This window comes from Chrysemys picta, chromosome 4 (assembly GCF_011386835.1).
Source record: "Chrysemys picta bellii isolate R12L10 chromosome 4, ASM1138683v2, whole genome shotgun sequence".
Classification (NCBI taxonomy): Eukaryota; Metazoa; Chordata; order Testudines; family Emydidae; genus Chrysemys; species Chrysemys picta.
In genome coordinates, this window is record NC_088794.1 from 20,476,780 (window position 1) to 20,725,086 (window position 248,307).

General features: G+C 49.2%; 6 protein-coding genes and 2 non-coding genes across 19 annotated transcripts; 4 read left to right on the forward strand and 4 right to left on the reverse strand.

Annotated features, from left to right (window-relative positions):
• Positions 1-12,436: 12,436 nt before the first annotated feature.
• On the reverse strand, positions 12,437-47,296 carry MDM4 (MDM4 regulator of p53). Of its 6 annotated transcripts, none has more exons than XM_008172676.4 (11): positions 47,095-47,296; positions 40,074-40,180; positions 35,580-35,654; positions 30,579-30,712; positions 28,280-28,329; positions 25,204-25,271; positions 24,356-24,452; positions 22,418-22,578; positions 21,632-21,769; positions 20,963-21,043; positions 12,437-19,105 (listed from the first exon to the last, which is right to left on the reverse strand). In XM_008172676.4, exons 2-11 carry the CDS (start codon positions 40,146-40,148, stop codon positions 18,551-18,553), a joined length of 1,434 nt encoding a protein of 477 aa, XP_008170898.1. In that variant the 5' UTR covers positions 40,149-40,180; positions 47,095-47,296; the 3' UTR covers positions 12,437-18,550. The 6 variants fall into 6 exon arrangements, 3 of the variants coding, with proteins under 3 accessions (XP_008170898.1, XP_042704957.1, XP_065447602.1); XM_042849023.2 differs by having other exon boundaries at positions 24,356-24,455; positions 47,095-47,273; XR_010600398.1 differs by lacking the exon at positions 25,204-25,271 and having other exon boundaries at positions 18,181-19,105; positions 47,095-47,271.
• Positions 47,297-49,434: 2,138 nt separating this feature from the next.
• Positions 49,435-49,507, forward strand: TRNAK-UUU (transfer RNA lysine (anticodon UUU)). The gene has a single exon. It is a non-coding gene; the product is annotated as a tRNA-Lys (tRNA).
• A 265-nt stretch (positions 49,508-49,772) lies between these two features.
• Positions 49,773-49,845, reverse strand: TRNAK-UUU (transfer RNA lysine (anticodon UUU)). Its single transcript has one exon. It is a non-coding gene; the product is annotated as a tRNA-Lys (tRNA).
• Positions 49,846-55,799: 5,954 nt separating this feature from the next.
• Positions 55,800-141,328, forward strand: PIK3C2B (phosphatidylinositol-4-phosphate 3-kinase catalytic subunit type 2 beta). Of its 5 annotated transcripts, XM_065591532.1 has the most exons (34): positions 55,800-56,118; positions 78,225-79,394; positions 82,280-83,300; positions 93,617-93,717; positions 95,032-95,186; positions 96,146-96,266; positions 105,202-105,313; positions 106,175-106,254; positions 106,529-106,592; positions 109,838-109,984; positions 110,854-110,887; positions 111,391-111,586; positions 114,788-114,910; positions 118,789-118,956; positions 119,585-119,696; positions 122,483-122,625; positions 127,756-127,944; positions 128,635-128,728; positions 128,843-128,937; positions 129,188-129,368; positions 129,988-130,095; positions 130,807-130,899; positions 131,749-131,878; positions 133,133-133,269; positions 133,992-134,161; positions 134,518-134,674; positions 135,286-135,395; positions 135,649-135,850; positions 136,443-136,567; positions 137,196-137,313; positions 137,796-137,877; positions 138,255-138,361; positions 138,468-138,596; positions 139,057-141,328. In XM_065591532.1, the coding sequence occupies exons 3-34, from the start codon at positions 82,368-82,370 to the stop codon at positions 139,243-139,245; spliced, it is 4,905 nt and encodes a 1,634-aa protein (XP_065447604.1). In that variant the 5' UTR covers positions 55,800-56,118; positions 78,225-79,394; positions 82,280-82,367; the 3' UTR covers positions 139,246-141,328. The 5 variants fall into 5 exon arrangements, with proteins under 5 accessions (XP_065447604.1, XP_008170895.2, XP_042704958.2 ...); XM_008172673.3 differs by lacking the exon at positions 78,225-79,394 and having other exon boundaries at positions 55,811-56,118; XM_042849024.2 differs by lacking the exon at positions 78,225-79,394 and having other exon boundaries at positions 55,980-56,118; positions 82,277-83,300.
• Positions 141,329-144,009: 2,681 nt separating this feature from the next.
• On the reverse strand, positions 144,010-157,276 carry LOC101932426 (glutathione S-transferase 2-like). Its single transcript, XM_042849027.2, has 8 exons — positions 156,909-157,276; positions 153,827-153,905; positions 148,457-148,521; positions 147,899-147,980; positions 147,559-147,659; positions 146,835-146,930; positions 146,601-146,711; positions 144,010-144,318 (listed from the first exon to the last, which is right to left on the reverse strand). The coding sequence occupies exons 1-8, from the start codon at positions 156,942-156,944 to the stop codon at positions 144,223-144,225; spliced, it is 666 nt and encodes a 221-aa protein (XP_042704961.2). The 5' UTR covers positions 156,945-157,276; the 3' UTR covers positions 144,010-144,222.
• Positions 157,277-165,303: 8,027 nt separating this feature from the next.
• LOC101946479 (proton-transporting V-type ATPase complex assembly regulator TMEM9) lies at positions 165,304-183,065 on the reverse strand. 2 transcript variants are annotated; one of them, XM_065591535.1, is made up of 6 exons: positions 182,937-183,065; positions 177,487-177,588; positions 176,850-176,941; positions 172,335-172,443; positions 171,300-171,431; positions 165,304-167,322 (listed from the first exon to the last, which is right to left on the reverse strand). In XM_065591535.1, the coding sequence occupies exons 2-6, from the start codon at positions 177,577-177,579 to the stop codon at positions 167,173-167,175; spliced, it is 576 nt and encodes a 191-aa protein (XP_065447607.1). In that variant the 5' UTR covers positions 177,580-177,588; positions 182,937-183,065; the 3' UTR covers positions 165,304-167,172. The 2 variants fall into 2 exon arrangements, with proteins under 2 accessions (XP_065447607.1, XP_065447608.1); XM_065591536.1 differs by lacking the exon at positions 182,937-183,065 and adding an exon at positions 181,866-181,939.
• A 1,947-nt stretch (positions 183,066-185,012) lies between these two features.
• LOC135982912 (immunoglobulin-like and fibronectin type III domain-containing protein 1) lies at positions 185,013-226,545 on the forward strand. 2 transcript variants are annotated; one of them, XM_065591546.1, is made up of 6 exons: positions 185,013-185,157; positions 208,904-208,962; positions 209,587-209,709; positions 214,549-214,688; positions 215,222-215,321; positions 219,227-226,545. In XM_065591546.1, the coding sequence occupies exons 2-6, from the start codon at positions 208,938-208,940 to the stop codon at positions 219,316-219,318; spliced, it is 480 nt and encodes a 159-aa protein (XP_065447618.1). In that variant the 5' UTR covers positions 185,013-185,157; positions 208,904-208,937; the 3' UTR covers positions 219,319-226,545. The 2 variants fall into 2 exon arrangements, with proteins under 2 accessions (XP_065447618.1, XP_065447619.1); XM_065591547.1 differs by lacking the exon at positions 185,013-185,157 and adding an exon at positions 199,999-201,883.
• A 134-nt stretch (positions 226,546-226,679) lies between these two features.
• PPP1R15B (protein phosphatase 1 regulatory subunit 15B) lies at positions 226,680-240,117 on the forward strand. Its single transcript, XM_005308237.5, has 2 exons — positions 226,680-230,793; positions 236,916-240,117. The coding sequence occupies exons 1-2, from the start codon at positions 229,213-229,215 to the stop codon at positions 237,126-237,128; spliced, it is 1,794 nt and encodes a 597-aa protein (XP_005308294.3). The 5' UTR covers positions 226,680-229,212; the 3' UTR covers positions 237,129-240,117.
• Positions 240,118-248,307: the final 8,190 nt, after the last annotated feature.

Sequence of the window (248,307 nt, forward strand, 5' to 3'; positions counted from 1 at the left end):
TACATGGGCATATAGGGCCCAATCCTGCAATGTGCTGCATGCCTCCTGTAAACTGCAGCGCTTGGGGAGTTGAAATGGCCTCGGCATCGTTCCAAGAGGTGTTTGATACTGTGCAGGAGCAGGCCCTTAAGCCCTCTCCTGCCTGAATTACTGATGTGCCGTTTTAATCTGCTGTATCAGGACACCAGGGAATAATTATACTGACCCTGATGGAAGCACAGATTGTATTCCCATTTACAGTGTGTGGAGGAGACATAAACAAGCCAAGCAAACCTTGAACTGGGCACCTGGCTCTGGGGCTGTGAAAACACCGGGCTGAGCCTCACCTTAATTGATTACTCTCGCTATAGCTGGTATGGCAACACACATTTTTTCATGTTCTCTGTGTATATATATCTTCCTACTGTATGCATCTGATGAAGTGGGTTTTAGCTCACGAAAGCTTATGCTCAAATAAATTTGTTAGTCTCTACGGTGCCACAAGTACTCCTCATTCTTTTTCCTGACTTCTCAATGCTTAGACATGGCAGTAGGGACAGTTCCCAAACTTCTGTCGGTGTTTTGTCTAACAAAGCTGAAATGGTCACCCTCGCTTGGCTTGCTCTTTGTTTTAGTGATTGTTCAGGCTGTTATACAAATACAGTGTGGCTGGATGGATGATATGCTATAGAAATACGATAGACAGTGTATCAGCAATTGTGTTCCCTAAATTGAAGGCTATTTCAGTATCTTGTGCAATGGACCTATCTCTAGTAGGCAACAGAGAAGGATGGGAAACGATTGGTTTTTGCCTTTGAAAATTTCAGATGAAGATGGAACATTTTTCATTTTCACCAGAAAATGTCCAGGAAAAATGTCTAGTCATCATCATAAAATAAACAAATAAAAACAAAACTGAAAAATCACACATTTTTCTTTTTTGTCAACTGAAATCAGACAATCTGACGTTTTAAATTGACAATGGAGGGGTGGGAAGAGTTCACAAGGCAGGGTGCAGCAGAGCACCCAGATGGCAGCACGGCTCATCTGATTTCCCCAGAACTGTAGAAATATCAGTGCGGGCAGCGCTCGTGGGCAATTTCTGGCTCTGCTGTCCTGGTAAACTCAGCAGCCGGCAGCCCAGCCTGCCCTTCCTGTGAGTCTGAAGGGAGGAGGGACTCACGGTCCAGTGTTCCCTGTATTGGTGGGACTGGAGGCAGGAGTCCATCCACAACCCACATCCCCACCTCTGGCAGCACGCAGCCATGCAAATTGTAAGCCTAGCCCTGCTGGGGACTGCAACCTTGGATCGCAGACAGAACTAGGAAGCACAGAAAGGCAGCAATATGAAAAAAAGCCATGTGTCTCCTGTTTGAGTTTATAGGTGAAGGTCCAAGCTATTTTTTCTTTGATCTAAACCCATTTCACACACCTCTCCCTGGAACACTGCTGCAGGCAGCCCTTTCTGAGGGACCGAGCTGCAGCTCTCTGCAAAGCCGTGCAAGGACAGGGGTGCAGCGCTAGCTCCCTTAGCAGAGGCTGGGACAGGACAGGAGAGCTGTGGGGAAGGGAGAGGGAGGGGTAGCTATTGCACTGTTTTTGAACTGGCATCTCCTGTCAATTCAGTGTTAGCTGCTGGTCTCTGCATGGGGTCCCATCTAATCTAGTCTCAGCCTGGGGAGGGAGGTATAGGCTTGCTGTATAGAACACCTGGGTTATATTCCCAGCTCCACCACAAGGTTGCCCTGTGCAACCTTGAGCATGTGGCTCCTGGGAAGTGACAGAGAAACTGTAGCTATGGGAACAAACAGCGTAAAGTTTTTATACTGCTAGGTGCATCCTTGGCTGGGCAGAGGTGGGCTCCATGTGACTGTAGCCTCCCCATGCAGATCAGCCCCTGGGCTAGGATAGAAGAGGAAAGCAAGGCAGTTGGCAGATCCCCAGGGGAACCACCACAGTTGTGAGGGTTCTGGGGGGTATGTGCTGCTGGGGGATGGATGGAGACTGAGGGGGCCCCAAGCCCAATGAGAAGCTGTAACTGCCATCTCCCTGGAGCGTGACTTCTGCTGCCCCACATGCAGCCACGCTGGTGCAAGCCCCCCTGGGGAGCAGCCCAGAGACGAGAGCTGCGCTTCCCTCAACCCATGACATTATTCAGATGAGGGGATGGGAGAAGTGTTTTCAGTTGCCATGGTAATGCTGCCATGCCAAGCTGAGCTTGGAGCGGCAGTGCCACCTTCTGGCCAAGCGGAGTGACTGGGCATGGGCAATGCAAGGAGGAAAGGTCTCCCCGTCCCTTAGTTCTTCTTGGGGTGAGGGGCTGGGTGCTAGCAGAGATTTTCCCAAGCTACGGTGCTCCCCCACAGCGCAGCCCAGTGTGGAGCTGGGCCTGTGCTGTGAGATTTGGGGTCAGACTTCCTCAGCATTTGGATTTGAGGGAGCTGGGTTTGAGGCCTCCAATAAAATCAAACCATGGTGGAGGATGAACCAGGCCGCCTTCTCCAGCACTAGCTGCTCCTTTAAACGATTCTTGGCCTCTGGGTGGAGGGTGGCACATCCTCCTTTACTCCCAACAACACCCACAGGCATCCCCGAAGGACTGAGCTTGTGTGGTTTCCAGCCCTGAAGTCTCCATTGCGCTACGAAGGGCACAATTCTTAGCCAGTGTCTTGCTGCACAGATGAGTGGAACTTGGCCTTGGCTTTTGGATCCCGAGGACTTTAACAGGGGAGAGATACTGAGCAGGAGTGGAAACAAACCAAAAGATAATCGAGTGACCAAGCATCCTCGACTCTTTCTGGCTTGAGTAAGGTGGCCAGAGATGTGATGCGCGCTGCACCCAGCAGCTCCCGCTGTGACACCGATGGGCAGGTTTTCAGATCAGTTCAACGCCCAACCTGCGGGGTCTCCAATTATCCAGCTGCTTGCTTAGGTGCCTAAATGAGAGATGAGTTCTTTGGAAAAATCTGGCCCCATGTCCATGCCTGGACATCTTGGATGATGATTCTCCCCTCCCATCCCACAAACCCCAGCTGGAATCACAGGCAGACAGGTGTGTTCTGGAAAGCAAAGCCCCGCCGCGGGTCCATGCTGGAATCCCTGTCTTGGCAGCACGCCGCTGCTGCTGGTATGTGTTACCCAGACACTCCCTGCACAGATTTATCAAGGCAGTATAGGAGGGAGAGAGAGAGAGAGAGAGAGACCTAATTTACAGATTGCTCTGCCAGAGCTAGGATAACAAAGCACTTAAAAAAAAAAAACAACTAACAAGAGAGGCTGGTTTGAAGGCCCAGAAGAATTACCAATGCCCACCTAGTAAATCTTTAATTAAAAGAGGAAGGGAACGGAGAAGCAAGTGAGTACAGACGAGATGGTAAATATTTAATCTGGACATAGTCATTACACTACTGCGATCGGAGGGGGGGAAAGATGGATGAAAGTGGCACCTATAGAACATTCAATCCTGATAAAGTCACAGAGGAGATAAATAAAACATCCTGCTGCCAGCAAAGACAGGAATAAACCGATACCTCCCAGCAGCTTGATCACAGCTGTCCCAGCAGCAGCTCTTAGGGAAAGAGTTAGAAGAGGAGACTGAGGACAAGTTAGGGGGCACCTGGGGCCTGATTGCCCTGCTAGCAGTAAGGGCATGGAGCGCCCACTGAAATCTATGAGACTGTAGTATGAGCTCTCGGCTCAACCCATAGAGTGAGAGATGGGGAAGTTTTGGAAACCAGGAGGGGTGGCTTATAATTGTCAAGGGAAAGGAGAGTTGGAGCAACAGGGCCTCACTTTCTGGACTGTCTCAGGGACACCCTTTGCTCCTTCATCACTGTCAAGCCACTGTCGTGGCTTAAGAGTGTGAGGACCAACCTCAGGGTAGACTGCTAAGAGGCAGGGCACAAACCTTCCATCTCACACCAAAGACAATGCCTGTAGCTAATCCTATAACAAACTAGCTAAAGATTTATGAACTAGGAAAAGGAAATAAGAATGTTATTTACAAGGCTAAAGCAGATAAACATACACACACACACAGACACACAAATGAGTTAGTTGTAAATTTCAAAAGGTAATAGAGGCTTTTGTAATAAGCAAGCTCTATATATCCCTTAGGGCTAACCCAGGCTAAACACTGGGGATCTTTTGCTTATACCTCAAAAACAACAAGGAGTCTGGTGGCACCTTAAAGACTAACAGATTTGGGCATAAGCTTTTATGGGTAAAAACCTCACTTCTTCAGATGCATAGAGTGAAAGTTACAGACACAGGCATTATATACTGACACATGGAGAGCTTATACCTCGCAAACCTTGCCCTTGAGACTCCAAGGAGCATAGCGATATAGTTTCTCCTTGTCAGGGATTTTTAGTCCCTTCCCCCTTCTCTGAGCTGTCAGTTCAGCTGATGGAAGGAATTCACTTGCTTGTCTCCTCTTTATGGGGGAGCAAACAACAAAGTCTTTTGTCCTCTGATATTCCACTGGTGTTGATGGGCCTTCTTTGTTGGGTGGGAGATACCTCCTGTTGGAGACTAGTATTTCGCAGTAGACAATGCTTCTCTTCTGTCTAGTGATTTAGAGTTACAGAGAATTGCAATGCAAATGCTCAATTATCATCTTAGGGCTTGTCTACACTTACCGGGATCAATGTGCGGCGATCGATGCATCGGCGGTCTATTTAGCAGGTTTAGTGAAGACCTGCTGAATTGACCGCAGATCGCTCTCGACTCCTGTATCCACTGGATCAAGAAGAGTAGGGGGAGTTGACGGGAGAGCGTCTCCTGTCGACATCGCGTAGTGTGGACCCCGCGGTAAGTAGATCTAAGCTACATCACCTTGAGTTACACTATTAACGTAACTCAAATTGGGTCGCTTAGATCGACTTTCACGCATAGTGTAGACAAGGCCTTACAATATAGGATACAGCTGTTATAAGTGAGATGAATGCAGGCAACAAGTACTCAAAGCATGAGCACATTTTTATAACTCTAATACCTATTGCAACAATCCTAACACACAGGTGAGCCAGAGTGATTCCAGCTGTGTATTTGTTAGTATTCAAGTGAGACAGGGGGACCTTGGCATCAGCTGACACCTGCTTTGCCAGCAACAGTCCCCTGGTGCCCAAACTGCATCTGCAAATTAGTATTATTATTAGAGTAGCTTCTACAGGCTGAGATCGGGGCCCCATTGTGCTAGGTGCAGGACATGCACAGAGCAAGGGTCTGTCTACGACAGCAGCACAGCTATGGCGCTGCAGTGTTGTCGCATAGACACTTCCAACATTGACAGAAGGGCTTTTTCCATTGATGCAGTTAATCCACTTCTCTGCGAAATGGTAGCTAGGGTGACAGAAGCATCTCCTGTCGCCCTAGTTGTGTCTACACCAGGGGTTAGGTTGACCTAACCACGGCACTGAGGGTGCTAAATTTTTCACAGCCCTAAGCGATGCAGCTAAGTCATGCTAATTTTTTAAGTGTAGAGCAGGCCTAAGAGACAGTCCTTGCTCCAAATAGTTCACAGTCAAAATAGACAAGACAGAGAAAAGATTATGATCCCCATTTTACAGGTGGGAAATTGAGGCCCAGGGAGATTAAGTGACTTGCCCAAGGTCACAATGAGAGTTGGTGGCAGAGCCATGAATTGACCGCAGATCTCCTGAGTCCCAGATTTGTCCATTTAGACTATAAGCTCTTCAGTGCAGAGGCTGTCTGTGCATCTGTACAGCACCTAGCACCACAGGGCCCTGATCTCAGCTAGTAATAGCAGTAGTAATAATTGAATTCAGTGGCACTTTGGCTAAGGACTACAGAATTTGGCTTGTAATGAAAAGCCAAAAACCGCAAGTACTAACTCAGCAGGAGGGCCCGCAAAAGGTTTATTTTTCTGCTGAGGGAGCCACAGGGGGGGACTATAATTTAGACTGTAATGATTTTAAAGTAGGCCAAAAACTTTAGCCTCACCTCTAGCAAGAGCATTCCTTTAATATTATTAACCTTGCTGGAGGGGAATATACTCCAGCACTTGCAATCTCTCCCTTGGTACTGAAGGAGTGTTTGATCAGACTGAATGGCTTTTTCGTTTCAAGGAGTTTGAACATTTCAGGCTTTGAGACCCTTTCACAAATTGGATTAAGTTGCTCTAGACCTGCTGTCGGGCTGCAGTTCACCTGCCCTCATCCCCCAGCACTCATACACATTGATCTCAATCTCTCACTCACGTGCACGCACACACATCACTTTCATTCAATGAGGCTTTACTGGCATGCCAAGCTATGAAAGTGCTACCAAAGTGTGTGCGTGTGGGGGGGTGACGGGGGGAAGAGACAGAGTCACTCAAGTATCTGTCAGAAGTAGTTCCCTATCTGTAAAATGGAAATAATAATCCTTCTTCTGGCTGTCTTTTCTGTTCCTCTTTTAAACTCTCTGGGGTGGGGACTGGTTCTTGCTGTGTGTCTGACCGTGCCTAGCACAATGGGACCTGATCTCACTTGGGGTCACTGGAATGCAAACAACAATATTAGTTTGCAGCTTCCCACCAAGTGTATTTTTTGCCTCTGGCTTTGGCTACAATTAAAACCCCTCCCTGGTGGATTAGAAAAGGTCAGTGCACTGGGGATGGGTTTGTGATAGAAAGGAGAGTGCTATAAACTACCGATCTCCAATTAGCATGTCACTAGTAGAGCCAACTGTTGTACCTCATTTTTTGCCGGCTGCACCTTCCAGCCCTTTGCTAATACCCTAAGCAGTTGTGCTGCTTCAACTTCTATTCCTAAGGGTGCCTGGCTCTGCCATTGTTTAGGATCTGGGTTTGTGTTGCAGGCTAAGATTAGACAAACATAACACGACCCTCCTCTCTTGTTTTAGCATCTATAGGGCAAGACTTGCTGTCCGTTAACGCAAATGCAGATATCACCCACAGACTACAGTGCAGTTAGTAAATCGCTTTAGCTCTAAAACGGGGTGTTTGCTGACACCAGAAACCAGAGAAATGCAGAGAGGGGTGCTGCCAACATCAACCACACAGCTATCAATGCAGCTACCAGCTGGGAGCATGAAATACAACAGGAGGCAGAAGTTTTCAGAAGTGCATTTTGCTAACCTGAAGCATTTTGTCACTGAACACGGCCCTTGCCCTCTGTGCCACACCCACTGTTTACTTAAACCACTGGAGAGCTGCATGGCCTTGCAACTGGACCTGATCGGTTGCAATGAATGCCCTATAACTAGGACACTCAAAAGAACCTTCAGGCATGGAGCAAGCACACTGGAGTTATTTATTTCTACTGCAGTACCGAGTTGCTCCAATTGAGAGCAGGACCTGGTTATCGGAATTGTAAACGAACATAGTCAGAGCTTATTATCGGCAGGAGAAAGAAAAAATTATCCCCATTTTCCAGAGGAGTGAACTGAGGGCCTGGCACAGAGATGGTAAAGGCCAGATTTTCAAGGGCTCACCACCTGCAATTGTGGCCCAATTTTCAAAAAGCGCTCAGTTCCCATTCAGGCACCTAAATAAAAGCCAGCTTGTCAAACCTGCCCAGAACTCTCAATGATGTTTTCTTTTGAAAATGTGGCTCCAGCGGTGGCTCTTCGGCCATCCTGAAAATTCTGGCCAAAGCAACATGCCCAAGCTCAAACAGGAAGTCGGTAGCAGAGCCGGGAATTATACCCAAATCCCAGTTCAGAGCCTTAACACCAAGACCGTACTCTGACTTGGAATTTGGCCTCAAACCTTGCAAAATTGAGTGACATGTTAGTAACCTGCCAGGAGCCTGAAGGCCACACTACATTGGTTTAATTGTTAACATCAAAACTAAATGCACACAGCCACCCTTGCTCATCCTTGAATCTACCTTGTCAGATAAATAGACATTACTTGTTGGAAGCTGGCCAGCAATATTAAAAAAAAGAAAAAGAAAAACCCACAACTGATGAGCTTTCAGCACTTGCTTCTGTTACAGAAGGAGGTCACCAGTTAGCCACATGTTGGGCATCCCAGATCTTTATGAAAATGCTGCTGGGATACAGTTATGCTCCAAAACCACTCGAAAAGTTAATGTAGGCGTCTCTTTAGCAGCTTAAGGAAATCTTCCCATTGTCAAATATTAACATCTGAAGGGGAATTTTCAGCTCATTGCATCAAAAGCTGGATTCTGAAACCATCCTCAAGTCAGCCTCACCTCACCTTATGGCAATTGTTCTAAAAATCTAGTGTAGACTGCATTATTACAGCAGGGTGTTCACATTTCGCTCCAGCTGGGCACTGAAAACAGAGGAGTTGGTTTTTCTTCTAGGTTAGAGAGGCAGGATGGTTTTGTGATTAAGGTTGTGGAGTAGGATTTAGCAAATAGTAACGGCTAGCTTTTACATCACGCTTTCCACAGATCTTAAATGCTTTCCAAAGGAGTATCATCATCCCCATTTTACAGGGGAAACTGAGGCACAGAGGGTAAATGACTTGCCCAAGGTAACAGAGCATGCCCTTGGCAGGGCCAGGAACAGATCTGAGCCACAGTCCAGTGCACCATCATCTAGGTATTTGATTCCTGGCACTGCCACAGGCGGCTGGTGTGACTTTAGACAAGTCACTTAATCTCTCTGTGCCTCAGGCTCCCAGCTGTAAGATTAGAATTCGACTACTCTGCCTGTCTTGGCTGATTAGTGTGCAAGCTCTTCAGGGTAGGGATGGTCTCTTACTATGTGTCTGTGCCGTGCGGTGCCCGGCACAACAGGGCCTGCGCTCAGCTGAGTTCTCTGTGTGCTACCACAATACAAATAATAGCTGCTTTTGTTTACTTACTTTTAATGTTGGGGTTGCAAATTCTGCTGGGAAAGATTTAAATCCCACCCCTATAACTGAATTAATTAAAATTAAACAAAACATTCCTATTGAACTTAGGTCTTGTTGTTGTTTTGGAAACAAAATCACAATTTGGGGGGCTTTCAGGTCTCTTAAAGCATTGGTCACCTTTCCACCCCCAAGGGTAGGTGAGACACAGGGAGCGATGGCCTTTCTCACCCACATCTCGTCCCTGCTTTGGAGGGGGAGTCATGAAACCGGGGAAAGGAGAGTCCCACGCAGTTTCTTCCTTCCCATTCACGCCTGTTTTCCTCTGGCGACTTTGATGATGGAGATTGTGATAGGGTTGTAGCACGGTCCCCTCCCCAATTCGCTTCAACCTGGCATGTCAGCCAGCCAGCTTTCCTGCGGCAGTAGCCAGCCCAAAGACTGTTCCCTCCTAGGGAGAACCTAGACTCTGCACTGCATTGGCCTATCTATATACCTGTATTAAAGAGCAGAAAGCAGCCAAAGGCGCCCATGGAAAGCAAGGGGAGTTTTGCCACCCGTTTCACTGCGCGGAGATCAGGCTGTAAGAAGCACAAGCTGGTGTTAGCTTACAAGGGCTTCTTTGGTGTTGGAAACACTTGGGTGTCAGTGCAGAGAGAGGCATGAGGTCAGCTTTCAATGGCATTATGAATTGCTGAGTGGGTGGCAGTGCATGCATTGTGTCAGCATATTCCTTTTCAACAATATTCTGTCAGAGATAATGGTTGCTTTTCAGAGGGCCAGGCTCTGCCCTCGGTTACACCAGTGAAGATCAGGAGCAAATCCACTGACTGCAATGGAGCGACTGGCTTTTCCCCAATGTACCTAAAAGTAGGTTTCCACCAGTTTTAAGTGAGCTTTCCTGCATGCCACTGTTGTTGTGAATCGTTATTTGTATTAAATTAGAGGCTCCAAGACTTTGTGCCAGGTACTGTACACATGGATAGTACAACACGGTTTCTTTCCCCAAAGAGCTTGCAATATAAACAGACAAGACCACCAAAGGGTGGGAGGGTAAGCGAGAGGCACAGAGCAGTAGCAGATTCAGGAATTGGACTGAGGTCTCCCGTGTCCCAGTCCAGTGCTTGATGCGCTACACCTCACGCTATGCAAGAAAAGCTCCCCTTCTCGTTCGCTAAAATGCCAAATAGCACCTCTCCCAAAAGAAAAGTATCATGGCCCTGTCTGTAAAGAGGATCAGATGCCAGTTGTTCGGCTGCTCTTAACATGATGTGAGCACACGGAAAGGAACTGGATGCATCTACTTGACAAGTCCTCCCCTACAGAAGTCAAATGGAGAGGTGAACAATTCCATTTCGCTCTAATAAATTTTCTCGCTTCATTTTAAACAGAGAGGATCTGTTTTGTCCACGGGGCTCTCCGGTGACAGATAGCTGCTATTCAACCAGGGGCAGGTAGAGACGGGGAGGAGAAATCTCACCAGCAGAACATAGCTTATGGGGAACAGAACTGACACATGTTCTCTGAAATCGATTCTCCCTGCCTCTGGCCAGCCTGGTCTAAACATCTGGACAGCTGTAGACACGAGGAGAGTGTGCTGCTGCATACTTCCTCATCAGGGAAAGCTGATGGAGCTAGGGGAAACAGGAATGCTAAGGACTATTCAGGGTATTGTTTACAAGTAACAGAGGTCACTGGCGGCAGGTGTATAGGGTCCACAGCAAGGGCAGAGTGAACGGGCAAAAGAACATGACGCAGGCACAGTCCAGTGTGTTTTGCCTGGCGAAGAGAGGTGCAGACGCAATAGCAGATGGGAAGGGCATTTCTACTTAAGAATGGTTCCATTCTCTCTTACCACACACTGCCCGAAACCCGCATGCAGAAAAGTCAACGGCAGCTCTGCATACAGGTTAAGGGCAGTGCCCCACCCTCTGTGGGGGGAGGGGGGCAAGAAAGAGCAGAGAAGTTTTTGCCATCATGTAAAATGACAATTTCTCTTGACCAGAAGTGCACACGGGGCTGTGAGGAGTCCTCCGGAGATAGGCAGGAAGGCCCCTTACAGAGCTTGGGTTTTTATCTTCCCACTTTAGGCTGCAAGCAGAGTCTTATGAAATTCTTGGCGGAGTGCAGAAAAGGCTGCATTAGGTAGAAGACTGTGCAAGTGGATTGAGTATGGAGATCCAGAGGCTCTCCCTTGTCAATCGCTGGTTTGTGAGCACAATTACTGCTCTCTGACAGCTGTTTGGTGCCTGAAATTGTTGGTGGTCATAGCCTGTTGTTAACCAACAAGTGTTCATTAGGAAACTAACACTGCAAAGCTCCCTTCCTGGCAACGCTCAATGACTAAACGGCAGTGAGGCATGTGAACTATATTTTTACCCCCAGGAAGTGGTCCTTTTGGCAGAGGACAGAGCACGGTATGATTTAGGGAAGCTGCCACCGTCCCATGGCTAAAGAACTGTCTCCAGTTCTTTTATTCTGCCACCTTTCACCAACACCAGTTGCATTTATTTTTCGTAGGGAGCATTCCATCTGCGGTTTGTTATGAAGCTGCATCTCCTTCTGGGCCAGTGACTAGTGATAAATCACCCCCAGGAGTTTTTGACACAACACACGTAGTTGAGTGTGTATATATATGTGTGTGCATCTGGTTAATGTGTGTAACACGAGTCCCACTTGCTTTTCCCGTTCCCTGACACCTGTCTGTCCTTAGACTGGACTGTCTTTTCCTGAATGTCTGGAAAGTACAGCAGGGATGCTACCACAAATTATAATCATGTCACAATAAAAGCACACTGGTGCTGTTATAGCCGGGTCCGTCCCAGGATATTAGAAAGGCAAGGGGGGGGGACGTAACGTCTTTTATTGGACCAACTTCTGTTGGTGAGAGAGACAAGCTTTCAAGCTACACAAGCTCTTTCTGAAAACTTGTCTCTCTCCCCCCAACAGAAGGTGGTCCAATAAAAGGTTACCTCACCTCCCCCTTGGCTCTCTACTAAACCCACATGATGTCTACTAGTGTCTTTATAGTTTTACCGAGTTACACTCACAGGAATAGGAGATAATAACCCTAATCCAGTGGACTGCATGTCCCACAAACAGTTAAACTCTACTCATGCCACTCAGTGAAACCAGTTTTACTGTAGAGTTGGAAGCTGAATAGGTTTCCCAATACCTAGTTAGGTGAAATTTACATTGCCATGTTCTATAGAGGAGTATGTTTCTTTTCAGATATCTAAGCTTCCTCCATGCCCACCCACTTACAAATGGACAGCACTCCTAACATCTCAGGTTAGGCAAAACTCTCTCCCCACTCCATTCTGTCTCAGAAGGCTCAGGACCAGACTCTGATCTGAATTACACTGGTATAACTCCACAGTATTCAACAAAGTTACCAATTTGAGATGTGAATCCCTGCCCTAACCAGCCATAATCACCTCAGTTATCTAAATGGTACTCTGTACCATAGAAAGTCTCAGGGTGCTTTTTCTACACTTTGCTCTAGTCCAGTCCAATTGTATCCAAGATCTTCTCATTCAGTCTCCCACAGTCACAAGCAAATAAGTTACTCATACAAAACAAGGAGGTCTTGAGCTGCTGAAGATTTCTTATTGATCTGTTAAGCTGCACATGTACACACACAAAGTGAAATAAATGAGGTTGCTATACTGGTAACAAAGGTTTTATTTAAGCTTTGCCGAAACACAGTACAAATTAAAAACTAAACCTTCTAAGTTACCCTATCACAAGATTTCAAGTGTCAAGTTTATTTTGCATGGGACACAAACAAGTCATTAATTTAGTTCGACCAAAGCATCGTAAAATAGTGCAAATATAAATAGAATATTTTGGTGAGCTTTATGCTACAAGTAGGGAGCATGTATTCCATAGATATTTCACTTTTCCTGGATGAAAATACATTTAGGTGCAAAACAGGGGAAGAGTGCTTAGGGGATTTAGTAAGAAATTACCTTTTCTGGAAGGGAATCGGTCTTTCTATTGTTATTCAAGAGCATAAAACGTTCCTGCTACCCACACAATATTTCAGCCACCTTCAAGCACTTTCACGGGGGTATTGGAAGGATTCCTGCTTGCACAGCACCTTAGCTCTTACAGCACTTTATTATTATTAGAGGGAAAGGTCATCACCAATAATTTGTAAACAGTCTGAATACAAACAGTTAAGAATGAATGAGGAAGCTGCCACCTTGAAAGTTGAATGACAGTTTGGGACACAGGGAATGTACGGGACCAGGAGTCATTTTCAAAGCAGTTGTATTATTTTAAAATGTATTAATAGTAGTTTAACATGCATAACATTAAGCAATTATTTTTTAGTAACGGGACGTCAGGCAACTGTGCTGCTTTTCATACGTTCAGCTATCCTCCCTGGCCAACACTTTCCAGCCTGGGCCCAAAAGGGGGCCCCGCTCTAAAGAGCCAGAGTTTCAGAGATGTGGAGTATCTCAACTGACACTCTAGTCAACAGGAGATCCAGGTGTTCAGCAGCTCCGAAAAATCAGGGCACTGATTTAAGGTGCCTAATTCTGGATTTAGGCGGCTAACTTTCTGGTGCCTTTATTAGCTTCCCAGCTGTAAAATGGTGACTTCCTTTTAAAGCGCATTGAGATCTATAGATCAAAAGAGCTATACAAGAGCTAGGTATTTTATTGAAATACTTTGGGTCCTGTCTTGGCAACTAAGGCATGAGAACAGACTTCCTGTTGGGAAATGTCAATAAAACGGCAGCTCTGATTGAATTAGGGCTTGTCTGTACCACTCTAACTATACTGATATATAGCTATACAACCCTCCGAGGCCTTGTCTACACGGCCACTTTACAGCGCTGAAACTTTCTCGCTCAGAGGTGTGAAAAAAACAAGTTTCAGCGTTGTAAAGCGGTAACGTAGACAGTGCACCAGTGCTGGGAGCCGCGGTAGCTACTCCCCTCATGGGAGTGTTTTTTTCTCTCCCAGCGCTGGGGCCGCGACTACACAGCCACATTAAAGCACTGCTGCGGCAACGCTTTGACGTTCGTAGTGAACACACACCCCTAGTGTAGACACAGTTACACTGGTGTAAGCATCTATGGGAAGAGGAATAAGATACACCAGTCTAAGGTACCTTTATACTGGTATACCTGCATCGACACTAGGCATTGCACCAGTATAACTATTTCATGGGACAAAAATCATACCCTTAAGCAAAAGTACAAAAAAGAAGCTCATGCTTCTGAAATACTACTCTTATATTTGCTACAGAATAAAAATAAATCTCCGAACTGTATAATGTTCATTGTGGCTTTCCTTTGACACAAGGGGATTTCCACTTAGACTCCCTATAACTCTTAGCCACTGAATAAAGGTAAGTATCTCAAGCTTTGTATATATTACACATCTTAATAGGGTTTCAGTAAGGATATTATATCCCCAATAAATTGTAATTCAGGTTTTTTGGTCAACATAGACTATACACTTTGTAACACATTCGGTCTGAAAACTATTCAAACAGAACCCTTAACAAAATGCACTTTTCGAGGCAACAGGGAAAACAAAATTCACAGTATCCAGAAGATGTGCTTTCAGGTCTACATCCAAGCATCCACCTTGCCGAGCGCACAAACATCCAAAGAAAGGGAAGGCAGCTAGCTGGTAACTAACAATTCCCACTTCCATACTATTATAAGGAAACCCTGCTAAATCTACTATGGCCCAAAGGAAGGCTAAGGTGCGTCAGCTTCATTTCAGTGACCCTTCAGCAAGGAAGCAACAAGTGCGCTTCAGATATGGGGCCAGAACCCCCAATGGTGCAAGTCAGCATAACGCCACTGACTTCAATAGAGCTATGCCGATTTACATCCATCGGTGATCTGGCCTGTTTGCAAAACAATATTGTGAAACTGCAATTTGGTGCACTGTAGCTTAACTTGTGGTTTAAAAACAAAACTCATCCCATTTGTACATGTACAGCAAATAAAATCAGACACAGTAATCATCACACAGTAAAACAACGTCAAGTCAATATAGCTGCAGAATCACCAACAGGTTTGGTGTGCTTTTGGCAGTGATAGCTCTGATCCCACACATCCCATCTCCTCCAATGTCCCTACAGAGGAAGAATACGCTCAACGTGGTTTTGGTGCTGCTGGGTTTTGTGACCTTCCCCGGCAGATGTAGACTCACAGCTGGCTTGAGCACATATGGTAAAGACTGGTTTTTGACTTGAGAAGGAAAACGTTGCTTTGAGAACCACCCGAAAGAGTATCCAGTATTTAGCGGCATGGAATGGTTCCCAGTTCTGCTTAGACTTGCTCACTTTTAGCAACCGATGTACTGCTAGTCAGCTAGCACATCCAGTACTGGCACTGTGCTGGTCAGTCTATGCCCAGTAGTAGCGCTTTCTAACTAAAAGCCACAAATCAATAGGGAGAGAGGAAAAGCTTGGATTATAGCCACGGAAAAGAGATCCGTTCCCCTCTCCTCCTCCCAGGCTCAAGATTAAACCAGAAGAGAGCCACTGCTGCCTCTGCATACAACATAGCTACGGCTAGGTCCACACTACCCGCCTGATTCGGTGGGTAGAGATCGATTTTCTGGGATCGATTTATCGCGTCTCATCTGGACGCGATAAATCGATCCCAGAAGCGCTCCCCCGTTGACTCCGGAACTCCTGCTCGCCGAGAGGAGGAAGCGCTGTCGACCGGGGAGCTTGCCTGCGCCGCGTGGACCCACAGTAAGGCCTTGGCTACACTTACCCGCTAGTTCGACGGCTGGAAATCGAACTTCTGGGTTCGACTTATCGCGTCTAGTCTGGACGCGATAAGTCGAACCCGGAAGTGCTCGCCGTCGACTGCGGTACTCCAGCTCGGCGAGAGGAGTACCGCGGAGTCGACGGGGGAGCCTGCCTGCCGAGTGTGGACCAAGGTAAGTTCGAACTAAGGTACTTCGACTTCAGCTACGTTATTCACGTAGCTGAAGTTGCGTACCTTAGTTCGAATTAGGGGGGTAGTGTAGACCAAGCCTAAGTAAACTTAGTTCGATCTAGGAAATGTCGACTTCAGCTACGCTATTCTCGTAGCTGAAGTTGCGTTTCCTAGATCGATCCCCTGCCCCAGTGTGGACCAGCCCTAAGAGGGTACTGATCAGTCCATGCTATATATTCTCTCCTCCTTTCCCATTTGAAACTTTGGAGAAAGAGCTGCTTCAGTAGCAGCGCGCTAAGTGCTGCTCTGAGGAACCTTGTGGCGTGCCTGTACTTGCTTTGTGTGTCTACCAGGGAGATGAAGGGAGTTAGAAAGACTACGATAAAAATACTAGATCAAAAAGGAATGTAGCTAGAGAAGAAACTACAGTTCTTTGTGAATACGTAAAGCCTCCTGCAGCTTTTCAGGCCCAGTTGAACTGTACACCCTCAGGAACTCTGGGCAATAAGGCTATGATGTACAGCACAAGTTGCAATGACTGGCAGTGATGGTTCAGAAGGGGGAGGCAAAATCTTCCCCAAATCACATGCTAGAGACAGGGCAGTCTAGGTGGCCCAAGTAATAGGAATCCCCATCCAACCTGCACTGGATAGACAGAAGGCAGGTATGTGGATCTTAATAGTTAGAGGGTAAACACCTGGTAGATCAAATAATCCACCTCTTTGGAGGAGACCACAATCTTCACAGCAGAAGACGCAACCCCACAATGTGTATTCTATTGATAGAGAACTACGAAAACCCGGTGTATTGAGCCGCTACACCGAACGCACATTTCTTGGTATTCAAAACAGAGAAGTGACGAAGAGTCCACCCTAGAACTATTTTAAACAGGCCTGGACAAAGCCTTGGATAACACATTGTTGAGAGCAACCCTGTGGTGGCCAGGGAGTGCTGGGCTAAATGGGATCTAACAGGTGTTGGCCATCTTTATTTTTCTAGGTTTTTATTTATTTTAAATAAGAAGGAAATAAAGCAAAGGTGCTCAAAGGGGTGTGTGCTTTGAGGAGGGATGGGGGTAAGTAAATTCACTCCACATAGTGAGCTGTAGTTATGGCTATAGCGCTGCAGGAGAGAAGGGAAAGTGCAGCAGGAGAAGGGCTTTATACTTGCTTTACAGCCAACTGATATGCATAGATCTATAGGGGCTTGATCTAGCCTGGAGGAGACCCTGCATTTGGCAAGATCGTGTGCTTTCATAGCACTGTCTCCTCCCCTTGGACCCTGCAGATGCCTCTGCACATGGTCCGAGGTCCATGCTGGGGAACAGGATCAAGACAGGGGAGGCCAGAGGAGAGCGGAACAGGGCTGCACAGTGATTCTCCACCAGCCCAGTGGAAGTTACTTAAACCCTCGGGGGTCCCCAGGGTAGCTGTGGCTGTAGGCGGGAATCTCTGGTAGCGTGGGTCCACTGGAATGTGAATGACCCTGATCCCCTACAGATCCCCCAGGTTTGAGGACAGGCACTCCACAGCCTTCTCCACATGGGGAAACCCTGATCAACCTCCACAAGGGACAAGAGAGGATGCTCTCCTTGAGGCAGCCTTCAACCCCTGGAGCTCCTTCCTGCAGATGGGGGTTGAGAAAGATCTGGGCAGATACCTAGGATGTGCTCTTTAAGAAAAGAATTTTACCAACAGTTTAAAACTACAAATTCTAGCGGCCGATGGACCCTCTATTGCACTGTGCAGATAAGAATACCGCAGAAGGATTCTGAGGCGCGTTAAAACCTATAAGAAACTAAATCAAACTGAAGAGGGTCCAAATGTGACTAACACCACGCAACAGTTCCTTAGATAAAACAGCTGTCAGGTGGTGCACTAAGATAAATGCCTTATTTTTCAAAATTGCACATTCGTCATTAGTGAATCTCGCCAGCACTTTAAATAGAGACTTTTCTCAAATGATAAGACAGCTTAAAAAAGGTAGGGATGCAGTTAAAACAGCTGTAGGTGTGAGGGGCTAATTATGAGCATTAGAATGCTCGTATATACACGCACAACTGCTGTAAGTGCACACCTAACCGAAGGGCCAGATCCTCAGCTGGTGTCAATTAGCATTGAGTTGACTGAGCTATGCCGATTGGCAGCAGCTGAGGAACTGGCCCCCAACACTGTATCTTAATTAAAAGGGACCTCACCTTGCTCTTGCATGATTGCTAAATCATACAGGGTGGTTTACATATTGATTAAAAGTTGGGGAGGTTTGTTTTTCATTAAGGATTTTGGCGAGTCTCTCAACCCGATCTTACAAAATACTGCAGAGAGTTAGAAGTCTTGTAACCCCCATTCTCCATTACTCTTCTGAGAGCTGATCCTTGGAGAATCCAGCGTACATATGTGTACACACAGACACACTCTCCTCCCACCCCTGTGCTTTCTATTTTCAGGTACTGCACAGAGTTTAGCTTACTGCAGAGCATACAACCAACCAGAATTACATATTTATTTATTAACCATCTGGCTTCTGCAAGGATCAGTTATGAAAACAAGACCATCCGGGGGAAATCATCATCTCTAGACCTTGGAAAGTAAAGGATTTAGAAATTCTAAAACCTGGGGTAGATGCTCCAGACAGATCAGTCAGGCCCCAGGAACGTAAACTGACACTAAAAACTGAACATTGTTTCATTTCATTAAGGGGATTCCTCAACTTCCTTTATGAGTTTGGGACCCCTGTTCTTTAGCTGAGTTATATGGTTAGCCTCCCTTGTAGCACCATAGACACTAACGCAAACCTTGTGGCAGCTGTCCCCTGACTAGTTACCATTTAAGTCCCTGAAGCACCTTGCAGCGGCACAGCTACCCCGTGAAGATTCTGATCACCATCTGGATCGGTTTCTTGCACACTGGACATGGCAATCTCCCTTTCTTCAGCATTTTCGCACATTTGAAGCAAGCCACTAGGTGAGCAGACCTTCCATGGACAATATTCCCATCCCGCGGCCTCTTCTGGCATAGAAGGCAGGGATTCAACAAATTTTTGATATTCTCTTGGCATTCTACTTCTTCTTCCTTTTTGTGTTCACCAAAACGCATCTGTGGCTCCTGGTCCTTGCATTCTTGTGACAAACCCAGGGACTCCATAGAGCTGCCAGGGTCTACATGGGACTCGCATTCACCTGTGTACAGATCTTTGGGTCGGCAAACTGGAGCGGACACGGTCCTTCTGCAGTCTGGGACATCGATTCCCTCATCATCCTTTTTGCCTTGAATAGTATCAATGGTGGACAGAGAGAGAGAATGAGCTAGTTTGGGGCAATCCGAGTACCAGTCCTTCCGTAAGGCCCAGCAGCGGTAACAGTACCGTTTGACTGGAGAGTTAAACCTCTTGCATTTGGTGCATTGCCAGCAGTCCTGAGGAATGAATGGAGTAGACAAAAACAAGAGCAAGTCAGTGCATTCTTGCAAAGGCTGCTTTCCTTTATGTGCAGGAAGCAGCAAAGAAGAGTAATCAAGAATGGCAGCGTGTCAAGGCTAGCAGATGCACGATACACAGCGGCAACTTGGAGAGCCTCAGAAACATTTCACCTTGCCCATAACACCTACAGACTCACGCCCTCTGCTTAGGCGTTTACTTAGTCTTTTCTCACCTCTCAAACTTCATATCTTTGGAGGAAAGTAAAGTTCTCATTCTGTGCAGTTTATTGAAATTTAAGTGCCCCACTCTAAATTCAAAGGTAGATAGCTCCTTGAATTGGTTAGAAGTGTATTTCTCAGAATCATTAATTATTTACCATCTATTGGATCTATACAATTGATAGTGGCGTACTTGATTACCCTATATACCAAGGGCAATGGCTGCTCAAGTTTAGAGCTATAATTCAGCTATCCTATGCCAGGGACAATCCAATTTGTCAAGCCAGCACAGTCTAGAAAAGTGTGCTCAAATTTTTTTTGGCTCTGCCAGCTGCAAGGAACAGTGTGATATATGTTTTCTGACATACAGCAAAACCCTCCAAAGAAAGCCTGCAAGGATTGGGGAAAAAAGAGCACAGATGATAGAACATAGCTCTGGTGTCAGTTAAGATACACTGGGAAGGATGTCTCTTGGAGAAGAGTCAAAAGGGACAATTCTTTTCCACATGGTTCAGAAACTGAAGGGGGAAATGGGGAAGAAGGATGGATCTGTAGTTCAAGGGCTAACTAGGCTGTGGGTGACCCAAGTTCAATTCCTGCTCTACCACAAACACCTTTTGTCACCCTGCACAAGTCACTTCATCTCTCTCTGCCTCAGGTCCCCATCTGTAATGTGGTGATAACAGCACTGCCCTACCATCGAGGGGCGTTGAGGATAAATACATTGAAGATGGTGAAGCACCCAGATGCTACTGTGACAGGAGCAACTAAAACAGATTAGAGTGACAATTGGATTCTCTCTCCATCCTGGGGACCACCCTGAAGCAACCAGCAGTTTAGAAGCTGGCTTGGAGCTCTCAGGACACAGTGGAACTCTGATTGGAATACAGAATACTGCAGCAGCATGTTTTTTTTATATGACTAACTCTGATCTGGCTATTTCATTGGCTACTGGGGGCTTAATTTATACTTCTGAATCTTCATCAAGGATAATATCCCAGATTCCCTTTCAGACTGCAATACAGAGTTGGCCCTAGAAAAGTGTGCAAACACATCCATTTTTCACCTCTCATAACAAAACCAGGTTTGTTTGTTTTTCCCATTCTAATTAATTTAGTGCTTGGCTTGACAGCGCCGGACACTGAGGGCCTGATTCCCATTTACACAATTCTGGCAATGTAAAGGGGCCTTAGCATAACACAGAATAAAGCTCTGAATCGTCTAGCCAGGGAACAGCTACAGCATAGGCACGTGCAAACTCTCCCACACTGCCCAGCAAAACTGTCTAAACCTGCACCTGAAGGGACTACTCTGCTGTGAGTGGTGTTCCGTCTCCATGGCCCATTCAGTGCTTGATTACTCTTCAGGCTGCCAACAAGGGGGCCATTTCGTGCCAATCCTGGTGTCCATATTTAAATCGACACCTTTTCAAAACAAACTGGACTGAAAGACACCCCCTAAACTTCATACAGGTGACCAAGCAAAGGGAATGTACTTTTTTTGCTACAGAGCACTTATGGCTTTTGAAAGGGATACAGTAAACGTTCTCCTAGCACAGCAAATAGTGTACATTTTAGCCAGACAAGCTGGCGCAGCACACTCAGAGCATGGGATATTGAGCTAAAGGATGAATACCTCAGAGGCAGCTTCTACATCTGTGTCGTCACTTAGGCACTGAGACTCCTCGAGGTCATCAGTACACGTAACCTCAATCACCTGGGAAGATTAAATAAGTTATTAGAATTGTATGCAAATCTCACTAATGACTTTTCTAAAAATGTGTTCATGGATTTTTCTTCACATCTTTCAAACATGCATGTGGGTAACTTTACTCATGTGACTGGTCTTGTTGACCATCGACTAAGTTTGCAAGATTAGGCCTAAACTGTTAAACTGACTGTGCACAAAGTGCTCGCAAAAAAGTATAAGAAAAATATTTTTCCTCTAATCTTTTTCAGTGCTGAATCTTAAAGTAATGGCTGTAGTTAGTGGTAGAGAAAAAATTCAGAAGTGTGATTTTAAGCCGATTGTGTGCCTTGAAAAATGACTTCGATTGGTCAAAACGAGCAGAGACAGAGGACTCCCCATAGCTTATAGCTTCTGAGAAAAGTGGTTCTAATGGACATCCCATCAGATACTACTGAGGGGGACTCCTGTACTAAGGAAGACTTACAAAGTTGGCTGGTCATTGGACTGCCTGTTCCCAATACAGAAGCAGAACAGGAGAAGAGAAATGAATGGCAAAGGATTGCAACATAAATTAGATCAGCTAACACAGCCGTACTGTGCATCACTAGGAGATACCTTTTTGTCACTCTCTTTCCCCACTTCTTCACAGTCCACTGTCTCCACTTTGACGGCAACGTTGAATTGATCCGACGCAGATTCATTGAGGAACCACAAGTCATCAGTAGTATCTGAAACAATGGCAGTGTCTATGTCCTAGTAGAACGGAGATGGGGGAAAATATGCACACATTAGGATATTAGTGATTCAACAGGTCTGGGTATGCAGAACTCCAGTGCTCTCAACAAGAGCGAGGGGGCATAACTGCAGCCCTAATGCATGCTCTCCTCTTCTTTTACACCAGACTTCTCCCCACTCAAACTCACTCAGTGACTCTTGGGGTGACAAGCAATGCAGTAGAGCACGCTGAAAAATGGAGACAAATTTTCACAAGTGTCCATTTTCTGACCCGCTCTACAATTCAGTCCCCTTGTTAACAGTTCACACAGGCTAGCCACCATGCTACATACATCTTCTACATACATATATATTAGTGACTTTTATCCCAAAGGATCCCAATGACCCCACAGGCTATATGCACATGGCACCACTGAAATACAGTCAACACTTTGGCATGGAGAAGAAAACACTGGGGAGCAGGGACATTTTATCCAGACACACCAAAGCAAACCTTACATTCATGAAAAGGCTTAACGGGGTAGATAGAAGGGAGAAGTTGAAAGTCTTGGACAGACTCTGAACTGTGGGGAAAAAAAATGACTATAGGAATATTTACTTGACCCACACAAGAGTGGAGAGGGAGAGAATACACTGCAGCTTTAGCTGTTTAAAGTATCCATTTACCTGGTTGGTCTGTATGTCTGTTGACCCGTTACTTCTAGACTTGTAGTTGTTTCTCAGATTGCCTAAAAACCACCATGGAAGGCCAGCTACATCCCACTCCTCAAATACTAGATCCAGTTTGGGCTTCTTGCTTTTTGAGAGGTTTTCTATTAAGTCTTTGTCTGCAGAAGCCAAGTAGAATCTAGGTCATGACAGGCACATGCGGCTTGTGGCACCAGCAAACCCATCCCAGTCCAATACACTGTGTATTATAGAATCTTTAACTCCAGACTTTTCTGCCTGAGCTAGGTTAACAAGCCCTTGGCTGTATTTATTACAGCATCACCCTGGCATGTTGCACCTCCTGTACTTTTGGATGCTCCCGTTGCTTAGCAGAGCAGTCAGGTGCATTATTTACAGGTTGCGCATGTGTGCACACGCACACAGAGTACAGCCCCGTTGATTCCCTTGACCATCCCTTGGCCACCACTACACTGCAGACTCTAAGTCAGTGGTTCTCAAACTAGGGCCGCCGCTTGTTCAGGGAAAGCCCCTGGTGGGCCGGGCCGGTTTGTTAACCTTCCACGTCCGCAGGTTCGGCCGATCGTGGCTCCCACTGGCCGCCGTTCGCCGCTCCAGGCCAATGGGGGCTACAGGAAGTGGCGCAAGCCAAGGGACATACTGGCTGCCCTTCCTGCAGCCCCCATTGGCCTGGAGCGGCAAACCACGGCCAGTGGGAGCCGCGATTGGCCGAACCTGCAGACATGGAAGGTTAACAAACCGGCCCGGCCCGCCAGGGGCTTTCCCTGAACAAGCGGCAGCCCAAGTTTGAGAACCGCTGCTCTAAGTGACACTCTCTACAGGGAGATGCTTGTGAAACCTGGTGCACAAATAAAACTCGTACAATACACTGGGGCCAAATTCAGCTTTGGATAAACTGGGCACAGTGACACTTCAACTGATGAGTTAGATCTGGTCACACCAGGTTTGGATTTGGCCCCAGTTTCCATCAATGAGTGCTCCTTGATTCCATGAGAAGGCTCCCAGCCAGAAACTCTTCAAAATGGGAAACAGAGAAAAGGGAATCTGCCAGTCTTCTCAGTCCTTGCCTCACTTTAGCTCACGGAATTCAACCTTTTCCCCCCAGTCTCATGGAGGCCTCATTTCCAAAGAACTTTCACTCCAGCTCTTTATTCAGGCCTGCAGTTTTGCAGGCACAGACAAGGACCACCTCTACCTGCAATCAGGTAAATATCTACCCATCCTCATTTGGGCCAACCAATAATGGAGCCTGCGAATAGAGAAGCCAGTTTTAAAACATCAGACCCTGTCAGGGTGGAGTTGGGAGTAATGGGGGAAAAGGAAACAAACTCTCCATATCACAGAATATGCATCCCAATGAACTAGCAAGAAAGCCTCAAGAGACATTAAAACGAATTTCAAGAGAGGAATTTTCTAGTTATGAGGATGGATGAAAAATACAGCAAAACTTAACACTATTGTTATTCAGTTCTCTGATAGGGTTGCGGGTATTGACTGCAGACAGCTCGGTCTGATTCCAATTAATTAGAAGACAAAGTCCCCATGGAAGATAAATTGATACAAGTATAATTTCAGCATTTAAAATAACCTAAGATTTTTGATGGTGTTGCTTAGTGATTGATGTGCTGTTTGGCGTTAACCTGCCATTTCCTCCAAGTGTTTGTTTATTTATGAGCCAAGTATCCGGGCTAAAAAGCGTGTACAACATACAATACCTACGGCAGATATTTATGGTTCTCTAAATCTCTGCACATAAAATCATGACATTGGAAGATTACTTTCCACAATAGGATTTTTATTAGTTTCCCAGAATCCTACTCTGATCGGCTCCTGCCATGCAGAGCACCACGTGCAGTATTCACAAATGTGTAGGTGGGCTTGTCCTTGCCCCTCAATGTGGGAACAACTTGCACTCACCTTCGCAGTTTCCATAGCTGAGCTGTGAGGTAGACAAAGCAGGAGCATCACTTTTGTCCTCCATTCCCTCAGTGTCAGAGCTTCCCTCTGTGCTAGTCTGCTTGAAGGAAGGCAGAAAAGACACCCATTAGCCCATCAGAGCTTATAGGGACAAGGGGATGTAGCACTTCCACTCTGAGTCACCAGCTGCAGTACAACACCAAGGAGTTCCATAGAAGAATAAAGGTTTTTTGAGCACAACACAAGGAATTAACCTTTCCAGAAGGCTGCTATGGATCTATTATCAGCACACATGGAGTACTTTCAACCCAGGAAAAATCTCAAGATTGGCAAGAGACCAAAAGTTGCCATCTTTAATGCAGTAATATTGCGATATTCATCCCCCACCGCCCCCACACTCCAGACTGTATTAATCCCCATGTATATGCCCAAAACAAGTAAGGACTAGACAAAGATTTTTCCCAGGTTTCCAGATTCTGCCTAGAAGCTTTCAAAAATGATCCCACTGAGCAAAACCAGTTTACACTTTTAGGAAGTTCAATCTGTTGTTTGAAGAATGGGAGAAACAAAACAACACACACACACACAAAATCCAAACACAGTGCAAGCTGGAGGGACTGAGGACAGGAAGTGATACATCCCAGAGAAACGCGCCCAGAGAATGGAACTCTGTTATGAAGAGAACAGAGAAGGGTCACTCTGTCCCTGGTCTGTGGACTCCCAAGAACTTTTAAGGAAGGCGAAGACCTACCAGTCAAGCAGTAAAAAGTTCTGGCAGTCCACCATGCACAGGTACAGAGAAGGGGCCGCTCTGTACAACAAAAGAAACCACCAGGCAGTGGGTTTACCTTCAGCTGGTCTTGGCTTGGATTATCGACGCTCTGATCCTTTGCGAGAGCAAGAGTCTGTGCAGCATCTATATGGCAAGTAAAACAAAAGAAAAAAACCTTCCCTGGTAATAACCATTCTCACAACACAGAGGGCCCTCAGCAAGCAACCAACGAGCCAGGCTTGGCAGACAGGCGTGTGGAACTTTACAGAAGAAAGGATTCTAGTTGCTTAGGCAGCTGGCCGATTCCCAGATGGCTATTACAGGGGGACTGTTTATTTTTATTATGGATGTAGAGGGCACTGGACTAGGGAGTAGGAAGTGTCTGTGGCCATTAGGAGACCGTACCTCATTGCAGGTAAGAATCCTGACACCCCCCACATGGCCTGCCCTCCCTCTGCAAGCTGCTAGGTTGTGGGCAGGGAAGCTCAATGGAGCAGCAGAGGTGGCGACTCCAGCATGGAGTCTAGAGTAGCTCCATGCTGAAAAACAAGGCCAGCGGGGAAATGCCTGGTGGATACACTCTCTTTCACTGGCCACAGAGACTGCCTGTGGGGAGATGTCATTTTGAAGAGGAGAAAGAAGAAACCAGACCAAATAGGGGAAGGTCCACGTCCTGGCAGGCTCCTCCCTAGGCATTCACAATCAGTGTACATGTCCTCAATACAACTTAATGCAGACAAATACACAGGCATAACTCCCCCGCCCCCCCAAAATCTTACAGTCTAAGCTAAAAGCCAAAGCAATCAGGTAAACAAAAATGACTGTAACTCAACTGAAGACCTGTATTTTAGAAAAGGCTAAATGAGCGGAATGGCTCAGAGGAGAAGCAAATATAGGGACTGCTCCCGCTCCCTTTTAATTCCATGGCAACGCTGACTTCTAGGAGAGCAGGACTGGGTTTCTATGCCTGTTGTACTTCACAACACAAACATGAAGACACAGTGAAGTGCAGTTATAGATAGAAAAGTGACTGTAAAACAACACTGCTGGATCCCATATTCTTTCCCACTCCATGTCCATATCAAATATACTCTATTTACAAGCCCATGGTTGATTTTTCTAATGCCCAATAAAGCAAATCTGAAAATCCAGCCATTTTCTTCTGCCTCTTCCATCATCATCAGCAGTAAAGATTCTGCAATCAGAGATTAGCTGATGTTGCCTGAAGCAAAAGAGACTTCAACTCACTCATCCATAATTGCTTTGGCTCCGCAGTGTCAGAAGAGGAAGAATGGCTTTATGATGAAGTCTAGCTCTGTCTGAACATATTATATATAGAATACACTATTCTTACAATGGTTGGAAAAACACCTTTCAAAGTGGAAAATGTCTCTGCCAACATAAATAAAAACAATGAACATAAAATTTCAAGAAAGTAGATAGCCTAAAGTAGAAGCTGTATGACTCAGGCATACAGGGAACAGTTGGGCTGAATACAGAGATCTACTGATGAAAAGCACTACATGAGAGCTAGGTATTAAGAAGATCTGTTCTTATCACACAGTCACTTTTCCTTCTATAAGTGCACTTTACAGAAGTGGCCTTGATAATTTGCAGAATGAGGCACTGAGAAGCAGAAATCTGGCCAGTGAATATTTATTGCTCGCATGGAACATGAAGTAGGGCAGGCTGTGAAGTATGACAGGCTATGGAATCCTATTTCCAGTTGCCCTGTGCTAAGAAAAAATTAAATAAATCCACAAGCACCCTTCCTAGACACTTGTGAATTCACAGTTGGGTGTCTAAAATCAGGGATCAGTCTGCCAAGCTTGTTTCGTTTTGTTCCCTCTCTCTCTCTCTTTCTCTCTCACACACATACACACACACACACACACACACATCGGTATAACTCGGTGACCGACTCTCTAAAGGAACATTATTTCCTTTAGCAAGTTTAAAAATAGTTACACCATGACCAGAATGAACATATGCAAGCTCACCCACACAAATGTGCACACACACACCTCCAGCAGAGGGGAGGTTGCTAGCAGGAGAAAATGTTTCCCTAGGGTTCTTTGCTTTCCACTTATGCTGCTCGTGGGTAAGCCAGGGAATCACCACCATAGAAACTAGCACTCACACAGTTATTCTGCAGATACAGGTAGGTGGTTAGACAAGAGAGTGCTCAGGCAGGTTCTCCATTACAGATGGGAATGGGTGATCTCCGGAAGCACTGATGCACACTAACCATGGCTGAAAAGCGGAAAACTACACGGTATTTGGCCACAGTTTCTGAAATGGCTTCTAAATTTGCATGCACCACTACTTGTTAGTGCAAAAAATAGACTAGGCCCTTCTGAAAACTGTGTCCTTGGTATGAAACTGCTTAGAGCCCTAGGAAGTATGGCATGTGACCTCATGCACCTTGCTATTTCAGTATGAATTCTCTACCGAGTAGACACTAACAGCTGTACTAATTGAATGGTAGATTGGGAGAAAACAACCACAAGGGACTAGGTTAGCAACAACAACATTTGTTTCAACTTGTGACTGAATTTCTTTATGTGGATGGATTTGACAGCTTTCCCCATGAGCTGGCAGAGTAACAGTTATGTTGAGCGGGTAAGTCAGGTATTCAGACCTCTGACATTGAATGGATTATTTAAGGGAATAGGTCATCATGTCAGATTTCCAACACCTCTATGAGTAGTCCTAACTAAGATCACAAAGTATAGATGCAAGCGATAGTAGGGAGCCAGGTGGAGATCACTCAACATTTTGTAGCTTAGCAAAGGTTGAGAGATGAGCAAAGGTTTCAGTGGGGTATTTTTAGCCAAGCCAGTTCACTCACACCTAGCATTTAACCCTGTCAGTTTCCAGGATGTGTCTCTGGATATAAACTGTCTTCTGCTTTTTGAGGTGTAGCTCCAGCCATACACTGGCATGTCAGGCAAAGGGCTAATTGATTTCCAACCACGTGAACTGTTTTGCAGACACACACACGACTTTAATGTATTCTCAGAGTGTGCCCCTACAAAGCCTCCACAAGCAGTTTTTCACTCAAGGAACATTTCTCTTTCCTACATATCATTACTTACCCCAATTAAATTAACATTGTACTGAATTCACTTGGCTGTACTAGACAAACCTACCTGTAATAGTAACAGAAGTCAGGTTCCTTTTCAGCATGTCATAAACTGGGCTGCAAGGAAAAGAGGACTAGTGAGTGCAACCACAGCAAAAAATAAGATAGCCTCTCCTCATGGTGACTTTGTTCTCCCAGTTGCCTCATGCCTCCTAATATCCTCACCATTCCAGCCACTATGCAGCAGAAGAAAGCAGCAACAACCTCCTTGTTGGCGGCCAGTGCAGCTCTCTAAATGGGCAATACTGGCCAGGAGAAGGCCTTGTAAGGGAAGTACTGAGACAGCTTCTCCTAATGTAACTCTTATGAACTGTAATTTAAAGGTGCTCCTCTTTAGCAGAGCTCCCAAGGTGGGGCAAACATTATTGGCCCAGAATCGCCCATGGTGTGCAGCAGGCCTTCATCTGAAATATCATCTGATATAATCACCGTGAAAAACGCACTGACTTTTCCCCTCCCCTAGCCACTTCTCCCCTTTTGGAGACTGTAGGAGTTATCTGAAATATAACCTCTTCTTGGTCATTTGTTTTCATATCAAGATATTGGTCTTTTTGAATTCAAGAGCTCTCGCTTAAGCAGTTGTAATCTGTCAACCCCAGTTGCAGTCTGCTGTCTTACATCAGTCATTTTGCTAGCATGGAAATTGTGACACTCTATACCTCGGGGGAGCACCCCGTAACCCCCATATTTCTCATTTATATATAAATTGTGATACTGCATATAAAGCATGCCATGTGAGGTATCAGGGGAAAGGTTATGATCTGCTGAAAGCCATTGTTCTATCTAAATATGTACATCATTAGTGCATATGAAGTAATGAGATTGTGTTGTATGGTTGTCACTAAAACATGCTGTAAGTTGGGGAATCAGCAGCTCCCCAGAGACAACAGAAAGGAAAAGTAACCAATGCCCAGGCGGGTTTTGAACAACTATCAATAGCCATTGTTGAGCAAGGGAGCTACAATGCAATGACTCATTTGCACAAGGCCACACCGGGGCAATTGCTCAACCTTGCCTGGTGACTCAGCAATGATCCCAGACATGCCTGGACTTGTGTTCTCCAAGCACATGGACTAAGGTGTCAAACAGAACATAGTGGCCCCATGCTTCGGCTTTTCTCCTCCCCTGTACCTATGCTGCAACTAGCAACAAGGACACTGAGGAGACTGGCTCAGGTTTCCAGGGTGAAACCTGTGTACTATGAACTGCAATATCCAGTGGGGTGAGAAAAACTGCTTAATCTAGATGTTGCCCAGTCTAATAGGGTTGAGAGTTTAGACTGTGTGCTTATATTTTCTTTTCTTTTGGTAACTAACTTTGACTTTTTGCCTATCACTTATAATCTCTCTTTTGTAGTCAATAAACTTGTTTTACTGTTTATCTTTACCAGTAAGTATTTGGTAAATCTGCTCAGATTTACAAAGGCTAGTGTATATCCACTTTCCATCGATGAAGTGGTGAACCAATTAATAAACTTGCACGGCTCGTCTTGAGCCGTGCAAGACGATATATTCCTGAGGTACCAGGCTGGGAGCTGGGGAGATTTGGCTCATGCCTTTTCTGTTTAATTCCTGAGAGGCTCAGGGAGCATTCATGCAATCTAGCTGGGTGTGGGGCTCCACATGCAGTTGTGCTGAGTGATGACAGCGCCTGGAGGGGTTTGCTGCTTGTCACTAGCAAGGCAGTGAGAGAGACAGCCCAGACTGGAGAATTAAAGGGGGCACAGCAGTCCAGTCCCACAGTCCCAGGCTACACCCCAGGGGTCCCGTCACAGAAATTAATTCATGCCACAAGTTTAGCATCAGGCCTTCAAAAGGTCAGAATGCTGGGCTGGCAAAGAGCAGGTAAAGCCTTTGATAGAACACACAAATGTCTCTGCAAATGAACAAGCATGGCAAGGTAAAGTTTCCCTTTAATAAAAGCCTGAGAGATTGGGATTACAAAACTTGAGCCCTCTCCCCTACATCCAGAGAAGCGGAAGATACTGCCTCCATAGCAATCCAAGCCCCTGCTGAACTGAGAAACAAGGGACTGGGAATTACAGAAGTTAGAGCCAGAAAGACCTGTTACACCAACTAGTCCACCACCCAGACAGTGCAGAATTGTTCCTTACAAGCAGATACAATCAAATTCAGGCATGCCAAATGACACTCGAGAGCACTAACAATAAGCTAGTGGACCATTGAGGTCTCATCTACATCACAGAAAGGAACAATGTTGTAGCTGGGTCCCCTGCCTCAGCAATATCTAATCACGGTGGACCACCAGCCCTAGTGAGCACACTGCAAAGCTGCATCTCTTCCTACCTTGGATCTTTCACAGAGAAGCTCTCCAGTCCCAGCAATTCTCCCAGCTGATCCCCTCCACAATACACCATGTGCTGCTGCCGCTTATCATATAGCTGCCTCACCATTATATACTGTCCCAGGTAATGCATGACCTGTGGGTACATAAGATAGTGTTAGTTACATCTGCAGTTCAAAATTTTATTAAAGCTAATGTTAAAAAAAAATTATATAATACATAGGTTGGGAAAACAGTGTCTGTACATCTGGGTATAGTATGAACCAGCAAGGTCTCCCGGGCTTTGTGCTCCATTTCCTTCTTCCACCTTACACTTCCTTTAGCTGACATGACACAGTGCCAGTGAAGAACCACCTCCTTCTAGGACAGACGTCACCCTTCTACAGAGCCTTCCATCCATACATCTCAAGCATTGGGGATATTGACACTTCTACAAATGGGGAAACTGAAGCACAGAGAGGTGCTGTGACAATGTGACACTGACAGTGAATCAGAGGTAAAGCCAGGACTTGACTCCAGATTTCCCAAATCCCAGTAAACCTGTAGGCTACCCTTGTTCTCTATATCAGGGTGTACTTTGGTTATTATCTGAGCCAGATTCATGATCCAAGCAGGGTTTTTTTTTTGTTTTTTTTTTTAAAGTTTGGCATAGTCTCTTGGGAAGTTCTTCTGAGGAGATGTCCCCCCCTTTTGAATGTTTCGAGAAATACAATCTACAAAATACAAGTAAAGATCACATTCTAGTCCCCATTTTCCCTCTGTGATGGGTTGGATCACAGAAACCCTCTTGGGAGCTGCCAACTGATGTGCCAAGACTACTTCTATTCCTGTTTTCCCTGTCAGCTCAGGACTCCAGCACCCTGTCTTGCTGAGCCAGACATTCCCGTCTGCTCCAACACAGACCCAGGGTCTGAATTACTTGCCCCAAAGCTGCAGGTTTACCTGAAAACAGCTCACAGAAGTGTGCTTGTCTTTAGCACTCAGATGCCCAACTCCCGATGGGATCTAAACCCAAATGAATCCATTTTACCCTGTATAGAGCTTATGCAGAGTAAACTCATAAATTGTTCGCCCTCTATAACACTGATAGAGAGATATGCACAGTTGTTTGCTCCCCCAGGTATTAATACATACTCTGGGTTAATTAATAAGTAAAAAGTGATTTTATTAAATACAGAAAGTAGGATTTAAGTGGTTCCAAGTAGTAACAGACAGAACAAAGTAAGTCACCAAACAAAATAAAATAAAATGCGCAAATCTATGTCTAATCAAACACGGAATACAGATAAGATCCTCACCAGTTCCAGAATGCTCCCTTTTACAGGCTAATCTCCTTTTAGCCTGGGTCCAGCAATCACTCACACCCCTTTGTTCAAGTTTCTTCCAAGTATTCTGGGGGGTGGGGAGGCTCTCTCTTTAGCCAGCTGAGGCTCTCTCTTTAGCCAGCTGAAGACCAAATGGAGGGGTCTCCCACGGGTTTAAATAGACTTTCTCTTGTGGTGGAGACCCCCCCCTCCTCACTCCTATGCAAAGTCCAGCTCCAAGATGGAGTTCTGGAATCACCTGGGCAAGTCACATGTCCATGCATGACTCTGTCTTTACAGGTAAAAGCCATTGTCCAAATACAATTTAGATGGAGCTACTATAAGGTGGGTGCATAACTGGCTGGATAACCATACTCAGAGAGTTGTTGTTAATGGTTCCCAATTCTGCTGGAAAGGTATAACGAGTGGGGTTCAGCAGGGGTCTGTTTTGGGACAGGCTCTGTTCAATATCTTCATTAACGACTTAGATATTTGCATAGAAAGTACGCTTATTAAGTTTGCAGATGATACCAAACTGGGAGGGATTGCTACTGCTTTGGAGGACAGGGTCATAATTCAAAATGATCTGGACAAATTGGAGAAATGGTCTGAGGTAAACAGGATGAAGTTTAACAAAGACAAATGCAAAGTGCTCCACTTAGGAAGAAAAAATCAGTTTCACACATACAGAATGAGAAGAGACTGTCTAGGAAGGAGTACGGCAGAAAGGGATCTAGGGGTTATAGTGGACCACAAGCTAAATATGAGTCAACAGTGTGATGCTGTTGCAAAAAAAGCAAGCATGATTCTGGGATGTATTAACAGGTGTGTTGTGAGCAAGACACGAGAAGTCATTCTTCCGCTCTACTCTGCGCTGGTTAGGCCTCAGCTGGAGTATTGTGTCCAGTTCTGGGCACTGCATTTCAAGAAAGATGTGGAGAAATTGGAGAGGGTCCAGAGAAGAGCAACAAGAATGATTAAAGGTCTTGAGAACATGACCTATGAAGGACGGCTGAAAGAATTGGGTTTGTTTAGTCTGGAAAAGAGAAGACTGAGAGGGGACATGATAGCAGTTTTTAGGTATCTAAAAGGGTGTCATAAGGAGGAGGGAGAAAACTTGTTCACCTTAGCCTCTAAGGATAGAACAAGAAGCAATGGGCTTAAACTGCAGCAAGGGAGGTTCAGGTTGGACATTAGGAAAAAGTTCCTGTCAGGGTGGTTAAACACTGGAATAAATTGCCTAGGGAGGTTGTGGAATCTCCATCTCTGGAGATATTTAAGAGTAGGTTAGATAAATGTCTATCAGGGATGGTCTAGACAGTATTTGGTCCTGCCATGAGGGCAGGGGACTGGACTCGATGACCTCTCGAGGTCGCTTCCAGTCCTAGAAAACCTATGAATCTATTGTCCATGTGGTATCTTGTATGTCTCAGGAAGACTTCTTATGTGGATTGGAGCATTCCAAGACGCATTGTTCCCCAAATGCTTCCTGATCAGGTACTTAACCTTGCTAATTCCTTCCTAAAGACGCTGACTAAATGCCTCACAAAGCTTACTTAGAAATCAAGCCAGTATACATAACTTTGAACACACAAATGGTGCCTGCATACAACTAGGATGAACATAACCAGTAGATCATAACCTTTACATAGACATGTTACATGGCATATGTCGCAAAACCCTATTCCAGTTATATCACACATACATTTATAAGCACCCCCCCATAAAGCCTTATGGGGTAAACTGTCACACCCTCTGCACCATCAAAATGTTTAGCGAGATGGTGCCAGAGTTTCCCAAAATGAGATGCTGTTTTTTGCACTATAGAAGAACCGATATTCCGGTAACTTCAAGTGCAGTTGATTTGGCTCTGGCATTTAATCAAAGCACTAGTTTCCATGTGATCCATCAAAAAAGGGAAGTGTAGTCTTGGCCAATTTACAATAACTCCAACTTCAGTATTGAATTAAATGAAAAGATTTTACCCACTGACGCTCCTTCATTAATCCCAGCCACTTAAAATGTCAGCAAACAAACCAGAACCCTCTTTGCTGTCTCAGATTACAACAGAGAACAGGACAAGGTTGAAGTTATTTATAATCTATGCACAGGCTCCTTCTCAGCCAACTAGAACCCAGCTGGCTGGGTCAAAGGCTCAGCTGACATCCTACATAGTAACAACAGCTATTCAGAACGACCCAAAGATTGTTCTCTAGTGGCAATGCAGCCAGGCCCCTGCTACACAGTTGGTACTTCTCTGTAACCACCAAAGTGTGTCTTCAACTGTCTTCTCTCTCAAAAGTGGGAGGGCAAGAAAATATGGTGACTCAACATGAAGGAAGGCCGAAGTTAAGTGGGAGGAGACCACTTGCTTGGCACAGGTACAGAGCAAAGATCATAGATGCAAGATGCTTTGCATTAGAACCACACAGAAGTGTGGGGAGAAAATGATTCCTTTGCTATAGAAAATGTCCCTTGAGGACTAAGGCCACAGAACTGGCTACGAAGAGGATATTTAGGTAAACTAGACACCTGATTAGAAGCAAAAGAGGGCTCACTTGAACAAAGATAAATGCAACCAAAGAAGTTGCTAACAGTACTTCTATTCACTCAAGAGGAATGCCTACGGTGTACTGTAGCAGCCTGCATTTAAAATTAAACACCCCCTCTCCCCACCCATTCGAAGCATTCAACTTGTTTTTGCAAAAAAATTTAGACTCTAAATATGTTGTTTAAATGTATAAGAGTTTAAAATAAGTCACACAGCTCTGCGGGAATATCTGACACATTCATAATGAAAAACCGCCACATTTAATTCTTTGCTGACAGGATACCCCTGTAAATCACAGACAGTGTCATTTTTTTAATCTTGTATACATTTTGCATTTTAATCTTAAATGAATTCACAGCGTGTCTTAGGTTTAGCTGACAAGACGTTTCAAAAGAAACTTAAGAGAAAATATCAACTGAAGTACAATTTAAGAACTTTCAAGCAATGAATGATAGTAAAACAATTGCAACGCGTCTCTGACAATCTCTCAAGAGCGCAGCTATCCATTACATCTCTCCTAAAGCTGTTCCTGGATTCTCAAGATATATAATAATTTTCATTCATATTTTGCACTCTTATAGGGATTCCATCAGAGGATCTCAAAGCACTTTGACCCAGATCCACAAAGATATTAAGGCACCTAACTCCCATTGATTTCAATAGGATTTAAGATTCTAAATACCTTTGAGGATCTGAGCCATTATGCTCAAAAAAGTCTTCATATCCCCATGTATAAAGCAGCCCTATTTTACAGATAGAGGCACTAAGGCACAGGAGTTCAAGGACCCAATTCTGCACCCACTGATTTCCAGGCCCTATGGTCCCAATCCTGCAAGATGATTTACCTGAACGGGTCCCAGTGGGCCACACTGACTTCAGTGAGGCTACACTGCCACCCATCAGCTTGCAGGAATGAGGACTCAGTGAGGAGATCCTGACCACAACACAAATCTGTGGCAGAACTACTAAGAAAACCCAGCTCTCCCAATTCCTAATCCAGTGCATTTTAGTAATTCATAATAAAATAATTTTCCATTTTCAAGGTCCTGGATGTAAACTTCACAAGGTGGCACATTAATCGTCCGTTAACTGACCATTATTACAGCTACTTTCTTGGTTTAACCATCAAAGTAGAGTCCTGGGCTCACCTCTTTCAATGTGAAGGTTTCACCTTGTGCACCTGCTGCTTGCAGAATCTTCAGGAGTGGCAGTTTCGGTTGTACCTAAAATACAGAATACATAGTTTTGGATTGGCTACATAACGTGGTGAACTACTGAGAAGAACTGTGCACATGGGCATCAATTATGTAACTAATAAATGCTGGGGGCACACCTCATGGCAAGACTGTCATACAATCATTTTAGCAAGTCCAGACAAATGGTTCTACAGTGAGTTGTTGGCCAAGGGGGACATCGCTAGTCTTTGAGGTCCCTCCCAAGGGCTCATTCATGTTCTTCTAGAGTTAATGACCTGCATTTGAGGTATGCTTGAAGAGAAGACAATCCTGTCTGGGGCAATGAGCTTCGTGCAGATGGACCCTTGTGTCTGTTCAGAGCCCTGCTGAAATAAATATGGGCCTACCCAAGCAGAGCTTATTGCAGGATCAGGATCTGTAACGGTATGCTTCACTAGTCAGAATTAAAAGTCAGTCAATGCAACTTCTCTACCATATTGATCCTAATACAAGATGAGCGCAGTCAGCAAAGTAGGAGGCCCAATCAGGCAGACCTTAGTCATCTGCACTGTGCCATTAACTTGCATGGGATTGGTCATGTGAGCAAGGACTGGAGAATTAGTCCTTAGGTGAGGGGAATCCTAGAGGCTGACTAGCTAGACATGTGAGGGATAATGCAATGGCCACACCATTAACTTCAATTAGACCAGGTTTAAATCTGGCTCACTGGATAGGAAGAATAGAATAGGTCACTTCTGCACAGCCCATAGGTGACGTTTGGCTATTAAAAACTTCTGAATAGAGACAAAAAATTACAAGAAAAGGGTGCAGCGTATAAAAGTTTATTTTAAGTAGCATTAAAGGACTGATCCTGCACTCTCCGTGGACCCCAAATTTCCACCCAATCTCTCACCAGAGTTATGGATTAATAGGTCGGGTAGTGGGGCTCCCTTGTCGTGGGCACACACTCACACAAGTGTGAACATGAAGCAACTTCACGGTAGTTTTCCTTTGGTTACTTCCACACTACACACCTGAGCAAATCTCAATAGCAGTTGAGACAGCTAAAGTTGTAGTCTGAATGTTCCAAAAAAAAAAAGCAGTGGCAAGTTTTAAATAGTTATCAGTCCCCAACTGCCCTACTCGAGTCCTCCATCCACACACATCCTGAAAGAGTAACATCCTAGGAGATATGCCACGGCATAAACCAGTATCGTTCTCCACAAAACCGTCAAGGTGCCCCAACCTGATTGCTCACATTAGTAGCTGAATGTTATGGTGTTTTATAAATACAACCAATATTGCTACATTAAACCTTTCTCCCATTTGCCTCTTGCATCCTTCAGTACTTAATACCAGCAGGGCAGAGGGGATGGATTTAAAATGTGGCATGTTTTGGGAGGGTTATATGCAAAAGCAGTGGCATTTTTCTGAACATACATTGATTAACTTTAGGACCAAATCCTGATGTTGGATAAACACTACATATTGCTGCATCTCAAAAGAAAAAGTCGTGTGTGTTCGGGGAGACAGTGGCGACGTATTTGCACTCAGAACCTGGCCCTCAGCATGTAAACTGCAGTTTTCACAATTTTTGCTCTGTCTGTCAGAGCTTTCTCCCTGTCCCCTTCTCATTTCAGCGTTAACAAAACCCAATTAGGGCTATAATAATGCTACATCAACTACGAGTGAAGTCTTTTAGAAGACTGTGGCCAATTTCATCTGTCACTTCTGAAATGGCTTCATAAGGCTGGAAAAACAAGAGTTCTGAAAACCAGTGGCAGGGAACAGCTCTTTCTAGCTTGGCCTAATTATTTCTGCTCAAATAAATCAGCTGGAAGCAATGATTCTGTCAGACTAATGTTATTTTTGAAAGAAAACAGGATTTATTGATTAAGAGAATCAATGATCCAGTCCAGTCCTTTCATTAGGCTAGTGGCATCTTGAAGTAGTGGGGTAGGTATGAGCTCTCATTGCACACACATGCTCTATTCCACATGGGTAAGAGATCATACACTGGTTAGAATACAAGCAGCAAGATGTGGTGGGAAGGGTTTTTGTACACAATACTCTATTGGTCTCCAAACACTTATCAAAGGCTTGTTGTATTGAAGCAGGCCTCTGAACCTCTTTCCTGCTGTAAATGGCCCATTATATCTTTTCTCTAGCAAAGGTGGGCTCAGCCATGTCTAGCTAGCTCAAGGGGAGGGGGGATAGCTCAGTGGTTTGAGCGTAAAAATCTGTCTGGGGATTGGCCCTGCTTTGAGCAGGGGGTTGGACTAGATAACCTCCTGAGGTACCTTCCAACCCTGATATTCTATGATCTCTCCCTATATAAATGCACTTGCAAAAAGCCCTCACTTCCTGAAAGGAGGGCAACTCAGAATTCCCAAGCCCACTACATCCTAGCCTCCAGGTAGAGTTGGAACCACCAAGCTCCTGCCTGAGGCATGAGGAGTTTTGTTACTATTTGTCACCAACTAATTGGTCAAGAACTCAGCTGCCAGACAATACTCAGGCAGGAATTCATCCCACTGTGCACACACTTTTCAAATTCTAAGAATGTGTTTATCTTCGCCTTAAAGTACTCAGAGTTATCTACTCCCACATCATTATCACTGCTAGATTCATTCTTAAAAAGAACCTTTCACCTTTTAAGATCAAATCAAACAGAGCAAGGAATGTCCAAACTCATGCCACAATTCCTCTTTTCAGCACCAGCCATTTTGTTAGGACATAACGAATTAAGCTCAATGAAAGTAAAAGCTTGTGCCAGTACTAATACAATGTTCTTATGAGCGCAATTAATGCAAGTACAAGACAGTTTTATTTCTCCAAGCTAAGGACCACTGTCATGGATTTTTCTTCATTTTAAATAACTACCTCCTCACCTTCCCTTTTCTGTGTTTAAAAAAAAATTGCCTAAATTAATTTGAATATTTAAAATAGCACCTTAGCTACCACAATGAAGCCAAATTGGAGACGAGAATGTTAGTTCATTACATATTCCCCAAGATAATGGGTGTAAGCAGCCAATATTTCTGTACTAACATCAAAGTCTGCTTATTTATTTATACATTTTCAGTAGAATATGCTGAATAAAGAAGCATGTTAATCAATTCTGCATGGGACTCAGATGGATTTTATAAATTAAGTATATAGGGGAGTTCGAGTCCCTTCAGAGGCTAATTTACACCCCCCGCCCCCAGCCAGACACACGCTCTTACCAATGAAACCGTCTTCAAAGATACAGACCCATTCTTGTCTTGGAGAACCCACTCATCAGAGTTCGTAGACTGCATTTTTCTAGCCATAGCTCACACTGCAGTTTTTTCTCTTTGACTGGCAGCCAACATGTTGACGCAGTGCCAGTTTTCAAGATTCCCACACTCTACGCTAAAGAATTGCCACGCTGGCTTTGGATCGCTTTCCTAAAGCAGTCAGGCTATGACATATTGGCACTCATTCCACCAATCCCCTGGGAATAGATTGGTATGGGGAACAGCACGTGTTCAGTGTTCAAGGTAGCTCCAAGAGACAGAGAGATGTTATTGGCTTTATAAACTAGGTCACACAGATGAGTGTCTTTTCATATTCTGAGGAACTGCATAATTTAACAGTTCCATGTAGTCCAGAGTTTTTAAAAAGGAACTCTGTGTGGTCCCATGTAAGGCTATGTCTACAATACCACTTATGTCAGCAAAACTTATGTCACTCAGGGGTATGAATAGCCCACTCCCCTGAGCAACGTAAATTATAAGAACATAAGAACAGCCCTACTGGGTCAGACCAAAGATCCATCTAGCCCAGTATCCAGTCTTCCAAAAGTGGCCAGTGCTAGGTGCCCCAGAGGGAATGAACAGAACAGGGAATCATCAAGTGATCCATCCCCTGTCGCCCATTCCCAGCTTCTGGCAAACAGAGGCTAGGGACATTATGCTGGCATAAACGCTAGTGCACACAGTGCTATGTCAGCAGGAGAGCTTCTCCTGCAGACATAGCTACTGCCACTCGTTGATGGTGGATTAATTATGTTGCTGGAAGAGCTCTCTCCCGTGGACATTGAGCGGCCACACAAGAGATCTTATAGCAGCGTAGCTGCATCGGTACAGTTGTGCCGCTGTAAGCTTGCTAATGTAGGCATAGCCTAAATAAGGTATGAAGCCTGGAAATACACACATTATGCACTTTCCTGTGTGGCCAGTTTAACCCACCTCACTTTTTCCCCCACTATTTTAAATGTCAGTCCAATATTACCAATCTATCATCCAGACCAGTGGCACTGGTAGTTAATGTTCACAAACCACTCACTTGATGAAAGACTATTCATTCCACCCTGTACAAAAGGCCACGTGCCATGAAGTCAAAGCTGCTCTAGTAGGGCTTCACTGGCCTTATTTTTAATAAGGAGAGAGGAAAGCCAAGAGAGTGTGTGTCTGGGGGGGTAGAGTGGGAAGGGGAGATTACCTGGTTAGCTTGTCCAAGTGCGATTCTGCAGGCATTCTCAGATGCTGGATACTGTTCAGAGGTCGAAGATGTCATTTTGGCAGTGAAGTAGCTGTCTACAGCATAAACTGAAACAACAACAAGGTTTTGTTTAGTAGCAAGCCAGAACCAGCAGGTCCTGAGTTTAACCACTTCCGTTTCTTAGAAGCTTTAGGAAATCAACCTTCCATGCACGTACATCCTAAAATCTAAAATGACTGTATCAGCCCATGCAATTGTTTTATAGTTTGCCAATAACCTGAGCAATCCAAAACCAATTCTCTCCTAGGTAAGTTAAACCTAGCTGCTCAGCTACCTGGACAGGAAGCCTTGTAAGACCAATTCTCTCCTAGGTAAGTTAAACCTAGCTGCTCAGCTACCTGGACAGGAAGCCTTGTAAGAGCAGCTGGGGCAGAAATCCTTCAGCACCCAAGAAGCATGTCTTCAATTTGCTTTTATGAAATTTACAATTTCTGTTCACTAACCATCTCAGGCTGATTTGCACTGGTGACACTCCCACCCCCCTCCACCCACCTTCACTATGCTCTAGAAAAATCTTGCTCACTGGGAGATGAATACTAGGATAAAGTATTCCCACGCTCATCTGCAAATCCCAGACAGTTCTTCTTTCTGTTGTGACCTGCCTGTTCAAAGACACAAAGTCTTCTGTGACATGTTGAGGCAAGTTCTTAATGAGTCAGAGTGGACAGTAACAGCTAAGTCACAGTTTTACCCCACTGGAAAGCCTTACAGACAATAGCAACTTCATGACTCAGCAAGGGGAGGTACACAGTGGGTGGAAGAACTAAATGCTAGTGATTAAACTCCCACCTTTCAAATTGATGGGATCAACATAACAAAGAGCCCCAAATATCATTGGAGCCCCCATCCCCTTCACACCAAAGGACACACAAGTTCTAAACAAATTCTATATGCAGATGCTAAAGCAACCTGGGATGGGAAGACTTTGATCAAAGCAACAGTTCCCTTTCTGGTGCCTTCAGACATGCATGGTGCTATGAAGTTAGACTCTGACAGCCCACCTGTTTAGTCATAGTTAGGATTATTATCCTTTACACAAGGAGACACAAGCAAGGAGTAATTGTCCAAGGTCACTGACACAGCTGGTCTCCTGAGTCTCAGTCCATACTCAACGCTTCTCCCGCTGACACAGCTTATGCTGCTTGCAGAGGTGGGTTTTTTACGTCAACTGGCATAGAGCATCTTCACAAGACTGCACGTATAGACACGGCCTAACTCTGCAGTGGAGACACATACCCTTTGGCCTGGTCTATGCCAAAACGTTAACTTGACCCAACTCAAAAATCCACAACCCTGAGCAAGTGTAGTTAAGCTGACCTAAACCCTGATGTAGATAATATGAGGTCACTGAAAGGAGGGTCGCAGTGCTTTAATGTTTATATCTAGCTTCTGAGTACCATGGCTGAAAGGCATCTATCTGCAAGTCCAAATACGACTAAACTCTCAAAATTTAATGTCCTGTCATCTCATAGCTCAGTGGTTTGAGCATTGGCCTGCTAAACCCAGGGTTGTGAGTTCATTTAGGGATTGAAGCAAAAATCTGTCTGGGGATTATTGGTCCTGCTTTGAGCAGGGGGCTGGACTAGATGACCTGAGGTCCCTTCCAACTCTGATATTCTATGATTCATAATAATTTTGATGACTACGACTCAGGAACACCATTTAAAAACTGTGCAGTCCACAAAACCAAACAGTTGTCACTCCATCCTACCAACATAATAGATAGTGCCCTGCAGCAGACCATTTTTGCGGATCACGGATGGATGCGGATTCAAATTTTATATCTAAAGCCCTGCAATTCTGCAGACATCAGGAGATCATTTTTGCAAATTGAGGATCAGATGCGGATACAAAGCAGGGCTCTAATAATAGATTTTAGTAGTTCAGATGGGACTCTTGCTGCAAGGTACTATTACAAACTAACAACCCTGCTTTAGCTGCTCTGGTACACACATCTTTGTGAGATGACTGCAGAAAATGGTATCAGGTTACAGGCATTAGGAGGGGAGAGGGTAAGCTTTTCTACTCTACCCAGCCTCAATGTATCCTCAAGGGCTTCAAGTGATACAGCACTGATATAAAGTTATGCAACAATATAAAGTGATCTTTCACTTTGTATAACCTATGAGACTTTAAATTAGTTAATTTTTGCTGTCCTACTCTCACTTAGAAGTGCGTGCTTTTTATTCTTTGCTTTGACAAAGATTTATGATATTCCTTCAGGAACCGTGAAAAGACAGATTTTATTGCACAAGAGTTTTGTAATATATTACCTACTGTAACACAGACAGTGACGCTGCATTTAAGACTTATTTGATTTAATTTTTTTTAAAGTACTGTAAGGTAAATTCAGATCTGCCATTAAAAAAAAATACTTTAAGGGGTCAGGGCTTTGTTTGCAGAAGTCTTTTTTAAAGTCATGATATATCTGCCACACGGTAGGAATTTTGAGTTTATCAAGACACGTGAAGGGCTGCCAATAAAAACCAAACAAAGCTAATCTTTGATAGATAACAATTAATAATTAAAACAACGAGGAGTCCGGTGGCACTTTAAAGACTAACAGATTTATTTGGGCATAAATTTGGGCATAAATAAATCTGTTCGTCTTTAAGGTGCCACCGGACTCCTCGTCGTTTTTGTCGATATAGACTAACACGGCTATGCCTCCGATAATTAATAATTAAGATTTGCAAAAAATGATGCAACGTTCTTTTATTGCAAAACCATTTGGGGGGGGGGAGGGAAATCTAGATTTATTTTCAAGTTGATTATTCAACAAAACAAAACAAAAAAACAACCCCTGAAGCACTGGCAAATGGCTCTGCAAATCTTCCTAAATCAACGACCAATGACACAGTATTTGTCACCAATGATACATCTAAAAACCTACTGTAGACAAACATGTTTGCAGTAATCCTATCCTAATGGGCTTTTTTTCCCTTTGAAAGGACAGGGCTGTGAGTGATTACTTTCTATAAGTCCTTTGAGTCTCTACACTACTTGATGAACAACAGAAATCCTAGGATTCAGACAGTCAAAGGGAAAAAGAATACATGGTACCATAATCTTTGATTGTATAACCCAGCCACCACTTTATTCTGGTAACACCTCCTTCTCCAAGACAAGCAGGGCCCTGTAGGAACTTAATTTATGCAAGTAGTATCAGCAAAGAGCTGCTTTTTTCCTCTGTCCTAAACCAAAGGCTTCTATAGGCTGAAGAAATTGATCTGTTCATATATATTACTGTAGCTTAATAGGAATTGGTGATGAGTTTCTCATCTAGGTTTTATTTTTGCTTGTCCCTATCGTCCCTAGAACACCCTGATTAACATACAATCTGTAAAATAACCTTTGACACCCAACTTCATATATACAAAGTACATATATAGGAAATCAGTGGAATTTTTGCATAGGCAAGGGGGTCACTTGCAGGAAGTAGTTGCAAGATCATGGTTTTGAAGTTATTATTTGTATTTATAGTAGCTTCTAAAAGCCCCAACTGAGATGAGAACCCCATTGTGCCAGGTGCTGTACAGACAAAAAAAACAGACAGTCCCTGCTCTGAATTATTTTCAGTCTAAATAGACAAAGAGACAAGGTTGGGAGGAAAGAGACACAGAGGGGAAGTGACTTGCCCACTGTCAGCACACGGCAGGTAAGTGGCCAAACTGGGAGTAGAACCCAGGTGTCCTGACTTCCTACTCAGTGCCCTGTCCACTAGACAGTATTTCTCAACAACCGGTCTGTGGACCAACGCCAGCCCCTGAGATCTCCAAGTGAGGTTTTAACTCACGAAAGCTTATGCCCAAATAAATCTGTTAGTCTTTAAGGTGCCACCAGACTCCTTGTTGTTTTTGTAGATACAGACTAACACGGCTACCCCCTGATACTGGACAGTTCAGGAAGGCAGCAAGCCAGTCCCTGGTATCAAAAAGTTGAGAAACACTGCACTAGACCACACAACCGCCATACTTGCAACAACAGTAGATAGTTTCCCCCACACACACTCATTTAAGTGAAGAGTGATTTTTTAAATTGATGTTGACCCACTGACAGAGGTCACATAGCTAGTCAGTGGCAGAGCAAGGAGGAACAGACTAGTGGTCTCTCTGACTTACAGTCCTGTACTTTAAACACTACATCATGCAGCCTCTATTTTGGGGGATGGAAAACAAGACATGCTAAGATTATCCCCATTTCTTTCACTTTTACAAGTCACGGTTTAGCTGAGGGTTTTTGCAGCTACAAAATAGCAGTGGTTTTCTATGGCTGGCATTAACATTTCTATTTGCTCTGGGGTTATTTTTCTAGTATCTTTCAAAAGATGCTCAAAGGAACATGTCCCCCAAATCACTTCTTCCTTGCCCTATGGCTCTTAAATAATAGCAAAAGGAGAGAAATTGTGTCCATAATGGTATAACTCTAACGCATTTGGAGATCAGTTTTGTATAGTATCTCTTATACAAAATGTTTCAATCATCACTGAGATTTCCAAACAGAAATTTAAAATAAGGAGTAGAAAATCTAGATTTTAAAAATAGATCCTTCCTTTATCAGGTGTGCATATTAAAGTGATCACATGTGTCACATATCTTATCAGTTATAGCTTTGTAACTGATGTAACCAATGCTGTGCCAGATGCATTCTACTAGTCATTTAATAGACATTGAAAAAGGAACTGAGACTGAGAACCACATATGTCCTAGCAGCAGTGACACAGTAAAGGGAATCCCCTTATACTGAAGTCATGTCTTCCACAGGAGAACTTGACTGTAAGCAGGTACAGGCGTATTAGAACAGAAGTTTACATACTACAATACACTGAAGCACATAGGTACCTTTGTTCCACTTCTAGAACAGTGTTTTAATACCAGCTTTCACTATGACCAGACTCTGCTGTGTATCTGTCTGCCAATCTAACTCCACACACACACACACACTTCCAAAATATGCTCACTCACGCTGTCTAGACCAACATTTTTTGCTAAGAATTCCCACAGTTCAACTTCCACCCATGCAGCTTCAGCGGTGGCCGCTCTATTGCAGGACAGTCACTGTCTAACCCTGCTCCAACCAGGTCTAGACTAGAGAGGCTAAAATGCCAGCGGAACCATTTCTGCATTAGCATTTCTACAACTGCTACCCCCAGGAGGCAGTTTAAATGCTTATTTATACACAAGTGAACTTGACTCACTATAGGCAGCATATTAGAGACACAAGGTGGGTATCAGGGACCAAAGGTCTTAAACCCTAATCCACAGGCTTCTCAAGAGATAAGTGGTCCTGACCTGCCACCCAGTGACCTTGGGGCTGCACAGCCAGTAATACAACAGTGGAACACTAATGAATGCTAGCACAAACAAAATTAGCCTAAAATCTACACAATATAGTAACAACACTCCACTCTTACAGATACAAAAAGGACCTCAAATCTGTCTAGATCTCATCCTCATTTAATATCACACTCCCTACTTCCCTCATCTATCTGCCTCCACCCCCTTTCCGAAAAAGATCTGGACTTCACATTTTTCTTCCGTTAAACTCAATCGGATGTATTTAGAAGCTGCTTCATCAACCCAAGTCACAATTAACCAGACATTTGCAATACAGCTCATTTCAATGTAGCTTTTAAATAAGCCAGCTGAACATAACATCTTTTCAAAAACTCGGCACCAAGTTGGCAGTAATTGTTTCTGTTGATCATTTTGGAAGATATAGACAAAACTCCAGGAAGCAAAAAAGCACACTTTAAAACAAGACAGTTACGAAACTGCATGCTTTTCAGTCCCTCTTTTTTTAAATCCTTACTAATCCTATCCTAAAATGCTTCCTTGTTTTTAAGTTGCACTTAGCAGAATGCCTAGTTCCTAAACTACAGATGGGCTTTTGCCAGCGTTCATTTCTGGGCAGGCGTGCCAGCATCCAACGTCAAAATTACGGCGCATCCGATGACGTACAGATCTGCGCGCGCCCCCGCCTTAATTTTCCCTCCTAATCAGGCAGTAACATGCTCCTATCAGCAGTTCCTCCAAAGGCTGTCAAAGGTACCAAGTCACGCTTTAGGTAGCTGTTAGACATGTGACAGTTTAAAGGGAAAAAAGGGGAAAAAAACAGAAAACAGTAAACACAGAAACACTTGCCAAGTGCTCCTTTTATTGATGGACCACGTATAGCAAACATCATCTAAGAGCAAACCATACATCGTCAGACAACTGTCAGCACTCCCTAAAACTGATCACTGAAAAATGAAACTAACCATATAAATATTAAAATGTTCAGAAACACACATTCATTTCTGAATGGCACAACTGCATCTGTCCTTGCCAGGGCTCTATTTTTACAAAAGTCGCACTGAGTTTATCATCACTGCAAAACAAACGTCAAACAGTAGCACTGTGCCATCCACAGCTGTCTAACGCAAGACCACAGCAGCCCAAACGTGAATGTGCTCACTATCGGAACAAGGATTATTCCAGCCAGAAGGGAGATTTTCTTTTACATTAATGGGTGTAGACACACACCCCAACACCACACACCCACAATGTTGAGCAGAAATACATCAAAGCGAAAGCCCACCACTTAAACTTTTAAATAGCAACAGCAGCTGTGCGAGGCTCTGGTCCCGCCAGTGCCCTCTGCAAGGTGTCTCGACAGCCAGACAGGTAATCCAGCCCCTACACAGCCTCCCACTCCCCGGCCTTGCCACAACCTGCATCCCCTGCATGCACCTATCCCCGCAGCAGGGCCTGTCTCCCAGGCGGATATTTCCCGCCTCCCCACTGCCTGCTACCCCCTGCCCTGCTGCCTCCACATCCGCCACCCTCCTGCTGCCCTTATGCCATGACCCCTGCTGCCCCCCCGCCCCAGGCTATGCCCTCTGACACCCAAGCCAGCAGGCTGGGAGCAGGACCCAGGCCTCAGGGCCTCCCCGCCCCTCCAGGCAGGTCCCCGGGCTCACCCTAGCGCTGCTCCATGGGCCCCAGCTCGCCCTTCGGCCTGAGGGGGCCCTAGGCCCCCAGTTGGCTCCTCTCCTCCATCTTAGTGGGGGGCCAGGCCTCCACTTCCCCTCCCAGCCAACATGGCGGCGCGGCCACTTCCGCAGGGACTGCGTGGGGAGAGTCCTGCTGGATGGACTGCGACCATAGAGAACACCGGAAGCCAGGCCTAGAAAGGAGGCGTCGGGGAAGCTCGGCCAGCCAGGCGCTTACCATAGAGATGCCAGGGGAAGAGAGGGAGTGTCCCAGCGCCGCCGCGCTGCTGGAGGACCGTGAGGGGGCAAGGGCACTGGGGCAGAGACCGAACTGGAGGAAGGAAAGTAACAACCAAAACTGGGCCCAACTTAAGCAGTGCACCCGGCCCTGCAGTATGTGCAGATATCTGTGTCCTCACAGTCACTGTGCTGTGCAATGCACCATCAGTGTGCGCAGAGAGCAGTGCTCACCACTGCCACTGTGCAATGCAATGCACCATCAGTGTGCGCAGAGAGCAGTGCTCACCACAGCCACTGTGCAATGCAATGCACCCCCAGCGTGTGCAGGGATCTCTGCCCCCCCCCCCAGTCACTGTGCATTGCAATGCACCCCCAGCGTGTGCAGGGATCTCTGCCCCCCCTCCCCCAGTCACTGTGCATTGCAATGCACCCCCAGCGTGTGCAGGGATCTCTGCCCCCCCCCCCCAGTCACTGTGCAATGCAATGCACCCCCAGCGTGTGCAGGGATCTCTGCCCCCCCTCCCCCAGTCACTGTGCATTGCAATGCACCCCCAGCGTGTGCAGGGATCTCTGCCCCCCCCAGTCACTGTGCAATGCAATGCACCCCCAGCGTGTGCAGGGATCTCTGCCCCCCCAGTCACTGTGCAATGCAATGCACCCCCAGCGTGTGCAGGGATCTCTGCCCCCCCTCCCCCAGTCACTGTGCATTGCAATGCACCCCCAGCGTGTGCAGGGATCTCTGCCCCTCCCCAGTCACTGTGCAATGCAATGCACCCCCAGCGTGTGCAGGGATCTCTGCCCCCCCAGTCACTGTGCATTGCAATGCACCCCCAGCGTGTGCAGGGATCTCTGCCCCCCCAGTCACTGTGCATTGCAATGCACCCCCAGCGTGTGCAGGGATCTCTGCCCCCCCCCCCAGTCACTGTGCAATGCAATGCACCCCCAGCGTGTGCAGGGATCTCTGCCCCCCCCAGTCACTGTGCAATGCAATGCACCCCCAGCGTGTGCAGGGATCTCTGCCCCCCCAGTCACTGTGCATTGCAATGTACCGCAGTGTGTGCACGGCTCTGTGTCCCCCACAGTCACTGTGCAATGCAATGCACCTCCAGCGTGTGCAGTGATCTCTGCCCCCCACAGTCACTGTGCAATGCACCCGCAGCGTGTGCCGGGATCTGTGCCCCCCGCCCCAGTCACTGTGCAATGCAATGCACCCCCAGCGTGTGCAGGGATCTCTGCCCCCCCCCAGTCACTGTGCAATGCAATGCACCCCCAGCGTGTGCAGTGATCTCTGCCCCCCCCAGTCACTGTGCAATGCAATGCACCCCCAGCGTGTGCAGGGATCTCTGCCCCCCCCAGTCACTGTGCATTGCAATGCACCCCCAGCGTGTGCAGGGATCTGTGCCCCCCGCCCCAGTCACTGTGCATTGCAATGCACCCCCAGCGTGTGCAGGGATCTGTGCCCCCCGCCCCAGTCACTGTGCAATGCAATGTACCGCAGTGTGTGCACGGCTCTGTGTCCCCCACAGTCACTGTGCAATGCAATGCACCTCCAGCGTGTGCAGTGATCTCTGCCCCCCACAGTCACTGTGCAATGCACCCGCAGCGTGTGCCGGGATCTGTGCCCTCTACAATCACCCCGTGCAAAGTAATGCCCCAAAATGTGCCACCACCCTCTGTGGACACCAAGCTTGTTCTCTCTGCACAAAACCCTCCCCTTAAAATCTGTTACGAATATGACAAATCTTTCCTGACCATGCACTTGACATACAGAGATCACTATATGCTAACAGTCAACACGCAGCCAGCTCACGAGCAAAGGGGCTGCAGGCTCTAGAGGGTTATAAAGACATTTTCTTTGATGCAGTGAGGACCCTCCTGGAACAGGGCTCAGCTTCCCCCACAAGCTTTGTTAGGGGGAGTTCTGCCCGCCATCCCCTGCAAAGTTGATGCTCAATCCCCGTTCTTGTAGCGCAGCTCTCCCTCGCTTTGCATAATGCATGACCAGTCATTACCAGTGGCTACTTTCCTGCTCAGCCCCGCCTCCAGTTTAGCTCTTTTACCTCTTCCCGTGGCTCACTGTACTACGGAGCCCGGATAGCTCAGTCGGCAGAGCATCAGACTTTTAATCTGAGGGTCCAGGGTTCAAGTCCCTGTTCGGGCGAATCCTGCGTTTTTGTTTTTTTCTTCCCCTTTCGTTTATTTTTCACTCTCTTTTTTCTCTCTGCCTTCGCCTGTTTTGTTTCTCCTGCAACAGCCGCTGCAAAGCCCACGACCCTGCTTTCCGCACGGGGAGCGCCAGGCTCGTGCCCGGATTTGACATAGGTGCCTGCTCTTTAAAAAGACATCGGGCTTTTAAAAACGTTGGGTTTCTAGTTTGTAACGCTGCTTCCACTGTATTGAATGGCCCCGTGATGCAAAAGCTTTTGCGCCCGAACAGGGACTTGAACCCTGGACCCTCAGATTAAAAGTCTGATGCTCTACCGACTGAGCTATCCGGGCGCTCTTGAGAGAAAGGCTTTTCCTGCACTATACATGGTGCTTTGCAAACTCTGCTCTGGCTTTCTAGTTCTGATTTGCACCAGCCTTTCCAGGCATTCCACCCTGTCTGGAACTGATGGCATGATGGGGATCTAAATTTGCACCGTGCTGGGACTATGAAAATTGGTGCTTACTATTAATTAATATTATTATGGCAATTCTAGCCTCTTCTGCATGTTCATGCACATTGAAAATAAGTGGGACTAGGCACATAGGAATTACCATCTCAGTTCAGGGGCTGTCTAGCTCAGTTTTCCATCTTCAACAGTGGCCAGCACCAACTGCCCTAGAAGAAGGGGTAAGAAATCTTGCAGTGGCAGATGTAGGATAATCCCAGGAAAAGATCTCCCTAATCCTTTATGAAGATCAGTTTAAACCCTGAAACGTGAGGTTTTTAATCTCTATCACAAGTCTTTGTCTACTTTAACTTTTATAGCCGGCCATTCTTGTCATCTGTATAACCTGTCCCCTTTTGTTAATTTCCTGAGGCACTGCTCCCCACCCACCCCAGTCCTTGGTGCCTGACCCTGGGAGCCTTGGGGATGAGAAGTGCTATATAATTGTAAGGCATCAATATACCGCTGATGATGATACATATCTTCGTAACAAAGCCTTGCAAATTGCTCTTATAGCCCCTGGCCCCCTAAAATCTTCCCATGTTTAAAACAATGAAAATATAACACGTAGGGATTTCCATCTTCAGTGCGCTGAACAGATGCTGATGAATCCTTTGACTCACAACATTTAAGTCACATCTTTACATACGAATAAATCAATATTGAACAATGCTGAATAATATTTTTAAACTAGGCACAGCACAAGCACAACATGGGCAGAGGCAAGCCAAGTTTCTTCTAGCTTTACCCCAGACTGGGAGAGGTTCCCTGGGATGAAATGGGAGATCCGCCTCCTAATCCAGCAAGAGGTTCTATTTAAAGAGAAGGGATGGGGCCTAGCAGCTAAGCAAGGGGAGTTTATTTTTCATGTGATTAAATCATGAAGCATCAGTAAATGCAGGGAGAGCTGGCCAGTTTGAATGCCATTGGGTTTGGAGTTTCTCAGATTAGGAGACAGGGCTATTATGAGGTGCCTTTGCTTGGAATCCAATCAAGTGAGTCATGGACATTTAGTATCATCGGGGTTATACTGATTGTGACGGGTTGGATCACAGAAACCCCCTTGGGAGCTGCCAAATGATGTGCCAAGACTACCCCTATTCCTGTTTTCCCTGCCAGCTCAGGACTCCAGCACCCTGTCTTGCTGAGCCAGACTCTCCCGTCTGCTCCAACAAAGACCCAGGGTCTGAATTACTTGCCCCAAAGCTGCAGGTTTACCTGAAAGCAGCTCACAGAAGTGTGCTTGTCTTTAGCACTCAGATGCCCAACTCCCAATGGGGTCTAAACCCAAATAAATCCGTTTTACCCTGTATAAAGCTTATGCATCTTGTATGTCTCCAGGAAGACTTCTTATGTGGATTGGAGCATTCCAAGATGCATTGTTCTCCAAGTGCTTCCTGATCAGGTACTTAACCTGGTGAATTCCTTCCTAAAGAAGCTGACCAAATGCCTCCCAAAGCTTACTTAGAAACCAAGCAAGTATACAGCCCATATTCTTAACCTCAAGTAGAAAATGATATATGTGTACAAACAGATCTAGTAGACCATAACCTTTACAGAGATATGTTACATGGCCCAGGCAGCACAAAACATATTCCAGTTATGTCATATTCCCCTAAAGCCTTATGGGAGGTACCGTCACACTGATGCTTTGTATTTATACAACACCTTTCCTCTCCAAAGCTCCCAGGATCAGGAATCCAGGACTGGGGTGGGAGGTGAGCTGTGCATCAGGAAATTAACAAAAGGGGACATGGTATGTGGATGACAGGAATATTAGCTAGAATAATTCTCCTTTGTTTTTGGCTGGCCTCCTCCAGGCCAAATAGGGCTATCATGGGAAGCCTGGCAGAAGGAATGGAATCAAGCAAAGGAAAAATTAGACTGAATATGTGAAAGAGGAGATCTGTTACCCGGAAGCATCATTTCCCCAAGGGTAGGAGTGGAAGCCACATCATTTGGGATATTTCAAACTATTCTGGATAAAGTGCTAGGAAATAAACTGCAGGAAACCATCCCACCCTGGGGAAGGGATGGGTAACTAGACCATTTCTAATGGTTCTGGTGTCTCCAGCATCTCTGGCCTCAGCAGTGAGAATACTGACCTAGGGAGCTTTAACAGTACCATGCTATAATTAATCAGCTTCAGTGCGGTGTAGTGGGAGGGCTAAAGTCAGGCACAGAGTAAGTGCTACTCTTCCAACATTTGCATTTCTTTCCTCCAGTGCAACGGTTATCTTTCTCCATTGGGGGGCAGATTTTACCAGCACATTTTTTGGATTATTAGCTGCAATGGAAGTAAACACCTTTTATTTAAAAAGTCACTAAGGCAAAGACTTGATGTGCAAACCTTAATGTTGGGTGCAAGGTCCTGGGTATAAAATTATGACGTTCACTGTGGGCTTCTACGATTTCGTTTTCTCCCACACCTTTTAGAACTGTTTGTAAATTGCCTTTGTGAGGAAAAACTCTGCTGCATGGCTGGTTAGTTCATGAAAGATTCTTTGTTATGTTAAGAATCCGTAATTATTGTTAATCCCCAGAGTGCTATAGGTTTAACATGGTGTTTGACCAAGTGTTTAAAAAGACAAGGGGACAGATTTCCAAAAGGGCTCAGCAGCTCCCACTGAGAACAACAGGGTACTGTGCCCTTTTCAGAATCTTCCCGTTTAGATGCCCAATTGGGAGCTGTAGTCTTTGGAGAATCTGGTCCCACTTTCGGGGGCTGAGCATTTTTGAAAAACTGAGCCAAGGTTCCAACAATTTTATAGCCTAACTAGGAGAGTGGCCCACGTTTTAAAAGTACTGAGCCACCACAAACTCCACTGCAGTCAAGGGGAGCTGCCGGTGCCTTTGAAAATCAGGCCGTTGCAACTCGGGGGGTGAGGGGGGAAGAAATCAAACACAAGGAGGTACAGAGGCATCACAGATGATAAGCTGAGTGTGGGAAGGTGTCTTGGGAGACTGGAGGAAGAGGAGCAAGGCATTTGGAATAACCAGATGGTGATGTGCTGACCCCAACCAGACCATAAATCAAAGGGGCTTGTGACAGTAACCTCAGCTGGCCTGGTGGTGAGCTCAGTGGAATAAATGTCCAATTTGTTATGAGCTCATAGGGTGAGTTTAATTCCTGAGGTTTGAAATATATATTTTTTAAATTAATTTCTGGTGAAAGGTCCCAGATTGACAGCCCTGGAGTAAGGCCCATCTCTTAGTAATACACACAGCATATCCGGCACAGGCAGCTGCAAGGCAGGTACCCTCCACACTTCTCTGTCATGTGCTTTTTAGCCAGGGCCGGCTCTGGCTTTTTGGCCGCCCCAAGCAAAAAAAAAACAAAAACGGGGCGGCCAGAATGGCAAAGCAAAAAAAAAAAAAAAAACCTGCGGCACGGCTGGAGCGCGGGTGCAGGGGGACTGGCTGGGGGGGGTAGGGAGGGGGAGGGAGCGGGCGGGAGAGAGAGAGAGAGAAGGGGGCGGCCAGGGCTACAGCAGGGGCGCTGCCACGCAGCCCCTCCCGCTGCGCTGCCGCCTGCCACGAGGGCTCCGCTCCGGTCGGTGGGGAGGGAAGGAAGAGGACTGCCCTGCAGGGCTCTCTGGTTCTCCGCGCCGCCGCCCCCTACAGGGCGGCCGGAGCGGAACAAAACAAAACAAAAAAAGGGGCCGTGCCGCCCTAGGATTGGGCAGAATGCCGCCTCCAACAATCTGCCACCCCCAGCACCAGCTTACTCAGCTGGTGCTTGGAGCCGGCTCTGTTTTTAGCTCCCCAAACCTGGGGACCCTCTTTAGCTCTGAATGGCAAATTGGGCCTCCATGGCCCATTCTGTTCTTGGCCTTGCTGCTGAGACTGGGGTTGGCAGTTTTGCCCCAGGGCTACCATTCACCTAGAACTGGACAATATTATTATTATATGAAATTACAGATATTTATTATATTCTTTAACACCTCATCAATGGGCAGCACTTTGAAAATTAGCATGGTAGTTTGGAATCTAAAAATGTTGTGATTCTCCAAGCCTCAGGGGAAAGGACAGAACTTCCATCCTATCTCTGGGATGGTGTGTCAGTGAAACAAAGTGCATGTTAAATATAGGGACATAGTTTGTTTCTGAGAGACAGCAGCCCACAATGTGTTATTCATGCTGCAAAATCAGGCACCCCATTAAAAGCACAGATTTGTGTCACAAGTCAAGATTCTGTGCATTGTTACTGCTGAAATACAGAACAAACTGAGAGCTCTTAGTCATGTCACATAATGGAAGGAGTTCAGATACTACCGTGATGTGGGCAATATAAAGAACCTGTACAGAATGCAATAGAAAGAACACTCCACAAGGTTGCCAACTCTCACTATTTTGTCATGAGTCTCGCAATATTTGGTGTTTTTCTTAAAGCCCTAGTTCCTGGATTCATGTGAATATGTGAGAATCTCAGCTTTTATAAAAAAAAAAAAGTTTAATGGATATGACCCGAGTGCACCCTAAGGGCTCAGAAACAAGAAAACAAATAAAATGAACCCAAAACTTAAAAAAAAAAAAAGATTTGTAAAATAATCTCATAATTTTTTGAGACCAGATTCATGGTTTTTGAACTCTGGGGTTGGCAATACAGATCCTATATTGACTTGATTTAGGGATCGGGACTTTAGCTCTTTGGAGCAAGCCCTGTTCTTTTGTTCCCTGTTTGTACAGTGCCAAGTACAATGCAGTCCCGGTCCAAGTTCTGGGGTTCCTAGGTGCTGCTGCAGTACAAATAATAAATAATAATTAGTCACTAAATAAGGGAAAGAATAAATTGCAACCATCAAAGTGAATGCTCCCAATGAACTTCATAATTATTCTGCACTCTCCCTTTTCCAGCCACTTCTCCCAACCCTCCTACTGTTGTCATCTCATTCTGTTCTTCTTGATGTAACTTAGGCCCAGGGCCGGCTCCAGGCACCAGCCTGGCAAGCAGGTGCTTGGGGCGGCCGCTCCGGAGAAGGGCGGCACGTCCAGGTATTCGGCAGCAATTCGGCGGACAGTCCCTCACTTCCGCTGGAAGCAAAGGACCTCCCGCCGAATTGCCACCGCAGATCCCGATCGCGGCTTTTTTTTTTTTTTTTTTGGCTGCTTGGGGCGGCCAAAACCCTGGAGCCGTCCCTGTTTAGGCCCTGCAACCAGAGCCCCACAAGTAGAGCTCTGACCCTATGCACAGTCCTATTGAAGCATCTGCCGACACAAACCCAATGGGCTTGCATAGGTAGGACTTGTGCACCCAGGCAAAGTCCCATTGACTCCAATACATAGGTGTTAGGGGTATGTCTGTGTGGAGCTCACTGCAGGGTCTTTGGGGCAGCAGTACTCCTTCTGTCTGTTCAGTAAAGTGTCTTCCCTGTGCATGGTCTACAGAGGTGGTCAAGAACAGTAAGAGGGCAGGTGTTTACAGGCATTTCCTAGAGGAGCAAAGGGGATAACTTGTTTTTAGGAAGCATGGGTGTAAAGTCTCTGGTGAGAGAGATTTATTTTTCACCTCTTTAATTTAGGAAACGAAGTGGCAGAGCAGTTTGGGTAATCCCAGTGCTCTGCTCCGACAGTGGTGAATCTAAGACCCCATTACCATGGAGAAGGGGGTGGGAAAGAGAGGAAGGGAGGCATTGGGCTTAGGGAACTGATTTCCCTTTGGTTGCTTCAGAGAGCAATCAGTGTGCTTGTGGCTGGCTCTTTCAAAGCAAGCTTTCAGCGGTGCAATGCCTGAGGTCTCCAGGAGATGGCACATCCCTTTTCTTCTCCTCTTCTCTATTGTCTTCCCCGGGCTGCATCGCTTTCTCTCTCTCTGTGTGTGCCTAGTTCGCTTTGCTCTGTGGGGATTTTGCAGTCTGATGGCTTCACCCCTTCCTGCCATCTACCATCCGAGGAGGGACGCTTTTCTGCATTTACTCCTTTGATTTTATCTGTCCCACAGATGCACAAGCATTTATTCTGGACAAGATCACACTGAGGATTTTTGGAAGAACCATCCACAGGAGGAAGAGGGGTGTGTATGTGAAAGACCCAGAGGGAGGAAGAGTAAGAGGGAGGCACACAAAATAATACACTTGCAATATCTTCACAGCCCAGGAAATCGCAGTGCAAACATCAGGTAAGAAACTGACCAGCGGCTGCTCTCATGAGTGGAATTGGGCAGGCGCGGGGGGACGTGAAATTGACTAGGAGCTGTTTGACATTGATTAGGCAGAGCCTGAGATTAACCAGGGGAAGGAATTTCCCGTTTAAAAAAGACGGAAACATTGAAGATGCAGGGAGGAGGAAAAGGTTCTTCCACTCCAGTCCCAGCTCTGGATACATGTAGCAGCAAAAGCCAGAAGTCGGTAGCAGGTTGCTGGAGGAGGGGTGTGTGTTGACGGATCCCAACTGAAGGGGAATGTTTGTGGGGGTGGAAGGTACCTGGTTTATTTTAACCTCCTTTCCTAGCTGCCGGGCGTTCTGAGATGATTAGTTCAAATAAGTGAAACCGGTTTTTATTTCAATCTTCCCCTTCTCCCTTTGGAGGAGCGGAGTCTTTCTGTGGATTTAACATGTGAGTAAATGGCCAGGATCTCCTTGGAGACATTTGTTTTGCATTCCAGCCTTCTTCCAAGGCTCTTTTTGCTCCCAGCAGAAAGAAGAGAGACCGGGCCACAAAAAATAAATACATTTCACAACAAAGCAGAGCAGATCCTGCACCTCTTACACAAACAGCAGCATCTTCCCTTCTGCTGTGACTTTTCCAGTTGGCAGGATTGAGAAAAATTCCCCCCCTTTGTTAAGATTTTTCTTTTTCCTATTTGCAAGGAATAAAACAAGCCTCCACGGAGTGGGAAAGTGCATCGTGGCCTTGAAAGAGTTTTAGGATTTGGGCTCTGTTCCTGTGTGTGATTTTTTTTTTTTTAAAAAGGTGATGTGCAAACACCAGGGGAATTCGGCCCCCAGTAGGAAACTTGTACAGTTCGACTCCTTATGGGAGTCTCCCATTGGTTAACTACACTCTTTTCTGTGTTTATTTTCATTCTGGTCCCGTGTTGCATGACAAGAATGTTTGTATATTACATTTAAGGGAGACATAAGGAACTGATTTATGCATTTTATGTGTAGACTGGTTTAGCTGTAACGTATATGGAGCCTACTGTAAGCCTGGTTAAAATGATGATCAGCATAGCAACATCCCTAATGAAAGAGGCACTTCTGCTTTTTTCCTCGTAAAAAAATCATACCTGACCTACTAAGAAAAAGTTTTGGTGCTAAATTGGATCATATACAGGGTTATTGTGATTCATTTCCTGGGCACAGTCCAAAAAATCAAGCCCAGCCTTTTTTTTCCCCCAGAACTGTAAACCCTAAAAATAATAGCAAAATAAAACAGGATTTTGGGAAAGCTGGATAGTGCACTAAATAATCAAATTGAATGAAAACAAAATGTTGGAACCTTGACCACTAAGTGTACAGTAAGCCTGAAAAAGTTGCATTATTTTTATTAGCCAGACAATACAACAATCCGCATCAAATTATAAAGTTGCCTGTCAGCAAAGTCTTAGCGGTAGAGAGAGCCAGCTCTAGATTTTCTGTTCTATTCCATGATGTCAAACTCCCCCTGCTGCTCCAAATTTCTGCTGGGTTGGAGCAGGGTGTAGATATGTGTTTCTTGTAACCCACAAGGGGCAGAGATCAGATTCCTTATGACAGGTTTCAGGGTAGCAGCCGTGTTAGTCTGTATCCTCAAAAAGAACAGGAGTACTTGTGGCACCTTAGAGACTAACAAATTTATTAGAGCATAAGCTTTCGTGGGCTACAACCCACTTCTTCGGATGCATATATATGCAGATTCCTTATGCCGTTTGACAGGGCTCCTGTTCTTAGCATGCATGCATGTGTGTGTTAGATATAGCATTTTAAAAAAGAAGGCACTTGTCATGGTATTGATCATGTCACAATAAACTGTGATGTTTTCCTGCTTTTGGAATGGAATAGCCTAGGCCCTGCTCTTGCAAATTCTTACGCATATGCTTAATGGTAAGCACCGGGGTTTAATGGGGCTATTCACGTGCAGAAAGGTAAGCATGTGCTTAACTGTTTGCAGGATCTGTGCTACAGCAAGCTGACATCAGTGTGATCCGATAAATACATCCTTGCTTTTTAATGTCAACCACAGTGTAGCGATTTGAGAGAGAAAAAATGTGATTGGTAAACCAGGCTGTCTAGCCCCACCAGTATAACTGGGCAGATGAACATTCATTAGCCACCTTACCGTGAATGGATAATGTTAAACAAAAGGCAAAGTGGGATCAGGCAGCGCATCAGCAGTGCTTCTGGGTCCTAAAAGTATCTGCCTTTTGGCCTTGGGCTTCTGTGGACAGGCAATACCTGTAAGGATACATTTGTGTGTGTGTGTGTATGTCACTGTAAAGTGTGCTCCCATCAGCTCCATACATGTAGTGGGCCAGATACTCCCAGGGTGTTGTGCAGAGTTCCGGGGGCAGCAGGGAGGGTGTGGGGCTGTAACTGTAGATAGCCATGCAGCCTCACCCTCTTTACGGGGATCATGGAGTATGCTAATGCAATGTACCATATCAACAGCCTCCCCTGGTGGGATAGGCAGAGTTCTATGGGCACTAGTTGTGAGCTAAGGATCTCCCTGGCAGAAGCCCAGAGGCTGGGGGTAGTAGGGTCCTGCCCTCCTTTGGGATGAAGCCCCCTGTAATTTACCTATGTCAGCATCAGTGCATCTGGCCCTGTGTGTGCACACATAATACAGAGTCCCTCTAGGCCTGCTCTCCTCTCACTTACACCTGTCTTGATCAGCCTAACCGGTTTGAAACTGAGATGAAAATCCACACTATTATACACCGAGTGGGCCTGAAAGTGTTAGGAGATGGTCCCACTTACAGACTGTCAGGCTGATTTTCCTCTCATTTACCGTCGATGTCAATTGGGTATAACCGCATCAAAGCCATGGAGTCACTGTTGTAAATGAAAGGAGAATGACGCCCCTATTGGTTTCTAGGAGCTCCCTTTGGCCAGCATTGCTGATGCGTAACAACGTGTGTCCAGCCCTTGACCAGGTTGCTCGCTGTGACTTAGGCCTGGGATGTGTGAAGGCACGTGCAGGGCCGGCGCAACCCATTAGGCGACCTAGGCAGTTGCCTAGGGCGCTACAACTTGGGGAGCGGCGACCGTGACAGTATTTCGGCAGTGGGACTTTCCGCTGCCTCTGGGGGGGGGGGCGGCATTTCGGGGCGGGACCTTCCGCTGCCTAGGGCGGCAGAAAAGCTGGCGGCGCTTCTGGGCATGTGGGGATTGTTCAGGGTCCTTGCCCCCACAGCCACCACCAAACCCAAGAGAATCATGAATGATTTAATTGTTGAGAGTTCTCCAGCTGATTTCAGCTGCAGGAATGAATGTGCCAGGGAGAGGTTGAGTAGCGCTGTACAAGCAGGAAATGTGCCTGAAGATGGAGATCAGAGAACAGCTGAAGGGACTGTCTCTGTAACTGTGGTTTAAACTTGGCTTCCGCTGATTTTTCTCACACTCTTGCCGTGACTAGTTCTGTCTGGGTCTAACTGTGCCACCCAGCTTCGTAATTCCCTTTCCCAGGCCCTTTCCCTGGCACCGTGCTAACCTTTCCCCAGGGCTGCAGAGGGGCGATGGTATTTGCAGACACTTGGAGAGAGGCGGGGAGGAAGGAGTACTGGCCAACTCCTACATCACTTTCAGTGCTGCCCAGCAGTAGTTCCTCCGTGTGATGTCGCAGACTGCTTTGTGAGGTGACTCTATAACCCAGGCAGAGAGGATAAAACAATAATTTCATTGGCAATGGGCTTGTGTTACTGCGGGGGCAGGTGAGATTTTGCAGCTATCTCTTTCTTCAAGGGATGAGGGATGCTCTAGGTGGGGAGAAAGACCTCCACCTGCACAAGGTCTGCAGCTGTAGAGTCACCTTATGGGGGTGATCCAGGAGGATCCACCAGATAGTGACTTCCAATGCAAGCTCCCTTTGCAGGATACATCGTCCTTGCTAGAAGTGTGTAGGAAAGGATCAGACATCCAAAGGCATGGAGGCACCGCAAGCTCCAGAGGGGAGCCAGGGAGATAGAGGTTATGTTTATAAAGTGGAGAGAATTCACTCCCATTTGTACTCGGGGCAAGGGATGAGCAGGCCCGAGAAGCATAAAGCACCAGCCTTCACCTGGTAGGCTGCAGGTTCCGTCCATCCTACTGCACCGAGTCTGAGTAGCCTCATTCCCAGCAGCAGACAGTAAACGCTGTCCCCCGGGCCTGGTACTGGCAGGGTCAATAGCTGCAAGTGCAGCAGAGTCCAGGCATGAGTCAGTCCCGTCTTGCTCAGAGCTGCCAAGATTTCAAACCCCTTGTAGGGGAGGGAACCGGCCTGCAAGGTGCACCCCGTTTGCAGCTGCTGCTTGCGTCAGGTGAGCTGGTCTGACTCTTCCTTGAGGCCTGTTCTTAACTGGCATCTGGTACAGCCTGGTGCTGGATCAGCTTTGTAAACATGCTTCTGGAGGGGGGTGTAGCCCAGATAGCTAATGCAACTGCTTGGGAGCTGCTTACAGTTCAACGGCTAATAGCCTTTCTGTCGTAAGCACCTCCTGAACGTTCAAGGTCTCGGCTCTATCAAAATCCAGAGGGGCTCTGAGAAGGGATACAAGACTACTGAGGACGGAAATACCGTTGGTGTTTGTGTATCTGTGCAGATAGCCACACGCAGATTGGATGTATTAAGAGTAGTTAGGGGTAAGGGTGACTCTTGATGGATCAGAACCCAGCAGCCAACGTGCTGAGCTCCTCTGACAATCTGTCCATACACTTCACAATCACAGCTGAGCTGTTGTGAAAATCCCGACCTCATTTGGAGTGCAGATCACTTGCGAATCTGGCCCAGAACTCTTTTGAGCCACTGCCCCCTGTATGTGCCCTTTGCCTGAGGCCCCGGTCGAGGGAAGGGGCCTTCCCCAGCTGTATGAATTGACACATACGGTGGAGCTACAAACCAAACTGAAACCCTTGCACAGGAAATGGAAGTGGGTGCGTTGCAGAAGGTTCCTGCGTATCGTGGGCCTTCAGACACCAAGTGGCATTGCAGCACCAGCGCACTTGAGGACAGAGATGAGAGATCGCCGATGTATAGAAACCGCCCCATTTCTGCTGAGTCTAGCCAGGCCTGCTCCATGCCGGATCGGGCGCCTCTGAGGTCTTTGCCCTGCCGAGTTTGCACAATGTGCTGCCAGGCTCCTGAGACTGATGCACCCCAGTGTAAGTGGAGGCTACATAAGTTAAGGTGAAGCTCTAGACCTAACAAGTCATGGCTCCTCAATTGCACTTGCTCCCTTCCTTGCAAGAGTGCAGGGTCCAACTGGGGGGAAGGGAGGTGCAGAGGGCAAAGGGGCTTAGCCTGATCCCCATCGTACTAATGAGGCACTTGGCGAATGGTCCCCTCCTAGGCCTCTCTCCTAACCTGATAGCTATGCAGCAGCATCTCCCTAATGCAAGATTAGGTTCCCCCGTGCTTCCCGTCCTGCTCAGCGCATTGTACCTTGCACCTCTCTCTGCAGCATTCTGCACCTGTGCAGCACAGAACTGAGCCCTTACTGGGCCTGAGTGGGTGGGCAGAACATCGAACATTCCCAGGAAGCCCTTCCGCCACCGAACAGGAGGTGAGATGGCCCTCTGTTTAGATGCCTAGGTTTGAAGGCCAGAAGGGACCTTTCTGATCATCTAATCTGACTTCCTGCATAACCCGGGCCAGAGAACCTCCCGCAGTGACTCCCACATCCAGCCCATACCTTGTGATTGAGCAAGAGCATGTTTTTTGAGAAAGGCATCTTGTCTTGACTGAAAGCCTTCAAGCGATGGGGCCCTGAAGTTGTATCTTCTATTAGTTACAGTGGTAGGTGGCATAAGCCCCCATCTGTGCTACAAAATTGAGAGACCGCATAGTTAAAACTTAGTAGGGTCTCTCCTGAGTAGACTGACCTAAACCATGTGGTGGAACCTCACCACAGCAGGAGGTGGGAGACTTGGGGCCCATCTAAAAAGTGGCCGAACGTGGGGTTATATTTAAATATAAACCCTGCTCCACCTGCCCAGTTACAATTCCCCCTCACTCTGCCTTCAGGCTTGTTTGGCTTTGATCACAGGGAGCTGCTCAGTTGCAAGGTCACTGGGCGATGCAGAATCCAATCCAGATGCGCTGGAAGCCTCCCATGTCTGTCTATCCATCGCTCAGGGGTTTCCCGACCTCTCTTCATCAGCCACCCACCTTCCCGCAGCAGGATTTCCTCCCGAGGGTGGAAATGCGTAGAGAAATGATTGAAGAGCCTGTGTCATCAGCAGCTCCACATCCTGCCTGCCTGCTCCAGAGGGCCTCGGACTGAACTGGACTCAGCACCGCTATTAATAGGAAACATAGTGCCTTAAAGAGGAAGAAACACATAATCTTACAGGTTGGAGGCGAACTGCTCTCTGTTTTGAGGGCCCTTCCTGTCAGTGTGCATATATAGTGCAATGCAGGAGAATATCTGGATGGCTTTAGCATAGCGCTGTTCCCAACAGAAAGGTCTGATCCTGCTCGATGTCAGCACCCACAATTCCTCTTGGCTTCAGAGGGAGCTCTACACCTTGCCGGATAGCACACAAAGGCTTCTGGCTCATGGCAGGGGAAACTAATGCCATGCGCCAAGATTTCCAAAGGACAGCTAGGGATTTTGGGTGCTCCACCTGAGACCATTTAAAGGAGCCTGATTTTCAAGGTGCTGAGAACCTGCCCTCTGCAAATCAGGTCTGTTGAAAGGTGTCACAAATGGGGCCCTGAAAATCCCTGGTCACTTTTGAAAAGTAGGCCAGAGTATGTAGGGCAGAGGGAAAAGGTGTCAGGGACACAGGTGGGTCTGGGGACGGCTGCTAAGGCTGGATCCATTCTGCACTCATGTGAGCCTCTGAAATGTCATCGTCATTCATCGATTCAGAACATTTCCTGTAGTCCGCAGAGAGATGTTGTCACACTGGCAATTAGCACCTAGATAGCTGCAGTGATCAGTGCTGTTTAAATAGCTCTGATAGAAACTGACATGAGGCAGGTGGCCCTGTTGCAGATTCTGTTAGTTTCACGGTTGGGGAGGGATTGTGCTGGGCAGGGCCGTGAGAAATCTACAACCATGCACTGACCAGTGGACACAGTCAGAATAATTGGCGTCAGAGCACTGTCCAGTACCATGGGCCCCACACACCAATTGGAGAAAAATGGTTTGTACAGCTGGTCATTGGGGTTAGTAAAATCTAAGTTCTATTGTATGTACCAACAGCCACCCAATGCATTTTCAGTGTAACGGCGCTCATCTCAGAAAAATAGCTCTGTGCAGCAAAGCCCGTTAGCAGCAATCCTACTTAACCCCAGCTGTAGGCAGGCCCGTCTCTGACCCAGTTTTGAACAGGGGCTTACCACTGAGATGTTCTGGGGTGTAGCTGGCCCCGGAGGGTGGTCAGGAGTGTATAGTTTGCTGAGAGGAATGCTGCTCGGAATTTCTTTTTGCTGCCAAAAATCTGGACAGAAAGGAAAACTCTCTCCTCTCCACTGACATTTTTCTCTTTTCATCGAAAACTGATGTGTATTCTTTGTTTAAAATTTTGCTTGCCAGAAGCTGAAATGTTTCTGTATTTGGGTTTTCGTTTTTTAAAACAAAGCCCCAAACTTGAAAAATGTCAGTGAAAACCCAAGAATGGATGATTTTTAAGGTGAAATTCTCCCTTTTGTTGCAAAAGCCGTTTTCTGTCCAGTATTCAGATGGAGAATTTTTGACCAGCTCCACCCCCAAGTCCTCCCGATGCTGTTGTTATTCTCCGGGCATTGCCAATCAGTCCTTACCCTGGACATTCCTTAGACTCCCTCTCTTTGCTCTCCCCATTCAGGGCCTGACCCAAAGCCCATCAATGGGAATTTTTCTTTTGCCTTCCATTTTCCTCTCTCATTTCCTCTCTCTCTCCTGCCCCCCACCCGACTCCCTCTGTCTCTCTCCCTCCCATCCCACCCTCACGGTACGCCTCTTGTTGAGCCAGTGGTGCAACTTTTCCAGGTGTTACCAATACATGTATCCCACTCTCGGTCGCTGACGAAATGCAGGGAGTACGTAAGCAAAGGCCTCCTGGGCACTGAGTGCTTGCCCTGCTAAACCACACTCCTGTGAAACAGCGGGCCTGGATACAGCTCTTTCTCGGAAGCGCCTGCTATTTATTTATTTATTTCCTTGCTTGAGGGGACGTTCCAGCTGCTCCGGCTGTCGCAGGCTGCTTTGTACAAGTCAGATCCCCCCTCTCAAGGTGCTGTCCCTGTCCTGTGGCTTTTCCCACTGGGCTTCATCTTTGATCCACGCTTAATTCACCAGGCTAGGACTCAGGAAATCTGTGGTCAGTTCCTGGCTCTGTCTGTGTGACGTTGGCCAGTTAGTCTTTCTGTGCTTCAGTTCCCCATTTGCAGAATGGAAAAAATTATCCTCCTTTTCTCCCAGCCTTTGTCTAGTTTAATTTTAAGCTGTGGGACAGGGACTGCTTCTTACTATGTGTTTGTGCAGCGCCTAGCACTGGTGTCTGTCCCACGTGAACCTAAGGTTATCTCACATTTCCGGTCCCCAGAAATGCTGAATTAGATCAGGAGCAGGAGGGCATGGGAAATGCTGCCTATGCTAAAGGAGCGAATCCCAGCAGGTTTAGCTGTGTCCTCACTTCGGGTACAGATGGCCATGAATCCAAACACCCTCTGCCTTGGAGGGAGTTTGGAGCTGCTCTTTGGCTTAGAGCCCCGTCACTAAATCTGGGTCTCCATCCCATATCAGGGTTCTCTGGCTGGTGGAGAGGCAGCTTGCTCTGCTCCTACGCCATTCTCCAGTTATTCATATTACAGGAGACCCTAGAGACTGGAGCCCCATTGTGCAAGGTGCTGTACATGCATACAGTAAGAGGCAGTCCCTGCTCTGAACAGCTTACAATCTAAATAGACAAGCCAGACCAAGGAAGCATTCCCTCTGCGCACACAGGCAACGGAACAGGTTAGCTACTGAGAGGTGAAGTGACTTGCCCAAGGTCACACAGTGAGCAAGTGGCAGAGGGGGGACTAGACCGTAGCTCTCCTGCCTCTCAGCTTGGTGCTCTATCCACTGGGCCATACTGCCTGCGAGAGGCCTGCCCTGGGAATGACCCTTATAGATGCAGTAGTCAAGGCAGAACGCAGCCAGCTCCAAGCTGCTGGCTGGGAACGAGGCTGCGCGGATGCAGTTCAGGCGGGTGTTTTAGGATGGATGGAAGCTGGAGCCTGACGGAAAAGGCACCGGCCTTCACCTTTTTCAGGCTTGCTCCTCCCTCTGTCTGATTATAAACGGGTGTGAATTGTCCCCCCTTTATAGGCATGGCCTCCATCTCCCTGGCTCCCACAGGCCTTCCTCCGGGGCCTGCTCTGTCTCCTTGACCTTGGATGTCTGATGCCTTCTCAGATGCTTCAAACGTTTCTATCTGCCTCTGAAAAGCAGCTGGGGGGAGGGGAAAGCCCACGTTGCACAGCTCTCTGCCAGCATCCAGGGGCCCTCTCCAGGCAGATGTGCCTGCATTGACTCCCGCTTCCTAGCTAAGCCGACTTTAGGATCATCTCCCAGTCCCTGCACCAGCGCCTGTCCCTGCATCCGCTGTGTGTGCTGCATCTGCTCCAGGGCTGAGCCAGGGGGGTAGGGACTTGCTAGAGGGTTCACTCTGCTGTGAATTCCCACAGACTTTCGCACAATTTTCTGCTTGGCTTCCCTTGTCCCTCCCCAGAGTGGAGCAGGTGGTGCTCAGCTGCTGGGAGCGGAGCGTGCACACAGCAGGCTGTTCACATTTGGGCTGGTTTAACCCTTAATGTGGGCAGCTGCATGGCTCTATACCAGATGGGTCACACCCATCCTCATCCCCCATCCGCTCTGTTGCTCATCTCTTTGGACAGGGTTAAACTCATCCTCCCCAGTTCTGTACTGTCTGACCAGGAGCTGGGTTGCTTGGTAAACCGGATAATGTCACTCCGGTTGCGACCCCACCTCTGCCCTTCTGGCTTTGCTGCCATTCCAGGGATGCAGCTATGTGCCCCCGCCCCCCGCCCTCCGCGCGGCATGGCCGTAATCCCCGCTGGAAGGCAGACATGCCGTGGCATACAATGGGATCACTAATGCAGCAGGTGCAGCTAGCAGGGTGTAAATAAAGGCCTGAAAGAGAACAAAAGTGTCTCTCCAGTCCTTTTAAAATTCTACCTGCCATTGACCTGGCCCCATGCGCTTGGATACTATAGGTAGGGGGGGAATAGAAAGTCCTAAAATACAGAGAGTGAACACAATATCTTTGGTGGGATAACAGCTCCTAATGCTTTGTTACGATCCAACCACATTCTGACCACAGACAGCAACTCTGAGGGGAAAAAGTGGCTCCTGGCTGGGCTGCTTGCTAGCGAAAGGGGGTATGAGAGGAAAATCAAAGTGACTGTTGAACAGGCCATAGGTCCAAAGAAAAGGGGTGATTCTGGACTTTGGTGATGGGGATTTAGAGCCATTTACTGGTAGGTCGCTGGTGTGGATCGAGGCTCATGTGGGTGGCAAGCAAAATTATTTCCATTGAATAACTGGGGGGTGAGCCACCTGGAATGAGCTGGGCAGGTGTCGGTCCAATTCCCAACTTCACAACCCTCCCTCCCCCCTCCCCAAATTTCTAATAAGTACATTATGCAAACAAAGCCACTGCCATGACTGCTGGCCACGGAGGGGACACGTCCCTCTTGGTCATTTTCCCCTGCAGTGCAAGGCGCAGGGGTATTGGCAGAGGGTGGTGTGAGGGTAGTTTGCCTTGCAGCCATCTGTGCTGTATCTAAGGATAGCTAAGCAGTGGTTCTCAACCAGTGGTACGTGTACCCCTGGGGTACGCAGAGGTCTTCCGGGGGTACATCAACTCCTCATCTAGATATTGGCCTAGTTTTACGACAGGCTACGTAAAAAGCACTAGAGAAGTCAGTACAAACAAACATTTCATACAGACTTGTTTATACTGCTCTGTATACTAAACACTGCAATGTAAGTACAATATTTATATTCCAGTGGATTTATTTTGTAATTACATGGTAAAAATGAGCAAGTCAGCAATTTTTCAGTACTAGTGGCTGTGACACTTTTGTATTTTTATGTCTGATTTTGTAAGCAAGTCGTTTTTATGTGAGATGAAACTTGGAGGCACGCAAGATAAATCAGACTCCAGAAAGGGGTACAGTCATCTGGAAAGGTTGAGAGCCACTGATCTAGAGGATGTTGGTACCCAGGGCTGCAGATCTGGGACCTTTAATCAGCATGAAATGATCTCTCTGTAAATCTCCTTGCAGGACGTCTGGGAGAGGACCGACTCTTTTGAGACACCCAAGATGTAGAAAGGAAATGCTCCTGTTCGAGTGTGTGTGTGTCAGAGAGAGAGAGGAGTGGGGTGTGTGGTGGTGAACTTTCCCCTCTGTGTGTCTGAAAGGCCCGCTGCTCCAAGCCATAGGGCTGCCCCCTTGTGCATCACACCAGCTGTGCAAAGCAATCAGTTCAGCCATGCGTAGCAAAGAGAAAAGAGGGCTGGGCCTCTCTCCCCCCTCCCCGCTTAGATTTTCAGCATGGTTCTGTCTGCCTCACTGCTTCCCCCCAAGCCCCTCTGCCTATGACCTTGGTCAACCCTTGAGGGTATCTGTCTGTTAATTTACAGTATCATGTGTGTTAGGAGGAATCCATCTGCACGCAAGGGGATGGGGGTGGTGTCTGGATGGTCCTCTGTGACGGGGAGCTGTGTGGCCAAACATAGTTGTAGATCTGGGTGAACTCTGAGCAGTGAACAGTTCATTAGACAATTCAGCAGCCCCTTGCTCCATTCGCTAATTATCTACAAACAGACTTAGGGCCAGATTTTCAAAAGGGCTCACCCCCCAGCAGCTCCTGCTGAGAATAATGGAGAATCTGCCCACCCCCTGACCCATGCACAGTGGGAACAATGCAGGCTGCTGGGGACTGAGCTCTTTGGAAAATCTAGCCACTTGATTTTGATGCCACGAATGGTTCATGCCGATGGGTTTCAGTCTCTGAGTCGCTCTTCGCTGCCTAAATCACATGGTATAGTCTCTGCTCCCTGGATTAGACATTTCTACCAATAATAGCAACCTCCCCAGTTGCACTGGATAGGATAAAAAGTATATATACCCTCATGCTTCAGGGCTAAACTGACCAGTCACTGAAGGGGGTCAGGAAGAAACTTCCCATCGGGGTAGTCTACTCCCTAATGCTCCATGAAGAGGTTTCATGAACAGCTGATGCTGGGCACTGTCAGAGGCAGATACTGGACTGCATGAACCATGGGCCTGATCCAGCATGGCAACGTTATGGGCCGGATCCAAAGCTTGTTGATGTTAATGGAAAGACTTCATTGGAGCATTTAATCGGGTCCTATTTATGTAGCAGCCCTGTTGGGGGAAGTTCACTTGTAATAGAAAGGCCAATAATAATAAACCCATCCCTGCCCTGTGCATTCTGTGGCAGGCCTGTAATGGGCCAGATGGGAGGGTTGAGTTTGTATTCTCTCATTTTTAGGGGATCCCCTGGGCTGGAAAGGAAAAGTCCCCATTAACTGCACTTCAGCAGCAGCATCCACTTTCCTTTCAATGCCCTTGGTTTTTGCCTCTCAACCTGTTGTGTTCAACAGAGGCTGGTGCTGGAAATGAAATTTCCCTTCCCTTGGGCAAAAAACCTTAAAACACTTAGGACTTGATCCTTCTCTATTAAAACCAGTGAGAGGGTTGGTTGTTTTTTCCCATTGACTCAAATGAGATGAGGATCAAGCCCCCATTTTTCTAGCCTGGCAGCAGGTGCGTTTCATCCGAAGGGTACCAGGTACAGTTATCAGCCCAGCACTTAGTGTGTTTCAGTTATTGTATACGAAATAATAATAATACCTACTGCTTACTGAACATTTTTCATCCACAGATCTCAAAGCATGTTAGTATCAATATCCCCATTGTATAACTGGGGAAATTAGCTGTAAGCTCTTCCGGACACTGACTGGTCCTAGCGTGATGGTGCCCCAGTGCTGAGTGGAGTGTTTGTTACGTGTTATTTAGTATTGCAGTCAATCAGGGAATTGTAAATGACACCAATTCATTCCAGTTTAACAACCCGCTCATAAATATACATGTTCAGTAGCTTTGAAACCTCAGTAACCATGTTTTTCTTCATGATCAGCTGGTACTTAGTAAACAACTGCCTCTTATAACATAAATAAGAGCATTACACCTGCTCTCTATACAGATTTTGTACTGGTAGAACTATTGGCAAGGTTGATTTTTATTTATGTAGTTAGTTTTTTAACTTGAATAGTTATCAGTTCAACCCGTAGGGAGGATGCAGCTATACTATTATAAAGATGCCTCATACCCGCATAGCTCATTCTCCTTCCTGTACAAGAATAAGTTATACTGGTATACGCATTTTTATGCCAGTAAAATTGCGTCCACACTCAAGGAGTTGTATTGCTTTAACTATACCAGTGTAGTTAAAGCTGTACAACTTTTGCGTGCCGACAAGCTTAGATAGACTTAGTTTAAAGCTCCAATGATAATCCCCCTTCCCCCCCCCCGGTGGCCCAGAGAATTGCATTTGAATTGCAATACGAATACTAAACATGAAGGGCCAAATTCATCCTAGCTACAAATGAACAGAACTCCATTGATGTCCCTGGAGTTGCACCAGTTCACATCAGGATTGGATTTGATCCAAAATGTTTAAAATCCAAATCAACGTAATCATGTTTTACAATTTTTCAGAAGGGTTTTATTGTTATTGTTGTTCAATAACATCCCATATGTTTGTTTTCAGACTAAATGCTGCTGTTGATTGTTTTCAGCCATGGAAGGTTATGGGTGGATACGGCTGCTCTGCTATTTGAAAAATAAATTTGGTGAAAATCACCAAAATCCAGGCCTTGAAAGATGGGATTTTGAAACCTCACACTAAAGTCTCCCATTCCTCTCCCTTTTCCTGAGCCTGTCTGTTTAATCATGTATCTTTCCAGGGGTTAAATTTACCTGTGGGTCTCTTTAAAAATGCCATTGGCCACTCTGACATGGTTACACAGGGAAGTGCTAGCAGGGATTGTGCAATTACATGTAATTATGCTAATTGTGTATATACACACCAGACGAAAATGGGACTTAAAGCCCAAACTTTGTCAAAAGAAAACTACAGCTGTGAGATGAAAAAGTTTCTCCAGTTCCTGGACACAAAGGTAATATTTACCATTACCCGCCTAGCCCTGGCTGGTGTTTTAAATAGCAAGGACTTGCATTATTGCCAACTCACGATGGTCCAAAATCATTACATTGGCTTAAAAATCATGAGGTGTTGTGTTGCTTTGTATTAAATTATACATTTTAAGCTCTTATTATTGGCCTTCTGGGCTTTGAGCCTTCAGGGTTCATGTTTTCAAGATCTTCCTCACACCCAGGAGGGCTAGGAGCTACCTCTTCCCCTAAATGATAGCTGAGATTCTCATCTAAATCACATGACTCCGGGCACTGGGGATTTAAGAGAAACACCAACTATTGCAGGAGTCATGAGAAAATTGTGAGAGTTGGCAACACTAAATTTGGAGACCTTAGACTGGGGTCCTAAAATGTTGAATTTCCAAAACACTTGGGCGTGTGCTTAACTTTAAGCATGCGAGTAATTCTACTGAAGCCCAATCTGACTCCTCATTGCTATGCTTTGTGGGCTCAGGGCCTTGCTCCCGTTAACAGGTTTGGTTTGTCCCACACCATCTTAATGAATATTTGCAACATGCTTTGATCATGTAAAGAGCTGGATAGTAGCATGGGCCATTTTGTCTTTATTTCCCAATAGTTGTCGGTCAGTGAAAGCTTAGGAATAGACACTCATGGGGCATCTCAATAACGCTGTGCTTGTGCTACTGACATGAGATTCAAATGTACGTTGTTGGGCTTGGTCTCTTTTGCGTTCTGAGCTGCTGGGATGCCAAATAGGAAATGGGGTTAAACTTTAACCAGAGGGCTTGCAAGGGATTTCAGTGCACAGGAGTGAATTTCACCCTAAGTATCTATCCCTTCTCAGCCACGCCACAGGCCTGCATGGTAATATGCAGGCACTGGGAAGCAATTCTTTGAGAGGGGGGCACCGAAAGTGTTGATTTAAAGGCTCTCCTAGATCTGACGTGACCCTGACAAATGCCAGGAAATTCAAAGTCAGAAATCTATTCCTTTAGTATTATTTTTTATGGAGGAAAAAATTGTTCTTCTCTGTTCCTTTACAATTTGGTTCCAGCTCCTTTCACTCCTAGACTGAGACCTCACCAGCCAAATTTTGGACCTATGTAATTTTTGTAATAGATTTTTGGGAGGAGAGGGAGTTTCTAATGGAAATGCAGATGGATGGTTACCTAACTGGCAAAGAACGAGCACGGCAAATGACAGGCGTTTTCAGCAGAGCTGAGACTTGGAGAGAACAAATGGAAATGGGAGGTGGAAAAAGACCCATTGGATTTTCTAGTCCATCCCTGCGGCAGTGCAAAACTTGCTTGAATCTCTTAGGCATTGGCTTTCCATGGGGGGCAAGCAGGGGAGTTAGTGGAGGAGGAGCTAGTTCCCATGTCTAATGGTTACCTGTCTAGAGCCACCTTCTTTTAAAAGATGAGCTCTATCCCTAGGCAGAGGGCTTTGCCTGCACAGGACTGAAGCACCACTATGCTGAACACTTTACTGGTAGTTAGGCCTCACTCTGGCCCTCCGTGCAGGGGTGAATTTCACCTGTGCATGGTTAGCTTTTGAAAGCAGCCCTCAAATACCTCATTCTGCTGCCTGTGCTTTGGAAATGCCACCAGAGTACAGGCGACAGGAAATGGTTTTCTCATCCTGTGAAAATTTCTGAGACATGGAAAAATTGTCCTTTCTCAAATCAGGACTACAAGTCAAAATCTTGAAAATGTTCATGAACTGAAAATCTGAAAAAAAAACCCAAAATCCTTCAGTTTGGGTCCGTAGAAATGTTTCCGTAATTTTGAAATGTTTCATTTCATTTGATAACTTTTTATTTAGTTCTTTTGGATGTTATAATTACCTTAAATTTCAAAACAAAAAGTTGTTTGGAACCAGAAGCCTGGACTTTTTCATTCTGTTCCTAGATTTCAGGGCCCGGAGGGGACTGGTGTGACAATCTTGTCTGATTCCCTGTAGAACACAGGCCAGGGGACTTGCTCAAAACAATCCCTTTTTGAACTAAATAATTCCGTATTGAAACACTTGGACAATTTTTCAGTCAAAAAATTCACCAGAACTGACCCTTTCCCGTGAAAAGTTTCAGTTTTGATGAATCCTTGAACCTGACTCTCCCGGGTTCCATGTGAGTGCTGTAATCTCCCCATCTCTTCTGCCTTTCTTCACCAAAAAAAAACAAAAAACAAAAAAATTCAAAATCGCTTGATTTCATCCCACCACAGAATGGAGAATTTTTTTTTGAATCTTGAAAATTTTAATGGGATAGGAAAACCATTTCCCGCCTAGTTCTACTCTCTGCTTTTTTCTCCTTCATAGCCTACTCCATGCAGGATTACACTGCAGGCCATCTGCAAGGGCAGCGCATGAATCCCCCCTTCGGGGAGGCTACCCCGGCCCCGCCCCTTCCATCCCTGCCCCCTGGAGCCCTGAGCCTACCCCTACCCGCACCATGGCCAGAGAAGCCCCGGCCCACCCACCCTAGCATCTTGTGGCTGCTGGGCAGCCCATCCTAGCCACGCCGGTCGGCCTGAGCACTGGCCTTCCTGCCTCAGCTGCCAGGGCCACCGGCCAGCCCAACACCGGCGTGACCCCCGGGCCACCGGCCAGCCCAACACCAGCGTGACCCCCGGGCCACCGGCCAGCCCAAGTACTGGCCTGACCCCCAGGCCAGTCCGAGCACCGGCTAGTGTTGCCAGGTGTCCAGTTTTCGACCGGAACACCCAGTCAAAAAGGGACCCTGGTGACTCCGGTCAGCACCACTGACAATGTGACGTGGCAGTGAAAAAAGCCAATGCGGTCTTGGGATGCATTAGGCGAGGTATATCTAGTAGGGATAAGGAGGTGCTGCTTCCGTTGTACAAGGCACTGGTGAGACCTCATTTGGAATACTGTGTGCAGTTCTGGTCTCCCATGTTTAAAAAAGATGAACTCAAACTGGAAAGGGTACAGAGAAGGGCCACTAGGATGATCAGAGGAATGGAGAACCTGTCGTATGAAAGGAGACTAGAGGAGCTCGGGTTGTTTAGCCTAACCAAACGAAGGCTGAGGGGAGATATGATTGCTCTCTTTAAATATATTAGAGGAATAAATACCAGGGAGGGAGAGGAATTATTTCAGCTCAGTACTAATGTGGACACGAGAACGAATGGATACAAACTGGCCGTGGGGAAGTTTAGGCTTGAAATTAGACGAAGGTTTCTGACCGTCAGAGGGGTGAAATATTGGAACAGCCTTCCGAGGGAAACGGTGGGGGCGAAGGACCTGTCTGGTTTTAAGATTAAGCTAGATAAGTTTATGGAGGGAATGGTTTAATGGGATAACATGATTTTAGTCAAACGAACAGTGTGCCATCGCTGGTAAATAGTATCAATGGCCAATGAGGGTCTGGCTGGAGAATCTTGCCTACATGCTCGGGGTTCTACTGAACACCATATTTGGGGTCGGGAAGGAATTTTCCTCCAGGGAAGATTGGCAGAGGCCCTGGAGGTTTTTCGCCTTCCTCCGCAGCATGGGGCAGGGGTCACTAGCTGGAGGATTCTCTGCTACTTGAAGTCTCTGAACCAGGATTTGGGGACTTCAACAGCAGAGTCAAGGGAAAGGGTTGGGACGGCTTTGTGGCCTGCATCATGCGGGAGGTCAGACTAGATGATCATAATGGTCCCTTCTGACCTTAAAGTCTATGAGTCTATGAGTCTATGAATCGGCATTTTTGGATGAAAAACGTTTTGTCAAAAAATTCCCAACTAGCTCTACCCCAGAGCAATATAGTGAAACAGGAGATGGGGCCATACATTTCTTCTGTGAAGGCAGGTGTGACTGGGTTGATCCCCCCCTGCTTCTTTCAGGAGCATCTCCTCTCTTCATTTGTTTTGTGAGATCTCACCGGGCCTGATCTGAAGGCCACTGAAGCCACTGGGAGTTTTTTCCACTGTGCGCAGTGGGCTTTGGATCAGTCCCCCCAGTTTTGTCCCATGCTGCTGGGCCTGTGCAGGGCGTTGTCAGATAAATACTAAGCGCTGCTTTAGCTGCGGTCTGGAAGGTAACCAGGAGAGATGCTGGGGCACCCAGAACACAGATGGCGTTAGAACAGTTTTTTATGTGGCTTTTCAGTTCCCTTTATCCTCTGCTGTTGCCCACACACATGTGCATGTACAGGGCTCCTGCCTCCCACCGAAAGGCCGTCACTCTTCCTCTGATCTTACTAACCCGGCTCTGCATTTGCTTATGACTCGGCAGCAGAGGGAAATTGCTACATAAACTATTTTAAGAAGGCATGTGTAGAAAGCCACTGGAGTCTGGGGAGCTGGGGGGTACGGTCTGCCCCACTCTCTTGGTTATGTCACTTGCATCTCACATGCAGGGCCGGCTCCAGGCACCAGCTTCTCAAGCAGGTGCTTGGGGCGGCCGTTCCGGACAGGGGCGGCAGTTCCAGGTATTCGGCGGCAATTCGGCGGAGGGTCCGTCACTCCGCCTGGGAGTGAAGGACCTCCCGCCGAATTGCCGCCGCAGATCGCGATCGCGGCTTTTTTTAGATCGCGATCGTGGCTTTTTTTTTTTTTTTTTTGGTTTTGGCTGCTTGGGGCGGCCAAAACCCTGGAGCCGGCCCTGCTCACACGATCATAGAATCAGAGAATATCAGGGTTGGAAGGGACCTCAGGAGGTCATCTAGTCCAACCCCCTGCTCAAAGCAGGACCAATTCCCAACTAAATCATCCTCTTCATGGCCAGGTAACTGGCTGCAGGAGGGAGTTTATTCTCCAGTCCTCATGCATGTGGCATGGCCTAGCTCTGTGATTTCAAGTGGATTTCCCGAGCGGTTGCTGTTCTCTTCCCTGCTTCAACACCAAGTCTGAGTGCAGGCAGTTCATCGCTGCACCTGGCTGTGACTCAGAGGTCTGCTCCAGGCAGGTTTTAGCCCCGTTTTTCTGACCACCGTATCCCACTCTCCCCTACATATTCATTCACACTGTGCTTCGTCTGAAGTGTATGTGCCTGATTGGTGCCACCCCACAGCCTGGGAGGAGGGCAGGCAGCATGTGTAATGAGATCATGCTTGTCCTCCAGGAGCTCTTACCTGACAGCTCTCCAACTAATTTGCATGAAGAAACTACCTGTAGTCTGCTTAATTTGTAACGAAAGAGGTGCCAGGGCTCAAGCAATTAGGTGCTGGGACTCAAGTCATTGTTTTACATTCATAACTGATGCTGCAAGCCCAGAGGTGCCGGGGCTCTGAACTGCCAAGCCCAGAGGTGCCGGGGCTCTGAACTGCCAAGCCTAGAGGTGCCGGGGCTCTGACCTGCCAAGCCCAGAGGTGCCGGGGCTCTGAACTGCCAAGCCCAGAGGTGCTGGGGCTCTGACCTGCCAAGCCCAGAGGTGCCGGGCTCTGAACTGCCAAGCCCAGAGGTGCCGGGGCTCTGAACTGCCAAGCCTAGAGGTGCCGGGGCTCTGAACTGCCAAGCCTAGAGGTGCCGGGGCTCTGACCTGCCAAGCCCAGAGGTGCCGGGCTCTGAACTGCCAAGCCCAGAGGTGCCGGGCTCTGAACTGCCAAGCCCAGAGGTGCCGGGGCTCTGAACTGCCAAGCCTAGAGGTGTTGGGGATCAGCCCCTGGCACAAATGAGGCACTCTTGATAGTATAACATCTCCTTCGCCGCTGCACGCCAATTACGATGGTTCCTTTACCTCCCCACTCACCCAGGGTACAATTGCTATTTATTATTCAGCATCCAGATTCCTGGCTGCTCATTTGACACTGCTGAGCCTGGCCCACTTATTGTTTCAGAAATGTTCAACTACAGTTGGCAGGGACGCTATTTTTTCCTGTGAAAAACAGGGACAAAACAGACTTTTTTTTTGGTCAATAGTTTTCTTGGCATTTTTTTCAGGTTTTCACCCAAAAATCGAATTGTTCTTTGCTATAAAATTGAAAACGTTTCAGTTGCCAAAGCCCCAGAATATTCCGGACTCAGGAGCTGGCAGTGGTACAACGGTGGCTGGACTCCTGTGTCCAGTTCTGGAGCCCACAATTGAAGAAGGGGGTTGATAAATGAGAGAGGGGTCAGAGAAGAGCCATGAGAATGATCAGATGATTAGAAAACCCGCCTTACAGTGATAGACTCTGAGCGCACAAACAAGTTTAGCTTAACAAAAAGAAGGTTTAAGGAGTGACTTGATTAGTCTATAAATACCTGCCTGGGGAACAAATATTTTGTAATGGGCTCTTCGATCTAGCAGAAGAAAGTATAACACGAGCCGGTGGCAGGAAATGGAAGCTAGACAAGTACAGACTGGAACTAAGGCGTACATTTTAAACGGGGAGAGTAATTAACCATTGAAACAATTTACAAAGAGTTGTGGTGGATTCTCCCTTGCTGGCAATTTTTAAATCAAGATTGGAGGTTTTTCTAAAAGTTCTGCTCTAGGAATATATTGTGGGGGCAGTTCTCTGGCCTGGGTCCTACAGGAGGTCAGACTACATGATCACAATGGTCCCTGCTGGCCTTGGCATTTAGGAATCTGGGATTTCGGTTTTTCAACAACCCCCTCCACCCCCAAATTGGTGACAGAAATGGAAAATTTTCATAGTGAACATTTGTTTTGTGGAAAAGCCATTTTCCATTTAAAAACAATATGACAGAAAATGTCTGAGCAGCTCTGCACTCAGCGGCACGTTATGGAAAGAAAGGACGCTGGCATGTGGGCGGCAGAGGGAACAAACAGACTCTCTGAAACACATGCAGCGATGGGATAATCTAGCGCCTGTGTGTCAGGAAACAAGCCCTCAGTCAGGACCAGGCGGTGCCTTGCTCCATGTCACTGACTAGCTTGCTTCGCCTGGGCCGCCCATTCCCACGCTGGCAAAGGTGTTGGGGTTTCAATATCACTGTTGTCATCAGTTCTCATTACCTATCTCTTCAGTGCCATGGCATTACCGCAGGCTGGAAGTATAGGCTGTGGCTGCCTGCAGACTAATTCATTCTGGCTGACTTGTGGGGGTTGGGTGGGAAGGAGCTATGGAGCCCTTCAGCCCTCTGTCACTGGTCTGAATCAAGCTCAGGTTGGTGGTATCCAAAAGTCATTTCCTTCTGATGGTTGTATGGAATGAGAATGGCAGGTCTTGGTCCAGTTCTTAGTGGCCAGGTGCCCACCTCAGAAAAGCCAACCCCATCGTCTCAGCAGAGGCACCAAAAGCCTGGGCAGGCTGTGGAGACTGAACTCCTCTCTGACACCCTGAGGGGGTCCTGCCGGTTTAGGGTGACCAGATGTCCTGATTTTATAGGGACAGTCCCGATATTTGGGGCTTTTTTTAATATGGGCTCCTATTACCCCCTACCCCCCATCCCGATTTTTCACACTTGCTGTCTGGTCACCCTATTCCGGTTCAGGGCTGAGCCGCACACGACAGGCCCAACATGTCGGGGAGGCTTGCAGTACCTACACTCTGGATAAATGACACCTGCGGTGGCTGCCCACCCCTCGGCACCCCTTAGCTGTCTCCACAGTAGGAGTGACCTGCGAACGGCAGCCCAGGCAGGGCTTCACAGCGTCGCTGAAGCCTCTCGTGCTGTAGTCGTGCGTCTGTGGGTTTCTTTGTTTAGGCCACAGGGAAGCCTGGCCAACCGGGGTCAGCTCAGCGCGATGCCGGCTGGCCACCAGTAACTCGGTGGAAATCCTGCCAGAGCGTCACTAACCACAGCAAGGAATCTTGTGGGGACAGGGCAGGCTTGTCTGCCTCCCAGGGAAGGCTTAACCACATGCCCAGGAAGCTGCTTTGCTCTGTCCGTGTCAGTCGCAGGGCACTGAGAAGCCAGGTCCAGGAAGGGAAATGAGGGGTGTGTGTGTGTGTATTTTACCTATGAGTGTGCACATGCTCTTTCTTTTCTTTCTCCCTCTCTTTATAGCTCTTCTCTCTTTCTCTTCTCTCGTCTCGGTGCACCTGCCTGCCTCCTAGGACAGCACAGACTACACTGAACTGCCACCAGGACAGGTTCTCCCCGCACCCCCCACGCCCATTCCACTTTCTTTGCTGCAGCTCTCTTCATTCCAAGCTTCCCCCTGACCAGAGTTTGCAGCGCCTGAAATTCAGACTATATCCCCGGACTGCTCCCAAGTGTCCTTGATACCTTTGGCATATGGTCGCAGGCATTGCCAGATTTCCCCTCCTCCACCTCTGGTTGCTTTTCAGGAGCTCTAAGGGGAATATTTCCAAGATGTGACTTCACTGCTGCGCTGGGGCGTCCAGAGGGAGACTTCTCCTAACCTCGTCCTCCCCGTCTGACGCGGGGTGTGAGATCATTTCAGTCTCTGCCTTATATTTTTCATTGGTTTTGTCTCCTGCTGACGTTTGGCCCCCCTTCCCATTGCTGTTAATCGCTAGCTGGCTGGGTTTCTCTGGGCAGAGGGAGCGGTGCTGTGTTACTGCCTCCTATTCATACGCCCAGAGCTTGGCACCCACAGAACGATGGTCACTTTGTTTCCGATGCAGATGGCAGCCAGCCCCTTGCTCAACGCAGTCTGTTCCTGTTAAAGGCGTGGCGCTCTGGTTGACTATTGGGGGGCTTGAGAGCAGACCCCTCTCATTGAGAAAGGCATCCTGCACTGGAACGTTGGATCCCTTGAGCCTGATTCTCTTCTTAAATCACGAGTAACCCCACTGAAGTCAATGGGGTTACACCTACTGGAAGTGAAAGGAGAATTGGGCTTCTGTTCCTCCTAGAAACCCCGTCAGCCTGAAACGAACTGACACTGTGACTCCTTGATGCTTCTCTTTCAGAGGGTGGGCCACATTTGCAGCAATGCAAAGCTGAGGTCCAGGTGCAAGAAATGTGCATGCAATTAGCAAGATTGCACGTGGGTCAGGTACCTAATTCCCTACCTGCCTGCTGGGCTCTGTTGCCTGATGTGTGTGTGGAACTGCATGGTCGTTTTTATGTGCAGGTGCACGGAACAGGCCTTTGCCCTCTGAGGTGGAGCTTCCAGTATTTGATTTTACTGAATTACACTGCAATTTCAAGAAAATTTTTCCTCATAACCCTGAGGAGACCCAGGGAGGAAAACATCAACTCTATGGGGTATGTAGTTGTGAGAAAGTGTCTCCCATACTATGGAACTATGGATTTGGAGATGGGGACCTGCTGGACTTGCAACTGGGGAAGCTGTAGGTGCTATGTTCCCTCTATGCTGGCTAATTAGCACCTCCAAAATGAAACTCATTGCTGTGGTGGTACATTGGGGGCCAATTTATACACAGGAGAAATGGGATGTAGTAAAACTTGGATGACAGTGATGTAGAATGAAAACTCACTATTGTTCCCAGGCTTCTGATGGGCACATTGCAATAAGAAGGCTGTCTGTCTGTCTGTCTGTCTCCAAAGTGGTCAGGGATTGTTCTCTTTTCAAATGACTTGCAGCGCTCTCTCACCCCATAATGAGCACCTGCACCTTCCAGTGGTCCCATCGACATGTCCTCAGAACTGTGCTGGGGTGGGGTGGGGTGGCAGGGACAGGGTGACACACAGGGGAATGCTCTCCCATCAGAACGTGCCCATCCCGTGTTACCATCCAAATATCCAGTTCCCATTGGGTGGGGTGCGGAGTGACCATCCTGTGGCTCACTGGCACGCCCAGCTGTGAAAGCGATGGTTAGCCATGTGGCGTCCCAGCATGGAAAGGGGCATAAGATGTGCATGGATTTTATTAGCTGGAATGACTCATTCAGAGGCTCAGAGCATTCAATGACATGGTTTCCTATAATCCATGACAAAATAGTGTAACAGGTCCTAATTATCCATGTACTGTACACCTTCATGGAGGCAGTGGGGACAGAGCTCAGATCTCCTGTTCCAAAAGTACAGGCCCCTACTGCTTCTGCAAAAGAAGAATCTCTGTTAGCTAACAGCAGAATAAGGCTTATGACCCACAATTGAACATCTCTGATTCCATCCAGTAGAAGTTGTGTGGGCGCGCACACACACACACACACACACACACTCTCTCTCTCTCTCTCTCTCTCAGTTGTAATGTATTATCTGCTTCTTCCCATGCCCCAGAAATCAGGATAAAGGGGAAAATATCCAACTCTCCCTTTTCAGAACTTTACTAACCTACCCACAAATGCTGTTCCTTGCAGAACTGTGAGTGTGTGGATAAAGAACAGCTCTATTTCATAGCAGTCTCTCTGTTAATGATCCTCCGCCTTTCCCCTTACGAAAATCAAGAGCTAGACTCTCTCGACTGGAGAGTGAAAATGCTGAGCTGGCCGTCAGCTCCAGCGATGAAAAAAGCCGGAAGCCTGTGTCTCCCGAGGTTTGGTCTCGCTCCATTCTGTTGTTTAACATCCATGTAGTTATTTATTTTGCTAAGAAGGGAAGAGGAGGTGAAATATCCTTCCTCTGAGCAATGTCGTGTTGGCCAGCAGAGACCTCAGCGGTCTGCACTTCTGAGAGTGGAGTTCCAGGGCATCAGATCAGTTGGCGGAAAAGGGGAATCTGGCTCTGTGCTATAGAGTTCTGTGGTCACTGTGGTTTAGATGTTTTGGGCTGGGGCCAAGAAGGAGGAAGGTGGTTTGCGTCTGCCTTTTCTCCCCCTCCCCCTTTTGCCTCCTTCTTCACATCTGAACTTGGGAAAGTAAATGGTGTTTTCAAGGCTCTGCGATCCAAGGAGCGTGTCGTGCAAACTGCTCAGCACACTTGGGAGCAGCCTGCACTAGCTATTGGCTTTGATTAGTCTCGGTTAACGAAGAGCACCGCAAGTGTGCTAGGTGCATTCCAGCCAATATGGAGCCAACGAGCTGAGATCATTCAACCTGCCCTTAAAAAAAAGTGGATGCCCAGTTCCCAGGAATTCAATTGGGAACTGAGTGTCCATATCCCACAGGTGGTTTTGAACAATCTCAGCCGTGAGATTTCCCCCAGGCCGAAGGGTTTAGCTTAAGTCTAAAGTTACAGGACAGGATTCCTTGAGTGGCCATTGTGATTTGGTAGCAATGTACAGGGTGAAGCAGGGGAAATTCAGGCCCACGTTGTACATCGATTATAATGACTAATAGAAACCCCACCAACCCAGAATCTCCTGTGGCCTTATTACGTTTCCCTTCCATTGTAGTGGGTTTCTGTAACTGTGGGAGATCCATGATTATCTAAGATGCTCAGGTAGCCTTCTACTCAGCCATTTCATCATTATTTGTATGGAGTGAGTGCATGGGGGCCAAGTCTTCACTGCACAAAAGGTGTGTTTTTACATCAAGGTAATGGAGACCAGGGCTCTGGTAGTTTTTACCTTGATGTAGCTAGTTGAGGTCACCCCCTACCCTCCATCTGGAGTTGGCCTCAGTTACCTTCGGTGAGGTAAAAGCTACCTGTACCTTGTCCGCACCTTAGGATTTTGCATCGAGAGAACTATCACAGTCTAATAACACACAGCCTGAGATCAGGGCCACCTCGTGCTGGGCATCGTGCAGAGTCATGGACCGATCCTGCCCCAGGGAGCTAGCAGCGGAGATGGAAATCCATTTGCAATGGATAACCAATAATACTTCTGTCTGAGTCAAAGTTTTGAACCCACAGTGTTCGAGGGTTAGAATGCATTAGGCCTCTCCTCCACTCAGCAATCCCTCCCATCTAAAATCACCGCTACGGTTTGTGGGATCAGTTAATTTGGACAGCACTTTGGGAGACAAGGGGAAGTGAGTGCCATTGAGTAACCCTGAGATTCTGCTTAATTCCCTTACTGCCACAGGGCAGGAGAACGCTATAGGTTCCAAGACTACAGGGGCTTGATTTCCAGAAGTGCTGGGTACCTGGCTGTCCCATTGTCTCTGATCAGAGTTGTGGGTGCTCAATACTTCCGAAAGTCAGGCTCTCTATAAAAGCAACATCCTTATTATAGCTAAGCCTTCGGTGAAGCAGTAGCCTGTGTGCTGGTACGCTGACCCTATCTTTGTCGCTCTCTCCAGCAGGTCACTGGTGGTGCAGTATGTCTTTGTTCCTAACCCCTGAGGCCAGCAGGAAGTAGCAGGTGGTCCCTGGCACTTGTTCCCCTGAGAGATGTCTGCGACCAGAGGCAATGGAGAGCACTGGAAGTCTTTGGAGTCGGTGGGGATCAGCCCAAAGGAGCTGGCTCTGGCTGAAGCCCTGCAGATGGAATATGACGCTCTGTCCCGCCTGAGGCAGGACAAGGAGGAGAGTCAGGCCAAGCAAAACAATGACCGCTCCCTCATTTCCTGGGATGACCCGGCTCTGGATTACAACAAACCTGCTGTCAGGAACGACTGCCACAGCATCAAATTAATGCGAGGTCTCTCTGGCTCGGACCCCACCCTCAACTACAACTCTCTCTCGGTTCAAGGGAGCTCGAGAGCTCCTGGCACCAACAACTCTACCTCATCTGTCCCACCACCTGAGCTGGAGAACCAGCCTTGGCTGAAGGGCCCTCTCGCCAGTGACTACCTGTACATCTTTGATGGCTCGGGGGAAGACTTCCTCAGCGAGCCACTCAACGGGACCTCGGGCCAAGATGGCTCCCCCAAGAAGCTCTCTCCTCCCCCGCTGCCCCCTCGCCTCTCCATCTGGAACTCCTCTGAGGTGAATCACTCTTCCCTCAAAAGCTCCTCACTGTCCTACAAAGGGCCCCAGCCCAGAGACATCAACATGTTCTCCTCAGCCCACGAGCTGTCCGATGGAAAGCTGCTGGCCTGCAGGATTTCGGAGGAAGACCCCTACGGCGCCATGGACTACGACGGCATCAATGACGCCATCACCCGCCTCAACCTGAAGTCCACCTATGACACGGATCTCCTGAGAGAGGCCACCTGGGGCTGGAAGGAAGGCAGGAACATCTTTGAGAAGGAGACCTCTGGAAAGCCAGTGGCTCGGAGCAAGACCATGCCACCCCAAGTCCCTCCCAGGACCTACGTCTCTAAGTTTGGCAACCGGAAGAACGCGGTGCCCAACAAGAACCGCAGGATCTCAGTGGATCCGGTAAGAGGCTTTTGGCTTTCTCCTTAGAGGCTGGGCTGAGAGAAGCAGATGTGAACCCCACCCCAATCCTAGGCTGCTCCTACCAATTCACAACTGCCCTTTCTAAGCTTGACCTCTAGGATTCAATTGGGAGTGGGTTTACCTCCATTAGCGGCCTTACAGGGTTGTCTTCACTGCATTGTAAACCTGGGTCTGAGGGACCCATGCTTGTGGACTTGGTGTTTCCAAGCATGTTTGAGAGTCCACGCTGCACTGTAAACCTGGGTTGACAATTGCTGGACCCGCGTCTCAGCCGCGCAAACACATCCATACTGCACCACTTCTGACTCGGGTCTGTGAATTGACCTACATCCACAATGCAAAATGAGTATCAGAGGGGTAGCCGTGTTAGTCTGAATCTGTAAAAAGCAACAGAGGGTCCTGTGGCACCTTTGAGACTAACAGAAGTACTGGGAGCATAAGCTTTCGTGGGTAAGAACCTCACTTCTTCAGATGCAAGTAATGGAAATCTCCAGAGGCAGGTATATATCAGTGTGGAGATAACGAGGTTATCTCCACACTGATATATACCTGCCTCTGGAGATTTCCATTACTTGCATCTGAAGAAGTGAGGTTCTTACCCACGAAAGCTTATGCTCCCAGTACTTCTGTTAGTCTCAAAGGTGCCACAGGACCCTCTGTTGCTTAATGCAAAATGAGTGCTTGCTGATGTTAGTCAGACTCATTTGTGTGTGGGCGGAAGGCGTGCTTGGTCTCAAACCCAAGTCAGAGCCTGGGCTTAGTGCCCAGTGTAGACATATCCATAGAGAGCCCTCACCCCTTCCACCACCACCATAGATGGGGGCTGGGCCATGTTCAGGTGTGCGAGGGAGGCCTTGCTGGAAGAACTGGAGAGCACAACAGAAGGGAGATCTGGCGAGTAGACCCCCATACTGTAGGGACAAGGGGGCAGGGCAGGAGGTGGAGAGGAGTCCAAGGCCCGAAGGATTTGATAGGGTTCCATTTGCAGGGGTCGATGGGGGAAGCGGGTGCTGGCTCGGCAGGGCAGGGCTCATGGCGTGTCTGTGAACTAGCACTGCACACAGCTGAGGCCAGGCCTGCGGCTGGAGGATGGTCTACTAGACTAGATGGCCAGGGAGCAGATGTAATGACTGCGAGGCAGCAAGAGCCAGGGAAGTGATGCATACCAGAGGAGCTGGGATGTGGCCTTGCACAGAGACAGCCTGACCTCCTCAGGCTTCTCTCTGCATGCAAATAATCTGTGTGTGTCTCTCTCTCCTCGCCCTTTGTCCCCTGACTACTGTAGAGAAACCAGCTTGACTCTGGCTCCCTGTGTCATTCTGTGTTGTCCAATGTGTTGTTTACGCATCTTTATTAAGGACGTCTGTGCACTGGGTCTGGCCCCTTTCCCTGGGGGCGTCAGTAAGATCCCTTTCCTGAAAACACATTGCCCAAGAGGTGTTGGATCATGAGGCTGTGGCCTTAACCCTTCTGGAGGGTAGATCAGAGTGAGGAAATCAGCCACTTAAGGCAGCAGGGGAGAAGAAATGCAAATCCTGTGACAGCCCAGTCAGCAGCTGGTTGTGATATTGCTATGCAAGAATCCGCCCGGATGCTAGAGACCTCGTGCACATTCCCCTCTTTCCAAGCACCGATTCTCTCTCTCCTTTCAGCTCAGGCAACATCTGGGCCTCACTGGGCAGTTCTGGGTGTGGCCACAGCCACCAAGTGAATTTGTGGGGCTAGGCAAGGATTCTCAAACTCTTCCCTAGTGTGAACTGTAGCTAAACCAAAAGATGGTCTCATGATTCCCTCCCCTCCCATCTGCCATCACCCCCACTTCCCCTGCCATTCACACTTACATAACTTCCCTGGGGCAACTACAGCCATTGCTGGCATCAGAAAGCAATAGGGGGAAAGTGTTTCCTGTACTTATGGTAGCTGGAAAGAAGGACGAGGAGCTGGCACCTTGTGATCAGCTGGGTCTTTGCAGCAGGGCCGCTCAGAGGATTCAGGGGGCCTAGGGTCTTCAGCGGCATGGAGCCCCCGCCGCCCAATTGCCGCTGAACACCCGGCACTTCGGCGGCGGGTCCCAGGGCGGAAGGACCCCCCGCCGCAGGTCTTCAGGGCACTTCGGCGGTGGGTCCTGGAACGGAAGGACACCCCACCACGGGTCTTCAGGGCACTTCAGCAGTGGGTCCCAGAGCGGAAGGATCCCCCGCCGCCGAACTGCCGCCGAAGACCCGGAGCGGAAGAAGCTCCGGGGGCCCGGGCCCCATGAGAGTTTTCCGGGGCCCCCAGAGCGAGTGAAGGACCCCGCTCCAGGGCCCCCGAAAAACTCTTGTGGGGACCCCTGCGAGGCCCGGGGCCTGGGGCAAATTGCCCCACTTGCCCCCCCTCTGGGCGGCCCTGCTTTACAGACCCTGAGCAAAGTGCTCCGCATGCCAATTTGACAAGCACTAGTGTAGAGGACACTCCTGAGTTCTCAGAGCCCTTTTCCCCACATCTGCACCTGCTCTTCCTCCTCTCCCCCTCCTCCCCTCCAGGTACACCATGCCCAGTAGTGCTAACCTTTCGTCACAGAATGCCGGGATCCTTATTGCTGCAAAATTGCCATGAGGCCTTGACGGGCCATTGACCAACAGCATTCAGGACCTTGATTTTAAGACTCAGCTGCAGGTCTCTAGCACTGAGACCTACGATGCCTTTTACAGTCTGCCCAGGATCATTCGGGAATCCATCCCTATTGATTTGGTTTGCTATCCCAACAAACAAAGCTTCTGACCGGGGCACTTTGGCACTGCCCATACATTGCTGCTGGTCGGTGGCCAGTTGTGACACAGGCCTCCATGTGCTTCCTTGAACTACAGCCCTGGAGATTACAACTGTTTGTGCTATTTATAAGGTCCAGGGGGAAAGTCCAAGCTAAAAGTAGTGTCCAGCAAAAGCCTTCCCCAGCCAGGCAGGATCTGCGTCTCCAGCCCTGACGGTTCTATCTGCTCTTCCTGGTAGCGAGGCTAACAGCTTGTGAAATGTCACAAGATCCTCAGGAAAGAGACTGGAGGCTCCTTGTAAGCAGCAGTGTGACCGCTTTCCTGCTGGGGCGGAGGAGGGTACTAAAATATTCTTTGGATCCAACCTTGCTTTCTTCCCCTGCCATCCCGTTTAAAATATATATATTCCCGGGCCCTTCCTGGTGCTGTCCTAGCAGGATTCCTGCTGGAAAGGGGGCTGCATCACATTTAAGTCTGTGGCTGGGGATATCCCCTCCACACCCCAGCACATGGTATCAGCAGCTAATCAGGGAATGTGTGTGTGGGGGCGGTGAGGATCCTTCTCGGATGTGATGCAGAGGACCATGCCTCCAGGACCGGAGGAATATAAATACAAGTAAAGTTACCTTCCCTGTTAAGTCCTGCAGGACCCCCCTCTCCTCGGTCAGTGAAAAATGCAGCTGGGGGCCGCTGGTGGGGGTTATGTAAGTCACTCTCTGTTTAATCGGAGCCAGAAACTAATCATGAAAGAGCATTAAAATAGTCTTTAGCGGTGGTTGTGTTCTCTCCCTTTCTCTCCCTCCCTTTCGCTATTTGGTGGGTTAATTGCTCTGACAGTGGGCCCATTGTCTGCTCAGAAAGAGTGAGCGAGGCTCTGAGACCCGGGCGTGCACACGCATGCATGGCGCGAGACTGAGCATGGCACTCGGCAGGCTGCTGCCTGCCCAGCTGGCATTCAGGAGGGAGGGGGAGAGAGATTTTAAACAGGTGGTAGAGGAATGGGGGCCCCTGCTGGAACGGAAACCCCTTTGGGGGATGTTCCTCTTGTTTCATGGTTCGAAGCGCCAGGAAGTTTCTTCATTAGCTTTTGATGTTTGGATGTCCTTTATGTCTATGGAGAGGCCACGTAGTCCAGATGGGAGGGCCCGGGGCTATTTGTGATCTATTCCTGCCTCGGCCTTGCTGCATCGCCCTGGGCAAGTCACTTTGCCTCATTCCCCATCTTGTCTGTTTAGATGACAAGCTCTTGAAAGTAGGGACTGTCTCTTACTATGCGTATGTACAGCACCTAGCGTAAAGGGGCTCTGATCTTATTTGGGGCTGCTAGGCTTTACAGTAGTACAAATACTAATATGGGACTGTGGAATAGTCAACACTAGTGGAAGCCTCTTTGCTTGGCTCTTTTACAAGTAGACGAAAAGATCTGCTCTGGTTCAAAGGAATGATTACACTGCTCTACAGCCAAAATGCTTCTGAAATAAATGTAGTCAAACTTTACTAATTCTGGGTCACTGAGAACGAAAATGGTGCTTAAAATTGTTGATTGGCTCTAGTTTTCAAGATATGCTATTGGGTCAGTATATATGACCCCTTGACTTGGAAATGGCGGAGGATAAGTGAGTTATAAAGGGAAGGGATCTCAATTTAAACCAGAAATGACTAAAATACATCTTTGACTGGATCTATGAATAAATCTATGACTGGGTTTGGACAGTACTTGCTTTTTAGGCAAAACAATGAATGATACAATCTGAAGCTGGTATTGCGTCATACATGATATGAATTGCATCATGTTATTCCTAGAAGTCATGGATGCTGCAATCATAATGAAGCTTACTTCACTCTGCTGAATAAATTGCCCTATATCAGCTCTAGAAATCATACAGTGTCGTGCTCTCTTATTTGTCAGTGTTTGATTTTGCAAAGAGACACATTTCTGTTTAGCCAAAGTGAGCAGAGATGCCTCGTACTTGTGTGAACAGTGCAGATAACTTCTGCTATGTTTGTGGTGAAGTGACTTTTGCATTACAAAAGTGAAGTATAACCACTATGGTTAAGAAAGCCTATCACCTTTATTTTGGCTGCAAAATTGGAGATCAGGACAAGAGGTGGGCCCCACACATATGCTGCAACACTTGTGCAACAAATCTTCGCCAGTGGTTGAACAGGAAAAGGGAAATCTATGCCTTTTGCAGTGCCAATGATTTGGAGAGAGCCAACAGATCATACCAGCAATTGTTACTTCTGCATGGTGCCTCCAGTTGGGAATGGTGTGTCAAAGAAGAAAAAGTGGACTGTGCATTATCCAAAGATTCCATCAGCTATACGCCCAGTACCCCACGGAGAAGGACTTCCGGTTCCTGATGCATCAGAATCATTCTCACTTGAGTCAGACGAGGAAGAGGATGAAACTTCTGGTCCTGAACCATCAATGTCACAGGACCCACATTTTCTCCCATCCTCCTCCTCTGAACCACACCTCATAACACAAAGTGAACTGAATGACCTTGTCAGGGATTTGGAACTACCCAAGAGTAAGGCAGAGCTGTTGGGCTCCAGACTACAGCAGTGGAATCTCCTGGCAGGTGATGTTAGGGTTTCCATGTTCCGTGACCGTCAAAAGGATCTTGTCCCATTCTTCTTCATGGAAGGTGATCTTGTAGCCTGCAACAACATCGATGGTGTGATGGCAGCCCTCAACATCGTTCATGATCCAGATGAGTGGAGACTGTTCATTGATTCATCGAAGACGAGTCTTAAAGCTGTTTTACTGCATAATGGCAATGTTTTGTCATCAATTCCAGTTGGTCATGCAGTCCATATGAAGGAAACCTATGACAACATGAAACAACTTTTGAGGTGCATAAACTATGACCAACATCAGTGGCAGCTTTGTGGCGATTTGAAGGTTGTTGCTCTCTTGCTTGGTCTGCAGACTGGATACACAAAGTACTGCTGTTTTCTCTGCGAATGGGATAGTCGTGCAAGAGATTCCCACTACATCAAGAAAGATTGGCCACTCCGACAGTCATTGGAGCCTGGGAGGAAAAGTGTTCAGCATCCACCACTTGTTGAATCAAGGAAGATTTTGTTACCACCCTTACACATCAAGCTGGGTCTGATGAAGAACTTTGTCAAGGCCATTGACAAAACACAAGCAGTTTTCAAGTACCTCCGTGGAAAATTTCCAAGGTTAAGTGAAGCTAAGATAAAGGAAGGTGTCTTTGTTGGTCCTCAGATTCGTGAACTTCTTCGAGGTGATGCATTTGACCATGCACTGCGTGGCAAGGAAAAGACGGCATGGAAAGCCTTCCAGTTAGTGGCAATAAATTTTCTCGGAAACAACAAGGCAGGCAACTACAGGTTGTTGGTGGAAAACCTCCTCAAGGCATACAAAAGCCTTGGTTGCAACATGTCACTAAAGATACATTTTTTGCACTCTCATCTAGAGTTTTTTTCCACCGAACTGCGGAGCAGTGAGCGACAAGCACGGCGAGCGATTTCACCAGGACATTGCAACAACGGAGAAACGCTATCAGGGCAAATGGAGCCCATCAATGCTTGCAGACTATTGCTGGACAGTGACAAGAGATGTTCCATTTAATGAATACAAGAGACAAGCCAAGAAGCGCCGAGTAGACACTGAGTAGGACTAAACTATGTACATAATAGTTTTTTGCCTTTTGTTTCATAATAAATTTTATTTATATAACCCTTTTGCTGATTTTTAAAGTGTTACATAAACAGGACAGGTGAAATATTATCATGTAAAGCAACCATAAACACATGAAAAGACCTAGGTTTACAATTTATGATTAAAACTCTACTATCTACACAATATACATAGACATAAAATGTAAAAACTTAAATATCTTAGAAACAGTAGCCAATCAGTTGTTTTAATTGTCATATTTGAATTCAGCACATCAAAATACATAATAAATAGCACATTTTATCTCTGAAGCAGACGACGTCTCAAAAACTGTAGACCAGTGTTATGGGGCAGTTCTCTGGCCTGTGTTATACAGGAGGGCAGACTAGATGATCACAGTGGTCCCTTCTGGCCTTGTACTCATGAATCTATGACTAGCCGTTGTGCTGAAAATGCTCCATGAGGAACTATTCTGCATTGGTCAGACGGGACCTGCCGGAGCTTTTCCATCTCTAGTTGCTGTGACTCTGAGTCTCTTCCCCTTCTCTGTCTTTGTATTAACACGACCGTGAAAATAATTGTGTAGCCACTTGTAGCATTCACTGTACTGGTGCACAGGGTGGGACGAACTGCTTACTTCATAGGCTTATCCCTGAAGTGTGAAGCCAAGCCCCAGGCTCAATGGCACTTGGGGGGCCATAGGTGGCTTTGTGCCAGCCAACTTGCCCTTTCCCAGGCTGTTGTGCTGCTGGAGACTAAACTGCCCCGCAGCACAAGTGAGGGTAGCCTGAGAACTGTTCTAACTTATGCGAGAAGAGAGCATCTCCCTCCGCTGGCCAGGAGTACTGGGGTGCTATGTCAGCTGAAGATTCCCCTAAGGAAAGGCAGCTTTTAATCCCCTCGGTGCTGATCCAGTAACACACAGGGGCGTTTATGAGGTCTGAGGATTTAGCCTCTTGTGTGTTAGCTACATAATGTGCATTACACTCCATGTAGGAGATGCCCGGTGTGTTCAGTAGTAATAACATTCTGCATCTCTCTAGCATCCTCCAGTTGACCATGTCCAAAGCCCGCTGGTGGGAGCATAGTCTTGTAGCAAAACTGAAAGACTGGCATTCCCCTGAGCTCCTGGGTTCCCTGCTCATCTCGGCCACTGACTCACTGTGTGAGCTTGGCCAAGGCCTAGAAGCCTACATTTTCACGTGCCCTCAGTTTTTGGATGCCCGACATGAGGAGAACTTGGGCCTGATTATCAGAGGTGATGGGCACCTGCATGTAGCCAGTGGGAGCAGCGAGTGCTTAGCACCTCTTCAATTCAGGCCATTGTGTCTCCAGCTGGTCACCCGAGACTAACAGGCACATTTGAAAATCCATCCTAAATGCTGGACCCAAATTAGTGTCAGGGATAGAATCCAAGAGTCCTGACTCCATTTCTTGCTCCACTTTGCCCCTAGAATATATGTGTATGTGAGCACGTTTCATATCCCCTTCTGTTAACCTCCAAAGTATAAACTCTGTCTCAGCAGAGTAGCTATGCTGTCCCTCATTCGCCCAGCCTTTGGGCATCACCAAAGGAAAAGGAAGTGCATACATCCTGTGCATGTCATCCATGTGCCATCACTCAGACTGGTGGTAAGAGTGACACCAACACTTCATATGGCAGAGAGGCAGAATGGCCATATCAGATCAGATCAATGGACTACTTAGCTTGATATTTCATCTAGGGTTGCCAGGTGTCTGGTTTTCGACTGGAACACCTGGTCAAAAAAGGACCCTGGCGGCTCTGGTCAGCACTGCTGCCCGGGCCGTTAAAAGTCCAGTCGGCAGCACGGCGAGGCTAAGGAGGCTCCCTGACTGCCATGGGTCTACGTGGCTTCTGGAAGCAGCGGCATGTCCCCCCTCTGGCTCCTAGGCATAGGGGCAGCCAGGGGGCTCTGCACGCTGCTCCCACCCCAAGCGCTGGCTCTGGACCTCCCATTGGCTGGGAACCACAGCCAATGGGAGCTGCGGGGTGACACTTGTGGATAGGGCAGCACGCAGAGCCGCCTGGCTGCACCTCTGCGTAGGAGCTGGAGGGGAAACATGCCGCTGCTTCCTGGAGCCTGCACCCTTCACCCCCTCCCATGCCCCAGCCTGCTGCCCCAGCCCTGATCCCCCTCCTGCACTCCAAACCCCTCAGTCCCAGCCCAGAGCCCCCTCCTGCACCCCAAACCCCTCATTCCCGGCCTCACTCCAGAGCCCACACCCCCAGCCAGAGCCCTCACCCCCTACCGCATCCCAACCCACTGCCTTAGCCCAGAGCCCCCTCCTGCAACCTGAACTCCTCATTTCTGGCCCCACCCCAGAGCCCGCACCCCCAGCCGGAGCCTTCACTCCATCCCACACCCCAGCCCTCTGAGCCAGCCCAGTGACAATGAGCAAGTAAGTGAGGGTGGGGAGAGCAAGCGACAGTGGGAGGGGGGATGGAGTGAGCCTCAGAGGAGGGGCGGGGAAGGGGGCGGGGCAAGGGTGTTTAGTTTTATGAGAGTAGAAAGTTGGTAACCCTAATCTCATCTGTGCCAGTGGCCAGCAGCAGCTGCTTTAGAAGAGGGCGCATGAAACCCCATAATAGACATTTATGGAACCACCTGTCCTTAGGAGAAGTTTCTTCCTGACCCCATCTGTTAGTGGCTGGTTTATACCCTGAAGCATGAGAGTTGAAACTCAACCATAAAACTCAAAGCCTTTCTTTTTAAACTATTTTAGTTCTTTGCCTTCAGCTATATCCAGAAGTAATGAGTTCTGCAGTTCATCACTGTTAGAGCTGGTCAGAAAATGCAACATTTTCCACAAAAATTGTAAATAAAATTAAGTGTTCATTTTATTCAAAAAATGTTGCTGAATTTTTGTCTGTTTTTCAGCAAAACAAAAACTGAAACTTATTTTTATTTTCAGTGTTTCAGTTCCCCTCCTCCTCTGGTCACTTTTGTTTCCACTGGAAAATCGGGGGTTACTAGGGGAAAAAGGGAAGGGGTGGGGGAATACTTTTTTACTGGTAAAATATCCAGAATTTCAATGCAAATGAAAATTTCCCATAGAAACTTTAATTTTGGTTGGAAAGCTATTTTAAAATAAATTATACAATGAAAACATTTCAACCCGCTCTGATTACTGTACCCCTTCTCCGCATGCTGCATCTTACCTTCCTCCCTAGTCAAAAGAGAATTTCCATTAAATGTGTTAGCCCCTCTCTGCCGTTTGTAATAGCGATGCTCAGAGAGGAACAGTTTCCGACAACAGTTGCGGTAACACCACACCAGCTTGTGTCTGGCTGGCAGATGAATTTCCCAGGGCTCTACCACTTTTGCCCACAATCCCTCATGGGGCCAGCCAAGTTGTCCCACAGTGCTCAGCAAAAGCAAGCCCAGAGCGTCCAAGTGAGCTGTGGTGCTATGAACCCTGGGATGCGCACCCAGAAATATTTGCGTCTCTCGCAACTGGATCCAGTGAAAGGGAGAGGAACCATGTCTTGGTCGCCAACAGGGCCGCCCAGAGGATTCAGGGGGCCTGGGGCAAAGCAATTTCGGGGGCCCCTTCCATAAAAAAAGTTGCAATACCACAGAATACTATATTCTCGTGGGGGCCCTTGTGGGACCCGGGGCCTGGGGCAAATTGCCCCACTTGCCCCCTCCCCCCCCCCGGGCGGCCCTGGTCGCCCAACTTGAGGGTAGACTGCAGTGAAGACATAGCCTATGCGTGTTATGGGGGGGAAGGGAGTAAGAAGCATCCCATGGTGACTTGGAAATGAGCTCAGCGGAGTGGGAAATTGGGGCCCTTCCACTCCATTGGCTGCTGTTTGCATGAGCTTTCTTGCTACTATCCCTGCATCTCTCGCTCTCTTTTCGTGTTAGGTTGCCTCCCGACCGCACTCCTTAGCTAATGGCTATGAGCTGTTTGAGGTCTCCGAGGAGAGGGACGAAGAGGTGGCTGCTTTCTGCCACATGCTAGATGTGTAAGTACCTGGGAGGGATTGAGACGCGTTCAAGCCGTCTTTCTGGGGTCTCCCCTTAGTTAACTGCCCTGCAGCACAGGCCATAACTCGGAGGTCTGTCAGTGCACTGGTGGCTGAAATGCCCTGGGGATTTAATTACTGTGGCTTAATTAATCTTGGGAGAAGGAAGACATGCCTTTTGTTGTCTCCGCTGTTTGTGCTGCGTGGTGGCTAAGCAGTGGCGCCGGGGAAGGGTCATTCCTGGGGTGCGAGTGATGAGACGACAAGCCCATTTTTGCTGGGCAGTGATTGGAATCTTTGGCACAATTCCGTGCAAAGCGGCACAGGAGAGGGGGGTGGGGGTGGCACCCTGTTGGTGTTTGAAAGCTATAAAAGAGGCATTCGGGGGGACAACATAAGGATGCCCCTTTCTGCTCTGTTCAACACTTTGGGGCTGGGAGAGCTTTATAGAGGGACAGAGTGGGAGATGGTAAATATCTTCTTAACATTCAGGGCTACATTGCCGCATGTAGGTGAGGGAAGGAGGGGGAAGCAAGAGGGGGAACTAAGACCATTTAGGACTCTCTTAGGAGGATGGTTTCCCGACATAAGGAAACTGAATGCACCAAGGCAAGCAAACAGAGGCCTACTGTCTGGCTAGCTGCACTAAAAGCTGGTTTCAAGTCAATATTAAGCATGATATCCGTGATCCCTGCTGGCCACCTGCTTAGTTATTGCTAACCAGCAATTTCCCTTAGGCGTTGCAGCCTTAGTGGGAAGTGGCTTTGCAGATTAGTTCAGAGAGGGCGTTCTGTGCATAAGGGGTGGCTTGCAAGGATGCACAATGGCACATGGGAGAAATGAAAAACAGGTGATGGAGGCTGGTATCTCAGCTAGAGAGAGAAGGTGGAGTCCAAGACACAAGCTCCAGGCCTGAACCACTTGGAGGAAGGCTGTGCTGATGGTGACAGAGAAAGAGGGGAGCAGGAGCATTTAGCTGGCATGGGCCACGTCAAGCTCAGGCTGGCCATGAGACACCTGTGAGGAGAGGTCAAAGAGTCAGGCCGAGATGCAGGACTGCGTGGAGGGAGGCGAGTTGGAGAGAGAGAGGTAGATGGTGGGAGTCACTGGTGTCGGCCATGTGAGCCGATGAGATCACTAGGAGCTAGGTTGTAAAGGGAGGAGAAGAGGCCAGGAGAGAGTCCTCTGGTGCCTCTATGGAAAGGAGGAGAGAGGAAGGGGAGAATCCACCACCCAGTGAGGGATAAAGCCCTTTGTGGATGGGGCAGGGATCTCTAACTCCTCTTCTGTCCCTCCCCCGGCTTCTGCCTGCAGCTTGAGATCCGGCTACAGCACCAAGGACTATTCCCTCACCGGCTTTGTCTGGAGCACAGTCAACCTCAGCCCTGAGCACCTGGGCCACGGCACCAGCCTGAAGGTGACTGTGGTGTGCGACAGCGTGCAGGAACCGCTCACTTTCACCTGTGACTGTAAGTCTCTGCTAAGGTGGTAAGTATGGAGCTTTGCTGCCCCACGTCCACTTATGAACACGGTATCCTCGTGCGGCGAGAAACCCACACCTCCACCGGTCCCCACAGCAATGAGGGGGCTAAGATGGCTGTCATTAGCAGCTCAAGCGGTGGTGTCTTCTGCCTCCTCCTGCAAATTCATCTTCCAGCTCCTATGGGACACTCGTGATCCTGGTGAAAGTGGCTCCTCTCCCAGAGGAGAGAGTGTCTGTGTTGCCCCCATGGGCGGATATGTGCTAGAGATGGGGCCCCCCCATTTAAACCTGGGTTCTGAATTTCTCAGTGTCCCCCTGTGATGGGCTGCACCAAATGCTGCATCCGAGAAGGCCAGAGTGGGGTTGAGATCCAGGTGCAGATGTCTCAGCTCGTTTTCACTCTCCATCACTGCATGTGCACCAAGGTCTCTGGTCCTCTTTTGGATGTGGTTGCTTGGATACGACTAAGGCAGGATAGGCCTTAAATTACAGGCCTGATCCAAAGCCCATTGAAGTTAATAGGAGTGTCTCCACTGACTTTGATGGGCCATGGGCCGCTTGTGGCCCAATCAGCACGCAGCTGCGGCCCATGTGATATCTTCAGGGCCATACGAGTAGTATATATATTGTGTGGATGTGGCATGTGGCCCACATAACATACAGAGGGCTGCATATGCGATCCACAATGGTAAATAGGTTGAGAACCACTGCCCTAGGCGGTGGCTTGCCGCATGGTTTAGACGCTGCCCGGGATCTTGCCATGCAGGAATGGGACACGGTGGAGGCAGCGTGCGCTTCCTCGCGTGACTCTACCTCCAGCCGAGTGCAGAGAGGGATTGTGGGGAGTAGAGTCTCGGTCACTGAAACGGGTGGGATGGGGAGCCCAAGAGAATCGTGGCCTGAGGCTCTCGCCCTGCGGGGTTTGTTCCCTCCCTGCCCGCACAGGCTCCTCCACGGTGGACCTGCTCATCTACCAGACGCTGTGCTACACGTACGACGAGCTGCTCGGCATTGACGTGGACGACTTCGTGCTCAAGCTCTGCGGCCTGGAAGAGTTCTTGCAAAAGTGAGTGAACAAGCAGTGACCGGCCGGCCGCACGTAGGGACCTCAGCGAGCCTGTCCTGGTGCACCCAGAACACCCCCTGGTGTCCGGGGGAGCGGTGGGTGGTGGAGAGCTGTCAAATCCTTGCTGTGCTAGGGGCAGGAAAAGGGGAGCGAGCCCCCAAACATCTTCCTCTGTCCCCTCTTTCGTTTGTCCTTCCTTTCATGCTTCTTTGCACGTTCACATGACAAGCCCTGTGGTTGCTGTTGGGCCCAGCCCCTCCCACTTTCCTCGGGGCAGTGCATCTTCTGAACGGGTTGGTGTTGTGCAATAGCTGGGTTTATCTGAACGCAAGTCAGGAGCCCCCTGGATTATTCCATTTCCTGCCTCCCGACATCACTGGGACTCTCCTGCCAAGAAAGGCAGGAGCCTTATCCTCCCGCTGCAGGATATAAGTAACTCCCCTTGACCCCATGCGCTGGGGAGCTCATGTTTGGAGCATATTAGAGGGCAGCCAAGAAAAGCTCTTGAAATACTAATAAAAATCCTGATGATACTCAGCGAAGTGTCTGGGGCAGGCAATCAAGTTGAGAGCAAAAAGAACAGGAGCTTAATTTTTGGTATTTATTTTTAAGTGGCTGGCAAAAGGCTGCCAGCTGGGGCCGGCTGAACAGGGTAAATAGAAATTTGGAGGGGGAGAGGGAAGGGGGTTTTGAAAACGGTTTGGTTTTGCCAAATTTTCCTGCTGACAATGTTTTTATGCTTTTATGATGAAAACCCCCAAAATGTGCTGGTGCTTCCTCCCATTTGGGAAGCTGACAAATGTCAAACAAAATGCAACTTTAAAAAAAAAAAAGAAGAAGAATCCATGCATGCTGGGGGAGATTAATGGAATATGTTTGCCCAGCTGTGGTGCGAGCCTATTTAACCTTTGCAGAAGGCCTGGGACCCTTGAAACGACCCTAAAGCCTCTGTCTCCATTAGAGAGGACTGGAGGGCCCCCCAAAAAATAGAGGCCAGCAAAATACCCAAACCCAGGGTTGTGAGTTCAATCCTTGAGGGGGCCACTTAGGGATCTGGGGCAAAAATCTATCTGGGGATTGGTCCTGCTTTGAGCAGGGGGTTGGACTAGATGATCTCCTGAGGTCCCTTCCAACTCTGATATTCTATGAAAATACGTGGACGAATAAAGTGTACGGATGGGTCTGAGGAAAAACGAAACGGGGAACCAGTGGGGATTAAGGAACCACGAGATTGTAAGTTCTTTGGGGTAGGGACCGTCTCTGTTCTGTATTTGTACAGCATCTAGGACAATGGGACCTGGTCCATGACTGGGTTTCCTAGACGCTACAGCAACACAGGTAATAAATAATCCTGTGGGGAAAGGTGCCATGGTGACTGACATCCTCTTCATAGCCACAGGACAAGTGTGATTGCAAGATTTCCCATGCTGCCCTGCTGATGCGTCTCACCTGGTGGGACCACGTCTAGGAGGGAAAAGATTTTGTTCAGTCTCCATGGCCCGTTCTGTCCTCCTTAGGGTGGCCCGTTAGTGCTAGTGGCTAGTTTTTGTGATGTAGACACGTATCCTCTGGGAACTAGACTGAGACCCACCTTCTTGATTTTGCCACCAAACAGCCTGCAGGCTCTAACAGGCTCTAACAATGAGCTGGTGGTGAGAGCCTCCTTGCCCCTGAGCCATCTGCAGTCCCCTACTTTGGCTTTTTCCTTTGCTAACTCTCATTTTGCTCCTGTGTGCTCTGAGCTCCTAGCCAAACAAGGATGCTCAGGGGGACACTGGAGCAATGGCTGGCCAGTGACTGAAGTCACCCCACTTGTCATTCCTCACCGTTAAGTGTCAGTCTCTCCATGACGGAGTTACTCACATTTGGTGGGACTTTAAAGGTGGTTTTAGTTTTGCCTCTTCAGAGCTTGTGGCCCAGTAATGATGCCGGAGAATGTGAGCTGGCAAGCGAAACCCCCCTATTATCCTGGCTGGGCTGTCAGTGAACAGACTTTTAAACCACATGGAGTCCTCAGCAGAGGATGGCTTGGAGCGTGCAGGAGACCAGATCCAAGGGAATAAACCGCCCAGACCAGTTTGCTTTCCAGCATGGAAAGCAATAAAAGCTTTCTAGTCTCAGGGCTATTTCCTGCTCCTCTGCAGCCCTGGCAGGCTGTACCATAGCTTTAACCACAGGCTGGCTTTCCTTGCAGAATGGAGGGAAGAGTCTGTATGTAAGTCTCAGGTCTGGCATTACCAGACTTCCTGAAACCACAGGTTTTAGTCCCAGCAGGGGAAGCTCAGCCTTTCCTCCTTCCCAGGTAGAAGAGTCGAGTACTACTGATGTCCTTGACTGCTGCACATGGGCATTGAAGATCGCCTGGTGCTTTTTGTCACTGCAGCTGTTTGCCCTGATACAAACTTCCCTTCCCTGCTTTTTGACATTGCCTCCACCCCAGAGGCTGCTGCATTTCATGGGTGGAGGAAGTGTTTTTCTGTAGATAAGCTATCAGTAAAGCTCCTTAGAATGAAAGGCGTTCTCTGGGCACAAAATCATATAGATGTAACATACATGACCGTATGGGCAAATAAAATACCTCCTGGTAATTGCACACAATAAACCAGAACAAGCTGCCCTAAGGACCTGACTCTGCTTCGACAGAGTCATTGGGAGCTTTGCTATTGACTTGACTGGCCACAGAATTAGGCCCTAAAGGGGCAGTTGGGAAGTCTCCTTGTGCAGGGGAATCTCCTGGTTGGCTCCATTCCAGCCATTCCCCGCCCTCTGCGTAAAGGGCGTGATTAGGACTGGGCAGGGGGTGAGGCTGTGCTCCCTCTGCTCCAGCAAATCTTGCCCGGCTGGCAGAATGGCCCTAGTTGCTCCAGCCCTTTAGAGCAGCCCTTCATCTTAGAATCGCCTTTGCCCCGTTTTCCATCTGCCCCGAGCTCATGCGTGGCTGAGGAATAAGCCCAATATCTATTAGTTGTGTGTGTGTGTATTTTAGAGAGGGCCGTGTGCAAACCATATATATTAAAGAGCCATATTTACCAAAGCAAATAGATATATGACCTATATAGACAATCTCTTCGGATGATTGCCATTGCAACTGCAGTGGATTGCTGGAAATGCCTCGCTCCAGGGGGAGTTTGGCTAGCCTTGAGGGGAAAACTCTGCCAGTTGAGAACTGGCAAGACCATTCCAGCCTCCGAGCTAAGGGACCAAGACGAGCTGCAAATTCTCCTCATTAGCCGCTGGGCTTTTTCTACTGATGCTGTCAGCGTCAGCAGAAAAATTGTCTTCCTTTGTGTATAATGAGCCTTAACCAGAAGCAGCCTCCCTCTGAAAAAGTAATTTACATCAGATGAGGGAATAATGCTCCCGACTTGTCATCTCTAGGCTCCTCCTGGGCTTTTTTTTCTTTTTTCTTAAAAGGATCTGGTGTACGGTTACAAAGAGAGGAGACAGCTTTTCTCTCATCCTTGCATCTAAAGCACAAACTGATTGCAGAGGGTGGCAGAGAAAGGCGATGTTGAAAACTTTTGCACCGGCACAAAAGGGTGTCTGATGTCAGCTTTGCTTCAGGGAGGGAGGAAGGCTGGTCTTGTGGTTAAGGCACTGAGCTGGCACTCAGGAGAGCAGGATTCCAATCCTGGCTCTGCCACAGACTCACTCACTGTGTAACCTTAGTCAAATCACTTCATCCCTTCCCATGCTCTGTTCCCTATCTATAAAAGAGGTTATAATATTTTCTTTCTTCTATCCTTTGTCTGTTTAGATTGTGAACTCTTCAAGACAGGGACTGTATCTTATGTGTATGTACAGCACCTAGCACCATGGGGAGCTAATCCCAGCCCAGGCATGTTGAGGCTAGAGTAATACAAATAAGTCGGGGTTTTTTCAGCTGTCTAATCGACATGCCCTGCTCATCGCTGTGAATCTTTGCACACATTTGGCAATGACACGGCTCGTCTTTGCTATGGGCTGTGTCCCCTCTTGGCAGGGAACAGCATGTCTTGGGGATAGAGCAAAGATGTTCCCTGTCTCTTCTCCTACCCCCACCCCCCGACACACACTCTGAAGGGTCCCTAATGAGCTGGGGTGAGAATGCGGTGCTCCATTTCACTGGTCTCCTGGAAAGACCTTGGAGGAAAGCCCCTGAACAAAGCCACATTGTTTCTGATCTCCCCGCCCCCCTTCTCTAAAATGCAGTAGATGCCAGGAGTGCTCAAAGCCTCCCCTAGCTGTTTTGGCCAACCAGGCTGCTCAGCAATCAGAAAACATCCTACACGGACACGTCGGTTTCTGGACTCTCTGGGCTTGATTCTTCTCTCACTCACGCCCAGTGCAAAGCAGGAGCAAGTCCACTGAAGTCAGTGGAGATGTACTGGTGTAAACAAGAGGGACATAAGGCCCTCAGTGTTCAGTCTTCAGCCAGGCTCCTTCCCCCCACTGAAGTCCCTTCTCCAGCAGATATAACATAAGCTTCCCCTGCTCCGTCCTCACCAACGTCCTTTGCCCCTGATCCGGAGAGATGACAGGGGAACTCCTTCTCCACGGCCTGTTCAAACTTTGTCACTTTCAATGGTGGCTTTTGTGAAGGAGGCACCAGTCTGACTGAGACTCAGCAAACTCACTTCACTCCTGTCACTAATCACCAGTGCTCAGTTGGAGGCAGTGATACTGAACCAAAAGGCCCCATAACCAATAGCCCCTTCACTATGCTAGATATAGGCTGTGCTGAAATCCATACCTATTTACCATGCTGGATGCCCCAGAAATGCCTAGATTAGATGGCAGATTTGTCGTCAGGCTGCTGCAAACATGCAGAGCCTGTGACTATTTCTGGTCCTACGCTACTAAGTAACTATCTGTCTAAAGTTCTTTTATGAGCCCCATTACTATAGCATCTGAGCACCTCATAAGCTTTAGTGTATTTGTCCTGCCCCTGTGAGGTAGGGCAGGGTTATCGTGCCTTTTGTATAAGTGGGGAACTGAGGCTCAAAGAGGCTAAGTGACTTGCCCAAGGTCATACAGGGAATCAGTGCCAGAGCTGGGAATTGACCCACCATCTAGAGTCCCAGGGTCATGCCCTAACCACTGGATCATCCTTCCTTCCTAACTAGTTTCTTTTTTTTTATCATCAACAACCTGTTGCTAAAATAATAACACACAAACCAGTACCCAATGTGCTACCATTTTGGTATGATACTCCAGGAACAATGTGCTAGCTCCCCCGATGGGTCTGCAGATAATTAACAAGCTGTTCACAAAGCCACACACTTACCAGTTACCAGGGTGTCCAGTCCCCTATACGAAGACAGACTAAGTATTATCTAGCCCATCCATGAGAAGGTGTTTCTCTGACTGCTCTTAAAAATCTCCAATTGCAGAGATTTCACAGCCTCCCTAGGCAATTTGTTCCAGTGTTTAACTACCCTGACTGTTAGGAAGTTTTTTCAACTGTCTAACCTAAATCTCCTTTGCTGCAATTTAAGCCCATTACTTCTTATCCAGTCCTCAGTGGTTAAGGAGAACAATTTATCACCCTCCTCTTTATAACAACCTTTTCCGTACTTGAAGACTGTTATCATGTCCCCCCCTCAATCTTCTCTTCTCCAGACTAATCAAATTCAATTTTTTCAGTCTTTCCTCCTAGGTCATGTTTCCTACACCTTTAATCATTTTATCAGAGGGGTAGCTGTGTTAGTCTGTATCCACAAAGGATACAGCGTGGATTCCGGTGGCACCTTAAAGACTAACAGATTAATTTGGGCACACGCTTTCGTGGGGAAAAAACTTCTCTATTGTCAAAGGCGCTAACTCAATCGCCATGTAAACTGTCTCAATCTGAACCTCTTGTGCTCATCAGCAATCTTTTGTTTTCCTCCTGTTGCAAGACTGAAAATAGATAGTTTTTGGTCTGTTCAGACTATCCTAGAATTTCTGCAGATTAATCTAGATTTGGGTGACAGTTCTGTTAAGAAAACAATGAGGAGTCCAGTGGCACCACCAGGTTCCTCATTGTTTTAATCATTTTGTTGCTCACCTCTGGACTTTGTCCAGTTTGTCCACATCTTTCCCAAAGTGTGGTGCCCAGAACGGGACGCAGCACCCCCCAGTTGAGGCTTCATGAGTGTTGAGTAGAGCTTCTCGTGTCTTACTTTTCGTGTCTTACTTCTCGTGTCTTGCTTACAACACTCCTGCTAATACATCCCAGAATGACGTTCATTTTTTTTGCAACAGCGTTACACTGTTGACTCATATTTAGTTTGTGATCCACTATCACCCCTACATCCTTTTCTGCGGTACTCTTTATTAGTACTCTTTAGGATTCTTCATTAGCCATTTCCCATTTTGTATTTGTGCAATTGATTATTCCTTTGTGAGTGGAGTACTTTGCATTTGTCCTTGTTGATTTTCATCCTGTTTATTTCAGACCATTCCTCGAGTTTGTCAAGACCATTTTGAATTCTAATTCAGTCCTCAAAAGCATTTGCAACCCCTCCCAGCTTGGTATAGTCTACAGACTTTATAAGTGTCCTCTCTATGCCATTGTCCAAATCTTTTATGCTAGAACCAGACCTAGCACAGATATGTCCTTCCACCTTGCCTGTGAACCATTGACAACTGCTCTTTGAGTGTGGTTTTCCAGCCAATTGGAACCTTGCAATAGATTCACCTAGGCTATATTTCCCTAGTTTGTTTATGAAAAGGTCATGAGAGACAGTATCAAAAGCCTTACTAAAACTGAGATATATCACATCTAGTGCTTCCCGTCTATCCACAAGGCTTGTTACCTCGTAGAAGAAGGATATTAGGTTGGTTTGACATGATTTATTCTGGACAAATCATATTGACTGTTACTGATCACCATATTATCTTTTAGGTGCTTACAAATTGATTGTTTGGTTATTTGCTCCATTATCTTTCTGGGCAGCAAAGTTAAGCTGACTGGTCTATAATTCCCTGGCTTGTCCCTATGCTCCTTTTTATAGACAGGTAGTATATTTGCCCTTTTCCAGTCCTCTAGGATCTCTCCTGTCCGCCACAAGTTCTCAGAGATAATCTCTTATGGCTCCGAGATCTCCTCAGCTAGTCCCTTAAGTATTCTAGGATGTGTTTCACAAGGCCCTACTGACTTGAAGACCTCTAACTTGTCTAAGTAATTCTTAACTTGTTCTTTCCCGATTTTAGACTCAGATCCTACCCCATTTACACTCATGTTTGTTGTCTGATTTCCGTTAAGCTTTTTGATGAAAACGGAATCAACCAATGCTCTATTGTTTAGGGCAGAGTGCAGGCAGGAGGTGTTTTGGGAGTGCTGAAGATGTGGAGACAATCAGAGAACCTGAATTAAAAATCCTCTCACTGGGACCATGGTCTGGGCACTTCTGCCCCAGCTACCCCAATCACAACCCCCCTCCAGGCCCTGGGCTATCACTGGGCACTTAGTCCCACCACCTCAAAGTCTCACCCCTTCCCCACTCCTGAACTTGCCTGGTTATGTTAGGCAGTTGCACCAGCTGTGTGTGGGGTGCAGGTCAGGATGCAGGCTGTGCTGAGATAAGAACCAGCTATTCCTGCCGGAGCAGCCTGGGAGAGGCAGGACTTCCTGCTGCAGCTTCCCCCACTCCTGCATTGTTCCCTCTGTTGGAGGAGTTTGAGGCAAGGGCCAGCCTAGCTCTGGGTCCCGGCTTGGGTTGCAGCAGAGTGCAAGCAGGGTTTGGGCACCCAGTGTGCACAGGCAGCAGGAGTTGGAGCCCCCCTCCCGCCCTGCTCTGCATTTGAATCGCCAGGTCGGGTGCGAGGCAACTTAGACAATAAAGCTGAGATTTTCAAAGCTGCCTAGGGAATTTCAGCCTCTGGTTCCCATTCATTTTAATAGGAACTGGGCATCCGTGTTCCCTGGGCAGCTCTGAAAGCCTCAGCGGAAAGCTTTGAAAGGAGCTGAGACGCCATTCTCCTGCTCCCATTCCATCTGTAGCCCTGTTCTCTCAGTGCCATGCTTTCACCTCCCAACATGCTGTCCCCAGCCCCTCTGGGCCTGTACCTGCACTGCCCCCATGTGCTCCCATCTCTCCTACTCTGCACTCCTTCCCACACCCTCCTATTTCCAGGCCATCCTGCCCTTGAGCTTGCAGGTGTTTTAACTCTGTTTCCCCCTCCCTGGGCACCTTGCACTCTGCTTTCAGAGGGCGCCAGTGAAAGCCGCACTGGGCGATTCTCTGCTGCAGCTGACAGAGAGAGAGATTCTGTATCGCAAGCTGCCTCCAGAGTATTTCAGCTCCTGTCGCTTCTAGATAAGGCCCTTCAGCCAGGCCAGGCCAGACCCAGAGTTTGGTTCAACCTGAGTTTGGTCTTTACTGAGTTTGTACGTGACAGTCGCCACTTGGGCTTCCTGTATTGTAGGGGTTTGCCCAGCCCCCACTGTAAGTTAGTGCAAGCTCCGGGCTGCCCTTATGCTGTGCTTCCCTGGGTCGCCCATGTGTAACCAAGAATGAGGCCGAGAGACCCTGGTAGCCAGGTTCATCTCCCCAGCTGCATCCCTATGGTTTATATTAACCGGGGAAGCTCCCCTTTTCACCCTTTCAGCATGGCACTCTTGAGTGAGGGCCCATTTTTCAATGGGTGAGGAGCTGAGAGGGCAAGTGCCTCTATAATAACTTTCTAGCACTTACTAACTAATCCCAATAATGTCTGTTTTAAAGAGGTGGGGAGGGAACTGAGGCACGGGGGGAGACTTGCCTAGGTTTAGCCAGCCAGGCATTGGCAGGGCTGGAGTTAGAACACAGCCACTCCTGCTCCCCAGTGCTAAGATCCATCTGCTAGAGGCCCGGAAGATCCTTATCAAAGTGGAGGTCTTGAATTTCCAGGCCTTTCCCTTCTGAAGCCTGTGCTGCAGGTTGGAGCGGGGCCTCGGACCACGGCTGTCTTTTTTTGTTCATCCTTCCAGCAAACACGCCCTGGGCAGCCACGAATACATCCAGCACTGCAGGAAGTTTGACATTGACATCCGGCTGCAGCTGATGAAGAGGAAGGCAGTGCGCAGCGACCTTGCCAGGACGGTGAGCAGCTGCTCTCGAGGGGGAACTGAGAATGCACTGAACTGATGCATGCTGTTGCCGATCCTTGGGGCATTGATCTCCACCGCTGCCAGGGCAGGGGTGGGGAGGGTCACCAGCTATCCCGGGGTTGCTGATTTGGGGGGACAAGGCCATGATGCCCTGCAAATTGCTGCCTCACCGTCTGCCTTCCAGCAGGTTTGGTTCTGCGGCTGCTTGCCACCTCGACCCCTGCCCACCACCAGCTAAAAGTTCCCTACTCCCTGCCTTTCCCATTGCAAGCAGGGCTTGCTTTGGGAGCGCTCATTTAGTCCAGCTTCTAAACTCCAGCAATTCATCCTTGAATCCTTCCCAAACGCAGAGAGATTTGCTAGGCACGGCTCTACAGAGGAAGCCATGGATGTTAGAGATGGAAAAGACCCATTCGATACATCTAGTCTATCCCCTGCCCAATATGAGATTGTTCCTTGCATCTGCCCATGCTAGTTCTAAATGTATCAAGCAACGGGGCTCTGGGGGTACTACTCCACAGCCCTGCAGATCTCAGTGTCAGGAAACGTTCCCCGATTATTGTCAGCGTAGGTTGTCCCTTATGTTAATTTAATCACAACACTCTCGGCTAGAACCCTCCTCAGTGATCCTGCCGAACCCAGGAGCCCCTACACGCTTCTCAGCAGACATGGAGCTAGCGGCTGAGACCTTCAAAGATACTTACTTTTCAGTGGGAAGTTGGTATCTCAAATGACATCAGTGACTTTGCAGATGTCAGCCAGAAAGTCATACTAGGTACAGCCAGCATCCCTGACCGGGAGGGGTTAACGCTAGCAGATCAGATGCAACTAAACAGGTCTCTTTCTCCTACAGGTGAACGATGACCAGAGCCCTTCCACGCTCAACCATTACATTCACCTGCAGGAGAGGCCAATCAAGCAGACCATCAGCAGGTAAAGAGGAGGGGACAGGTGGTGATGTGAGGTGTACAGCTCCCATTGGGGGTGCCGAGAGGTTTGGATGGGGGTGTGCTGAGCAGGAGGGTGGAGGAACATAAATGGATCCAGGCAGCAAGGCACTTGCACTGCTTTCCTGGGGCTGCACTTGAATGCCGTTCGCGTGAGAGGGATGGGCTGTGCGGTGAGAATTGGTGCAGAGGCGCCTCCATGGCTACCTCTCGTGCTCCCTCTCTCTAAGCTGAGTTCTCTCCTATCTCCTCCAATCCAGGCAAGCCCTGAGTCTCCTCTTCGACACCTTCCACAATGAGGTTGACACCTTCCTAGCAGCCGAGGTGAGTGTGGCTTGCCCGGGACAGGATGGGCCCTGTACTTGGACCCACACCAGTACAGAGCGCAGCAATTTAACAGTTGGGGGTGAGGGGCATATCTGGGCTTGTCTACACACAGAAGTTGCTCCAGTTTAACTTAAATCAGCTGTAAAAACAATTTTAGCAGAGCCAGTGCAAACCCCAGTGTGGACATGCTTATTAGATTGCACCTGGTTTATAGCAGTTTAGTTGCACTTGTAAACCGGGCCTCGTCTACATGAGAAAGTTGCACCTACTTAATTTAAATGGGTTTTTAATCTGATTTCATTGAAGCCGCGCACACGGCTGTGTGGACACACATTTCCGCTTAAGGGGGTTTATTGTAGTTAAGCTAAACCAAAACAAACCACTCTTAAGCTGATCTAAGCTCAGGTCCATTTGGAAGACTTTGCTGGTATAGCTACATCAGTATACTATACCGGCAGAGCGCTCCTAGGCCATGTCTACACTCTAGGGACTGCAGTGACATAGCTATGCCACCATTACCCCACTCTGTGACACAGCCTACAGGAGTTTTTCTGTCACTGTAGGAACTCCACCTCCCTGAACAATGGTAGTTAGGTTGACACAAGCGTTCTTCCATCCACATAGCTGTGTCCATGTTAGGGGTTAGGTCACCATAGCTATATCAGGCACGGATGTGGATATTTCACATCCCCGACCCATGTAGTTATGTCAACCTACATTTTAAGTGTAGACCAGGCCCCAGTGTGGATAGAGCTTATACCCACACAATTGCACAGCTGTGTCAGTCACAGACCACATCTTCTCACACCCCAGACCAACATAGTGATGCCAGGAAAAGTTTGTAGAGTAGATCTGGTTTCAGAGTATCCACACACACAGTAGCCACAGCTTAACTAAATCAGTTTAAAAGCACACCGTTAGTGGATCCAGTGCCATTTGTGTGTGAAGACCAGAGTTGCGAGTGTGATTGGACTCCACAATGCCAGTCTTAGTGCTTCTAACAATACTTTGCCACTCCATAGCAACTGTCATCTACAGATCTCAGAGCACCCTTCATATGTGGGTCAGTGTTCTCCCTGTTGTACGGAGACAGGAAGGGACTGGCCCAAGGGAGTGGGGCCAGAGCTCAGATCTCCTGACTTCCAGGCTTTTGCTCTACCACTAGGGAACGCTGATTCCTGTAATGAAGATCCCATGGGGCTTTCGGTTCTGGGGGTGGGGGGGTTAGTTACCTACTTGATTTTCAGTCCTGTCCTCTGGGACCCAGTGCATGTCTGCCCGTCACCCACATGCAGGTTTTTCCTGCTAAACCTCAGGGCCAATAAGCCTGTCTTGTTTTCACTAGACATGGCCGCGCCTGTAAAAGGATTGCTGACCTGATCCTGAACCTGAACCTTCTCTGCCTTATTTCACATTATGTTGACTCTCTACTTCCTCATTCCAGTCAGGGATCCCTCATCAGAGCCAGTCCTCACCAGTTTTCCAGCCCAGCTTCGCAGACGCAAGAGGCTGAAATAAGTCTAGAAGAGGGTGCCCCACCTAGGGGTTAGAGCAGAGAACTGAGCGTCAGGACTCCTGGGTTCTTTTATAGTTTTGCCACTGACTCCCCTCAGGCAAGTCGTTTCACCTCCCTGTGCCTTGGTTCCCCATCTGTAAGATGAAGATAGAACTTACCCACCTGCTGGGATGGCAGTGAGGGTTAAATCATTAATGATTGTAAAGTGCTTTGAGATCCCATGAGGGAAGGAGCTATAGAATGTGTATAATTACTATGATCCAAAACAAAATCTGACCCTTTATCCTTGGTCATTAATTTTTACACAGTCTTTAATTGATAAGAAGACCAGGCACTTGCTCTATATGCCTCTTTCATGCGTGGATCTCAGAGTGCTTGGCAAAGAAGGGTAGAGGCCATTATCCCCATTTTTACAGATGGGAAAACCGAGGCACAGACCAGTGAAGGGACCCGCTCAGAGTCACACTGCATGGCCATGGGTGGAACCCAGGTCTCCTGGCTCCCAGCTTGGTGTACTAGACCAGGGATTCCCAAACTTTGTCATAGTATGGACAGCAGCAGCCCCTAGGGGCAACTCCAGCTCCATGGTTTGAGGTATCCGCTCCCTACCCAGTCCAAAATCAGTCCTGAATATCAAGTCTCAAGCCAAACAGATGAAAGAGTGCTGAGAATCCCACATCCCTGTGACACTGGGACCTGGGGAATGAGCCATAGCCTTACTTAGCTGATGAGGTATGGCCCCTGGGTCTCTCGCACGTGACGGGGTGGGACAGAGCCGCAAGCTTCCCCTTTGTGCTCTCCCAGTGCCAAACCCACATGTCAAAGGTGCCAGGATCCTGCCTGCTCAGCAGCAGGCCTGCTCCCAGCCAGGTCTGCAGAGAATCAAGGATGTATGATGAACCATGAGGAGACAGATACTGGGCTGGGAACTTGCTCAGCAGTGGCTCTGTCTTTTCTTTTGGGCTGTCTTGTTGGTGGGGACACAAGAATGCAGGTGGGGGTGGGCACCTACAAGGCATTATCCCCACCATCCCCGGTTGCAGTCTGTTTGCATGTGACTTTCTTTAGGTGCCACAGAGTCTCCTCTTTCTCTCCTGGCACCTCCTGGCTAGATGTACCTCCCGAGGGTGGAGGGGGTACAAAAATGGAGGACAGGGCAAAGCTCAAGTGTCCAGCACAGTGCAGAGATCACAAAGGGTCTCATTCCCCCCCACCCCAACTCTATTTTTGGTACTGGGATGCAGATGGGCAGTGCATATGCCATGGGACCCTCCTCTCCACCTCTTCTGGGCAGGTCCAGACCAGGAACTCCTCGGCTTTCCATCCACTCCCTTCCTCCTCCTGGGCTGCTGCTTTATCTCAAGCATAATCCTTCTGCGCTCAGCCCCCTTGCCACCTCTGCACGGCTGCTTGCGCTCACCTGGCCCAAGAGAGAGAGGTCTCTCCCAGGATGCCTGAGCATGGGTAGAGCTGGGACTGGCTGGACTGCGAATGCTACCGGTGGAGTCAGATAGAATGTGCTGTGGTGGGACAGAGGTGGTTAAAACGCAGGCGTCCTTGGGCCAGAGTTCCAGTGGATCTCCTTATGGCCCCTGCTGTCAGTCCATAAGCTGGCTATCATGTCAGCATACCCCAGCAGTGGTGGTAAGGTCAAGCCATCTGGCTGCGTGTCCGCACTGCACAGTGAAGTCTGAGACCATGAGCCTCTCCCTGCTTTCTCTTCCAGGGAGACTTCCAGCTGAAAGCCGACCGGGTGATCCAGTCCGTCATGGCCATTTGCAATGCCCTGGCTGCTGTGGAGTCCCAGGAAATCACTGGAGCCCTGAACCAGCTGCCAGCCTGCCCTTCTCGTATGCAGCCCAAAATCCAGAAGGTAAGAGGCCAGGACCCAGAAGCTCCTCAGCAGCGGGGCTGAGCTTGGAGGAAAGGGGTGAAATTAAAGGGAAACTGAGGCTGGGCATTAACGGTGTGTGTATGAGCCGCGGTGGGGCTTCTGGCTGGGGAGATCTTTCTAGGCTGTGGAATAATCTCCCTGGGGAAGGGTGGGAGCATCATCTCTTGAGTCTGGCAAAGCCCAGCATAACAGACAGTACAGCGGGGAACAGTCCGTCCGTGGGCTGGCTTCACAGGGCTTGATCCAAAGGCAGTGGCGGGAATCCTTCAGTGGACACTGGATCGGGCCCATAGATTTCAAAGCCAGCAAGGCTCTGATCAGCTACCATAAGCTAGTGATCAAGATCCCCCTGACCTCTTGTGTAGCCCAAGGCCAGAGAATGTCACCTGGTTCCCTCCACTGCAGGCGACATTCTTCCCTGCTACAAAACTGAGCTTCAAAGCTCGCCCCTGAACTGGACTGTATCTCCTAGGCAGAGATCCGGTCTCCTTTCAAGAGCTGGTTAATCTCACAGTGAAGAGCCCATATGTGAGAACCCAGCTTCCCAGACTGGAGAGGGCTTCTAGGCACATTTAGGTAGTGGGTGCAAATAAAGGGAATCTGGCCCCTTTTCATCTGTTTTTTACCCCCCCCCCGCCAACATACCACATGTAAAATTCCTGAACAGCTGAAACTGTGCAACTGCCTTCGCTGTATTTCCTTGTTTGCTGCTGCTTGAGTGGCGGGGAATGGAAAGGCTCTGGGAGGCTGTTACATAAAGTAGCTGGCTTGGACAATTGCTTACAGCTGCGTCTGAGGGCACTGGAATAACCTTAACATTGCTCTTCTGGTTTCTTTTTCCTTGACAGGATCCAAATGTTCTGGCCGTGAGGGAAAATCGGGGTAATTTCTCTTCTCCGCTCATTCTGTTGCAGAATTCTTGGTGCTTTTGATCTTCAGTCGCCTCCCCCCTATTTAGAGTGGGATAAACTTAAAAAAAAACTTTTGGGGGGGGGGAAATGACCTTTTTAGGGAGAGGATTTATCATTTTTTCTCCATTTCCAACAAAAAACCTGAAATGTTCGGTTTTCAGGGGGGGTTTGCCCCCGACTTGTTCCCTCTGAAAAAGATCCACATGCAGAGTCACGTCAGCTTGAAATAATTTAATCAGCCCCAAAAAAACGTCCCACAATGTGCTTGAGCCCCTAGGCAGGTCACTATGCAGGCTGTGGGTAGGGCATGGCCATCTGTAGGAGGATAGAGGCAACCGGAGCTTCCATCATGGGCTGGCAGTACCGGAGACCTCCCCACCAAGGTCCAGCGTGAGGAGAGGGGAAGGGAGGGGAGATGGGGGGGCATCATTCCAGAACATCCCTGTTTCATGCCTCATCTGCGCTCCCTTACAGAGAAGGTCGTGGAGACCTTGACAGCCGCCATCTTGGATCTGGTGGAGCTTTACTGCAACACCTTCAACGCAGACTTCCAGACGGCGGTGCATGGAATCAGGAAGCACCATCTGAGCCAGGAGGCCTGCCTCCTCACCTGTCCCCTCTCCTTCACTGTCTACGCCACGCACCGCATCCCTATCACCTGGGCAGCGAGGTACGAGGGCTTAGCCGCGTGTCCCCGCTGGGCAGTGAAGGTTGATCGGGGGAGATCCCTACCCATGTGCCTGGCTCCTTGTCTGGAGTTACATCTCAGGATACCCCTTCACTCCGTCTGGTCTGTGGCCCCCTAGCCAGTGTGGTCTCTCCCCGGAGGCCAGAAGCCTTGGGCCATGGCTGCAGCTGCACAGTTCAAAGGCATGTTAAGTGTCTGGAATCCCGCCCTCATTCTAAGGCTCTCTGCCCTGCCTTAGTCTGACAAAGAGCATCTGGGCTGATTGCCCTGGTCCACGTCGCCCTCTCGCATCCTCTAGGCTGGCATCCTACAGACAGCATTGGGAAGAGCCTGCAGCAGGGCTGGGAGGGGACAAGGCATGAATTGGGGGGGCATCACAGTCTCTTAGCATCCTTTATGAGGACACTCGGTCCTCGTGTTCCAGGGCGTCAGTAGCTGAGGTCAGGGAGATATCTCCCTTTGCAGTGGAGTATGGGACAACTAGGTACGCCAGAGGTTAGCACAACTTCCCCTGGACCTTCTGGCAAAGGCCACTCTTAGGACCAGAAGCACTACTGATCTGCTCTGTTCCACACCCCACACCCAGCTTAGGCATTACTGAGTCGTGAATACCTGGCTGCAATGAACATATAATGTATGTCTACCCCCACCCTCTCCATGCCATGTTACTCTCACCCCTGCGTGGTGAGATGTGTCCAGAGCTCCAGCTGGATTTCTGCAGGGAAGACAGGAGGACAATGTACATGTGGGTGTCTTGGGCCTTGGCACTGCAATGGACCATCGAATTCAGAGCTGGTAAAGGCCTATATAGGCTCATAGTCCATCCCTCACTGCTCTGCCAGGGCTGCAGAGAGTGCCCTGATGGGGGGTGTATCAGAGCCAGTGGGCTCCTGGGGATAGACAGGTCAGAGACAGAACTGGAGCTGGCTGAGGGGTTCATTCCTACTTGGAAAGGCTGCAGCAAGGGTTAGTTAGTTCACTGAATGGTTGTCTCATCCCTGCCATAATCTAGAAGCAAACAGAGACCTTCCTCGCTCTAACTGCACGCCCCGTAATGATAATACAGAATACGCCAGGAATATGGGCCTAGGCAGGGTCAAAGCTCGGGATGCCGGAGGCCCCGGAAATTCAGCCTGTTGGTGCTATGCTGGTGGGTGTTAGAGGAAGCCCTGGCAGGGAGGGAGGGGAGCTGAGCTTTCCATCTTGCCGCAGGGAGAGGAGTCAGAGGGGCTTGCAAGAGGCTGCGGAGAGCTAGTGGCGCCAGTGAGGGGGCCTGGTGCAGTTGAGCTCTGCAGCGCTCTCCGTAGCCCAGCCCAGCCCCGTTTGCGCAGGCTGCGCTGGAATGCTCTGGGAGAGCTCATCGCAGCAGGCTCCCCCCGGCTCATGCCTGCTGCAGCCCTAGAGACTGTGACAGATGGGCCCGTTCTCAGCGAGGGCTTGTGCCCTGGCGGCCAGGGGCTGTCTGGGCTTTTTATCCTGGGTGGATAAGGGGACAATGAGACGTGTGTGGTGAGGGGGGAGGTTGTGTGCGTATGTTGGGGGGCTGGGGTGGGGTGGAGGGGATGCTCCTTTGTTAGCTGCCTGGGTTGGATGCCTACGTTTCACCCATCGCAGGGAGGATGCCCATTGGTAAACCACACTCCTGGCTACGGCTGGCCGCCTTACAGAGCTCTGCAGCTCCAGCAACACGAGCCCGCGAAGGGGGTAGGAGGCGGCAGTGGTAGTAGCAGCCGCCCCTCCAGGGACCCCTCGCCTTTGTCCCATCCTTAATGTATTCCAGTTGGTGATTGACTCCGAACAAAGGAAGTAGCCTGGGAAATCCAGGCATCCTCTGACCTTTGTTACCCCGCCACGCTCGGCACCTGTCACATGGCTGCATCCTTCTGGGAGACCCCCATGTGATGGCATTCTGTGGCATATGTCGATCTGACTGTCTGGAAGGAGTTGGGCCTTCTCTCGGTAGCTTCCCCCATCTTTCCCAAAGGGGTAACAGCCTGGGAGAAAGATCCCATGGCTGATCTGGAGAGACAGTGGAGAAAGGAGGATAAAATCCCCCACCCTGAACTGAAATGTTCTGGGGAGGGGAATGGGATAAGAGGAGACAGGGAGTTTGCGCTCAGAGTTAGCTGCCCCCTCTAGAGAGAGTCGTGCATCTGATCTCAGGGCAGATGAACCAGTTTGGGTTATAGTAAGATTGCCACAAACCTTGGCCTGAAATTCCAGCCTTGCTGGCCACCCAAACCTGAGAAACATTTGTTCAGTGTCCCCTCAAGCCCCCAGTGTCTTGCATTATCATGGAGGTGCCCGGCCCTCTGGATTCCAACCGCAGACCACAGCAGAGGACCCCCACCCCGGGCAGCATTGCTGACCCTTCTGTGTAAGCTCCAGAAATTTGGTGAGGAAAGCTGTCCTCCCCAGATCTCTGAGCCCAGTTTCATGGACCCACGGGCCAGATTCTGGGGCCACTGATTTCCATGGAGCTTTGCACCAGCTGAAAATTTGGCCCCAGAGCTGGGCTAAGGATCCAAGGTCTGTTTCTCCCTTTGCCGCATAGCTGGTGGTGTCACTTACCCCTGTGCCAAGCAAGCACCAATCCCTACATTAATGTAAGTGAGTGGAGAAAGTCTGACCTGGTAGCATTTTACAGACCCAAGGTGCAAGGCAGTGGGGAATCGAGTCTGGGAGGGAGGGAGACTTATCCAGATCTCTGCATCTTCGTCTGAGCTCAGTCCAGGGCTTGTCCAATCCCGTTGGGGCCCCTAGAAGATGTCAGGTACATTTGAAAGGCTTCGGTTTACCTGTCACCTGCTAGATTTGGAATAAACCAAGCCATTTCCCCTGCACGCTGCTCCTGCTTTGTGTGCCGCTATGAGATGGGAGGAGGCAAAGGGGCAGGGAGGAGAGAAGGAAGGAAGAGATGAGGAATTGGAGGAGAGGGAGACGGATATGGGAGTAGGCCAGTGTGCACTATGGAACTTTTAGTGTGCGGTTGCAGAGTCCACATGGCCTCTTAGTGCATGGCAGGCTAGTGCGCTGTAGATTCACACCCAGCTTACAGTGCACCAGTGGTCCATATAGACACACCCACAGTGACTGGAGAAAGCGGAGATGAGGCCCCTTTGTTCCTTTGCTATACATTGCAGGCATGTCTTTACCTCTCCATTTTATTTTCTCCTGTTGCAGTTACGAAGACTTTTACCTCTCCTGCTCCCTCACCCATGGAGGCAAGGAACTCTGCAGCCCCCTGCAGACCAGAAAGGCTCATGTGTACAAGTACCTCTTCCACCTCATCATCTGGGACCAGCAGTAAGGCAGCTCCCTGCTTAGCTCTGACCTGCATCCCTTGGCCTCGGGTGGGGAGGGGAGAAGAGGGACACCCAACAGGCTGGGTGTCCTGTTGAAGGGGGGCTGGACGCAGTCTGCCAAGGACTGAATGCAGATGTCTAGGCAACTATGGCAGAGGCAGAGCTGACCCGTGGAATGAGATGGGGAAGCTAGGGAGAACCAGCTGCACCCTTCTGTCCTACCTCCATTCTTGCTCGGTGCCCCACCAGATCTCGCAGGGGAACGAGAACTGGATTCACAGAGTTCCCTTGTAACGCCCCCTGCCAGGGAGCGATGGCATTTCAGGTGTCCTCACAGCAGGAAACATGAACAGCCCAGGGGCTTAAACTCCAGGTATCCCTCTGTTGGAGGGACGTGCTGCCAGTGTAATAGAGCACCAGCAGCTTTGTAATGAGTACCCCAGGAGAAAGCCATTGGGTGGGTCAAACCCAAGTCATATCCCAACCACTTGTTCCCCCAGGAGCTCAGGGGCTTCTGAGGAAATGGGCCCTGGACCCAAACTGCACCCTGGTCAGGTCTGGCAAACCAGAAGCCCAGGGGAAGAGATTTCCTCCCATGGGCTTGTCTATAGGGGGAAAGTTACCAGCAAAACAATATCAGTATAATTCTACTGCTATAGTTGTACTGTATAGTCCAGAATAAGTGTCCTCACCAGGAGCTACACCGGTATAGTCACAGCAGTATAGTTATACCACCATACTTCCACCGGTACATTTCCCCCGGTAGACAAGCACCATCTCTCCAATACAGTCATCGCCCCTGGGGCTCTTCTGGAATCATTGCTGGCTGACGCCAGTCAGCCCATTTCCTTGCTGTGGGGTTAATGCAGTTCTGGAACAACAGGGGCAAGTGCCAACCCCACCCTCAGCAGAGTGCACAGACCCCAGCTTGGGTGCAGCTTTGCCAAAGAGCTCAGGGCTGAATGTCCTCGGGCTCAGCACCCAGCAGCTCCCATTGGGACCCTTGTGGCCAGATCATCTGGTAAGATTTTTGGAAAAATTTGACCCTTGGTATCTACACCATTCCTCCACCCTCCCTGGGGTGTTCTCTACTGGTAACTCTAGCATAGCATGGGCTTCAGCATCCTCCTAAAGCCCAGGGACTCCCCTACCAGGTCCTTCTCTCCCTCTAGCTCCCAGAGAGGAGCCCGGCCCCAATTTATAGCTTGGTTGGAGCTAATTGGCCCCACCTGCTAGCATGACTAAGCCTGACCCTAACGCAGTGCTGGGGTTTTGCACTAGCACCCAGTGTGATTCAGCAGAGGAGTCCTGCAGGGACTAAGGAGAGGTAGTATGTAGAGCTTTATGATAAAGCCAGCAGGAGCATCTGAGGTCCTGATGAAATAACTTCTGAAGGGTGTCGGATCCCCTGGTAGAACCAAGCGCTCCCTGTTTCATCTCTTGCTGGTGGGTCTTCTCCTTTAACCCTGTGTCCAGGGGCTGTTTGTTCTGGGGGCTCCAGTTGCTCCAGGGAAAGGGGATCTGATCTAAAAATAGCCCTAGCAGCTGAGAGGGCATGTGTACTAAGCCTGCAAAGGGGAGGGGAACGGGATAATTTTAGAAGGAGCCTATCCCCTGAGAAGGACCCAGGGAGAGAGATGCCGCAGTGCCGGCAGGGAGCGGGGTTGTTAGATGACTCCCTTTGTGTGGCTCTTTGCCCCCTGAAAGTTGCATGTTCAGAGGGGTTAAAGCCTGGGTTTCATGGGCTGGGCTCTGAGCCACCTCCCTGGGTCCCCTTTGCTGGCTGCACGAGGGACCTCAGCCATGGGAATCAACTGCTTCAGCCAACATTGCCCTCTCGGTAGCTATGAAACTGCTTTGGTCTGGCACACCCCTGGGCTCTGCTAGCCCTGCAGGATTGGCTCCAGGACCTCTGGGGGCCACCTTCCTTTAAGGTGACTGCATGGAGGTTTGTGTGTGTGTGTGTGTGTGTGTCTGTGTCTCCTCTCCCCCCACCTTGATCCCCCTTGCTGGGATGTTTGGGAGCAGCACTGGCTCCAAAGGGAGATGTGTCCAGTCCTGCAGGTGGCGGCCCCACCAGACCTTGGTGTGGGAGCAGGAGGGGGGAGGTAAGAAGGGGAAGGGTTGGGGAGAGGTCAAATGAGATCCTCTGAACCCCAGTGTGAGGAAAGATCCCCAGAGCGGATGTCTCAGGACCAGGTGAAATCCACTAGCATGTAATCTGACTAGACAGGTGGGCTGGCAGAGCTTCCCTATAGAATACATCTGCCCCCTCCATTGATGCCTATGGGGTATCCTATAGTGATCAACCCTTTCTGGTAGGGCCTGTGAGGGTTCCCCTATAGAAGATCAATCAAGCTCCTCTACTCTCTTTCCCCACCCCCGCAGGATCTAAAGGATCTCCTCTAGAGGGGGAACCCAGCCCCTTTTTCCCTCTGTAGACCAAAGAGGTAGTAGGGACCATGGCCCCCCAGCTGCTTTCTCCATAGGATTCATGGCCATCTCCCTCCCAACACTCCCCCCTGCAGCTGGGAGCCTTGCAGGGGGAGGATTTAATGCTCCTAGACCCACCCCTTCTCCTAGGTAAAGGGTCGGCGTGGGTCTCTCCCCTGGCAGATGTACCGATCCTCCCTGGGATCTCCACTGTGCAGACAGGGAAACCGAGGCTCTAGCTTTCAAGGCAGCTCTCGGTGTTGCCCTTCCTCATGTAGTGCAACGCTGATCAAGCAGGAATGTGTCTGATCCCCAGAGTCCCAGTGAACGGTGGGAGAGCAGCCGCGCTCTCTTCAGACAGATCTGCCTTCTACCCTGCCTTGTCTCCATGTTACTGCAAAGCTCTTTGAGAACCCACTTCTTCCACCGACAAGTTCTGTTCCTGAGGACAACCTCTGTTGGGCTAGCATAGGATCAGAAGATCTCCTGTATGACCTGGGGCAGGTCTCGGCCCCACTCTGTGCCTCAGTTTCCCTGTCTGAACAGTGGAGATCCCAGGCGCGTTGGGAGGATCGGTACATCGGGCCATCATCAGCTGGTGTGAACTGGCACAGCCCCGTTAAAGTCAATGGCGCTGCAGTGACTTCAACCAGCTGGGGGTCTGACCAGTGCATAGGTGTGAGGTGCTCAGACATGACAGTAATGGGGGAAGAGGAGCAGCGTATAAGCACCTAGAAGTGGGCTGTAGCCCACGAAAGCTTTTGCTCAAATAAATTTGTTAGTCTCTAAGTACTGCCACAAGTACTCCTGTTCTTTTTGTAGATACACCTAGAAACTACTAGGTTGGAGCTGGGGGTCTCTGGTTCTGACTGAGGGCTGGAAATTCCCTCACCAGCCCCTGGGTTCAGTACCAAGAGGCGCTGATGCCCAAACTCCCCTGAATTTCAGTGTCTGCTCTGCAGTCTCAGGGTTGGGCCCTAGAATCTGTAGCGGTTCACTGTCCTGTCCAGACTGGGGAAAGGCAGCTCCCTCTCCGGAGGGCCTGGTGTTGCTGAGGGTACGTCTGCACAGCAGCTGGGGGGTGCTTCCCAGCCTGGGCAGACAGATGCACTCGCTCTGCTCGAGCTTGCGCACTCAAGTACGTACCCAGGAGGCCGGGTGGGTTTGTACTCGGCTGGCTAGCCTGAGCTGTTGCCCATGCCACCGCGGACCCACTGGGGATTTTTAGCACGTTCGCTTGAGTGGAGCTAGGGCGTCTGCCTGCCTGCACCCTCCCAGCTGCTGCGTAGATGTACCCTACAGCACTTAGCGCCCCCAGGCTGGGTTGCACTTCCAGGGGCAGTATGCTGATAGAACGCACAATGAGCCCCTTGACTATGAGAAGAGGGATCCCCTGGCTGTGAAGCCAAGGCTCTGACTCGCAGATCCCCGGGTGATTTCTTCTAGGATCTGCTTCCCGATCCAAGTGAACCGGCTACCGCGGGAGACGCTGCTGAGTGCCACGCTCTACGCCGTGCCCATCCCGCCTCCGGGGAGCTCCTCTGAGACCAACAAGCAGCGGCGGGTCCCCGAGGCCCTGGGCTGGGTCACCACCCCACTCTTCAACTTCAGGCAGTATGTGCACCTTCCCTGTCCCCATCCCTTGGGCACAAAGGACATGTTGGAGGGTGGTTACCGTATGCACTGACTCAGCTGGGATACCAAACCCAGGGGCTCTCCTGGTGCCAGTGCTCCACCTGCCCGTCACCAAGGTCACTGAGTTGGCCCTTGTGTCGGGCTTGTTGCTGAGCATGGCATCAGCTGTCAAACCCAACCCACTATGGGCTGCTCCCATCCTGGAGAGGCTCTGCAATGAAGTCACCTGTACTCAGGAAACCACTGTCCCCTGAGTCCTCTCCTTGTTCTCAGCCTCAACAAAGCAGGTCCTAATGCCCCAGGCTCTAGATTCATAGATGCATAGGTTAGAAGGGACCATTGTGATCATCTAGTCTGACCTCCTGTGTAACCCAGGCCAGAGACCTGCCTCACAATAATTCCTAGAGGAAGTCATTCAGAAGAACAGCCAATGTCGATTTTAAAATTGCCGATGATGGAGAATCCACCCCAACCCTTGGTAAATTGTTTACAATTTACACCTTATTTCCCATCTGCATTGTCTAGATTCAACTTCCAGCCATTGGATCGTGCTCTACTTTTCTCTGCTAGGGAAGGGAATAACACTCTATCTCCTTCCTTTCCCCAGGGTCTTGACCTGTGGGCGGAAGCTCCTGGGCTTGTGGCCAGCAACTCAGGACAACTCCAGTGCCAGGTCGAGTGCCCCCAACTTCAACCAGCCCGACAGTGTTATCCTGCAGGTGAGTGCCTGACTCTCTGGGCCAGAAATCTTCCAAATGGGACTCTGGGTTTTGGATCCCTCCGTTTTGGGGGACTCAGCAGGAACTGCCCTGGGCCTGGTTCTCGGAGGCAGCTGGGCATTGAAATCAGGTAGAGCTGGGAGGGCTCAGCTCTCTCCTCTGCAAACCAAGGGACATCTCCTATCACTGGCCACTCTTGAAAACTCCTGTCCTGACATGCGCTGGGCTTGGTGTGAAACCTGGGGTGGATGCTGCGCGGGCCGGTCTCTTCTTTGCTCAATGCAAAGACCTGGTCAGGGACATGGAGGTGGCGTCCCAATCACAGGGTGGGCTGGGAAGTGGATGCTTTACTGTGGGCTTTTCCCAAGTGAATAATCAGATACAAAACATAACGGTGTCACCTGTGATAGGAGCTGCCAACCTACTAGCTGATCATCCATAAAAAAAAAAAGAACAGACTCTTGGCAGGTCCATAGATGTTCTGTATTTTCCCCTGGGCTGTTCCCTTTCCTCTGCCCCCCTCCAGCTCGCGTCTGCATTCCCTTGACTGTGCCTCTCTATTTCCCTTTCTCTCTTTCCCGCGAGTGCTGGCAAGGATTCGGCTGAGTTCTCAGCGGCAAAACCAGCCCTGCACACAAGGAGCTGGCAGTGGAGCGGAGCAGAGTGGGAAAGAGGCAGCTTTGGAAGACAAATATTCCAGCTGGGATGGATTGAGAATCTGTGGGTTGCTGGGGCTGGCCTTAAAGGGGGAGGATTGCAGTGCCAATAGCACTCAGTCCTGCCTTCTCTCTGCTCTGTCTGTCCTTACCACTCAGTCTTTCCTCTCTCTCTTGCTCCAGCTCCGCTGCTACCATTTCCGTGCACTGATCCCTTTTGATGCGTGTCCAAGCGACTGGGGCTTCCCCAAAGTCACTGACAAATCCATCACAGTTTCAACTGAAAATCAGCCTGGGTGGGTGGGTAGAGGGTCCAGCGTGACCTGTCACTGGAGGTGTCTACCTTGGCTGTAGCACGTTCCTGCTCTGCCCCGTCGGCTCCTCTTGCAGGCAGGAGGAATGGCAGGGCGAGGCTGCGGCTTTCCAGGGCTGGGGAAGCTTGATCTCCTCCTCTTCCTCCCCGAGGAAGGATCAGAATGGAAACTTGTCCAGTTTGTCCCAGCTTGGTCTTGGGGTGAACCAGCATTCAGTGCTAGAGAGGAGTGAAAGTGGGACTCTCCCTCCAAACTCTCCCAGGCCAGGAAAGAGAGGTTCCCCCAGCAGGAGCCACCCCTTACCCTGACCGCGCCCAGCAGGTAATGGCAGTGTTACCTGGGGTTTTCAGAACTCCCAACAGGGGCAACTTAACTATTTCATTCCAGGCGGTGTAAGGAATAAATCAACAGGAACACAGCACTTCCCTTTGATAAGTTTCATGCAAGTCAGCGTGCTGTCTCTAAAACTGCAGTTTATTAGATTTAAGCACACACAAATATGAGCAATAGGCTTAGAACATCCCAGATATTTACCTAACATCTGGAACGGTCTTGAGTAATTAACAGCAGGTTTGCAGTGGCCAGTTGCTCACCCACTGGGGATAAAGGATGTCAGGGAAAATGTCTCTCAAGATGGCTTGAGAGGACTGCTCCCAAATACACTCTGTTAGCAAATCTTGTATAACTAACTTCTACAAAACACATAGGTCATAATGACTCCTACTGTGTCATCACTTTTCTAACTTTCAATAAACTTTTCATATCAGAGGCATCTAGAATCAAGGTTTTCTAACCACCAAGGTTTTTAGTACTTCTCTGTCCTCTCCTCCCATTCTGATTAGCAGAAACTGCCAGCGAGATATGACCTTGCATCTGAAAGCTTGTCTCCAAATTAACCCTTAACTATGTGGTGTTCTGTTTCATTACTTCAGGGTGGCTGAATGCACATAATATGGTTGCAATTAACTGGATCACGTTCTGGGGTATATGCACCCCTCAAATCCAGGGCAAGGTCTTAGCATAGCAGAGGGGTGAGAGGACTGGCCCTTCATCTCATTGCACCAGCCGGTCACTAGCCATGCAGCTGGGACTCCGTATCTGGTCACGCCAATCAGAGGGGGCAGCCTGCTGTGCGTCCTTGGGTGCCCCTCACCCGCCTGTGGCATCCAGAACATGCAGGCGGCTGAGGGGGAGAGGAAGCAGTTGCTCTGTTGGCTCCATAGAAGGGAATGCTGGGAGGGGCAGGGGCTGAGACCGCTGGGCTCCAGGCTAGGACACTGCGCAGAGTGGGGTGAGCTGAGTCTCTTTTCTCACAAGTCCTTATTCCTAATGGCCCTTAGTGCACCTGGCCTGGAAGTTTCCCAGCACTTCCCAGTTCATGGCTCACAGGATCGGTAGGGCCTGGCCGTGAGGCGGACACCGGGGCAATCCTGCCCCTGTCGGCTTCACGTTCCCCTCTGGGAGGGCCCCGTGTGTGTCGCGTTTCACAGCCTTAGTAATGAGCGTTGCAATGGCCAGTTGCGTGAATACACAGCAATTGCACAGCACGTGGGGCTGCAGGAAGCCTGGGCACCCCACCTGCCTCAGGGCAGAAGCACAGAGCGAGGGGGTGTAGGCATTCCCAGAATCCCACCTGCCTTGGGGGAGCAGTAACATGGGTTGGGGGATGCAGGTATCCTGAGAACACCATGTGCCTTGGGATCAGTAATATGAGGCAAGAGCATCCCGAGTGCCCCACGTGCCCTTGAGGAGGGCAGTAGCATGTTAACAGAGCCTGCTGGGTGACCTCTGACCCGCTCTTCCTCCCGCCCTGCAGATTGATTTCCCAGCCTCTGCCTTCAACGTGACATTCACGAGCCCCCCGGCTGCCGAGTTCAGCCCCAAGTACGAGTTCCGCAGCTTGGGCGAGGAGGACCAGCGCAAGCTGAAGGAGGTGATGCAGAAGGAATCGCTGTACTGGTGAGAGGCTGTGCCCGCGTGGGGGGACGCACACACCACAGGGACGACACGTGGGGAGGCGAGACCTTGGCCGAGATGCTGTCTCCAGCTCTCCTGCCCTGGACTGTAGCTTGCCAATGGGCACTGCACAAAGAAGCAGTCACAGGTGGATAGCCATGACTAGGAGGCTGGCTGGCGTGGATGGATCTCCATTGGGTTTTGTCCTCCGAAGTCTGTCTGTGGGAGGAGGGGTCTCTTGGGCCCTGATCCAAAGTTGAAGGCAATAGAAAAACTCCCTCTGCCTTAATCGCCTTTGGATCAGGGTCTGTGGCCAGGCAGGTTTGTGACTCTCAGGCCAGCCCGATCTCACGCTCTCCCCCCATCCCCACCCTGCACACATGTGCTGTCTGTCAGCAGCAGGATCAGAGCAGAGTCATGCGAGGGCCTGACCCTCATCTCTGGCAGGCTGGGGCCCCAATAATGTCAGTGCTGGCCCTGAGAACCACACAAGGAGCTGGGAAGCTCCCTAGGGAATGGCGAGGGCTGGGGGTCAGGGATCAGGTTTGATGCTTCTGCCCTCCATGCTCCCTGTCTGAAGGCAGCTGTTTTCAGGCTGCTCATCTGTCCTTCCCCTGAGTTCCCCGGCCTCGCGCTCTGGCAGATGGCTGAGAGGGAAGAAACTGCCTTCTCCAGATGTGTGTACAAGGAAGGTGTCTCCAGCCATCTCTGCTCACCCCCGCTTCCCCCCCCACTCAGGGCAGCTGGCTAGCCCAGCCTACGCCTCGGCATCACAGACATGTCTAAACAGGAAGGATCAGGTGTCGCTGGCCACATGCAGGGCAGCTCACTGCAGGCTGAGCTCACTCCTAGGGCATGATGCCGACCAGCGGGGCAGTATCTGTCCCTCTTCTCTAATAGACAGTGGGAAACGGAAAGGTCCCAGGGGACCTGGTAGGGCCCAGTCTCTTGGAGCCGGCTGGGAAGAACCAGCAAGCGACATTCCCCCTCTCACTCATTCATCCCCACACATGGCTCCACAGGGCATCCGTGCCTCCTGCCAGGCTGCCCTGCATGTGTGGGGAGGTCCACTCCCAATGTAAGGTTCATTACAGCCCCTGTCTCATATGGCACCTGGCCCACCTCACCCTCCTTCTCCTCCAGTTCTCCATTTCTAAGCACCACAGAGCCCTGGCACCACCACCCCCCGCCCCACACACACACATACACACCATCTCATCTCTCCTGCCCCCCCCGCAACCCCTGTGGTTTTGGGGAGCTGGTTCTTCCCCAAGCTCAGGGGCCATTCTGCATCCTCGCTCCCTCCCCACAGTCTCATGTAGGCATGTATCCCTGGCTCCTGTCCCTGCCTTTGTGTGCCCTCTATAATAGCCCCACCCCCTAAGGCCAAATCCAGAACACAGGCACATCCCGGTCACCAGGTGTGATATCTGCCCTACAGCCACACACTCTGCTGCTGGGGCAGAGAGTGCCCCCTGCTGGCGCCTACAACAAACTCTCTGCCAGCTGCTCCCTTGCTGGACACAGCATCTGCTTCAGCATTCTTCTTCTTCTTAGGAATGATCCTTATTACTATCCCTGTATCCGGTATGGCAAAAGTGCCGGGTGCTCTGCCAACAGAGGGACACTCACGGAGCTTCTGGTCTAAACAAGGCCCGTGAGAGGTGGGCGGGGGAGGCAAGTGAGAGACTAGTGAGCTGGGAGCAGATGGGGCAGGGTGGGGTCTGGAGACATTAGAGGGGAAGAGGCAGCAGAACTTGATATTGGTGCTAGGAGGAGGAGACTGAGACAATTGTCTTGGGAGAGAGAAGTAGGAGGGTGGGGAGTTAAGTTCTACCTGCACCCCGTTCCCCAGCTGTGGGGTGGGTTGGGCCTTGGTGTAGGGATGAGCCTCCCAGAGCCACTGGGTCCAGAAGAGCAATAAAAAGCCAGAAGTAGGCAAGCTCAATCCTCTATCTTCGTCACTCCCAGCTGGGGCTGCAGATCTGGGTCCCAAACCCACAGGCAGCACTTCCCACCCCATCCCCTGCAAAAGACCCCTGGATTCCCGACTCCAGGTGGCACCGGGAGCTGCCCCTCTGGCAGAGGAGAGAAAGGCTCAGCAGAGAACAGGTGGAAGGCTGGAGGGGAGGCGTTTGAGCCCACTCCCGCTGGCCGGAATGCTGCCAGCCAGGTATGTTCCAGTCTCGGTCGAGTGGGAATAAGGGGCCTTGCTGTCCCTGTTCCTTTGCCAGCTGATCCAGGCCACATGGTCGCCCCACACACGCTGCAGCTGTTGGCTTGAAACGTGACACTTCCTAAAGGAACAGGGCGCAGTGCTGGGAACTGGCAGGAGGCACCCAGCCCTTCCTGGCATTGTGCTCTGGGAGGGCAATGCCTGGCCCGCCTGCTCCGGAGCTTGTCAGGTTCATTGCCAGGGTAGGTCGTTCCCACCTTCTCCTACGCAGGCAACGCTTTCGCTTTCCTTTGCCTTTGTTTGTTTTGGGCAAGCTCTGTAGTAATCGTGAAAGGGAGTGTCTGGGAATGGATCTAGGCCTGGGAGCTGGGTGGGTGGGCTTCCCACACACCCAGCTCTGCTGATTGCCCGTCAGTACCGATCTGCACCCTGCTCTTCCAGCCCTGAGCTCCCCCCTACAAGCTCTGCCAATGCACCTCAGTGCCAACCCCAGCCTCCACTATTGCAGCTCTTAGATCTCCAGAGCTGCCAATCACATTGAACTGTGCACTGGTCTGTGATGTGGAGAAATGTCCACTAGGCACTAAGGTTATGTCTACAAGCTAGCTTGGGTAACAGAGCACAGAAGCCACAGCAGCATGGTCTGTACAATCCTGCCTGCAACCGTGGAAAATGACTCAGGTGGCTAGCCCGTGCCAAAGCCCACGCTGCTGCAGGTTCACTGCTCCGGGACCCAAACTAGATCAAATCTAGCTCGGGTAAATCTACGAGAGCTGCAGGCGCACCCCATGATTGTAGCGTAGACACACCTTAAATTGAGACCTGCCAAACTCATTTCACTGGGGTCACAATGCACTAGTGTCATTTGCCTCTGTAAGATCCAGGCCCAGGAGCGAGGGATTGTCACTCCCTGCAGCCATTCGAATGGAAAACCGTGTGCAGCCCAGGGGCTCCAGGTTGCTACAGTGCTGATCAGGATTTTCAGGGGGAGAGAACGGAGCAGGGTTTGAAATTCTCCTTGCCTCACCTTCTTCAATTTCAGTGCAAGCTGAAAATCAGCTGAGATGTGTCCAGAGGAATCAATGTCATTTGCCTCCGCCCAGCCAGCTGACCCCCTGAATCTGTGAGGCTTGTGGTGGAAGGGTTTATGCTGCTTGATCAGGACTTGATCCAGCCAGGGACGGCTCTAGGTTTTTTGCCGCCCCAAGCAAAAAACATTTTGGCTGCCCCCACCCCAGCCCCGGGCTCCCCCCCTCCTTGCTGCCCCAGCCCTGGGCTCTCCCCCCCCCAACCTGCACCCTCTTGCTGTCCCAGCCCTGGGTCACTGGTAACTCACTCCCAGGGCGGGTCATTCAGCAGGAATTTTGGATGTGCACAGAACACAGACAGGATTGGTTCCCATATGGTTACAGAACTGCAGTAAAGTGGAACAATTTTCAGCTTGTGTGATTGAAGGCTATCTGGATGCATATTATAAGACTGTCCTACATAAATGAGGAAAAGTTGAGGTGCCTTTATTATTCTTTTGTTCCACTCTTTGTTTCTATAGGGAATTTGCCAATGCAATATCACTGTCTTCCTTTTAAACAAATACAACTTAAAAAAAAAAAAAAGTCAATGGCTGTTGAAAATAGCAATTCCAGTCCTAAAAATCACTGGGAAGCATTTCTTGCTCAATTTTATCCTACTTTTTCTACAGCAAGTTACAGTGGATCCGTATATTTGATTTGGGAGAAATGAAGTAACAGCTGCCCAAATTGAGCTTGAGCACTCCTGAATTTTGAGGTGTTCAAATCTGGAAGGCAGGTGCTAGATTCCCTTTCTGTATATTAGCTAAATCTGGAAAGGAAAAGTCAATTTCTGCTTCCATAGCTCAGAAGTGGAAATCCTCCTACGTGCCTGGTACTGTATCTAAAGCTGGCCAGGTCCTCTAGCAGAGCCTCCCCTCCCTTACTTTTCATTTTAAAGTCTCTAGTGGGATCCACGTACTTCCCTTGCTAGGCTTCAGATAGAGAGGGGCACTGTCCCTTTAGTCCACCCAATTCCTTCTTTGGGGGCTGCAAGGTGAGGTCACACCAGTATCCCTAATCCAGTCTGGGGAAGTCTTCTGAAGGGGATATCTGGGGCAAAGCCGCCTACTCCTTGGGCTGGGCACACTTGTCCCCCACTCACAGTGCCACCCCGTTCTAGCAGCCAGCTCTCCATTCACAGCAAGCTGCAGCATGGCTCAGCTACCTCACTCTCTCCCCCTCCCTTTCCTGTTGATAGTTGCCAAGGGATTGCTGGGAAATGTAGTTCTTTCCCTGCTCCAGGGCTGGCTCTATAGGCAGGGAGCTAGGCAAGGAACTACAGCTCTGGGAACCCCATGGGTTCTCCGCTTCTGCAGCGTTGCGAGAGGGGAGGAAGTGAGTTTAAAAAAAAAAAAGGATGGCCAGAATGCCGCCCCCTGCAAATGTGCTGCCCCAAGCACCTGCTTGTTTTGCTGGTGCCTAGAGCCGGCCCTGGATCCAGCTTCCTTCCTCAGAAAACGGGATTGATTCATAAGCCACTACATCGCATTGGTCCCAGGATAGTAGAGAGACGAGATGGGTGAGGTAATATCTTTTATAGGACCAGTTTCCGTTGGTGACAGCGACAAGCTTCAGGTCTTCTCTTAGGCAGCCCTACCCAGTCCTAGTAACGGGAGCCAAACTGGGTGTCCGAGGGTTGACTTTCCTGCTCTCTTGTGGCCACTCAGAGCAATGACCCTTTTATTTCTTGTCCAGCTCCTGAGATTCCTAGAGCCAGACTCTGCTCCCAGTAACACCAGTGTCAAGCCCTGTCTTCAGGGCTCTTTGACCCTGGGCAAGTCACTCCCCCACCCCGGGCCTCAGGGCCCCTGTACGTACAGCAGGGATGGAAACGCACTGCCCTCCCAGGGGACTGAGGTCTGTGTCTTGTGCCCTTTGCTGCCCTAGGCTGACGGACGCCGACCGGAAGAGACTGTGGGAGAAGCGCTATTACTGCCATGAGCAGCCTGGATCGCTGCCTCTGCTGCTCACCAGTGCCCCCAGCTGGGAGTGGGCCTGCCTGCCTGATATCTACGCCCTGCTGAAGCAATGGACTTACATGAACCACCAGGATGCCCTCGGGCTCTTGCATGCAACGTAAGCCACTGCCTGGGGAGTCCATCCTAGGGGGTGGACGTGCGGTGGGCAGAGACCGCTCCTTTTCGTCGCCCCAGCCACTCACTGGGGGCTGTGGCTTCTGCCTCTCAGCCCGTCGCCGCATTAAGATGCATCCAAATCCTATGAACATCTGAACGCCAAACAATCCTAAAACTGTGCTGGGAGGGGAGGGGGAGAAACGGGGCTTGTGGGGATGAGGGCACAGGCTGGGCATATGTGGGACGTGGGTTTAGAATCTTCACTCACAGGTTGGGCATGGGGGAGGTGGACACAGACTGGCTATTGCCTACTAGTATTCCCTTTAATATTGCAGCCATGACCCACTGCCTGGTAGTGAGCACAGTAGGGGAGCTGGGGGAACTGATCCAACAGGAATCCTCCCAGAAAATAAAAAGGATTGATAAGGGGACCAGGAGACTTTCTGGAGACAGGACAGACATCTCCGTTCCCATGTTTTGTGGCATTCCCAGGGGGATGATGTGGTTTGCCTGGGAGGCTGCAGCTGTGCTTTCCCCAGTACTTCCACAATGCGCCCATGAGAGGCTGTGATGGCAGCAGCAGACTCTCTGCAGGGACCCCGGTGGTCTCGTCTGCAGGCAGGTGGGCTGGGTTCCTCTGGAGAGAGCCTGCTGTGACCTCCTCCCAGTGATGCGTGGCTTGTGGCTGTAGGTTCCCAGATCAGGAGGTGAGGAGGACAGCCGTACACTGGATCGACTCCATGTCAGACGCAGAGCTGCTGGATTACCTGCCGCAGCTGGTGCAGGTGAGTCACTGAGTCATTCAGACCAACGTGCACAGCCTGGCCTATGGTTAGAGCCAGGCCCGTCCATCTGTCCTGCCTGCTGATGGAGAAATGTCCTTGCTTCTCTCCTCCCAGGCCCTGAAGTATGAGTGCTACCTGGACAGCCCCCTGGTGCGGTTCCTTATGAAGCGAGCCATCTGTGACCTGAGAATCACCCACTACTTCTTCTGGTAATGTTGGTGTGGGTGCTGCAGCCTTTGGGAGGGGTCTGTGCTCAGCTGGGGCCTGCCCAAGTGATGGGGGGTGCCTGGGGAGTGGGCATCCCACCATTTAACATCACCAGCCATGACTTGTCCCCCTCTTAGCCTGTGAGGTACAAGCCCTAGCTCCCCACCCTGGAGTTCCTGCACTGGGGACAGTAGGAATGAGAGGGGTTGGAGCCCCTTGTCCTGACCTCTCCATGCTGCCCTCCTCCCCCAGGCTGCTGAAGGACGGACTCAAGGACTCCCAGTTCAGCATCCGCTACCAGTACCTGCTGGCGGCCCTGCTCTGCTGCTGTGGCAAAGGCCTGCGAGAGGAGTTCGACCGGCAGTGCTGCCTGGTCAACACCCTGGCCAAGCTGGCCCAGCAGGTTCGGGAGGCCGCTCCGTCCTCACGACAGGTTGGTGCTTAGCCTGTACCTCTGGGAGGGGCATGTGGGGCAGGGGAGTCAGACTGAAACTACAAAGCTCAAGGGGCTGCTCGCTTTGGTTACGGACAGCACTCCTCTGTCTGCAGGGAGCAGGCCAAGAGTGCTGGCTGTCAGGGGACCGCCCAGCTGCTCCAGTTACCGCCTCGCCCAGTCGGAGGCGGTGTTGGGAGCCACGAAGGAGTGCTGGCTGCACTTCACGAGTTGCTGAAGGGCCGTGGGATAGGAGCGTTGTTCCCCCTTCTCCTCCAACTCCCATCCCCCGTTGAGGGGCCTTCCACACCCCACACATGTGCCGAGGCTCCCCCAACCTCCTCCCCATAATTGCTTGAGGTCACAGGCACTTCCCTCCGGCTGAGGGTGACCGGGCAGGCCTGCCTAGTGCTGTTCCTTCAGGGGTCACTGAGCAAGGCAGGGTTCCCAGGCATGCACTGCAGCTGGAGAGCGAGAAGCTGCCGTTGGGAAGGGATTGCAGAGCTGCAGCTCCCCCTCAGCCAGTCGATCCCTCCGGGGGCGTTGGTGCTGGAGTGGGTTGCTGGCAGGGCTGTGGGTGGGGATGTGCATGCGAGGCTGTGACCCACGTCTCCGGCAGGCCATTCTCCGAGACGGGCTGGTCCATGTGAAACAGTTCTTCAGTGCCAACGGCTCCTGCCGCCTGCCGCTTAGCCCCAGCCTGCTGGTGAAGGGGATCGTGCCCAGGGTGAGTGACTGAGCCGGGGCGAGAAGGGAATCGGGACCCGAGCTGCTGGTCCACCTGCTGTAGTAGGGCTAATTCCCCCAGGGGCACAGAATGCCAAGACGATGGATTCTAATGAGGAGACCTTTTGCATCGTCCATCCATTCGATTCCCCCTAATCTACCTGCCCCGCAAAGAGCACCCGTACTCGGCCTGTGTACCTTGGACCCATGTGCTCCTGACCCCCAGCCCTGTGTCTCCTCTCCACCTGCCCCAACACTCCAGATCGGCTCCTGATCTGCACCCCATCCCCATGCACCCACCCGCACCCGCCTTGATGCGATGCATCCAGCTCTCTGCCTCCCCCGAGCTGCAGTGCCTGTCTAGCTGAACCTCAGCGTGGGTTTGGGGACATGAGTCAAATGCTTCCAAGGGCCTTGCGTGAGCTAGGCAGAGAGAAGTGGGGTGACTGGCTAGTGCACAAATCCCCTGGCCCGAGGGTTGGGCCTGGTGGCTCTATGCATCCCAAATAGCCAGGGCCCAGAGCTGGTGATCCCTGCAGGGGGCAGGTTGATTGCTGCTGCTGTCCTACTGACAGGGAATTGACCAGAGGGGCCTGTGTCCCCTGGCAGACTGAGATCATAACCCTAGGATGCTCAGGCCTGCAGCAGTGTTCATATCCCCGGGTAGTTCTGGTTCTTCCTGACAGTCTCCTCCTTCCCTCCCTGGCGGCAGGACTGCTCCTATTTCAACTCCAACGCCGTGCCCCTGAAGCTCTCCTTCCAGAACGTGGATGCCCTCGGGGAGAACATCCGCGTTATCTTTAAGGTGAGCCCTGCTGCTGCTGCTTATCTGGTTGGCTCTGCCTGCGCCTCTGATCAAACCGCTATTGCTGAGGCTTCTGGTTCAAAGTGGGGAGGAGCTCATTGCAGAGTATTAGCCAGTAGGACACTTGCCCCCTCTCTGGCTGCTCCTGTCTCTGCAGCAGCTGAGAGACCAGGTGCCTGTCAAACAAAATGTGAGCAAAGGTCTCTGAACTGTGATGGGAACCAGCTCCACCGCAAGCCGTGGCCGCATGACAAACCCTAGTTCCCCTAGAAATGCTCTCACTAAATAGCAAGATGGGGGGCAGGAGGCCCTCTGGATGCCATCAACAGAAGGCACTTGAGTCCAGTTCTTCACCCACAAAATCCCTGCCACAGAAGCCGAAGGTTTAAAAAGCCAATTGGATCATGTAGCCCATGGACAGTGTCGTTCCCTACAATCTATTCCCCCGGGCTGGTGCTCAGTCCGGCTTTCAGTGTCCCAAGTAAGGAGGCCTCCACCCCTTCTCTATTCCACAGTCTAGACCTGACTGTTGGCACCTCTCCCATGATGTTCCCACTCACTCGGCTCCCCCAGAATCGCATCTGTCCCCCCCAAAAGTGATCCCCCCTTTAGCCCCAGACACATTGTGGAAGAGACCCGTCCTGCAATCATGAATTGTGGGGTTTGTGAAGGCTGTGCTGGGCAGGGGCAGCGCTGGCAGTGCCCTCTTTAAATCTGAGAAAAGCCTTTGTGGGGAGGGTGTAGGAGATCGTCCCTGGGAGAGGGAACCCCTGAGAGGGAACCGTGAACTGTTGGCTTCGTGGAAACGCCCCAGTTGTGACCATGCGCCTTCCCTCCTGTGACTGTCAGTGTGGAGACGACCTCCGGCAGGACATGCTGACGCTGCAGATGATCCGGATTATGAATAAGATCTGGGTGCAGGAGGGGCTGGACATGCGCATGGTGATCTTTCGCTGCTTCTCCACTGGCCGGGGCCGGGGTAAGTTGGAGGCCGGGTGTGACGATCTCCCACTTTCCTCCAAGGAGTTCTCTTTGGGTGTTGCTGCTCCTCTGGGGCTGCGATGCTCTTGGCATGGAGACGCTGTAGGGAATTCAGTGGCTGCTGAGCCAGGGTGAACAGCGCATGAACCCAGCGACTGTCCCTTTGGGTATGTCTATGCTGCAGTGTGGATGCGGGCTCTGACACGTGTTTAAGCCCAAACCCCCTTTTCTGGAGGAAGGTGAGGCAGGTGCTTCGAGCGGCGCTTTCTGGAGGTGGCATCCATTGGCTGCTGTAATGGCGTCCCTTGAAGACTGCTGTGCAGCTGTGGCCAGAGAACCACAGCACAGGCTAATATCAGTCAGCAGGTGCAGGGGATGAAGATGGTAGCTCTGCCCCCTGGACCTGTTACTGGGTGTGCCCCGAGGCATCCCGCAAGGCAGGACGGCGGCACAGGCGGCTCGCTGCCCCTCAGTAGTCGGAGCTAACTGGATGGCATTTAACTGCACCTAGAAACCCGGCTTCTGCAGAGTCCTGGGGCATCGGTGCCTGCACATCTATCACCTACTGAGCCGCTGTCAGAGCAGCCACCTGACATAGCCAAGGTCCTTGGCCTCCCGCGAGGCTTCACGACCCTGCACCTCCGAGCAGGCGCTAAACGTCCCATCCCCCTTAGAGCACCACAGGGATGGACTCTCACTGCCACTGTGCCACGGGAGCTGGTAGATATACCCTGGGCTTTCCGCAAGAATTGGATAATCCCAGACTTGAGCTCTTGCCCACGTACCAGTTCGTGAATGGGGTAAATTTTTGACATAAGGGCTCAGGACCCTCTGGCCTCCTGTATCTCTCCCCACCAGTTAAATCCATAGGGATGTACCTTGCCCAAGACTGTCCTGCCTTCCCAGAGTCTTTCCTATCCATGGGAGTTGCCTTACATCTCTGCCACCAGAGGGAGATGCTGTGGAAGCCTCTTGCGGCCTGATTTTCAGAGGTGGATTTTGGTCAGTGCAGCTGCAGACATTCAGCCCTTCTGAAAATCAGGCCCAAGGTGCCTCAAGTCAGGCTCTCAAATTGAGGCATGCAAATCAGTGACGGCTGGCCCCGAACGGTGACCTCTCAGGGGGCTGCTGAGACCTTGGGGACCCAGGCTGGGATCTCTCTGCGCCACTGGGAGCAGGGGGAGGGGTTTGAATGGACCGAGCGAGTGGCGATTCTGGGTGCTGACCCTGTATCTGCTGCCTCCTCTTCCAGGCATGGTGGAGATGATCCCCAATGCAGAGACTCTGCGCAAGATCCAGGTGGAGCATGGGGTGACGGGCTCCTTCAAGGATCGTCCCCTGGCAGACTGGCTGCAGAAGCACAACCCCACGGAGGATGAGTACGAGAAGGTAGTGAAGTGGGATGCAGCGGGGTGACTTTGGAATGGAAAGGGGCCATACAAATCCCTCTATAGGGCAGGGAGCAGGGGTCCAAGGAAGGCAAGTAGCCTCTGTAGCTTGAGATGATGCACAAACGAATGCCCCAACCAATATGCTTAACTTTTTGTAAGCCCTCCACATAAACAACAGCCAACAGATGCACCCTGAGCCTGGCTCAGCCACACGCTTAGCTTTGTTTAGGACCTTCAGTAAGTGAACTTGATCTTGACCTTTTGCATAAACCAAGCCAGCCAGGTGCACCTGTGCTCCTGGATTGTGCCTGCATTTAAGGACAAGCTGGACAACCACCTGTCAGGGATGGTCTAGGTATACTTGGTTCTGACTCAGCGCAGGGGCCTGAACTAGATGGCTTTTTGAGGTCCCTTCCAGCCCTGTGATTCTGTACCCACAGATTTGTTTATATGTAGGACCTACAGCAAGAGTGCAAGGTTGTTTTTTTTTTAATTTTTTTTAATTTTTTTTTATTTAATGCTTTGTTACTTAAAACAAGTTCCTGGTGAAGGCGGGTGGGGGAGCTGAGCAGCATTAAGTGCCCCCCTCCACCCCACGGACCAGGCTCGCTCCTGAGAGTGCGGGACTAAACATTCCCATGCTCTCTCCCCTTCCTCTCAATTCCTTTTTGAAGTCTCTCTTCCCCCCTCACCTGCTCTAACCCCTTCTCCCTCTCCCAGGCGGTGGAGAACTTCATCTACTCATGCGCCGGCTGCTGCGTGGCCACCTACGTGCTGGGGATCTGTGATCGGCACAACGATAACATCATGCTCAAAACCACTGGCCACATGTTCCACATCGACTTCGGCAGGTTCCTGGGCCATGCCCAGATGTTTGGCAACATCAAAAGGTGGGTGTCACCCACAGGAGCCTGGCAGAGGGGTGAGATCGCTCCCATTGTACTACATGCTGGAGCAGAGCTTAGTTCTGGCTTCCTTGACCAAACATCATCTCCCTGCAGCTGTTGTGCTGGGGATGGCCATGTTTCTGTGAGACTACAGGGCTACAGTTTGTATTGTGGGCACAGTGGTTTGGAAGGGCTGCTGTGCGGCTGTCAGGGAGCCTGGCTGTTCCAGGCTGGATCAGGGTGTGTTGTGATGGATGCAGGACAGACTGGAGTGGCTGTCTGTTCCATTTCCCATGGTCGACCCCTCTGCTCCACTCCCTGTGCTGATTTGGGCACGTGTGTCTCTTTCTGTGGTGCAGGGACCGGGCCCCGTTCGTCTTCACCTCGGACATGGCCTATGTCATTAATGGTGGTGACAAGCCCTCCAGCCGCTTCCATGACTTTGTGGATCTCTGCTGCCAGGCGTACAACCTGATCCGCAAGCACACCCACCTCTTCCTCAACCTGCTGGGCCTGGTGAGAACACGGGGGGGCTGCCCTGATCCAGGCACCGGGGCGGCTTTGCTCTCGCTGGGTCTCCAAAGAGCGGGCCACCCTCCACGCCCAGGCCTTGAGATGCCTCCCACCCCCAGTGGTGGGAAATTCCCTCCCCCTCGGAGTCTGTAGCTGCCTCTTGGCCTCTCTGGTTCTGCCCCCTACTCTGGGCTCTTGTGTCCCATCTGACAGTACTATGAAAGCAGTGTGCTCTACCCTTGGGGGGAGGCATGTGCTTAGTGTCCCGCAAGCACCCCTCTGGCTGTCTGAAGTGCAGCGCTGACTGCCTAATCATACGGCGCTCACCCGGCCGTCCTCACCCATGTGGGTGACTCGGATCCAGGCAGACACACCCAGCATTGGGCTGGGCTCGCTAAGTACATTTCATGGGGCATGGATGTGTGTTATGGGGAGAGGGCCCTTGTCCCTCTCCACTGGAGGAGTCTTCAGTGGGGATGCTGGACAGGCCATCTAGACCCGCACCTGGGCCATGTTTACTGTAGAGGCCCCGGGAATGGCTAGTCCATCTCCCTCTCCCTGCTCCTTCCCCACCTCTGGGCTCCTGGCACTGACCTGGCTGCCCTGCTCCCCAGATGCTGTCCTGTGGTATCCCGGAGCTCTCCAACCTCGAGGACCTCAAGTACGTCTACGACGCCCTGCGGCCACAGGACTCCGAAGCCGACGCCACCACCTATTTCACCAGGTAAAAGGATGCAGCTGGCGCTGGGTGACAGATGGGAAAGAGGGGGCCCCTCTGTCACCAGGGAGAGACGGAAGGGCCTTCAGTGGCTGTACACCCCACTCCTAGGAAAGGAGCCAGGCTCTTTGTGTCCCAGCAGCTCTGGTTGAGGGGCCCTTGTGCACTCAGGAGAGTTTAGGGGCCAGGAGTGTCATGAATGGCAGCTGCCTTTTGGAGTCCCCCTCTCTCACTGAGACGCTGCCCTCCCTCATTGCAGGTTGATCGAGTCCAGCCTGGGCAGCGTGGCCACCAAGCTCAACTTCTTCATCCACAACCTGGCACAGATGAAGTTCACAGGCTCGGACACCCGCCCCGTACTTTCCTTCGCCCCCCGCGTGCACACGCTCAAGACATCCGGCCGGATCCGCGACGTCTTCCTTTGCCGCCACGAGAAAGTCTTCAACCCCAACAAAGGCTATGTGAGCGCTGCAGCTCTGCTTCTGCCGGGCCTGTGCCGGGGGGAGATGAGAGATCTGGGAGAGGGATTCTGTGCTGGGGGGTGGGTTTGGAGGAAGGCCCAGTCCACTGCCATTCAGAGAAGTCCCAGGGGCAGAGACACAAACCAAATGAAGGCTGCTGCAGCGTTTTCCTGATTCTGGCCTCGCTAGGAATAGTTAGTGGTTTAGAGGGGGCAAACCCTGTTCTCTGGCGGAAGGGAAATGTGGGACCTGTCATTGGATGGCTGCCCTCACACTGTATGATTTGATTAGAACCCAGTGCTTTCCACTTACCCTTCCATGACGCCTTCAAAGGTGACTTGAGTGTCTGCCTCCCTTCAGACGCATGTTCCTGAAAACTTTCCCCAGCCTTTAACTGGGTCTGAAGTGATGCCAAAAGAAACAATTTAACCTCCGTCTGATTTCCAAACTTCTTGCATTTCAGTGCGTGCATAGTGGGTCTGATTCTGAGCTAATCTGGACGTCAGGTGGGCTACTCCCGATCTGTACTGGTGTAAGTTAGATTAGACTCAGGCGTGCAAGCGATAACCGCCTCTGCCTCCCTGTCTTGCAGACGTACATCGTGAAGGTGCAGCGGGAGAGCCCCTGCGAGGTCACCTATGTCCAGCGTACCTTTGAGGAGTTCCAGGAGCTGCACAACAAGCTACGCCTCATCTTCCCCTCCTCCCACCTGCCCAGGTAGCCCTGCTCTCTTCCTCAGCACTGCTTCTTGTCCCATCCCTGAAGAAAAGGGGTTGACTACTCTGCAGCTGGTTTGGGGCTTGGTTCATCTCTGGGCTGGGGCATGCTGGGAGGGAGGACGCGCCTCCCTGGCTTGCTTTACCTGCCTCCAGGCAGCACCCACGAGGACAAGTCTACCCCTATTGTTCCCCCCTTCCCCCGCCATGCTGCTTCCTGACTTCCCCTGACCACTGTAACTTGACTCAGCCCACTACAGCTCTCCCTGGCTTCAGACAGCATCCACCCAGACTGAGCCCTTCTTGACTCTCTTGGAGCTGAGAGATACCTCTCAGGATCCAGCTATCCTTGGCTTTAGGACCCTCCCATCCCTGCCCACCAGTTTTTGCTGGCAGCACGTGTCCAGAATGGCCTGGAAAGTCCTCTAGATTTTGTTGATGAGAAACAATCAACTCAGCACCATTGTGGGGTGATGTGCCTCACACCAACACTTGCTGCCTCTGGCAAGAGCAGGTCACTTAGGGGCATTACTGTTTCAGCAGTGCATTCTGCTGCCCTGGATTGGAGACTTGCTAACTGTTCTCTCTCTCTCTCTCTCTCTCTCCTGCACACACACACAACTGGTCAGTTTCCCCAGTAGGTTTGTGATCGGCCGGTCACGCGGCGAGGCAATGGCTGACAGGAGGAAAGAGGAGCTAAATGGCTACATCTGGCATCTGATCCACTCAGCCCCAGAGGTGGCTGAGGTAAGATTCTCCGCTCAGCGCCTCTCAGTCCACAGTGGAGAAGGTTGATCCAGCGTACACGGCTTAATGGATAAGTTCTAGGAGGGAGTGTTATCTAGTGAGTACAGCAAGTGACTAAGGGACAGGATTCCTGGGCCCTTTTCCAGACTGTGTTAGTGAGAAGTGGGCAAGTCACATCTCTCTGTGCCTCCGTTTCCCCATCTGTAAAATGGGAACAGGAACACTAGCTTTGATCTCAGGTGGGTTGTAAGTCTTAACTTAATTCCAGGTTGTAAAGTTCTTTGAAGATCAGACGCACCATCTAAGTGGTGAGATGTTCCTCTGGCTTGGGATTCTGGAGGATGGAAGGTGCTATATTAATAACTGATGGTGGAGTTACGTATCTTGCTTTGAAGTGTGCAGGACATGCTTACGGATGGAGAAAAGAGAGCCTGTTACCTCTGTGTGATACAAGCCAGACTTGTGCTATTCTTGCCTTGCAGTGTGATCTTGTGTATACGTTCTTCCACCCCCTCCCGCGGGATGAGAAGGCTGCAGGCACCAATCCAGCTCCAAAGCCCACAGGTATCACTATTCATTGTATATGGTCCATCTAGTCTGGTATGGAGGCTAATATCAGGCGTGTCAAAGGGAAGGTGTAACACACCCACACAATGTACCTGTATTGTGCTGTACTAAACCACAGTGGTAGATTCCTTCCTGACCCCTTGATGGAGCAGGAGAATGAGAGTCGAAGTAGTGGTTACCTAAGGGAAAAACAGCCACGCCAGGGGATTCCATTAAAGTTCTTTTATGCTTCTTCCTAAGAAGCTGGCACGTGGCTTAGCATTGCTGCTGCACAGCTGTGTCGCTGCTTGGTCTCTGGCCTATGCTGGCCTCTGTCGCTCACTCCCTGCGCTGGTAGGCACTGCACACTATCTCTGTCCTTTGCCTCTTTCCAGATGCCACGTGGTCTCGACCCATCGGGAAGGTGGGAGGGGAGGTGAAGCTGTCCATCTCTTACAAGAACAACAAGCTCTTCATCATGGTGATGCACATCCGAGGCCTGGTAGGTGCCTTGTGTCCCAGCAGCAGCTGTGGCCGCTGCGCAGGCTCTGTCTGTGTCCTGGTGCTGTGGAAATGACTGGGGTTTGTTTGGTGTCTCCCTCTTGTAGCAGCCTCTCCAGGACGGGAATGACCCTGACCCTTATGTCAAGATCTATCTCTTGCCTGACCCCCAGAAAACCACCAAGAGAAAAACCAAAGTGGCTCGGAAAACCTGCAACCCCACTTACAATGAAATGGTACCGTCTGATTCCCTTTGATGCTCATGGAAAGAGCATTCAGCTGTGATGGGGTTAGGTTAGATCTAGGGCCAGCTAAGTGAATCTTTATCATCTTTCCAGGACGGGGGTGGAATCCAGTTGCCTGCCACTACTAGTGCACTGGCTGGATTGCTTGGGTCAGTAGGGATCAAAAATCACTGCTGACTGAGGAACGTTCAGCAACTTGTCAAATGAGCTGGTGTGTCAGACCAGTTTCCCGGGAAAAGGGCCCATCTCCTATCTGGTCCTCTCAGCAGAGAGGCCAAGCACTGAATGGCTCATGGAGGCTAAGTTACACTCTCCCTCCAGAGCATGGTTAAGGCACAGTAATGGGGCAGCAGTAGGGATCCCCCATTCTGTAACAGAGAACTTCCTTCTCCAGGCTGCCAAGGTACCGCGTTCTGACCGGTATTGGCCTTCCCCATTCTCTGTCTTGCAGCTCGTCTACGACGGGATTCCCAAAGGAGACCTTCAGCAGCGGGAACTGCGCCTGAGTGTCCTGAGTGAGGAGAGCTTCTGGGAGAACATCCTTCTCGGGGAGGTCTGCATTAAGCTCCGGGACCTAGACCTGACCCAAGAGAAGATGGGCTGGTTTGAGCTGGGCTCCAGGAGCCAAGGGACCATGTGAGGAGAGCGGCAGTGTGTTTGGAACCACGCCAGTCCTGCAGTGCTAGTGCTAGGCCGTGGGAATGGATGCGAGTCCCAGGAGTTGTATCCTGGATCCAGATGGATTTTGTTTTCTGCAAGCGGGAGCTAGAGACACGTTCTCTCTGCAGATGAAGGTGTTCGTTTTTTGGGGTGGTTTTTTGTTCCATTTTCCCTGTAGAGACTGGGAACTCAACATCGCAATAGGAAATCCTATTGTGACTTGAAAAGGCTGCAGTAGATTTTTTTTTTTTTTTTTTTTTAAGTTTACCTTGTGTCAAGGGAGCAACAATGAGGGAGGGGGGAATATTGGGGACACTTTGTTTTTCTTTGAGATTTTTATTTTTAAAAAATAATGAAAAGTAATTTGTGTCCAGATGGGACATGAGGCTTTGATGAGAAGAGACCTGTGGGTGGGGAGGGAGGAGGGATACTTCATCAGTAAGGTTCTTATTGGACTGTCCCTAGGGAGTTTGTTTAAAAATAATGTAAATATCCATAGGAACTTCTGGGGGTGGGGGGAACCTAAAGGCCACAAGCAGTGGCTAAGCCCTCCTTGTCTCTGGGTTAGGAGGTGGTGTGCTAGGATCCAAGCTGCCTCCTCTGTCCATCTCAGAGAATTTGCTTCCAAAGGAGAGCTGTATAATTTGTACACGTGTAGAGCCTTCTGTTCTGGATTCCCGCCAGAGGGCATGCAAGCCTGTGAACCCTGCTCCTGGGGAATGACTGTCAGGGTTGATTATCTCCCCTGCCCCTTGCGAAAACTCCAGCAGTATTCACTTTGATTCCAGCTGTGCTTCCCTCCCCACTCCCCATGGCCCTTTACTCTGGCTTTGTGGCGATGCTGGGTATTCAGGAACACGACTTTTACTATACTTCACTGTCCATGTTTTTCTTTCCCCTCTCCTTCCCTGCTCACTAGATTGAATGCTTCCACGAGAGAAGCAGCAGCAGAGACTAGGCGAGGGGCTGGGCTGGGCTAAGCCTTAGGAGTAGAGGCAGTCAAATCTTGGAAGCGGGAGATGATTTTTATCCCTCGTTCAGGTGACTTCTGGAAATTGCTCCTTGGAACTTGAGATTCCACATGAAGGAGCTGGTCACTTGGAGCTCCGCCCCATTGTACCAAATGGGGTGGGGCTTGTGCAATGCCAATCTGCCCCTTTGGGGAGGGCGGGGCTTGCTGACCAATCCGCTAAAGAATTACGCTGGAATTGAGCACCGATGCCATTTCTATTGAGACTTCTCCACACCTGGTATGTGAGGGAGAAGGAGCCACTGGTGGTCACGCAAAGAGCAGAGGGGCTATGCTCTTCCTCTCGTCAGCCTTTCAGGGGAGAGAAACGTTTGTAGAAGATATGATTTTTTTGTTTGTTTTTGTTACATTCAAATTGTGTGTGTCTGTGTAGAGGGGAAAGGAAATACCCCCTTCTTAACCTTTTTTGGTTTTGAAAGATATGATTCCCATTTTAAAAATGATTTTAAAGGATGTCCGTTTCCACTTGGTGTCAGAGGGGGGAGAGCAGGCGCGAGGGCTCCGTCCATGGGGCAGGCAGGATGGTGGGGTTGCCCTAAACTGCAGAGTTCAAGAGACCAGGTGCCTTCCACCCCAAGCAGCTGTCTTCCTCCCTTGTCCCCTTTTCCCTCCCTCCCCCCCAAGGTGTCAATGGTGCTTTGTTTACAGTGAGAATTCCGTAAACAGATGAAACGTTTCTCAGGATCGAGAATATGAACTTATCTTTATATTAAAAGTTTTAAATATTGTATCTAGTAGGTGAATGGGTTTAAATAAGCTGGGGGTGAGGAAAGGATCCCCCCCCCCTCCATGCCATGCTATCCTCTAGTTGCAGATGTGTCGGAGGGTGGCATCTCTGAACCTCCAGCGGTGGGTTTGGGAGAGGTGCATTAAGGAGATGTCCTCGAATTTAGCCAAGTTCTTCAGTCAACGCTCTTTCCCCCACCATCTGTGTCGGGGTGCACTTCGGGCTCCTGAAGAGGCACCTTTCAGATACCTGTATCTCGCTCAGTTGTAAAATGGTGGCATTAAAATAAAAGGAAATGAAATGCAATGGAAGAACGTGTGGCGTCATGAATCCCCAAAGCCGGCGTCACAAGAGTGGACCTGCCAGTTGTGCAGCAATCTCCGCATTCCCGAATCAAACCGGTGAGGCTGCACTCCTGCCCAGCTCATGGCAGGCAGACACCATATCTCTCTGGTTCTGGGACATGCTGGAGAATGGGAATGAGATATGGAGCCTTTTGCCTCTGACATCAAATCCCGACCAGCTCAGTAGTGAGTGAAACTAGATACCAAGTGAGGGCCGGGGCAGGGGGTGAACCCGGCAACCGCCTCCCGCCGCTTGCCCATGGGCCGCACAGTGGGCCGCGTGTTGTGCAGGCCTGGTCTAAGCAAAGGGACCGCAAAGAGATTTAATCCAAAGCAAAGCTCACGCTCAGCCTCCCAGAAAACAACGGGTCCGAGTCTCCTCTTACTCACCCCAGTTTGACACCAGTGCAGCTCCCCTGACCTAAATGGAGTTACTCCTGATTTACACCTGGGTGAGAGAGGAACGGGGCCCCGGGGGGTTACTCCTGATTTATACCTGGGTATGATCAGAATCAGGCCCCTGCTTCCCAGCTGGGGAGACGTCTCTACCATGTGCTGCAAACACGAGATGCAAGATGAAGAAAAGAGCTCCTGAAATTGAGAGGGGCACTGCCCGTGGGCATCAGCCACGGTTGCACTGAGCATCAACTGCAAGGGCAAAGAGGGGATTGGGCCGAGCTGGCATCCTTCCAATGCAGTACTCCAGGAACAGTACTCTGGGTGGGCAATCGATACCTTCCCCCTCCCCGTGCAAGGGTTTCCAAAAGGCCCAGGCCCTACTTACGTCCTCCAGGGGTTTCTCCTCCTCATACCAGCATCACTTTGTACTTGCTCTGATATGGGGCATCTCCCCTCTATACCTCCACTTGCCCTTTGGCCCCCTGCCATCCCACCCCTTAGCCACATTACACCGGGTTTTCTCCTGTGCGGTCAGCCTGCTGCTCCCCATCATCTTCCCCATCGGCACCTCACCCTCTGGAGTCACCATTTCTCCATGCTCGTGTCAGGGTAGCTGGCCCTTGTGTTTAGGCACAGGGGAAAGCCATGTTGTGTGATCGTTGTGGGGAACAAAGGGCAACACTCCTAGTTTGCAAGAGATTGGAGGAAGAAACACAGGGAGCCTGCGGCTCACATGCTGCTCAGCAAGGGAGATAGTCACAGACGTTGCCATGAACACTGGCACTCACTGTGTAATGTACTGGCTCTGTGTACAAAGAAGCAAATGTGTGATGGTGTCCTCTAGTACAGAGGTGGGCAAACTACAGCCCGCGGGACCGTCCTGCCCAGCCCCCAAGCCCCCAGCCCCTCCCCTGCTATTCCCCCTCCCCCGCAGCCTCAGCTCGCTTGCTCTTCTGCCGGCACCATGCTCTGGGCAGCGCAGCTGCAGAGCCAGGTCTGACCCAGTCTCTGAGCTGTGCGGTGGCAACGGCATGGCCTAGCTCAAGCCGGTGGGCATCAGGAATGAGAGGAGGGGTTGGATGGGGGGGGGGGCAGTCAGGGGCAGGGGTTCCGGGGGCAGTCAGGGGACAGGGAGAAGGGGTGGTTGGATGGGGTAGGGGCCACAGGGGGGCAGATAGGAGGTGGGGGCCGGGCCACAACCCCCTCCCCTAACCGGCCCTCCATACAATTTATGAAACCCGATGCGGCCCTCAGGCCAAAAAGTTTGCCCACCCCTGAGCTAGTAGCTGAACCCACAAGGTAGACCTATTACATCTGCCAGCTAAAGGAGATCTGCTTTAGCTTACACAGCAGAGGCCTGTGGCTTTAGAGATTGAAAGGCCAGGGATTTACATAAGCCTCAAAACCTCCACCCCATTGGAATGACTGGGTCCCTCTCTGCTACTCTCCACTACTGCCCTGGGGTTCTTTGCGGTTGCACAAATCCAGACTACGTCTCCCTAAACCTGCTCCCAGCACATACAAGCACTGCATTACTTGCTCTCTCAGCTGTGTGCAACAGTGCTTTGGGACCAAGCTTCCAGACAGCTCCGCTCTGCTGTAGGCACCTAAACGGAGGGGCCAGACTGAGTTCTCTTGGGGATCTGGCCCTCTGTGTCAGAACAGGGGCTGCAGGGCGCAGCACACTTACAAACCTGATTGGGTGCATCCAGCTTCCTCTCCCCTCTACTTGGCTGAGCTGTCCTGTTGGAGGGAAGGACGGTGATTTAATTAGTACCTTGATTATGCATTGGATATGACATCAGGGCTTTCTCACGCTGGCCCCCAAGAACTAGCCAACTTCTTATACGTCTCTAGTCACAAAAGGGAAATCTTCCGTCCCCTCTGAAACATAATGTTCTTTCTGCGTGTGTGATCACAAGCCGGTGTGTGTGGGGTGCTCCAGGAGAGAGCAGGTTTGAGGGGAGGGGAGAATTACCTTTCTGTTTATATTTTCATATGCACATGGGCTCAAAGGAGTGGTAGGTGCTCAACACCTCTGAAATTCAGAGCCCTTTGTCAAAGACCCACTTGGCCATCTGAAGAGCACCAATGGAAGCAGGAACTGGCCTGCATGCTGGGATAAATGCTGAAACTCAGAAGAGGTTTAAAAGTAGAACTAAGAGTCTACTAATCAGAACTCCCTAGAGATCTATTTTTAAAAAACAAATAGAAACCAGGAAAGTCAATAAGCTGAGACGACTATACAGTCACCAAAATGTTTTCATTAGCCAGTAATCGCAGCTAGCTTAGTGGGAAGGATTACAACAGGGCTTGCGGATTTCAGCTATTACTGATTTGCTGTGTAATGGGACTTTGCAAGCTAGAGGGGTTCCAGGGGTCTCCGTCTCCTTCTCAGATGCTGTAGTGGGTCAATGCCAAGAGAGTTGTTTGACATTTGCTGAGCTCCACTTGAGCCTACTCCTTTTTGTTGCTCCATTGGGCGCTTATCCAGAAAACGGGAGTCTTCATGTAGCGGCTAGAACCCATGTAGGCAGCGATCTTCTCCAGGGCCTACAGGGAAAGCAAAAGAAGATCCATCAACGTAAAGAGACATCATCAACTCCTCACATGCCCCCTACCCATCATCACTGCCAGAAATTCAACATGGGCCACAGTCAAACAGCTGCTTGGGAATTGCTCCCCATTGCAAACCAGAAAGGCATGCAGCCACGTCTTATCAGACATGTCCTATGGCCCAGTTCTTCTGGAGGACCAAGAGTCTGATCCAAAGTTTGCTGAAATCAGTGGGAGCCTTGACACAGACTTCAAAAGGCTTTGGATCAGGCCCCAAGGATGTGATTTTTCAAAGCTGCTGACCACTCACCGCTCCACTCGATTTCACTCAGCACTTCTGAAAGCCAGGCCCTTACGTTGCCGAGCTGCTCTAGGTTTAGGAGCAGATAAAGCACTTTCTAAAAGCAGGAAGTCCTGTAACTTCTCAAAGCTCCATCTCTCAAAAACAGTTTGTCCGGTTCCAAACTCAGTCTGCTCTTCAAAATCTCCTCTGCCCAAGAACCAAGCTTGAGAAATTCAGGACTGTAATGATGTGCACTTGCAATATATTATTCAGCTACTAGGTGACTATTAGAATTCTAATAGATTAGAATTCTTTGAAGGGGTCAACAGACATGTGGACAAGGGGGATCCAGTGGACATAGTGTACTTAGATTTCCAGAAAGTCTTTGACAAGGTCCCTCACCAAAGGCTCTTATGTAAATTAAGCTGCCATAGGATAAAAGGGAAGGTCCTTTCATGGATTGAGAACTGGTTAAAAGACAGGGAACAAAGGGTAGGAATTAATGGTAAATTCTCAGAATGGAGAGGGGTAACTAGTGGTGTTCCCCAAGGGTCAGTCCTCGGACTGATCCTATTCAACTTATTCATAAATGATCTGGAGAATGGGGTAAACAGTGAGGTGGCAAAGTTTGCAGATGATACTAAACTGCTAAAGATAGTTAAGTCCAAAGCAGACTGTGAAGAACTTCAAAAAGATATCACAAAACTAAGTGATTGGGCAACAAAATGGCAAATGAAATTTAATGTGGATAAATGTAAAGTAATGCACATTGGAAAAAATAACCCCAACTATACATACAATATGATGGGGGCTAATTTAGCTACAACAAGTCAGGAAAAAGATCTTGGAGTTATCGTGGATAGTTCTCTGAAAATGTCCACGCAGTGTGCAGAGGCGGTCAAAAAAGCAAACAGGATGTTAAGAATCATTAAAAAGGGGATAGAGAATAAGACTGAGAATATATTATTGCCCTTATATAAATCGATGGTACGCCCTCATCTCGAATACTGCATACAGATGTGGTCTCCTCATCTCAAAAAAGATATACTGGCACTAGAAAAGGTTCAGAAAAGGGCAACTAAAATGATTAAGGGTTTGGAACGGGTCCCATATGAGGAGAGATTAAAGAGGCTAGGACTCTTCAGCTTGGAAAAGAGGAGACTAAGGGGGGATATGATAGAGGTATATAAAATCATGAGTGATGTGGAGAAAGTGGATAAGGAAAAGTTATTTAATTATTCCCATAATACAAGAACTAGGGGTCATCAAATGAAATTAATGGGCAGCAGGTTTAAAACAAATAAAAGGAAGTTCTTCTTCACGCAGCGCACAGTCAACTTGTGGAACTCCTTACCTGAGAAGGTTGTGAAGGCTAGGATTATAACAGAGTTTAAAAGAGAACTGGATAAATTCATGGTGGTTAAGTCCATTAATGGCTATTAGCCAGGACGGGTAAGGAATGGTGTCCCTAGCCTCTGTCTGTCAGAGGATGGAGATAGATGGCAGGAGAGAGATCACTTGATCATTGCCTGTTAGGTTCACTCCCTCTGGGGCACCTGGCATTGGCCACTGTCGGTAGACAGGATACTGGGCTAGATGAACCTTTGGTCTGACCCGGTACGGCCTTTCTTATGACTATGTGCTGTTCACCAGTTCCCTGTCTGGAGCTCTTCACAAGGGAGACAGTGCTGGAACTTGAGCTGTGTGGAAACTTGTTTGTGTCTCTTTAGTGTGTGATTGTCTTCTATAATGAACACCTCCTGTTTAAGGTGAACTCCGATTCCATATATTGTGAAAAGGACCAAGAGGTGGGTTATTGTTTTGACAAGATAAAGGGTGCAGAAGGCTTAGAATGGAAACCATCTATCAACCTTAATTGGGAAAAGTAACTTGACCAAGGGTCCCATGCTGCAGACCCTGCAGAACTGGAACTAGCTTGGCCAGCCCTGGAGATCCAGAGAGCAGCATGTCACAGGGGAGTCAGGGCCAAGCTCACCTCAAATCGGTCAAGAAAATCCTTCAGATTCTTTAGTTGATCCAGGCACTTGGGCGCGAACATGCGGTGCTGATCCAGGATGTCGTACGCGAGGAAGTCGACATAGGTGAGCTTGGAAATTAGAATGAAAATAAGCAGAGCGTCAGATCAGAACCATCCCGATCTGCACTTCCCATCTCTGGCCTCTCTTTAACACGGAGCAGCTACGTCCTCAGTCCCTGTATAGCGACATACCTTCTCCCCAGCAAACCACTTCCGGACCCCCAGGAACTGGGAGAACAGCTTCAGCTTCCCGGGCAGCTGCTCCAAGTACTCTGGCTTCAGTTTCTCCTGCAAAAGGGAAAATAGAAGCAAGGGAGCTGTGGGTCAAATCCTCGCAATCCCCACCACCCCGGAGCAACTCAGAGTTCCGGCTTTCTAAGGTGGCCCAAGGCAGTGACGGGGGTAATTCAGTCCCAACTTTTGGGGCATAAACTGATCATCTGAAGGGATCTCCCATCCCAGACACTCTCCTCCCTCCCATGCCAACATCAGGTAACTAGTCTGGTGCCTGATAGAAATTATTCACCTTCCTTTGAAGGAAGAGGCTGTGGCTAAAGAGGAGCTGTAATAGACTTCACAGACTGGTCTGCTCTGACACATAATCCCTGAGCAATTCCACCTCTCTTTGTCTGTGAGGCAACGTGGGATGGGGGAACAGGCAGTGTTGAATCTAGGGAGGGCTCAAATTCTATCTTACCTCTGCTACTGGTTTACTGTGGGACCTCAGGCAAGTCACACCACTTCTCTCCCCCCCACTCTGTAAAATGGGGATAACTACTTTTCTTCCCAGGTAATTAATGGACGCTTGTAAAGCTCTGGATTATATCTACACCTGTTAACCCAATGTGACCCTCCTGAGTCATCTGTTGCACTCCAGCTATGACCCACACCCCCAGGGGAGCAGGGATGCACTCACGAAGTCAGGATTGTAGCAGATCCTTGCAAAGGCCAGGCGGAAATCCATCACCTGGTTCTCCAGCATGTCCACTCTCTGTATCTCCTCCTCACTCTCGCCAGCTGGGAGCCAGAAAACACACAGGGGCAGAGAGGCTCAGCAACTATGGTTTAAATCTCAACTAGGCTCTAAGGGCTTGTCTTCACTGGGGGGAATTGACCAGCCCAGCTATTCTGGAATGACCTAGGTCTTCTAGAATAATGGCCCATCACTTTTACTCTGGACTGGGGACCTATTCCAGAGGAGCTGTTCCAGTCAAGTTCCCCGTGCAGACAAGCCTTCGACTTGCAGCAATACTCACCCATCTTGTGTTTGCGCGCTACGTAGCGGAGGATAGCATTGCTCTGCGTGAGCTTTGTCTGGCCGTCAATGAGATAGGGGAGCTGGGAGGGCAAAGAGAGGATGTCAGGGGATAAGTTCTCCCCACCCATTTATCCTACTCTTGGAGGGCACCGCAGCCACCAAGCTACTTGTGCCTCCTAGTCGGCGGGAGGTCAAAGAGCAGAGCTCAGTGTCTCATGAGCAGGCCCTGCACTTTTTGACTCTGCTTGGGGGAGCAGGTGGACAGCAGGGCCCCAGATTCACTGTTCAGTGCCTAGCATTTAACCTTATAGCCATGCACAACCACGGATCACACTCAGGCTAGGCACAGCCACGTGCTCGCTGCTGCAAAGACAGCAAGGCCTGAGTCTCCTGCACCAGCCAAGGGGGCACTGGAGAGCTGGGAGCCCTTCCCCAGCCAACGGCCTGGCTCCACCTCAGAGCCAGCAGTGAAAGCTGCTAGTCTCCAACCACTTCCCTCTCTGACCCTGTCCTCCCCAGCGACACATGGGTAACGGCAAAGGAGGCTGCTACGTACGTTCGGGAAATCCAGTCCCAGCTTCTCTTTCTCGTTAGTCCATTGGCTTATATCATAATCAGGACCTGGAGATAAAGAACAGGATGGTAAGTACTATGGCATGAACACCTGCCCCCCCACGGCATTTCCCTCACCACCAACCCTCCAATCCCACCCCACTGCATCTCCTAATCAACATCACCTCCGCACCACTGCATCTCCTACCCCACTCCCTACACCCACTCACTGCATCCCAACCATCACTGCTACCCCACAAACACCCACCGCACTGCATCTCTCCCCTGCCATCCTCACCGCACCCACCCACTGCATCTCCCTCCCCACACCCACACACTGCATCTCCCACCCCACTCCCCACACCCACTCACTGCATCCCAACCCCTCCACTGCATCTCCAACCACCACTGCTACCCCACAAACACCCACCGCACTGCATATCTCCCCTGCCACCCTCACCACACCCACCCACTGCATCTGCCTCCCCACACTCACACACTGCAACTCCAACCATCACTGCTACCCCACAAACACCCACCACACTGCATCTCTCCCCTGCCACCCTCCCCACACCCACACACTGCATCTCCCACCCCATTCCCCACACCCACACACTGCATCCCAACCCCTCCACTGCATCTCCAACCACCACTGCTACCCCACAAACACCCACCCCACTGCATCTCTCCCCTGCCACCCATACACTCACTGTGTCCCTTTCCCTCCCATCCTCTTCACCCCCCACCCTACATCAACAGTGACTGGTGGTAGAACTGGAGATTGAGTCCCCTGCTCTCTCCCTCTCCCCACACATCAGGAGCTGAGGGGAGAGGGCCCTGGCCCATGACTCACCTCTAACTAACACTGCTCCAAGTCCAGGGCTGGAAAAAGACTTAGGTCCCCAGGCTGGCCCCTTTGCACCACTCTAGCAACAGGAAAGGGCCAGAACCCAGACAGAGCTTCCCACCACCCTCGGACAGCCCTATCCCTGGGGCAGCAGGTTTGTATAATTTTTGGTGGAGTCTAGAATGGGTCCAAGTGCCTGCCACCACCTGCCTAAGGCTCTGGCAGGGAGTTTGGGTGCGGGCTCTGGGCTGGGGCAGGGGTGCAGGAGAGGGTGAGGGGTCCGGTGCTTACCTCAGGCAGCTCCCAAAAGTGACCCGCACACCCCTCTGGCAGCGGCTCCTAGGAGGGGAGGCCAAGGGTCTCCGCGCACCGCTGCCCACAAGCACCGCCCCCACAACTCCCATTGGCCACAGTTCCCGGCCAATGGAAGCTGCGGAGTTGGTGCTCGGGGCGGGGGCAGTACGTGGAGACCACCACCCCGGGGCCGTGGGGCCATGCCAGCTGCTTCCAGGAGTGGCAAGGACCGAGGCCAGGCAGGAAGGTGCCTTAGCCCCACTACGCTGCCAGTGGTGGTGGCGGCAGCAGCCGGGGCCCCCCAGGCTCTTTTAAATCACCTGGGGGCAGCAGGCAGGGCCGGAGGAGAGACCCAGCCCCGAACACTGGTGGAGCATGGACACCACGGACCCTGAATATTCCTGGAGCACGGGCATCATAGACCCATACAACTCGGCACCCGTGCCCTATACCACACTTCTGCTCAGCTCCTGGCATGGGGCATGCCTGTTCTGACATAGCAGAGCGCCACTCAAGGCTGTGGTAGCTTACAGCACCCCCCTGGGCTGCTCTAACACTGGGCCAGGCCACTTTGAAAGCCACCTGTGTTCCCCCTCCCATTCCTGAGCTGTGCCATTCCGGACACGCCGCTTGGCATCTGGGCCTAGAAAAAACAGGGAAAAGCCTCAGCACATCCAAGCACGAAGGAGCAGCGCTGCAGCAATCGATACTTAACGGCCACAATTTTCACCATGGGCGCCTGATTTTCAGAAGTACCGAGCACCGCCTGCTCCCATCGAAATCCCTTGGAGTTGCAGCTGCTCAGTGCCACTGAGGAAAGCCAAGCTGCTCATTTACGTGGCTATCAAGCCCCCACATCTGATCCTTTTGGCCAACACTCCCACCCACGCTGGCCTCTCGTTCCCGGACGGTGCCATTTACCGACCTTGCAGAAACATCATGAAACGGCTCAGTGCCAAGGCTAGACACCATGATCACAATATGGTGTTTATTACTGGAGTGCCTGAGGCCAGCTGAGAACAGGGTGCTGGGTGCAAGACAAACACAGAATCAAAGACCGTTCCTGCCGGGAAGCCCGTCTCTAATGAGATGGTCCAGTAGTTAAGAGCATGAACCTGGGGATTTGGGAGACTGAAGTTCAAATCTCTGCTCTGCCGTACACTTCCTGGGTTCCCGTGGGGAAATCACGAAGCCGCTCAGAGCCTGAGTTCCCCAGCTATAAAACCGGGATCCGAGACTAACCGCACTTCCCTACCACACTGGGGGATTGTGAGGCTAAATACAGTAAAAACTGTGAGGTGCTCAGATGATACCACCTATCCTAGGGGCCTTTATGGCTATGCTCTGTGTCTGGATTTAACCGCTTCCCTGCTGGCTCAGGTCCCCTTTACAATCAGGCAGGGCGCACGCAAACCCCAATGATATGAAATCCTCACCACTTCCGTTTGACACAGGGTGATAAGCAAAGCGTCAGTGGCCATATGCAATCTGGCTTCGTTTATCAGTGCTCAAAGGTCTGTTTACCTGCAGGTGCCATGCTGGCTATGAAATAAACGTGCGGCAAATCCATCCCCACTAGTGCAGCCTGAACTGGGATATAAGCCCGGGGTCCTCCAACCCCGGGGACATAGGGTCTGTTTGCAGTGCAATCTAGGGGTGTAATTGCAGCACATGTAGACACACCTGAGCCAGCTTTGATCTGGATAGTGCAGGTACCGATAGCAGTGAAGCTGTGTCAGCACAGGCCAGCTGCCCAAGTACATACCCAGGGTCCCAGGTGAACTTGTATAGCCGGCACTGCTATTGGCATGCAAGCTAGCTAGAGGGACATGCTGCAGTTACACCTCCAACTGCAATGTAGACAGACCCTGAGAGGATTTACTGGGAGGGCAGGGAGAGTATAAACCCAGCAGAATCAGGGGGGAGGGGCAGGGCACGAGTTCCTGAGAATACTCCTAGGCCCCCATGGGCCACTGACTCTGATACAAACCTAAGGTCTTATCCTCAGCTTCTGTAAATCCAGGCAGATCCATTTACACCAGCTGAGAATCTCCCTCTCCCCAGCCATGAAAGGCAGGAATTGTAATTCTTACGGTCTTTAATCAAGACAAATGATGCTATTGCTTGTGACAAGCACCTCCTGGTATAGGTTCCAGCCAGGGTCCCGAGTCCCAGCCAGAGGATCGGCTCTGGGATTGTCCGCACTGTAAGGACAATCTGCCGGAACTGGATTTCCTTGTCCAGTGTACCACTAGTTCTTTTCCATAAAGAGAGTACAGTCTAGTGGTTAGAGCACAGGCTTGGCGTGAGGACACCTGGGTTTCACTTCCAGCTCTGTCACTCACTCATCGGGGCTTGGTCATCACTGCAAGAAAGGGTGTTTTTACACTGCGATAGCTGTCTCGATGTAAAATTCTGGTGGGGCCAAGGCACTGCGGTTCTTACCTTGATGCGGCTCAGTGGTTCTCAACCGCAGGCCGCTTGCAGCCCAATCAGCACAGAGCTGCGGCCCATGTGCCATCCTCAAGGCCATACAGGTAGCACTGAGATGTGGTACACAATGGTAAACAGGATGAGAACCACTGATGTAGCCGATTGATAGGGTAGACCTCAACTAGCTGCATCCAGGTAAAAACTCCAGTCTCTTGTCTCTACCATGAGTTTACAGAGAGAGAAATAACTACAAACACCTTTTTGCAGTGAGGACAAAGCTGGGGTGACCTTAACGCAAAGTCACTCACCCTTTCTGAGTCTCAGTCGAAAGGGGAATTTTACTTTCATGGTGCCCTGGGAAGTTGTGAGGTAGAATTTTATCGTGATTCTAAAGGGATAGAAATGTGCAATGTCATCGTAAAGGATCCGTGCCCAAAAGCAACCTGACCTCATCACCCCCCTCCCTCGCCACTCCCTGCCCGCGCACTCATCCAGCTGCACTTTCTGCTCGGGGAGAATGTGTTGCTTTGACACAGCTGGGGTTTCTTATTGCTCACTGTGACAAAGAGCAGCCCTGTGACCTTCAGAATCATATAACCAAATCTCGGGGTGCATGACTCAGCCAAAAAAACCCCAACAAGGTGGGAAATTAGTCCAAGCCAAGAGAGTCACAGTCGCTCTGCAGCCATGGAAGAGTTAACTCAAGACCCTGGGAGAGCAGAGATAGGAAGTGGCTGTTACAAAGCTGCCTTCTAGAAACAGGCTGGCCAGGGTTGAGCAATGCTCCCAGCTCCCATGGACTCCAACTGGCGTTGGGCCCCTCAAAGTCTGTCCCTTACAGCAACAGAAAGGCCAGCTCCGGACAGAGGGCACTGTCTTAATATAGAGCAGATCCCTGCTCTCGCTGAAAGCAATGGGAGTTCTGCTATCAACTGCCACAGGAGCAGGACTGGGCCCTGTAAGCATCAGCAAACAGAAGCCGATACAGGCCCGGTAGAACCAGACTTTGGAGGAGGAGTGACCTAAGGCAGGAGGGAGAAGAGGGTCTGAACCTCCTCCCCATTAATGCAGAGGGGCTGTACAGCCGGCCCTCCGGAACTGACCTCGCTAGCTGACTAATCCACACATCCCATCCCCAGACAGAGAGGAAAAGGCAGTTTCTAACACAGCTGCTGAAACCTGAGCACCTCCAGGGAGCTCATTGCTAACAGCGAGTCTAAGGTTACAGCCTGCTCAGAACTAGTTTCTACCACAGCCCTGAAGAGTTGTTCTGGTGAATTTCAGGGGTGGCAGCAAAAGCTGCTGTTCTCCTGCCTGGTGTGATCTGCAAATTGCAACTTGATAGATTTTTGCAGTGGAAAAAATCTGGCCCGAGTCAATGATTTCCTTGCAATTTCCAGCTGCGATCTGGGCTTGATCCAGCATCAGCCTCTCTATTGCCTTCAACAAGCTTAGACCCTAATTGAAGGGCCTGCTCTAAGGTGACTCAGGAGCCAAGATGCCATGTGAACAAGGGCACCATTCAGTGCTGTTAAAGGACCTGGACACTTATTGCTATTTACCACTGTTGAGCATAGATCTTAAAACATCCCTTAGCCCTAAGGATAACAGCACACCCCTCTCTCACAATATGAGGTTGGTACAGACCCAACCACTTCTGTATCCCTCCCCAACACCAGTTCTGATCTCCACACAGGTTCCCTGCCAAGACTGCAAAAGACAATGCACCTTGCAAGTGCCCGTCTCACGCTCCACAGGCCAAGGCAGCCCGGGGCACAATCTCCACCCATGACACCTTACCTTCCCCACTGGGGCTGTATTGCTTGTCCTCATAGGGAGTGTCCGTGTATTCCAACAGCAGTCGGATGGCGTGAGCAAGCTGAAAAGAGGAGCACGAGAGCATTTATATCCCAGGATCCCTCCAGTTCCATTGGGCGAGCCCAGAGCTTGCCCATCTCCGAGAAAGCAAGATAAATTGACCTTCCTCCCAATTCTGCTCACAGATGCTGGAGCCCAGGACTATACACAGATTATGCGTGACGGCTTCTACCTTAGCCAACGCACCACACAGGGGATTGAACCAGGGAACCTCCATCCCTCAGACTGGAAGGTCAGAAGGACCATCATGATCGTCTAGTCTGACTTCTTGCACATCGCAGGCCACAAAACCTCCCCCACCCACTCCTCTAATAGACCCTTAGCCTCTGGCTGAGTAACTGAACTCCTCAAATCATGATTTGAAGACTTCAAATTACCAAGAATCCATCATTGACACTAGTTTAAACTTGCAAGTGACCCGTGCTGCAGAGGAAGGTAAAAAAAACAAAAACAAAAAAAACACGCAGGGTCTCTGCTAATCTGACCTGGGGGAAAATTCCTTCCTGACCCCAAATATGGTGATCTGTTGAACCCTGAGTATGTGGGCAAGACCCACCAGTCAGACACCTGGGAAAGAATCCTCTGGGGTAACTCAGAGCCCTCCCCATTGAGTGTCCCATCTCCAGCCATTGGGGATTTTTGCTACTAGCAGTCACAGACGGGCCACATGTCATTGTAGCCAGTCTCATCATTCCCTCCATAAACTCATCAGGCTCAGTCTTGAAGCCGGTTAGGTATTTTGCCCCCACTGCTCCCCTTGGAAGGCTGTTCCAGAACTTCACTCCTCTGATGGTCAGAAATCTTCATCTAGTTTCAAGGCTCAACTTGTTGATGGCCAGTTTATAGCCGTTTGTTCTTGTGTCCACATTGGCGCTTAACTTAAATAACTCCTCTCCCTCCCTATATGTATTAACAGAGAACGATCACATCTCCCCTCAGCCTTCGTTTGGTTCGGCTAAACAAGCCAAGCTCTTTGAGTCACCTCTTGTACAGTATGTTTTCCATTTCTCTGATTATCCTAGTAGCCCTTCTCTGCACCAGTTCCAGTTTGAATTCATCTTTCTTAACCATGGGAGACCAGAATTGCACACGGTATTCCAGATGAGGTCTCACCAGTGCCTTGTAAAACAGTACTAACACTTCCCTGTCTCTACTGGGAATACCTCGCCTGATGCATCCTAGGACTGCATTAGCCTTTTTCACAGCCACATCAGGTCAGGGGCTCATAGGCATCCTGTGATCAAGCAATTTACTCAGGTCTTTTGGCTTTTCTGTTGCTTCCAACAGATACATCCCCATCTTATAGCAAATATTCTTGTTGTTAGTGCCTACATTCATGACCCTGCACTTTGCACTATTAAATTTCATCCCATTTCTATTCCTCCAGTTTTCAAGGTCCTCCAGATCTTCCTGTGCGATATTCCGGTCCTCCTCCATATTGGCAATACCTCCCGCTTTTTGTGCCAAGGTCATGAATGAAAATGTTAAATAAGATTGGACCGAAGACCAATCCCTCAGTGGAACGCCCCTAGTAACCTCCCTCCAGCCAGGCAGTTCACCTTTCAGTATGACCTGTTCTAATCTCCCCTTTAACCAGTTCTTTATCCACCTTTCAGTTCTCATATTAATCCCCATCTTTCTCCAATTTAATGAATCATTTCCCATGTGGGACTGTAAAAGCACAAGCTAAAGTTCTAACAGACTCAAATCCACCATAGAGCACACACCATATGTGTGAGGGGAGACCGACAACACACCTGCCCCACGGCATTACAGATGCTCGTGGGAGTTTCAGTAGCCTGAGTTTGTTTCTATTCGTTGGAGTTTCAGTAGCCTGAGTTAGGAACCCTGCATTGCATTGTGGACCCAAAGAGGGCTTTTCTTGCTGAGACCACAAGGCAACTAATGCAACTAATGCAAAATTGCAATGGGGCTCCTGACCATCAAGCCACCAGCCACTGGGGGGACTACACCCACCAATGACATGCCTCCCTTCCCCCCAGACATCTGCTGTTGGGAAACAAAACTTTTAAAGAGTTACAAATAAAGTGCCCAGTCAGGGCCTGGCAGTGGGACCGGTCCATCAGAGTTTCGCTGCAAAAAGGGGCAGGGGCCAGGAGTGTGTAGGGCTTTCTGCAGGGACGCACCATGGGCATTGGCTGCCGGGCAGGGACGACTTTCCCCCAGCCCCAGCCCCAGCCCCAGCCCCACCCTCAGCCCCACCCTTGGGGAAGGGATAAGGGTGGGGGATGGACACTTTCACATGATGGGGCCCTGTTCTCCTAGGGCTCACAGCTGAATTGTCAACTGGCCTGCTTGCGAGAGCCCATCCCCCTACCCCAGGCAAATCTTGGCTACCATGACATGTGACCCCAAGCAAACCTGATAGAGCCAACCCATACATTCCCCTACAGAGACCTTCCCCACAGCTGGGGGGCTGCCTACCCCACTCCTGCACCCTTCCCCCTCCCCCATAGCTAGGGCTGCCTGCCCCACTCCTTTACCCTTCCCCCATAGCTGGGGGGCGGCCTGCCCCTCTCCTGCAGCCCCGCCCCTCCCCCATAGCTGGGAGGCTGCCTGCCCCACTCCTGCACCCTCCCCCATAGCTAGGGCTGCCTGCCCCACTCCTGCACCCTTCCCCCATAGCTGGGGGGCCGCCTGCCCCTCTCCTGCAGCCCCGCCCCTCTCCCCCATAGCTGGGAGGCTGCCTGCCCCACTCCTGCACCCTTCCCCCATAGCTGGGGGGCCGCCTGCCCCTCTCCCCCAGCCCCGCCCCTCTCCCCCATAGCTGGGAGGCTGCCTGCCCCACTCCTGCACCCTTCCCCCATAGCTAGGGCTGCCTGCCCCACTCCTGCACCCTTCCCCCATAGCTGGGGGGCCGCCTGCCCCTCTCCTGCAGCCCCACCATAGCTGGGGGGCTGCCTGCCCATCTCCTGCACCCTTCCCCCATAGCTGGGGGGCTGCCTGCCCCACTCCGCGCTGGCCCGGCGCTGCCCGCACTCACCCCGCGGATGTCCCAGTACCCTAGGGTGACCCCCATGCTGCCCCTGCGCTCCGGTCTCGCCGCGGTTCGATGCGCTCGAGTGGGACTGCGGGGGGCGGAGATCCGAGCTCCCGCCCTGGAATCCGGTTACTTGCCTGTCAGGCCAAACTCGCTTCCCCAGTTCCTGGGCGGTCGCGGGGGCGGATCCTGAACGCTGCGGATCCCACCTGTTAACCCTGCCCTGGCTGTCTGCACTCCTGCAGCCCCACAGACCCTTCGCCTGTGCCCCCCTGCCCTGCCCCCCGGGGGGGACCGACCCCCCACTATCTCTGGGGGCCTTAGAGGTTAATTTAGCTCGTTGCTGAGCTGGCTGCTCCCTGCAGTGTTATGCCCCGGTGCTAGCCAACCTGCGGAACTCCCTGCAGCAGGACGGCGCTCTCTCTCCATCATGTACTGAGCGGTCAGTGGGGCAGTGTCTGTTGGGGGGAGGGGTTGACTTGGCAGGACTCTGACCTGTTGTGACTGACCTTTCCTTCCCTGGTCACCTCGGCCCCTTCATTCACACCCTGCCCATCCAGCTTTGGGCAGTAGCTTTGCTCGGATCAGCTGGGTGCAGAAAATAGAGTCTCAGGAGGCAGCTCTGGTCACCAAACCTGCAAAGTCTCTTACAGGCCAAATCCGGGCTTTCTGGGCCAGAGCGTAGCAGGAACGCTTGGCATGCACAAGTCAAGTTGGCTCAGCAGGATCTGGCAGGCCACCCTGGATCGGGGCAGAGTTTTCCCCTCTCTGCCCGCCCCTATGTTTCCGCCCAGGGTGGGAGCTGGCCAGAGATACCAACCCCTCACACCCATTGTATGCGTTGTTGGAGGGTTTGTTTGTGGCTCTGGCATCCATAACCACTGCCCCCTTTCCTATCACAGACAGGGGGACAGTGGTGAGACTGGGACCACAGAAGAGGGGGCACTGCAGGCACTAGGTCCTTACCTCCTGCTGAAAAGGGCCTTAGTGTAGCGGTCGAAGGAATATGGTGGTTTGGAGCCCCTGAGACGGCTTTTTGTTACTTGTTCATTTCTGTTGGGTCCGTATTGAAGGTGTGGGCGCACCATGGATTTATATAGAGGCATTATGATATTTTCTGTTTTATTATCTATCCCTTTCCTAATGGTTCCCAACATTGTGTTCACTTTTTTGACTGATGCTGCACACTGAGTGGATGTTTTCAGAGAACTATCCACAATGACTCCCAGATCTCTTTCTTGCGTGGTAACAGCTAATTTAGACCTTGTCATTTTATATGTATCATTGGGATTATATCTTCCAATGTGCCTTACTTTGCATTTATCAACACAGTCCTTTAGCCAGGGATGCATGAAAGAACATGCAGCCTCTGGGGCAGGGCCAGAAGAGGCTTTTTTCTGCTTTAAATGAAATGGAGAAGGAACTTGTAGAAAATCCAGGGGGTTTTGACGTGGAGCCTGGACTCTCTGTGGACGTGGATGGATGAAGGGGACCCCTGCTTACCCCTTCCTGAGGTTAGAACTTCATCTGTTTGGCTTTGGCTCGTTTTCTGCAGTGGGAAATTTAAGGCCTTGCTATGTCAGCTAAGCCCCGACACTGGTGTCTGTCCTAGCCAGCCATCAGCGGAAGGTGTCACGATAATCAGGTTTGCCCCAGTGAAATAATACAGGTTTCCTAATACTCCCCTTCTAGGGTTTTGAAATCTCATTTCCCCCATCCCCACTTTCTACCTAAAACTCCAACCCCCCCACCTTTTAAAAATTATTATTGAAAGGCATGAAATGTGAAACTGAGTGAAGGAAAGTGTTTTTACCCTGTGCATAATGAGCCTATGGAACTCATTGCCACAATGTGCAATTGAGGCCAAGACTGCAGAAGGACCCAAAACAGGATTATCCATTTTTGTGGATAGTGAAAACATCCTAGTGACCCCTTCTGCCCTGACCCAGGATTTCCAAAGCAAGGGGTGGAAGGGTGCTGAGAACACCAACAACTATAAAACCAACAGCCAGGGGAACTTGGACTTTCGCCCGAAGGTTGCTTCTGTTGTATCTGGAATGGAAATCAAATAGTACAACCTCCAAAGCCAAGACTCTTTGACCTGGAGTCCGGGTTCCGTAGATGGCAGTGAGAAGCCCTGCTTCTTATTCTGAACTCTAGAGCTAAGATACCAACTCTGCTCAGGCTCTAAAGCGCTGCAGACTAAAGGTATTTAGTTCTCTCCAAGCTCTCTAGGACTCAATTCCTTGGCTCAGCTTCCTCCAGAGACAAATCCAAGCCCCCTGATCTGTCAGAGTCAAACCTGACACTGGACATTGCTGCCACGCTAAGCCAGCTGTAGTGGGTGGTATTGTAATAGGCAGCTTGCTACAGCTGACCTGAAAACTAGCAAATGATTCTCCCAAGGGAGAATAATTGACCGGGTTTGGGGTAAATCAAGTTTCCCTAATACTGAACTTTAATGGAGGGTTCAGATCCCATGGGTGCTGGAAGTAGGGGCGCCGGGTTGCTGCAGCACTCCTTGATTTGAAGTGGTTTCCATTATAAATAGGGTTTACAGTTTGGTTCAATGCCTCTCAGCATCCACACTATAAAAAATGTTCCAATACCACTGTCAGATCCTGTCCGACCCCAGAGCAGCCTTCTAAGACCTTCAGGGGTCACAGAAAGCCCTTTTATTCCCAGTGGTTTCTCCGGCTCCCATTTGCAGTGCTGCTGACAGGGTTAGTAGGACTGTCAATGGACTGTCAGAGGATCCTATTGATTCACATTCCCCCGTCTTTTGCAAGGATAGAGCAGGGGTTCCCGAACTGTCTCCAAGTGTGACCCCAGAACCATGCAATACTGAGGATTCCATGTCCCACAATCCTCTGCACCCTTACTCCAAAGTTTCTCACACATCCAGAGAGCAGAGAACTCTTGTAGGTTTAGAGTAAGTGACTGCTTCTGTGGATTGATCTACCCTTAGCTTACGTAGGTGGGGCCAGATATTCCAGAGCTCAACTGCCAACCTGCTGGGCACTTCTGGAAATCAGCCAGTTGCTGCAGGGTAGGGATTACAGAAGTGCCTCAGGGTATGTTGGCAGAGCAGCGAGAAGGGCGCTTCCCAGCATGGGCGGACAGACATGCCTGTTCTGCTCAAGCTAGCGTGGCTGGCAGCTCAGGCTAGCCACCTGAATACAACCCTGCCTGACCCCTTGGGTATATAGAAGAGAAGAATGACGGGGGATGTAGCGAGGTGGTTACCCCGCTCCTGCCTGGAGGGGCTCAAAACAGCCCAGGCAGAGGGCTGCAGCTCTAAAAGCTGGGCTGATTGGGGAAGTAGCCACAGCTGGGCCACGCCCCAATCAGGCCCCAGCTGGCCTGTATAAAAAGGCTGGGAGCCAGTGGCCAAGTAGTCTCTCTCTGTGTTCAGGGAGAGAAGGGCCTGGTTGTAGGGAGCCAGACATAGAGTACCTGTAGTGGAGCAGGGCTGGGGAGCTCCAGCCTGGATAGCCCCAGACTGCCTCCTAGTAGGAGGCTAAGGGATACTGGGGGTTGCAGAGGGCAGCCCAGGGCTAGGCCAAGGCAGCAGGTCCAAACCTAGCCTTGCCTGTGATGAGTGGCCTATACTGCAGTCTGCCCCAGGGAATGGGGACTAGTTGGAGACTGGCAGTGGCCTTACTCTGAGGTGAGATAGGGATAGTGGGTGGGGGTTCCCCAGGGAGGGGAGACCCTAGTACTGAGGGGTGTACTGCCAAGGGGCAGCACCCCATATACAAGGGCCCCAGGGTCTGGGAGGGACATGGGGGCCAGAGGACAGGCAGATCACCAGCCTGCAAGGGGTGCTCCAGGATGCTGGAAGAGCTAATTCCTGAGATGACCAGCAGGAGGCACTGCAGGGGTGAGTCCACTCCTCTACAGGGGATTTGATAGCAGCTTTCAATGGCCTGAAGGGGGGGTTCCAAAGAGGATGGATCTAGACTCATCTCAGTGATGGCAGATGACAGAACAAGGAGTAATGGTCTCAAGTTGCAGTGGGGGAGGTCTAGGTAGGATATTAGGAAAAACTTTTTTACTAGGAGGGTGGTGAAGCACTGGAATGGGTTACCTAGGGAGGTGGTGGAATCTCCTCCCTTAGAGGTTTTTAAGGCCCGGCTTGACAAAGCCCTGGCTGGGATGATTTAGTTGGGGATCTGTCCTGCTTTGAGCAGGGGGTTGGACTAGATGACCTCCTGAAGTCCCTTCCAACCCTGATATTCCATGATTCTATGATCTACATGGCAGCTAATGCTGTCATAGCCACACTGCTATTTCTAGCATGCTAGCTCATGCAGCCCTAACACGTGTCTGTCTCCTCATGCTGGGAATTGCCCGCTCGCTGCTCCGCTGACATACCTTGAGAGACCGAGGCCAAGCCTTTCAGAAAGGACAAGTCAATGGAACTCGTGCTCACAATGCAAGTCACTTTGACGCTGCTGAAAATTCTGCGCTTGGTACCAGAAGGGGACCTAGGTGGCTTTGGAAACCTGCCCATGGAAAAGCATTGGCTTAATTTGCAGATGGGGGGCCTGAATCTCCACTACGTTACACCTGTTTTACGTCAGCATCATGCTGTCGTGATCGCTGGAGTTATCCCCGGGCAGTACCGCACTGGGGAAAGTGTCAAGAGGTTCAAAGGCTCTAATAAGGGTGGAATAACCCTCTCAGACATTGAGGGGCTCATCCCAATGTCGGAAACATTTGAGCTTGACCTGCCACTACCAATCACCCAGGAGTGGAGAGGAGTTGCTTTGGCTATTATGACTTCCATCCGTGTTGTGGGGAAAGAGAAGGGGATTGAGCTTACATCTGTCACAACACAGTCTGGGACTTTTAAGGGAGTCTGGGCTCAGCTCCTCCGGGGCCTTGGTGAAACCTGGACCAGGGCGAGGCTCACAGAACTAGGCTCAGCTGGAAGTGGAGCCTGCTAGGAAAGGGGTTTGCGGCTCTCCAACCAGGAAAGACGCTGGGGGTCAGGGACGGTCCAGGAGGGGTGTCCTCACACCCGCTAGGGGAAGGCCTGGAAGAGAGGACTGCAAGGAGCAGGCTGTTCTGGGAGACTCTCCGTGGATGGCCAGGGCTGGGTGAGCACTGGGAAGGGAGCTGCACTGATCTGTGGAGCTCTGGCGCTGGAGCAGAGTTTGCTTTGGGTAGCCAGAGCAAAGTGTGACTGTTGCCTTGTTTTGACTCGACAAAACAGATCCCAAGGGGGGGGGTTGAATTACATCCACTATTGTGTGGTCTGTGGTCACCTCTGAGACACAAGGAGGGGGTGGGGGCACCCAGCCTTGGGGGAGCATGGCGTGTGTCATGATATTCCAGACAGCTAGCAGCTCTGCATTGGGGTTGGGGAAGGGGCTTGTTCCCCTTTCTCATCTGAAATATCCGCCCCCCCCCCCCCCCCCCCCCCCCCCGCGTGCACGATCTGCCCCTGAGCCGGGCTGCTCTCCCACCTGCTCTGCAGAAACACAGAGCTGGCTGGGACTTTCTGTTGCCAGTTCCCAGCATCTGTTTACCCTTGGCCAGGTGCTAAAGTAACTTAACCACAGCCGGCCCTGTGCAGCCATTCATTTATTTTCATGCCCAAACATCCCCATGAAGGACACTGGAGGGGGGGGAATAGGGCAAGGGTCTTTTGACTCCCAGCTAGTGCACTTTGGCAGAAACTGGGGTTGCCCTGAAATCCTAGGACCGTTTAACACTCAGGTTCACAGGTTCTTAGGAAAGACTGTGGATAATCCATGCTCCTCCAAGGGAGCACCACCACACTGCAGCAACACAGTCCTGGCTAGATCCTTCAGGCTCCCAGCACGGGGGTGATGAAGAGGAGGCTGCAGGTACTGAGTATGAAGAAGAGGTCACCTGGGATTCCCCATTGCTGCTGCAGTCCGGTGGGGAGGAGAAGTTCAGAGTTGCATGACCTGCGAGGCTGCTGTCAGCTTTGGGAGCTGCCCCCTCAGAGGTTCTGCTGAGAAGGTCCTGGAGGTATCTGATGTACCTGATGGCAGCTCATAAGGTTTCGACTTTGCTAAGGTGTTTCTCTGCTATGGGAGGTGGCCTTGGAGCCAGGCGTAGCTTTTATTAACACCTTTCTCCCTCTCATTCCTCTTCTGCCTGAAGGCAGCTTCAAAGGGGTAGTCGCAGACCCCAAAATGCCTGTGGAAAGGGAACCAAGAGAACCTACCGCCAAAAGTGTCATAATAGACTGAGTCAGTGTTGATGGGGCGGAACCAGACAGGGATGTTGGCCAAAGTGTCTGCAGGAGGAATGGCCATGAGAAGGAGAAATTGCTAGTTGCAGGCAGCTGTGCCATTGTCCTCCTGTTGACCAGTGCTCTGCAGTAGCTACTGTTCATGGTGCGCTAAACAAATCTCGCTTCTCAACTTGGCTGAATGATCCCGAGCAGTAACAGAGCTCCAGCAGCAATCCCAGCTCCCCGAGGTATGGACAGCTAGAGCAAGGGTGGACAAACTACGGCCTGCATCCGGCCCTCAAGCTCCCACCGGGGAGCAGGGTCTGGGGCTTGCCCTGCTCCATGCGGCTCCCAGAAGCAGCAGCATGTCCCCCCTCTGGCTCCTATGCGTAGGGGCAACCAGGGGGCTCTGCACGCTGCCCCCGCAGCTCCCATTGGCCGGGAGCCGTGGCAAATGGGAGTTGCAGAGGCAACGCCTGCGGACAGGGCAGTGAGTAGAGCTGTCTGGCCACGCCTCCACTGCTTGAGGTAAGCGCTGCCCAGAGCCTGACCTCCTCCCGTGCCCTGACCTCCTGCCCCAGCCCCGATCCCCCTCTGAACCTTTCGGTTCCAGCCCAGAGTACCCGAGCTCCTCATTTCTGTCCCCACCCCAGAGACTGCACTCCCAGCTGGAGCCCTCACCCCCTCCTGTACCCCAACTACCAATTTCGTGAGCATTCATGGCCCGCCATACAATTTCCATACCCAGATGTGGCCCTCGGGCCAAAAAGTTTGCCCACCCCTGAGCTAGACAGAATTCCTGTCGATTGCTTCCAAGCTTCTTGTATTGGTCTGGAGTTAGAGGACTGGAAACAGAACCCAGCTCTCCAGGCTCCACCCTCCCCACTGGCCTGCACGGACTCTTGTTATCCTGAGCTACTTAGTCATTGTAGCCACAGCAAAAGGTGTGACTGGCTGGCAAGCGTTTGGCAGCCATAAGATGCTGCGCTCAACATTTTCCTTATCGTGGGGTCAAGTCCTCATCGTCTCTGTCCAGCAACAGCCGCTCCAAGGAACTCTTCCTCATACCGCTGGCAGAGCCATGTACCGATGTGCAGAGGTTAACCCCCAAGCAGGGGACAGCCTCAGTCATCCCAGCCTTGTGGGAATCTAGTTGGCGTCTTATCCCACCCTCATCCTGGTGGTGTCGGAGCACTGTGCAGCCATGTGTTAAGTGATCTGACTCGCATGTATTTTGTTCTCTCTGCGTCTCCCCGAGGGGGAGGATTGGGTGTGCAGTGTAGTGGTTTGTTTTGGTAGGGTTGGTTGGTGGTTGGAGTTATTCAACAACTACACTGCTCTGTGCTGATGTTTGAGGTGGCCAGTTGGAGATGTTTGCCTGGCACTGGGAGTGGGAGCTGGGGAGGCCTGTGATGGTCCTTAGCTCCTGGACAATAGATTTATTTTGCTGCAGCAACAGACTAGCCTCAGGGAGCAGGCACAGGGCATCAGTGGTGAATTTCATGCTGAGGATGCAGATGCAAATACAGGAAAGAAATTTACCTTGTAAAAGACAGGTGCACCTGAGCCTTAGAGTAGGCTGATATGAAAGCCTGTTGAATGGATGGGGCCATAGTTATCCCTTGTATAACACCAAGCCATGGCTGCCCGCCGCCCCTGGTCCCAAGAAAAGCACTGAGGAGACCTTTGCTGTGTGTGGTGTGTGTGTGTTGGTGTGGGTTTTTTTTTTTTTTTTGTGTGTGTGGGATATGCAGGCCCAAAATAAACCAGGAGGGCTCTTTATATTTTAGCTGACCGCATATATTTCGTTAGCCCTCTGCAGGATCCAGTCCTAAGTACCCCGTGAAGTATTCTCCCCCACTCTACCATTGAAGTCAAAGCAGTTTCTCAGAACCTTTTGGGATTAGGCCCTTAGCCAACAGCCTAGATGCTGAGGTCAGAAGGCGCTATTCTGATTATTGAGTCTGACCTCCTGCATAGCACAGGTCAGAGAATCCCATTATCTGATTAGGTAAGCCCTGCACATCAGCTGAGCCTGGGCAGAGGTTTAACATAAGGCTGGGAGAGCACAGGGAAATTTTCGGTTATATTTATATTCCCTTCCCCCAGCTGCCAATAGTACCCATTGCCTCCCCTTCTCCGGCCACAATTTAATTTTGCTCTGAAAACCAGGGATCCGCAGCCTAGCATAGAATATTTTAATTCTTACACAGCAAAGGTATTCAGTTAAAAAAAGCCACTCCAGTCACACATCCTTCTTTGTGTTTAAAGAAGCCATCCCTGTTTCTGTTTAAAGAAGCGATGCTACATGATAACAAAACTCAAGCACTTAGCAAACTTTCTTGGTGGGAAAACAAATTGGAGTAACAGATGAATAAATACACCAATTAATTACTTTGCTTTCTCACACACAGCAGGAATACTTACCATAGTCAAAGATCTCAGACAGTTTCTTCTATGCATTACAGAAACTAAAGTGCATCTTTAGTAAATGTTCAGGGCTCTGTGACCCAGAGAGCAGGAGGGGCTTAGGTTCCAGACCTGCTAAACATAGTGAAACCTCTGTTCTAAAGTCTCATTGACACTAATGGCCCTGTGCCTCGCTCTGCCAGTGTAAACAGGCCTGTAACTTACTCCCACAGTGCAGGGCTAAAGTGGAGTAAAATGGCCTTAGGGTAAATGAGAATCAGGCCTTTCCGCCCCTGCTCCAGGGCTCCTTGGGTTGTTAGTACCCAAGGCTCATCAATTTCACAATGCTGAGTTAGACAGAAGGCTGGGGAGCCAGACTTTGATCTCAGTGACGCTGGTGTAGATCTGGAGAGACCCCATTGAGGTCGGTGGAGTTACTGCGGATTTACACCAGAGTAAATGAGAGCAGCAGCTGAATTCAAAGGACTGGATTCTCCTCTCAGTCACAGCAGTGCAAATCCTGACAGGAGAACCAGGCCTCTCGTGTCCAGAGCAGCATCCTTACAGAAAAGGCTCTGGGACCAGATCTTCCGCTGCTGTCAATGAAGGTAGCTCTACTGACCGTAGTGGAACTATACCAATTTACCCCAGGTGAGAGTCTGGCTCCCTGTGGTACAGGGTAGAATGTTTGGTGCCCTGCCATGGAGTAGAACTGGGAGACAGTGTAAATAATATCCATCAATAATCAATAATCCCGCCTCCTATTGAAAATGAGCTCTACGGGAGGATAAGCTGCACCCTAGCTCCCACATGTACAGAACTGGCTTATTTCATCCAGCACAGACACAAGCTTTCCTCCCTTGTTGGTTTCTCTGGGTTCACAGCCCCTCAGCTAAGCCCAGTGGGCTGTGTCCTGACAGCACAGTGGCAGAACAGGTTTGGCAGAAGCCATGTGCTGAGGTATCTGTCTCCCTTGTAAGCCAGGAATGCGCTGAAACCGGCTTTGTTACATTAAATAGTTTTCTTTGACTTCTCCAGGCTGCAGATTGTTACACGATAGCTCAAAGGAAGAGGCAAGGGACGGGGATTCCCCAGTGATTACAATGCCCTCGCTCAAGGCTATTTCATGCCATGTGACATGCTGCCAGAGAGGGGCACGCAAAGCGCCAAATGCAGGCAAGGGAGTTTGAAAACTGGGTCCCACCTTTGCCACAACTTTTAACACCGAGGTGCAGCTGGCAGAAATGACAGGTCCTAGCGTGCAGCATTCTGTCATGACCGCTGGACTCTAGCTGGAGCAGTACATGCTGGGAGCTGTAGTCTCTGCCAGTCTCCTTATTAAGGATGACAGTGGCTGCACCGGGATTCCTTTGGGGCCATTTGAGGGCAGTTGTCAATGGGGCCCTCAGCTGGGCAAAGCTCAGGGTGCCTCTGGCTTAGGCTGCAAAGGGGGTAGAGGGCACAGTCATGGGCAGGCACTTTGGCCTTGTTTGCTCTATGAAAGCCAATACAGTGGGGAGGATGGGTTAGGGGGGCTCAAACCAAACACTGTGGGGGTCCTATTGGGTGAGATAGACATGGCCTATCCCCACTACACTGCAGCTGCCTGTCCCCAGCGGGCTGTCACTTCATGCCTGGCTTGCTCTAGCTCAGCATCTTGTGTCGGTCAAAAACCGTCTTCCTCTGCTCCTGCACCTGGCGCTTCCATCGCTGCTGGGCTCCTTCCACCCTCTCCAGCACTGTGTTGGCTCTGGCACCGGTGGGAGTGGGAGCTGCTGCCAGGGAGCGGGCCTCCTGCAATGCAAAGAGAAGGAACCAGGAGGTCAAGGGGGTGAGTGGGGTGGAGGAGTGATATCTCTAATACAGAAAAAGGCTGCTCAGTGTTCGGAGACACTTTTACATGAAGAGCTATTTCAGGACTGAGTTTTCCTTGCAGAGAGCGGGCCTGATTTTCACAGGTGCCCAACTCCCACCGACTCATACTGGAGGAGTGGGTCCTCAGTGTAACTGGGCTTAAAGCTAGGATCACCTGTGCTAAAAGCACAGGCCTCCAGCACTGGAGCTAAAGGAGCAGCTCCCCTAGGAGGTACCTGTAGTAGGCTCTTATCCCTTTCTTTAGGCCAGCAACTAAAAGGGCCAGTGCTCCACACTTAGGGTAACCAGACAGCAAGTGTGAAAAATTGGGACACGGGGTGGGGGGTAATAGGATCCTATATAAGAAAAAGACCTAAAAATCGGGACTGTCCCTATAAAATCGGGACATCTGGTCACCCTATCCACACTGCTAATGTGGGGACACACACAATCGGCTGTATACAACCGATTTCTATAAAACCGGCTTCTATAAATGCGAACTAATTTCGTAGTGTAGACATACCCTCAGACTCCTCGCTTTCCACTCCCTCGCACCCATTCCCCTTCCCCTCCCAGGAATCTCCCCCTGCCCTCTGTGTCTCGGGGCTGCTGCATTTCAGTCCTTCCCAGCCACATGAACTTGCACAAAATCTCTCCATCAAAAAGGAAGCATTACTTCCTGTAACCGCAGCCGGAGAGGCTGGGGCTATCTCTGTGCTGAAGCTCAGCATGGCTCCCCAGTTCCTGGAGGAATTTCCTGAACGGCTCTGGGCCCCTCTCCTCTGCTGCCACATACCTCATAAGGGATTAACATGCCTCATTTGCCTCGCTGAGAGCTGCCCACTAACTGCACCTTCCTTTGCAGTGCCCTGAGGGCACGGCTTCTAAGGCTGCACAGCTGCCAGACTTAGCAGGGAGCAGAGCAGTGGTGTGGAAGAAAGGGTGTGGGTGTGTGTGTGTGTGTGTGTGTGTAAAACAAGTCAGTGATTAACTCCTTGGCTTCAGTCTGCTGTCATATCCATCTGCTCTCATGGCAGCGCAGGAACTGCAGGACCAGCATTGAAGGGGTTGAAGTCCATGGCTGTTCATCCCAGCTTTGGTCCCAATGAAGTCAGTGATTCAACTCTCATTTGCTCTAACGGGACCAAACGTTGATCCATGCTCAGTGCTTCGCTCATGACTCTGGAGGATGTCGTGTCAGCAGGAAGGAGGAGTGGACCCCCAACAAGGGCTATCCCACCAGCAGATCCAGATGCCCTCTGAGAGTGTGTGCGGCACACTTGCTAGCCAGACCCCTTGTGCTCTGCAGCAGTTGCTCTCCAAGCTGCTCCCTTCCTCAGCCAACAGGAGCTGGGCTAAGCTCCTCTCAGGTGTAAGCTGCTCTGGGCATGCTGGAAAATGGTACAAATGACCATGGGCCTTCTGAGCCACAGCACTGAGTCTGCTGCCATTGTGGGTTCAGTGCAGGCGCAACGTGTTACAGAGGAGACACACACACAGTGCTCTCTCTCTCTCTCTCTCTCAGATCTGGTGTTTGTCGTTCCTCAGTTAGAAGGAAGCATCTGGCTGTTTTTTGTGGGTGAAAGGCAGCTTCAGAGTTTAGGTGCAAAAAACCTGGTGCTGGGAGAACACAGGGACAAAGCAGAGATGGAACGGGGCTAGGGGTGGGAGTGAAGTCCTCTGGGTTGGGAACTTGGGACAGGGGAGTTGTTTCTGGCTGTCTGCAGACTCAGGCAGATATCACTGCACTGGTTACACTTGGGGCCCATGTGGAAGGTTCAGCCATGAATCCTAGACACTTACTGGTTTTAAAATGAAGGATTCTGGAGCAGCTGAATAGGTCATGCCGGCCAGGGCCCATCCGCCAACTTCTCCTGGCGCCAGTGGGTGCTCAACACCCCCGCCCCGGCCCTGACTCAAGCCCTGCCCCGCCCCCATTCCAACCCCTTCCCCAAAGTCCTCGCCCCAACTGGACTCCATCCCCACCCCCGCCTCCTCCCCTGAGCGCGCCGCGTTTCCACTCCTTCCCTCTCCCTCCCACAGCTTGTTACGCCGCAAAACAGCTGTGGCAGCAAGTGCTGGGAGGAGAAGTGGGAACACAGCATACTCAGGGGAAGAGGCAGGGCTGGGGCCGGGATTTGGGGAAGGAGTCCAGTTGGGGCGGGGACTTTGCCCCAAATTGCCCGGTGCCCTACGCAGCTGCGTGCTGCTCCAGCGGCCAGCCCCATGCCGCGGCCAGCTGAGCCGGCCAGGAAAGTTGCCTCTGCTCCGCCCCCACTCCACCTGTTTCCCCAGAGTCCCTGCCCCGCCCCTGCTCCACCCCTTCCCCAAAGCCCCGCCCCTGCTCCACTCAGCTCCACCCCTTCCCCAAAGCCCCGCCCCTGCTCCGCCCCAGCCCTGCCTCTTCCCACCCCTGCTCTGCCCCCACTCCATCCCTTCCCCAAAGCCACACAGAAGCCTCCATGCACGGCAGGAAGGGATTAATGAACTCCTGGCAGCCCAGTTAGCTCAAATTGGAGTCACCTGGAGCAGGAGGCTTCCAGGGAGGGGCTTAATAAAAAGAAGAGCCCTGACCAGTTGGAGGGAAGCAGGCAGAGAGAGCAGTTGGTATGGGAAGGCGGCTAGCTGAGGGTCAGGACTGGGACAGGCTGGTGCCTCGCAGATCCCCTGGAGGAAAGGGAGGAGTATGTGTTGTTTCATACTTGTTTTGGACTTTGAGAGCCCCGGGAGAAGTAGGACCACATAGGAGCCAGAGGGAGGGCTAACCCTCTGCAACCCAGAAGGCTTTGGAGGTAGAGCAGCGGAAGACAAGCTGGGGAACTGAGGTGGAGTGACTGTTGCACTGGAGTGCTGCTAGGGGGTGCTCTGGAAAGGCAGTGGGGCTAGAACAATACACCAGTGTGTAAATGAGAATGGGGCCCAGTGGTTCTATCGCAGCACTGAGCAGACAAATAGATTTCTGGGCTCTGCATAGCCTCACGTTGCATAGACCAAATCTTCCCCCATTAGTGTTTGTCAATCACCGTGTGGGTGCCCCATGATCAGTCCCAGGGAGGGTGGAGTGTTTCTGAACATGTCCAGGCTGGTGTCACGCCCTCTCAGCAAACACACTGGCTTCCTCTCTTCAAAGCGTGTCTGGGCACCTGGATTACAGCTAATCCGCTGGGAGGGGATGCGCCCAGCAGCGAGCAGGGGGCCCTGCCAAGCCTGCCAGGTGGTTGAAAGGAAGGCAGGTGTCTTTCATTTTATTCCTGAGCGGTGCTCTCTTAGTGCACAGGGGCAGGCGCAGTGAGGAAGGTCCCCTCAACACGAACGGCTGCAGGGACACCAGGCCGCCGTGGGTCGAAATTCTTCCCCCGCCTGACTCCTTAAGCCCCCATATCCTGGTAATCCTCTGCCTGACCTAGGGTGGGCTCCCCTAGGGCCTGTTAACACTGAGGCGAGGGGCCCAGACGTGCTGCACACAATCCATCCCTAGGGCCGTCCCCGCTGCAGGGCTGGGACAGTGACTGGTGAATGCCCAGTGCCGCCGGTGGCACGCAGCGTCTCACACTAGAGCTCAGCATGGCTGGGCGGAGCCAGCGTCAGCCGGCCTGGGGGCAGAGACTCGCTTCCGGCTGAGGGCAGCTGGGAGCTTTCAGCACCCGGGATACAGCGAGTTCTGCCCCCTCTCAAGGCCTCAGCACCATCCCTTCAATGGCTGTTCTCTCTCGCCTGTCCGCATCCCCTCCCTATCCTCCTTGTGCCCCTGCTGGTAGTAACCAGGCCGTTGGCTGAGGAGGGTGACTGTCTAGGAAACCCAGAAGGGGTAGTCTGGAAGGGTCTGAGATGGCTCCCCCTGCCAACCCTGCTCTCTCTCCTCCTCTAGGTTCTCCTACCATGCCCACCCTCCATATCACCCGCTGCAGCCCCCTGACCTCGTTCTCCTCTTCATTGTGCAGGGGCTGGGTGTAGGCGTCTGGCTTCCGGATCAAGGGGTCAACCAGCATGAGGAAGGCCATGTACAGCAGCAGTGCCCCCACCACTGAGAGGTAGATGATGATGATGATCTGTGGGCACATCAAAAGGGGCTCTGGGACCTCGGTGGCGATTGCAGGGCTGGGGGCCAGTCGGCCTCCTGCCCAAGCCAACCCACTGACTGATGGGCTCAGGAGGAAACATCCCCACCCTCCTCACCCCCCCGCCAATGGGCAGCTCAGTCCATAACTATCCACGGGATGGAGGACGGGGCACTGTCGGAGCCAAGATATCAGGCTAGAGGGGCCCCTGCTGTGCTGCAGTCTGGCAATGCCTCAGTGAAGTGGACTGGGGCTCCCATCCCAGCCTCCCTCCCAGACATAGGCGCTGACTCCATGGGTGCTCTGGGGCTGGAGCACCCATGGGGAAGAATTAGTGTGTGCTCTGCACCTGCTGGCAGGCCTGAGAGCAGACACCTGGGGATGGCCCAGAGCGGGCTGGTGATAAAAGTGGAGGGGAGTGAGACTGGGCTGATTTCTTCGGGGAGGAAAGAGGAACCAGGAGGGCAGGGGGCTTTGCATGGAGGGCTCGGCAGGGAGGAGGAGATTGATGCGGTGTTTGGGGAAGGAGGCCATGGTAGGAGTCTGGCCAGCCTCCCAAGTCATGGCCACCTCACAGCTACTCACAACAATAACAGCAGCGGGGCGCCCTGCTCCATCTCCCAATGTCGACACCCTTCCCAAAGGGGAGGGGGTCAGTGTCGTCATCCCCAGAGCCAACAAGGGGAAGAGGTGTGGGGAAGGGGGGTGGAAAGTCTTTACTATGCCCCTCCCCAAGCTGGAGGACAAGAAAGAATCCAAGCGAGGAATCCCTTCCTCCCCCATTGCATGGAGAACAGGCATCAGGCCTCCAGAGCAATCTCCTTTGTCCACGTCCAGCCCCTGAGGTTCTGCCCGGGGGCGTGTGGGGCAGGGGTGCAAGCGGCCCGTCTTTACCTTGATGGTGGTGGTGCTGCGCTCCTCATACTTGCACTCACACAGCAGGCAGTAGGCTTCCACGTCATTCCCTGGCACTGGCATCGGCTCCACCACGTGCAGGCAGTTGCTGCGTCACAAAGGAGCCAGAGTCAGCGGCGGGGTGGGGCAAGTGGCTGAGCTCCTGGCAGGTGCCTGTATTCTGGGGCCTGGAGCACGGCCAGCCGTCATGGAGAACCCTAGTGGTGATGCTAGGCAGCACCAATAGCTTGGTGGAGAACCACCAGGCCTGTCTGCGTCCAGCAGCCCCCTTTGTGCTCAGTCCAGCTGGGAGAGCTCAGCAGTTGCTCAGATCACTTTACACGGGAGGTGGCCGCGGGCTGGCTGAAGCTCTGGGTGCCCCAACTACTCGCCCCCGGAGCTGGAGGAGGACGGCCTCAGCGAGTGCCTTGGGGTCAGGTGGCTGTGCCTCTAAAGCCACCCCACACTAATTAGCCCTCTGAGCAAAGAGGCTAAGGCCTGAATGGGCCCTGGAGGCTGATTTCCCCCAGAGAGGGGCAGGGCTGAGGCGTAGGGGTGGCTTGGGGGGAATCTTGCCCTGCTGCTGTCCCTGCTCTGGGGTTAAACAGATCCCGCAGGCTCCAGTCAGGCCAGCCACGCGACTGGCTCCACTTGCTCAGAGATCTGAGCCGGCTCCAGCTTCTAGGCACTCCCAGGAGCACACGGGTGCAAACCCTGGGTTAGGTCACAAGTGCAATGAGTTTTCTGGCCTCAGCCTAGTCAGTGAATGATGTATGGTCACATGACACAGCACCATGACATGACAGTCTTTTGGGGGATAACAAGGCCTGGCACCATAGCTGATGTGAGGACTGAGGGGCGTGGGCAGAGGCGAGCAATGTGTGTGGAGTCCAGAGCTGGGCTAGCAGGGGGGTTGTGGGTCAGGATTGAAGGACACCGGCAGAGCAGTGTGGAGCTATGGCACAATGCAGACAGGTGCACTGTGCCTTGCTCTCCTCAGTAGCTCCCAGACCTCACCCCTTTCAAAGGCATTCAATTCCCGTACACTGCAGGAAGAGAGAAGCGGCTTTGGCAAGGCATGCCAGGAACAAGCCCCAGCTCTGCCTGTCTAGGACACGCTGCTCCCTGTGCTCCCTCGGAGGCAAAGGTTGAAGCCTAGCTGTGGCCCCAGATTTTCATGTTAGCAGCACACAGTGGAGGCCGACAGCTTGGCTCATCACTGTCGCTGATTCCCACGAACCACTAAACACACACAGGGGGAAAAACCCTTGACAGTGTAAATTCACTGCAGCCTGGCATTTGGGGAGGAGCACGTACTTCTTGTACATGGTGGGTTGCAGGGCTGCTCCTAGCAGGTCAGGCTCCGAGTCTGTGCCAGATATGAACTGGCTACAGAGCTTCCTTCTCAGAGAGCCCCACCAGCTGTGTTGAGTACAAGGGCCTTTAATCCTCTGCCACACCAGCATGGCTGAGGTGAGGTTACATAAGGCATGTTACGCACCGTGCCACCTAGTGGGTGGACAGTATCATACAGATGAGCATCCCATTGCCGGGAGGAGAATCATGGGGCAGACCCTCAGCGGGTGTAAATCAGTAGAGTTCTGGTGATCGCCACAGAGCTATGATGATTTACACCAGGTGAGGCTCTGGCCCAGAACCATTTGTTCTGGTCTCTTGTGCTTCTTCCTATTTTGTTCAGTGCACCCGGTGTGGCTGCAGCCCTCTCAGTATCAAGGTGCTTGTATTGGTATAGTTATGCCCCTACAAGAAAGGGAAGAAGCTACCCAGGTAAAAGGCACCTGTACAGCAGTTTAGCTGGGTCTACGCTAGGGGCTGCTCCGATTTAATTAGTTCTGGAGAAAAACACCCTCTTCCCCCTTGTGGAAATAGTCAAATCAGTGAAAAAAAACTGTAGCTGTGGCCTATGCCAAGAGAGAACTGGTGCAGATAGACAGGATCCTGGTGAGAAACTAGCTTCACTGACCTGATGAGGAGAAATTATGAGGCTAAGTAGCTCTAACTTACTCAGTTAATGGCCCATCATTGTAATTTTCAGCCTCTCAGTCCTGTCGCTCTCCTGACATAAACTAACAGATCTCTGTGCCTAGGCTTGGCACCATTAAATTTTTATTTTTTTATAATCTTGACAGAGAATAGCGATGTTGATTCTGAAGCACTTTTTTCAATTTTTAGTGATTTAAATGTTCACAGTTGCGGGAAATCCTGGAGGGGGCAGACAATAATTATTTAATGACAATAGATGTTGAGATTCAAAAAGTTAAAGCTACCTAACTGGTGCCCTGCTCTCACTCCAGCTTCACAACACATTTTAAGGTGGGACTCTAATGAGCTCTCAAGGAGCATTTTTCTTACTTTGCCTGTCTGTACATTTCGACTACTATTGATGGAAATATTCTGTCCTTGGTTTAGGTGTATCTGGCGAAACTGATGTTTACTTACATTTACTGATAAGAAACAACATTTACAGATAAGCAAAGTCAGAAAAATGCTCCTTGAGAACGGATTAAAGCCCTGCCTTCTGAATGTGTATGAAACGTGTTATAAAGCTTGAAATCAAAGGCGACGGAATGACAAGGAAAAGGAAATGATTCAGCAAAATGCCTCCCTGTAAATGAGTCAGCAAAATGCCCCATATTTTAACAGAATAAAGTCTCACCCCATGCCCCCAAGGGTGTGAAATATACACTGCTATGTAAACCAGCCTGAATACAAGCACAAAGAGGTCATTAGATAAGGAACAGTCTGCTCACTGATGCTCATGGGCCTTTGTTCAATCCAGGTTGCAGCTTCAAAGTGATCATGGCCCTGTGCAGACACCCACAGAGGACACCCCCGCAGCGCCGACACTTTCTTCTTAGCCCTGGGATTTGGCAAATGGCATTAGCACTCAGGAACGAGCCAATTACAGAGTTGCTGAGAGTGCAGGTATGGGATGGTTAGGTAACTGGTTATGAGCTGGTTTTTCCTCTTCCACCCCCAGCTCTGCCAGTGTACCCGGCCACAGCCCCCCTGCTATGCCAATCATGGGCCATTGTGAGATTGCAAATCCCACAGATGTGCATAATCCAAACAAATGGAGTGCAGGGAAAATGACTAATTCTGAACATAAGCAAGGGAGCTGATCTGATTCCCTGCTCAGGGTAACTGAAGTCAGTGGAGTTACCCCTGTATTATAGAGCAGAGAGCCAGGCTTGCGGCAAAGTGTGAATTGCTCCTGAAAGCCATGAATTTATCCATCTGTCTACTGATGGGATCCTCACAACTGCAATATCTGTCACGCATAGGTGAATGTAACCCCACTGTCACCTGAAGGTAGGGAAATATTATCCCCATTGTACAGGTGGGGAACCAAGGCCCAGAGAGATAAGTGACTTGCTCAAGGTCACCAGGAGAGTCTGTGGCAGAACAGAGACTTGAACCCTGGTCTCCTGACCCGCCCGTGTAGGGTGTTCAGATATCACCAGTGGTTAAAGTGTTTGCAAGAGCCATGCTTTGTTCAGCATCCAGTTCCCAGCCCTTAAAGGCACAGCCCCAACCACCACACAATTTAGTGCCTTAACCACAATGCCATGAAGAAGCTGAAGTTGGTTCTTTGCTTCCCTACTTCACCTCCTGTTTGCAACAGAAAGCTGACGACTTCAAGCGGGAGGTGATTCTTCTCCTATCTGTAGAGGGCACCCTGTGCACAGGACAATGCCCTGCAGCTGTGCAAGACAGAGATGCTGGGGAAACGGCCAGGCTGCCAACTTCAGTAACCAAAGAGCAACCCAGAGAAGGAAAGGCCCTGTGGCCTTTGGGTATGGCACAGATACAGTTATTGCAGTGGTGCATTGTGGGTATTTTAAACCGATCAGGTGGATGCATCACACGTTTAAGTTCTTTCTTCTCTCATTCTTTATTATGCAAGGTGGTCTAGTGGTCAGTTCAGGGGATTAGGACTCAGGACTCCAGGGTTCTGTTCCCAGCTCTGCCACTGACTCGCTATGGAACATTGGCAAGTCGCTCCTCAGCTTAATGCCTCAGTTTCCCCATCGGCAATATCTAGCTAATGATACTTTGTAAAGTGCTTTGAGAACTACACTAACAGCTCAGCTGTTCCAGGGGAGGGGGTTAAGATGGTACTCAAGCCTTTCCGCTGTCATCCTCAGAGCACAAGGGCTACAGAGTACTGGGCTCTCCAGAGGGTGCAGGGCCATGGAACCCCGTCTGCCAGACTCCTGTCTCTCTCTAGATGAGCAGAGTGCCCATCACCATGCGGTGCAGAGACTAGTGGTATGTAAATAGCTAGCAAGGGCTCAGCTAAGCCGCTCCACCCAGCACGAGCTGTTACACATGGTCTCTGACCTATTTCCATTGCAGAAGGATGGAACCCAGTTCCAAGCCCAAAACCCTTGAACCTCAGGGGTGTCAGATCCAGGTCCGGGCTTCCTGGGTCAAGCCCCTTGTTATTTTAACAGGGGAACACCACAAGTCTCCCATAAGAGGGTAACTCACCAGTCTTTCTGTGACACATTCTTGTTGTAAATGTGCCCACTGATATTCCGGTATGGGGGGCAGATGCACTTGCAGCGGATGTCCTCCGAGCTCTGCATGGGGAGAGGAGTTGGCATTAGTGACTGGCACATGAGCAGCTGTTCAATGAGTTCCCCCACATGGTGTGAGACGGGTGAGATGTTCCCCAATGAGGGGTAACTTTTCTTCATGTCTCTTCTTCCTGCTCTGCATGTTTCATAGCAATGACATATTTCAGCCAGATGCCAGGAGCTCTCCAAACAGATTGTTATAGGGACTGAATCGCCCACTACCCTGGCCGTTCAGAGCTTCACTGACAGTGGGGCTAGAACTCAAATCCTCCAGCTCCAAAAACACAGGCTGAAGGAGAATCTCCACTAGCTGTTTGCAGTATAGGGCATATGACACAAAAGGTGAGCAGTTCCAATTCCATCCTGAAGAAGGCAGTGCCATACACCCCTCCCCTCCACACACACACATGTGCCAATTTGTTACAATATCCACCAGCTTTGCAAACTTCCATGAAAAAGCACACTCCGTATCGTCTCTGTCTCAGTTGCGTGTGGCACCTTAGGCTGGTGACTGCATCCATAACTGTTCCCCACTCTCTGCCCCTCACCTTGCTGGCCTGCGCTGGAGGTGCTAGGACACACCACGCCACCGCTGCCAGCCACAAGATCTTCATATTTTCCCAGCTGTGCTGTGTCAGCATCCCAGGAGCCTGAAACAAGGAAATAAAAGTGTGTGTCGGGGGGAAGGATTCCCATCTGAAAGGGGCCAGCCAAGCCGCAGTATTTAGCTCCCTCATCTTCCCCAATCTCTCCACCCTCCTTCCAGACTGCAGGATGTCCCTAGATTAGCATTTAAATTACAGTAACACCCAGATCAGGGCCCCGTTGTGCTAAGGGCTATACATACATACAGAGACAGGTGCTGTCATGAAGAGCTTTTACAATGTCAAATAGACAAGACAGGCTAAGGATGGGAGGGGAAACGGAGGCAGGGCAGTGTGTTCAACTTTTGTGACTCTGTGGCAAGCCTTGCAATATTTGGTGCTTTTCTTATAGTCACAGCTCCTGGAGTCCTAGGATGATGAGGGGCTCTCAGTTTGCCTTTATTATAAAGGGAAGTTCTTAGCCCTTGGGCTCGTGGAGAAAAACTCAGAAACGTGACCCCCTAAAGTCTCCAACTTCAGAAACAAAAAAAATCATTTAAAGAACATCATGATTTTAAGCCAACTTCATTTAGGAGAATGGGGGCAGGGGGACCTGACTTGTGATTTCTGAACACTTGTGTCAGTGGCTGGCTAGTTCCTTTAAATGAAGTAGGTCAGGCACGCCTGTACCAGGACAGGTGCTCCCAGTTTGGCCAGTTAAGAAGGTGGGGGCAGCACCTGGGCTATAAAGGAGCAGAGAGAGGCAGAAAGGGAGAAGGTCCCAAGGGTTGAAGAGCAGTAAGAGGAACTGACCAGAGTTAAAGGCAGAATAGCAGCAGATTTGTTATCTAGTGATGTCTCTGTGCTAGAGGAGACTGAAACCCAGAAGGACAGTGCCACGGTCTCCTGTTGGAGGTGACAGCTTAATAGAACAGGGGGAGTGAGGGATGATTGTGACGGGTTGGATCACAGAAACCCCCTTGGGAGTTGCCACCAGATGTGCAAAGACTACCCCTGCTTCTGTTTTCCCTGCCAGCTCAGAACTCCAGCACCCTGTCTTGCTGAGCCAGACACTCCTGTTTGGCTCCAGACACAGATCCAGGGTCTGAATCACTTGTCCCAAAGCTGCAAGTTTACCCGAAAACAGCTCACAGTAGAGCGCTTGTCTTTAGCACTCAGATGCCCAACTCCCAGTGGGGTCTAAACCCAGATAAATCCGTTTTGCCCTGCATAAAGTTTATGCAGGGCAAACTCATAAATTGTTCGCCCTCTATAACACTGATAGAGAGATATGCACCGTTGTTTGCTCCCCCAGGTATTAATACATACTCTGAGTGAATTACTAAGTAGAAAGTGATTTTATTAAATACAGACAGTAGGATTTAAGCGGTTCAAAGTAGTAACAGACAGAACAAAGTAAGTCACCAAGCAAAATAAAATAAAATGCGCGAATCTATGCCTAATCAAACTGAATACAGATAATTTCCTCACCAGTTCCAGAGTGCTCCCTTTTACAGGCTAATCTCCTTTTAGCCTGGGTCCAGCAATCACTCACACCCCCTGCAGTTACTGTCCTTTGTTTCAGTCTCCTTCAAGTATCCTGGGGGGGGTGGAGAGGCTCCTTCTTTAGCCAGCTGAAGACAAAATGGAGGGGTCTCCCACAGGTTTAAGTAGACTCTCTCTTGTGGGTGGAGACCTCCCTCCTATGCAAAGCCCAGCTCCAAGATGGAGTTTTGGAGTCACCTGGGCAAGTCACATGCCCCTGCATGACTCAGTCTTTGCATTGTCCACATGGCATCTTGCATGTCTCCAGGAAGACTTCTCATGTGGATTGGAGCATTCCAAGATGCATTGTTCCCTGAGTGTCTCCTGATCAGGTACTTAACCTGGCAAATTCCTTCCTAAAGAAGCTGACCAAATGCCTCACAAAGCTTACTTAGAAATCAGGCAAGCATACAGCCCATATTCTTAACCTCGAGTAGAAAATGATATATATGTACAAATAGGATGAATAGATATAGTAGACCATAACCCTTACGGAGATATGTTACATGGCACAGGCAGCACAAAACATATTCCAGTTATATCATACGTACATTTATAAGCACCCCCTCCCCATAAAGCCTTATGGGGTACACTGTCACAATGATCTCCTAGGGAGACTAAACTCCCAGCAGAGAGGCTGGGGCAGGTTCCTGCTGGGAATAACGGGGCCCATTCTAGCTGGAAGGAGAAGAACTGAAGATGAGTCCAGGTGTGGTGAAAGATGCTGGAGTGTGATATGTGCTATGCTGAGGGAAGATGGTGTGGGGTTCCCAAGGGCTATATGCACAGGAGATGATAAATGGACTGTGTTTTGGGACTTTGGGTTATGGATAACTTGCACTGTTCAGATAATTTGTAGCTTACTAATAAACTGGTCCCAAGAGGGATATTTATTGGAGTGAGAGAGCCTGTAGTGGAGTCCTCTGGGGCTTGAGAAGGGGTGTGGGATGGTAACCCTGGTGTTAGGGTGCCCCGTTGCTAGGCGGTGCTCTGGGAGGAGGGGGAATCATTCACTTTGTGACTGGTGGTACTGGAAGTGACTGCACCAGGCCAGGTTGCCCTGCTGGCCACTGGCAGGGTGAGGAATGGAACCCAAGGTCTCTGGCCTCCCAGTCTAGTGCCCTATCCACTAGACTCTACTACCTCCCCTGAGCCACACATTTCTAGATGTTCAGGAACCCAGAACTAGCTGAGTCAAAGCCCTGCATCTGAACTACCACAGGCTTGGGGACCATTGGGACCTAGTTGCCAGTAAACTCTAGCAGAGTCCTAGCTCTGCTCTAGTTAAGGCTAAGAACTCCTTTCTGTCTAAAGACTTGCTCTTCTCGGCACTCTGACATCACTGTGGAATTGCAAAGTATCTCCCAACTCCCCGTGGCAAGGAAGGTTCTTGCTTCCAAAAATCTCACTCCATAGTTTCCTGACAGGAGTTGTCTGTGGGGTTTGTTTTAGGGCTGCAAAAACAATGCAACCCTGCAGAGTCTGCATTATCAACCCAGTGATGACCAGTGGCTTCACGAGTGGAGACTCTTTTCCCACAGAAATGGGAACTGGACTAGGAAGACCAAGAAATCAGAATAAAATAAGCTAGTTCAATGGGGCCCCCTTCAGCTGCTATTGCAATAGAAGTGTTAAATATGGCCCCAATCCTGCCACTGGGCTCCTCGACGGCAGATCCAATTGCAGGAGGGAGACCTACTATCATACTGCATTGATCACATGGCTAATGAGAGCCAGAGCTGAACATATTCTGCTTAAATCGAGGTCCGGTGATGATTCATACCCCAGAGCAGACACTTGGATTTGTCGCCATGATTCTGTCTGTGTTTAATTTGCTGTCTTGTTTCTCATGACTCTCTATTCCAGTTGCCCTCTTTGCACTAGTGATGTCTATAGCATAGCTTAGCAGAACAGTTTATAACACACACACACACCCTCTATGCTAGCCAAGCAGACAACATGAGTGATGTGGGCCTGATCTAACCCTATTACAGCCACTGGGAGTCTTTCCCTTGGCGTTGTTGGACTTTAGATCAGGGCCCCTGGGAGCCCAGAACGGCATTTAACATGGTCAGAAGTGCATGTGTATTAGTGCCACAGCCCTGATCCATCACCCACCAACTTCCCTTCCTCCTCTAGGCTTTTTGCAATAGTCACTGCACAATGCAGCTCGTGTTTGAGACTCAGTTTAAGTAACACTGAAAGTCTTGTGCCCCTGTGAAAGTTAGTCACCCCCCTGTGGCATGAGAGGCAGCAGCAAGCTCCATGCTGAGATGGGCTTGATGCTAAGTCACCCACACGGCTTGGTACGTTGCTGAGCTTTCCTGGGAGATCTTACATCCAAGTAATGACCAGGCCTGACCTTCCTTAGTCTCTGGTTTCTCCTTTAAGACCCATTTGTGTTTCCTAGAACCTCAGACTCCCTGGCCTTTTAGTAGGGGAGATAGATCCCACCAACCAGTGTGGCTGGACCACGCAGTGCTCACTTATTGCTGGGGTGGATTTTTCTAGAAGGGACGATGTGAACCCAAAATGGCCAAGTTAGAAACATGAACACGCACAGGAGGAGGCTGTGAAGCATAGCAGGAAGAGCCAATGGCTGTGACCCTGAGGCCCCAGGTGAGGCATTGGCCAAGCTCGTGACTCAACCTGCCAGATGGGAACCTGGGGACTGCACCCCTGTGCATGCCCGGCTGTGCTCTGGCTTACAGCAGAATGCAGGGCAGCTGGGAGCAGCCTTTGGCCCTGCCTGTCTGTGCTAGGGATATGCAGATGCCAGGGATGGAGGAACCACCCACCTTGGAGCAGGGTTTTGTCTTCTGTCCCTTTGATTAGCAGGTGCACAGTATCCTGATAAAATGCTGCGAGACCTGCTAAGGGAAGGGGGTGAGCATCCATGTGGTCGCACCTATTCAGACAGGAAACCAGCCTTCCCCCCCTATAAAGTGAGGAGCTGCCCCAGCCTTATCCGACAGCAGAAGCAGGGAAGCCATTGCTTCCAAAGCCAGAAGGGGTCCTTGTGATGATCCAGTCTGACCTCTTGCATAGCATAGGCCAGGGCAGGGAGCCCACAGCTTGCAGTTGAATGGATAGCCCTCCCCAAGCAATGAGGTCTATCGCAGACTGGCAACGGAGCATGCCCCTGCAGAGAGGCACAGGGTGCTGCAGTGCAAGACCAGAGCCTAGAAACCGAACCCTTTGTTCCTTGTTCAAGTGTAGGTCACCCTCCCTCACTTGTTGCTGTGGGGCTATTTTTGCCCCTACTCCCCCATTGAATCTTCTCACAAAAGTGGCCTCTCTCACACTACGGAAATTGCGGCCTTCATCCTAAAAAGCACTAATCAGCTTTGGAAAAAATCTCCAAGCAAGGTGGCGTTGCATCTCTGAAGCCTGTCTAGGCTGCGTGTGCTGTCAGGAAGGCCCTGAGACTCCAGTCCACGTGACAGCTAACAAGAAACTCGCCTGAGCAATGACCACGCTGTACACAGATATCCTTGCAGAACCTACTCTAGAGCCATTAGACAGGCATGAGACAGCTATCAATCCTTGTGCCTTTGACTCATGGTTCCGCTGCTAAGGAAGGACCTAACCCGCTGTACTTCTCGCTAGGATGTGCAGTGCCTAACAAAGGCAGCAACTCAAGCTAATTAGTTTGCAATTAATGTGCAGATTAAAATTCTACTTGAATCCATTATGTCTTTCTGTACGATCCCAACAGACCGTACGCAGATGGCTCTGCACAGCCCATGGTGCAGGCACGCAGTTACGCTAACCAGTAGTCAGCATTAAGGGTTGCAAACCCAAAATGCCAACTGCTGTACACAGATCTAGTTTGCATTTAAAAAAACAATTAGAATCATAAGACTCACCTTGCAGCTGAATTGATACCCACCCCAGCAGCAGCGCCTAGCAATGATGGAAGCCACGCTCCCTTACCACTGATTGGCTCCCTGCACTGATACTCTCTAGTCTGTGTCATAACAGACATCACCTGCTACCAGCCAGAAGTCCCGGCCTAGGGCTGAGCTAAGGGACTATGGATCATTTCTCAATCCTGATGTGGCAAGAAAAGGAATAGTTGCAAAATGTGAATCACTAGTGCAAAGCGCCGTGTGAATGTGATGTCAAAATGCTACATGGGGGAGGGAGGAACAGTCATCGGGGAATCGTTGCATGAAGTAAGGGGGAAAGGATGGTCTTGTTAAAGCACCAGCATGTGAGTCAGGAGGAGGCTCCCCACCTGCCCAGGTTTTCCCAGCTCATCCCTTGTTTGACATAGCTGTCCTGGGAACTCGGTCAGTTCCTGGGAACTTGCTCAATACGCAGTCAGCTGGCCAGTTCTATGGATTCAGGATCCTTCCTGCTGCCCCAGCATTTTGTATCTCAGAGGTGGCAAGTCTAGTTGTGACTCATAGATTCTAGATGCATCCGAAGAAGTGGGCTGTAGCCCACGAAAGCTTATGCTCTAATAAATTTGTTAGTCTCTAAGGTGCCACAAGTACTCCTGTTCTTTTCATAAATTCTAAGGCTACCAGGGACTGTGTGATCATCTTGCATGTAACCGAGGCCAGGGAACTTCCCTGGATTAATTCTTGTTTGAGCTTCTGGCTTCTACTCCCAGCTCTGCTAAGGACTCTGCGTGTGACCTTGGGCAAGTCACTGCCCCCATCTGCACAAGGGGAGACTGATCCAATGAGCTACTCCCAAGGGGCAGTGTGTGAAGTGATCTGTGCACCTGCTTTCAATGGGGGTGGAATCTGCTTCCTCCTGTGGCAATAGAGAGATTTTCAGCCCAGCTCCTCAAAGGTATTTAGGTGCCTGAAATCAATGGGAGTTCGGTGCCTAAATACCTTTGAGGAGCTGGGCCTTAGTGCTTGAGCCAGGGCTGGCTGACAGGTGCAGAGACTGACACCTCCCACCCCTCGCACAGAACAGGGACTAGCAGAGCCCCCTCCCCTCCCCACCAGTGCACCTCAGCCTCGGCCCGGAAGGATGGGGGGAGAGACCACTTGGCAACGGCTGGTGGTTTCCAAGGAGTCGAAGGGAGTTAGCCCCCACCATCCTAGGGAAAGTCACAGGGAGCTATGCTCGCTGTCTTAACTCTTGTGTCTTTGGAAGCCCCACTCTCCACGGTGCTCCTGGCCTCTCCGCTGTAGCTAAACAAGGGCACTAAGTGAGGGGTTGTTTTATGTAGAAACACCCTCCCCCACACATACACACCTCCCAGGAATTGGACTGACCCCTACCAAACCCATTGTCACCCTGTGGCCATGGAACAGCAGTGGGGTAGGACCAACTAAGCGCTGAGTTGGTTGCCTAGAAGGGAAGGCGCATAGAGCCCCTGGCACAGAGTGAGAATGGAGGACCCTGGCCTGGGGGGGAGGGGAGATGGGGGGCGCACCCAGCCCCTGGCTGGGGGGGGGGGGGTTGCTGCACTAGAGCAGGGGGAGGGATAGCTCAGTGGTTTGCGCATTGGCCTGCTAAACCCAGGGTTATGAGTTCAATCCTTGAGGGGGCCACTTAGGGATCTGGGGCAAAAATCAGTACTTGGTCCTGCTAGTGAAGGCAGGGGGCTGGACTTGATGACCTTTCAAGGTCCCTTCCAGTTCTAGGAGATGGGATATCTCCATTAATTTAATTTAATTTAATTTTAGCTGACACGGGTGCGAGCTTGAACTAGAGAAGTGCACCTAGCATGCAACCCCCAGCGACTTCTAACTCCCCTTCAAACAGCTGCGGGGACCCGCGGGTGGAGGCCGCCACTCCCAGGGGCTCGCCAGCTGCTGCCCAGGGCAGCGGATCCGATTCTCCGGGCGAGGCTTCCTGAGGGGCGTGTGAAGGGTTAATGGTGCTGGGAAGTGGTGTCACCCAGCTGGGGTGGGGGTGGTGTGTTGGGGAAGGGGGAGTGGCTGTGTGGGGGGGTGGCTGTATGGGCGGGGTGGGGGGGAGTGGCTGTGTGTGGGGCGGACACCCCATGGCTGCCGTGGGCTGCATCGTGAAGCTGGGGGGCAGCGCGCTGACGGAGAAGAACCAGCTGGAGACGCTGCGGGCCAAGTCCCTGCCGCGGGCATCGTACGGGGGCTGTGCGGGGCAGGCGCCGGGAGCTGCATTGTGATGCACGGAGCAGGGTAGGAGGAGGCCCCGCCGGGGTCCGGGGAGCTCGCCCAGCTCGGCCAGGCCCGGCCCGGCCTGGCCCTGTTCTCACCCACCCACCCCCGCTCTGCCAAGGCACAAACCCCCAGCGCGGATCCGAGCCAGGGAACGAAGCTCGGGCTCACACCCGGGGGTGAAGGACACAGGGGGCTGCAGGGGGCTCCCCATTGCTGATCCCAGGAACAGCCGGGCTGAGGAGAAATGAGCGCCCCTAGAGGAGGGAAGTGGCTCTGTTCCTTGGTCAATCTTACTGCAGGCCTCTGGGGAGGCAGGTGTTACACTGCTCTAAACACGTGTATCCATGTAAGAGTTGTGTATAGAACCGAGGAGTCCTAATGCCTTGGCCCTTGGCCACGATCTAACTACAGTACTAGACACTTTGCCTTATTTTATTGGAACTTGTGCTATGACTGGATCTGCTAGAGCTTTTTAACTTTCTCTTAGTTTCTATGAGGTGGGGGTCTTGATTTGCCATTCAGAGCCCTGAAACCTGTCTCCCACTCCCTTCTGATTTACCTTCTTTGCTTTACATTCCTCCCAGAATTTAAAACACAAGCTCACCAAAAATCAGGTCCAGAGGACTTTTGGAGTCAGTCTTGCTTCACTGGCAAGAGGGGTTAGTTATGTGGCACCATAGCCCTGCAGTGCTTCCAGCTCTGCTAGACTACAGAATAAGAAGAAATTGAAAGTAAAAACATGCCTTCCTTATTATAATGCAGATACCCAATAGAATGAGTACACTTGTTTTTAAATACTGAACAAGAAAATCAGCATGTTTACCTTCGAAACAAACCAACCAAACAAAAACTCTAATATAAGCAGACTAGACAATACATTGGATTAATAGAGTGGCCTTCTGTCTTGAGGCCTGGGTTCCAATTTGTCTTGCTTTGGGTTATTAGAGATAAGACTTTAGTGGTGCCATCCTAGGTTGTTTGTACACAATGGCAGGGAGAATGTCCCTAGCTTCTGTTTGCCAGAAGCTGGGAATGAGCAACAGGGGATGGATCACTTGATGATTCCCTGTTCTGTTCATTCCCTCTGGGGCACCTGGCATTGGCCACTGTCGGAAGACAGGATACTGGGCTACATGGACCTTTGCTCTGACCCAGTGTGGCTGTTCTTATCTAAGCGTCCACACTTCAGTGTAAACCCAGGGTCTGCAGGACCCAGGCTTGTGGAGTCTGTGTTTCCAAGCGTCCACACTGCATTGTAAACCTGGGCTTACAATTGCCGGGCCTGGGTCTCGCAGCTGTGCTAACGCATCCACACTGCACTATGCAGATCTTGTGACTCAGGTTTGACCGATGTGCACACTGCAGTTTGACCGATGTGCACACTGCAAAATGACAGGGCTTGGCCCTGAGTCACAGTGGGACTCACACTCTGACCACCCCCTGCAGCAAGCTCCTAGGACCAGGGTCCTGAGTGCTTACTGACCTGAGTCAGAGTAATTTGTGTGTGGACAGAAGGGGGAGTGGGGCTCCACCCTGAACCAGAGCTGGGGCTTAGTGTGCAGTGTTGACATACCCTGAGTTAGGTCACTGTGGTGTGGGTCTCTCAGGTCTAAGGAGCTTTGGATGGGACCCAAGGGTAGGAGTGGACAGTGGAAGGGGCGGGATGGGGCTGAAGTAAAGATGGGCACAAAATTAGGATCTGGGAGTGGCTTTCGAACATTAGGGTTGTTTGGATCTGGGGTTTGGGATTGGGCCCCATCTGGTTATAAGGGGACTTGGGGACAGAGGAAGGGGATTTTCGGATGAGGGAGGCTGTTCCAAGAATAAGGAGCAGTGTGAAAAGAGGCTTGGAGGTGGGAATCTAGAGGTCACGGTCAAGGTTGAGGGGCATCAGCAGAGGAGTGGGATGGAGTGAACCCAAGCTTGTCATGAAGAACATTTGTATAGGTAAGCCTTAAGTGCTAGAGATTGGGCAATTTCTCCATAGCCAGCAGCGTCCGCAGGCTGTTACCTCTGTGAGAGCAGCCTCCAGACAAACCCTGGTGATGCAGTGTCAATACGCTGAACTCAACCTCCAGCTCTGCTTGGTGTTCCCACCAAAGACAATATGCTCTTGGGGCACTAATGCAAACATAGACATTGCAAAGCCCCATACATGGTGTGCTCTCACCCCACCTCCTGTCATAGTAGATGGGCCCAGGAGTCTAGCCAGCCTCGCTGTCTATAAGGCACCCAATAACTGCAATACTTAGCCCTGTATCCTGCCCTGGTCAGCCACCCCCATGCTCTGGGAAGCTGGCTCCACAAGCTGCCAGTCCCTGATGTTCCAGGGGAAGATGGCATCCCTTGCCCAATGCCAGATAGCTGGCAGTGCAGTGCTGCAAGGCAGGCGTGAGGGAGGGGATCCATCTCTGCCCATCTCATTGTCAGTCACCATGAGATCGGGGCTAGAAGGGCACTTGGAGCCTGGCTTACCCATGCTTGTCAGGGCTGCTTATCTCTGGGTCATTGGGAGGGTGACTGCTCACCCAACAGCATCTACTGCACTGCCATGGGTTGGGAGCTCCCCTGTGCGCTGCTGGCAGAAATAGCTCCAGGCACTTGCACACCCTCCTGCTATTGGCCCACGTGAGCCATGGTGTACCATGTGTGTAGGTGTGGGCATCTCCTCACACTGGGCGTGCTGGGTCGAGGAATTAGGGGCACTGAGTGGGATGTTGCCTGCCCTTATCCCCTCACCCTGGGCCTTCTCACTACTCTGCTTCTATGACCTCCCTGGACCCGGCATGTTCCTTTCTGACTTGGCACAAGTGGGAGGGGGGTGCCGGAAGTCACTAAATCCTGCAGCTGCCTCTGGGAGGGTGCCAGGCCCAGTCAGCCAGATGTCTGGTAGGCTCATCACAGGGTGGCATGGGCACTGCACACTAGGAAACTGGGTTGAAGTGAACAAATTGAGCAAACGGGCCTGGTGTATCTTGGTCTGAACATTTTAGGGTCACATTTTTAGTGGCCTGCAGCCATTTAACCTCAAGCTGCAATCCAGAAACCTTGCAGACTATGTGGGGATGGGTACTTGGATGGGAGGCCACCAAAGAAAACCCAATATTGTGAGTCAGTAGGGGGCGCCCTTCCTTTTGTTCCAAGACTGGAGCAATGCCCCGGGGGTGCTGCCCTTTGGATGCACTATAAAACCAAAGCCCCTGTGGTCATTACAGATCCCTTAGCACTTTTGGCAGGAGTAAGGGTGTCAGGCCAGGTGTCCTGGCCAGATTCCACCTTGGGCAGTTGCATTCTGCCTCCCTACAATTCCTGTGTGTTTCAGTTGCATACAGGATTTTTCCTCACTTCTTCCCCTGTCCTGTCCCGATGCATTGCTGTGCTGTACCAAACTGCTGCCCCATTTCAGTGGGGGAGGAAGCGATTCCTGGATAGAGCTCATAAGGCACATCAGGCAGCCTGAGCTGCCAGTATTTTAACATAAGGCTTCCACAAAAATATTCCCCTTTAGCCAGTGATAGACCCCAAGGATTGGGGAGGGGGGTGATTGCCAGGGGAATTTATTTATTGCCCCCATCAACAAAAATGAGAAGAAAGGTCACCCCTTGGCTAACAGACTCATAAGTGTCCTTTGGCCATAAATGTTTTGCTCCTGAAAATATGTCAAGTATAGCACAGTGCTCCACTCTGGAAATGAGGCAAGAGGAACAATGAAATTGTAGGGGATCTGAGCAGGACAATCCCCTGGGCAAAGGGTGGTATTACTAGACACCTGCAATCAGTTCCATTCCAAAGGCAGAGTGGGGGAAATGCAGGTAGGAGCCCCAGAGACAAGCCACCTCTGCTAGGAATGAATTAGCAGCATCCAGGGGGTGGGGCTCCAGCATTGGTAAAGTGATTGCCCAATCTTCCCTGCAAAAACGATGGCTGGATTTTAACAAGAGGTCCCTAGACACCCCCCGCCAGTGTACCACTGGGCCCTGAACAGGAGTGGCCCCCAGATCACATTAAGATCTTTTAGATGCTGGTTGAATCCAGGTTCCAGTTTGGCTTCCTACCATAGCCTCATGGTAGAGTTCAGGGAAGAGCCACCAGTGCAGAGAATGACTCATGATGAAAGGTTAAAAGAGCTGATTATCGGTAAGCAGTGATACAGGGGTTCTGGCAGCAGTCTAGGAATTCCTGGCAGGTGTTAACACCCGAGCAGGAGAGGAATGATTTAGGGTGGGTCACGGGGGCATAACTAAGTATAATGGGAAGAAAGGAGAGCAGCAGAATACGGACCCTGGACTTCAGAAAAACAGACTTTGACTCCCTCGAGGGAAACGGTGGGGGCGACGGACCTGTCTGGTTTTAAGATTAAGTTAGATAAGTTTATGGAGGGAATGGTTTAATGGTAAAACATAGTAGTCAAGGAAAACCAAGAAATGGTAGGTAAATAGTATAATGGCTAACAGGGGTCAGGCTGGAGACTCTTGTCTATATGCTCGGGGTCTTACTGATCGCCATATTTGGGGTCGGGAAGGAATTTTCCTCCAGGGCAGATTGGCTGAGCCTCTGGAGGTTTTTCGCCTTCCTCCGCAGCATGGGGCAGGGATCTCTAGCAGGAGGGTCTCTGCCGATTGAAGTCACTAAAAACAGAATTGGGGACTTCAACAGCAGAGTCCAGGGAAGGGGTAGGGACGGTTTTATGGCCTGCAGCATGCAGGGGGTCAGACCAGATGATCATAATGGTCCCTTCTGAAATCAAAGTCTATGAGTCTATGAGTCTATGAGTCCCTCAAGGAACTGATGGGCAGGATCCCCTGGGAGAATAACATGAGGGGGAAACGAGTCCAGGAGAGCTGGCTGTATTTTAAAGAATCCTTATTGAGGTTGCAGGAAAAAACCATCCTGATGCGTAGAAAGAACAGTAAATATGGCAAGCGACCAGCTTCGCGTAACAATGAAATCCTTGCTGACCTTAAACGCAAAAAAGAAGCTTACAAGAAGTGGAAGATTGGGCAACTGACCAGGGAGGAGTATAAAAATATTGCTCAGGCATGGACGAGTGAAATCAGGAAGGCCAAATCACACTTGGAGTTGCAGCTAGCAAGAGATGTTAAGAGTAACATGATTTAGTTGGGAATTGGTCCTGCTTTGAGCAGGGGGTTGGACTAGATGACCTCCTGAGGTCCCTTCCAACCCTGATATTCTATGATTCTAATGTTACGACCGGGAATGTTTAGGCTGAATATCGGGAGATCTAGGTTGACAATGAGATGTATCGGCCTCTCCACGGGAAGTGCTGGAATCCCCAATGCTTGGGACTTTAAAACTATTCCAGACCAAACCCAAGGGACTCTCCTGTAAGGAACAATCCTGTGCTGGCTCCAGGAGGAGGTGGAAGGGGCCTTTCCGTCTCTGACACCTGTGAATTGCTATGTGTGACGTTCCCCTCTGGTATTGTCTGGATCAGTGATCTGCTAGGTCACTCCAATCCTTGACTCTGGGAGCCAGCCTTACCCTGCTCTGCTGTGAGAACCCCCACTCCTGGGCTGTTCACATACAGCCTTTGGCATGTAAGCTGCTCCCAGCTACTTGCAAGTGAATGGCACTAGCCAATATCTCTGGTCCCAGAAACAACCCTAGGATACTCCATCTGCAGTGTCCAGTCCTGCCCACTGGACACTGCAAGCTTATATAAGTTAGTCAATTTAACAAAGAAATTGATATGTACCAGGCTTGTTATCCCAAGGGGCGCCTCTGACGTGCTTCAAACCAAATGCACTGCTTCAGGTAGAATAAAGAAACAAATTTATTAACTATAAAGATCAATTTTAAGTGATTATAAGTCAAAGCACAAGAAGTCAGATTTGGTCAAATGAAATAAAAGCAAAACGCATTCTAAGCTGATATTAACACTTTCAATGCCCTTACAAACTTAGATGCTTCTCACCACAGGCTGGCTGGTTGCCCTTCAGCCAGGTTCTCCCCTTTGATCAGCGCTTCAGTCGCTTGGTGGTGGTGGTGTCTGTAGATGTAGGTGGAAGAGAGAGAGCATGGCAAAATGTCTCTCCCTTTTATCATGTTCTTTCTTTCCTCCTGGCTTTGTGCCCCCCCCCCCTCAGAGTCAGGTGAGCATTTCCTCATCGCAGTCCCAAACTGTCCAAAGGAAAGGGGGTGACTCCCTCGAGGGTCTAACAGATTGTTGCTGCCTAAGCCAGTGTCCGTTGTTCCTGTGAGGCTGGGCTGGGTTTGTCCCATCCATGCCCTGACGAGGTGAGAACTGCATCTCTGTTCTTGGAGAGTTTTTGCATGGGCTTGCGTTATGCCATGAGGATACATTTTCGGCCTCATAACTATATACATGAATTTATAACCTATTACCTTACTATAACGTTACTGTAACAATTACTATAACATCACTATAACAACTATGCTCAGTGCATCATGAAGAGTAACAAGAAGGGTTTCTTCAGGTATGTTAGCAACAAGAAGAAGGTCAAGGAAAGTGTGGGCCCCTTACTGAATGACGGAGGCAACCTAGTGACCGAGGATGTGGAAAAAGCTAATGCACTCAATGCTTTTTTTGCCTCTGTCTTCACAAACAAGGTCAGCTCCCAGACTACTGCACTGGGCAGCCCAGCATGGGGAGGAGGTGACCAGCCCTCTGTGGAGAAAGAAGTGTTCGGGACTATTTAGAAAAGCTGGATGAGCACAAGTCCATGGGGCCGGATGCGCTGCATCCGAGGGTGCTAAAGGAGTTGGCGGACGTGATTGCAGAGCCATTGGCCATTATCTTTGAAAACTCATGGCGATTGGGGGAGGTCCCGGATGACTGGAAAAAGGCTAATGTAGTGCCCATCTTTAAAAAAGGGAAGAAGGAGGATCTGGGGAACTACAGGCCAGTCAGCCTCACTTCAGTCCTTGGAAAAATCATGGAGCAGGTCCTCAAGAAATCAATTCTGAAGCACTTAGAGGAGAGGAAAGTGATCAGGAACAGTCAGCATGGATTCATCAAGGGCAAGTCATGCCTGACTAACCTAATTGCCTTCTATGAGGAGATAACTGGGTCTGTGAATGAGGGGAAAGCAGTGGATGTGTTATTCCTTGACTTTAGCAAAGCTTTTGATACGGTCTCCCACAGTATTCTTGCTGGCAAGTTAAAGATGTATGGGCTGGATGAATGGACTATAAGGTAGATAGAAAGCTGGCTAGATCGTCGGGCTCAACGGGTAGTGATCAACGGCTCCATGTCTAGTTGGCAGCCGGTTTCAAGTGGAGTGCCCCAAGGGTCGATCCTGGAGCTGGTTTTGTTCAATATCTTCATTAATGATCTGGAGGATGGCGTGGATTGCACCCTCAGCAAGTTTGTAGATGACACTAAACTGGGAGGAGTGGTAAATATGCTGGAGGGTAGAGATAGGATACAGAGGGACCTAGACAAATTAGAGGATTGGGCCAAAAGAAATCTGATGAGGTTCAACAAGGACAAGTGCAGAGTCCTGCACTTAGGACGGAAAAATCCCATGCACTGTTACAGACTAGGGCCCGAATGGCTAGGCAGCAGTTCTGCAGAAAAGGACCTAGGGGTTACAGTGGACGAGAAGCTGGATATGAGTCAACAATGTGCCCTTGTTGCCAAGAAGGCTAATGGCATTTTGGGCTGTATAAGTCGGGGCATTGCCAGCAGATCGAGGGACGTGATTGTTCCCCTCTATTCGGCATTGGTAAGGCCTCAGCTGGAGTACTGTGTCCAGTTTTGGGCCCCACACTACAAGAAGGATGTAGAAAAATTGGAAATAGTCCAGCAAAGGACAACAAAAATGATTAGGGGGCTGGAGCACATGATTTATGAGGGGAGACTGAGGGAACTGGGATTATTTAGTCTGCAGAAGAGAAGAATGAAGGGAGATTTGATAGCTGCTTTCAACTACCTGAAAGGAGGTTCCAAAGAGGATGGATCTAGACTGTTCTCAGTGGTAGCAGATGACAGAACAAGGAGTAATGGTCTCAAGTTGCAAGCGGGAGGTTTAGGTTGGATATTAGGAAAAACTTTTTCATTAGGAGGGTGGTGAAGTACTGGAATGGATTACTTAGGGAGGTGGTCGAATCTCCTTCCTTAGAGGTTTTTGAGGTCAAGCTTGACAAAGCCCTGGCTGGGATGATTTAGTTGGGAATTGGTCCTACTTTGAGCAGGGTATTGGACTGGATAGCCTCCTGAGGTCCCTTCCAACCCTGATATTCCATGAGCCTTCCGAAGACACCCAACATGACAAACTTTGCATTGGATACCACACAATCATTTTATAAAGATGAACATATGGGTGTGGGGTATTTGCCCGAGGTACAGAGCGTCCCAATATGTAGTACGGCACTTCCAAGTCCTCCCATCCACATGGCTAGTGACGCGAATCCAGACATCTTCCAGCATAACAGGCTTTGAACATAGGCGCCAACTTTTCCCAGCGCTGGTGGGTGCTCGACCCCCCCCTCGCTCGACCCTGCCCGACTCCACCCCTGCCCCGCCCCCATTCCAACCCCTTCCCCAAATCCCTGTCCGGGCCCCGCCTCTTCCCCGAGCTCGCCGCGTTCCCCCTCCTCCCCCCCTCTCCTAGCGCTTGCTGCCGCAAAACAGCTGTTTCACGGCGGCAAGCATTGGGAGCTGGGGGAGAAGCAGGGACGCTACATGCTCAGGGGAGGAGGTGGAGGTGAGTTGAGGCGGGGGGCAGGGAGCTTGGCTGCTCCCCGTGGGTGCTCCAACCCCGGGAGCATCTATAGAGTTGGCGCCTATGGCTTTGAATATGCTGCAGGCTGTGCCAGTTCATGTCAACCGGCCACTCTGTTTTTTCAGTACAGGGGCCGTTGTTTTCAGGGAAGCGCATGATGTCACCTGGGCCAGTTTATGCTCACACGGAGGGTGTTTCTAGTCAGGAGCGGCGCCAGGGTTTTTGCCGCCCTAGGCGGCAGCGCTCCTCCTCTAAGCATTCGGCAGCGGGGGTCCTTCCGCTCCGTGTCTTCGGGGCACTTCGGTGGCGGGTCCCGGAGTGAGTGAAGGACCCGCCGCCGAATTTCCACCGAAGACCCGGAGCAGAAGCACCCCCTGCTGCCAAATTTCCACCGAGGGCGGCAAAATGCCGCCCCCCAAATCCTGCTGCCCTAGGCGACCGCCTAGGATCGTCTAGTGGAAGCGCCAGCCCTGTTTCTAGCTATGCATGGAAGGAGTTGTGTGCAGACCCCCTGTTATCATTAATGGTTGTGGTGAGAAGCAGTTCTAACTCAGTGCTTGTTGTATTCCATGTCCCCCACGCTGTCACTGACCCACATCTAACCAAGCCCAGTGCAATCCCTGACCATTGCTCTCAGATGTATGACTAGCACTCAGTGAGGCAGCCTTGGAGCTTGGATGCAGCTGGCGGGGCTGCTGCCATTCCACCGGCTTTTCTTGGCAAAGCTAAATTAAGTTCTGAATCATAAAGGGGAAAACAATTTGTTATCATGGTGTGTGTGATGTTCGGAATTTGTGCTTTTCTGTGGCTTTTAAGCTACAAAGACTCGAAAAATGTTAAGATAAGGGCAGTGCAAAGGAGTGTCCTGCGCTGTGTCTGTCACTGCGGGGCTGGGACCCCAGGGGAGGGGGCAGCCCATGAGTAGGGATGGGGAAACCTCACTCTAGTGACTCTCTGGCTGACTCTTGGGGAGGTGTCACTGGGTTGAATCCCTGAGGAGGGACAGTGACCGTGGTGTGGCTCCTCATGAAGACAGGGTTTTGAGCTAGAAGCAGTGGGGTCCTCTGGATTAGATGAAGGCTGAGCAGGATTTCACTGATGTTAGGGGTGTATGAATTGGGGGGTTGGCTCAGTCCACTATGGAGAGGGCCCATCTCAGCTGAGTTTGGGGTTGTGATTGTCTCTGGAGGTTGATCTGGGCTTGCCTCTGCCACAGACCATCTCCCTCAATGGGGAGATCTGATGACAGGAGCCTGCTGCAGATGCTGGGTAGCAGAGAGTCCTTTGCCAATGTTGCTCCCCAGTCATCACCTTCAGACCACGTGGCACCGCTTCCTTGGATGGGCAGAAGGAGCTGAGGCCTGGAGTTCTGAGGTTCTTCCTTGAGCCTGTGCAACCATTGCAAAGCAAAATGCCCTGGACCAGGCTTGGGTTTCCATTGGAATGTGCCTCCTAAAACTGTAAAAAGAATGAGGAGTACTTGTGGCACCTTAGAGACTAACAAATTTATTTGGGCATAAGCTTTCGTGGGCTAAAACCCACTTCATCGGATGCATGCAGTGGAAAATACAGTACACAGAGAACATGAAAAAATGGGTGTTGCCATACCCAGCTATATTTTCATGTTCTCTGTGTGTATATATATCTTCCTACTGTATTTTCCACTGCATGCATCCGATGAAGTGGGTTTTAGCCCATGAAAGCTTATGCCCAAATAAATTTGTTAGTCTCTAAGGTACCACAAGGACTCCTCATTCTTTTTGCTGATACAGACTAACACAGCTACCACTCTGAATCCTAAAACTGTGATGGTTTAATGACCACCCCAGGCAAGTGGGGAAAAGCGGTCCTCGGAAGAATGGGAGCATGCAGCCCCATTCCCTAGTCAAGGTGTTGATCAGACAAGCCCTCATGGTCCTTTCGTAATTGCCGCATTAGCAGAGGATCAAGTAGCACTTAATGAGTGTAGGCTCTCTCAGAAAACATGCTTGAAAAGGTCGGGGGGGGGGGGATATTTGCAGCAGTCTGACATAAGCCTTGGCTGCTAATAAGTGCCAGATTCTTATTTTACGATGTCCTCTCCAGCCAGCATTTTCGCTACCCCTGCCCTCCCCTCCACGTGCCAAGTCCATGCACTGCAATGGCGCCAATGGGGAGCCATCACTGAGATCAGCAGGGAAAGCAAAGGGCATCATTCAATCTCCAAGCAGCAGGATTCAGGCAACAAAAGGATTTGGAAGTCACTTGCTGTCTTGGACCCTGTGCAAAAGCAATGGCATAAACTGGGGTCTCTGAGATTAAGCTGCTCTGCTCGGTGGGGCATGCTTCCTTCCTGATTCTTCAAAACACAAACCTGTTAGATGTGTTAATTCCTCGCGTTGATACCAGCAAAGGGACAAAAACCTTGGAGGCCACTTGCTCCATGAGTAAAGACATGATGAACACAGGCCAAGACCTGCAGAAGAACTCTCTGGAGCTCAAGAGCTTGTCTCTTCCACAGAAGTTGGTCCCATAACAGATATCACCTTACCCACCTTGTCTCTCCCACTTTGGTTAAGCTGAAAAGATACAGCTGTGCTTAGCCTTTGGGACTAGATGGCTCAGGAAGTTGGGATGGAGAGTTTTGTCACTGGCTTTGTTCATTCTCCTTCCCATCTGATGGCTGCTCAGTGAATCGGTGTGAAATGAATTCAGTAGATCTCAGCCCAGTTCCTCATTCCCCTGCCCTCCCCCACCAACATAACTGGCTGGCACAGACTTTGTTACCGCTCTAACGCTGGCAAGCCAGACACCATGATGCATATCGAATTGCTTAGTCTGTTTGTTTAACCTGTTCCCCCTGCTGCCATCCATCCTTTCCAGGTTTTGTTTAGGAGAACACAGGATACTTAATCCTGATCAAGCTGCTGCTGAGAAGATAATTAAACACATGGCAAGAGAGGACCATCCCATGAGGAGGAGGTGGAAGAAAGTGCAGTTTTCCAGGGCTGGGTTGTGTGAGGCAGTTGCCTGGGGAAGCTAATTCTGCAGCAGAATTTGGAAGGGTAATATGCCCATTTCACAGAAAGGGGAGCCCTCTTTAGACTGCAGGCTCTGCAGGGCAGGAACATTGTCTTCTTTTAGAATAATTTCTTCCTCTAGTAACTCCAAGGGAATCAAATTTAAAATGGAGAAAAGGAGATAATCCACTGTAGAACTGACGTGTGGAACTCACTGCAGCAGGATATCATTGAGTCCAATAGTTCAGCTAGGTTCTGAATGCATGAATAACATCCACGGGCACACTGGCTTGGATAAGAACCTCAAGGACTGCCAATCATCATGCGTCAGGTCATATGCTAATCAGCAGCTGGGGTCAGGAACTAATACTTCCTACTGCACTACATAATACACAATTGATCAGCTGTTTTATAGGGGTTTTGCTGACGCATCCAAGGCTGGCCGTGTTTGGGAGCAGGACAACAGTCTAGATGGACCATTGGGCTGTTTCTTTAGCTTGATTCTGATGTTCCTAAAATTGTTTTTGGGATTTTCATCCTTCAGCAAATGTGTTATGCTCTGGCTCTACAATTGCTTTAATAGATAAGTTTCAGAGTAGCAGCCGTGTTAGTCTGTATCCGCAAAAAGAACAGGAGTACTTGTGGCACCTTAGAGACTAACAAATTTATTAGAGCATAAGCTTTCGTGGGCTACAGCCCACTTCTTCTCTAAGGTGCCACAAGTACTCCTGTTCTTTTTAATAGATAAGAAGAACACACTTTGCACATCGCTAGCCTAGTGTCTTCCAACATTAATGACCAAATTTGCAAGTCTGCCATCCCCATTGTTCCCAATTGTGTGTGTGAATTCTCCATTGTTCTCCAGTGTGAGGTATTGTTTGGGGATTTTCCATTGATCTTAATGAGAACTCCTGGATGTGGAACTGTTCTTGAAATTTGGCTCTAATGAATTAAGTGACATCATCCCTGGTCCATTTGCCACAAAGGGAGTTGGTGGCAAAAACGTGTTAAGAACCTAGGAGTTCCTGGCTCCTTGTCCTATATGCATCCACTTAATGCATCCTCCTAATTCACTTTTTCTAGAATTCATGGGGCTAGATTTGCAATTGTGTCCAGTGGATACAGGGTCCATTGGAGGTAGTGGAGGCCCTGTGGAGCCATTTGTGACTCTGATCTCAGAGCTGGTTCTGCCCTGCCCCTGCGGTAATATTAGAGCAGCTTTGAGGCTACTGTGAAGTATACTGGTGGGTAAGGTCCTGGACTGGGACTCGGGAGATACGGGTTCATTTCCAGGCTGCTTGTGTGACCTTTGGGCAAGTCACTAAATCTAGCTGCACCTCAGTTTCCTTTTCTAGTGGGAATTGGGAATGATACCACCTCCTTTCTCCCACCTTTTGTCTGCTTTGTCTATTTAGACTGTAAGCGCTTGAAGGCCGAGACCATCTCATGCTATGTCCTAGTCTCTCAGAGCAGCATTTCCAGCTCTCTTTTTCTAGGGTAGTTTTACAGTAAGGCAGTATTATTATTTATTGGTTGAGCAACCGAGAATATGCTTGGAGCTGTGCATGACGGTCCCTGCTCTGAAGCGCTCACTATCCAGAAGACAGACACAGAGGCCTCAGTGTTGTTGACGGTCATAATTTTACTGCAAGTCTTTTGCTTTTGGACAGTTTTCTTAAAGGCCCAGTTCCTGGTATCATGTGATGATGTGAGAATCTCCACTTTTGGTTAAAAAGTGAGTTTCTGTCCCTTGTGGTGGCATAGAAAAGGTTGAAAATGTGGCCCAAGTGCACTAGAAAGGTTCAGAAATCAAACAGCAAAGGAAAAGGCTTAAAAAAATCAGGAAATCCTTACAAAAGCAATCTCATGATTTTGGGGGCCTGGCTAATGAGTTTTGACAATACGGAGTCATACCGCTCATCCATATCGGTTGAATCAGTGTCCTGTAGGCTGGGTGCATTTACACTGACATAAAGGTGCTCATCTTGGTAGAGATGATTCCTGTACGTTTCAGAAAGATGAACTGGGAATCTCGGAGAAGGGGGTCCCATGAGAAAACTTTATTTCCCTTGATTTATTTTTTTCCAGCTAAGCTTTTCATTAGAGACTTTACTGCACTGTGACACTGCCTGTCATTTGACTGCTCAATGAAGTTAACTGTTACCTATAACTTTTAGAAGGGAGGGCGACCTAGTGGTTAGAGCAGGGCCCCAGCACCCAGGATCCTTGGGTTCTATTTGTGATTCTGGAAGGGAGTGTGTTCTAGTGAGTAGAGCAATAGGGTTGTGTGTCAGGGCCCCTGCTTCTATTCCCACCTCCAGGTGGCAGTGTTGTCTAGTGCTTAGAGCAGGGTCCTGGGAATTGACTCCTGGATTCTAGTCCTTACTTTGTTGTTGTCTTTGCCTCAGTTTTCCCACCTTTCAAATGGGAATAATGATACTGACCTTGGAGGAGTATTTTGAGGCGTAATTCACTCACTACAAAGTACGATGAGATTCTCCTATGAAAACTTCTGTGCGAATATTTCAATAACCATGGCAACGATGCTTAGTAAAGGCCCCTCTCACTCATGTCAGCAGGGCCCTGCCATAGAGGCAAACCAGGGTGGCTGGGAGCATGTGCAGGGTCACTCATTGCATTCTCTGCATGTCGCAGCTTTTCTTAAGCATGAGGGACCATTGCAGCTTCCCAAACTCCTGTCTCCTGTCGGTTTATATCTCTGGGCTAGTCTACACTCAGGGGCGGCTCTAGGCACCAGCAAAGCAAGCACGTGCTTGGGGCAGCCCATTTGCAGGGGCGGCAGGGATGCAGCATGGGAGCTGAGAACCAACAGGGGGCCCTGGGAGCTGTAGTTCCTTGGTTAGCTCCCTGCCTATAGAGCCAGCCCTGGAGCAGGGAAAGAACTACATTTCCCAGCATTCCCTTGGCCACTACCAACAGGAAAGAGGGGGAGGGAGTGAGGTAGCTGAGATCTCATGCTGCAGCCTACCCTGAATGGAGAGCTGCACTGTGAATAGGGATACCATATTTTAGCATTTAAAAAAATAGGACACTCCACAGGGAGGGAGGGTAGCCCCACCCTGCCACCATCCACTCCCTCCGACTGCCTCCCACAGAAACCCCAACCCCTCCTGCTCCCTGTCCCCTGATCACCCCCTCCCGGGACCCCTGCCCCTAACTGCCCCCCAGGACCCCACCCCCTATCTAAGCCTCCCTTCTCCTTGTCCCCAACTGCCCCCTCCTGAGACACCCCCCCCCAACTTCCACCCTAGGACCCCACCCCCTACCTGTCCCCTGACAAACCCCCGGGACGCCCATGCCTATCCCCTGACTGCCCCCCGCAACCCCCTGACCCATATAACCCCCCCTTCTCCCTGCCCCTGACTGCCCCCCCGAACCTCCGCCCCATCCAACCCCCCAGCCTCCTTACTGTGCCACTCAGACCAGTGGGTCTGGCTCCGCGCAGCGCCAGACACACTGCTGCATACATGCTGCCGTGCTCCCCCGCAGAGCCACAGCCCCCTTCCTCTCCCCACCCCCCAGCACCTGCCTTCCAGATTTGAACACCTCAAAATTCAGGAGTGCTCAAGCTCAGTTTGGGCAGCTGTTACTTCATTTCTCCCAAATCAAATATACGGATCCACTGTAACTTGCTGTAGAAAAAGTAGGATAAAATTGAGCAAGAAATGCTTCCCAGTGGTTATTAGGACTGGAATTGCTATTTTCAACAGCCATTGCCTTTTTGTTTGTTTGTATAAAAGGAAGACAGTGATATTGCATTGGGCGAGACTGAATATATCTTCATGTGTTCTGAAATTAGTTATTTTGTGGATTTTTATCCTGGGTATAAGTCTTTGTATGTTATGCGTAAAATAAGTTGTCACTTTTAGGAAAAATAATGATGGCTACTCAGGAGACCACACCAAGGCAGCAAATTATATGTGCTCTATAAGTTTGCAATATGTTTTATTTCATAGCAAAGAGGCAAATTTTCCATTCATACAGCAATGTGTAAATATATGCCGTACCCTGCCTGGCTAACCAAACACACAGACTGATGCATGAACTTTCATGACATGTTCTGAGTGGGAAAAGTCTCCCGCTTTGTCTCTTACAATATTCTTTTTTATGTGAGATGATTGGGGAAAACAGCATTGTTTTGCAGCACACACAAAAAAAAGGTGGTAACTTGTGTCTGAAACACCAGGTCATACTTGTACCATTACCTGATCTACTTGCATTTTAAGAAAAGAAAAACTACAGTAAGCTGAAAAAGAAGTTTAACACTTAAAAATACATTAAAAGGGTTTCAGGAAGTGGCTGTGACTTAGCCCATAAAAATATTAATACTAATATTTGGCATTTATATATCGTTTTTTATCTTCAAAGGACTGTAGAAATATTAATCAAAGTGCTATGGGCCTGATTTTCAGAAGAGCTCAGCCACTGATTTCACCTGGGATCGTGAGGTGCTCAGCACCTCTGAAAGCCTGGCCCAAATTAATCTTACTGTTTTCAAAGCAGACAATTATGCTGCACTTTGCTTAGATTGTTCAAAGGTTTAGTGGAACAAAAGCTTTCAAGGCGATGCTTTGAAGAAGAAAGAAGATCTGCAGAAAACCAGCCCTGTGAACTGACTTAAGAAACGTCAAAGAATTAAGTTAATCTCAAACTTGTCCAGTGTCGTCAGTGGTATGTACTGAAATAAAAATGAACAGGAGACTGGTGCATTGGGTTCCCATAAAAAATTGTTTAGATTTATCACAGGCTGTCACCTCCTAAGAGGAGAGGGCAAGAGAGAGATTAGGTCAGCGAGAGGGAGAAAGTGAGAGCACAGAGAGAGCAGCAGCAAAGGCTCTTAGTGATCTAAGCTGCTCTTTGGTATCTGAGCTTAGACTGGAAAGGCAACTCTTGCAAGCAGCAGCAGCTTTCACAGCATCCTGGGGAGGAAGGGAATCAAGGAGAAGACAGAACTGTAGGAGGAAGACACAATATACAGGTGAGTTCTAAGCACCCGGTGCAGAATGACGAATGAACTGTGATTGCTTGCATATGGTAGGAACAATTGATCTGGGTTACTCCTAGTTGTCTTGACATTGAACAAAAGATAATTGGTGGTAGCTTCTGCTAACCTCCTCTTCACACTAAGGGAGAAAACTCATGGACTCCTAAATACTTTGTAAAGCCACCAAGTTCACAGGGGTTTCTAGGGTGCAAGTTGGGTGCAATGGGCATGTGGCTGGGAGCGATTCGCTGTCTGGTGATTTATTTATTTCTAACCTATTCAGTTATTTCTGGGGTGGGTGCTGGGGTAACGTTCTGGCTTTGGATGAGGGCTGCTTTATTCCTCTGTTAGGATGCTGATTAAAGATGGACTTTGCTGGGGAAATACAAATTGCAGGAGTGGGACTTGAAATCTCAGGGACTGGATTCTTCTGGCACTTTTCTGCTCATAGCAGATAGTGGCTCTGTTTGGGCCAGGCCAAGTTCAGACAAGGCAGCCCTAGAAAGATGTAGAAAATAACATTCAATCCAAAATGCAGGGAAAGAGAAAACAGATGGGACTTCACTGTGGATTAACTGGATTCCAGGTGATTTTCTGCAGCAATTGTTTCAGCCATGGACTCTTAACATGATGCGGTAGGAAGGTTAAAATGCAGCCTTTCAGGCAAGGACTTTATTGCATATTTTGTTGTTGGGAAAGATCCTTAGCTGGAGTTGTTTTAATATGCTAAACTGGGGGGTGGGTCAGGGAGGTGTGGTGGTAGTTGTAAAGGTTTCCGTTAATGCATTGAAAAATATGGGGAAAAGCTCAGTCCTTGACATCAGGAATTCCTTATTGCACCTGGATTTTATGCCACATTATTTTAATATAAACAGCAGTGTTTTATTAACCCCAGGGGTTCCTGGCAGTAGTGCATGCAGCGTGGTTGGGAACGCCTATTGCCCTGATGCTAATTTTAGCTAGAGTGAGAAGACATCCAACAAAGAGCAAGGACCATATAGGGTCATACAGGACCAGTGGTGCTGGATGCATTTCCCAAGTCCATTAAGGTGCAAGGCGGGTTAAAATGTCATTTTCTTTACCAGGCCTGGGAGAAAGGGGAGGGTGGCTCTGACAGTGGGTCAGGGTTTCATTAATTACGTCGCTGATGAGACCAAGTTATAGAAGGAAAGGGTAAGCGTGATCCAATGCTGGCCAGCCAGGAGTGGTCAGGGGCTGGGCGTTAGCAATCACAGGGGTGGGGCATGAGTGCCCGATTGATAAGCAGCCAGTGCCCCATCTAAATCATGGATGGAGTTGACAATCATTCCCAGTCAGACATGGATGAAAACAAATGAGTGTTGAATGAGGGAATAACAAGGATTCGATACATTGTGAAAAGGGCAGAGGCTAATTTACAGCATGAGAACTGGGTACCTTCTCATGCTGAGCAGCACCTTAATCAGTTGATGGCAGTCGGACTAATCATGGCAGTATGATGAGATCAGAATCTGGCCCATTGCTGGTGAAAGTGCCAGACTGAGAGTCAAATTGTCAAACTTTGGTGTCTTCAATTAGGCCCCTAAATCCATATTCAGACATCTGAATTCCAGACCTAATATTCAGAGGGGCTGAGCATCCTCCACTGAAATCAATAGGAGCTGCAGGTAGTTGGCACTTCTGCAAATCAGTCTCTTATTTAGGTGTCTAAATATTATGGATGAAGGGGCCTAATTTTAGGCACCCAGCTTTGAAAATGTTGGCCTGAAGTCCTCTGTCCACAATCTGAGTACAGTATAGTATAAAGAGCCTACAGGGTAAGCGTCCCTCAAACCCTGCACCCTATACGACGTTCTCAAAAGCATCTCTTGTAGGTGAAAGTAAAGTTCAGTCTGTATGGCCAATTCAGTCCTTAGCCTCTGCAATGAGACTACCAACAAGGTCGCTAACTTATGCAAAGGACATTTATCCAGCCGGAATGGGACGAAGATTGAGACACTAGTTAATGACCACAAGGGAAAATGACTTTGTCATTACCCAACCATCGCTGGATTTGAGCTGGTGAAACAGAAGAAACCTATCCTAGTCTCAGTGCCCACAGTGCTCTTTAGCCTTGAGTGATATAGTTCTAATATATTTCTATGTCTCAAAGATATATTAGAAATGGAAAAGGTGCAGAGAAGGAATGGGTTACCTAGGGAAGTGGTGGAATCTCCTTCCTTAGAGGTTTTTAAGGTCAAGCTTGACAAAGCCCTGGCTGGGATGATTTAGTTGGGAATTGGACCTGCTTTGAACAGGGGGTTGGACTAGATGACCTCCTGAGGTCCCTTCCAACCCTGATATTCTATGATTCTAAGTATGACAAAAATGATTTATGGTATGGAACAGCTTCCCTATGAGGAGAGAGTAAAAACACTGGGATTATTCAGTTTGGAAAAGAGACAACTAAGGGGGTTAGTTAGATAGAGGTCTACAAAATTATGACTGGTATGGAGAAAGTGAATAGGGAAGTGTTATTTACCCCTTCGCATAACACAGGAAGCAGGGGTCACCCAATTAAATTAATAGGCATCTGGTTTAAAACAAACAAAAGGAAGTACTTCACACCACACATAAGAATGGCCATACTAGGTCAGACCAAAGGTCCATCTAGCCCAGTATCCTGTCTTCTGTCAGTGGCCAGTGCCAGGTGCTCCAGAGGGAATGAACAGAACAGGTAATCATCAAGTGATCCATTCCCTGTCACCCATTCTCAGCTTCAGGCAAACAGAGGCTAGGGACACCAACCTTGCCCATCCTGGCTAATAGCCATTGATGGACCTACCCTCCATGAACTTATCTAGTTCTTTTTTGAACCCTGTTATAGTCTTGGCCTTCACAACATCCTCTGGCAAGGAGTTCCACATATTAACTGTGTGTTGTATGAAGAAATACTTCCTTTTGTTTGTTTTAAACCTGCTGCCTATTAATTTCATTTGGTGACCCCCCTACTCACCGTAGTGGAACCCACTCTCAACTTGTAGTAATTGTTGCCGGGGATGTTGTGAAGGCCAAAACTATAACTGTGTTAAAAAAGAATGAGATAATTTCATGGAGGAAAGGTCCATCAATAGCTATTAGCCAAGATGAGCAGGGATGCAACCCCACGCTCTGGATGTCCCTAAGTCTCTGATAGCCAGATGCTGGGACTGGATGACAGGGGAGGGATCACTTGATAATTGCCCTGTTCTGTTCATTCCCTCTGATGCACCTGTCAATGGCCACTGTCAGAAGACAGGATACTGGGCTAGATGGACCATTGGTCTGACCCAGTATGGCCATTCTTATGATGAAGGGTTCAGTGTAAATAGGAGCATCTAGCAAACATCCACTCCATATAGCCTTAAACATACGTTTCTTTCTTTCTTTCATTTTCCATCTGTATTTATGGGGTTCTAATCACTATAGTGTCTGGGTAGATTCTGAGGGTGGGATATTGAAAGTGATCTAGGGGATTTGGACACTCAGTTCCCATTAATTGTCCAAATGTCTTAGGTGGCTTTGCAGATCCCACTCTGAATGTTTTTTCAGTCCTCCCTGGTGTAACATTGTCTTCTAGCACAGTAATCCAGAGATGAATATGGCCCCGTCTGTCACTAGAGAACCATGGCCGAAATGTGTGGTCCCACTCAGCCAAGGCGGGGGGCATGAGAGCAGGTCATGCATCTAGCCTCATGTTCGATGGACAGGGCTGTGAGCCTTGCAGAAGTGTCAGTTCCTAAGTTTCTATGCATCACTTCTCGCAACCCTCTCTGGGCAGTCCAGGTCTGCTGCCGCAATGTTCTGGAAGGAGTCCGGTCCGGCCCTCATCAGCCTGAGATGGTGAATTCAAGATGAGCTCTTGAAAGGGAAAGGAGTTAAAGGCTAAATAGAGGACCCAGAAGAATCTCGCCTCCAATTAAAATGTTCCATTCAATTTAATCCTGAGATGATGCAGGAGATGAGATGCTCTCTCGGGGCAGTTGTTTTCCCTTGTCCTTTCACTCACTTCTCGCTTTGGTGGGGGCACTTGCTCCTATGGAGAATGCATCCTCTCCTCATTTAAACCCCTGACCGCTGCTGAATGCACCAGACACCACCCTGACATTTTGTGGCATTTCAGTGGCATGCCAGCACCACAAGGGTTAACAAGACTATGGGGGGTGGGGGTGGAAAACAAGCTGTGAAATGGAAGAAGGTCAGTCTCTTGGAGGGTTTTGCTGCATCACAGATGGTTTTAAATTATCAGCCCATCTGCAGAAGGTGTTGTCTCCATTCCTTCCCCCAAAAGAACTCTGGTAAAACCAAGGCTGGAAATTGACACCTCTTATGACCGACTGTCTGACTAAATGAAAGAGCCCCCTGGTAGTTCAAGCAGAATCCCTACCATAACTCGTAATGGGAGTTTGGAATAAATAGCAGCAGGAGGACCCTTTTCAGCTAGAATCATACCATTTATGGGGGGAGCATCTACTGGCAAATTAAAAACCTGTTAGATCTGGGTGCTAGGAACCTCTTAGCTCCACTGGCTCTGCCTGTGCTAAATAAAAGTACTAAACAAGTACTAAACAAGCTAAACAAGTACTCCTGTTCTTTTTGTAAATAAAAGTGATTACCCCCACTGGTAAGGCAGCTGAATTCCAGCAATGGGTAAAAGCCCATTAGAGAGGAAGTATGGGCCGGTGCGAAGGAAAGCTAGCTAACTTCCACATCTTACATGAACAATCATGGTCTGTGGAAGGGGTTTGTGTGGCATCAGACGTTATTATTCATGCTAAGGGTAAAGGCAGCAGATGAACATAGAAAAGTAGCTAGGCTGCCAATGTCCACTGATACTGAAAGCCAAGAGACGATGACTGGGCAATAAAAAGGTATAAAAAGGGGCCATGGAAGTGGCTGCTGGAACACAGCCTTAATTCCCAAGGGATAAACAGGATATATTTTCCAGCAGCATATACAGGGCCTGATCCTCTTCTCACATACCCTGGTGTAACTCCACTGTCCTGGGTGGAGTTACTCACGATTTATACCATTGTACATGCAGAGTCCGGTCCATAGAGTCTGAAAACTGGCAGCCTTTTGCCCCACCAACTGGGAAAATAATGTCCTCATTTTCTTCTTTGTCCCCATTGTGTTTCCTATATTGTGAGCCAGGGAAACACAAATACTGTCAGCAGACACAGCTAATGCTCATGGCCAAATAGAGGGCACAAGGGAAGAATGATGCTAGGATTTCACGGTTATGTTTTCCACTTTAATTTGTCTTTTCAAAATAATTTGGGGAAAGTGCTGATCTCTGGCCCTGGAGGGGGAATGCCTCCATTTACCCCAGAAGAGGTGCTGCTGAGGCCCCGGCAGGGCAAACTTTCTCTGCCAGGGTGCCTCACCCCTGCCTTGGAGAAAACCCATCTGGGAGCTGAAGGAAAGGTTGCTGTTCATGGCCCTTTCAGTCTTTGGTCTCTACAGTGCGAGTGTCAGCCGGAGTGGTGGATTTTTATCATGTGCTCCCTTCCCAACCCACTTGAAACTCAACAGAGATTGACCAAGCTCTTCTAACATAGGCCACCAAAGGGGACCCAGACACCTAGAGGTAAATGGCTCATTACCTATTACCAACTCCCTGAGCGAGCTTCTCCCCATGGGGACTTTATTTTAAAGGAAGCAGCACAAAAGGAAAAGAAAATTAACATTACTACCATCCAGAGTTGAATGAACGATGGACCCCCGGCTGGGCTGGCTTGACTCTTTGGTTCTCTGTGCATTGTGCTGCCATGAGGAGGTGGCTTTGAGTCCCGTACTGCCCAGTTCCACTTGGGCTGGGAGCCTTGCAGAGGTTCTGTTGCTCCTGAGTGATGCCTTCCTAGCCAGCAGTTGGAGCAGAATTGGCCTACTCAATGCAAGCTCTTTGGCCTGGAGAAAGGGTTGCTAACCAGGCACAAAAGTGGAGTGGGGAGTAAAAAATTGGGAGAGAAAATGGTGCCCCATAAAGGACAGTGACTCTTCCTGAATTCCCTTTACCTCTTGCCCTCAGTTTATTATTACAGCTTCAGAATAACACAGAGTAGTGATGGATGCTTTTGTGAAGGTCCAAGCCCAACCTGGATCTCAAATTTTGTTGTTTCACAATAAAATACAAGCGTCCCCATTATTTTTACTAGCCAAATTAAGCGATTCTTCCCAATGAAGTTATGAGACGCACTTGGGGATCATAGAAACGTAGGGCTGGAAGGGACTTTCAGGGGTCACAGTCCATTCCCTTGCACTGAGGTAGGACCAAGTAAAGCCAGACCATCCCTGGCGACAGGTGTCTGTCTAACCTGTTCTTAAAAACTTCCAATGATGAGAATTTCACAACCTCCCTTGATAATCTGTTCCAGTGCTCAAGTATCCTAGAGTTAGAAAGTTTTTCCTAATATCTAACTTGAATCTCCCTTGCTGCAAACCAAGCCAATTATTTCTTGCCCTCCACTCGGTGGATATGGAAAGCAATTGAACACTGTCCTCTTTATAACAGTCTTTTATATATTTGAAGACTATTATAAGTTTCCCTGTCAACCTCCTCTCCTTTAGACTAAGTGTGCCCAGTTCTTTCAACCTGAGAACACTAGGCAGCATCTGGGGGAAGGAATCAAGGGAATATGGAGGCAGAAGATACAATGGTGGAATGTTGTTATGTGTGTAAATTGGCTTGAATAAATAATCCGGTTTAGTCCTGCTAACTGCTTGGTTACTTCAGTCATAACATACTGATAGTTTATAAGCAATAATGAAAAAAGCAAGGTGGTGGAGGTGGAATCTGATGCCCGGAGGCGATTCTTTGAGGAATAAGTGGTGGAGGTATGCTAATGAACTAGGCTTTCTCCTCCGGAGTGCTGGGGTCTAGCAACTGAGGATGGGGCAAACTGATGCAAGCAAAATAAGGAAAAGATTTTAAATAGCTTCTGGGTATTAGGTCTTTCCACACACCCCATGAGTTATGAACCTCCCCAAGCAATGAAACTATCTTCTATTTTGCAGGAGAATCCACTAAGCTGTAGAGCTGACCTCCAGAATGACAATGGAAAGCCAGAGGGCAGGTGAGAGAGAACAATAAACCAAGAAACTGTGAACTTGACCTGTGATCTTCATCAGAAATGAGCCAGTCTTGCCTTCTTGTAGTTTGTGTTTAATATGTGATGTGTCCTCTGTCAGGGAACTATATCTTGCCTTTGCAATGGGATGGACTCACTGGTCTAATAGGTTTTGTACATCTCTGCCACCATCCTTTCCTAGATTCAAAACTCCAACTGATCAGCATGTGGAATTCTGAATAATCACCCCACAATTGGCAATGTCCAAAAGCTTGACTAGCTCCAAAGGAGCAGTAGGCATGATTGCTTTGTCTATGAGGAGATGCGTGCCTGGACAAAAACCTTGTATCTAAACCAGTCGCCTGGCCACTAACTTACAACAGGTCAAATTAAAATCTCTGATCTGAACACCCAGAACTTGAGGAATGTCTAGATCCACATCTGACTGTTGCTGTTCAGACCTCTATTTCTTATTATGAATTATGTACAGTAGTGCTTATGCTTAGAGATCCCAACTGCGAGCTATGCCCCGTTGTACGGGACATCATATATACACATATTAAGAGATGCTCCCTGCCCTGAAGAGTTCACAATGTAACTTGAATTCATGTTAATTTTTTTTTTCTCCAGTGAAACCCCGTAAGAAATCTGCCATCCCAGGGGTGACCATCAAGCAGTTTGTTGAAGTTATTCCAAAAGGATGTAGCACGCCTGACTTTGAGCGAAAACCCATCACCCTAACATTACAGGACGGTGAGACGCTCTTAAGAAACAGTTAATCTCAAAGAGCCAGATTCTAGATCTCAGGCCTTGCCTGCATGAGAAAACTATCGATTTAATTGTCAGTTTTGAAACAGTTAATTCAATACAATTTTCTTGTGTAGCTAAAGCCTCAGTCACGTTGGTATAAGTCTGGAGTAACTCCCTTGATGGCAGTGGAGTTATTATTGCTTTACGCCATGGAAGTGAGATCAGAATCTGGCTCATCTGGTATAAGCGGAGCCATTTGGACTCTACAGCAGGTTGATCTACTTCCAGGTGATCAGAGTAAAATGTTTTACAATAGAAACTTCAGCTGGTTTATTTTCATTTTCCACTGAAGCATTTAAAAAGCTCAGTATTGAGATTAAGCCCCCATTAAAGTGAGGGGTGACAGGAGGGCTTGACACCTCCATTTGTGCTCTGCTGGCCCCACTACATCAAGGAGTAGTGTGATGGAGGTTGCAGCAGGGCCGGATTTCTAGTGAGGCACAGTAGGCACGTGCCTGGGATCATCGGTGTTCTAGGGGTTCCTAAAAGTTAAAAGTGGGTTAAACGTTAAAAAGTTAATACAGTCCGCTCTCCTGCTGCAGCTGGGCTCCTGGCCACCCTGCGTGTGGGGCTGGAGTTGGGTGAGCATCTGAGTCAGCCCACCTGGGGACTCTGTGAGCCACAGCTGGGTGGAGCAGCTGCTGAAGGTGCTGGGAGCGTCCCAGCCCCTTCCCAATCTCGAGCGCCCTGCTGCTTCTGCCCTGTGCCAGGGAGAGAGTGGGAGGGGCGTGGCCAGCGCTGGGCTGCAGGAGGGATGGAAGACACCCAGGGACCGCTCACCATGGGGAGAAGTACAGTCCCCCCTTGCGGCTCACCTGGGGCGGGTGGGCTGCGCCACAGCTCGGGCTGGGAGCACCATGCATGTAGGGTTGCCAGATGTATGGTTTTTTACCAGAATGTCCAGTCGAAAAGGGACCCTGGTGGCTCCAGTTGGCACCGCCGACCGGGCTGTTAAAAGTCCGGTTGGTGGTGCAGCAAGGGCCCAGGGCTGAGGCAGACTCCCTGCCTACCCTGGCTCCATGCAGCTCCTAGAAGTGGCTCCCAGGACCCTGCGGCCCCATGGCGCATGGGCGGCCAGGGAGGCTCTGCGTGCTGCCCGCGCCCCGACTGTTGGCTAAACAGCTCCCATTGGCCGGGAACCGAGACCGATGGGAGTTGAGGGGGTGGCACCTGAAGGTGTGAGGGCAGCGCGCGTAGCCTCACTGGTTGCCCATGCGCCTAGGGGCCGTAAGAACCTGGTGGCTGGTTCCTGGGAGCCGCGGTAAACACCGCCAAGACCCTGCACCGCCTCCTGCACCCCAACCCTCTGCCACAGCATAGAGTGCCCTCCTGCATCCAAACGCCCTCCTGGAGCCAGCACCCCGCACCCACCCAACACCCTGCCCCATCCCTGAGCCGTCCCTGCACCCCAAACCCCTGATCCCCAGCCCCACCCCAGAGCCCACACCCCCAGCCGGAGCCCTCACACCCCCCACATCCCAACCCCCAGCCCGGAGTCCCCTCTCACACCCAAACTCCCTCTCAGAGCCTGTACCCCACAATCCCCCCTCACACCCCAAAACCCTTGCTCCAGCCCTAATCCCCCTCCTGCACCCCAAACCTCTCATCCCCCACCGCACCCCAGAGCCCACACCCCCAGCCAGAGCCCGCACCCCCTCCCACACTCCAAACCCCTTGGCCTCAGCCTGCTCCTGCACCGCAAACCCCACATCCCTGGCCCCATCTCACAGCCCAAACCCCTAGCCGGAGCCCTCACCCCCCCGCACTCCAACTTCCCGCCCCAGACCTGAGTCCCCTCTTGCACTCCAAACCCCTCATCTACGGCCCCACCCCAGAGCCCATACCCCCAGCCGGGGCCCTCACCCCCTCCCAAACTCCTAACCCCTCATCCCTCAGCCGCAGCCCAGAGCCTACACCCCCAGCCGGAGCCCTTCCCCACCACACACACCCCAACCCTCTGCCCCAGCCCGAAGCCCTCTCCTGCACCCTGAACTAGGGTGACCAGAGGTCCCGATTTTACAGGGACAGTCCCGATATTTGGGGCTTTTTCTTATATAGGCTCCTATTACCCCCCACCTCCTAGCCCAAGTTTTCACACTTGCTATCTGGTCACCCTACCCTGAACCCCTCATTTCTGGTCCCACCCCAGAGCCCGTACCCCCAGCTCGAGCCCTCACCCCCCTCCCGCACCCCAACCCCCAGCCCCAGCCCAGTTTGAGTGAGGGTGGGAGAGAGTGAGCAATGGAAGGAAGGGGGATGGAACAAGCGGGGGCTGAGGCCTGGGAGAAGGGGCAGGGCCTCAGGGCAGGGGCGGGGCAGAGTGTTTGATTTTGTGCGATTAGAAAGTTAGCAACCCTACATGCATGGTGGAGGGTCTCGTGCCTTCCCAAGGAGGATGTGTTTATATTTCTTTATGTTTAATTTTTTACGGAAAACATGAATGTCAGTTGTAGGCAGGGGGAGCGTTGAACATGCTGTGTCTAGTGGCGTGTCAGGTGTAAATCTGTCCCTGGGTTGCAGTGTGTGGTATTTACGGGAAGGCCAGTTCATCATCACCAAAGGCCTAATCCGAAGCCCACTGACATCTGAGGAAAGACTCCCATTGATTTCAATAGACTTTGCATCGGGCCCTAGAGCAGTGTTTCAGATTGTATGTATGGACTCTGCAGAATGTGGCAAAGCCTGTGTAAAGTCCCTAACTCTGCAGGATGGATAGATTTCCAGCACCTGCAGGTTTCACTTTTCTCCTCTCTCTCTCCATACAATCATGTCACTTGTCCATAGACTGTTGTGCATTTTATAGAGGAATGCAGTGCCCTCTAGTGGTGCCCCAGATTTTTACCAGGGCCATCCACAATAAATACGGTCCTTTATTATTATGCTTAGTTGTATTTGCATAATGCCAGAGGCCCCAGTCAGGGCCGGCTCCAGGCACCAGCCCACCAAGCTTGTGCTTGGGGCGGCACCTGGAGGGGGGCGGCGCGGCGCTCCGGCCCCCGAGGAGAGCGGGGCCACGGCCGGGCTCGCCGCCCTCCCCCTGGCGCTCTGGCCGCCCTCCCCTCGGCGGCCAGGGGGAGAGCGGCGAGCCCTGGCTGGGGCTCGCCACCCTCTCGCCGCCCTGCCCTCTGGCCGCCGGGGGGAGAGCCGAGCCCCGGCTGGGGCTCGCCGCCCTCCTCCCAGGGCTCTGGCCGCCCTCCCCCCGGAGCTTGCCGCCCTCCCCCGGAGCTCCGGCTGCCCCCCCCCCCTGCGGGGGGGGTGGGGGGGGGTGGCCGGCGGCTTTTTTGCCTGGGGCGGCAAAAAAGCCAGAGCCGGCCCTGGCCCCAGTCATGGACTATAGGACCTTGTTGTGCTAGGCACTGTATGGACACAGAACAAAAAGATGGTCCCTGCCTAGGGCTAGTCAAAATTTTTCAATTGAAACTTTTTTCCAACCGAAAATTGGAGTTTGGACAAAATGAAAACTACCATGGGGAAGGGGCTGCTTTCTGTGAAAAGTTTCCATTTTTTGTTGGAAAACAATTTCTAGTTTCTGGCTGTTTGGGGCTGAAAACTGGAAAAAATGTTTTTCAATAAAAATTCTAACTTTTCTCTGGAAACGAAGACATTTTCTGACCACCTCTACTGTCCTCACATCTACTATGCTAAAGGGACCCTCAGAAACTAGCATTTAGTGGTGACAATTTACTGTCTGTGCTTGGGATAATTTACTGCATGTGTATTGGGAAGATTGCAAAAGTAACCAATGTGTCTCTCAAGGTGAAAAGAAAAGGAGGGAGCTGGGTGGAGTCAGCAGAAGCCAAATGGACAAGATGCTGAGACGATGCAGGGAATATGGCATAACTCTTGTGCACTGAGGATAGGGCCTGATTCCTCAGAAAGGGTTAATGAAAATTTCTCTGTTAAGAGAGCATAAATTCCAAATACTGAATAGAGTTTTTATGCTGGATTAGGGATCTCTCTCTTCTTTAAAATTGTCCTTTCCCTTTATAGCCACTGATGATTGGAATCACTGGGGCTATTTGATGATGGTGCATCTGCCAGACTGGTGGCCAGACATGGCTAAATAGCAGAGCTCTCATCAGTAGCTGTCTGTGTGTGTGTGTGTGTATCCTGCATGTTACAAGGTTTCGAACTGAGATCCTTAAAATTCATATGCAACATCCTTAATAGATTATGTACCCCCCCCAAAAAAAACCCAAACAAACTTTTTTAACAGAACATTAAGGTTTTTTAACATTAACATGTGGAAAAAAATCAAATTGGGCCTGAAGTGGAACCCCAAATCCACCCCACACCCGCACAAATGTTGGTATGGTTGAATCCAGATCTGGATCTGAATTTTTAGGATTAAACTCAGTCCTACGAAAAATGCATTTTCTGCCTAAAAATAAAAATTCAGGGAAGAAATCATATTGGTCAGTGGAGGAGTTTGAAAGATACTTTTCAAGTCAGCTTTTTGAAAAGTAGGCAGCTCAACTGTTGCGTGGTCCTATTTTATCCAAGCTCCTGCCTCCTCCCCTAAGTCAGTGGTTCTCAAAGCCGGTCCGCCGCTTGTTCAGGGAAAGCCCCTGGTGGGCCGAGGGATGTGCTGGCCGCCCTTCCCACAGCCCCCATTGGCCTGGGATGGCGAACCGCGGCCAATCGGAGCCGCGATCGGCTGAACCTGTGGACGCAGCAGGTAAACAAACTGGCCCGGCCCACCAGGGGCTTTCCCTGAACAAGCGGTGGACCGGCTTTGAGAACCACTGCCCTAAGTGACTAATTTTTTGCCTCTTTTGAAAGGTAAAAATACCATGTTCAGGGCTGTGGTTAAGGGTGAACCCCCACCCAAGGTGATATGGAAGCGGAGCAAAGAAGAAATGAACAATCCTGACAAATACCAAATGTCCTTCAATGGCATTACAAATGAGTTCATCCTGCAGGTAAGGGTCAGCTATGGCATACTGGCCCAGCATAGCAGAGAGAAAGAGATAGGAAGAGAGAAACCCAGGCTGGGATAGCACAGGGGCTGTGGATATCAACAGAGCTGTGTGGGGAACCCAGGACAAGAATAGCAGAAAGTAGTGCAGCTCAGGATTGATGGGATCAGCAGATCTCTGTACAAGGAACTCAGGACTGGACTAGGAGGGGATGTTAGAGGTCAAGACTGGGGTGCATTGGAGGAGCTATGTAGAGTCAAGTTGCAGGAACTTCACCCTGGGCTTTGCAAACTGAATTGTCCCAGCGGAGCACAGTTGTCTAGATGGATCATGGATGGAAGTTAGTATGGGTGGCATTGAATCTGCAACAACACACAGCACTAAAGAAAGCAAAGCTTTTAGGAATGTCCTGGGAACAGAAAGAGGATCAAGGATGATACTTTGCAGCTACTTCATAAGGAGATGAGCAACTGGGAAGAGGGAGAGATTCCTCATTCACCACTGCTGCCAGCTCATACTATTTTCTTCTTTTTAAGATAAACAAACTCACTGCAGAAGATACTGATTTGTACCATTGCTCTGCTGTGAATGAGTATGGGGAAGCTGCATGCACTGCTGGCCTCAAGGTCATTCAAGGTAGGACTGGCTGGGTTGTGTGTGAAAACCATCTGATTTGACTTTCACAGACAACAGTCTATGCTGGTGGTTGCTGAGCGCATTGTCCAGGTTTCCTTTCTCTAGGAGAGGGAGTATTGTACATACAGGAGATTGGACTTCATCAGTCACTCCTCCTACTTTGGTGATGAATAGAAATCACCTGTAATAACAGACAGACAAAGGTTGGTTGTGTGCTTTTTGTATTGGCCCGTGACTCAAAAGCTCCAAGTTTAGTGTCTGGTTCTACTGCAGTCTTCCTGTGTGGCCCTGGGCAAGACTTTTAGTCTTCTTGTGCCTCAGTTCCCCATCTGTAAAATGGGGGTAGTAATATTTCCTTTATCAATTTAGATTATAAGATCTTGGGGGCAGGGACAGCCTCTTCCTATGTGTATGTATAGCTAGCTCAAAGGGGTTCTGATCTTGGTTGGAGCTTCTAGGTACGGCTATAATACAAATTAAAGGAACTGGAACATGAAATTGCAAGCCCATTAGCAAGAATTTTTAATGAATCTGTAAACTCAGGAGTTGTACCATATGACTGGAGAATTGCTAACATAGTTCCTATTTTTAAGAAAGGGGAAAAAAAGTGATCCGGGTAACTACAGGCCTGTCAGTTTGACATCTGTAGTATGCAAGGTCTTGGAAAAAATTTTGAAGGAGAAAGTAGTTAAGGACATTGAGGTCAATAGTAATTGGGACAAAATACAACATGGTTTTACAAAAGGTAGATCGTGCCAAACCAACCTGATCTCCTTCTTTGAGAAGGTAACAGATTTTTTAGACAAAGGAAATGCAGTGGATCTAATTTACCTCGATTTCAGTAAGGCATTTGATACAGTTCCACATGGGGAATTAGATGGGGATCAATATGAAAATTGAAAGCTGGATAAGGAACAGGTTAAAGGGGAGACTACAACGGGTCATACTGAAAGGTGAGCTGTCAGGCTGGAGGGAGGTTACTAGTGGAGTTCCTCAGGGATCGGTTTTGGGACCAATCTTATTTAATCTTTTTATTACTGACCTTGGCACAAAAAGTGGGAATGTGCTAATAAAGTTTGTGGATGACACGAAGCTGGGAGGTATTGCCAATACAGAGAGGGACCGGTATATCCTATAGGAAGATCTGGATGACCTTGTAAACTGGAGTAATAGTAATAGGATGAAATTTAATAGTAAAAAGTGCAAGGTCATGCATTTAAGGATTAATAACAAGAATTTTTGTTATAAACTGGAGACACATCTGTTGGAAGTAACAGAGGAGGAGAAGGACCTCGGCGTATTGGTTGATCACAGGATGACTATGAGCCACCAATGTGATATGGCTGTGAAAAAAAGCTAGTGCAGTCTTGGGGTGCATCAGGCGAGGTATTTCCAGTAGAGATAAGGAGGTGTTAGTATCATTATACAAGGCACTGGTGAGACCTCATCTGGAATATTGTGTGAGTTCTGGTCTCTCATGTTTAAGAAGGATGAATTCAAACTGGAACAGGTACAGAGAAGGACGACTAGGATGATCCGAGGAATGGAAAACCTGTCTTATGAAAGGAGATTCAAAGAGCTTGGCTTGTTTAGCCTAACCAAAAGAAGGCTGAGGGGAGATATGATTGCTCTCTATAAATATATCAGAGGGATAAATACCAGGGAGGGAAAGGAATTATTTAAGCTCAGTACCAATGTGGGCACAAGAACAAATGGATATAAACTGGCCATCAGGAAGTTTAGACTTCAAACTAGACAAAGGTTTCTAACCATCCAAGGAGTGAAGTTCTGGAATAGCCTTCCAAGCGCAGCAGTGGAGGCAAAAGACATATCTGGCTTCAAGAATAAGCTTGATAAGTCTATGGAGGGGATGGTATGATGGGATAGCCTAATTTTGGCAATTAATTGATCTTTGATTATTAGCGGTAAATATGCCCAATGGCCTGTGATGGGATGTTAGATGGGGTGGGATCTGAGTTACTACAGAGAATTCTTTCCTGGGTGTCTGACTGGTGTGTCTTGCCCACATGCTCAGGGTTTAGCTGATTGCCATATTTGGGGTCGGGAAGGAATTTTCCTCCAGGGCAGATTGGCAGAGGTCCTGGGGGTTTTTCGCCTTCCTCTGCAGCATAGGGCACAGGTCACTTTCTGGAGGATTCTCTGTACCTTGAAGTCTTTAAACCACAAGTTGAGGACTTCAATAGCTCAGACATAGGTCAGGGGTTTGTTACAGAAATGGGTGGGTGAGATTCTGTGGCCTGCGTTGTGCAGGAGGTCAGACTAGACGATCATAATGGTCCCTTCTGACCTTAAAGTCTATGAGTCTACATATTTACTAATAACTGGGAGTTATTGGGAATCCATGACACCTGGACACATAAATCCAGGCTGGGACTTCCCTGTGACTTTCTCAGATTAGAGATCCTGGGATGGAAGACACTTGTATAAGTATTAAGGCTTGTTAGTAGCAACAGAGGGTCCTGTGGCACCTTTAAGACTAACAGAAGTACTGGAGCATAAGCTTTCGTGGATGAAGGCCCAGTTCATCAGATGCAAGTAATGGAAATTTCCAGAGGCAGGTATAAATCAGTATGGAGATAACGAGGTTAGCTCAATCAGGGAGGGTGAGGTGCTCTGCTAGCAGTTGAGGTGTGAACACCAAGGGAGGAGAAACTGCTTCTGTAGTTGGATAGCCATTCACAGTCTTTGTTTAATCCTGATCTGATGGTGTCAAATTTGCAAATGAACTGGAGCTCAGCAGTTTCTCTTTGGAGTCTGGTCCTGAAGTTTTTTTGCTGTAAGATGGCTACCTTAACATCTGCTATTGTGTGGCCAGGGAGGTTGAAGTGTTCTCCTACAGGTTTTTGTATATTGCCATTCCTGATATCTGACTTGTGTCCATGTATCCTCTTGCATAGTAACTGTCCAGTTTGGCCAATGTACATAGCAGAGGGGCATTGCTGGCACATGATGGCATATATAACATTGGTGGGCGTGTAGGTGAATGAGCCGGTGATGTTGTAGCTGATCTGGTTAGGTCCTGTGATGGTGTTGCTGGTGTACATATGTGGGCAGAGTTGGCATCGAGGTTTGTTGCATGGGTTGGTTCCTGAGTTAGAGTTGTTATGGTGCGGTGTGTAGTTGCTGGTGAGAATATGCTTAAGGTTGGCGGGTTGTCTGTTAAAAGAAGAACAGGAGTACTTGTGGCACCTTAGAGACTAACAAATTTATTAGAGCATAAGCTTTCGTGGACTACAGCCCACTTCTTCGGATGCATATAGAATGGAACATATATTGAGGAGATATATATACACACATACAGAGAGCATAAACAGGTGAGAGTTGTCTTACCAACTCTGAGAGGCCAATTAATTAAGAGAAAAAAAACTTTTGAAGTGATAATCAAGCTAGCCCAGTACAGACAGTTTGATAAGAAGTGTGAGAATACTTACAAGGGGAGATAGATTCAATGTTTGTAATGGCTCAGCCATTCCCAGTCCTTATTCAAACCGGAGTTGATTGTGTCTAGTTTGCATATCAATTCTAGCTCAGCAGTCTCTCGTTGGAGTCTGTTTTTGAAGTTTTTCTGTTGTAATATAGCCACCCGCAGGTCTGTCATTGAATGGCCAGACAGGTTAAAGTGTTCTCCCACTGGTTTTTGAGTATTTTGATTCCTGATATCAGATTTGTGTCCATTAATTCTTTTGCTTAGAGACTGTCTGGTTTGGCCAATGTACATGGCAGAGGGGCATTGCTGGCACATGATGGCATATATCACATTGGTAGATGTGCAGGTGTAGCCGTATGGGTTGTCTGTTGTTAGTATTATTATTATGGTGGCTGTGTTACCTAATGATTTTTTTTTCTTTTATTTCTTTGCTCTATCTCCTCTCCCAACTCATCAGTTAGTTTCAAGAAAACAACAAAACCATTCCCCACTGAGCCTCAGGAGGGTAAGTGTGAAGAACAAGAGAGCTATCTATATTATGTTCTATGAATATCATAGGCACTTCAGTTAACCTGCTTGATATTATCCAGCCTGGCTGCAAGAAGCAGAATCAAAGGAGACTGTTAGGGGAAACAAACAAGAAATAGAACAATGGCAAAGAAAAGTTACCATGAGAGAGAAACAGTGGGGAAGCTAATAATAAGAGAATGTCCACCTGTCTGGCTCCAACTCAGCTAGCAAGGTTTATTTTTCTCAGGCCCACATCTGGGATCAAAGGGGATATTTAACTATTAAAGTCCCTGGCCTAGGAAGGAAGGGGGATTGAGCAGGCAGTAGAGGCTGGGGATGGATCTTTGATGGAGAGAGACAGAGAATGCTTCAGGAGCTGTCTGTCTTTCTCAGGAAAAGGGGTGTCTGAGCTGAGTGGAACTTACCCAAAACTTACAAGAAAAGAATAAAGTTTAGGTAAGATAGGGTTACCATACGTCCGGTTTTTCCCGGACATGTCCGGCTTTTCAGCAATGAAACCCCCGTCTGGGGGGAATTGCCAAAAAGCCGAACATGTCCAGGAAAATGCCGGCCGGGCACTTCCCCTCCCGCGGCCGGAGGCTCTGCTCCTCCCCTGACTCTTCAGCTCTGTTTAAGAGCCGAGCTGCCCGAGCGCTATGGGCTTCAGGCAGCCCCCGTGCCTCCAGACCCTGCGCTGCCGGAGCCCGGGAGGGGAAGTGCCCGGCTGGGGGCGCAGGGTCTGGAGGCACGGGGGCTGCCCGAAGCCGGTAGCGCTCGGGCAGCCCGGCTCTTAAACAGAGACGAAGAGGAGCAGAGCCTCCAGCCGCGGCGGCTCTGCTCCTCCCCGACTCTTCGGCTCTGTTTAAGAGCCGGGCTGCCCGAGCGCTATGGGCTTCAGGCAGCCCCCGTGCCTCCGGACCCTGCGCCGCCGGAGCCCGGGAGGGGAAGTGCCCGGCTGGGGGCGCAGGGTCTGGAGGCACGGGGGCTGCCCGAAGCCGGTAGCGCTCGGGCAGCCCGGCTCTTAAACAGAGACGAAGAGGAGCAGAGCCTCCAGCCGCGGCGGCTCTGCTCCTCCCCGACTCTTCGGCTCTGTTTAAGAGCCGGGCTGCCCGAGCGCTACCGGCTTCGGGCAGCCCCCGTGCCTCCGGACCCTGCGCCGCCGGAGCCCGGGAGGGGAAGTGCCCGGCTGGGGACGCAGGGTCTGGAGGCACAGGGGCTGCCCGAAGCCGGTAGCACTCGGGCAGCCCGGCTCTTAAACAGAGCCGAAGAGTCGGGGAGGAGCAGAGCCGCCATTTTCCCGGACATGTTTGGCTTTTTGGCAATTCCCCCCGAAATGGGGTTTGACTGCCGAAAAGCCGGACATGTCCGGGGAAAAGAGGACGTATGATAACCCTATCATCGAACCCATCCCCCAGCAGCCCTGACTCCCAGCTCCGAGTCCAGCCCCTCTGAGCCGGACACCCCCCTGACCCCATCCCCCCCAGCCCTGACCTCAGCTCCGAGCCCAGCCCCTCTGAGCTGGACATCCCCCTGACCCCAGCCCGCGTGAGCTGCGGCTCCAGCCCACTCCGGGTGCCTCTCCCCTCGCTCGGACTTACCGGCTCTGCCTCGTGCCCAGCGCTTCCCGCCTCAGCAGCCCCGGAAGTGACGCTGGACGCCAGGCAGGAGGGGGGCGGGGAGGCGACCTCAGCCCCGCGCGCCGCGCTCTGACCGCCCTGACAGTCAGAAGCGCGGCTGCCGGGTTTGCCCCCTGCCCAGGGGTGGGGGAGGTTGCCCCGCGTGCCCCCCCGCCCCCGGTAGGGGGCGAACCCGGCAGCCGCGCTTCTGACTGTCAGGGCAGTCAGAGCGCGGGGCTGTGAGGTCGGGGCCCCCGGGCAGGCAGGGCCGGCTTTAGCAAGAGCGGGGCCCGATTCCTGGGGGCGTGGCTTGTCGCAAGCCCCGCCCCCAGGAATCGGGCTGCGCTCCGGCCGGAGCTCCAGCCGGGGTCGTGGGGCTTGGGTCTGGCCCGGAGCCGCTCAGCCGGGGCCGGGCTGGAGCTGAGCCAGGGGGCCGGGCCTGAGCCGGACTGGACCCGAGCCGGGCTGAGGGGCCAGACCTGGGCCGGGCCAGGGGGCCGGGCCCAGGCCGAGCCAAGCCGCGGGGGCCGGGCTCGAGCTGAGCCGCAGGGGCCAGGCCGGGCCCAAGCTGAGTTGCGGGGGCTGGGCCCGGCCCGAGCCGACGGAGCCGGGCTGGAGCCGAGCCGAGCTGCGGGGCCTGGGCCGGACCCGAGCCGAGCCGCGGGGGCCGGGACAGAGCCGAGCCAAGCGGGCCGGGCTGGCGCGCTCGGCCAGAACCAGGGCCGGCGCCGGAGCTGCTGGGGCCGGAGGTGCTCGGCCGGGGCCGGATGGGCCGCGCCTCCCCGGAGCGCTTCTCACGTCCCCCTCCCACACCCCTGACTCAGCTTACCAGGTGCTGCCTGCCCGCCCCCCCCTGTTTCTTTTCAGACTTCCCGCGAATCAGAGGTTCGCGGGAAGCAGGGGCGGGGGAGGACCAGGGGGCGGAGCGTGCAGGGGAGGGGAGGAGGGGGAAGTGAGCTGGGGGCGGGGTGGAGAGCTGTGGCGTGGGGCCCTCTTAGCGCGGGGCCCAATTCAGCCGAATCGGCTGAATCGGCCTAAAGCCGGCCCTGGCTGGCTACCTACTTGCCTTTGTGAAATGATTTTGGTGGGTCTCAGCCCGCTTGCTAGTAGGGAGATGACCCTATCACAGAACTGCCGTTGCTGTTTGCTCTCTTGCTTGCAGTCTCACTAGAGAGACCAAGGGCTGAAGTCCCCTTTTCATCCCTCTAAGTCAGAGTTGAGGCACACTGATGGGGCCCGGGGATGGGATCTTGCCCTGTGGCTGTTTTGTCTGTGATAAAGAGAGGACTCCAGTCCCCTTAGTTGTCAAACCAGTGCTCACTAACACTAACTCAAAATGTAAAAGGTGTCTAAAAAAACATATTAAAAGAGAGAAGATGAAAACCTAACATAGGGCATGGAGCAGAGGAGGAAAAAGTAAAGCACTCTCATTGAGAAATGGGACTTAGCTCACAATATCCATTCCTTGTGAGTGTGCTGGGAGGAGAATGGAAAGGCCAGCACAGGTCTCCGTGCTTACTGAGGCGGCTTTATTATTGTCCGATGCTGTTGCTACAGCAACACAAAATCCATGTTACAAACATACTTGGTTCTTAAACTACCACCTGTAATTACAACTGCCAATGGCCTGCATCAGTCATAGCTACAGAATGTTCCCATGTGTAACTGGAATGCAGAGGAACCTTGTCGCCGGTACCATGATGCTAGTCCAGGATGCATGCTAGCTGCTGGGGGGAGGCTAGGACTGAGGATGGCTGTTCCTTAGGTTGGACTTGCAGGAGTGTGAACTGCAAGAGACTGCTAACAGATTTAACCCTTTGAGGGAAGTGAGACCGCAAATTAACCCTTAGAAGCTCAAGGCCTGATGGTGTACTTCCACACCAACTATCTGTCCTCCTAAGCCTTCATTTGTCTGGAAAATACAAGGTTTAAATTAATCCTGCACCTCAGGCTGAGTCTAAGGCCTGTTCAGGTTATTTCTCTGATTAAGCAGAGAGAGCCACTAGCAGACCGTAGCAATGTAGATTATGAAGCGTGCACTTACATGTAAGGAGCTGAAAGAAGCTGAGCAAACAGAGAACACAATATAATGGTTTAATTGGGTCTCTTTTTCTCCCCGCCCACCTAAGAAACAATGATTGCTGGGTTAACGATGTTCTCCGGCCCACCTATTGCCAAATGCTGGCTTTGGAGTGACCTGAATGCCTCACCCTTAGTAAATGAATATTTTGAAGGGTAGAATTTCTTAATTACCAGTTACAATTTTAATGAACACACCGCTCAACGTCAGCAGCTCCCTACACTACAGCTGACACGAGGATTAGTAATGCTCTGGATGGTCACTGTAGTATTTGGTAATAAGGAAACTAACTGGCTATTTCCTGTCCACCTGTACTTGTGTCAGTATTGGAATTTTCAATATAACTGCGTGTCTTTCAGTTTGCTCACTAACAAAAATTAAACATGTCATCCCAGTCAGTATGAGTCTTATTGGAGAAATTATAGTAATATATATATTTTACAATGTCTGTGCGAGGATGAACAAAGAGACTATTCTTTCCATAGGAGTAGCCGGGCAGGCTCTCCACTAGTGCTGGTACGTAATGTTCAGTTTCAGCAGTGACAGCTTTGTCCTTGAAAATACACCAGAAGCTTAAGAGGAAGAGCTAACAAGAACCAACTCTCAGCACCTTTCACCTGTGGAACTACAGCTGATACTATAAATATCATCCTTTGTTTTATAAACAGGGAAACTGAAGCAGAGAGTGCTTCGGGCCTAAATTTTCAAAAGTAGTCACTCAGTTTGGTACCTTAATTTCTAGGTGCTCAATGGGAGACAGCTTCAGCCTGATTTTCAGAGATGCTAAGCACCCCCTAGTCCAGCTAAAGTCAGTGGGAGCTGCATATGGTTGGTACCCCTGGAAAGAATTTGGGTGCCCAAAATTAGTGGACTCTATTGATACTGTGTGTAGAAAGAACGAACCCAAGACATGAGGCCTGGTATAAGGGGCTTGATGTAAGGCCTAAGGCCTGAAGTAAAGTTAGGCAGTGCTGATATAAAGCAAAGTGACCAAAAGCCAAGCTGTGAGCAGACCTCAGGCCCTGCTGCAAGCAGGCATCTGCTTTGTAAGTTCGCTGTCTGATACATGAACTTGGCAAGAATAGGGTTGGAGTTGCAAAAACACAGCATAGTCACATAAACCCATTCGAGAAGGGTAGCGCCAGAACACCCCGATATAGGGTTATGTGTAAACGCACTCTCCAAAGACGATGAAAGGACACACTGACCCCTCTTAAAGATAAGGTCTGGATGACAGGGTGATGACTATAGATGTTTTGATCGAACCTACATGTACACAATAAAGGGTGGTAACTAATCACATCCAAGGGGCAATAAGTAATTTGTTTGTAACAGTGTATAAAAGAGGGGTCACAGGGTCTGTCTTTGTCCGAACGAGGTGGGGAATGGAAAGTCCCGCCATTCACTGAGCTGCATCCATAGTCATGGGCACACATGTCCTAGTATAACTGTAAACACTGATCTGGGGCGCAAGGACTGTGCTTTGTGGCCAATAAACCTGGCCGAGTACCTTCACTACAGAAACCAAGTCTCTGGTCTTTTGGGCAGTTCGATTGGAGCCTGCTGTATGGGCTATCTGGCCTGAGCCAGTAAAGCACGCAGGGAGAACACACATGCAGGCAACCACTGACTACACTGGTGACCCTGACCGCTGATCTGGTATGTAAGCGAGGTGTCCTCTGTAAGAATCGCAATCTAACCTGGCAAAAAGCTACAAGCTAGGGAACCCCCTTAATCCCTCCTTGCAAATCCTTACAGAGTTTAAAAAGATATGGACACTGTGCTGGGTTGCCAGCAAAGGAGGTGCATGTGAATTTTAAAAAGCTAGTGGGGAAGAAACATGGAATGGAATCTGTAAGGCTAGGGCAGAGACTGTAGCCTTGAAAAACAAGTGTAAGAAATGTAGAATATTGCAAACTATGGCCATGGCTGTTAAATGGTTAAGACAACACACCACAAAATTGGCAGGGCAAATAACAGAAACAATGATAGAGTTAAAAGAAGCAAGAGAAGCCACAGAGCCCTGGAATGCTCCCACTCTCCTAGCAGGGTGGCAAGCAGGCCAGAGACCGCAAGCACAGGAACAGAATAAACCATTGGAAACAGCTGTAAAGAATCTGCAAGAAAGAGACGTGCCGTCCCTTGTTATAAATATTGGTAGTCAACAACGGGCTTCAGGTACCTATATAGTGCCTGAAGAATGGGGACAGAAATGGAAAAAGGTGGCCCTAGCAAAAATTAAAAAATGAAACAGGGACCACTACAGATGATACAAGCCAGGTTCTGGTAAAACTGAAACAGAGACCTAGACTGGTGCCTGTCAGAACAGGAAAAGTAAGTACACGGGAGGGAGAAGTAGCAAATAATACTTTCACTGGATTGGTAGATGAAGGAAAAAATGGAACAGTTCACAGAGCACATTAGGAGACGTGAGTTGCTTGCGACTTAATCTCAAGGGAGTGAATAAAGAATTTCAAAGTGAAAAACAGAGACTGAGTGGGTTAACAGCTAGAATTGATGTGTTAACACACGGAGTTGCCCAAAAACAATTAACTGCAGCATACAAGGGCGCTCCTGAAACCCATCTGGCATGCAGACAAAAGAAACAGACACTTGGGGAACAAATTCAGGTTTTACAAGAGTAAGTAATGACCCCTACTCTTCTCTTAGAGCCTGGATAAAAACAAGGGGTGCAGGTTGCCAGCTGCTTTAACCCACAGAGCCCTACTCTTTGCTCAAAGCTAATAATATAACCTTATTTCTCAAATATTAGTACATACTGGCTAAGTTTTCCTTTATATCCTTTCTCAGTTTGCTAAACTCGCTGCTGCTGCTGCCTCTACTTTAAGATAACTTGATAGAATGAATCTCTCTTGGCCAGGGGTTCTCAAACTCTTTGCCTCCAACATTGATAATGGTGTTAAATATATTTTAAAGTGTTTTTAATTTATAAAGGGGAGGGTCACACTCAGAGGCTTGCTATGTGAAAGGGGTCACCAGTACAAAAGTTTGAGAACCACTGCTCTTGGCTCAGGTATCCCTCCTTCCTAGGCTGCTCTTCCCTCGCTTTTCCCCTGCCTCTCCTCACTTCTGCTCTCCCTCTTTGTTTTAAAACGTATAGTTTCTACAGAACCTCCAAAAAGATAAAGCAACTGAAAACTAAACAAAAACAGCAAACAAGCAAAGAGAAAACAAGGTCAAAACTTTAAATAAATCCAGTAAATTAATTATTTTTACCCTTCAGGAATGCAACAGCTGGAAATATTCCCAACTTTCTTAAATATATCGTTGCCTAGCAACAGAAATGCAGACACTGCTTCTAATCCTAACCACTGTCTAATATTTGAAACATGGGCTTTCCTTATTTCCATATAGCAGAGTTTTTAAATAAAGTAATGAAAAGTAATGGAAAATGCCTGACGTTACTAAATTAATACAACAAAGAGGGAAAATAACAATATGAATTATCAATTTTTATTAAAAGATTAAATAAAAAGGTAATAACTTGCTTATTTAAATATTTAACCCTTCTGTTTACTTGTCTGTTTTTTAAAATGCATTGCGTTAATAACTGAAGTCTTAATGCCTTATCGTGTATAGTTATATATAGAATTCTGGTGCCATTTGTTTAATTGTAAGTTTGTCCTGTATGTCATGTATGTTGTCCTGTGATGTACGTTGTGTGTGTCACATAACTACTTTTTTTGTTTGTTTTTATTTTGTTGCAACAAAAGTCAATGTTATACATTTTTTTAACAGAAGTAGTGCCACACTATTTTAATATTATGGTTGGGATATAAACATAATATTATTAACACCAATTATTATTTTTTTGCAAAGTTCAAAAAGGTCTCAGTTATAAATATATGGACATAAATTTCTGCCTTAACAAATAATGCAATTGCACCCAAAAATAATCTCTTTTATGAATCATAAGGCTTTGGGTTTTTTTTTCATTTAAATAAAAAATGCAAGGGGAAACCTCCACATTAAGGTAAAGGTAATATTAACAAAATGTCAATTTCTTCTTTGGGTTTCTTGTTTGCACTTTTAAATATATTTTTAAACAAACATTTTTATAACTAACAGTTTATGCGTAAAGCTAACCAAACAATTTCAACAGGTTTCCACCTTTGTCTCCCAAACACAAGTGTCATGAAAGTTTAATAGCCTCTAGGTATTTGCATAGATTTGAATTTAAAATTCATTTTGGTTTAATTTTTATTCTTTTTTATGTTATGTTAAAGGAAAGTAGTGTTTATTAAAGTTTGTGCTTCTAAACAGTTAGCAAAAGTGGAGTTGGTAGCACAAGCAAATTAACTCTAAAAAGCTTGGGTAAAAATTCTGTTACTAACTCTTTTGCTAAAACAGAGTGCTCAGTGGGATGGACCTTTGGCAACTTGTGACCTTGGTGAATGTGCCCTTTGATAATGTGGTTACCAGCTTCTTATCTCTGTTTGCAGAGCAGCCTCACCCTATGCCAGCTGATAACAGTACCTGCCACAATCTTTATCCCCCCACACTTTCTATTTCATTTCATAATTGCTCTTTGCCTCTTAGCCAAGTCTAAAAATAAAGGAGTCAATAGACTTAAGATAAAAGATTAAAAGGACTAAATTAATACAGCCTGGCCAAACTGCAGAACATGGGTTCAGGTGGGAGTTCTCCTAAGACTAAGAGGAGCTGCACAGAACAAGGGGTGTAATTAGAAGTGGGATTAAAATTAAAAGGAAAATTTAAGATGGATATTAGGAATAATGGCCTCATTGGCTCTGGAACAAACTCCCCAAGAAAGAAGAAGGAGATGAACATCTCATCATTTGGAATCTCTAAACTGAGAGTGCTGAATGTATTGCAGGACACAATGTAGTTTTGGCTCCATTGCAATCAGACAGTGGAGCTGGGCTGCTTCTTTTCCTCCAGATTCTGTTTACCAGTCTGTTCTGCAGTGCAGCCTCTAGGACAGGGTTTCCCAGACTGTGTGGCTGCCTCTCCATGACAGCAAGGATGCTGCAGCAAGATGTAGGAAAGGTACCCACCCACTCCTACCATCAGTGTTTTGCTCCACTGCCAAAGCTGTGCCCATAACCTCTAAGGCAGAGCTGCTGTAACATGCTAGCTGATCCCTATTGCAGCTGGGGCGTTGCCAGACATCGAGCAGGGTGGCTGCAAGAAGAAGGTCTAGAGAAATGGATGGCTCTTCATGAAGTATTAAATTCAGGGTCACTGGTGGAGAAGCCCCTGCAGGCGTAAGCCAATGGGGTAGCTGCCAGTGTGGAGTTAGGGAGTGTGAGGGTAAGGAAGGAACCCCAGTACTCCCCCTGGAGCCTACAGCTGGGGTTGGGATGTTGAGTGCTAGACCCTGCTTTTTGAGGGGGGTTCCCAGGAGCACAGGGAACCCCAGCCCAGGGGGACAGGGCCCTGCCTATGAGAAGCAAAGCTGGGCGGGGAGCAGGAGTGGTCAGCGCCACAGCAGTGCCTTGTCATCCCTGCTGCCCCCAAGGCAAGGGGGCGCTGTGGGGCCAGGGGGGAGGCCCAGGGAGCTGCAGCCTGGAGGTACAGGGTAGCGGGCAGTTTGCAGAGCAGCCCCCGGGGACCCAGAGGAAGCAGCGAGGCGGCGCTGGAGGCAGGACAGCAAGAGGGGTGCAGTTTCCGCAGATGTCCAGAGGGGGCGCTGCCGTGCAATAGATTCCGCAAGGCCTTGTGCGTGACGGGCGGTGGCTGTGCAGCGCATGCGCTCTTCCCCCTTTCTCCTCCGCGGCTGATGCAATTCTCCGGTAGGGTGCGGGCGGTACCTCGGGCAGGCGGCGGCTCGGATGGGCGGGGGTTTGTAGTCCAGCAGGGAACCAATCATAGGCTGGGGGCCGTGACGCAGTTGCCAGGATGTTACGGAACGGCCCCGCCCACTCTTCCCTGAGCCCTGTCAGGTCAATGGGAGTTGGCCGCGGGCGCGCGCCTCGCAGGCTAGTGTGGGTCTCGCGCCGGGTGGGCGGTTTAACCGGCGCTCTCGCGGCTCCGACGCCATTTTGTTCTCGCTACTTCAGGCAGGGCGGCCGGCCGGGCTGGGCTCTATGGTGCCGTCGCTGGCCTGAGGGGACTGCTGGCCCGCTGCACTATGGAGCCCTGCCCGAGAGGAGACCGCAACGCCGCTAGGAGATCCCGAGCTTCCGCAGGCAGCAGCTGGATTCCGGCGCCGGAGAAGCGGCCGGGCCGCAGGGAGCGCTGAGGAGCCCCGCTATGGAGCCGAGGAAGCGGGAGCAGGCGAGCCCCGGGCTCGGCCCGGCCAGCTCCTGGTTAGGACTCACCTGGCTGAAGCTCGGCCCCTGTCCCCCGGCTCCTGCCGTCGCGGCCCAGCCCCAGCTTAGCCCCCCCTTCTCCTGGCTGCGGCTCTTCTCGCAGCTGCTTTCCCCACTGCCCGGTCTCCTCCACCGGCTGCTGCCCGGCCAGGGGCTGAGCAGCGCCCTGTGCCCCGCGGCGGGGGAGCCTCCCGCGGGGGGCTCTCAGGCCGCGCCTCTTCTGCTGCTGTCCGAGGCCGCCGCCTCACTGAGTTGGGCCGACGGGGAGCTGCACTGGCCGGACGACGCCCCGGAGATGCGCCGGAAGAGTAGCCTGGAGTCTGCCCAGCCGCTGTGGGGAGCTGGGCTGGTGCGGACCGGCCTGGCCCCGCTCAATGTCCGGCAAGTGGACCTGGTCTCCTACATGCTGGGCCCCGGCGGCAGTCTGGGGTCCGGCTACGGCCAAGCCTGCTGCACCGACAAGAGCCACCTGCCCCAGCCCTTGAGCGCCGAGCTCCCCGCGGACGGCTGGCGGGGACCCCCATCCCGGGAGGGGCTCCCGGAAATCCAGCACGTGCGCACCAAGCGCCTGGAGTTCCTCCAGCAGCAACAGCTGGCGACTAATTGCTTGGCCGTGCCCGACCCGGACCACGGCTACCACAGCCTGGAGGAGGAACAGCAGCACAGGGGTAATAGCCAAGAGGATCTAAAGCAGAAGTGTGATGCCTGGGAGCTGAGAGGCCGTGAGGAACTGCCTGAGCACAGCATAGTGGGGCAAGCTGGAGAGAGCCCCCTGGAACAGGAAGTATGGAGTCCTGAGAAGGAGGCAGCTGAGGAAGAGACCCTCTCGGAAGAGGCTGAAGATGAGGATTCTGATATAGAGCAAGACCTGCCAGTGTCATCCAGGCCTGCCTGCGCTAACAAACTGATAGACTACATTATCAGGGGCAGTTCCAGTGGAGAGGAAAGTTCAGAGGGTGAGGAAGACTGGGATGGGGATGATGATGATGGGTTTGATAGCGAGGGGTCCCTCTCAGATTCAGACTCTACTAGCCAGGATAGTGAGAGCCAGCAGCTCTGGAATTCCTTCTGCAGTTTGGATCCTTACAACCCTCAGAACTTTACAGCTGCCATTCGAACTGCTGTTAATTCAGAGAAGGATTTGTCTGGTGAGTCATATGTAGAGGAGGATTCTTCATGGGCCGAAAGCCTTCCTGGCTCTCCTGCCCTCAGTTCTGAAGAGGATGATGAATGGGAATGTAATAGTGCAGATGAGGAAGATAATTTGGAACTTTGGAACTCATTCTGTAACTCAGATGATCCCTATAACCCTTTCAATTTCAAGGCACCATTTCAAACTGCAAAAAAGAAAGGGAAGCATGACTTAGAAGGAGCATCAGGGCTGTGTTTGGTCAGCTCTCAGTGCAATCTCTTATTCACCTGTCAGGTGCAGCTGCTGGAGAATCATAACTGTGGGGTCACAGATACTGTGCAGCATGGCATTCTTTTTGGAGAGAAACGTACAAATACCAAGAGAAAAAAGGTATATTTCATGTTAGTTCATGTACTTATGTGCTGGTATTGTGGTACAGTTGAACCTTAGAGTTATGAACACCTCTGGAGTGGAGGTTATTCATAACTCTGAAATGTTCATACCTCTGAACAAAACGTTATTCTTTCAAAAGTTTACAACTGAGCATTGACTTAATACAGCTTTGAAACTTTACTATGCGGAAGAAAAATGCTGCTTTTAAACATCTTAATTTAAATGAAACAAGCACAGAGTTTCCTTACCTTGTTAAATCTTTTTTAAACTTTCCCTTTATTTTGTTACTATCTTCTCTTTAACACAGTACTGTACTGTATATGCTTTTTTGGTCTCTGCTGCTGCCTGATTGTGTACTTCCGGTTCCAAATGAGGCGTGTGATCGTAACTTAGGTTCTGCATTAGTGCCTAGGCACGTCACTCAGGATCAGGGGTCCATTGCTTAGGACAATAGGTGAAAACATAAGGAGGTATTCTGGCCCTTTGAAGTCAGTGGTGGCAGGACTTTTACCCATAGAAAGAGATGGTCCCTCCCCCAACAAGCTTAGAAGCTAATTGTTCAATTAATATTTGAGTGTACATCAAGTTTTAGATAAAATGGCAAACAGCTATGTGTTTTTATGATGTGAGTTAACAAACTTTTGTTTCCCAAATCCTCAGAGTTCTGGAATTTTCATTTTAAAGCAGGGTTTCCTTGCACTTTCTGGGTTCTGACACACTCTACTGTTTTTGTTCTGACAGCATCTGGAAGCATTAAGGATTTAGTGAAAATTCCTTGTTTTCTTTGAATCTTTCCTTACCAGAAAAATTAATGTGACATACAAATGTTTGTATTTGTGTCAGGCCCATATTTCCATTTTATAAATTACCCAGAAATTATCTCTTCAGATAGTAGCCAAGTAACTTTATTAAACTAGTTTGTGTAATAACACATAGTCATTTTAATCATACTTCTAGTGCAGTGGGAGGAAACTCTTTAATATAGTATCTTAACACTTGGTAACAGAAGTCAAGAACTTAGTTCTTATAGGAACTTTCAAAACGGTCTGAGTCTTTTAAAAATGCATCATAACACTTCTATTGAGTTTAAATGATAACAGAAACAATTCTTACTAGTCAGATTGAAGTATTCTCTATAGTAATCCAAGGAATTTGTTAAAATATTTTAACACTATAGGTCTAAATACAAATAGACAAGTATGGAGATCTGTGTATGGGTTCACAGGTTTTGCTACCAAGTCTCTGAGGAGTTGGCTTGCTGGATTGACGTGTACTAGGATTTAGCTTAAATAGCTGTCTAAAAAGTTAAGCATTACTTAACTTTAGCGTTAGGCTACTATAAATTGAGTCCCTTTACAAGCATATTGTAAGACGGTGTCAAATTTTGCAAACCCCATGTAAGGGTTTGTAAGATTGAGTTCCATGATACTGTAACAGCTTATCAAAATAGATGGAACAAGTAAAATCTGTTTTTGTAGTGGTCAAAGTATATGGCCGTTTTGTGTTTACTTTGAGAGCCTGGCTTGGGGACAGTCTGATATTCAAGGCTTGTGCCCTGCAGCTTCATGAATAGCCCAATTTCCCAGTCTTTCACCTGCCATTCCAAGTACCTTTTCTTCCAGACATGATCTGATAACATTGTGATTTGAAGTAATTTGCCAGCTTTTCCTTATAGGAGAAAGGAGAGCATTTCCCTTTTGAGCACCTCCCTGAGGTTTGACTAGCAAGAACTACATCTCCAATCTTCTCTCCCTCACCATCTTATGATGGTTGTGCTTTTAACCCCTCCTAGGTCAGGGAGTGGCATTTTGTACTTCCTGACTCACCTAGCATCAAGTGTTACTGCTTGACTGATCTATCTTAGTTTGAAGTAGAGATGTTAAAAAAACAAAATCTTTATTTTCGAAATCATATTTCTATTCTTGGGTTTCTTTCCCCTGACAATAGCAGAATTTTTGCAACAGCAAACTTGCTGGGAGATGGGAGCTTAAGGTTGATAGTTTTCTTTGGATGCTGTTGACCCCACCCCTTCCTGCTACTGGGATGGACTATATAAACTATGGCTGTTTGAGCCTAAAACTATATGTATATCTGTTAGCCTTTACCATGATTATGGGAATTTAGCATTTCAGCTGCTTAGAAGAAAGTAGCTCGACCTATGTCCCCTTCTAGCATACTTTTGAAGATGAAGTGAAGAATCAGAGGGCCTATAGCACCTAACTGTGCTCTCTGATCAGATTGAGTCCTATTCCTTTAGAAGAGTACAGCCATCTAGATCAGCCTTCACATTTTCTGAACCATAGCTCCGAGGTGAGTTTGAAGGAGCCCCTAATAATGGTATGTCAACACTCAAACAAAAGACCCAAGGCAGGGCTGTGGCTGACTCTGTCTTGGCGGGGGTCATTTCGGGTCCCAAAGCTCTGGTTCTTGTCTGAGCCTGAACACTTACATAGCAATTTGACAGTAGCAGAGCATGAGCCTGAGTCAGCTGACCTGGGGCAGGCACTGGTGAATTGCTGTATAGATGGACTTCCCTACAGTCACTTGGGGTACATGTGTATATGTCAATAGTCCAGCTCTCTTAGTATTTCACTGTAAAGTCCCGCTTCATCATTTGAAACTCTTCAAATTAGGTATAACTGCTTTTATAAAAAATTAGCTGAGTTGCAGCAACAAATTAACATTAAACTTAAAATGCAAATTTAACACTGAATAGCTTTTCATTCTGTTTTGTGGAAACAGTGAAGACATGAGACTGAAAAAAGATTCTAGAAAGTGACTCGTTTTAGAAGCAACCATTTGGTGCGAAGTGCACTTCATGTAATGTTGAAAGTATACATAACACTCTATAATGGGCAATGTGTTAGACAAAGATCAGAATCCCTCACCTGAAGGGTTTAGTTTTAAAAAGTATGCATGTATGCTACATAGCACATATACACACACACAGTGGCTAGTGGAAACTGCAGCTGGAATGTTTTCATATAGTAGCAACTTTTAGTTTGATGTCAGTGTAATTATGTGCAAACTAACTCCAAGTAGATATTTACTTTCTGTTCTTGGATTATACTTTATTTTTATGGCTTTGTGTAGGCATTCTAAAGAGCCACTTGGTGCACTTATATAAAGCTTCATATACTTATTCTTTTATCTTCAAGATCTTGCTGCATGTCAGATGAAGGCTTTTAAAAGCATTTTATTGGAGTGCATGAAAATGCATTTTTAGGACCACCTTACCTATTTCACTTGTTTGCACTAGTAATTTAGATACAGTAATTTTCAAACAATTTTCAAACCCTTTGTGTAATCCTTCCTAGTAACACAGTGAATGAACAATGATCCGTATGCAATATCTAGCTTGATATTACAAAAGTTGGTAATTGTACCCAAGGGGGTGTCGTAGACTGATGTAAAGGGGATGAAATTAGTAGGCCACAAAGGGACAGGCTGATGTAACTATCAGTTTATTTGAAAGCAGATATTTAATTAGATGTGGCTGATCTGTTACCCAAAGATTGCTTAAAAGTGACAGAGGGTTTCTTAGTAAAGACTATATTGCGCAAATCACCTTGAATAATTCAACAGGAAAACGAGCACAATGTTGTATGTTAAAGTTTTAAAAACGTGAAGACCCTTTATAGGGGAACAGGGTATCTGTTGTTAACACACTATGTTGAATTAACTAAGGACTTGACTTCCAATGGGGAATTAAAACTAAAACTGAGTTTCTGGACTAGTTTTAAGACTGATGACACTTTTGGATCAGTCCTTGTATGATCCCTTTGATAAATAGCTCAGTAGGTCACTACATAGAAGCTTTATCTTACTCTCTGCCAGTGCTCAAAGTGTACACAGGTGTGGGGTGAGGGCGGCAGTGGTAACTGAAACCTTCTGGAAGTTCTGGATAGAGTAATCTTGAGCAAGTGTAAAACTAAGGCCTTGTGCACACTGGGGATTTCCACTTTTGGCACCACCAGTGTAAGGCTAAGCTGCAGCCTGCACCAGTGTGCTTTACTCCTGTTTCAAGCAGGGATAAGCTTCACTAGTGCATATAGCCTCTTTGCCTGTTTGAATTGGGATAACTCCCTAGTGTAGCTATGCTGGTGGCTGCCACTGATGGCTGTCCCTGGTATAAAGTATGTAATTTTAAGAGGTACAAAAATTATTCTAGGCAATTTCTGTATTTACATTTTTATCCTGCAATTGGCAAAAGGCTGGATGCTTTTGAGATTGCAAATGAAGTGCTTCTTGGCTGAGTGGCTAGCTTTTAAAAAAAAATTAAGCAAGTTTATACAGCTTAAGTTAAACTTCTCCTATAAAATGTTAAGGAAATTCTAACAGACTCACATTGCCCCACTCTTGTGGTTATATTTGAATACAGAATCCATTTGCACTGGAAATGCCTTTGTCTAGATGTTGGCACCAAAGTTTGTGCCTTTTTGTTAAGTTATAGAAGCTCTTTTCCTCCTGAAGGTTTCCATAGTAGCTATGTCAGTCAAACATTTTTGGGGGACGGAAGGGGAGGAGAGAGATGCAAAGAACAGCTTCTCAGTGAGCATGTTTTGCAGACTATAAGGGCTCGTCTACACTTACAGTGCTGCAGTGACACAGCTGCGGTGCCTAGAGCTTCTCCCATTGGTATAGGTACTGCACCTGCCTGAGAGACGGTAACTATGTCCATGGGAGAAGCCCTTCCATCGATGTAGCATTGTCTACATCGGGAGTTAGGTCGGTGTAACTGTTTCACTTGGGGATGTGGATTTGCAACGCCCGAGTGATGTAGTTATACTGACATAAGTTTGTAGTGTAGACCAGGGCTAATTGTCCAAAGTGGAGTGTTTCCAAGAAACTGGAATTAATACACTTGTTCTGAACATTGCTATGGGATCTTTAATGACAAGTAGTCAGGGCTTCAGTTTTAAATTGCATCTGAAAGACTGAATGTAGCAAAACGAGGAGGTACATAATTAGATACTGTATGTTGAGTTTAAAGTACAGTATGGCATTAATTTTAGCCTATTAATAGCTAAGATCAGAAGGATAATAGTTAAATCTTTAAAATAGCATTGGGCTAGGTGATGAACTAATATTGTGATTCCAAATATTTTGTTTGAATTTTAAATACAATGAAAATGTTGTATAACCATTATGGAAGGAGATATTGTCTGTTTTAGTAGCATGCCTGCCAAAGGTTTGGTCATAGCTTTAAAGATATACTTCTTTGCTGCATCATGAAGCTTAGGGTTGTGACATTTGAAAATACCATTACTGTAATTTCAAAACTCTGTACATGGTATTTAAATACACCTGCTGAATTCACTGTAAGTCCTAAATAACTGATCTTTGTTGTCCTAGCCATGTAGCTATAAGAGTGCCACTTCCTTAAATTTAAAAACTGTACGACATCCTCTTCTCCATATTGACGTGGGGCTTCTTGTTTACACTGTAGTACCCATAGAGTCTATTCAGAACAGTACACAACTTAAGTAAGCTGCAGGAACGAAGTTCTCCTGTTTTTACCTTTGTAAAGATAAACTAAAATACACTCATTTAAAAACAGGCATGTTACAACCTTGTGTTGTCATAGTCAAATGTTAGTGCAAAGACCACGCTGCACAAGTCAGTCAACATTGAATTATGTTTTCATTAGGTTTTTTGAAACAGTTCTTAATTTAAGAGTCCTCATGGCAAAATATGGTAACAGTAACTGCAAATACTAATTGAGAATGAGATCGTTTTGTGTAAATGATTGTCCAGTGCTTTAATACAGTGGTTCTCAACCAGGGGTCCGGAGCCCCCTGGGGAGCCACGAGCAGGTTTCAGAGGGCTCCGCCAAGTAGGGCCAGAATTAGACTTGTTGGGGCCAAGGGTAGAAAGCCGAAGCCCCACCGCAAGGAGCTGAAGCCCAAACCTGAGCAACTTGGGTTCACAGGGCCCTGTGTGGCATGGAGTCCTGGGCAGTTGCCCTGCTTGCTACCCCCTAATGCTGGTCCTGTTTTTTATATGCAGAAAAACAGTTGTGGCACACATGGGCCATGGAGTTTTTATAGCATGTTGGGGGGAGGGCCTCAGAAAAAGGTGGAGCACTCCTGCTTTAATAAATATCTTCTCTCTTATAGGTAACATTCCTTGAAGAAGTTACTGAGTATTATGTAAGCAGTGAAGAAGATCGGAAAGGACCCTGGGAAGAACTTGCACGGGATGGGTGCAGGTTCCAGAAACGAATTCAAGAAACAGAAGATGCTATTGGATACTGCTTAACTGTAGAGCATAGACAGAGGATATTTAATAGACTCCAGGAAACATACTATAAAATGCTTGATGTTTTCTAGTCCCCTAAATTTGGTAGCCGTGTTACCCTACTGTTCCTATAACGGGGAGCTAAGCATAACTTTAATACTGCTTCCAAATTTAATGTTCAGCCAATAAAATATACCTAATTATGTCCAGATTTGATATGGAAACAAAAAATACCTTGGTCACTTGAAGAATAAGAGTGGTGTAATTGTATTGCTCTTAAAGCAGTTTGTATCTCAACTGTTTAGGTAAAATCCAGACCATAAATGCCTTTTGTACATACCATCCGTCGCTACTACCGATTGGATGGTTTAGTGAGGTCCTCGGATCGGCCCTGCCAGGATCGGTCATGGCCCTGGTGCAGTGCTGAGAAGATGGTCGAACTTGACTATCTAAGGCAAGTAAAAGTCGTAACAAGGTTGCCATAGGTGAACTTAATGAAGGATCATTAATGGGGTGCATGGGGAGAGACGGGACCGGGCTGGGCAACTGACCCTGGACCAGGGGGATGGAACTCAATGCAGGTGTGTGGCCGGGATGGCGCACGGGGGGGAGTCGGTGGCCCCAGTCACGTCCGCCTCCCAGGTATGCTGGGAACAGTAAAACTCCAGATCCCTGGGAGAGGGCAAGGCCACAGCAGCAGTTTCTCAGCGGGCCTTCTGGGACGATGTCCCCTGAGGTCACATGGAGTTGGCGGGCCGGGGCACCATTCCCTGTGCTGTCCGTCTCTGCCTGCCTACCCTGTAGGTTGGAAGCGGGGGGGGGGGGGCACCCCAGAGGGATTGGAACCGTTTCCCTCACCTAGGAGCTAGGCACCTAGCGCTCTCTGTGAGCTTCGTGGCCCAGAGGAGGCGGTGGTTCAAAGACTTGGGCGGCTTTTGGTGGGCCGTGGCCACCAGTGGGGGGAGGGTGGAAGGTGGACTGCCGAGGAGGGAAGGATGTCTGAGGATGCCCATTCCACCTACCCCTATCCCTATCCCCCCAGGTCCATGAGAAGCCCAGGATGGAGAGGGGCTACCCTGCCTCCCTCTCTGCAATGTCTTTGTCTCTCTGTCTGCCATATGCAGGAGAAGGGTGGCAATTAAATTGGAATTTTGCACTTTTGAAAAAACAAGAGTCTGAAATATTTATAGGGTTCACAACCCAATGATTGCAGTTCTGATTTAAAGTTTGAATAGGTAGTTGCAGCAGTTCAGTTGTCTGTCTTTTTCCCAACTTCTGTAAAACACATTTGTTGTTTTGCCTGCTAATTGTATTAGTTAACAGGGCTCTGTCTCCTTCTCAAGAATTCAGTTTTGCTTATCAGGTTTTTTCTTTGTTACATAACACCTTTGATTATGTATTAAATATTTTGATCTGAAGATGGATCTCAGGAGAGCTGAAAAAACTACCAGTGCTGCTGCTCTTGTGTTTTCTAAATATAAAATTCTTGCCTGGTACTTATCAAAGCTAGTTGTGCAGTAGGTCCAGGTTCTTTCAGAACTCTGGAAAGCTCTGTTACCCTGATAAGTATATGCAACATGTAGTACATGTACTGATGTTGAGGGTGACAGTCTGAGCTTAGACTGTTATCATGGGCAGTCAACTGCTGGTTATGCTTTAGTTTTCACTTTAAAAGCTTATGGCATTTGACCTGCAAAGGACAGTGAAAAGTGGAATTCTACATCAGGTTCTTGGCCTTTTGAACCAACTCAACAAGCTCTAAAGCTACACCCAAGTACATACTTTCTTTACAGAAAATCAGTATTAATACCACCCTGCCTCAGCACTTTCACTTAACTGATAGTATAACACCATATACATGGAAGCTGACCGTTAAGATGTCTCCAGTTGAAGAAAAATGCATTCTTTAGTTGCATTCTAAGTTTACTATTTCAACCGGAAGCTATTTATTGTTTTAAACTAGTAGTAATCTTCCTTTATTTGAATGAAGTTGAATATTGCTCAACTTTTGGCATTTCAGCTTCTAGCAATTCAAGAAATGATTTCAGGTCAAATTTAAACCCAAAATTGGGTTATGTAAAAACCTAGAAAACATAAAGCTAGTAGAACTGCTTCCATGATTTAAAAAAAAAAAAAATTCCAATGGCAACAACTCTTAAAACACCAGTTTCCCTTCAGTGCTTGCAAACAAACCAGTGTGATAGTGAGAGGAAGGATGGTCTTGTGGTTAAAGCACATGAGATCCAGTTCTTTTCCCAGATCTGCCAGTCTCCCTCTAGCTTCAGACAAGTCACTTTTTGCCTTGATTTCTCTGTAAAATTAAGAATGCTCCCTTACTTCACAAGGGTTGTGTGAGGCTTTAATTCGTTAGTGTTGTGAGATCATGTGAAAGCATTATAGGAATACAAATATTGACTCGGTGAAAGAACTAGAAAGGAGCTAAAAAGTGAAGCTGACTAGTGGGTTTTCATTGTCCCTAATTAAGTAAAATTAGACTAAAATTCTAAGTTTTTAATATGTAAGGAATCTGCTTAATTTTTAACCTGACAGCATCTCAATCTTTTTCCATACATCATCATCATCATAGCAATAAACATAGTTTTCATTGAGGCACATATCTACATAAGCACTTCAAACTAAATTGCTGTCCCCTTCAAAGTATCAGTTGCAAAAAGGAAATGGGGGATTCTGGCACTAAACTCTCAGCCGTAGAAATCCAATATAAAATCCCTAAACAAAAGCAAACCAATTTTAGTCTTCTTTTCGCTTTCCTTTCCCTACAACATATCTTAAAATGGTAATGAAGGATGTGGAAGGCTGTTTCTTGTATGTATAAGTGTTTCACTTAAGAACACCTGTTAATTTTAAACTTTAAATCAAAACTGTAATGATCAGATTTTATTTTTATATAATTTTAGAGAGGTGAAGTTAGAAGCCCGACAACCTTCTAAATTGTCTTTATACAGATTTTAATTGATTTGCCTGTATCCAATTTGTTGGGTTTTTATATGTTATATTTCTGTATATAATAAAATTATTCAGAACTAATCTGTACATTGAAATAAAGATATTTGCAAGATAGTGCCAAGTTGTTTGTCTTTGAAGGATATTACATGAGGTATGTGGGGTGGAACTGCAAACCAGAGTCTGCTAAATGTCTATATGTAACTTGTAGCCTTGTTTCAGACAGTAGCTGTGGTCCAGTAAAAACTATAAATGTGTATAGAATTTTAATGTGCAGCTGTTGTAAAGGAGAAATACAGTGCTTTGTTTTCCTTTAACAAGCTTGTTTTATTTGATATGTGAGCAGTTTTATGCTGTTATTTCTTAAACTAAGCTGCTATGGGCTTGATCAGAGGTTGGAGAGATCTTAGGGAAAACAAAGTGATGTAAAAGTGGCATTGGTGATTCAGAAGTTGGCACTCTTCACTCTGTCTCAATAACTTTGTGTGGTGGTAAGGGATCCTCTGTAGCTGAAATGTCTCTTTTGGCCAAAATAGAAAGTTTAGGATCCAGGCTACATGCAGTCAAGATCTTGTGGCCCTTTTTGGAACAGTAGGGATTTAATCTCCATCAGATTTCCATTTGGATAATACATTTTGTCTGCTGAAATTCCCCTTGTAGTTGACACTGGATGTAGTATACTTGTAAGCTATAGTCAGTATAGATACTTACTTCCCTCCTCAAGATATGTAGTGTTATGCTGTTAAACAGCTGTTGTGTTTTTAATAGTGAAGTGAATATATATAGATTAAAGTATTTTGGGATCTTCAAAAAAAAAAAAAAAAAAACTTGCTCTCCCCCCTCCCATGGAATTTATTACTTGAGACTTGTTTTGTTTCATGAGCTAAACATCTAATGCTGCTTTAAATTAGAATCACTTATGTTTTCCATGTGTTGCTTTCTGGCATCACTGCCTTAAGTTATTCATTTTCTTACTTCTGTATGTGTTTCTCCAGCTGTAATAGACCACGAATGTATGGTGATTGGTACAAAACAGCAAGCGCACAGATCCAGAGGGTGGCTAGGTGCAATGGAGACCTAAACCATAGTACTACCAGCCCATGTCACTGATTTATTTTCCCCTTCCAAAAGATGGTGTATCCATTTTATGCAAACGTGCTCATGATTCCAAATTTCTTTATAGATCAAGGGAAAATATTTTGTTACACATAAAATGGGAGCCAGTTGACAATGTTATGAAAATGTTTTTTTTTTGTGGGGGACGGGGCATCATGCACCACAATGACATGCTCTATTCAAATGTACAATGTTTTTTAGGCAAGTGTTCAGGAAGGTGGCAGTGCAAAAATCACTACTGTACAATTGCAGTTTTCTTAAAAGGGCAACAGAGGTCACGGTTGGCAGCAGAATAGAATATATAAAATCAGGTGATGCAGCTACTGTGTAAATCATGCATCAGATTTGGGACTTCTATTTAGTGACTGAAAGCTTTACTTGTTAAGTCAATTGAATTAAGAGATTTCCATCTTGAATATAGACTGCACAATTGGTCACTATAACATAGGAAGGATCTAATTGTTTTAAAGAAGCAACAGCATAGAATGCTAAAGATTGTAGGTCTGAAAAATTTGCTGTGAGGAGTAGTTTAAAAAAATTGGGTTTATGCTCATTAGTAAAATAAATTATCTAAAGGATTAATATGACTGATTCCAATGTCTGTATTAAAGGCTTCAAATAACTACCATTTTTGCATTATCTCCCATAAAGAGGAAAATGAGCCCTTCATGCAAAGGGTAATAATATTCATTTGGAATGTGTTATGAGGGAAATGCAAAACCAAAGAGTAGAAATAAATTGAGGAAGCAGATTTCAGTGCCTGGAAGAGGACAAGCCTGGCAAAGCAGGAATATGGGATTACAGTACAAATAAAAACTGTTTCATGCTATCTTACATTATCAGTTACCTCATTGATCTTCCTGTTGAGAGCATAATCTTGGTATGTACTGTCTCTTGCTACGCAGAGCTCTTAATAGTGCAGATTAGTATTTGCTGCTGTTGCAGCTGTATGGGTGTAATAACCATTTTAATCTGCTTTGTGCACTTTTCAGTGATCGGTGAACTGGCAGGTGTGAATAGGGAGATGGGGCAGGTTTCCATGCACTGGAGCTTTAAGTAGGCAGATGGTGCTCTGCGCTTCATTGCCATCTTGTGGTCAGTTCTATTCTTTGAGTGCCTCCGTTTTTAGTAAACGTGGCCTGCTTGGAGCTAATGTCATCTGGTGCAGTTGGTGCTTTCCCTGCCAGGCCCTGCAGTCTGCAGACAATGGAACCTTCAGTATAAAGCCTTGAATGACATTCAGACAATTGCACTGCACAATTGGCTGACCATTTCTAACAGCAGACTGCCGTCATGACTGTTTCAGGGGAGCTTGGTGCTTTCGGAAAATGGATCTTTCAATGGTGGTTCTAGAAGCAGTGTTTCAGAAGACAGTAGATTTGAAATTGGACTCGATTTTCAATTTTGAGTCAGTAGCAACAAATATGAGGAATTAATGATGATGGCTAGGGCCAGGCATTACTGTGGGTAGCACTGTATTTATTTTCCTCCTCACAGCATAGTCAATGCACCTGAGTCCAAACCCACAGCTCTCCCTGATCTCTCTCAAATCAAGATTGCCAAATTTGTTTCCATAACAATGGCTTAGAAGGAAAATTATCATTCTTAGGCAATGAGAGAGATCCTGCTCAGCTTGCTGAAACCCTTGGAAATAATACTTGAGTTAATCACTAATAGCTTATCAAATGTCCGAAAGGTATTGTCTCCGCATATTCTTACAATAAATGATCTTTTTCTGAAAAGCTGTTTTAATCCCTTTCTCAAATGTATGTGTGTGTCTGTCTTATGGTGCAGATAATGAAAAAAAATCAACACTCTAGGGTACCTTATTTAGTTGAACATAGCATTTAGTTGGTTCACAAGTCAAAAAAGCTTTTTTTTTTTTCTCCTGTCAGCCAGCACGTCTAGCTGCAAGCTGGAATGTGAAAATCTCGTTGGTAACTTTTTGCTTTTTACTCTACTAGTACTAAAGAGGCTGCAATTTGAATTTAGCTGATGTTAGGCAGAGTACAGTTTTTTTTGCTGTCCTCTTGTTCTGTATCATCCCACAGGCCTAACAGGAGTAAGTACTGACAAACAAGTTAAGCAGCTATGAATAATTGACACAAGGAGTAAATATGCTAGCTGCTATTGTTACAGTCAGCTCTATCAACACCAAATTCCATTTATGCATTGCTTGATACTACTACATGTTATATATAGTTTTGCCCTACCACAGAACAGGTTTCCTCAGAAAATCCCCCATGTGGATGGAGGAAGGGGGAATGCACAATGACTGGATCCTAATGAGTAGAATTCAGGAAAAGTTCCATTGGCACCTTTTATCCACACTGTAGAACTGATCAGCTATTACTGTGACAGGAGCTCAGGTTACATCAGCTCCTGGCTGGTTGTTTGTTTCACCAACTGGGAGATGACAATTTAAAAAACAAAAAAAAATCTTGTAAAAACTGGCCATTTCCCTTGGGGGAAGGAAGCACAAGAAACCATTAGTAGCAGGCGTCCATCTGTTAGTGCTGCCTGATGCTACAGTGCGTAATGACAGGTCTGTTGGTAACAAAAACAATTGCTACTTTCCAGTTGGCCTGGTTGTTTGAGGACATCTTGCATGCAATACCCTTTTTTCTGTCTGCTATAGCTGTGTGAAAAAGACACAAAGCTAGGGGAAACTAACTGTATGCAGAATGCTGTCAAATGTCTAAAATTCCATCCCCAGTCTCAATTATTGTATGTGAGATGCTGCGATAGTAGGTGGAACAGTTTCAGAGAGGTGTCATTTAAATTGGTGCTCCTTTAATTGAGGGATTTAATTCCTATAGAAGTTCCTACTTTAACTATAAAATATCTATTTGTATTAAACTGTATATAGAAGTTCCTATAGAATATCTGTTTGTATCAAGGTTGCATGCAAAGCCCCAACCGAGGTCAGGGTTCCATTTTGCTTGATTCTGTACGTACCTATAGTAAGAGAGAGTCTCTGTCCTGAACAGTTTATAAGTTAAATACACAAGACAGGCTGAGGATGGGAGAAAGGAGGGATTATTATCCTCATTTTATCAATGGGGAATTGAGGCCTTGACACACAAACTTGCACCACTATAAAGATAGCTTGGTTTTTAAAATTGATTTTGTTAAACCTGTGCAAGCCCCTAGGAGAATAGACTTATCGATGTACAACTGTTTCAGAAGTTTAACTTGTTGGTAAATCTGCTATGTCGGTTGTAAAGACAAAATAAGCAAAGGTGCAGCCACCTGTGACATGTTTGTGCCAGTTTAAATCGGTTTGCAAACCAATGTTAGTTAAGCGGATGCAGCTTCTGTGTGTGGAGCAGACGTGAGGCACAGAGAGATTAAGCAATTTGTTTATGGTCACACACAAAGTTTGTAGCAGAGCTGGGAACTGAAGCCAGAACTAAGCATCTGTTGTTAAAATGTAGTTATTGTTTAGTTGAGGAGCTCCACAAAAACACACACACACAATTATACAGCCGTGAGCCCTCTTATAGTGGAAACAGTGACCCTGTGTATAGAGAAATTGGATGCAAGTCCCATGTTGTAATGCATCTTAATGAACAGGTTGCAATCTCTGTTCCAGTGAAACTTCTCAGAATGAAGCTTTCTTAGGGGTGGGGAGAGGATAAGAGGCTTCCACTGTATTTATACTTAGTGTCATTTTACTTTGCCTCAGTGACCAGGGCTGCTTATTTTACATTTTCTGTTTTAAGAAGATTACTTCTCAGCAATGATTTTGTTGGCCAAATCTCAGGCTCAAGCCCACTCTTCTCCCAGAGAAAAGACAGGATTTGTATTAGAGTCAGAGAAACACTAGGGATTGGGATTTGCACTGTGAGGCTCTGGGTGGGAGAACAGGTTGACAGTGATACTCTTTCTTATGCTCTGAAGCATCACAACTTGCAGAGGATCCCAAATGCCACAGGGACAAGCATTGTGTAAATACGGGGATGGAGAGATATTAGAACAACCATAGAAACAGTTTCTTAATCATCATGCGTGGTGGTAATACTTGCCAGTAAAAGACTGTTGGACATCTGCTCGGAACGCAATTATGTGGACTCCATCATGCCAGCCTACGTTTTCTCCCGGTGTTTAATATGCTACAGCTATCAGCAAAGCACAGTAGGATCAACTGTGGGGTTTACAGCAGAACTTGCAGCAGTGATGCTCCTCAACATGTTAAATTTTAAGTCATTAACAATCCACACAGGAGTACGCAATAATTATACTTTCCATTTAGCTAGAACTTACCATCCAAAAATCTCAAAGAGGGGTGAATATCATTGTCCCCATATTACAGATGGGGAAGTCAAGGCACAGCTGGGCAAATAACTTACCCAAGGTCATAAAGCAAGGTGGTGGCAAAGCTCGTTCTAGAATGAAGTTTCCGGACTCTCTATTCCCTGCTCTATTAATTATAATTCATGGACTCCTATATTGCCCATTACATGATGTGACCTTTCAGCTAACTTACCAGTCATCTAAATTTACCTCCTCCTTCTCCTCAATGATCCCCAACATGTTTCAAGCACTGTAGAGTAGTTTAATTGCATAGATGGTTGAATGAGCCATATCTCTGAGGTTGAACAGAGTAACCAAACAGCATGAGCAGAAATCAAGAGTGATTTTTAAGGGAGAGAAGTGGTCATGGTGGAATAAATTGCTAGTGTAGATTCCCTTGAAATTAGGTAGGAAGAATGATTATTTAGGCTTAAATTGGGCCCATTCCCTGGGCTTAATCCTATTGTACAATTAATAGTATATTACTGAGATGTGCTAGAACCCTTATAAACATCTTATCGATGCATTCCGCTGGACCACTTGAAAATGTCTGACAAACTAGTTCTGGTGTAGAATTTCCATTAGGAGAAGAAAATCTTTTGTCCAGAAGGTGGTGCCAGAATTCCTTTCTTGAAGCGCCGATTATAAATAGGTGTCTGGTTGTGACTTATTCCTGTGATCAGCATAGTCTTTCTGACACTGTTAAGAGATGTGAACTCCATTGGGGGTTACTGTGAGCAAGGATAGTCTGAGTTGTGTGTGTTACATTATGGCCACCATACACTGCTGAGGGTGTTACTGATGTAATATGGATTTTATCTTAATAGAAATAAATAGCCAGTACCTTTTGTTGACTCTGTGTGTGTATATATATTTTGCTATGCATTCATCATATGGTTGACAGCCTGGATATATTTTATGTCAACACGTTCATCTGCAAGGAGCTCCAAGTGCTTTATGCATTTCTGGGGTTGAGACTAGCCAGTAGCACTGCATAGCAGAGGGAACTTGGGCCAAAGGCAGTGGGGTGGCTCCTTCCCATACAGAACTAAGTCCTGTGCATCTTTAACATTCCTGGAATCTTAGTTGTTAAGGTCCCAGCTGAAAGACCTGCATAAAATAAACCTCAGCATTTGGTTTATCTGCCTCAGAAGGATGAAGGGCTAAGTTCCCCCTGACAGTTTGAATCTGTGGTTCCAAGGACGGGAGGAATTTCCTACTTAACTCTTCAACCATTAAGCTGTACCTGTGTGTATATAACATTAGTGCTCCACCTATCACAGGCCTTTTCAAGGTACTTTGACCTAAAAGAGTGACCTAGAATGAGTAGATTGCATTGCCCCCTTTTCCTTTTTTTTTTAAACCTAGCCACACATCGCACTGCTTTTCACAATCTCTGCAAGCAAAGGCTTTTAGCATTATCTAGAGGGAATCAGTGGTCAGTCTAGCCACATGTATTACAAACCTCATCACCCAGCTGAGCTGGCTCCAGCCCCTAAACCAGAACTGGATTGCACCAAGTACCCTTAGCTGGGAAGAGGCCTCAGTACAGAAACAGCACCTTACAGACTGGATTTCTCACCAGCTGACAGATAGCAACGAATTGGCAGAACGTCATTTCTGAGCGCCCACCCTTTCTTTTAAAAATAAGCTGTGATTGACTGCGTTCCTCCTTACGCACAGGGATGCTCAGCAAGTCTCCTTTTTGGACTGCACTTCACCCTGACGTGGCCTACTATTAATGTCATTCACGCATTCTTCCCTACACCCTCCTCCCAGACAGACACGATTAGTACTGTAATGTCAAGGTTGCAGCACACACCAGCCTATGCCAGGAAAGCTGTGTGAATTAACTCAGCTTTTCTCTGTATCTCCTGGGTTTTCCTGCATTTGTGTCATAGTCTTAACAGATTTGGATCTTTTTAGCTGGGAGCCGTTGGTGAAGCTCTCTGAGAAAGAGGGGAATTGGGACTCCTGGGTTCTCCTCTCAAGATGTTCCAGGAAGTTTCTTCACCTCTCTGTGCCTTGATTTCTCCATCTGTCAAAAGGGCAGTAATCAGACCTACCAGCCAGGAAGGTTGTGATGTTTGACAGATGTATATCTGCAAAGTGATTTGAAAGCCTCCATGGACATGGTGCAGAAAAGTGCAAAGTCTTGTCATCACAACAGTAGCTTGAATGGTGCGTCCATGTGCCTGTTCACTTCCTAAGCTGTGCATTTTTGGCGAAGGAATGTTTAAGAAAGATTTTTTAAAAACCCAACACCCTGCTGGTATTTTCCCCTTGAGTTTCCATTGGATTAAGAAATAAAGAAGGGGAAAAAATCTCTTGTGGAAAGTAACAAAAGTTGATTTATTTACCTGACAGAACAGAGCCTGGAGCAGCTCTGGATTCTTGGCAAGGAGTGTATCAAAGCCCTCCAAAAATCCACATATTATTTACCCTGGAGTCTGGAACAGCTCATGCTGGTTCCTTATGGTAATATTTGATTAGCAAGTTCTTAATAATTGCCATAGGCATTTCCCCTGAGTACATGGGGAAAAGGACCCAGAGGGTGCGGGCTGGGGGAGATTCAGCTTCCCTGGGAGAATTACCCAGGGAAAAGAGAGACTCTTTTTAAGATCAGATGAGCCTATCCCACATGGTTCCTGATCCTGCAAACCCTTATGCTTGTGTTTAACTTTTAACAGTTCCGTTGAAGTCAGTGGGACTTCACACCATGTTCAGTGTTAGGTCTGTGTACCGGTGTTTGCAGGATGAGGATCTGGGTCAGGATCCTGTGACTGAACAGTGAGTAGTGATGGGCCCTGCTTCTTCCTGTCATCTCCTAGGTACCTAGATCATGCACAAAGTTTACTCAATTGCAGAAAAATAAACGGAACGAGTTTGGCCCTT

Bases quoted from the DNA above. Each gene is read 5' to 3' on its own strand.
- LOC135982912 (XM_065591546.1), top strand. From the start codon at position 208,938: ATGACAATGGAAAGCCAGAGGGCAG. The intron at 208,963-209,586 runs GTGAGAGAGAAC...TTTTTTCTCCAG, and splicing joins AATGGAAAGCCAGAGGGCAG to TGAAACCCCGTAAGAAATCT. The intron at 214,689-215,221 runs GTAAGGGTCAGC...CTTCTTTTTAAG, and splicing joins CAAATGAGTTCATCCTGCAG to ATAAACAAACTCACTGCAGA.
- MDM4 (XM_042849023.2), bottom strand. From the start codon at position 40,148: ATGACATCTTCGACCTCTGAACAGTATCCAGCATCTGAGAATGCCTGC. The intron at 35,655-40,073 runs GTAATCTCCCCT...TCTGTATTTTAG, and splicing joins CACTTGGACAAGCTAACCAG to GTACAACCGAAACTGCCACT. The intron at 21,770-22,417 runs GTAAATGGATAC...CCGTTCTACTAG, and splicing joins CAGACATACAGACCAACCAG to GACATAGACACTGCCATTGT.
- PPP1R15B (XM_005308237.5), top strand. From the start codon at position 229,213: ATGGAGCCGAGGAAGCGGGAGCAGGCGAGCCCCGGGCTCGGCCCGGCC. The intron at 230,794-236,915 runs GTATATTTCATG...TCTCTCTTATAG, and splicing joins CAAATACCAAGAGAAAAAAG to GTAACATTCCTTGAAGAAGT.
- LOC101946479 (XM_065591535.1), bottom strand. From the start codon at position 177,579: ATGCTGACACAGCACAGCTGGGAAAATATGAAGATCTTGTGGCTGGCA. The intron at 172,444-176,849 runs GTGAGTTACCCT...TTTGTGACGCAG, and splicing joins AATGTGTCACAGAAAGACTG to CAACTGCCTGCACGTGGTGG. The intron at 167,323-171,299 runs GTCAGGGGGCTG...TTTGCATTGCAG, and splicing joins ACAATGAAGAGGAGAACGAG to GAGGCCCGCTCCCTGGCAGC.
- PIK3C2B (XM_065591532.1), top strand. From the start codon at position 82,368: ATGTCTGCGACCAGAGGCAATGGAGAGCACTGGAAGTCTTTGGAGTCG. The intron at 122,626-127,755 runs GTGAGAGGCTGT...TTGCTGCCCTAG, and splicing joins CAGAAGGAATCGCTGTACTG to GCTGACGGACGCCGACCGGA. The intron at 133,270-133,991 runs GTAGTGAAGTGG...TCCCTCTCCCAG, and splicing joins CGGAGGATGAGTACGAGAAG to GCGGTGGAGAACTTCATCTA.
- LOC101932426 (XM_042849027.2), bottom strand. From the start codon at position 156,944: ATGGGGGTCACCCTAGGGTACTGGGACATCCGCGGG. The intron at 153,906-156,908 runs GTGAGTGCGGGC...TCCTCTTTTCAG, and splicing joins GGTACTGGGACATCCGCGGG to CTTGCTCACGCCATCCGACT. The intron at 146,931-147,558 runs GTGAGTGCATCC...TCCCTTTTGCAG, and splicing joins TCTGCTACAATCCTGACTTC to GAGAAACTGAAGCCAGAGTA.